This window comes from Canis lupus, chromosome 16 (assembly GCF_003254725.2).
Source record: "Canis lupus dingo isolate Sandy chromosome 16, ASM325472v2, whole genome shotgun sequence".
In the NCBI taxonomy this organism is placed as follows: domain Eukaryota; kingdom Metazoa; phylum Chordata; class Mammalia; order Carnivora; family Canidae; genus Canis; species Canis lupus.
Window position 1 is genome coordinate 27,659,109 of NC_064258.1, and position 288,358 is coordinate 27,947,466.

Below are 288,358 nucleotides of genomic sequence, written 5' to 3' on the forward strand. Positions count from 1 at the left end.
ACTATTTTCTCTGGGCTGTTCTATTTTCTCTGGACTGTTTGCACAGTCCTGGCTTATCCTGTGTCCATCGATGAGTCCGAGAGCTCAAGGGGACTTAGGTTCTCAGGACTTGAAAAGCGCCAGGGCAGACAAGCCGGCTCTAAGCAAAACCAAAAAGCATGCAATTAAAAACTCTGTTTGCACAGATGCGAAGGCATGGAAATTTATATGGCAAGGTCTGAATTCCAAAGTTTGTTTGTTTTAATTATGCACCCAACCAAATGCATAAAATTTCACAAAATGAGTGTAGTGAAAATGTCATCTGTTCTATTTTTAGACTGAAATATGGAGCTCTTAAAAGCAAGGCTGTCATAAATTTTCACACTTAGGGATAAGATGACTTCTAACCAGGGGGAAAAACATTCACACACCCAGATCTAACAGTGGTAAACAGTTTTTATTCAGGCAATGAAACATGGAAAAAATATATTAGTAATCATTATAATAATTTCATTTGTGTGAGTATAACTTTTACAAATATTTACCTGACATATAAAAGGGAAAGTACTGTGCATATAAAATTTATGTAGATGATTATTCCACACAACACAATCCTGACAGCAGTAGTCAACGCAGCTTCGCTCCTACAGAAGAGAGGCTCCTCACACATGTCACGGCACCCGAAGGGACACAGCGGAAGCAGATGTGCAGCTGATGTTTATTTGTTGGCACGTGAGTACAAATGGGTAGCTATTGGCAAATACACACTTGCTAACAGCAACACTGAAAGGTTTACTGCTACCTCTGAGGTTTAAAAGGAATGCTTGGACCCTGTCGCACTGGGTGACAAGGACCATGTAGAGGATGCGCGTGTGGTGGGTAACCTGCAGGCTGCCCTGTACCTGGACTGGGGGTGGCTTCGGAGTTCAAATTGGTATATGTCCACGTGGAAATTATTCACAGAACATCGGATAACAGTGTGACTAGGACATTCTTTGTGTATATTTCAGATACCACTAAAAGGCAGAGGGGGACAAGTGACACCTTCACAGCTCTACAGTGAAGAATGGGTACAGGGGAGGGTTTAAGCCACACCTCGGCTCTGTGCCCGGCCTCCTCCAAATGAGCTGAAGAGCAATAGGGACTTGCCCCAGGCCAGTGTCACACGCACCACTTCCTATTAGAACTATAACCAGAATATAGAGATATATGTAATAGCTGTAACCATATTATAGTTAATAAAGTCATTCCTTAGGAATCTTGTTTGTCCAAATCTAACTGCATGCTAAGAGGCACAGAAATGGGATTGCAATTTGGACGAAGAACTACGGAAAGTGCAATCTTTAGTCTCCAGGATGCTGGCTCTGGGCACGCGGGCATGGGTCTTCACTGGAAATGCTGCCTCTGACATCATCTTCCAGAGGAGACCCTTAGAGAGAAGCATCTACCGTATTGATTCCTTTACCTTCACTATGCGGGAGACTTGAGGTTTGAATGATACATGCTTTCCTAAAGCCACTGGAATCTGGAGGCTAGTCAAACCTTTTTTGGACAGAAGTCTCCTCAAAATGCTACTTTATTAAAATCTTTGAAGAAGATGACTTCTTAGACCTTTGGCTTGGCATTCTGGGATTCCCAGACTATAGTCTATTTTTTAATAAGCAAATAATAATCTGTTATCTTTTAAATTCTTTAGAATATATACATCTTTACTTTAAAATCCTTTGCCTGAATCATTTACTCTTTCAACAACTAGTTTCTCTCTTCCCCACCAGAGGATAAAGTAAGAAACTTGAGTCCCAGAGCAAGCTTGCAAGGTCACGAGACTACAAAAGGACAGTTATGAATGACTCAGGAGATGGCTACTGGTTGTAGTGCAGAACCAGAGGAAACAAACAGGGACCTTAGGAGCTTCTGCCCCACCGAAAAAGAGCGTCCTGAGTCATCCCCAAGCATGGCATACCAGGCTTACCGATGCCTGCTCTTTAAAACTGTATTCTGAGCTGTAGAGCCACCGCCGAGCCTTCTGTTACCTGACTTTATTTCAAAAGACTGCTTCACTTTGGCTGCTCGGTCAGCCCAGGAACGTTCGGGGCACTTGAAGCCCCCATTTATAAATAGCACTAATTCAGGGCTGTCTAATAAAGATCTAAGTCTTGGTGTGAGGGTTGCACAAAGTGTGGGACAGGAAGGAAGGGTAACTGGCTGGAGAAAACTCAGCTTGAGCTAACCTCCAGAATGAAACGCACATCTCCCCTTAGATTCCATATCATTCTGGAAGGCTGCCAGGTCCTCAGAGTTTTTCACCATCATGTGCTTCTGCACTTCCTAATTTGGGCTGGGTCTGAAGAAGCTAGAAACCACGTGAGAAAACTAGGCTTCTCAATATTTCCAGAACAGTTTTAAAGAACAAAAGGTTTGGGCAGGTCACTGGCTTCCAGGAGTTTCTCCAAATAAAAGTAAATCTCAGGAGGTCTGACTTTAACGCCCAGCCAACCAAGTGACAAACTGTTCAGCCTGTCTTATGCTGAATCTTCCCATTAAAATACTTGTAGATAAAGACTATCTATCTACACTTTGGCAAAGTAAAAAAACTTAAGAAATGGCTCTGGGTTCAGAGTCTCAGGCAGACCAATCACCTAATGCACCCAGACCTATCTTCTTTTCACCTCCCCTGCACGCTCTTATTAACAGGGCTTAGTATTGCCGACCTGTCATGGCTCTCCATGAAAAGCAGAATTCCAGGCTACATTCTTACTCTTTAGAATTTTGGAAGTTTTTTTTTTCCTTTTGCTTATTTTTAAAGAAAAACAAACATACATCTTTCTGCCCAGGATATTCTCTTGATTTGCCAGCTGAACAAGCTACATTTTTATTCTTGTTGGAGAATATCTGTCTGTTAAATGAGGAGGAAGCACATTCCCTCATAACGGCCATAGCTGAGAAGCCAGTGGTGAACACAAATTAACCAGGGCCCTTTCATGGTCCTTGTGCAGCAACCTCATTCACTGGGGTCCTCTTAGGGGGTCTCTTCCACCAGCGTGCTAGGAAAGGATTGTCGTCACCTTGGTTTTAACACACAGCTATTTTTTGTATATACCAAAGAAGCCTAAATGGAGGACTATGGATTTAGAATGGAGACCACTCTAAGCCTTTCATGCTTAATACAGATCGATATAAAACAAATAAACATGGATATCTCATTAAAACACAGCAGCAAAAAAGGTATAGCAACATTTCTTTCTGCAAAATGCAAAGTTAATTTCCCTAGTAGTGGAGGACCAAGAGAAATCAGTTCCACCAACTGGAGACACTTGTACTTCATTGATACTGTGACTGTAGCACAGCACTCACATTGAACCACACTGACTGCTTTCAAAGCCCAAATGATTGTCAAGTCACTTCTCCAACTACAGACCATTTCTATTGTTCTTTTTTGTACAAAATATTAAGACAGTAGGCTTTAAAATACAGCCTCAGCACCAATTACAATAAATACATATTGGTAAGACATGACTTCTAGCTTTAAAAGACATTAGGGACCTCCCTGGGGCTAAAGATTGCACCCATGTAAATAGTACACTGCTAAAGAAAAATGCATTTTTAAAGATCTACAGAGGTTCTCCACTAGGCACAATTCATTGCTGAAGTTGGATCATGCAAGTTTTACAAGAAAGGTACAAAAACGTACACGTACTGAATACAGTGCATGTCACCATGAAGACATTCAGGGTGTAAGATTAAGACAAAAGAGTGCGTTCAAACACTGCATGGATTTGGTTTTGCCTACCAAATGGAAGGGACTTCACTAGAATTACATGGAAAGTTTCCCTCTTGGGGTTAATAGCCTCATCACTTGGAGAGGAGCCTAAGGAATTTGGTATTGTGAATGTGGCTCTGCTCCCTGCACTCTTCTCCTCCAGGATTCAAACGCCCTTTGTTTAACACTATGCAGAATGTGCTGATTTTTGGGGTGGTTCACATGATTTTTATAGCTCGTTTTGTCAAAAAGTCTACTAAGTTTGAAAGGATTTTTTGCCTTAAGAAAAAAAAAATCCAAAGAACAATGTATAACACTTGTAAAAAACAAAAAACAAAAAACACTGTTTCTCCACCTTATAATTGCTATCGGGGTTACAGTTACCTTTTAAATAAAGGAGACTGCCTAAACCTTTTACAAGTAGATTTTCTTTGCATATTTCAATTAGAAAGATGATGAAGGGTCAATATTGATTTTCTAGCAACAAATAGAAGCAGAGTAAACTGAACTGCTCTGGGACAGACTTGCCAAACCCTGGCTTTGAGGGAGCCCCATTAGCACTGCTCTTCATGCAGCCTGAGGCCTGACCCCAAAGGGCACACCTGTCAAGGCTTAGGAGTGTCCAAATACCAGGGCAACGAAACACTGTGGCAAAAAGTCTTCCCCTGACTCTACGGTCTTTGCACCTTCAATTCCCCAAATTCTGAGGTTGGCATCCAGAGCCACAACTCTATTTCAAAACAGGGTTTTACATTTATGGAAATATGCTCTTCTGTGGAGAAGCTCTTATTTGACTATGGTTCAGAGAAAAAACCCCCAGCAGCATATATAAACGTGTGTGTGTGTGTGTGTGTGTGTAGAAATGGGCACTCAGAGTCCCTCCTTGTTTAAAAACTAGAAGTAATAAGAGGCCAAGTTATTTTCCCTCTCAAATAAAACCATTAATGTTGAATGCTAGATTTAAAAGATGAAATAAATAGGTCACCAAAAAAGTTCAGACAGGTGGTAGACAGAAGATGATCCCAAATAGTAGCCACAAAATCCCAAATGTAAATTGCTTAGAAAAGAAAAGATGATTTTTACAAATAGACTAAAGATGGAGAACTCACAACCCCAAACTTGGCGGCCTGTCTGACCAAACCTGTCAGTGGACAGCTCTCAGACGTCACTCCTTCCCGGACTGTGCGATGCTCTAGGGCTCCTTCTAGGGCTGTGGTGTTGGCAGCAAAGCGGGACAGGCAGCAGTAGGCATGTGCTTTTTTAAAGTTTTTTTTTTTTTTTTTTCTCTGCAAAGGGACAATTATTCCTGGATAAGGCAAGATAACTGTGGTTACAAGAAAAGCAGCCAGATGCAGACCTGCTGAGCTACCAGGGCGGAAACTCAGTCAGTTTTCCCCAGCTTCGCAATCAGCTCATCGCAGATTTTTGTTAGTTCCTCGATTTCTTGGTTCTGAAAGACAAATGGCATAGTGATGTAGGCCATTCTGCATCCTGAGATCCAGGCAGTGACAATTAAATAGTTCCAAGACTGGCTACACTCTGCCTCAAGATCCTAGCTCAATGGTTCAAAACTCTTCTATGTCAGGGCTCTTTAAAGAAAGGGAAACTTCTCCCCTGAAAAATGTTCATCTGTTCAAGTCATGCTCCAGTTGAGTCAGGGGATGAGGGTAACCACTGGTCCTATGCACCTTGTTCGTAAATTTTCTTATCATAGAAATTACCTGTGATGCTTGTTATCTGAGGCCCCACTCAGCCCCTTGGCCCCTTGATCTGTGATTCTGCAGTCTGAGTATCCTAGGGAATACTGCCTAGGGGTTAGCAAACCCCATGATAGTCACTCTTGCCCTAGCTGAATGGATGCAGTAAGAAAAACCACTAGAGGCACACAAAAAAAATGAAGTCCAAGAATCACTGAGTAGTGCAAAAGAGGGACCTGATTTTTATTTACCTACACCAGAATTTCTCAACCGTGGAACCACTTTGGGCTGCGTTAGTCTTTGTTATAGGGACTATCCTGTGCATTGTTAGATGTTCAGTAGCATTTCTGGCCTGTATCCATGAAATGCCAGTAGTATCTACCAGTTGTGACAACTAAATATACTTCCAGACATTGCCAATGTCCTTTGGAGGGTAAAGTTGCAATCAGGAGGCATGATGGCTTCATATATCACATAAAAAACAGGGGCACCTGAGTGGCTCAGTCAGTTAAACATCTGCCTTCGGCTCAGGTTGGGGTCCTGGGACTGAGCCCTGGCAGGCTTCCTGCTCATGGGGAGTCTGCTTCTCTCTCTTCTTCCCTCTGCCCCTCCTACTGCTTATTCTATCTCTCTAATAAGTAAATAGAATTTAAAAAAAAGAAAAAAGAAAAAAAAAAGTAGCCTCAGAGCCTAAGTATCTGGTCCCCTAAACTTTACTTAATGCAATTTCCTCTGCATCCTGCCTGGGGATGTTTCCTATTCATATGTTTGGGAATTAAGGGGTTGCCTTGTTTGTGTTCACCTGAATCAATTCCCAGAGGAGCTGGATCAAAGTGTCTGGGTAAAAAAACAAGGCTTATCTCATCTGAATCCACTACAAGCTAGCCACTGCCAAGGAAGAAGACCAAGTGTCTCTCTGGTCACACCACACCCCTCTGGGTACCTTCTGCTGAAGGGCTCTCTCCAAGGACTCCACCTTCATCTGCTCCTTCCGGAGTCCAGCGTGCAGAGCTGCGCTCTCAGCCTTTGCTTTTGTTCGAACCTGAGCAATTTCTTCATTGGCTCTGTTCGTGGTGTTTTGTTTGCAGAATCAAGGGACGAGAAGCACATGGTTAGTCACCAGTCAGAGCTAAGGAGTCAAGATACTAACCGCTGACATTTGTGAAACAGACTAAAGGAAATGACATGATCACAGAAAAATCGGTGACCTGAATTGTTCAATTGAAATTTATAAATATTCAATTTGCACACAACTGCTAAGGAAATTTCCAAGGTAAAAACCAGTGGTAGAATTAACCTCATAGGCCATAGTGAGATTGAAATTTCTATGTCACTAGAAAATGGACTTACATGACAGTTTCTACAGCAATCTTAGATTTTTTTTTTTTTTAACCTAGGACAATAGCAGGCAGGGTCATCTGTGGGATTAACAGAGCTAAATAGTCAGGACACTCTCCACTGACATCTATGACACTAGAACTAAAAAGTGACTTTATTAACGAGATACAAAAGAAATTTTTAAAACTATACATGGCAATTGATAAATAGCCAATTAATTGATGAAAGGATGCTAAAAACCCATTAGTAGTCAAAGGTATGCAAATTTAAATAATAAACTTTTAAAATTTATCAGGTTGGCAAATATTAACCAGGATGATCTTATTCTATGATGGCCGAGATGCAAGGAAACAGACAGGATCACCTGCTGATGGGGAAATGAAAACTGGCACTGTCTGTGGAAGGGGATATGGCTGTAACTATTATGATTTAAAATGCATACATCTCTCCGATGTTTATAGCAGCAATGTCCACAATAGCCAAACTGTGGAAGGAGCCTTGGTGTCCATTGAAAGATGAATGGATAAAGAAGATGTGGTTTATGTATACAATGGAATATTACTCAGCCATCAGAAATGACAAATACCCACTATTTGCTTCAACGTGCATGGGACTGGAGGGTATTATGCTGAGTGAAATAACTCAAACGGAGAAGGACAAACCTTATATGGTCTCATTCATTTGGGGAATATAAAAAATAGTGAAAGGGAATAAAGGGGAAAGGAGAAAAAATGAGTGGGAAATATCAGAAAGGGAGACAGAACATGAGAGACTCCTAACTCTGGGAAACGAACAAGGGGTGGTGGAAAGGGAGGTGGGTGGGGGTTGGGGGTGACTGGGTGACGGGGCACTTGATGGGATGAGCACTGGGTGTTATGCTATATGTTGGCAAATTGAACTCCAATTTAAAAAAAATATGTAAAAATAAATAAATAAAAATGCATATATCTTCTGATCCAGCAAGTCCCCTGAAGTAACATATCCTCAGCAATATTCCCACTTTTCACAACTGTGTGCACAAGGATGTCCACTGCAGCATTGTTTACAACAGAAAAAAGTATGAAACTATCTAAATGGAATAATATATAATAAAGGAATGGAATAGTCCTACAACCTAATAAAAATAACTAGACTGAGCAACCATTTGCTTCGACATGGAAAATGGCCATGATGATATACTACTAAATGAAAAAGGAAATTTGTATTTTATGACTCTGAAATTATGCAAAAAAAAAAAAAAAAAAGTCTGAAGCCATTCTGGGTAGTATCTGTAAAGGCACAAAGAAAAATCTGGAAGGATTCACAATAAACCTTTGATAGCAGTACCTCTGGGAGTGAGAATGAGAGAAGGGAACTTGAAATGTTTTACAAATATGGAGATAGCAAAATGTACAAGTAGGTATTACTTTTTAGTTAAAAAAATAAAGTTGGAAGCATTCTTCAGACCATTCCTCAGGATAAATTCCAAATGTGCTGGATTTAAGAGTTAATTAAAAAAAAAAAAAAAAAAAAAAGCCAAAAAAGTACCAGAAGGAAAACATGGGAGAACATTTTAAATTCAGCCCAGAGAAGAGTTTTGTTACCACAACAGCAAATACTGAGTAAAAAAAAAATGACTGTGGGATGCCTGGGTGGCTTAGCGGTTGAGCGTCTGCCTTTGGCTCAGGGCGTGATCCTGGGGTCCTGGGATTGAGTCCCACATTGGGCTTCCTGCGAGGAGCCTGCTTCTCCCTTTGCCTGTGTGTTTCTGTCTCTCTCTGTGACTCTCATGAATAAATAAATAAAATCTTTAAATAAAAAAATTTCACTATATAAAAATTCTTATATATGAAAAAACTCTAGAAACCAAAAGATAAACTAGAAAAATAACTCACAACTCATATCACAAAGGGGCTAGCACATAAATATGATAATATATTTTTATATATAATATATAAACTGACAATAGAAAACCAGGCAAAGAATACAGTGATTCATGGTAAAGCAAGTATGCCTATAGACAGTTGCTAAAATATGTTCAATTTTACTAGTAAGATAAACACAATCAAAACTACTTTGAATAAAAATGTTCTATTAGGTTTATCAAAAAAGAAAACGCTCAGCATTTGAGCGTCTGCCTTAGGCTCAGGCATGATCCTGGAGTCCTGGGATCAAGTCCCACATCGGGCTCCCTGCATGGAGCCTGCTGCTCCCTCTGCCTGTGTCTCTGCCTCTTTCCCTCTCTCTGTCTCTCATGAATAAATAAATAAAATCTTTAAAAAAAAGAAAAGAAAAGAAAAGAAAAGAAAAGAAAAGAAAAAAGAAAACCCTAACTAAAGTGAAATACCACCTTTATCTATTGTTTTTGTAGAAAACTAAAAATTTGATCTGTTGGCCAAGCTGTAGGGAGAAAAGAAGCTCTCATACTTCATGTAGGGATACACTGATAAACGTTGAAGGAGGGCAATTTGACAATATTTATCATAATTACAAATTCATATTATTCTTTGGCTGAGCACAATTCCTTTTCCTGCATACAGATAACTCACATGCACACCAAATGATAACCATCCAGGGCTCCTTACTGCAGCCCTGTTTGTAGTGGGTGATAAATAAACTGAGTGTCCCATAGGAGAGGTGACTAGTTAAATTACACAGCTAAATGAGAAAAGTTAGGTATGCTGTCATCTGCATGACAAAGGGAGAGTCTCACATTAAAAAAAACCAGGAATCACGTGGTATGATAGAGGTGTTGGTTAAGGCCATTGCTGTGTGATATATAAATACAGCAAATCAACAGGTTGTACCTTAAACTTGCACAATGTTATGTGTTAATTATATCTCCATAAAGCTGGGGAAGGGGGAGAAGGGGAAAGAGTAATCTGTAAGGACTGGAGGAACCAATGGCCAATTACGGGGGGGGGGGGGTGAGGAAGGTGGCGGGGGGGGGGGGGGGGGGAATGGAAGGGGGGGAGAGATGTATCTTTTTCTTCTTTTTAATGTTTGAACCATGTGAAGATTCTACCTATTCAAAATTTAAATAATAAACACCCCCCCCCCCTGGAGTTGCCAAACAAGGTTGAAGGTTTTTTGGCCTTTTTCAATCTTCCCACCACATCAAGGACTGTGAAATAGATCCTATGGCGAGCTCTCACTTGTCTAGTTTTTCTTCTGCATGTATCTTCAGAGCCTGGTATCGCTGTTCCTCTTGTTTAACTCTGGCTAAGTAATCCTGAGCACATTTTTTCAAGGCTTCTTCATTCTGTTCCAAAGTGACAATTTAAAAATAAAAGAAACTGGTCATTTTTCTTCTATTAGTGACAAACGGTGTACCAGAGTTTTCATTTTTTTTTTCATTTTTTTAAATGAGAAAACCTAATTAATTCAGATGCCTTTAAGTTATACTCCATGATAATTCAAAACAGGCACAAATAATTCTTACTGAAGAAATTCTAGATAATTTCTTCATGTATAAATTTTCAAAACACAGTAAGGTTCAGTTATACCAATACACCCACAGTTTAGGGAGGCTATGATTCAAAAGTCAATGGCAGGGGTGCCTGGCTGGCTCAGTCGGTAGAGCGTGACTCTTGACCTTAGGGTTGTGAGTTCAAGTCTCACGTTGGGTGTAAAGAATACTTAAAAAAGAAATCTTAAGAAAAAAAATTCAAAAGTAAATGGCAATCTGGGTCTCATTTTAGGTAAATTGGCCATTCTCATTTTTATTTTACTATGAAAAAAAGAGAATGTTCACACTATAAATGTGTCCTACTGATGGTGTGCAACTAAGGTGAACCAATATGCCCACTTATATCTAAATTTGAAACACTAATGTAGCCTGAATTTTTCAGTGCTAAATGTTTCCTTTACTATTATTAAGTTAAATTGGTGAATTATCAAAACAATTTCTAGAATTCTCCTAAGGTCTGAGGGTTTCACACCTCTTATGCTCCATGCCACACGCTGGCTGTGGCCTGACCCAGGAGGGCAATGACCAAGACACACCACCTGGTGGGCCAGATGCCTGAACAACTGCAGAAAGAGAAAAAGGTAAAGAAAACCGAGGCCAGTGGTATCTCAGTTCCAACCCCCTATTTAGGAGGGCACCCACACCTCTGGCATATATGTTTAAAGATCCATTACCAAGAAAATACACTACCAAGGAGAGAAAAGGACATGCTACCTTCTTGAACCCTTCCAGAACGCCTTTCAGGTTCTCATATCTCCTGAAGAGATCAGAAAGGGACCTTTCCACAGAATTAAGGTCAGCCAGGGCCTGCTCCTTCTCCATGGTCAGTTGTTGGAAGCTTTTCTGAGAGGTCATACTTGTCCTCTGTTCATCTTCTGTGAACCACAATAAAAAGTAATGGCGTATTCATAAAACAGATGGTTATCAGCTGCCCTCTGTGAGCTAACCTGTATTCTTGGTGGAGTGGACCCAGCAGTGCACATAACAAAGTTCCTCCTAAGAATTTACGTTAGTGGGGGATCCAGATGGAGACAAGTGATGGGGAAAAACCCAAGCAGACCAAGAAGGGCAGGCTTCCTTTTTTACATAGAGTGGTCTCTCTGAGAGAAAAGATTTGAAGAGGGATGTAAAGGAGCTGAGGGCAGTAGCCATGCAGCTACCCAGGAGGAGAACGCTCCAGCAGAGGAACAGCTTTGGCAAGGGCCCTACACTGGTAAGGCATGAGGTGATGTGGACTGCAGAAAGCATGATTTCAGCACTTTAATAGAGAGACACTTAGGCAGTCAGTCCTGATGATATTGGTTACAGTTATTTCTAAATTCAATGCAGGAGAACCAACTCCTATCGTTTCATAAAAGGTACCAGTGCACCTGATACAGGGAAAAGTACACTCACAGCACAGTAAGGACACTGCACCCAGGGGATACTAATGATATGCTGAGGCCATCAACACTCTGGGTGTCAGGTGGAAGGCTTATCACAGAATTCAAGCCTTTGCTAGCCTCTAAAATGAACCTAACTACAGCTGATCCTTATTATCTGCAGACTGTGTATTTGTGAATTCATCTACTTGCTAACATTTATTTGTAAACCCAAAATCAATACTGTGGTGCATTCCCAACTGTCCGCCAAGTGGCAAAAAATGTGAGTCACTTGATATGCACATTTTCCAGCTAAGGTTGAACAGGGCAACACTCTGCCTTCTTGTAGTATCGTGATTTCTGCATTTTTGTGCTTTCTGTTGATGATTTTGCTGTTTAAAATGGTCTAAGTAGGGATCCCTGGGTGGCGCAGCGGTTTGGCGCCTGCCTTTGGCCCAGGGCGCGATCCTGGAGACCCGGGATTGAATCCCACGTCGGGCTCCCGGTGCATGGAGCCTGCTTCTCCCTCTGCCTGTGTCTCTGCCTCTCTATCTCTCTCTCTGTGTGTGTGTGACTGTCATAAATAAATAAAAAAAAATTTATAAATAAATAAATAAATAAATAAATAAATAAATAAATAAATAAATAAATAAAATGGTCTAAGTATAGTGCTGAGTACTGCTAGTACTTCCAAGTCTGAGAAGGCTGTGATGGGCCTTATGGTGAAAATGCCTTCATCAGATAATCTTCATTTGGGCATCAACTTTGGCACTGGGGGCCATGAGCTCGATGTTAATGAATCAACATTACATAGGATGTCTTTAAACAAAAACATACATAAGACAAGGTTATGTATTGACAAATATGTGACCAGAGGCCTGCAGGCCTGTCACTCTGTATTTCCCCTAAAGCAATGGCTCAGTAGCATTTCCATCTGTGGCTAATTCAGTGTTTGTGGCAACTTTGTAGAACAGAGCCACTGCAAACAGTGAGAATCAACTGGATCTAAGTGATGGACAAATGGAAGCCTGTATTCTGATTTGAAAATCATCTATGGAACCAGGGCACCTGGGTGGCTCAGTTGGTTAAGCGTCTGCCTTGGGCTCAGGTCATGATCCCAAGGTCCTGGATAAGCCCCACGTTGGGTTCCCTGCTCGAGGAGCCTGCTTATCTCTCTCCTTCTTCCCCTCCCCACGTTCATGCGTGCTCCATCTTTCCCTGTATCAAATAAATAAATAAAGCCTTTTTTTTTTTTTAAATCATCTATGGAACCTATGGTTCACACCAGAGGAAAAAAAAAGTCCAGGGGCGCCTGGGTGGCTCCACTGGCTAAGCATCTGCCTCTTGGTTTCAGCTCAGGTCATGATCTCAAGGTTGTGAGATAAAGCCCCAAACTGGACTCCCTGCTCAGCTCAGAGCCTGCTTGAAATTCTTTCTCTTTGCCCCTCCCCTTGCTCGTTTGCTCTCTTTCTCTCAAATAAGCAAATAAAATCTTTTAAAAAATTGTCCTTACCAATCATTTGGGCAATGGTCTTTTCATATTCAGCCACAATTTTCCTTTAAAAAAAAAAAAATATATATATATTATTGGAAGAGAATTTTCCACGGAAGTTGGAGAAATGCTGCCCCAATTAAACACATTAACAAAAGAACATCTGAGTGTGGTATATAATGTCTGATGAATATTTGAACGATGATGTTCAAATGAACAAATTTATGTAATCCAGTTATCTGTTTGGGTCTTTTTTATATTAATGTGAGATTTGTTAATGTTCAAAAAGGTTTTTCTGAAGATTTTATGTTTAACAAGCCTTTCATTATAGAAACTGACTTCACTTTTTCTTTGCACCTCATGTAAATGACCTCATTCTGCCTGGACAAATCAATCTTTCACAAAATAAGTGAATGAAATTCTTGGGGTTCTTCCTAAGAAGCCCGATCTGTTCAGAAGTTCAGGCCTTCCTGGCCCCAATCCACACTTTTGGGCAGTTTCTGCCCTCTGATTCAGTTTTATTTTATTTTTAAGTTTTATTTTTAAGTTTTATTTAACTGTCGTAGTTCCAAAAGCATTTCAGTTATTCAAAGACTTTAAAGATCACCCTGTCATGTTAATTTTTCTTTTGGGGCAAAGTGCAATGGAGTTTCCCTGACCCTGTCCAAATAAGAAGAGTGCTCTTCCCTGGGACCCCCAGCGAGAAGTGAGGGCTTCCCTGCCCCTCAGTGGTGGTGCCCATTACTTGGATCCAGGTTTCTTCTGGCGGCTACTGTAAGCTAGGGGGTTGTTGCTTCCTCTCTGCCACATCCAGCACGGAACCTCACGCCCAGCAGATGCTCAAAAAGCAAGTAATACAAGAGCTACAAATTAGAGTGAACATATTTAAAATGTTTCTTAATCATTCAAGAGCTGACCGAACAAGTATATAAATTATGCTTTTTTCTTCTTAGATGCTATCTTTAGTTATTTCACAGCTTTGAACTCCCCTTTCTAGGGAATGAGCAGCAAAAAGAAAAAGATTTCAATTTTAGGTCAGTTGATTTTGTTTCCTATTAACATGCTTTTTATAATCTATTTGGTGGTCATGAAATTTGAAGCCATCATGCATAATTGATTTTAGAAAAGTACTATGACTACTGACTTTATATGTCAATAAATCTTATTATTCTGTAGTTTAAATGGATTTTTTTTTGCACAAATTGATGTCTCTTCAAAAGATTAAGAATTATGCGAGTTCTGCTTATTTGTAATGTTCTCAACAACCCACAAAAAGCTACGGCATTTGAGTAACTGGTCAACAACACTCATGAAAAGACACTGTCAATCACATATTAAGGTGCAAATACCAATGCCCTCAAGTTCTCAACAGTTGGTTTTGTGGTATGCAAATACTTTCATCACTACATTTATATAAAGTATAATAATGCATAAAAGTCTCCAACCCAAACCTCCCATCTAACCTCATCTCCAAAACTTCTTGTCGGGTTTCTTCGTATTTTTTCTTCCATTCATTTGCTTCAATTTCCTTAGTGATTATCTAAATTATAATAGAGATAAAGTGTGGTTTTACCTACTGAATCTATCACAGTTTGAATTTAAGATTGGAAACTGAAAACACATAACTAGGTCAATCCCAAGACATTTAAGCTACATTAGGAATATAAAGCCTCAAAATCTACATATAATGCTCACAAGCATTTGGAAAAATGTGCTCTCTGCCACATAGGATGGTGGAAATGTAACCACCGAAACAGAGGCAAACAGAACATCTCCCAGGAAAATTCAAAGTGATAATCACAATCCCTGTAAATTTTACCCGGGCCCAGGGTCTGGCTCTCAGCTCTGCAGGCCCAAAACCATGACTGGGATAGGACACCAAAAGAAGAGCCATCAGCCTAGAAGAGACTCACCCTAACCAAAGTAGTAATTTTAGGATATGAAATGAAGCATTAGTGTGACCAGCACATTCTCCTTCTATAGAGATTTCTGATTGCTTGGTAAGAATGGAGTCACAACTAGGGCTCAGAGTTCTAAGCCTCCAGCCAGAAGGCTTGCTCATCAGACCAGAACCCATATCCCTATCTGGGATGGCCTTACTAACTGGAAAGAAATACTATAAACTCATTACCTCAAACTCCATATGCCTTGACAGAGCTTAGAGGGACATCCTTTTATTATACTTCTCTCTAATTGGTACATTCTTTATTTTGATGCCTTTAATCAGAATAGAATCAAGAACCTAGCAGCCAAGGACACCTATATGGCTCAGTGATTGGATGTCTGCCTTTGGCTCAGGGCATGATCCTGGGGTCCTGGGATCAAGTCCTGCATCAGGCTCCTTGCAGGGAGCCTGCTTCTCCCTCTGCCTGTGTCTCTGCCTCTCTCTCTTTCTGTGTCTCTCATGAATAAATAAAATCTTAAAAAAAAAAAGGAAAGGAAAGGAAAAAGAACCTAGCAGCCAGACCGTCTGCTTCAGGTGACGAGGCACATTTTTGCTCTACTCTATTAGGCAGACATCTGATAGTTTTACTCTTGGGAGGAAGAAGATGTCATTTTCCTCACTGACAGGGACAGGCAGGCATCCTCGCCACTGCTCCTCAGTTCTGACAATGGAACCAGGTGACATCCATCATTATCAATCTAATGCTATTTTTTAAGCTTTAAAAGACTATATCTGAGGTTCTTTTTTCTTTTTTTTAAGATTTTATTTATTTATTCATAGAGACACAGCTAGAGAGAGAGAGGCAGAGACACAGGCAGAGGGAGAAGCAGGCACCATGCAGGGAGCCTGATGCGGGACTCGATCCAGGGTCTCCAGGATCACGCCCTTGGCTGCAGGCGGCGCCAAATCGCTGCGCCACCAGGGCTGCCCTTTTTTTTTTTTTTTAAAGATTTTATTTATATATCTGAGGTTCTTATCTACTCTCATGATATTATAATAACATTGCTACAGTAAGGAAATTCCCTTTTTAAGAGAAAAAAAGATGGAACCATCAAGAAACACACAAACCAAACACATAAAATACAGCATAGAAATATAATGGGAATGGATGGTAACTGATTAATAGCACGTGACGGCATCTTCTGTATTTTCTGATCACCCAATAAAGGCCTAGTAGTAAGCGATTTTGAGCAGAGACTGTTTAAGAGACGTAGTAAAGGAATTTAAGAGTTGACGGTTAGAGAATGGATAAAGGTGGGAAACAATTTTATATTATTGCAAGCGTAGAATTTAAGACATTTGTAAGCGTGAACACATATCTCCTGCTAAATGAAGGCACTGATTCAGTCACATACGTGGGAAGAGTTGGCAGAATTTGATATTTAAAAAACTTCAAGGCTGAAAGATAAAAAAGTGTTAACTTTTTCCCTAGGACACCAGAAAGTCGGGACTCTAGCACCAATGTGAGTTTTACAGGGAGCCTTTATACGAGCTACACAAGCTACAGGAAATAAGAACTTCCAGCCAGGAATAACTTAAGCCCAACAGAGATGGAATCTCCCTGTTGGCGCGTGGGCTTTACAAAGAAATGGAGTGCTAAGCAGACAGAACACCAAGGCCTTTACCTCTTCTCTTATGAGTGTGAGCACGGCTGTCTTATCTGATTCACTGAGGCAGATGCCATCCAGGGGGCTCTCCCCTTCACAGGCCACAGACACGGGGGCCTTCTCCATAGAGGACTCCAACAGGCCCTGAGGGGCAAGAAGTCACACTTAGTTCAGTCTTCAGCTTCTTAACCCCAAATATTCTTCAATAACTTCCTCATTGCTCAATTGATTACAGTGATTAAAAACATATTTGAAGACAAAACAGGGGGGGGAAGCTTTCGAAAAAAAAAAAATCAAATCCAGTTACAGCACTATCTAAAGGAAAAAGTATCCTAATGAATATGGGGTGGCGGCAGTGAGTTAATAACCATTTAAAACAGAGAGCCTGCAAAGTTTTCTTCGTATCTAAAAAGGAGAAAGTGTGATTATCACAGTGACCAGTCACCGAAGAATCACATGTATAAAAGAAAAAATGTCTCATTTTTCAGGTGTTTCTGGGGATGATGCATTCCATGTAACTTTTCCCCAAAAGAGTATCAACTTTTAAACATACTGATAACTTTGTATATCTCTTCATTCACATTGGATAGAAATGTTTCTAAAATGGACTAGTAACTTCCAGTCCTAAGGAAGTAGAAATGGCAAACATAACTGAATGCTGACTCCCTTACCCCAGAATGCTTCAGGGCCATCAGGAACTTCAGCTGCTCTGTAGTGACATTGGCCCTGGCGCATGATGCTGTCAAGTGTACAGTGTGATTGGTCCCTTTACAAAGTGGCCACATGTAAAGTCCTCTGGTATATTGTTGAACCAAGACTGAACAAAAAGGCCAAAGTCTACTTAGACCAGTAATTGTTAAACCTTTCATGTTCATTACAATTCACTCTTTCTCTAGAAAATGTTAAAAAATTCACACATAATTTTTGCATTTAGCCCAATACAGAAAACCCTACTGACAGGAGCCCACGGTCCCCCCAGAAACACTTTCTATCTTGGGGCAGATCTATCACTATAGCTAGACGCCACTCACCACAGGCAGCCTCAAACATAGCCCTGAATGACCCCCACCATCCTGGTACTAATTCTCTCGTGTAAGCTCCTCTCCGTGAGTCTAGGGTGGACCTGATGACTCACTCCTAAAGAGGCTACTTACAGTAAAAGCCATAGGTGAAATTAGTTTACAAAAAGACTCCAGCTTCCACATTGTGAGGAACTCTCTATGTAAAGGCCCATGTGCAAGGAACTGATGTCTCTGCCAACAGCCATGTGAGTTAACTTGGAAGTGGGTCCCCCCAAATTGAGTCTGGAGGTGACCACAGCTCTGGTCAGTACCTTGACTGCATGCAGCCTGTGTGCACTCAGTCAGAGGCATCCAGCAGAACTGCCCCAGGATTCCAGGGCCAGAAATGAGGACATAAGAAATGTTTCTTGTGGATAATGAATAAACTCCTGGACTTTGAGTCATCCATTAACTTCTTGTGCCATGCTTCTCCTCAAGAAGCTTTCTCATAATCTTGATTCCCACATAACTTGCCTACAGGGAGGAAAGACCCCAGGGCAAGCTGACACATTTGGTTCACTTTATCGTTAGATTTCTGATTCTAAATTAATACATTTTACAATCAGTCTTTTATATTTTTATTAGTTGAAGACAGAATCCTCAAGTCAAATCAACTCCAGGAAATAGTTCCCCTATGCCTTCTCTGATTCTCAAGTTAGCAAGATTTTAGGAAATAAGCCAAAAGATTTTTCTTAGTAAGCAAAGTATCAACATTTATTCTAGAGGTTAGCATCTCATTCATTTGTTGGGGGAATAAAGGAATTGTCTGCCAATATGCTCAACAATTTAATGTGTCTGGAAGAGGCAGCATTCTGAATTGGAGCCAGGTGATCAGACTTTAGATAGGGACAGATATATATCCAGGTGAGTGGCTTCTGTAGCCTGCAGACCTCCCCAGTTACCCCCTCCACCTGGCCACATCCTCTCACTTCACAGCTCAAAATATGACAGTTTACAAAAAGACTCCAGCTTCCACATTGTGAGGAACTCTCTATGTAAAGGCCTATGTGCAAGGAACTGATGTCAGGGAATTTATGGCTGTGGCCTATTTCAGCTGCCTTTTCAAGAACCCTAGGAATTAGCTTTTCACCTTCTTTAGTTCTTTATATAGCTTATTAAACAGCATAGAAAGCCTACAGAATCTACCATCACAGAGAACTGACCTGACAACCTCATCCTGGGCTGGTTAATCTATTATGTTTAATAAAGATGCTAACCCAATCAATCAGTCTCAACCTTTCTACTAAAGGGTCCTGTTCATGTCCACTAATCCCCTTTCCTTGAACATTTCCTTTGAATGTTCCCAAAGCATTCACAGCTGAGCCAAGAAAGACCTGTCTCTAGACCATGAAACTCAATGCTGTCCTGGTTGCAACTGGCAGTGAGCATGGATGCCACCACGTACAGCTCTTCTGCTCACTGCCTTGCAGTAAGACAATTAGCACCATTACTTTCTCACAGCATGCTGAGTTCATCCCATCTTTGATCTTTTTCTTAAAAGCTTTTATTATTAATCATGAAAGACACACACAGAGAGGCAGAGATACAGGCAGAGGGAGAAGCAGGCTCCATGCAAGGAGCCCTATGTGGGACTCGATCCCTGAGCCAAAGTCAGGTGTTCAACTGCTGACCAACCCAGGCATCCCCCATCTTTCATCCTCGAATCCACTGGAGTGTACCCCACCCCAGCCACTTCACTCTAACAGAGACACGCTTGGAAAAACCACATGAACTTAACTTTTAAGAAGTTTAAGACTTCCTAGAAAAATAAATTGACTTCTAATTGAAAAATGTCATAGACCAATAGCTGATAAGCAAACTGAGACTTAGTGCCCACCATTGACTGATCTCTGGACTTAGTTACTTTGGCCTGGATACGACCAACCGCCAGCAACAAGCTGCAACAGGAATGCACTTCCAAGAAACACAAGGGAGGCTTTCACAAGAGAATGCTACATTAACCAGACTTCTTTATTCAACGTTTTGAATAGTGCAGTTTCTCTATGCAATGTCTAATCCACACTCTAGGTAGTAGAAATTAATTGATTTCAGGAAGTTCCACTGGGGTTACTTTTAAAAGATCACAACATAGCAGCTGGCTCCAAAGACAAGTATTTTCTTTGTCGCTCACTCTGCACTCTTTTACTAGCAGCATCACCCCACCTGACAGTGGCCTAGTACTTTGCTGCTCCCATCTTTCATTTTACCACTTTCTTTTTTTCGTTTTTTATGTGTAAGTTCCCTTTTTAAAAAAAAATTTATTTATTTATTCATAGACACAGAGAGAAAGGCAGAGACACAGGCAGAGGGAGAGGGAGAAGCAGGCTCCATGCAGGGAGCCAGATGTGGGACTCAATCCCAGGTCTCCAGGATCACACTCCAGGCTGCAGGCGGCGCCAAACCGCTGCACCACGGGCTGCCCACCACTGACTTTCATCCTCATGACCACTCTGACGACAGCCATAGGTCCACTTATTTTATGGATGAAGAAGCTGAGAATCTGGAAGTTGAACCAGTCTGTAGTTGAACCAGTCTGTTCCCACAGCTGGGGAAGCCACCTAAATCTGCAATGGCACAGGCCAATGCTTCATCCACTCAACACAGCCTTCTTTGATCACCCCTCTTTGCTATTTTTATAGGATAAAAAAAAAAATACAAGAAAGTGCTCCCTTAGTACTTAGAAAACTTCAAAAGGAACTGATTTCCCCAAGTGCACAAGCAGGCTCTTTGGTAGGACAGTGTATAGTTTCAGCATCTTGTGGGTGGGGATGGCAGGCATCCCTCTCTCTCACAGATGAGGAAAGTCAGGAGAAGCCCAGGAGTGGCTGTGCTGGGTTTAGGTGACCTGGCTCCCAGAAAAGTGATGTTGTCCAGAAACAAATGTCACTGACGTGTGAGGACAATGCTGCCAAGACCCTGTGTGTTTTGTGTATGTCTTTCTTCTGCTCATGCTCCTCCTTCACCCATCTATCTTTACACTTGCTCACCCTATGTCCTCTAGGGAATCACTACGGGTCTCAGCCTAACAGTGAGCCCTGAAAACAATTTACTGGGACATGCAATCTGCACTAAAAATGAAACAGAATAAACTAATCCTACAGCTTCAACTATCCTGTGTACTAAAGGCCATCACATTTTTTAAAAAAGATATATTTATTTATTTTAGAGAGAAAAAGAGGCAAAGGGAGACAGAGAGATAGTCTTAAGCACAACCCTGAGATCCCTTAACTGACTGCACCACCCAGGTGCCTCCTGGGTGGGCTTTAATAAATTTGAGGGCCAAGGTGCCTGGCGACTCTTGGTTTCGGCTCAGGTCATGATCTGGGGACCTGCGGATCTAGCCCTATGTTAGGCTCCATGCTCAACAGGGAATCTGCTTGAGGATCTCCCTCTTCCTCTGCCCCACACCTGCTGCCTCCACTCCCTGGCTCAGGTGCACACATGTGTACTCTCTAAAATAAATAAATAAATTTTGGGGTGCCTGGGTGGCTCAGTCGATCAAGCATCTGACTTTGGCTCAGGTCATGATATCATGGTCCTGGATCAAGCCCTGAGATGGGCTCCCTGCTCAGTGGGGAGTCTGCTTGTCCCCCTGCCCCTCTCCCTGCTTGTGCTCTCTCCTCCTCAAATAAAATCCTTAAGAAAATAAACAAACAAATCTTTAAAAATAATAATAAAGCCAATCCAGGCCTTTCTTGAACTCATTCTATGTATTTACTAGAACTGCCTCCTGGAAATATGGACTTAGAAACTTGTCCCACAGATGTCTCAAAGCCATAGATCTAAAAATTCTTCTACAATTCTGCACCTCTTTCTTAATTTGCTGATTCCTGTGTCCAGTAGAATTTTCTGTGGTAGGTGCTACGGTAGTAGCAGTCAGTCACGGTCTCTACCTTTTCCAAGCTTCTAGTGTTAGAAGGAAGAAAGGGAGAACAGGAAGTGACTCAAAGGGGCAGGTTTATGGAACTGAAAGTAATTCCATATGATAAGGCAAGAGTCAGATGTGTGAGATAGAGAAGAGACAGTGGAGGCTGGAGAGAAAAGCAGAGTCCCAGTGCAGAAAGCCTTGGCCACCAGAAGAGTCTGAACTTATTCTAAAGACAAGGGAAGCCAACCAAGAAGTTTAAGCAAAGAGTAACAAGATCAGTTTTGTATTTAAAACATTACCTTGGCTTATGTCAATGGATAAGAGAACAGCCTGGAAACAGGGAGACTGGTTAGGAAACTACTGCCATATTTAAAAAGACTGTTGACAGCCATGGGCTGGAGAAGTAGTAAGCGGATTTACAGTATATGGTACCTGGATGTAGAAACCACATATTTGCTTGCGGGGAATAAGGGGGAGAGAGGGGCCCAGGGAGACCCCGGGTTTGCACGATGGATTATCAGTAGCACTGACTACTCAGATGTTCAAGGAAGAAAACTTGGGTGGCTTTCACTAACTTTCTCTCACCACCATTTCACCCCAGCCACAATGCAAGTCTCCCAAGTCACCAAATAGTAAAGGTCCTACCTGATAAATATCTCTCAGCCTCCACCCCATCCTTTGAACTATTTGTTACCCAACATGATGCTCCTTACTTAAAGCCCCACGATAGTTCCCTACTGCTTCTACCATGAATTCCCAACCTCCTGGCACCAAGTCAATAGCTCCTGATGATCTGGTCCTCATCTACTGTAGACCACCTACTCATACGGGATTACTAACACTTCCACTTCCTTATAAAGCGCCTGCTTCTCACTCTTTGCCTTTGTTCAGGCCAACTCTGCTGCTTCACTGCTTTATCTCTCAAACTCCATTCTCTCTTTACAACTAAGTTCAAATGGAGGAACCTAAGACCACACCACCTTAACCAAGTGGTCATAGTTAATTCCACCAAAAATGGGACATGCTGAAAGCCACAGTGTCACTTCTGATGGATTTGTGCTCGAGATGCACAAACTGAATTTAATCATGAGGAAACACTAGATGAACCCAAATCGAAAGATTCTACAAAACAACTTCAAAAGTGTCAGGGTCAGGAAAGACAAAGACTGAAGAACTATCATAGATCACAGGAGACTGAGAACCCAAAAACTAAATTTAACATGGGATCCTGAGCTGGATCCTGCAACCAGAAAGAGGACATTAATGGGACAACGGACAAAATTCAAAGACAGCTTCTAGCTTAGATAATAACATGGTCATTGATTTTGGTAACTGGACTGTGATTATATAAAATGTTAACATTCAGGGAACATGGGTGAAAGATTTACAGAAATTCTCTGTACTATTTTTACAAGTCTAAAAAATGTTAACATAGTTTTGCTTTTAATGAGCTCAAATTCAGCCTCCCGGACACCTGCTGTGCAGGTGGTCAGCCTTGGCTCCCACAGCCCCTGGAACACATTAAATTACAACATTCACATAGTATCACTAGTTTCCATTTTGCATCTACTACTAACGAGGTTCAAAAGAAATACAATGCAAGCCATTGGTAATTTAAAATGTTTCAGTGGCCATTTAAAAAGTAAAAGATACAAGTAAAATTAATTTTAATAATGTACTTCAGTTAACCTAAGATATCTAAAACATGAGCATCTCAACATGTAATCAGTACAAAAAGTTTGAGACATTTTATTTTCCTTTTTTGTATAAAGTCTTTAAAGACGAGTAATACTTTACACTTACGAGAGACATCTCAATTCAGACTAACTACAGGTCAGGTGCTCAGTAATCAGAAGGGCTAGTGGCTACTGGATTGGAGATCTCAGGAAAGACTATGAGCTCCTTGAGTGAAGAAACTTTTATTTATATTTCATCCCGTCACCAAAGACTAGAACTTATTTAATGAATTAACTTTGGCCTTAAATACTGAAAAAAATCCAACTGAGCCCCACATTCCCCCCGCTCCTGCCCCCCAACCCAAGTGCAGGAACTTACAGTCATGGCAGATCCATCTTTTTCCATCTTCTGGCACATCTCTTTCTCTATGCCTGCAACACAGAGAGTCATTTTTATAATTATCCCAAGAAGTCAGTTCCTGTCTTTCCTGGTAAAAGACTCTGGAAACCCCAGTGCAGGCCCGGAGTGACGTCTATGAACAAATGAACAGCATTTTCAGATTTTCAAAGGAGCACTGGCATTTTGTTTATGGGTGTGTTGTCTGTATTAAAAGTTCAAGTATTCAGAAGAAAGGGGAGTGTGCGGTTAGCCAGCCATCAACAGAATCACCATCTTCAGGTGGAAAAAATAGCGAGGCTGCCCTCTTGTGTCCGTGAAAAGTTTTGTAAAAAAGCTGTACTATAACCATGGGACTATCTATCTCAGAAAGAGAAAACCAAAGAGCGAATGTTACTTTTATTATTGGTCTGAGTGAATTTAAATTCCAGCCCAGAAGGGTACCCTCATAATTAACATAGCAGATAAAACAATAAGCTCTAAATTTCAATGCCCGAAAACTAAATTCATTCTCCTCCCCACACCCTTTCAAACTCGTCTCCAAAGGCATCAAAAAAAAAAATACATATATATAAAATATATATATGTATAGGTATACATATATATGTATAGGTACATATGTATACATATACATATATACACACACATGTGCGTGCACGTGTGCACACACAATGTGATTTCTAATTGAAGGAATAGGTACTTATTAAAGAAAATCTTAAAACGTGAAAGAGCACACACAATTTTAAAGCTACATCCTCCGTGTAGCAACAACAAATTACTATTTTAGTGTACTGTCAACAGTGAATTATTTAAAACAAATGTGACCATCACTACTCTGTTTACAAACCGTCAATGGCTCCCCTTTACCTACAGAATCAAGTCTTGATTCCTCAGTTGGACCTCGTTTTTCCTACTTGTCCTGAATTCACAAAGAACTGCTTAGCATTTACCAACATAGCAGGCTCCTTCTCATCCCTGCAAGAGATTCTCATTCTCTGGGGCACATCTATGTACATATGTATCTATCCAGACCTGGTGCAAAGGTGGCTCTCCCTAGGAAACAGATTGTGATTCCCCTGATAGAGCCAGAACTTCTTGCCCACCTCCACACACCTACCACCCCTGCATGACCATAGCTTCAGCTTGCTCCCAAGACATGATCAAACACTGTAGCACTAGCTCTTTACTAACTCTGAGGATAGCACCATAGCTAACAGAACCCCAGTTCTAGAAATTTCTGTTGAAGGAATTTCCTCCTAGTGAGGAAGAATATAATCCAAAAAATATTTCCTATATCAGAGGAAAGACAAAGATGAATCATTCATAGTCCTTAACCTCAAGAACTTTATCAAAGATACCTCTTATAATAAATACATGGAACAGGAATGGTAAGGAGAAATGTGTGGGAATATAAAGTGTGGTGGAAGCCAAGTCATAGTTTTGAAAGAAACCTGAAAAAAAACGGACAGAATTTTTATAAAGATGGCAAAGAAAGGAATTTTATTTTACTTTATTTTTAAAGATTTTATTTATTTATCCATGAGAGACACAGAAAGAGAAGCAGAGACACAGGCAGAGGGAGAAGCAGGCTTTCTGCAGGGAGCCCGATGCCTGACTTGATCCCAGGACCCCAGCATCACAACCTGAGCCAAAGGCAGACACTCAACCACTAAGCCACCTAGGTGTCCTAAGAAAGATTTTAAATGTAAGAAATAAATGCAGGTACTAGAGTACTCAGGATCATCCCTATAACTGGGGTAGAGGAGTACAGGTGGGAAAGATCTCAGAGCAGAAAGAGGCCTGGGAAGAAATGTGGAACAGTGCCTGGCACGTTTACTCTATAGATGGGAGGAGATGTGGTCAGTGAGGAGAGGCTGAGGGGAGAACTCTTGCAAAGTATGGTCTCCCACCTGCTTCCCTGGTTTGATGACATATTGTGATTTTTAAGTATAAAAGTCCCCAGATCAAATTACATTGCTGAAAAGTCTGAATTTTTAATAATATTTAAGGTAGTCAAGAACATGGTTCTAAATATTTCACAAGTTGAAGGCCACAGACATATCTTGGAACCTGGGCAAGGGCCTCAGCTCTAGAATGTTCTTACAAGTTCAACAGGAAGAAGCTTCAGCATAGGTTAAGCCTAGTTAGTCCTTAGTAGAACATCAAGGATTTTTCAGGGTATTTGTCGATTTCAGCCTACAAACAGGAAAATGGATAATATTCTAGTCGTGAAAGCAACCTCTTCCCATGTTAGCATTGTGCTTAAAAGACCATAAAACCAGACTGCCAAGGTTTGGATCCTAGTTCTACCATGTGCTAATCAAGTGACCTTGGCTAACTTACTCAACTTCTATGTCTCACCTTCCTTCTCTGAAAAATGGGGGGCGGGGGGGGAATAATACTGACCAAGGAGTCATCAGTTAATAGATGTAAAGCACTTAGCACTGTGCCTGCACATGGTAAGGCACTATACGTGTTATTATTATTTCTCTACGCTGAACAACAATCACAACATGGCTACAGGCCACTATATTTTGAGATGAAGTCACATAAAATAAGTCACAAAATTCAAGCAGCCTCATATGTCAGTGTCTCCATCCTGCCACACTCATCCCTATGGCTCTGGTATTTCGAGAAGATGCCCTCCTGCATCTCTTCTCTAGGCAAAGAAGCAAAGCACAGATCAGCAACCTGCATCTATCCTCCAAGTGACCCAATTCTCTAATCTCTTTAAACTGCCTCCTGCATTAAGCTTTCAGGCATTTCTAGGCTTATGTACATTAGAAAGATGAACATATACTTCCATACCTGCTTCTGAGGATGAAAACGCATGATTTATGGTAGACACGGGAACATTGGAACATTCAAAGTACTCCAGGTCTTCCTCTGGCTCACCTTTCACCTCGGCCCCAGCTGATTTCTGACCAGATGAAGTGGACGCCAGTTTTTCCTCATCGGTAGCGTGGCCATCCCTATTAGATATGTCTGAAATCTGGGAGATCACTGCTCCTTCATCCTAGGAAATGCAACAGATCAGATGCTACCATTTAGGAGGACCAACAGTGGGGAAAGTGACATCTGAGGAATGGGGCAAGACAGCCACCATTCCACATGGGTGTCAGATAAGACTTAATCATAGATTTTGGTACCAATCAAGGAGGAAGCTGAGGTATCTCAATTATGGAATATTATGCTTTCTAGAACCTCGCTTCTCTTATTCACACATGAGGTCTGAAAAATTAACCTTTTCTAGCCGAGATTCATAAGCAACAAGTTTAAGTGATCTAAGGCAGTGGTTTTCAAATATTTTGCTCATATAGCCCATGAATTGTTTTTGAAATATCAATGTACCCACTGTATTTTAGGTGACATCCAAAAACTTTTCAGCATAAATATAAAAAACTTCGTAAGATATAATATCCGGTATACTTTAAAAATTGCCTAGTTCAACCTAATTACTCTAGTGATTTGATGATATTCTATCATCTACTTAAAATCAACATGAACACACATTTTTAATAGTTTTAAGTCAGAAATTTGCATCATTGCTTCTACCAAGAAATTATCCTTAAAAAGAAGCACCTGTATCCTTTTAAAGTCTTTTAAAGTTCTATCATCTTTCTCAGTTAAAAAAGTTAAAAATTAAAAAAAACTTCTATGACTGTAAATCTTTAAACATTAACATTTTTTCTTCTGGACAACTAATCATCATAATTAACTAATGCACAATTTATCCTAAAATTATTACAACTTTTGATAAGTACTATCACATACAAAAGTTTCTACTAAAAAGAAGTATCAATTACATTTTGTTGTACCAATTATTTAAAACTTTTGCAGTGTCATATGTGTTATTTTCCTGAATCAAATCAAAGGTAAATTTCTCACAGAAATTTGTTGCCTGCTTTAGCAGCATTTGAAATTGGATACTTTACATATTTGTAATAGATGAAAAAATAAATCAGAGGGCAAATCTTTCTTTCTTTTTTTTAATCTTCAGCCATGTACCAAGTTTTTGGTCCAAACTGTGTAAAATAAACTTAAAATGAATTTTATTAACTAATTAATGTATTTCTGTATTCACAGTTATGCTGCAATAAAGTTTTTTAAAAGGTCTCATCACAATCAAATGGGTCTGGGTTTTTGTTTTTTTGTGTGTGTGTTTTCCAATTCATAGTCATGGGCAAATATTTACTGCTAGAAGGAAACAAGGATCCACATGAATTTTATTCCTGTTTTTCATTTTTATAATTATCAATCAAGAAGAAGCTTAGATATTTAAGCCTATTTATACAAACAGATGAAAGAGAAAAAAAGTTTTAGAAATCGAAATGTCTCTTAATTCTTTGAATCCCTTTCCAAGTCATGTACCAAAAAATTCTATCATCAAAAGTTACTTTGGGAGGGGAGTGCTCCTGAGTGGCTCAGCCAGTTAAACATCTGACTTAGGCTCAGGTCACAGTCTCATGGTTCTGGAAGGAGCCCTGCATCTGGGCTCCCTGCTCAGAGGTGAGTCTGTTTGTCCCACTCTGTCCCTCCTCTAGCCTGTGCTTTCTCAAATAAATAAAAATCTTTTAAAAACATTATTTTTTAACTGAGATATAACTGACATATAACATTGGGTCAGATAATTTTTAATAGTCTATCAGGTTATAACTCAAGTTCTCCTACTTTGCTGAAAGCAATGAATTGGAAAACCATCTGACTTAAGAAATTTATTATCCAGTTATTAAAGTTAATCACTTTCTTAAAACATGCAGTATTATTTCAAATCTGCCCTTTGTTTGGTGTCCCAGACATTTCATATCCAGTGAAAATGCATCTTATTAAGATTCAGAATGACAGGAAATTTTACCTCAAAGAAGTGGGAAAAGTGTAACATGAGTGGGCACTCCTTTTCTCAGGAGCCTTCTCAGGTCACTTTAGGAAGTTGAGGGTCAAGAAATTGGTATCCTCAAAGCCAGATTACTCAGAAACCAGATTACCTGCTGGAAACTATTCATTATACCCCCCTCCCCAGGAGCACACAAACTCCAGTTTGGGGACCCCTGGTCCAAGAGACATTCTGGTGACAGGCACAGACTCACCTGAGAACATCCATCCAAAGCAAGAGACTGTGTTTCATATTTCTTCACCTTACAGCCACTCCTGGAAAGGAGAACAAAAATAAAACAAAACAAAACAAAACAAAACAGGCCATTTTGGAATCATATTAACAACTTCCAAGCTATGAGATGGAGCAGAGAAAGCAATGTGTGCAGAGAGAAGCCAAAGCATACAGCACCACGCAAGTTCTACATCTACACAGTAGAGAGGGGAACACCTTTCATGTCTCTGAATTTCCCAGGAGACAGGGCAGGCAAGGAACTATAGCTCAGCTCATTCTCTGAGAAGACCTCCTCATGTGTTTCCGTGGGATGTGTAACACCAGTACTCTGACTCTGACAGTTTCTGCTGACACACCACCAAAACTTGCAGAGGTACCTTATCACCTAGAGACATTCAGTTCATCTGATCCCTACTCACTGGCTTTGATATTCATTAGAAAAATTACCACACCGGACCAGATTCTTTAAAAAAGTTCTTTATTGCACTAAAAACCACATAAGTCTGATAAGACAGTTCCAGACCTGTGTGCTAACAGAGAAAAACTATGGTCAATGGAAAGTACAAAAATAAAAATATTTGCGTAAATGGTTATCATTCCTATTAAGCAGTAAGATGGAAAACGAATGTCATGTATTTGTGGAAAGACTGGAACTGGGGAAACCTCAAACCCCCTGTTATTTTTTAACTAGCACATAATTTATGACCCAAAGCCTAGTTCAGATTCTGTTCTGTTTTAATGAACTTAAAAATTTCCAGTAAAAAAGCCACTCTGACAAAATAAATAAATAAGTTTATAACCTTTACTTCTTCTTGGGGGGTAGGAGGGTAAGGGGAGGGGAGGAGCACATAAAGTTACCAGAATGTGCATGACCACTATCTGGTTTCTGGGTTTTTTCCCTAATGGTCTTACTAAATGCCACCCCCTGCCACCAAACCACCAAACTGGAGTTGCCTCTAAAATGTCTCTCCTCTCCAAGTCAGCAACCTTATCCCATCAAAAAAGTCAATTGTTTCTAACAATAGCAGAGCAGTCCCTCAGACCACTGTCAGGATGATCTCGGGGCCAAGCCAGCGCTCACTGTCAGGGTGCCACATGAGGCGTGCCAAGCTGGGGAGTGCAAGCTCTTGCACCTAAGGTGGAAGGCTGATCTCCACTCCTTTAGGTACAAATTGCAAGGCTAAGCTGACTCATGAAGTGGCAAATGAAATGCAAAAATCATCCTCAGGTCAAACTCAGAAACAAGCCAACATGCTATGGAGAGATGGTCTGGGGAGAGGACTGCCAATGGTCCTGGGGATGAACAGAGACAGCAGGAGTACTTACAACAGAAAACAGAGAAATTTCACTTGTTCAGTAGTCCTGATGCACCAACAAAATTAGAGACAGAAAAGAGACAGACAGATGGAGAAAAAAAATCATGTAAAGCCTGGAATATTTTATCTGTAGTCTGGCAGATGTAAAGGCTGCAAAATTCTTTCTATGAGGTGGGATAAAAATAAAAATGTCATACTCATGAATGTCATCATTGGTGGGTGAATGATTATCAGGAACCTCTCTCTAACAAAGAGTAGTAAGTAGAAACACTCAGAAATGCCTCATATTCAAATTTATAGATGAAAAGTGAACTTCTAAATATTTGTAAATATATAAAACCAACATTTCTCTACAGAGAACATTTAGTCTTAAAGGTCTCATCATCCAGATTAAAGGCAATGCATGAATACAACTACAGCTGACAATGGATCTGCTTATAACTTCTGCACATGTGTATCACTAAGAGACTTAAAATGATTTTACATAATTTATCTTATTTGATCCATAAATACCAATCATAGATAGGATGATGTCTCCACTGTAGAGAAGAATTTAAGATGCCAAAGTCCCACAAGTAACCTGCTAACAGAACCTCTAACTTTCCACTCAATTCTACTTCCACATGCATATCTCCAGTCCTTCCTGCCAACAGACGGATTTTTCTAAACAAAATCCCATAGTTACATGAAAGGTGGAGCACTCTTCTCTTACAGAAAGAACAAGAGTTTTAATTTCATAAGAGTTTTTACAAAAGTCTGTAAGGTATTATTAAATCAAGAAGTGCACTCCCCAAGAACAGAACAGGAGGAAACTGCTACCACATGAGGGTGGCATGTCTTGGGAGGGTACTTCTTAGTACTGCAAATTAGGTGTAGGAAAAACTTCCCTCCTTTTGGTCCAGACTTAATCTTTTATCTAACAGGACTGCCCTCACTATACAGGTTCGGCATGCAACTGAAGGGAAGGCCCCCAATGACTCCCTTATCAGCCTTGCTAGCCAAAAGCACCCTGTATTTAGTACATCCCACGTTATGAAACACCAAGGCGATGACGGAGCCAACACATATTCGAAGCACCATCTAGACAGAGGTAACTAACCTCAGTCACAGAAGAGCACTGAGGACCCCCAGTCATACTTTTTAGCAACTATTTAACTGCTCATATACAATCGAAGAACAGATCAAGAACTACTACTGGCATTTCATTCACCTTAGACATTCTGGGGCTGCTGAGGAACTGGTTTCTCATGGCTCAAGTTTCTTGGTCCTGATACTTTCTACTCCTTATACTTTTCTCCCTGGTGTAATTCATTATGCCACCTAGCCTGTTCTGTCAGGACACAGTAATGCTGACTGTTATTTTCCTGACTCATCTATGGTGACGGCTGGAAATAATGGTACTTCTCATCCTCCCTTTTCACATTTCATCCTCTATGTCATTGGTCCTTCTTTATATCTCATTTTTAGTAAAACGTCACAGGGTCACAAGGGGCTATATTGTCATCAACACAAGTTCTATGAAAAGGTAACCCTGTAACAAATTTAAACTGAAACTTTACATGGAATATGGCTTGGTCACTCCGAAAACTCCAAGGACCTTGCAAAAATGGCTATAGAAGTCTCAGAAAGGGGGAGGGGGAGACAACACACATCAAAACACAAATTTAGTTAGATTTATACGACTGTTTAAAATATTGATTCTTATTGGAAATTTACTGCCTTACTGATGGAGCTAGAAGCTAAACACGGAGGGAAAGAATTCTTACCAACTTTCAGCCATAGGTCTGTTTCCCAATAAAAATCACAGCTTTCCGTTTTAAGTGAAAGACTTCTAGAAGACCTTTCCGGACCACTTTGCACATGTTACTAATACTAGATAGGTAATGGGGAGGCTTGGAATTTTTGTTTTATCCAGAGAATATGAAGATGGTGGCTAGCACTGACACTTGAATTCTGTATGTAAAGTAATTCCTGACAGCCCAGATAGGATTTCTGAAAACCATCAAATCTCTACCTAGCCTACATTTTTTTTTTTTTTTTAAAGAGGGGAAAAGTACCCAAGTGGAGGTAGGAGAGGTCAGCTGAATAAACTGAGGATTCAGAAATAAGGCAGACACCTGAAAGGGAAACCTCTGGTATTTCTGACTGTACACCAAAGTTAAGCAAAATAGTGAGGACTACCACATAAAGCTATAAGCTGTATGCCTGCCCCTGATGCACCTCAAGGGTAACTTCAGTTGGCCAAGACAAGAGCAGCCAGCTGCCGAACTCAGAGAGTACACAGAACACAACACCCACCCCCGTCGTCACTCACGTTATTAAACGCGACTTTGCCTTCTTAGGTGATTCTAAGATTTCATTAATATGATTACCGGCAGAACAAAAGTCACTGCTTGCTAATGTTGTAGTTGGTTTAAAGGGATCCATGGATTCATCAAAGTGGTAGGAGCCCTTAGAGGAGAGAAGGGGGGAGTTCTGCAGAGTGGAGTGGCCCCCAAAGGGATTGAAGTTGGGGCTATCCCACTGGCTGGGATCCAGCTTAGCAGATGCCTGGGAGGGAGGAGCACTGTCTGCAGCTGGGTCTGCAGGCTGGTCCACACCTTTGGCACCTACTGGCTTATTGATGCTATCTTTCTGTACCTTGGGAGGCAGTTTGCTACCCAGTTTCCTGCCAACTTTCCTTGGAAGGCCTTTCCTGGACTCTATATTTTCCACATCTTCTGTGAAATCAAACTCTAGTTTCAGAGGTGAATTCCTCGACTCCTCTAGCAGCTCAACTCCTGAATCGTTGGTGTCACTGCTGGGAGTGCTTGATGTTTCCTTAGTATCAGGGGGAGATTTCTGGATCCTGGCACCTTCTAGCAAAGAACTTGTGTTCCCATCCATCTCATCAGGACAGAATTGATAGGATGCCTGGGGGAGAGGCGTGCCCTCTAGGGCAATATCAGTTTCTAAGAATTCGCCGATTGTCTTCTTCCTCAGAGGGACAGGTTTGGGTTTTCTTAGCTTGCTTCTGCTGGGAACAGGCTCTGGAGAGGAACTGCCAGCCTTTAGATCAGATTCTGTGGAAGTTTCCAGTGTAACTCCCATGGTGCCTTCTGTCATTGCCTTGTCCAGGATGGCTTCTGGTATGCTGGAGGGCGAAGCCTCCCCCGAGACCACAGTTACACAGCCATAAGCTGCCCTTGTGCCTAGAGCTGCTGGGATATTCGTGGAATTCTTGGCTTCTATTGAAAATGGCCTCACTACTGAAATTCTGCTACTATCATGTTCAGGTTCTTCTTTGAAATCCTTGACCAAGTAAGAATCAACAGCCTGCTGTGCTACCTCATTTTCTGAGGTTCTAGAACAAGTTTCAGATGAACATTTTTCAACCACTTCTGCTACCAGCTGTTCATCAACTTCTTGTGATTCTAAAACAAAACACAAAGGCCATCTATTAAAGACTTATCTTTTTGGCATGTGTAAATATTCTCTACTAGCTGAATTCACATAGACCAGCAGCAAGTTCCTCCCTCTTTGCTTTTATTAAGGTTCAGCAAGGTCAGCAGAGCAGTCTAAAAGGAAACAGCTAGTACTACACTCTAAATAAATTTTCCTATCCCAAATTGTATACGTGTTTCATCTCAGTTATACAAACAATAATTATACAAAATAGAGCTATTGAAGAAAGAGCTAAATAGATCGAGAGACTATTGCAAAGCATATTAATGTGATTATTAAAATTCCTTAGGTTAAAATAACTGGTTTGGAAAAAACGTGAGATGCTGCCAGTGTAGGCAGAGGGGTCAGAACTGGCACCACAGTTTCCAGGCACTTCTTGACAGCTTCAGGGTCTGAATGTTATGCAGTAAACAGATTTTTTTTTTTTTTTTTTTTTTTAGTAAACAGATTTTCATCTTTGGATGTCAAAAACTAGTATTCCCTCTTCCCTAGAATAATGTTTAAATTATTGAACCAAAATTAAATGAAAAACCCACCATGGCCTACCCGCCATGGCCTGCTCAGAGGAACTTCTCTGTAGACTTAAAAAAACCTGAAAGAACCAAATAAAAAAACTAATTTGAAAAATCAAATACAGAAATAGCTTAAAAAACAAATAGTCCTGAGGTACCTCGCTGGCTCAGTTGGTAGAACATACAACTCAGGGTCAAGCTGGGCATAGAGCTTACTCAAAAAAGAAAAATCAACTGGATTTAATAAGACTTAAAAAAAAATGAGGCTATTTAAAAACAACACATACAACAACAACAAACAAATAATCCTTATTTTACTAAGATAGGAATCATACAATAATAAAGCTATTTCTTCTTTAGCTCTGTCACTGAGCTGGGCCAGGTATTCAAAGCACTTGTGAAAAACGAAGATCCTCTTTAACTTGGGTTTTATTAGAAGAAATGCTGGAATTAGGAAGGTGTACATGAGGGTATTTCTTTAAAGCACAAACTAAGATAGTGTTTTCCTGAGTTATATACCTGAACTATAGAAGAACAGCAGCAAAAACCAAATAAATTGGTATGATCATGGTATCTTGGGATTTTAAAGGGAACTCCGTGATGCCCCTCTAACCCTAATCCTCATCCAGGATCAAAAAACTGAGCACAAGAAAAGTTTTTTAGAGCACTTGGATATATTTTCACATGACCCCTTTATGACTAGAATTAAGGCAGTGCCTTATAAACTGTTCTGCACAGATGCTTCAGACACTCTACCAATGTCCAATGTCCGTTCTGTTTCTGTTTTCAAATGTACATTTAACTGTTATTAATACTGTAGTTTTTTAAAAAAGATTTTATTTATTTATTCATGAGAGACACAGAGAGAGAGAGAAAGACAGAGACCCAGGCAGAGGGAGAAGCAGGCTCCATGCAGGGAGCCCAATGTGGGACTCGATCCCAGGACTCCAGGATCATGCCCTGGGCCGAAGGCAGGTGCTAAACCACTGAGCCACCCAAGGATCCCCAAATACGGTACTCTTTAAAAAGCTCTCAACACATGATATCTTGGATTTGCTTTAACATATTTCAAAAGAATGTCTTCTTAAAAATAGAAAGGGGTGCCTGTATGGCTTAGCGGGGTACGCATTGGACTCCTGACTTTGGCTCAGGTCATGATCTCAGGGTCATGAGATGGTGCCTCTCATCACATCGGGCTCTGTGGTGGGCATGGAGCCTGCTTCGGATTCTCTCTTCCCCTAGGTAGCTTCAGGATGAGAGCTGGTCACTGGAAAGGCCAAGCCAGGATGATGGGATTGGAACTTTCAGCCCCACCTTACCCTCACCTCAGGGGAGGAAAGAAACAGGAAGTGAAGTCTAATCACCAATAGCCAATGATTTATCAACCATGCCCATGTAATAAAACCTACATAAAAACCCCTAAACAACAGGGCCTGGGAAGCTTACAGGTTGCTGACCTCCTCAAAGTGCTGGAGAGGTGGTATACCCAGAGAGGAGAGGGCAGAGATGCTCTGCACCTTCACCCCACTTTGTCCTTTGTGCCCTGAGTTCTGAGAATCATCTAAACAAATTACCAAATCTGAAGAGGAGGGCTGTAGCAACCTGCACATTTACAGCCAGTTGGTCGGAAGTACTGAAATTGTACTGTTGCATTGCATATGCAACTGGCATTTGAATGAAGTTGGTGGGAAGGGAGGCTCAGAGTCTTGTGGGAATAAGCACTTAATTTGTGGGGCCCATGGAAACTGTGGATAGTCAGAACTAACTGAACTATTGATGCCAAGTTGGTGTTGGAGAATCTGAGAACATATAAAACAAGAAATTTGCCTTGAAACAGTGAATAATCAACAGAGATAGCCACAAAGGCACCTGAGAGTTTTTAAAATGATGCTGTTAAATACTGCAATATTATATTTTCCGTGCAAAGTTTCAAACTCATGAAGAACCACTTTACATACTTTCTATAAATTTTAAATCTGCAAAATTAAGAAATTAGACAAATTGTTAGATACTGTTAGTAACTCAACTCTGAAACACAAATTTCCTTCTGCTTCTCTTCCAGGCTTCCAGGACAGTTTAACTCAACTAAGTGTTTCAAATTCTCATTCATCACTACTGACTTGTTTAAGTCAAGGTTTTCTTCTCAATAACCTATAATCCAAACACAAGTGAAATACACTGATTTAGACTCCAACTGAGTTATTTTGTATTTTTCAATTTCATAAATCCCATTGTTTTAAAAATATCTTGGGGATCCCTGGGTGGCACAGCGGTTTGGCGCCTGCCTTTGGCCTAGGGTGAGATCTGGAGACCCGGGATCGAATCCCACGTCGGGCTCCCGGTGCATGGAGCCTGCTTCTCCCTCTGCCTATGTCTCTGCCCCTCTCTCTCTCTCTGTGACTATCATAAATAAATAAAAATTAAAAAAAATAAAAACAAAAAAAATATTTTGAATCTTTACAACTATAATATCAAACCACTTCCCATGACCTATTTAGTCTTCTAATAAATAGCTCTATGTATATTATGCAAGTGATACAAATAATAATTAGATGACCTCATCTCACTGTAACCTACTGTGGCATAACTGAGCATAGAGCAAGTGCAATATGGAGAAGTACTGCAAGGGGGTAAAAATTCTGGGTCCTTCGACTAGGGTAATGAACAGTAAGAGAAATATATAATATTTGAGAAAGAAAATGGGATAAAATTGATAAGTCTCAGTCCTTGGCTGCCTGTAGGACTGAAGTCAAAGGAGGTTATCAATTGAAGACAATTTAACTCATGGAAAGATAGATATATTACCATTCAGTGACACCCAGGAAATACTAGCAAAAGAGCTTGGAGGCTGTCAGAGTGGGGTCAGGAGTTTGGCTTGGACACACTGAGAGCTGTTTGGGCCTTTGAAGTAGAGATGTTTGTTGAGTAGGCAGTAGCTCATAGAGATCTGGGGTGCAAATAATATTTGACATAATCAAAGACACTGAGGTAGATGTGATTCCTTTAAAAGTCACATGGAATACTACAGAATTATAAGTTATCTCTATTTTATACTTTCATCATTGAGCCTCAGCATATTTTAAATCTGATTTATAGTATCTTTTATTTTTAAAAAAGTGTACCTAAAAATGATTAATCCAGTTTAAAATAAAATTCCAAGAAAAAACCAAGCTCATAGAGAGAGCAGATTGGTGGTTGCCAGAGGTGGAGCATCTTCAGTGTGAGGGGACAGGGCAGGCCACCTGAAAGCTGGAGAAGGAGGAATGGCAGAGGAGCAGGATCTCAGTGTTAAGACAGAAGTTCTAACGCCCGCCTGGCCCAGCTCCCCTTCTCCCTCCTGCTCTAGGGATCAAGGAGCTTTATGGGCTGCATCATAAAGCATGTCACCCACTAGTAGAATGGGACAGGAAAACAAATGCCCCTCATCTGAATTCAGCCTGAGCAGACAGCTGGAGGAGCACTGCCAAGAAGACACCACCCAGGTGCCAGGCAAATTAACATGCCCAGCTATGCACCTAGTCACTGAGGACCTCACCTAGGACTAGCATCTTTAGTCCCCACTAGAAGGTACTGCCAGGTGAGACAGAGTGGGTGGGAGAACATTGCTCATGGACTTAAACCAGTGTTGGGAATTGTGAGAATGTAAAAGAAGAAAACAAACCACAAAACTCAAAATGGTATGTCTGAATAAGATTTGAATCTTACTGAATCTGAATCTGCCAAGTACCCCAGTACCAGCTGTGCCTACATACGGAGTGCTGCCCTAAAACAAAACCTAAACTTCAAGTTCCACAGAGCAAACAAAGCACAATGCCCTTCTCAACAAGCTCCGTTCTCAGCTTCCATCACTGAAGAGTCCTAGCCACAGCTGTCAGTGCTTGCTTTTCATCTGAAAACACCGTTATGTAAGTGCCCTACCTCTAGTCATCCTTTTATTTTTACAAAAATCCTGTATTCCTTAAAAATCTTCCTCCAGGGTGCTGAAATGCTCTCTCCCTGAAATGAGTTTGAGGAGTCTGGACGATTCTGACAAGCACAGCATTGCCTGGCGGCTTCCTGAACACAGACGGTTAGAGATTAGATCAGTAGATAAATTCAAAGCAAACACAGAGGAAATCCAAAAATAGACCAACATTTCCACTTCTGTCACATTTGTTGCTGTTAACAAAACTCTTCCTTTCAATTATCAGCCTCTCCTGAATCTAAAAAGCTGTGTGAATTGCCCAGGTGTGCTTTAAAACATAGATGCTTTTTATGCTTATTCAGGTAGGACATAGAGTATTCTAATGTAAAAATATTTTCCCTCTATTTTATAATAGTTTCAAAAAAAGAGGCACAGAATACCAAAACTTTGAAGACTGAGGTAAGAGTCTCCGGACACTGTGATTTGCACTCCAGTATGCTAAAGATATACGGAGTTAGAAGACATGTTTCCAAAAAATCTTGGAAGCCTCAAAAGGGGGGTGGGGGATGGGGGCTATGCTATTAACACAAAGTATTTTTGAAGCTAAGAAGCGTATTCAGCTAATAATATACATGGAGAACCTGGCTAGCTGCTTTCATACATATAATCTCATTTAAGAGAGAGACAAAACAGAACCATTTGGAAAACAATGCATATTAACACTTCGATTTGGCATTATTCTCAAATATGCTTGCCTTTTGGTGAAAAATTGTCTAGAAGCTCCTTTTAGATCTGTCCATCAGTTCCTCTCCTTTAGCTACAGAAGGTCCTCTTTATGCGTTCCCAAATACCTGATGTGTAAAGTAAGAAAGCTGCCAAAATTTGAACAGGCCTCCTGTATCATACAGACATACATATTGGCCTCTTTCTAACCTCAAAATCCAGTCTCTCACATCCAAGCTGAAGATACAAGCTCTGACTCTAAGGCCTTAGAGAACCAATATATGAATCTGAGAACCAATATATGAAAATGAATGACCTTTATAGTAATTCAGGAAGGGTTCACAGATAAATTTTCAGAGGACCCACAAAGCCCCTGAAACTCAAAGAAAAATTATGTCAGAGCATTCTCTAGCCAAGAAAATCCAAAGCCTTCTTTCCTAGCCTGGCATTTAGCAATCACTGCTCTTGAAGACTGTCTTTCTGGACCACTTTTAAGGTCCTCAAAAGGGCTCCTCTCATACTTTATGGTTAATTTCCCTTCAATCACTACACTGAGGTTTAAAAACTCTTCAGCTACCTTGGGGGAAAAAATCTTAACATCTAAGAATAAAGCTTGTCACCTCTGAGAATGTTCAAGAGGGATGTGCTGCTGCAAGTGCTGTTTTAAGCACTTTTAAGTGTGGACTAAATCTTTGAGAGGGAACATCACTAAAACATAAATTTAAATAGGTTTTGTTTAAACACACTTCAGCCACCTGTTGACATTAAGACTGGACTTGAAGGGACACAAAATATCAAGTGGGAGTGGGTGGGGGAAATGTCTCACCAGTACCCAGGTGTGGCAGGAAAGGATACTGGACTACTCCAGGAAGACAATCAAACCCCAGGAACAAAATGGTGTAAATATTTTCCTTCTCTGAATGGTGGCTCAGGTTTTGTTGTGCAGAGCACAGCATATGATCAAAGGATGGCCAGGGTGCCTAGGTGGCTCAGTCGGTTGGGCGTCTGCCTTCAGCTCAAGTCTTGATCCTGGGGTCCTGGGATTGAGCTCCTCACTGGGCTGGGATCCCTACTGGGCAAGGAGTCTGCTTCTGCTTCTCCCTACCTCTCTCCCTCCATTCCACCACTCATGCTCTCTCTCTTAAATAAATAAGTAAAATCTTAAAAAAACAAACAAACAAACAAACAAACAAACAAACAAAAGATGGCCAAACTTTGGCCTAAGTCTGTAGACTTACATGGAACTCTGCTGGATATTTAGAGAACATTAATCTGAAGGAGAATACAAACTGCTGGCCTGCCTGATGAGCCTGGGCGTGGTCTGGCCCCATTGGGAAGTCAGGTGTTGTGAGGCCCTGGTAGACACCAGATAAGAGGCCACCCACAAGGCCTGGTATAATGTAAGGGAACAATGAAAGGGAAGAAAAAGGAGGAAGCAGCACTGACTACAGTGTCAGGCACCGTGACTGAGCATTTTACAAACAAAAACTCATACAATCAAAAGAAGAATTAAAGAACACACAGACACAATCTCCTGTCTTAAGGAATCTACAAACTGGAGGCAGTAACAACTTTAGTGAGCAACCAGACCATAAATCCTCCTCCCCATTCCCAATTAAAAAAACAAAAAACAAAAAACACCCCTGGTGCTTTTCACTGAATAGTGGAAATAAGAGTAAGTTCTATATGATAAAGCCCAAAAGCAAGCAAGCTATTTCTTTTAATGGCCAAAACATTATTGAAAAATAAGCTCACTCTCACACAATTAATAAACAGGATACCATTTTTAACCTATCAGATTTGTAAAACTTAAAATATTGATGATACCCATTAACAGTTGCCAGGTAAGAGGGCCAGGAGGCACTCTCATATATTCTGAAGGAGAGTATATTGTGGGATCTTTCAGAGTACTTAGTACTACCTATCAGAATCCAAAATGAACAGATTCTTAATTCATCAACATGACTGTTAGGAATTTATCTTAATTATGTGCACAAAGAGGACCTTACACACATGTACAAGGATGAGGATGTTGACTGAACTGTTGGTTCCTACACACTATTTTGGGGCAATTATAAAGCATCACAGAGGATTGAAAAATCACTAGGCATGCAAACTTACACCAGATATTGTATGGGCGTTAAACCATAGAGTACATCTGTATGTGCTAACAGGACTGGATCTCTAAGACACATTACATGTAAAAAGAAAGGGGAAGAACAGTGCTTGAAAAAAACAGTTACATGATTATTCAATTTAAACATATAAAGACATAAAACTTATATTCTTTTTTTTTTTTTTTTTTTTTAATTTTTATTTATTTATGATAGTCACACACACAGAGAGAGAGAGAGAGATAGGCAGAGACACAGGCAGAGGGAGAAGCAGGCTCCATGCACCGGGAGCCTGACGTGGGATTCGATCCCGGGTCTCCAGGATCGCGCCCTGGGCCAAAGGCAGGCGCCAAACCACTGCGCCACCCAGGGATCCCTAAAACTTATATTCTGAGGCCTAGAATCCTTAAGAAGCACAAAAATCTCTTCTCACCCAAACTTAATACCCCTTTACCCATTTCTCTTTTGTCTCCATGTCACCACAGGATTCCTATTTCCAAGCCCAACCAGCTCCCTGTTGCCTTCTCCTCCCAAGACAGAGGAGTGGAATTCATTGTAAAAGGTTATTTTTGAAGTGTCTCACTCCAGAAAATTTTTTTCTTAAGTACAATATTATTGCAACTGCTTGATATTCTAGATATATTACACTATTTAATCCTTACAACAACCCTGTGAGATTTTTTTTTAATCCCATTTCACAGATGAAGAAATCATGGCTCAGAATGGTTAACCATATACACGAGGGGAGGTGAAGGGAGAGACAGGAAGCAGACAGACTTAGTTTGGAGCACAGGCAGGCCATGGCTTACCCATGCTAGATAGTCACTTAATTAATTCCAGAACTATCTTCGTTCATCTAATTTCTCTTCATTCATGGGAAACCCCAAGTGGGATCTTAAGCTAAGGAAGAAAGGGTTCAGAGTGGGGATTCAACGCTACGGTGTGATACAAATATATTGATTATGTTGTCATATCGACTGAGGGGTGGGCATCTGAGAGTCAGGAAGCAAAGGGACAATCTCTAGGAACAAAGCACCAGTGTCATGCTTCTGAATGCTCTGAAGTGAGATGAAGAATCCATTTGACCATGTTGGGCTACACATCACAAATAGATGGACTATTCTATCCCCATTGGTGGAGATAATCCCACGTGTATAATCACCCATGTTATATATCTCATAATCGGGAAACCTCAAACTACACAACTATAGAATAGGATGCCTGTTACAAAGAAACTGGCCTGGATTTCCAAACTCAAACCCAAAATGTAGGTCTTTGCTATTCAGGGCCACATAAAAGATACGTAGAGAATAACACAAACTTGGAAGGCACAACAATGACAGTGAAGTGTTATAAATGTGTAATAGCAATTGACTCTAAGCCATAGTACTAAAATATTCTACAGAAAGATCCAAACCAGATGTTCAATGTCACCATTCCCTAAAATCAAATCACAAAAATTTTTTTTAAGATAACCATCTAACTAACCAAGCACAGCCCCTTATGACCTGCAGCATACACTGTGCTCCATATAAAGAGATCACAAAATAAGTGCATGGGGCTTATAATCCAGTTAAGGAAACAAGAGCCACACTCAAAGCCCCTTCAGAGAACAATCAAGTGCTAAACACACTGAAATACAGTGAGAGAAGAAGCTACTACCTTCTCATAAAATTGCCACCTCACATGTTCTTATATAGAAAACACCAGTGTTGCTAGACTTCTGACTTTAAGGAGTCAGTTTCTTATATCATCAACTTCTCTTCTAAGGGAGTCATTCCTTCTTTGACTCTACCTTTATATTCAGCAAAAGAGAACTTTCTAGAGCATTATATGAAATAATTTTTTATTTTTAAAGCTAAGTTGTATTTTAAGAGAACCCTTTTGGGGAAGTGCAGAGGGAGAAGGAAAGACAGAATCCTAAGCAGGCTCCACGCCCAGGACATGAGCGCAACACAGGGCCAATCTCACAACCCTGAGATCATGACCCAAGCCAAAATCAAGAGTTGAACACTTAACCAACGGAGCAACCCAGACACCCCTAAGAGAACCTTTATTACTGACTTAGATGCAAGCTAGGAGGTATGTCTAAGGTATGGATTACAGGAGAGCTTAGGAAATCAGTGACTGGACCAAGCTCAGCAATTCCTCAAGGAGGAAAGGAAACATTTGTTCTCAGTGCTGGGGGAGAGCAGAATGGATCAGAGCCCACAACTGACTTCTTAATGATACAGTGATGTCTTCTAATACTGACAGTGTAGGATCTACTTGTTCTGCTACTCCTCAGGAAACAAGCAGAAATAGGTCTCAAAATCACTTTAGTTCCCCCCTCAAACCCAACCTTAGTTCATATTCCTTTGGTAACAAGGGCAACAATCACTCCCTTGAAACAGAACTGACAAAGGAGGAACACAGTACAAATGCTAAATTGCAGACATTGGTAAAATAAGGTTATGTTCTAACTAAGAATTTAGAACAAATCAAATAGTTCACACTTATTTGATCCTCAAAATGTTATCTACCTTGATCCTCAAAACAACCCTGTGAAAAAAGCACAGCAAAGCTTATTAATTCCATTTAAAAATGAGACACTATTATGTTAACAAGTTAGATAACAAATTCCTTGAAAGACACAAACTACTGAATCTGACTCAGAGGAAAATGGAATATCTGAATAGATCTAAAGCAGGGATAGAGACTGAAATGGTAAATTAAAAACTTCCCCCCACCACACACATACACACAACTGTATCAAATTGGTGAATTCTACCAAATACTTAAAGAAAAATTAGTATCAATTCTTCACAAACTCTTACATGAAATGAGGGTAAAAGGCTTCCCAACTCATTTCATCAGTCCAATATTACCTTGATATCAAACCCAAAGCTTTCATAAGAAAGAAACTACAGACTAGTATCTCACATTGAAAAGAGAAGCAAAAATCCTCAACAAAATACTATCAAACTGAATCCACCAACACATAAGAAGGATTATGCATCATGAGCAGTGGGATTTATCCAAGGAATGCAAAGTTGGTGTAACATCTGAAAATCAATTAGGGTAATATACCACAGCAATAGAACAGAAGACAAAACTCACATGATCATCTCAAAATATGGAGAAAAAATTTGAAAAAAAAAAACAAAATTCTTTCATGACAAAAAACACCCAACAAACTAGGCACAGAAGGGAACTTCCTCAACTTGATAAAGGACACCTATGAATTCTACAGCTAATGATATACTTAATGGTAAAAGGCTGATGCTTTCCTCTTAAGGTCAAGAATAAGACATGAATATCAGCTTTTGCTATTTCTATTCAAAATTGTACTAGAAGTCCTAGCCAGTCCCAATAGGCAAGGAAAAGAAATAAGAGGCATCTAGATTGAAAAGGAAAAAGGAGAGCAGCCCCGGTGGCCTAGCGGTTTAGTGTCACCCTCAGCCCGGGGTGTGATCCTCGAGACCCAGGATCAAGTCCCATGTCTGGCTCCCTGTGTGGAGCCTGCTTCTCCCTCTGCCTGTGTCTCTGCCTCTCTCTCTGTGTGTCTGTCATGAATAAATAAATAAAATCTTAAAAAAAAAAAAAAAGGAAAAAGGAAAAACTATCTCTATTTGCAGATGAAATGATCTCGTACATAGAAAGTTCTAAGGAATACACCAACAAAAACTATTATGACAAATGAATTTAGCAAATTTAGCAAATTTGCAGAATACAAGATCAGTGTGCACAAATCAACTGTATTCCTATACAGCATTCAAAAATCAATTGTATTTCCATACATGCAATGAAAAATCCAAAAAAGAAATTAAGAAAACAATTCCATTTATCATAGTATCAAAAAGAATAAAATACTTAAAGGTAACAAACAAGGCCAAGCTTGTACTCTAAAAACTATAGAACATAATTTGAGGAAATTAAAAATCTTAATGGAAAGACATCCTATATTCATGGAGTGGAAAATTTAACATTGTTACCATGATAGTACTCCCCAAATTTATCTACAGATTGAATACAATCTGTATCAACATACCAGCTGGCTTTTTTGAAAAAAATTAATAAACTGATCCTAAAATTTATAAGGACATGGGAAGAACCCAGAGTAACTAAAACAATCAGAAAGACAAAGTTGGAGGACTCATATTTCCTGATTTCAAAACTTACTACAGAGCTACCATAATCAAGAATATATGATAAACATAAGGAAAGGCATACAGATCAATAAAACAAAAGTTCAGAAGCCAACCCTTAACATCTATGATCAAGTGACTTTTGACAAGGTCGGTAAAAGGGTACAAAATCAATTCAAACACTCTTTTCAATGAATGGTGCTGGACATCTACATGCAAAAGAAAGAAGTTGCACCATTTCCTCACAACACATATAATAATTAGCTCAAAATCAATCACAGATCTAAGTATAAGAGCTCAAACTATAAAACTCTTAGAAGAAAACATAGGGGTAATAAATCTTTGTGACGGTGGGTTAAAAGGCAAAACCTTCTTGGATATGACATAAGGGACAAAAGAAAAAGTAGAAAATTGAACATCATCAAAATTAAAAACTTCTACACATCGAATGATGCCCTCAAAAATGTGAAAAGGGGGGTGTCTGGGTAGCTCAGTTAGTTAGGCATCCAACTCTTGATTTCAGCTCAGGTCATCATCTCAGAGTTGTGAGATCATTCGGCTTTGGGTATGGAGCCTGTTTAAGATTCTCTCTCCCTCCTCCCCTAAAAAAAAGTGAAAAGACAACCCCCAGAATGGGAAGAACTATTTACAATTACATATCTAATAGGGGACTTGTATCCAGAATACATAAAGTACTCTTACAACTCAATATAAAAAGATAAACAACACAGTCAAAAAGTAGGCCAAGGGCAGCCTGGGTGGCTCAGCAGTTTAGCGCCACCTTCAGTCCACGGCCTGATCCTGGAGACCCAGGATCGAGTCCCACGTCGGGCTACCTGCATGGAACCTGCTTTTCCCTCTACCTCTCTCTCTTGCTCTCTTTTATAAATAAATAAAATCTTAAAAAAAAAAAAAGTAGGCCAAGAATCTGTATAAACATTTTGCTAAAGAAGATATACAAACAGCCAATGAATACATGAAAAGATGCTCAACACTGTTAGGCATTAGGGAAATACAAATCAAAACCAGGATATACCACTTCACACCTACTAAGATGGCTAAAATCAAACAGACAGGTAACAAGTGTTGACAAGGATGTGGAGAAATTGAAATCCTCACACACTCTTGGTAGGAATGTAAAATGGTGCAGCCACTTTGGAAAACAGTTTGACAGTTCCTCAAAGTGTTAGAAATACAGTTACCTTATGACCCATCAGTAACACTACTAGGTATATAGGTATATACCCAGGAGAAATGAAAACATACATCCACAGAAAAACCTGAACAGGAAATGTTCGTAGCAGCATGAATCTTAATCGCCCCGAAGTGGAAATAACTCTAACGTCCATCAACTGAACAAAATATGACACATTCATGTAATGGAGTATTTACTGACAATAAAAAGGAATGAAGTACCGATACATGCTACAATATGGATGTGAACAGAGGCAGTCACAATAAACTATAGATTGTATAGTTCTATTTACATAAAATGTCCAGAATAAGCAAATATACTGAGACACAAAGTAGATTATCAGTTGCCTAGGACTAGGGGGTGGAATGGCAAAGGAATGCTAAAGGGTACAGAATTTCTTTGGGAGTGATAAAATGTTCTAAAAATCGGATGAAGGCCACAGTTGTACAATTCTGTTAGTATACTAAAAATCATTGAATCAGGAGTGCCTTGGTGGTTCAGTCAATTAAGTATTTGCCTTTGGCTCAGGTCATGATCTCGGGGTCCTGGGATGGAACCCTGCATCGGGCTCCCTGCTCAATGGGGAGTCAGCTTCTCCCTCTCCCTCTACCCCTTCCCCCTGCTCATGCTTTCTCTCTCTCTCAAATAAAATCTTTTTAAAAATCATTGAATTGGGGCAGCCTGGGTGGCTCAGCAGTTTAGCGTCACCTTTAGCTCAGGGCATGATCCTAGAGACCCGGGATGGAATCCCACATCAGGCTCCCTGCATGGAGACTGCTTCACCCTCTCCTCTGCCTGTGTCTCTGCCTCTCTCTCTCTCTCTGTGTGTCTCTCATGAATAAATAAATAAAATATTTTTAAAAATTATTGAATTATAGACCCTTAAAATGGGTGAACTGCATGATATGTGAGTTAGATCTCAATAAAACTGTTAAAAAAGAAAAAATGGACATGGCTCAAAAGCTCAGAGCAAGCACAGCATCCTGCAGTTCCTAATAAAATATTCTACTCTACCACAGACTTGTATTTCAGAAAATGCTTTAAATAGTCTCTTATGTATATCACGTGTAGGAACTCAAACTTCAGAGAAGTGGTAGGTCTCACCATCACATCAATTTGGAATTTTAAATTTCTCTTGAGGAAGCCTACAATGTGCTAAATTCTATTTACAGAAAAAGGTGAAAAAATGACATCACTCCTCTCTCCTACAACAGATATAGCACAGTACAGGAACCATCCTAGAGGCAGGACAATCATCAAGTTCAAAAGGCTTTTGGCTTTGTTCCTGTCTAGGGAGGGGAAGATTTTTTCAATGCTAGTTTTTAACATTTGACTTCTTCCAAGACCTCCTTCACATACTCCCTTATTAAAACTATCTATTTGCTGTTAAAACTTCTGGAGAAGCCAAGGAGGCCAAGAAGCCTGGGAAACAGAGGCCAGCTAGCCTCCTCCAAACTCAGCTCTGTAAGGGCCTTACGCCCAAGCCCCCAAAGCAGAGCTGACACTCTATCAGTGCCCACTGCTGGGCGCATGTCAGACAAATAAAGGACTCTTTTCAACTGATATCTTTTATGTACAGAAAAGGTACATATAAGTAGTGGTAAAGCTGTGTACCTCTAAACCAACAGCTGTGAGGGATTAACATTTGTTCTTCATTTGACCCCTTCCCTTTGAAGAGCTCTCCTCACTCAAATGTATGGATGGCTTGGTCTTGCCCTTCCACCCCCTACTCTCCTGTGTTTGAATCAGGGCTTCAGGAGGGAAATGAGCGTGATTCTGGCACTTGTGCCACCCCTTCCTGCTAAAGTGATCCGACTTGAGGAGACTGTTAATAAGGTACATATTAGCATTTAGGCAAGTGTCCAAAATTCGAGGTTTTTTGTTTTTTTCCCAATTTCATGTCTGAATTCCCAGTCCCTCTGATTACCCCAAAGCTTAAATATATTTTATATATGTACGTTCTCAGTCATTTGGTCAAGAGCACAGGCCTTAAAGTGGAGAAGTCGACATGATGTATTACCCAGGGGCAGGACAACAGCACCAGCAGGCCTTTTCCAGGAATGCTAGGTAGAAAGAACCTCAGGGTACAGGCTACAAAGCTCACATTCCCCTGACAACCACTGAGGCCTCAGGTCACCCAGAAACACGAGAGTAAGGAGGGGATTCCAAGTGGGTGAGTCAAGGCAGGAAAATGCGGAACATCCTCCTAGGTATGCAGTAACTTTAAGATGTCACTACTTAGAGCAGAAAAACATCAACACCCAACACCCCCACACACACCCTCACATACACTCCTGACCAAACCCAGACAGAAACAAACTGTCCAAACTTCCTCCTCCACGGCCTCCAAAAAAAAAAAAAGAAAAAAAAATCACCAAATAAAACACTACTCAGGAGCTGGGAGGGACAGGGGAGAAGGCAGGGGCGAGTTTATTGCTATTTGTAAGAGTGTAAGAGAGCACCAGATGCCATTTCTCCTGAGATAAGCTTCTAACTCCTGACAGTGGCTCACTGTAAAATGTAACACTCCACAGGTAAAGAATACTATGGAAAGCCACTTGATGAGCTGAAAAAGCTTATATACTAAGGATAAAGAAAATATTTCAAATTTCCAAACCAGTATGTTATGCTATTTTACTTAAAAAAAAAAAAAAAAAAAAAAAAAGACCCAACTCTGTCCTCTGAAGGCCCAGATCCTAATATGAAAGAAGGGAAAAGCCCACCAATCCTGAGTGTCTGCCACCCAGGCAGCCAAACCTTCTCCACAGAAACCCTTCCCATAACTAATACGTCTTCTCTTCTCATTCCTGAGATGCCCCGGAGTTTCAGAAGTCTGGATTTGTTTGAGGTTACATTTCGAATACATGAGAAATCCCCCACCACAGACAGAAAATGTAGAAGGACCTCCCTGTGGACTTCTCCTCCGAACCCAACGCCTGCAGCCTGCAGCAGGATGAGTGGAGAGAAAGAGCACGTGCTAGCAGATGGGACTCCTCTGCAGAGATGGGAAATTGTGTAACTTCACTCCGCTGCTGCCAAACAACCATAATGTGCATCTCTTCAGAAATAATTACTGGAGGATTCAAAATACCAACTGCCTCTCTCACAAAGAAGCAACCACCCACACAGGAGCTGGGGGCTGATGCAGGATAAAGGAAAAGAGAAAGGAGCCTCCAGACAGAGCAACAGCAGCTGATTTGCCAGTCACATCACATGCCTCCACAACAGGACAGAGGCCTTGGCTGAAGACCATGTTATTTCTCCCATCTCTTCTGCTCCAGCACTCTAAGAAAAGGGGCAAAAGGAAGAGGTGGATAAAGCAGCAAAGAGGCCCCAGAGGAAGAGAGTAATAAAAAACTCTGAAGTCTTTGAAATTACACTGTTTAGCAGAAGTTTGGCTTTTTTTAAAGTAGGAAACAGGGGTGCTTGGGTGGCTTAGTTGTTTAGGCGTCTGCCTTCGGCTTGGGTCATGATTCTAGGGTCCTGGGATGGAGCCCCACATAGGGCTCCCTGCTCAGTGGGGAGCCTGCTCCTCCCCCCCACTTAAGCTTTCTCTCTCTCAGATAAATAAATAAAATCTTCGGGCAGCCTGGGTGGCTCAGCGGTTTAGTGCTGCCTTCAGCCCAGGGCGTGATCCTGGAGTCCCGGGATCGAGTCCCACCTTGGCTCCCTGCATGGAGCCTGCTTCTCCCTCTACCTGTGTCTCTGCCTCTCTCTCTCTGTGTCTCTCATGAATAAATAAATAAAATCTTAAAAAAAAAAAAAAAAAAGTAGGAAAGAGTCTTAAGCTAGTCAGCCTCCAAGATGGTCCCCAATGAGGGCGCCATTTATCAAGTGAGATGAATCCCATCTCCTGGCAATCATGCTGTTGGACAGACCTGTGTAAACAAAAAGATATTGTGGAAATAACTGTGACTTCTGAGGCCAAGTCATAAGAGATACTACAATTCCCGTCTTGCTCTTGGATCACTCACTCTGTGGCTAGTCAGCTGCCATGCTGGAAGAACACTCAAGCAACCTCATAGACAGCAAGGTCCACCCACATGGTAAAGAGCTGAGGCCTCCCACCAACAGCCAGCACTTGCCAGGCAGCAGTGAGCTACCTAAGTTCTTCCAAACCCGATCAAGCTCTCAGATGATGACAGTCCCAGCCAATACCGTGACTGTATTCTCACAAATAACCCTAAGCCAAATCACCGAGCTAATAAGCTGCTACTCAAATTCCAGACCTATGAAAACTATGTGAAATAATATTCTAAGCTGTTAATAAATTTTGGAGTAATTTGTTATGCAGCAATAGGTAACTAATAGGCCTTTTAGAAACTCCTCTTTGTGGGGCAGCCCGGGTGGCTCTGCGGTTTAGCACCGCCTCCGGCCCAGGGCTTGATCCTGGAGACCAGGGATCAAGTCCCATGTCGGGCTCCCTGCATGGAGCCTGCTTCTCTCTCTGCCTGTGTCTCTGCCTCTCTCTCCCTCTCTGTGTCTCTCGTGAATAAATAAAAAAATCTTTAAAAAAAAAAAAAAAAAAAGAAAGAAACTCCTCTTTGGGAGCACCTGGGTGGCTCAGTCAATTAAGTATCTGCCTTCAGCTCTAGTCATGATCCCAGGGTCCTGGGATCAAGCCCTGCATTCATAGGCAGCCTGGGTGGCTCAGTGGTTTAGTGTCACCTTCAGCCCCAGGAGTGATCCTGGAGACCTGGGATTGAGTCCCATGTCGGGCTCCCTGCATGGAGCCTGCTTCTCCCTCTGCCTATGTTTCTGCCTCTCTCTGTGTCTCTCATGAATAAATAAAATCTTAAAAAAAAAAAAAATTAAAAGCTTTAAAAAAAAAAAAAAAGCCCTGCATTCAGAATCCCTGCTCACCAGGGAGCCTGCTTCTCCCTCTCCCTCTGCTTGCACTCCTAGTGCTTGCATTCTCTCTCTCTTCCTGCTAAATAAATAAAAGCTTCTTTAAAAAAATAAAAAGAAAGAAAACAAAAAAACCTCCTCTCTCTATCCCAAAATAGATGCAGAGTCCCAGGAGGCTGCATACATCTCCATGCAGATGCCTTTTCTCATCCACATGTGACTCACAGGTGGAGAGAGAAAGCAATAGCTACTACTGAATATGTCCCCACCCTCTTAATTTCTCACTGATGAGCTGAAGCTAAGCATTAAAGATGCAAAATGTTTTCAATAGAGCAGCTTACCCTGTAACGCTTTCTTTCCTGCTTCAAGCTCTATATCTAAATTTTGCTGCAAATTCAAAATTTGATATTCAAAATTCCTGAAGTACATTTTATACTTCACATATATACGTGCCAAGTTAATAAATGTGAATACATGTCCCCTATGGAACTTATAAAAAAAATTACTATCACTTAACAGGATACATTAAAGGATGCTCTCCCTGAGCAAACAACCCTGTCTTGGCAACATTTTAAGAACCTTTATTTCCTCTGATAAGTTTTCTCTTCAATCAGTGAAGACAGAGAATCACGGATTCCCTGGGGAGAGAAGCTGTATAATATGTTCTATGAAGCTATGGATGTGTGACCTTAAAAGCTGAATTTAAGGGGCACCTCGGTGGCTCAGTGGTTGACTGTCTGCCTTTGGCTCAGGTCATGATCCCCGGGGTCCTTGGAAAGAGTCCTGCTTCTCCCTCTGTGTGTCTCTGCCTCTCTCACTGTGTCTCTCATGAATAAATAAATAAATATATTTTTTAAAAAACCCTGAATTTAAGACCCTAGTCTAGTATTAACAGTAAAGACAATGGCCTGGATTTTCCAATCCTTGGAATGGAGATCACATGCATCCTATCTCATAGCATCACTGTTCTAAAAATCAAGCAAGATGCTGAAAAGAAACAAAAAAAGCTTACTTGTTTCCAATACATTCAGTAAACTCAGCTGAAAGAAAAAGCCAGTGTTCTGCTAGGTGGGAGTCGTATAGTGGGAAAGGTGGAGATCAGTAATTTGTTCTATCTCCAGCAATGACATAGGAAAAAGGGTACCTGGACTGGCTAGGAAAATATCTGTATCTGCCAAACAGAACTGCCAGATTACATTTTTTCATTTGAAATATCCATTTGGCCATTAGTGACCTAACCCCTGGAGATGTGACCATGTTTGAGGAAACTTCATAAAATTAGGTTTACATACAAGCAAAGGTGACAGTGAGATCCTGAACTTACAAACAGCAATCCCTTTCTAGGCCCAATGCAACAGTTTTTAGGCAGTTAAGTGACCCTCATTTATCACATCCCCACGGAGACTGCTGTTTTGTTTTGGGGAGATAAACCAGGATCTTCCCATTCCTGACCTGAGGTTAGAGAGTGTGACTAAAAGGTTTATGCTGCCAGCCAGGACTTCCTATGAAGAGTGTTACAACCCACTTGAAAAAGACACTATGAGTACTCTTTAACCTAAATGTTTAAATGTCTTTAGACCACATCCATTTTTTTAAATGGAGTATTATATGGCAGCAACATCATTTTGGAAGGGTTGCCCCCAACCAGACAGACACACACCGGATGCCTCCAACCACCACAGACTGTCAAAGTAAGTTACCTTGCTTTGATGCTCAGGTAAGCCCCAGACTGGGGAGTACAAGTCTGAAATGAGTTTCATCCTTACAACATTTCTCACAAATTTACTATTCATTTGGAAAGAAAAATACTGCTTTATAGTTATAAATAAATCTAGTAAAATGTATACTCAACAGGCAGACTTTTCCCCTGCCCCTAAGTTTTTTATTCAAATATTACAGTTCTGCACTTTCTGAGGTGTCTGCTGGAAAAACTATACTTTCTCCCTAAGACATTTTCTTTGGGTGGAACACCATACAGAAACTCTCTACATGGCTCATTTACACTTGTATAAATAAAGCAACAAAAAAACATGGCTCTGATCCCATTTACTAACTAGTAGGAATCTCCCAAGTTGAGAGCTAAAAACATTACATGGAAAAAAAAAATGTACCATGCTGCTGAGGTTTTCAAGCCTTAAACATCTTACAATATAAAATAATATAAAAATTTAAATTGAACTATGAAGGAGCCAATTACATTTTAAAAAATCAAATAAAAATAAAAGAGATAGGGGATGGCTTAGGATGTTATTGAAGGAGCCATGGGAGTTGAACTATTGGACTAACATTAAGAGTCCTTATTAGTATTATTTCTAGGAAATTCTAATAAAGCAATCCCTATGGTAGGGGCAGGAAGAGAATGTTAAACTAAATCCTTAGGAGAACCATATTCACGGATTCGACTGGAACACTTCAATAAACACGTAATGAAAAATGTCTACATATTATTTTCTTATACATATAACTCAAAGCCTTAGAACCAAAAACCTAAGGCTTACATTTTAACAAGACTTATATTCCATGTCTCATATATGTAGTCTGAAATACCCAATAAATAAACTATTTCAACCACACAACATATACCAACAACATACCACATCAATTGTCAAATAAATTCGGGAACACCCAATTAAAACCATTAAATTAAATTAAAACCATTAAATTAAAATAATTAAATACACTAAACACTTAATGGGCAAAAGTTTAGTGTCTATATATACTTGTACTTATATTAAATGATTCCCAAACTCTCTTCATTCTTCCCTAATTTCCTTTTTTCATAACTCCTTGGATCTTTTAGTCAACTGAAAATCAGGTATACTGACAGATCAATGACATTTGTGTTTTACACGGGAGACAAATAGCCAGCCCAAACAAGTCTTTCCCCAAAGCCTTACATAACCACACAGGCCTGTACTAAGGCACCTGGTCCCATGCTTCATTGTGAATTAATCATGGATAGCCTTGCCACCTTCTTTAAAGTTATCCCAAACTACTTAAGTTTTATATTTTTATCACAATTGTCGTAAGTGTGGATCTAAGTCAGCAAACTTTTCTGTGAAGAGCCAAGCAGTAAATATTTTAGGCTTTTGCTGTCCATTTAGTCTCTGTTCCAAGTACTCAACCTTGAGGGGCGCGTGGCTGGCTTTGTAAAGCATATATATGACTCTGAATCTTAGGGTCGTGAGTTCAAGCCCCACAGTGGGTATGGAGCCTATTTAAAAACAAACAAAAAACCTTGCTACTTTAGTGTGAAAGCAGCCATATTAGAACAACACCTGAGTGAACCTGTGGCTGCATTCCCACAAAACTTTATTTATGGGCCCTAAAGTTTGAATCTCCTATAATTTTCACACTGCACAATTTTTTTCAACCATTTAAAAATGTAAAACTAATTCTTAGCTCCCAGGCAGATTCATAATTGGCCACAGCAGGCAGCAGGCCATATTTGGGTCTATGAGCCAGTCTTGCTGATTCCAGAGCTAGACTACCAAAACTGTGTCAACAAACAACTCTGCATTCCCCCTAGGCCTTCAGCAGTAAATATCTATGGATTGATTTTATTTATCTTCCCTTCTATTCTGGAGGTCTATAGTTTGTCTTTGAAATGCTGAGGCATCTAATTAACACATCAAACAGGGTAGATTTAACTAGTCATTCCAAGGGCATTTGATAGTTTCAGCAGAAATTGATATTTTCTTTCTCAAAGAAAGGTAACAAACTATAAATGAAGCTGTGTGTGGGTGTGTGTGGTGGGGAGGCTTCTAGTAGCAGAGGACTGCAGCTTTTATAGTCCAAAACAATGGACAAAAACCACAGTCCACCACAAAAAAGGGGATGCACTTGAGATTGAACCCTTTTTAAAAGTCCTCTCTTAGGTGAAGAAGTCTCCTCACTGATATATCCTTCAGCAAAGAACAACAACAGTAACACCAGCAGCTTAGACATTCTTTGTTGGGGAAGGCAGACAGATAGCAAACACAGAATTGCCAGCCCTAATATTACAGCTACTACTGTGGTCTTTTCAATGAACCTCTTTGGTTCAAGTTTTATTTTAGCAGTTAGTCTGAAACCAGCTCCCATCTATGGCTTTAAAAAATCCCCACAACCTCATCTACCATTTAATTCCTAGGACAGCATATAACCCTATCTCAAAAAGCATTATTAGAGTTCAGATACTGTAAGTCCCCTCAAAAAACTCCCAATAAAAAGAAAATTAACTTTGTATAGACGTAGATGTTTCCCTGCATTCAAAGAATTAGATGGAGGTTGGGGTGGGGGCTGTGGCTATGGTATGTGGTATACAGCCCACACATTGGAGGGCCATCATATACCAGGAAGCCAGGATCTTTTACATACGTTAACTCCAACCCCCGACTAACAACTCAAATATCATTCCTCCGGAAAATATAGTCTTATATAATCTCTACCTGCTGCTCCATCACGTCCTGAAATCACAGAAACATGAAAGACTAACTGTATCAGGAGTTAAATCATCAACAATTTCAGGAGAAAGAAGTTGATTCAAGCCCAGAAATTAAGACTTTAACATGAAATGAGTCTCTAGGAATTTTTGTTCACTGATATCATTCTTAGTCAGACCTGGGCTTTGGGAGTATTTTTGTATTTCCTTGTATATGTATAATAAGGTCATCAACAAGACTCTGAACTAACTTTACAGGTTAGGCAGAAAGAGTTCTCAAAGGCAGAATACTACCAGGCTGATATGCAATCATCCTATTATTTAAACACCGTAAACGAAAAGATTTCTTAATATGGAGTAGTAATTTTCCAGATTGTACACTCTCCCTCAACCCCTACCAAATACATGGCCTTCAATCATGATCTACTTCGCAGAGCTTCCCTGGTCCATGACTCTAAAGACAAAAAACTTTTAGAAAGAATAAAAAAAAAACAGTGTGAACTAGAAGTTACCAAAACATTTAAAAAAGAATCGGTGGCACAAGGAAGAAACAAACATTTGGGTCTCTATGGTTCTGGGGGACTGTCTCTATGCAATTAGCAAAGAATCTGACAAGATGAATCAGACTACCAGCTGACAGAATGGCGAGGAAGGGGCCCTCCCAAGCTGAGAGCAATTCAAAGTAACTTTCAAATAACTACTTAACATGTCTGGTGAGCATTATTTAAATGGGATGGGAAAGCTTCAAAATAGGTCTTTCCAGCTTTCAAATCTCCTTTCTGAACTGCCAGTCTTAAGAGAGGAAAAAGAAAGCCACAAATAACAAGTGCATCTTCCATGCTGTAAAGCTCTTAAAAAAAAAAAAAAAGAAAAAAGAAAAAGTTGAATTCCTAACTCCCCATACCTATGAGTGTGACCTATTTGGAAATAGTACCTTTGCAGATGTAATCAAATTAAGATGAGGTCATACCAAATTAAGAGGGTCCCTGTATTCACTGACTGGGGTCCTTAAAAGAATGTCATGTGAAGGCACAGAGGCACATGGGAGAAGCCTGCCATGTAATGAAGGAGACAGAGATTAAAGTTACACTGCCACAAGCCAAGGAACACCAAGAATTACACTAGCAACCACCAGAAGCTACAGGAGACAAGAAAGGATTCTTTCCTAGAACGTGTGGAGAGAACATGGCTCTGTGGACACCTTCATTTTGGACCTCTAGCCTCCAAATCTGTGAGAATACATTTCTGTCATTTTAAGCCATTACAAAATGTTCCAGACTTCCCTTTATCTGGTTACCTTCAGCTACTGTTCCCTCCCTAGTCACTCCACTCTAGCCACACTTGGCCTCTTCAGACTGGCCCTCAAAACCCTCCCACCATGGGGCCTCACCCCACCGCAGGCTGGTCCTGCTTCAGACCTTTGCAGATAACATTCCCTCTGCTGAAAGGGTTCTCTCCCCAAGAATCTGCAAGTCTGAGCCCTCAATCTTCCCTCAGGGCTCTGCTCAAGTTCCTTTATTGGCAAGGCTCCGCCTAATTAATTACTCTTCAGCATCTCTTATCCCTACTCCATACACCCTATTCCTCCTTCCACTGCTGTATTTAGGACAAGCTGACATATATATCTTGTTTAACCTTTAAAAGATCCATCTTCCTCTATCTATAATGTTAGCTCAGTGAGAGCAACACTTTTTCACTGCTGAATCACAGCACACTCTACTGAGTGGATAAACAGATTCTATCAGGACAGGTGAAATTTTACTCAAAATTGGCTGTGTGACAAAAAAGGTTTCTGCTAATTAAATGGAACATCAGAAGCTTTTGTAGATGAAGGACAGGCTCAAGGTTGAGCTCTGAGGGGGCTAGGAGACAATCTCTGTGCCAGATTTTCTTAGGTAGACAGAGAGGTTCCCCACCATTCCTATGTAGCTTAGGGGAGAGGTAAACAATTTTAAAACAACTTCTTAAGATACCTTCTTATCTACAAAGATCAACTCTTAACTAGAATTTTTGTCTCCAGCCACACACACACCCCTGGAGAAAGTGACTGAACCTGAGAAATATCTAAAGCCAAATCTAAACATACCTCCATCTCCGCATTACTATACACACTTTTGTTTTTTAGGGGCTGAGGGGAAGGGCCCAGCAGAAATGTTCGATAATGATAATCTCATCCTGCAACTGTACAAACTACTTAGGAAGAAAGCCTCTGACCACCACATTCCTAAAAAACAAACCAACAAAAACATTTCAAAATAAGCCAGGAACTTTAAAACAGCTCTTTCTTCGTAATTACTCAATCCAAAGCTTTTAAGTGGCCCTAAATTAACCTTCTTCCTTCTCTCTTTACATTTTCAAAACTTTAAAACAAGAGAGGCAGAAAATGAAAGCCTTTCTTTACCTTGGGTTTTGGCCTCTGGTCCTGCCAACCCTAGTGATGAATCACGGGATTCCTTGAGAGGCGATCTGATTGGTGTTTCGGCTTCAGGGGTCTCAAAATTACCTTCAGAATCCGAGCTGCCAAGGGGGAAAAATGAGGAATTACCACTTTCAACGGTATTTCCGACACCCTTTACAGTTTATATATCGACAAGGGCTAATGTCCAGCATTTTTGCCTAACTTTACAACCCGCTAGTCCCTGCTGAGGCAGGGACTGGCCTGTGGGAGCTCACCGTGGGGTTTTCTCCAAGGGCCGTTCCCCGCCTTCAGCCTGTCTCCCTGATATTCCTCAGTTCCGGGGCTTTTCTCCATCACCATTTATTTTTGAGGTCATCCTTTCTTCCGACATCCCTCCCAAAGCGCTTTTCAACAGACTCTTATTCTCACCAGAACCCTTCTTCATAGATTTAAAAATTAAGATTGCCTCCTCCCCCTTAAAATTAAGTCAGCTCTCGCCATGATGCCTTTTTCTTGGGCAGGCCTCTACCTGTCCGGAACTCACTCGTTCCGAAGCTGAGAATACTGTCACCTGCCTTCCTCAATCACTGGGTGACAGCTCAGCAAAGACCACCATTTCTCACCAGCTGCTAGGGGCCTGTCATCACGCGACCTTCTTCACCAAGGCTGCATTTTCGGGGCACAGGGGGACACCAGGAGGGCCTGGGCGCGACTTCTTCCCCACAGGGAAGGCCCCAACTTGTACCAGATGGGATCCCTGACACTCGGTGTGTGTAGGGGCGGGGGCTGGGGTCTCGAAGCTTAGAGAAAGTGACAAGCAGACCGGGATGCGGAGAGACTGCGGAGTCTGGGTTAGGTTCCGAAAGCTGGTACCGAACTGGGGGAAAGGGGACACCGGACCGAGCACCCTGAACTTCCGAATGCACAGCGGGGAACCGGTTACGGGTAGGGGCGCAGCACTGCGATGGCAATGGTTACGCGGGCGAGCGACCACACACACGCACACAGAATGAGCCGCAGATGGATGGATGGCAGCACGTCTGCATCTCGGCGGGGATGCGTGTACTTGCCTGAAACTCAAGGATTTGGTCTCGGCTTGCGAGTCCTCGTCCTCGGGGTCGCCCTCCGGCCCTCCGGCCTCTTCCTCTCCGGCGCCCCCGCCGCGCACCGCGGACCAGGTCCATTTCGCCCACTGCACTGGGGACAGGATCTGCCAAGGGCTGAACGCCATGAGCGCGGCTCCTCGGGCTCCAGCTCCTAAGAGTAGGGGAAGGGGGAGAGCCTTTTTTCCCTTTCAAAATGGAGGGAACGGGTGACAGGCGCCCGTAAGCGTTTCCAGCGGAGGCGCGGATGTGGTTCAACGAGCGCCGTCGGGGGCCCGGGTGGAGCGCTTCCTCTCGGCCGCAGGCAGCGCCGCTTCCTCCTCGTCCTCCTTCCCGAGCGGCGCGGCCGCGGCCACCTCCGCGCCAGCGACTCCCGCCGGGGCGATGCCTCTCGTGGGGCCTCCTCAGGTCCCCGGGCCGCGGCGCCGGCGGCTCCGGGTCGGGCTCCGGGTCTCGGGCTCCGGGGTCTCGGGCTCCCGCCTCCCGGCCGGCGGGCGCGCATCAGCTGCGGCGGGCGCCGCGCCCCAGGAGCCGCCCCCTCGGACCGTACTATCGGCGCGCGCGGGCGGGGGCGGCGGCGGCGGCGGGCCTTTGAAGTCGCCGGCGCGCCCGCCCGATCCCCCCGCCGCGGCACCGCTGTGGTCGCGCCCGGGCTGCGGGAAGGGGGCTGCCCCGCTGCGACTCGGAGCCGCCGAGCGCCGCTGCGCCCCCACCGCTCGGGCCGCGGCGGCTGCAGCAGCCGGGAAGATCCATTTTCTGGGTCCGCGCGCACTGGACGCGTCCTCCTTCCCTTCTTAATTCTTCTTCTTGCTACTGTGACCTAATGGCGTTGTGACATTGGGCCGCACAGAAAGGAAGCCCCTTATTAAAAAAAAAAAAAAAAAAAATCAAAAACCAAAACCAAACTTGGAGGCCGCCGTTGCCTGGTGCGTCTCCCCCTCCCTGACTTTGACAGCGTGGAAGATTTCAGCTGTTCGCCTCCGGCCCTGTCACTCCCAGGATCTGGAAATTCCTCAGCAACGCTCTAGAAGCAGCCAAGTACGGGAATTGTAGATGCTTTGTCCCTCCCCAGACCGCGCTGGTGGACGCTCTGGGGCCAGGTCTCGGGTAAAGGGTGCTAAATTACCCTGTGAGGTTACAGCCTGCTCGGTTTCCCATTCTCCTTTTTAGAGGCTTTCTCTTCATAACTTCTATGTCTTTGATTTCTGACTTCGTTTGCTGGTTCAGAAGTATGCCAACAGGCCTGATGAAGGTAGCCTTCGAAATAAAAACCCTCTTTATGCTGGAAGGCAGAGGAAAATAGCAAAGCTCTCCTTGGATTTTCTTCATTTTCCATCTAGGGATTACTCCCCTCAGAGTTTCCAACGCACCAAGGAAGCCCGCTGCCACAAACTACAAACACCAGGCTTCACCATCTCCTAGCCTGGATAAGGCGTTTCTTCTACTATTGTAATTTCCCGAGTTTGCGGTGAATCTATGTAAGGTGGCTGCAGGTTCTCGCAGAGAGAGCAGCTCCAGAATTTAGGAACAAAGTCATGCTGAAACTGCAGGAGACCATCTCCCCTGAAAGGGGTTGGCCCTGCTAAGAAGTCATGACTGTCTTACACATTCGATCACAAAAACAGAAGCAAAAATAACGCAAGATAAGGCATGGCAACTAGTCTTACCGTAGGAGAAGGGTAGAGGTTTGCCTGAAGTCTAGATAAAACGGTTGGGGTGTCAGGATGCCCTTCCCAGAGATAAACACAACTGTCATGACTGTTCTGAAGACTACAACAATGGGAAATAAGCAGGATTTTTTTTTTTTTTTAGATCCACATGAAATACGTCACAATATTCTCCAGTTCTTGGGTTTTTTTTTTTTTTGTTTGTTTGTTTGTTTAGGTGTATGGCTGACTATTTAAACCTTCAAAATGTAAGGTCCCCCAGGTTCCTGGATTTGACACAAGTGTTCTGATGCCTGGAACTGCATATTACCCCATGTAAATCAGTAACCGGCATAACCCAGGTCCTGTTCATTCTTCCTCCTGAGTAGTTCTTACATCTTTTCATTCCTCTGCATCCCTACTGTGACTGACATATAGTTCCCACACTGTCCATTTTTCATAGGTCTACTGTATTTGTCTTCCAACTTGTTCTATCTCTGAGGGTTTTCCCACCGGAGGTTACCCACCTGACTGATAGGTGACTTATGCTCTAGTCTTGCTGTTTCTGTTCCTCTTTACTCCCAGCCCTTTGTATGCCTTGCCATAATCAGTATAGAATTGGTTCTGAACTTCCAGTTTGTCCCAGAGTCATCTGGAACACTTCTTTAAAAATACTCATCCAGATTACCAGCAGGACCAGATCTGTGTTTTTTACCAAATATCTTGGGGAATTATTTTCACAGGATAAATTTGGGAAACAATGACTAGCTTGGACTAATTGTTGCTTCAGGAACAATTTCCCTTTTGCCTGCAGAGTTTTGCACATTTTCCCCTCCCCCTTACTTCTACCTTGAGCTCCCAGACCTGGACTGCTCAAACTGCTTTCATCACCCAGCTCGAGTGTCTACTCTAGGAGAACAGGCTGATTTCTCCCTGCTTTTACCATCTCTATACCTCAAACTTTCATAGAAACCTTTACTGTGGTCCTTAGATGGTTTTGACAGGGGACACTATTAATAGTTATACCAGACAGCAAGCATAAACCAGGATGTTCCCAGGATGTCAGGTCACCCTACACTTAACGCACAATATATAATATGTTTGTTTATATATATATATATATATATATACCACTTCTAGACCATAAGCTCCTAAATGGCAGGGACCACATCATATTTTTTATTTATTTTTGTTTCACCAGACATTAGGACAGGGCCACACACTTAGTAGGTATTGAGTAAATGAACAGAAAAGGAATATTCTAGTTTAGTAATAGACCTTATGAGTTTGGCTAGGATGACATAAGTTCTGAAAGCCTAACTCCTCCTGGGGAAATCAAGTTTCGGAACCAGCACAGAGTAGAACGTGGAGTAAGTAATAGCACCAATAAGATAAAGCCTGACCTATACAGCAATTTCTTGAAACTAGAGAAGCAAATGCCCAGGTTTCTGAACATCGCTCCTCTGCAAGCTTCTGGATTTAATGTGAACAGCAATAAAGGAAGTAATTCAGTAGCTTGAATTTATTTTATTGTCTAGAAGTTCAAGTAATGAAGCTGATATATCAATTTTCCTGTAATTCTGGAAAGAATAGGCAAATTGGAAAACAGATATCCTAATTGAGGTAAACCACTTTGCTGCTACAGCCTCAGCATCACAGAGCAGAATGTCTGTAAATACATGACCATGTAACCACATGAAACTAATTTGTTTTGGAAATGACCAAAAGCACAGAAAGGGCCCTATCTGTTCTTTTCCTTCCTCTGCTTCTTGCCCTTTTCAGAAGCTCTGGATCCATATGAAATGAAAATCTGAAATGTAACTAACTCCCACTCCACAATTGTGGTGTGGTCAGGCTAGGCACACTCCATCCCTGTAATGGATGCTCCAGAGGGATCTGCAAGATGGGTCTCTTCGGTTAAAAAAATAACAAAATAAAATAAAATGTATGGGTAAGCAAACTCAAACAGGCAAACAACTAATCATTTCATAGCATTGCTATTCTGGAAAAGCCCATATGGATGGGGCAAGAGTTGGAGGCAGATGTAGTTGGGGCCTAATTGGTATAAATCCTGTATATCTGATAAAGAGTTGATCTTGGCAGAACGTAAAGACTGCTAACTCTGGGAAACGAACTAGGGGTGGTAGAAGGGGAGGAGGGCGGGGGGTGGGAGTGAATGGGTGACGGGCACTGGGGGTTATTCTGTATGTTAGTAAATTGAACACCAATAAAAAAAAAAAAAAAAAAAGAGTTGATCTTGGGATGCCTGGGTGGCTCAGCGGTTGAGCGTCTGCCTTTGGCTCAGGGCATGATCCTGGAGACCCGAGATCAAGTGCCACATCGGGCTCCCTGCATGGAGTCTGCTTCTCCCTCTGCCTGTGTCTCTCTCTCATGAATAAATAAACAAAATCTTTAAAAAAAAAAAAAAAAAAAGAGTTGATCTTAACTCAGGTTGAACTTGATATTGTAGTGGGGGAAGCAAACACAAGAGCCTCCCTAGGTAACTAACATAAAGGAGTGTTGAGGCCATAGTAGTAGCTGTGCCATCTGGAGAACCCTGCTAGCTTGTGGCTAAGGGGCAGTCCTACCCAGTTCCTGGTGTCCAGTGTTGCCATCTAACATTCTCCTGAGTGAAACTCAAATCATGGATTTTATAAGACATCTTCCAATCCATCTTTAATGTTCTTAACGAATTTAAATTGTCTTAAAACTTGTGGAGGCCAACATGGTACCTGACAAAAATAAAGCCATCTGTGTGCTGGGTGGCCTGCGGAACCTAGATGGGCAGAGGGGAGTCATCAGGCTTTGAGCAAGTAACATTTCCATTTAGAAAGATCATTCTGGTAACAACCTGGGAGCTGGGAGGGAAGGAGTCAAGATTGGGAGATCTGTAGAATCACATTGCCTTGCCCCCAAACTACTTAGAGGAAGCGGATGCCCTCTCCCTGGGAGGGTGAAGAAGCAGAACTGAAAGTTGTGTCCTTAGCTTTCACTCCACTTGTTCAAGAAGTATCAGAGTTGTAAGCAATCCAAGCATGATGGGAACACTTTAACAGGGGAAGGACAGGAAAATCTACTGCTAAAGAAACCAAGTTTCTGACAGCCAGTAAAATGAGAAAGCATCTGCTATGAGATGATGTTGAGGGGGTGGAGGAGGCCAGGGAGGAGGATAGGGCCAGCATGGCATGAGGGGATTGGCGCTGAAGTCGCCACAGGGAAAACTGAAAGGTCAGGCAGGCAGACAAAGCCGTTAATGTATCTGTATTCTCTCACAATTTAGGAATCTGGTGAGCGAGAGATACATCTAACTCAACTATGATTGCATGCCAGATTGATGATGTAACCAAAGGAAAAAGCACTGGCCTGTGCAAAACTGAAACGGAGAACAGCAACTCGGTTGACATGCCTCAGTGGAACCTCCACAGAAAGTCTCCCCCTCCCCAGCCCTGCCTTTTGAGAGCCATTTGTTCACTGGATGAGGTTTCCAAGACATGGTAGGAATTCCCTACATGTGGTTACTCTATCAACCTGATTCCTGAATGTTCTCTCCTCACTCACCAAGCAAAACACTCTCCTGAGGTCCCTAGGACATAATGATTTAACAGAACCTTGTATCAATCAAGTTTCATCTGATCCTTATAGTCATTCTCTCTGGTAGTGGGGCAGGTTTTCTTATTCTGTTTGCAGATGAGGTAGCTGAGGCAGAAAGGGCAACCACTTGCCTGAAGTCAGACAGCTAACTGGTGCCAGAGCTGAATCTAGGATGCTAGTCTCCTGTCAGGATCTTGGGCGCTCTATCAGATTGGAAGAAAGCAAACGTACTCGCAGCCGCTCGGTAGCTTGCCACTGGGTCAGCTAGACACTCCTGCTGTTGCAGTCCTGGCTTCAGGCTTACCTGCTTTTCTGACCGACTATAATCTAACCAGGCAACAATATGCTGATGTCTGCACAAGAAAAGATGGCCAATAAGGGCATCTGACATATGCAAATGTGTTAACATGACAGTCTTAACCTTGCGACATCAGATGTTATTCTTACCTATAGGCCACCTAGAATCACAGCCTTCCCTCTACTACCCAAACACACCCAAATCCGAATTTGTGCTATGCATTTACACTGAAAATTATATCATAAAGAGAACTTCCTTTCTAATTTTTTTTTTAATTTATTCATGAGAGACACACAGAGAGGCAGAGACAGAGGGAGAAGCAGGCTCCCTGCAGGGAGCCTGATGCGGGACTCAATCCCAGGACCCTAGGTTCTGGGGTTCACGACCCAAGCCAAAGGCAGACAGACATTCAACCACTGAGCCACCCAGGTGCCCCATCCTTTTTAATTTTTTTAAGAGAAAAGCCCGATTTATGTCCATAGTTAATACTCTTTCAGAGCTCCAGATTAAAAGGGATCTAGATTGCCTCTATTAAAGATGCTCCCCACCTAAGGCCTGCTCAGAGACCTTTGTCTAAGCTTTGCTCTGGTGAATAACTCTTGTCAGGTCCACCCTCTGATCTATTTCGTTCTGTATCACAAAAGTAAAGTTTGACTTTCCCAGAAATTATGCCATTCAACACAGATAACAATCAGACTTATAGCAGAGTTATACTATGTCAGCTTCACTGGGAAGTAGGGAAAAAAAAAACTAAATCTATTTTATGATGTTTGCACTGAACTAGTGTCATTTAAGAGCCAGTTCTGTGAGGCGCTCTCTCATCCCCATCAGACAACTGTGACTATGTTTATTGACTTTATGAGAAAGTTCACTTTAGCTCTACCCTGGCATTGAAGAGTACTAGAGAAACAGTTGTTTAGTATGAAGGACCGAAACAGAAATAGGTCTGTTAATTCTAAGTCAGGAAAAAAAAACCTCAATATTATCCCTAATTCTTCCCACCAACTACCACAAATCCAAAGTTGAAAATAAGCCAAGAATGAACATAAAAGATCTAGTTAAAGCAGTGAACGATCTTTAAATTTAGAAATATCTTCCATTCCAGGAGATATAAGTGGTTTTTCTGGCTAAACAGCATTATTTCAATTACAAAGCCTGTTAAACAGGTAGACCATCTTGTAAAATTATTGTTATTGACTTAGCGCATTTTGTGTTCTTCTATTGAATTTATATTCCTTTTCAGTAGATTAGACATTAAGGAAAGTGGGCACTCTGAATCAGGCAGCTTTGCGTGTTTGGCCTCAGACAAGAAAACTATCTGAAACCCTTAAGTTTTTTATGACTGTAAGTTTCTAATAATGAACATTACTCCAAATTTGAGAGATCTAGATTACTTCACTTACCTTGGTTAGGCAGAGGATGGAGTCTAAGGCTTGTGTTAAAGAGGATGAAGGAATTTAGGAAATTGAAATAGAATAGTATTCCTTCTCTTGCAGCCATTTTATTCCCTTTCCTTTACCCTACCTGGAAAATAAATCTCCCAAATAACACACCTGGAGCAATACAGCAACACTGATCGCATGACCCAGGTTTTCTGAGATCATTCTGATATCAAATATTATACCCACTCTCCTTGTAAATACATGTCCCACTTTCGATTTATGAAATATCGTCACTAAGAAGTTGGAAGATAACAGATGGAGATGACAATTGGAAAGGACAACAGAGATGGCTGTGGTTAGAGGGGATGGTTGGCAGGGAGGAGGAGTTTGCACCCAGATGGAAAATAAAAAACCACAAAAAGCTTTCCAAAAAAAAAAAAAAAAAAAAAGCTTTCCAAAATAACTGGGACACCCACTCTACTAAATCCTCACTTGGGGATGAGGGGTGGATTTCATGACAGTAATTCTCTGTGACATAACCTTCCCGTGTTTCTAAGAGAAAAAGGTGGGAAAGTAAGTAGCAGACTCCATGACATGATATGAAGCCTTCTGGTACTTCCAGCCTTTATCTTCTTCTTTAAAAAAATAAAAAAAGATTTTATTTATTTATTCATGAGATAGAGAGAGAGAGAGAGGCAGAGACACAGGCAGAGGGAGAAGCAGGCTCCATGCAGGGAGCCCAACATGGGACTTGATCCCGGGTCTCCAGGATCAGGCCCTGAGCTAAAAGCGGCACTAAACCGCTGAGCCAACTCGGGCTGCCCCTGCCTTTATCTTCTTAAAGCAGAAGTTTAACTGCTCTATTTGAGTTCTGAAACCACATGTGTGTGAAAATTGAAGGAAAATAAGTCCTTTAACTTCTCTGCTATAGTACAAAGTGGGAAGAAGGGAAACCTGTCCTTTTTAAGTATGTTACAATATTTTTAAACTCCAAATGTTAACACGTTGCTCATTTTCTTCTCTAATAAATATAAGCTAACCAACTAGCTGAATAAATGGAAAGACATTACAATGTGTCAACTTGGTAAAACTAAATATTTAAAGATGGCAATACTACCCAATTAATAAGTCTAATATTAGCAATTTCAATAAAAATTCCTAGGGCTTTTTTTCTTGGGATTTGTCAATATTTTCCAAAGTTTTATTTAGGAAAATTAACAAGTGAGCATATTTTATATTCTTTAAAAAAAGTCAAGAAGGAAATGAGGTCTATAAAATATTAAGACACATTTATGCCAAAATAGGCATATCCTTGTTCTGTGAAACAGAATGTAAAGCCAAGAAAGAGACTCTTATAAAATATAGGAATTTATTATATGTAAAGAAGATGTTATAATCCAGTGGGGAGGGGAAGGTTATTTAATACGTGGTTGGGGAATAAGGTGGTTGGCAATGGAGAAAGAGACCAAGTAAAACCCCTACCCCAGAGCATAACCAAGATAAATTCCAGATGGATTAGAATGCTAAGTAATAATAATCAAACCATGGGGAGAAAACAATCTAGAAGCAACAGAATCTGTCAAAGCTCTGTCAGAAGGATGACTGTCCAATCTTCCAAGTAATTAGTGAAATCACACATAAAATAAAGATTGCAGATTTGGCTACATAAGAAGAGTAAAGCTTCTAAATGTTTGCCTTCAAATTAAAAGGCAAACAACAGGCAAATGACCAAAGCTATTATTGTTTTTACCTAAGGAACTCCTGAAAATATTAAGATCATCGAAACCCTGGCAGAGAGATGAGCAATTATCACTGCTAGCTATGTATCAGGCACTATACTAAGCACTCTTAACATGAATTATCTCCTCTAAGCCCCATCCTCTAGCCCCTGGTATTGGAGGGTATATTATTATGAGGAAGGTATTAGTATGGCTTAAAAAAAAAAACAGGTCAAGTTGCATACATTTTCAACTTCTAGAGCAGGGGTTAGCAAGAGGAGTTTCAGAAGATTGTGACCTCTCTGCAATCATATGCAAAATGATGTGCATGTGTGTCTGTGTGTGTGCACATGCAGGTGTGTTTATTTGCACCCATCTCTCCCCACCTTGTCCCCATACCATCAAGTTCCACCCCAAAAACAATGCTTTAAGGCTGATTAAAGATTAATTTCTGAACCTGAAAATGGAGCCATTGGATTCCTCCAACAGTCACAGGGAAGTTCTAACCAAAGGAGCCCTTACACGGAGAACCCAGACCTGCGAGAGATTAATACAAGAAGCAGCAAGCTTGGATGACACGCAGAAGGGTGGAGCTGCAGGTATTTGTGGGCAGCCTGTGGGATAATCTAAGTGACACCCTCATTACAGGGAGGCATTTGCCTGGGGAGCCAAGGTGCCATTAAAAAAGAGATTTTCCCAGGGACTTCCTACCGATACGCATGAACATCTGCAAGGACGTACAAAATTGAGCCAGGATAGCAAAAATGTACTTTATGTGGAAGGAGCAAAAGAATGAGGTTTACCATCTATCTCTTTTGGGGTACTTCCCTTTTAGAGTGGTGTCTTCCAAGAAACCATGTTGATGAGGTGCACTGCTCCAGTAGACCCCTCTTCTGCACCATGTTCCTTTTCGTAATTTCAATCAACCAGGGTCTGGAAGCAGATGATTCTCCTTACACATGGTCTAAAGGTCAACAGCAGCCTAACACTAGGTCCCCATGTGTATGTCATTAATCTCACTTCATCCCATCACATGTGCATTTTAACATCTCACATCATCACAAGAAGGGTGAGTGAAGTACAGTAAGACATTGTGAAAGAAAGACCACATTCACATGGTTTGTATTACAGCATGGTGTTATAATAGTTCTAGCTTATTGTTAATTAGTGTTGTTAATTTCTTACTGCACCTAACTGCTAAATTAAACCAAATCATAGGTATTTATAAGAAAAAACATAGTGTATATAGAGTTTGGTACTAGCTGTGGTTTATGCATCCACTGAGGGCTTGGGAATGTATCCCTAGTGGGTAAAGGAGGACAACTATACTAGCCATGCCGCATCTGGAACAAAGAGGGAACTGTGGTGGGGCTCAGTGGGGGACGGAGGCATGGGACAGGTTGCCAAGGCCCAGGCCTGTGCAGCAGGAAGCTTAAGAATCTGAGGAGCTCTCTTTAAGAGAACCCCAAAAGAATCTTGTGAATACAAGGTGAGGGCCCCTCTAGAGATTATAGGGGGGGCCTGCCCAAGTGAGGCGTCCTTCATGGTAAATTCAACCCTGCCCAGAGGGCAAAAGAGATCCTTGTGGCTCAGGAGTGCCCAGCAAGGCTTCAACTTGTAAGTGAAAATATCGATATATTGAGGCACTGACCTCCTCTATCTTCCACAAGGCAATGAAAAATTTTAACTGTGGGCAGCTTGATGAAACTGTTGGAAGTTACCTCCTATACAAAGTGTGAAACATAACTCATGGTTCTAATGCTTCAGTACAGGTGTAAATACACACACACACACACACATACATACACGTATACATTTTAATTAAGATAAAAAATAAAAACCACACACACATACATACACGTATACATTTTAATTAAGATAAATAAAAACCGTAACACTTCTCTAGTCTCGTGTGCCTTAGGGATAATCTAAGTGACACCCTCATTACAATTATCCTTCAGACTTCCACAACCACCAGACCACAGCCTACCTTCCCTGGATGGCCATTATTTCCTTATTTCTTCTGGTGAAAGAGCCCCCATTTCCCCTGGGCACATGGCCAGCAGGTAGAGGCCACATTTCCCTGCCTCTTATGCAGGAAGGTGTGGTCTCCTAAGTTCGTTCTGGCCTGTGGGATGTGATCCAGGTGGCAGACACAACTTTGGGGCAGCATGTCTTTAAAAAGACAGCTGCTTGTCCTTGCCTCCCTGTTGTGGGCTGGTGCTGAGCCAGCTACTACAGTGTGGACGAGGATCACACTTGGGAAATGGAACAACAGACAGATGACGGAGCCAAGCCAGGCTGACCCGGAGCAGAGCAGCCTGCTGCCCTGGACCAGCATACCTGAGGGCTGTTATGTAAGAAAGAAATAAAAAGGGACGCCTGGATGGGTCAGTGGTTGAGGTCTGCGTTTGGCTCAGGGCATGTTCCACGATCCCGGGATCAAGTCCCACATCGGGCTTTCTACATGGAGCCTGCTTCTCCCTCTACCTATGTCTCTGACTCTCTCTGTGTGTCTCTCATGAATAAATGAATAAAATCTTTAAAAAAAAAAAAAAAAAAAGAGGCAGCCTGGGTGGCTCAGCGGTTTAGTGCCGCCTTCAGTCCAGGGCCTGAGATCCTGGAGACCTGGGATAGAGTCCCACATTGGGCTCCCTGCATGGAGCCTGCTTCTCCTTCTGCCTGTGTCTCTGCCTGTCTCTTTCTCTCTCTCTCTACTCTCATGAATAAATAAATAAAATCTTAATAAAAAAAAAAAAAGAAAGAAAAGTCCAACTTTGTGCCACTGTACCATTAAGTCTGTTGGTGAGAAGCAGCCTCACCTCCCCCTTCACAATACAACCTCTTTTGGGGCATTTTAGCATCTTAAACTCCCTTGGATGGCAATATTAAATGAGTGAGACTCAAGCCTGCCACGTGGATGAGGTGCTCTAACTAGCCCAGAAACAGGACTGAGCCCACCCTTCCCCCTACTGTAATAACCTCAGCTGTAATACTGCCCTTCTGAAAATTAGGCAGTATCATCTTTAGAGATGACAAATGCAGATGAAAAAACTGAAGGGAAGAGGGACACTCTGTTTCCTGCAAAGGCCAAGTTTTCCAGGCAAGAATGTTTGTGATATTATATGAAGGATATAATCTTCTTTGGGAGAATATTATCTTTAATTCTTCTTGAATATGTCTTGAAAATCATATGATTTTATACATCCAGAAATGCTATATAATAAAAATGAGTATCTTGCCAATTCAAAGGCTAAAATCATAAGTGACTCACATTCTATAAATAAATTAATCATTGTTGTTCTTTGGCTTTAACACCAACTGGTGTTAATAAGGATTTCTGGTACTCATAAAATATTTTTTTTAGAAACTGTTTTCATATAGACTCATAGTCAATTACTTTGTTGTATTATCTTACAGAAGTACCATAAGCAAGGTTATCCTTACTATTCTGAGTACCTCGCCATGTAAGATATGGTAATACTGTATGGATTTTCTACTTCCTTTTGCCAAAGCATTGATAATGCCTGAGTATAATGTATTCACTTTAAATTGTTTTTTGAACAAATGAGAAGTCAGTGACTCCAAACTAAGCATCCACCCTAGATCTCACTGAGCCACAGGAACTTTTAAATGGAAAGGACCTTAACCAGAGAGCACTGGGCTGAATATCCTTGTTTTCAAATGATCACATGAGTCCTTGAGACATTAGGGATCGCTCAAGGTGCAGTCAGGCACCAAAGTTTGTATAACTAGGACTCACACCTTTCTGGCAGGAAATATAAATTCTAGGCTTTCTCCCCAACCCTAAAGGATATACATACTTGGTATGTGTAATGAAGACAAAACTCCCCCCACACCTCACATTCACCTCATTCATTCATTCATTCATTCAAAGTAGGCTTCATGCCCAGGATGGAGCTCACCTCATTCTAAAAGGCAACCTGAACTGTTTTATACGGCAAATAATTTTTTATACAAATAACATTATGCTTTGTTTTAGAAGTATTTTAAATACGTCTAAGGGAAAAGAATATATATGTTCATTCTTTCATTCAATCATTCCACAGATTTTACAAATGACAAAACAAATCCAGTTCTTATCCACATGGAGTTTGCACATTAATGAGTTTAGAAAGCAAAGAAATAAATATGTAACTTATAAAGCATGAAGAGCTCTATATCAGAAAAGCACAGGGGCAGTGAGGAAGGCCAAGGGAGGGGGTGGTCAGTGGAGATAAACCAGGGAGGGGACAGGCTGAGTCCTGAGGGATGAATGTGGGAAGGTGACAGCGTCCTGGCAGAGGGAACAGGAGCCTCTGCTTTGGAGCAAGTATAGCTAAAGTGAAGCCCGTCAGGGGCAGAACTGTCCAGGTGGTTTTGGTGGCGTAGGAAAGGTACAGGTTGTCCAGAGGCCCTGCTGAATCGTGGTCTCTGAAAAGGTGAATTTTTGATGACACAGAAAAGAACAAAGACAAAAGAAAAACTCACTCATAGTTGTGCTTTTGATAAACAGCCACTGTTAAAATGTTGGTGAGCCGTATACCCTGTTTTTATCTTTTTCAAAGGACTTTTTACAACTGGCATCAAGTTATTTCTATTTCTCTAGTGATTATCTGTCTTTCCTGATTAGAAGTGGCTCCATGAACACAAAGTGCCTTGTCTACCTTGTTCTGTCTGCTGATAATATTTTGATGACTGGATAAATAGACAAAAACTTCCATCCTCTTAAAAATACACCAGCATGTACTCATGAGCATGGATAGATAGGCAGACAGGCAGACACTTTTTACACAAATGGGATTTATTTTTAAAGATTTTATTTATTTATTCATGAGAGAGAGAGAGAGAGAGGCAGAGACACAGGCAGAGAGAGAAGCAGGCTCCCTGCAAGGAGCCCGATGCAGGATTTGATCCCAGGACTCCGGGATCACAACCTGAGCCAAAGGCTCAACCACTGAACCACCCAGGCACCCCCACAAATGGGATTTAAATATCATACTGCCTCTCTGCTAGACGTGAGGACTCTATTCCTACTTCTGTTTTCAGCAGAAGCTCTGCTCCCCAGGGGAGGAAATAGGGAGCAGGATGTGAAACCAATGCCCTTCCCAACCCCCTAGAGCCCAAGTGTTCTGCTCTCTCTCTTAGCTGCAGTAATAAGCCTTTCAGTGTCTCTAACATTTACACAATTTGTTCCCCATGGAGGGATACTTAGGGAGTTCACTATTCCTCATTATAAGAGAAACTGTGACAACCCCACACATGCATCTTTTCACATGTAGACAATGATTTCTTAAGAGCTAAAACTCTAGAAATGGTATTGTAGTGTCAAAACAAACACATTTAATAGTTGGAGACTAATAGCCAAACTGCCCTCCAGAAAGGTTTGTGCTAATTTACCTTTTTATTTATTTTTTTTAATTTACCTTTTTAAATGACAGTGTATGAGATAACCTTTTCCCTAAACCTTAATCAACACTGAGTTCAGTTCATCTCTAACTATGGCAAATAGGAGGAAAAGACTTGCCATTGTTGGTTTTACTTGAACATGTCTGATTGCTAAAGGAAGTCTGAACATACTTTAATGTAGTTACTGAAACACTGGGAGACTTCCTCCCTTCCCGTCCTCCCTTCCTTTCCTTCTTTCTTTGGTAAATGGAGGATTTATGTTCCTTGCCTTAAATCAGCAGTTCCGTGTGGTCCCCAGACCAGCAACATCAGCACTACCTGGAAATTAGCAGTGTAAATTCTTAAGACCCATCCTGAAACTACAGAATTAGAAACTCTGGGGCTGGGCCCAGCCTCTGGGTTTTTGATCAACAGCAAGTTCAGTATTTCCTCCATCAATATGGTATTTGTGAACCGAATTTCACTTACTCTTTCCTTTCATTCAAATTTTCTGAACTATCTCAACAAGCCCCAGGAGTCCAGGGCATCACCAGTGCCCACCTCCCCATGGTACCACATGACACCTGTAAGACAGATTCCCTCTCCTTATCTGCCTAGCCTCATTAACCCATTCTCTGAGCAGAAATCACATTTTCTTTGAGGAGCTGCCTTCTCCTGCTCTCAGGGCATGTGGTTTGGGTATCTGGCTCCCAATGGGAGAGTGAGTAGGAGTCAGGCCTGACTGAACACTGCATTCCACAACCAGCCCCCCACACTCGGTTCTGCAAAGAGCAATGACCCAAGCCCATCCAACTCAGTTCTGTAAGACAACCTCTCTAAACTCTGTCACCACTACCTCTCCTATTTCCTGTATCAAACCTGGGCCCTCTGAGAGGATTTGAAAGAAAATCCAGCATCCTCAGGCAGGGAGACAGGCTAAAAGCTGGCCCCAGGAGCCACCTGCAGGAGAAATGGCCTTTACCATGGTAACTGCAGTGTATTCAGCAGGCATGCCAGGACACAGGCTGATATCAGCAGATAGCATGTGCACAAATGTGACTCTGCCAACATGTGGGATTAGCCAACATGATGGGCATTTTCATTAGTCACTGGCCTCTTGGTTCAATAATCCTTTTATTTAAGAAGCTCTGCAAGCCTCAAGTAATGACAGCTGGTAGACACATTTCCCAGGCTGGTGGGTGCCAGGAATGGATATACAGAGTTTGTGTGGTAACATTCTTCAGCCTCATTCCAGGGCTCTTGATACATCTGTTTGGTAAAAAGTAGCCTCAGATATTCCCAGAATTCATTTTCCCTCACCACCACCACCAAGGGCCAAATTTCAAAAAACTCCCCGACTCTCAGAGATAGTTATTAAAGGGTCCTCATGCTGGAGTCTGTCTTTTCTCCCTTTGGTTGTTGATGGTGTTTCCCCCTCAAATAAGATATTCAGAATGGTTTTATCTTCAGCACCTGCACTTTAATTAAATTCACTCATTCAAAAACATCTATTGAGTACTTCTCGGTATGGGCAAGGCAGGCCAAAGGAACTGCTTATTCTCTCTGAAATCCACATCCCAAACAGGCACATTACAGGCAGCACTGTGCAAGGAACTGATTTGTTTCACACCCTGAGCCTCTGCCTGGTGAAAGTAAAGGAAAGCTCAAGTATGGCCAAAAAAGGAAATAACATGATTCAGCTTCCATAGAGGGTTTCCAAACGCATGAAGGGAAAAAGTAGGGGGAGAGGAAGAAAAGAGGGAGGGAGGGAGGCCCGAGGGTGGTGATGTTACTGACTGCAAAGAAGGAATGTGAGTGAGCCCAAGTCCATGCTCCTCTCAACATTCTGCTCCTAGGAAACTATTTTTATGCTGATAAATAATGCAGCATAAAAAAAAACCTCTCTGCTTTGTACGAGCATAAGAAATCTGGGATTTGATACTGTCAGCTAGAGAATTCTAGCCACACAGACAGCCCTGGGTACAGCTCTTCAGCTCAGCAGGAGAAACCAGTCACCCGACATCTCCATGGCTGAGACTGTCATAGCTTTGTGACGAGAGATGTGTGGGGAAATCCTGGCTGGCAAAACAGGTGCATGTTCGTGTACACATCCCTCCACACACCCCACGCCCATGCGTGTGTGCACACACAGTCACACAGAGACCCCCACACACCCCCTCCACACACACCCCTCCACACAGTCCCATGCACATCACACACAGATATACACAACAGAATCACATGCACACCACACTCCCCCACACACACATACCTCACACACAGATGGTGCACACACAGACACACACACGGACACACATACACACAGCCCCACACATAGTCTCACACACACACAACACACACACACAGAGCCAGTCGCACATAGAAACCCACCCATACACACACCCCTCCACACAGTTCCATGCATACCACACATATATACACAACAGTATCATACACACACACACATACACACCCCACTCCTCCACATATAAGCACATACTTCATTCACACATGGTGCACACACACACATGCACACACACGGGCACACATACACACTGCCCACACAGTCATACACACACACAAGGTCATACAAACCCCTCAAACACTTCTGTCCTAACACAAGCCCCCCCCCCACTGACCATTCATACAGGGGAATAGAATCAATCAAAGAAGACAGACAATCATGAGGGGTATAAAAACAACTCCTACTTAATAGAAAAAGGCTATAAACCGGGAAAGGCCTGACAAATGAGAAACACAAGGAGAAATGTAAAAAGTGTAGGTAGGCCTAGGGAAACAGTGACTGAGAATAAGAGATACTGAAAGCACCGGTCAAGTTTGGCTTTGGTTTCATTTGGGTTTTAGTCTCTGAAGAACATTCCTCAAAAACTGGCTAAGCCACTCTTTTTAGAAGAACTGGCATCCCGCTGAGTTGGGGCAGCACGCAGGTCCCCTTTTCTCTCTGAATAAAACCTTCTACTATACAGATTTGCCGGCCAGGAGCTACAGCAGCCACCAGAGAACACCAGAAAGTTCTGTCACGCATTCAATCAACATATATTTTTTTAAAGAGGATTTCTTCAAGGTATGCATTTCTACAAATACAAAAAGTTACCACAAGTCCCCTTCGTGTCCAACACAGGGTGTTTATTCTGCAATTCAACCACTGCACACCAATGAACAATACACGGTGGGCAGGGGGGGAGACTTATAGCTTCTCAGAAGCCCTCCCCACCCCCCCCAAATATGCTTGGAATCTCGGAACCATGTGTTTTGGAGTGAAGAAAACACACCTGTGAGAGAGGTAGGATCCTAGCCAGCAGAAAGGTAAGTATCAAAAAAATTCAATTTCGTCCTCCCTCATTCCCTGTTTTCCTTTCTCCAACATGCACTCTAAGCTGATGAGATGGCCCTCATTTTATCCCACCCAGCAAAGGAGCCTGCTGAAGAAACATCTCCCCTCAGACCAACCTCCCCCAAGAACTAAGCAGATGGCGGCTGGCGCCCCCTGGTGGGAGGACGGGGAACAGCGCCTCTACCCGCCAAGAAGCGGGTGAGAGCCCAGCCGCACCCCGACCTCCATCTCTCCTCCGCCACGCTGTTGTCAGCTACTTTTGAAATATGGGCACATCTCTTAGTTCTGATCTTGTCCTCAAGGGAACCTTCCAACCACCACCTCAGATATCAACTGTAAAGGTGGCCCATGTTCTTCAGAACTTGACTTGTGTTCCCAAGTGTCATCACTACAGGCCACTGGACTTGTACTAGGAACCATGGCTTCACACATGGGGAACTAGTGGATGCACAGGTGTGCGAAGGCAAAGGGGGGGATGGGGGAAGGGACTGGACTCAGAGAAATGCTTGAAAAGTGATGTCTGGCAAGTAAAATGTCAGTCATCTTTCCCACCGTGACTTCATGTCCAAACCTTCCTAGTTTTGCTTCCTCAAACCCCTATTTAAGAACAATTTTGAGGTAGCCATAGAAACATAACATCTTGCAGTTGTTAGGAAAGCAAGACCCACAGACAAAAATAATTCAGCGAAGAAATCCAGGGGAGGCATTCTATCTGCTGTGTGCAAGTGCAATATGGCATATGGGTATTTACCTACAGAATGGGCTGGACAATGTTCCTCAAACATTTACTTTCCTGAAACCATGTTATCACTAGGGAAAGAGCCATAAAAACTTATTTTCCAGCAAACAGAAGTTTCTGCTGGTTTATGAGTTGTCTACGTGGCAGACCCACTCTGGAAATGACCAGTAATATTGCTGCTTCTGCTCCAACCAGGTGCATTAGACCTGAATCCCAGCTCTCCCATTTACTAGCTCTGTGGCCTTGGTTTCCTAACTTTTTCCAGGCCTCAGTTTACTTACCTGTAAAATGGAGGTAATAATATCTACTTCACGGGGTCTAGGAAAGGATTTTTTTTAAAACATTTATTTAGAGAGAGCGTGCATGAAAGCAGGGGGAAGGGCAGAGGGAGAGGGAGAGAGAGAATCTCAAGCAGACTCCCCAGTGAGCACGGAGCTCAACAGGGAGCTTGATCCCACAACCCTGAGATCATGACCTGAGCCAAAACCAAGGGCTGGGCACTCAACTGAGTCACCTAGGTGCCCTGAGTCTAGGAAAGGATTAAACAAGTTAATGCAGTGGCCTCAGGATCCCTGACACTCCTAACTTTTATATATTATATATACATGTGTGTTCATTTATTAAAAGTCTACCGATGTTTTATATTATCAAGTGATCTGTGATCCAAAGGAGTTTTAAGACCTGTTGCTCTAGAGCACAGCATCTTTATAAGATTCCTAGGGGCTCTCATCCTTACCAGTGACGTACCATGCTGTAAGGCTTTTATGGGAACATGCAGTATGAGACAAATGTGTGGGTTATATTAGAAACAGAGTTAGCCTACTTTCAGAAAATAGATATGACTCCAAAGTTTCTATGTAATACCCCTAAATTAAAGCAAGCCAAATATAATTTCTTTTGCCTACAATTGTTATTAATAGCATTTGCAGCCGGCATACCATAAGATTGGTCAGGCAAAATTGTACTATGTACAGGACAAAAAAAAAGTATATCCGCAGTAGCCTTAACAGTGAGAATTCTGAAAATGAGGAATGTCAGCGTGAGGAATTCTCTTACTCTCCAGAGTTACCAAGTCTCTACAGGTAGAAGAGCTGGAAGATAAAGGACGAGTAGAAAATAGTGGTTAATCATTTGCCATTCCTTATATAAATCCACAAGGACTTTACATCATATTACCATGAAAAATAAAGTCTAGACTGTCCAAGAAAAGTGTAAGCATGACAAAGCATGCAGATGGCCTGAGGGTATTTGAAGGCACCACTGTATCCAAACAGGAAGCTAAACTGTTTAAAATGAAATCTTCAAACGAACTGCAGAGTGACCAATGTCAGCATAAAATCTATGAAAAAAGTTCAATTATGAATACTACTTTTTCCCAAGCTCCTCATATCCCCCTTCATTCCCAAAGTCAGCTCCACTCATCTAACTCTCTGGCAAATGTCTTGCCCCCCCAAATTATAAAATGAATACTTAGATTTCAAATTTTAAAAATGCTTCTCTCTGCTCATGTAAATTCCTACATAAATAATAAATAATATTCACAGAGCTTGAACACAAGAAAGCAGTCAGTTAGTATTTGTTGAATTGATAAGAATGGAAAGAGAAAAACCAACAAGTGTTAAACAGAAGGAGAGGTATAGTAAATGGTATTTTTTTTTAATTTTTTAAATGGTATTACAATCTGCGGGAAGAGACAGATTATTTAATGCAGGTTTTCCTCAATTTACAATGGGGTTACGTCCTGATAAATCCATTTTAAGTTGAAAATATCGAAGTCAAAAATGCATTTAATACACCTAACCTATCAAGCACCATAGTTTAGCCTAGCCAACCTTAAATGTGCTCCGAGCACTTCTATTAGCCTACAGTTGGGCAAAATCACGGAACACGAGGCCTATTTCATAACAAAGTGTTGAATATCTCCTGTGATATATCGAACACTGTACCGAAAGAAACAAAACGGTTTCCAGGGTACGGGTAGTCCACCCTCATGATCGCCTGGCTGACAGAGGGCTGTGGCTCCCCGCTGCCACCCAGCATCGCCAGAGAGGCTTGTCCTGCGTAAGGCTAGCCTGGATAAGGACCAGAACTCAAAACTCCATATTTGGTTTCTACTGAATATGTGTAGTTTTCACACCATCCTCAAGTTGAGAAATCATTAACTCAAACCCTAGTAAATCAGGGACTGTCTGTACTTTACTCCTGGAGTAACTGGCTAGCTTTTTTGGGAAAAAAAAAAAAAAAAAAAACTTAGAGCCTTACCTTACACTACTAATTCTAGAAATTTCAGATAGAGTAAATGACTTATCATAAAGAAAAGGAAGTCATAAAACAACTAGAAGAAAAAAGTTATCTCATCTTGGGATGAGGAAGAACTTCCCAAGCATAACCACAGAGGAAGAAAGCCTAGAGGAAAACATGATAGGTTTATTTACATTAAAAAGTAACAGAACTACTAAATGTAACATGGTATTCTGGATGGGATTCCATAACAGAAAAAGGGCTATCAGTCCAGGTTGCTTTTAATAAGTAAATGCCTATTTTGTTATATGCTGCATTTTTATTTTCAATCATCATGAATTATTTTCACGCAAAAATAATTTATATAAAAAAGAAAAAGGAGATCAGATAAAAACTAAGTAAATCTGAATAAAATATGGACTTGAGTTAATATATCAGTGACAGTTTCATTAATTGTAATAAATGGAGTGACTGGGTGGCTCAGTCAGTTAAACATCTGCTTTCAGCTCAGGTCAAGATCTCAGGGTCCTGGGATCAAGCCTTGCATCAGGCTCCCTGTTCAACAAGAAGTCAGCTTCTCCCTCTCCCTCTGCTCCTCCCCCCTGCTAGTGCTCATTCTCTCTCCTTTCCTCACTATCTCAAATAAATAAATAAAATATTTTAAAAATGTTGTAACAAATGCTATACTAATATGAGACGGTGGTAATAGGGAGACTGTGTGGCATGTATAGGAACTGAGAAGTAGGTCGGAATTTTTCTGTAAATCTAAAGCTGTTCTAAATAAAAAGTTAATTTAGAAAATACCTCCCCCTTGGGGTGCCTGGGTGGCTCCATTGTTTAAGTGTCAGACTCTAGGTTTTTGGCTCAGATGATGATCTCACGGTGGTGAGATCCAGCCCTGCATCAGGCTCTGTGCTCAGCAGGTAGTCTGCTTGAGATTCTCTCCCTGTACCCCACCCCCCTCTCAAATAAACAAATCTTTAAAAAATACCTCCTCTCTCAAAACAACAAAAAAAATGGTAAATAAGGGTTATTAGATTTGTGTGATACAATAGCAAGGCATATAGGTCTCTGGGTTCAGGCTGTCTAGGTTTAAATATCAATTTTGTCACTCATTGGCTGTGAGGTCTTGGGCAAGTTGTTTAATTTCTCTGTGTCCATTTCCTCATGTATAAAATAGGAATTTAAAATTGTACCTACTCTATAGGCCTATTTTGAAAATCATGTAAGTTAATGTGTATGTAAGACATCAACATTTTCCTAGCACATAGTGAGCACTCAATAGATGTTAGCTGGCCTTATCATTTAGAGAACCCTCACAAATAAATATGAAAAAATTAATATTTCAGTACAAATTAGCAAACAAATAAATAAAAAATTACAGTTGGCTAATAACATATGGAGAAAAGTTCACTCTCACTGATAATGGACACAAAAATTAAATCAAGATTATATATTTTTTTCTTACTAAACTGGCAAAGATTCAAAATGATAGTGCTCAGCATTGGAAAGGATGCTATACTGCTGGTACATGAAAATAATGTGCAATCTCAGTATAATGATACAGAGAAATGTTAATAACATTAAGTCAAAAAATCAGAATGTACAACATGGTATAACTCCTCTTTTGAAAAATATATTGGAAAAAAAAAGACAGTAATAAAATGTACCAAGATACTAATAGTCATCTCTGGGTAAAAAGATTATGAATGATTTATTTTCTTTATATTTTTCTGGGTTTTCTAAATTTTCAAATTTTTATATACTTTATGATTATAAAAGGGATTATATGCTTCTCATAGAAAATTTGGAAAATCAGGGGCTCCTGGGTGGCTCAGTGGTTGAGCGTTTCCTTTTGGCTCAGATCGTGATCCCCGGGTCCTGGGTTCGAGTCCCACACTGGCTCCCCACAAGGAACCTGCTTCTCCCTCTACTTGTCTCTGCCTCTCTCTGTGTCTATCATGAATAAATAAATAAAATCTTTAAAAAAAAAAAAGAAAATCAGAAAAATAGAAATGTTTACATATGCTACTGAAGAACTAATAAACAAAAATGAAGACAAGGTAAGAGGTTGAAAGAGTAAACTCTAGTCCCCTGGATGTGCTGCCTAGGGTAGACAGGGAGGTGCTGGGGAGAATCATAGGAAGTTGTGGTTTACTGGAATCCCCACCATTTGGTTGAGGTACTCTGCAAGAATACTTCTCCTCAGTTTCGTTCAGGGCTGCCACAGTGGCTTGGCCAATCCCTCAGCTGAAAACTTCCTTAAATTAAGTCCAAATTCCCACATAGCCACAAAGACCTCACCACCCAGACTTTATCCACTTCTCCATACTCACTGCTTCCCAATCCCATCAGTCCATCCCACATCCACCTCACCCCCAAATCCTTACCACTCCCCCCACCCCATATGGCAAACTCCTGACACCAGGGGGCCATGCTTCACACAGGCTTTCCTTTCACCTGGACATCCCTTTCCTGACCCCCCCTCACCTGGCAACTCATTCCTCCTTCAGGACTCCTTCCAGGATTAGTCTCTTCTCTGAGAACAGGTGGGCTCCCTGATGCTCACCTCTCAGGACCCCTGACCCTCACAGTGATTTCACTCTCGTGCCTGCCTCTCTGGGACTCCTGTCCACATCTAGGTCCTCTTTATTTTTTTTTAAGATTTTATTTATTTATTCATGAGAGACACACATAGAGAGAGGCAGAGACACAGGCAGAGGCAGAAGCAGGCTCCATGCAGGGAGCCTGACATGGGACTCGATCCCAGGTCTCCAGGATCATGCCCTGGGCTGAAGGCAGGTGCTAAACCGCTGAGCCACCCGGGCTGCCCACATCTAGGTCCTCTTTAGATACTTGGTTCCTGAGTCTCTGGGTCAGGGCAGGTTCTCAGCAGATCTCTTGGGGTGAAAAATCTGCCTGGAGGTGAGGAAGCAGAGAGGGCTGAGAAGGAGAATTTCTGGGGTATACTATCACTTGAAGGCAGTCTAGCATCCTCTCATGTAAGACTGGCTGACTTAACACACACACACATATACAAATCCCACCTCAAGAAACCCCAAATAGCCAAAACAGTCTTGAAAAAAAATTTTAAGGACTCCTACTTCCTGATTCAAACTTAGTACAAAGTTGCAGTAACCTAAACAGTGTGGTACTAGCATAAGGATAGACATATAGAACAGAACAGAGAGCCCAGAAACAAAACCATTCAGTGGGGAAAGGATCATCTTTTCAACAAATGGTGCCAGAAAAACTGGACACACATGCAAAAGAAGGAAGGAGCCCTGACCTTACACCAGATGCAAAACTTACTCTCAAAATGGATACAAGACCTAAACTTAAGAGCTAAAACTATAAAACTCCTAGATAAGACATAAGGCAAAATCTTCACAACATGGGTCCCACAATAACTTCTTAAATATGACACCAAAAGCACCAGCAATACAAGGAAGAGTGGATAAACTGGACTTTATCAAAATTAAGTACTTTCATGCATCAAAGGATACTATCAACATAGTGAAAAGGTAACCCACGGAATGGGAGAAAATATTCAAAACCACATATCTGATAAAGGATTAATATCCAGGATAACTAAAGGACACCTGTAACTCAACAGCAAAACAACTAAATTCAAAACTGGGCAAAGGACTTGAATAGGCATTTCTCCAAAGGAGATATACAAATGGTTGATAAGCACATGAAAGGACAATCAACATCATTGATCACTAGGGAAATGCAAATCAAAACAAAATGAGATGCCATTTCACACCTGGTAGGCTAGATAGTAATAAAAAAAGAAGCAAAAAATATGTTGGAAAGATGTGGAGAAACTGGAACCTCATGCATTGCTGGTGGGAATGTAAAATAGTGAAGTCCTGGGGAAAACCATTGAGTGGTTCCTCAAAAAGTTAAACATAGAGTTACCATAAGACCCAGTAATTCTGCTCCTGGGCATATACCCAAAAGAACTGAAAGTAGAGACTCAAACAGGTATGTGCACACTAACCTGCATAGCAGAATTATTCACAATAGCCAAAAGGTGAAGGGAACCCAAGTGCCCATCAACAGACAAACAGACAAATTGAATAGGGTGTGTACATACACTGGAATCATACCCAGCCATAAAAAGGAACGAATTTCTGATACATGCTACAAAAGGGATGAACCTTGAGGGCATGATGCTAAGTTATATAAGCCAGACATCAAAGAGCAAATATTGTATGCTTCTAGTTACAGGAGGGACCTAGAATCAGTGGATAGAGACAGAATAAAGGTCACCAGGGGCTAGCAGTGGGAAGGATGAGGAATTATTGCCTAATGGGTACAGAGTTTCTGTTTGGGATGCCAAAAAAGTCCTGGAAATGGATATTTGTGATGGTCAAACATCATTGTGAATGTACTTAATCCCACTTCATTTTAAGTGTACACTTAAAAATTATTTAAATGGTGAATTTTATGTTATGTGCAGTTACCACAAGAAAAACAAAAAATCCCCCAATAGCATGAGTGAGCTTCATCAGAAGATGGGCTGCCATGTTCTGTGGCTATTTGGATGCACCAGGTTCATTTCCTGACCCTTGGGTTAACAAATTCACACACCCTGCAGCCCACTCTGCCTATAGACCAACTGAGACATTAGATAATCTACTTTGTTAGCTCAGGACACCAGCAGCCATGCTCTGCCTTTTGTCCTTTTCTCTTCTTGATTTTTAAAGATTTGTTTATTTTACTTTAGAGAGAGAGAACACATGGGTGCAGGAGGAGGGGCAGAGGGAGAGAACTTTCAAGCAAACTCCTGGCTTTGCTCAGAGTTCAACCCAGGGCTGGATCCCCAACACCATTACCTGAGTTGAAATCAAGAGTCAGACACTCAACCGACTGAGCCACCCAGGAGCCTCTTCCTTCTTGAATTTTTAAAAAACATTTATTTATTTATTTATTTATTTATTTATTTATTTATTTATTTATTTATTTAAGAAAGAGATTGTATGGGGGGGAGAGCATGAGAAAGGGGAGGATTATGGGGATCCCTGGATGGCTCAGTGGTTTAGTGCCTGCCTTCAACCGGGGGCGTGATCCTGGAGGCCCAGGATCAAGTTCCACATCAGGCTCCCTGCATAGGGCCTGCTTCCCTCTCTGCCTATGTCTCTGCCTTTCTCTCTCTCTGTGCCTCTCATGAATAAATAAATAAAATCTTAAAAAAAAATTTTTTTTTTTAAAGGAGAGGATCAGAGGGAGAAGTAGACTCCCACTGAGCACGGAGCCCAACTTAGGGCTCGATCCCAGGACTCCAGGATCATGACCTGAGCCAAACAAAGGTAGATCTTAACTGCTTAACTGACGGAGCCACCAGGGCACCCCTCTCCTTGATTTTTAATACTGAAACATGTACCAGCTGGGAGAAGCTGTGGGGTGGAAGTAGGGGTAGGGCACAGTTGGTCACTGAATCAAAAAGAGTAAAGAAATCATGGAACAAAACTATACCTGAACCTCCTTAGAGTTTCGACCCTTGATAGAGCAACTATTTTACCTTTTAATGACTCAGAGAAGAATTTTTCTTCCCTTAATTAGCCCTTTCTACCATCTGAACTACCCTCATGGCTGAGAAGTTGTGATAACGAAATTCAACATATACACACAAATAATCCTCTTGTCTTACAATTCAAACCATTTTCTTTTTGTGCCGGCCTCACCAGAGATAGAGCCATTTAAACAGGCATTTAAAAAACTTCTGTAGCAACTGGGAACTTAAAATGTTTTTAATGACAATAAAAATTGCAATGGGTTTCAGAAATATTATTCCCCAAATTAACATGTTTTGAGTAATATTTTCCTGTCTAAAACCTCAAAGCCGGGATCCCTGGGTGGCGCAGCGGTTTAGCGCCTGTCTTTGGCCCAGGGCGCGATCCTGGAGACCCAGATCGAGTCCCACGTCGGGCTCCCGGTGCATGGAGCCTGCTTCTCCCTCTGCCTATGTCTCTGCCTCTCTCTCTCTCTCTCTCTCTCTCTCTCTCTGTGTGGCTATCATAAATAAAAAATAAAAAATAAATTAAAAAAAAATAAAACCTCAAAGCCAGTGCTTCCTTTTCAGGTCAGGGACATCTGTCCTGCAGTGACGTGCCCAACAAGTGGCACTTGAGTTTAATGGTTGCTGATTTTGCAGTTCACTAGAACCTTGTAGAACCTGTATCTAATCTACATGATCAGAAAGGTGCACAGCAAAAACACTTAAGACCTCAAACTCCTCCCAACTTTGCACTGTCCTATTCCATTATGATACATTCCAAATGCAAACAAAGTTTGGTCTAGAAATTTAATAGAAATTGACAGCAGGTGCATATCTTGCATTCCAGGCAGACAAGCTCAACAAGCAGTAGATGAATTAGTTACACACCACTTTCCCTAAAAACTAATAGGCTCTGTTTATGCCATTTTTCAAATTTTTCCACAAATTATTTATTGCTCTTAGAAAACCCACCCTGGCCACATTGCCAAAACTAATCACCTAAGGAATCAGTGATTTCAAACATTTCACCAAACTGCCATGGTCTCAAACACATGTTCGTCCTCTTGAGAGTGCATCTTTCTGGAAAATGTAAATTAACTAAGGAAAAGAAAACTAACTCAACAAAGTTATTGCCTTGCTTCTTCTTTATGAGGCCTTGATGAATTAGGGAACCTTCCCTTCAGAAAAGACTCTACCTTTTTCAAAAATATACATCCCAAAGAACCTGGCATAGCATCTGGTTTATATGCACATGTAAAGGTACTTATAATAACTCAGGTATTGAGCCATCAGTAAGTACCAGGCCCTGCACTTCAAAAAGTAATTATGATTATTGCCATTTATTATTTTTTTAAAGATTCATTTGAGAGAGAGCATATGTGTACATGCAAGTGGGATGGTGGGGGCAGTGCAGGAGGAAAGAATCTCAAGCCGACCCCCCACTGAGCACAGAGCCAGACTGAGGGCTCGATTTCATGACTCTGAGATCCCGACCTGAGCTGAAATCAAGAGTGGATCCTCAACCAACTGAGCCACCCAGGCACCCCCACGATTACTGCCATTTTAAAGATGTAGAAATTTTGCCCAACAGAGGAATTAAGTGATTCTTTTCTAAGGCTTCCTAAAGGAAGTCAGTAAACTCTCTAGCTGGAATTCCAATCCAGGTCTGCCTCACTCTTCAGCTTCTGTTCCTAATCACCATAGTGTGCAGCCTCCCTGAATAAATGAAGTGAAATTTCCCCTAATTTTTTTTTTTTTACCAAAGCCAGCAATTTTGTTTCCTTGGGTTTGAGTAAGGCAGACAGCTACAATTTTCAATACTGATGAGCATTATCTTAAAAATGGGCATTTCTTCAGCCAGACTGTGCACAGGGACTGAGAAAAAAAAAAACAAAACAGACATTTCTTTTCATGTACTTCCATACTTCTTTATATTTCACAATAGAGCTCTGCTACAAGAGATTTATCTGGTTAATTTTAGGGCTTGATTAAATTATTCTGAACTATAAATTGTGAACATCCTGAAACATAATTTCTCCCTCAAAAGACAAATGCCATAGTAATGTGTTCCTTGTGAGCTTTTCATGTATTTATTTTTTTGGAAAGGAACAATAGATTTTGAAAATGCAACTGCAAAGGCTTGAGTAGGAGAACTTCCTTGAGGTCAGTGTTATCCACGATAGCCATATGTCCGGCAGGAAATCTGTGGCCGGGTGACATTAACAACGAATCCCCCACTTTCTCAGACCCTGGAGAGACTTGTGGCTTGTACATCTAAAAAGGCAGGGCTTGGATAAAGGATATACTTTTAGCTTTTCATATTACAGGTGTGGAATCTCTTATTTCTAGTCTTTGACCTAGTGCACACCAAGTGGTTTGTAGGGTTGACTCCTTAAGCAGAGTCTGCACACTCTGAGACCAAATAATCCTATTGTTGCCTACATGAGTTTATGTGCTTCTTAATGTATTCAACTGAGTAGGGAAGGGCACACCTGGGCTGTATTTCCAGGTGAAGATCAAAGATGGGCTTTTATGCTGATCATACTTAGGCCAGCTTTGCTAAATATCTAAGGTACATGTAAGAACCTCATTGAAAGAGAGATCCTCTATCTACTGCCATGCCATTGGAAAATTTAACAATTGGGAATCAAATTCCTCACCCTAACAAGTGAACCATACATGGAAGCACTGCGTTCTGCATGTTACTAGTGAATGATTCTAATATTTACTTTCAAATTACACAGTAAACCCTGCCACGTGTTCACAAAGATTAGTCAACTTTTATCCTTGGCTAAAACAATATATTGCTCAGAGACATATTATATCACTATTAACTTATTTTTTCATATACACCTGATCTTATGTCACCTTCAGAACAGCCTATGAAATGGACATGGTTTTCATTCCCACTTTACAAATAAGGAAATAAATACAGAGAGGTTAAGGAACAGACTAAAGATCTCCAGCTGTTAAGGAGCAGAGCCTAGAAGTAAACCCAAAGCTCTGTGCTTCTAAAACACTTAACTTCATCTCAATGTTACACTGCTTCTCATATTTGTTTCTTTATTTTTTAAAAGATTTTATTTATTTATTCATGAGAGACACAGGGAGAGAGAGAGAGGCAGAGGCACAGGTAGAGGAAGAAGCAGGCTTCCTGCGAGGAGCCCAGTGTGGGACACGATCCCGGATCCCGGGATCACGCCCTGAGCCACCTAGGTGTCCCTCATATTTGTTTTTTTTTTTTTTAAGATTTTATTTATTTATTCGTGAGAGATAGAGACAGAGAGAGAGAGAGAGAGAGAGAGGCAGAGACACCGGCAGAGGGAGGAGCAGGCTCCATGCAGGGAGCCCAATGAGGGACTCGATCCCAGGTCTCCAGAATCATGCCCTGGGCTGAAGGTGGCGCTAAACCGCTGAGCCACCCGGGCTGCCCCCCTATTTGTTTTTTAAAAGGTTAAATCAACTTTGGCAATTTCCTCTTAGTAGATTCTAAGCATTGCTAATTCAGATTTCTCCCTTATGCAGGAAGAATTAAAGAAAAAAAAAAATGTGGGATGAATTCTGCCGGCTGAGACAAAAGTTAGCTTCCCGTAATAGCCCCAGCTCTCCTGTGGGAGGCAGCTGCAGCAAGCGACCTGGAGTCTATACACCTTCTGGCAGTGTGACCTTGGGCAAGTCACTTAATCTCTCTGTCCTTCAGTTTTCTCATCAGGAACATGAGGGCAATAATAGAAACCGGATGTTCTTGGGGATTAGAGTATTTTAAAAAGTGTTTTGCACATTTTATATGCTGTATGAGCTATCCAAGTGATTAATAAGCTTCCTGATCTAAGTTTAGTGATCATACATAAACATCAGGAGGCATAACTAACATGTCTATCATTTGGAAATTCAGAAAGCTACTTTGCCTTGAAAAGATGATCAACCACCACCCCCCGCCCCCCACCATGGCCAGGCTGCTCTATGTGAAGCCTAAGTGTCTATTCTCAAATGAATTAGCTTTGTCATTGGCCGACTTAAAATACAGTATGAATTCCTTAACATTACCTCACCTCCAAGATCTACACACGCTCTAAAACTATTTTAAACTAAAAGCTTAACGACTGGGACGCCTGAGTGGCTCAGCGGTTGAGCTGCCTTCCGCTCAGGACGAGATCCCGGGGTCCTGGGATCAAGTCCCGCATCAGGCTCCCTTCTCCCTCTGCCTGTGTCTCTGCCTCTCTCTCTCTCTCTCTCTCTCATGAGTAAACAAAATCTTTAAAATAAAAGCTTAACAACCATTTGTGTTCTCAAGTAGTTCTTCACGCATTCTCTCTGGAGAGAAGCATGGCCCCCTTTCCAACCCTGCAACTAACTTGCTTTAAACTACGTTCTCTAAAAATGTTTCTTCGCAGTTTGCATTTCAGTTACAGGGTGTCCCCGATTGTTGCTGTCCCAGAACAAAAGCCTAATTGCTGCTGCTACAATACAGCCCTTTCTGTGAGATCATCACGAAGCCCTCGGAGCAAACAAGAGAGGGAGTTCTTAGGAACAGCAAGCGCTGCATCCAAATTCCTGCACTCCGAAGGCCAACACGAGCCCAATTATCTGAGACTCGAGCTCCTCTCTTGTATCTACCTCCCCTGCACACAGCTGTCTCGCGAATACGTCCGAGCCCTTGAGGACACGTGTGTTTTCCCGCGTGGACGAGTTCGGGAAACCTCGGGGTCCCCTTCTCCCACCCGCGCAGCGCGAACAGGCAGGCGCCGGGCAGCGGCCCCGCCTGGGCGCGACCTGGGCGGTGGGGTCGCGGCGGGGCGCCCCGGAGCCCCAGCAGGGCCAGGCTCGCGGCGGGACGTGCCGCCAGGCCCACCCCGGCGCCCCGGCGCCCCGGCCCCGCGGAAGGGAACCCCACCTCCGCAGCGCCCCCGGGCCGGCGCGCCAACCCCCGAACGGCGGCCCCGGGGAGGGCTCGGGACTCACGCGCTGTCTCGGGCTGTCGGGGGCCTGTCCCCCGCCGGCTCCCGGCCCCGCGGGCTCTGAGAGTGCGAGCCTCCCATGGCTCGGAGCTCCGCGCGCGCCGCTGCTCCCGGACCCTGGGCCGGGAGGAGGCGGCGGGCGGGGGAGGAAGGGTGGGGCGGAGGGGCGGGCGGCTGTCGCGGGGAGCCGGCCTCGGGTCCCGGCCGCCGGGAAAGCCGGCGAAAGGGCGTTGCTCCCGACGCCGCCAACCCCGCCGCCAATTGCAGGGCTCGGCGTGCGCCGCGGCCGGCGGGGGGTGGGGGGTGGGGGGTGGCGGGTCTCCAGCCGGGAGATGCAGAGCGCCCCGCTCCCGCCGAGTCCGGGCCCCGGGCCGCCGCCCCCGCCCCCGCCCCGGAAGCCCCTCGGCGGCGGAAGAAAACAGGTGAAGCGGCCGGGAGGCCCGCGCGCACCCCCGGGGCCCCGCGGACCGGGAGCTGCCGCCGTCTGCGCCCGGGGAGCCCCAGCTCGAGGCCAGAAGGGGAGCGGCTCTGCAGGGAAGCACCGGTAGGGGGCGCTGTGTGCGTCGGGATCCCGAGACCCAGGCTGCCCTTCCCAGCGGCCTCCCCAGCACGGCTTCTCCTGGGAGGGAGGCCAGGGCTGAACTGTGGAGAAAAGTGCGTTAATCCCGGTTCTGCCCCCCACTCGCTGGGACAAATTACTTCTCCCTCTGCGAGTCTAATTTTCTTCATCTGGAAAAATGAGGTAGTATGTTCATTTTTACCTCCAGTGTCCCTTCTGGTTCTGACATTGAGTTCCAAACTCTGTCTTAGGGAAAAATGCACCCTATCCCTCCTATTGCACCTGTGATCCACCTAATGATACACCTAATAACTCCCTTTGCAGAATATTTCATGCCCTTGCTCACCTGTTCCCATCTCCTGCATCGCTCCTCTGCAACCTACCTTTCATCCCAGCGTTTTGTTTTGTTTCCAGGCCCCCCTTCTAGAACACTATCCAGCATCCTGATAGTACATCCTTTTTTCTTATTGCCTGTCTCTTTCATTAGAATGTAAACTCTGCAAAGACGGGAATTTGTTTTGTTTTCCCGTTCCCCCAACACTACTTGGTGCATAGTGGACACTAACAATTGTCAATAAACGCATTTATCCTACCCCCATGTTACCGTTTTCCTCCCCAGTCTTCCCACACCATGTGTTAATTCCTCTAACTTAGCAATCTTACTTTGAAATTATTTCTTTACTTGTCTGTCTTTCCACTAGAATATGAGTTCTATAATCATGAGAACACTTTCTTATCTCTATATACAACCTTAGTGCCTGTATCCTGCCTTATATACAGTATTTGCTGAATGAATGAATGAATGAATGAGCCTGTGGCAAAGCACACAGAATGGTGTTCAACATTAACTTCGTTCTTGACTTGAAGCTTTAGGCAATAATGATGTATGTGCCTACATTTCAATGTTCCCAGAAAGGGTCAGGAAATTCATAATAGAGACTTCTGTTTACAAAGGATCTTTTTATGTCAAATTTTGACTTCCTGTTTATACATTATCTTCACTCTACCATAGCTAGAGAGTTCCTAGGGTAGGGAATGCTGCCACATTGTAGGCATATACAAGCAGAACATTTGGACATGGGAAAATAAACATTAATTAGTAAAAGTGTAGTGAGACTGGGAATTGAGGTTGTGTGGGAAGGATTTCAAATAGCTCAAGAAAAGTTGACTCTTGGCCGAAGATTTTTTAAAAGCTCACATTCTTCACACATTCTGTCTGAAATACTTTGGCAATGTGATTGAAGTGCCATTGATAATGCAAACATAAGCCTGCCGGAGCTGTGGTCCCTTTGAGAGGAATACTCGGCCTCTTCTCATGAAAAAATCTTAATTCCCAGTGGATCATTCCAAGGGAAAAATGGGAGGGTAAGCAATAGGAGAGGAGGAAAAGGAGGAGAAAATTTTAGAAAATTTAGACAAGATGGACTATTGGGAAAGTTTTATTATTATTAGTGGAGAAAGGCACAGGGTAACATCACTTAAATTGTTTAAAAGAAAAGGAAGAGAGTAAAGCCCACACCTTATAGTGATGCAGAGAAATCAAGGTAATGAGGAGAAAAAAGAGTTTGCAAAATAATGTGAAAGTTTGTACCTAGGGGGCCAAAGAGCATCTCTGCATAGATGCTTGTGTTTACTTATTTTGCTGCCTTGGCTGCTACAGAGACATGGGTGGCTGGGGAGTGAAGACAGTGAAGGAGAAGTCTTATCTTTGGAAAGTCAACATATGAGGGCTTTTCAGAGAAAATGCCCAAGATAGACCGGAGAGACCCAAACATCCCTCTCCCCCCTCAATGTATAGAGATTGGCTCTTCACATAGAAGCAGAGCCAAGTTCTATTTCCCCATCTCAGAGACTGGCTGCAGATCTCCAACAAAGGAATAGGTTATGGGATATGTGCAGATCCTCTGCTTAATGTCTTTTGGCTTAAAATCCTTCTAACTTTTCATGTTTCAATTAGAAGGCAAAATTTAAAAGCTCAGCATCCCTAATGAAGATATAAAATTGTTACCACGCAATCACGAGTTCTTCTCCGAGGAAAATTATTAAAGAAATGGAACCACCTCCTCTCCCTCCATGTGGTTCTGAAGCTGTGCACTCAAAGGCCATTTATAAGTTGTGGATGACCCTGCTGTCATCTGACCCATTGGTAGAGCAAGTTATGCCAGTTCTAGGGCTCAGAGCTATTCACACAGCTGAGGAGTTGTCCTTTAAGGGGAGGGCAGGAGGATGACAGCTGTACACCAATTGCTATTGCATTTGACACAGAATAAAGGGAGAATAGAAACTTCTGACTGTTTTATGGTGCCCTGTAGTTTCTGCCTAACACAACCAAAGAAGAAAAAGAAAGGGAAGAGGAAAAGAGGGAGGCAGCCTGCGTTTTGCAGTCCTTGGGCAGCAGGCTGCTGGACATGATTGCCAGTTGGGATCAAAGGAGATATATGGCCTGTGATGGAGTCTTGGAGGGATAGTATTTGACATCCAGTATTAAGGTTTCCATTTTGCATTATAATTCTATCAGGAGGCATTTTTTTAAGTATTGAAAAAATTATAGAGAAAGAACATTTAAGAAACTAAAATTTATGACTACCCCCTATACTGCAAAATACACACATCAGTGTCAAACCCTACTCCTAGAATGCTACTTAGGCTCTGTAGAAGGATGAGAGCTAACATTTAGTAGATACTGGGAGCCTTGCTTGGTGTTTGATGAAAGTAACCACATTTTGTCCTCATAACACAGGGACATGATAACAACAGTAGGTAATAGTTTTTTGAGTACATATTATGTGCCAGACTGTTCTAAGTGCTTTAGATTTATTAATTCATTTGATGTCCATTACAATGTTTATAGGCACTTTTAGTATCCTCAATTTAAAAACAAGTAAAGTGAAGCATGGAAAGGTTAAACATGCCCAAGGCCACATAGTTACAAAATGGCAGAGTTAGGAACAGGGCCCAGTTAGGTTAGCTCCACAGTCATAACATAGAGCTAAGTCTCCATGCTGTATTTCTTTAATTTTTACACTGTGCATCCCACTTTCAGATGAAGAAACTGAGGTTTAGAGAGATAAGTGGCGTATACAGTATTTAAACCCAGTTCTATCTTGATTACAAAGCTTATGTTCAACATGCATTCTTTCCCCCAGCAATCATGCCAAATGAGTATTACCCTTCATAGTAGCCATCTTGGGAAATTACATGCTTATATCAGAGCTGTGCCACCTTTCCTTTTTTGGAAATTATTGAAATGTTAATTTATAAGCCAAAAGAATAAAATTCAGTTTACTACAGATTGTTAGTAAGGGCCACATACCGTTACTGCAAGAGCCACATGTTTTTCTTGAAATTAGACAGTGTAAGTGCTCCAACATTGTTCTCCTTTTTCAAAATAGTTTTAAATATCCTAGGTTGTCTTCCCATATAAAGTTTAAAGTAAATTTGTAAATTTCTTAAAAAAAAAAAAAAAAAACCTTCTCTGGATTTCCCCAGGGATTACACCAAATCTATTGACTAATTTAAGGAGGATTGCTCATTTAACAACATTGAAACCTCTAATCCATGAACATGGTATAGCTCTATTTATGGAGACCTTCCTGAATTTCCCATAATGTCTTGTAGCTTTTCAGCCTATAGGTCTTGCACATCTTTTGCTAAACCTATCCCTATATGTTTTTATGCTGTTTTAGATGGTGAAATGAAATTGATTATTGTATGTTATATTCTGCAACCTAGCTAAGTTCATTATTACTTCTAATAGTTTTTTGGGATTCCTTAGGGTTTTTTGTATGTCACTTAAAAATAAAGATGGTTTTACTTCTTCCTTTATACTCTATACTCTGTATACCAGTGCCTAGCACTAGCTAGGCAGGTCCATACAATATTAAATAAAGTGGTTAGAGCTAATATCTTAGCCTTTATCCTGATCTTAGGTAGAAAGCATTGAATCATTCACATTGTAGCATGACATTAGCTGTCAGCTTTTGTAGATAGCCTTAATCAAGTTGAGAAGTTTGCTTTTATTCACAATTTGTTGAGTTATTTTTAATGATAACAGTTTTGAATTTCAAAAAATGCTATTTCTGTACTTCTTAAAATGATATTTTTTCCTCCTATATTCTATTAATTTATTGAATTACATTGATTTTCAGATGTCAAGCCAAACTTGCATTGCCCCTTGATTACGGTGTATAATCTTTTTATATGCTTCTAGGTTTGGTTTGATGATAATATGTTGTTTGAGGATTTTTGCATCTATATTCATGAGGGATATTGATCTGTAGTTTTCTTTCTTAAGATGTTTTCACCTGGCTTTGGAATCAGGATAATATGACATCATAAATTGAGTTAGGAAGTGTTTCTTCCTCCTTTATTTTCTGGAAGATTTTTTGTAAGATTGGTATTATTTTTTCTTTAAATGCTTGATAAAATTCACCAGTGAAGCCATCTGAACCAGAAGTTTTCTTTATCAGAATGTTTTAAAATTCCAAATTTCATTTCTTTGTCATAGGGCTGTTGAGAATTCCTGTTCCTTCTTGAGTCAGCTTTGTAATTTACATCTTTCCCAAAATGTGTCCATTTCACCTAAATGGTCACATTTAATGCATAAAGATGCTCATACTAATAATGAGTGTTTGGGGCACTGGATGGCACCTCAGTTGTTTGGGCATCTGACTCTGAGTTTCTGCTTGGATCATAATCTTATTGGTAGTAAGATCAAGCCCTGAGTCAGACTCTGTGCTCAGTGAGGAGTCTGCATGAAGATTCTTTCCCTTTGTCCCTCCCCCAACAAATAAATAAATAAATCTAAAAAAATTTTAAAATAATAATGGAGTGTTCTTCTTTTCATGTCTGAAAGATCTATAATGGAGTCCTCTCTTTCATTACTGATATGACAATATATTTTTTTTCTTGGTCAGTTGGGATTGAGATTTATGAATTTTATTTGTATTTTCAAATGACCAACTTTTGGTTTTACTGATTTTCCCTTTTTTCCTATTCTCATTTTTAAAAAGATTTATTTATTCATTTATGATAGAGAGAGAGAGAGAGGCAGAGACACAGGAGGAGGGAGACGCAGGCTCCATGCCGGGAGCCTGACTCAATCCCAGGACTCCAGGATCCGGCCCTGGGCCAAAGGCAGGCACTAAACTGCTGAGCCACCCAGGGATCCCCTCTTCTTTTATCTTATAGGAATTCAAAGTTATAATTTATTTCCCTCTAGGTTCTACTTAGCATATCCCATGAATTTTGATATGTTGTATTTTTATTATCATTCAGTACAAAATATTTTCTAATCTCGTGTGATTTCTTCTTCAAGGTAAACATGCCCATTCACTCAGTGTTTAGTTTCCAAATATTTATGATTTTCCTAGTTATCTCACTGTTCTTAGTTTCCAATTTAATTTAATTGTGGTTAGAAAATAAACTTGAATTTACTGAGATTTGTTTATGGTCCAGAATATGGTCTATCCTGATAAACGTATCATGTACACTTGAAAAGAATGTGCATTTTGCTGTTGTTGGGTGAAGTGTTCTATAAATATCACTTAGGTCAAAGTGGTTGATAGTATATTATTAACATTTTCTATCTTTGCTGATTTTTGTTTGTTTACTCTATCAATTTCTTTCTTTTTTAAAAAAAAATCTTATTTATTCATGAGAGACACACAGAGAAAGGCAGAGACCTACGCAGAGGGAGAAACAGTCTCCTCGCAGGGAGCCTGATCCAGGACTCAATCCCAGGACCCCAGGATCATGACCTGAGCCAAAGGCAGACACTCAACCAATGAGCCACCCAGGGGTCCCAACTCTATCAATTTCTGAGAGACATTATAATCTCCAGTTATGATTACATATTTCTTCCTTTGATTCTGTCAATTTTACTTCATGTATTTTTTTTAAAGATTTTATTTATTTATTCATGAGAGACACAGAGAGAGGTGGGGGGTGGCCAGAAACATAGGCAGAGGGAGATGCAGGCTCCATGCAGGGAGCCGGATATGGGACTCGATCCCAGGACTCCAGGATCATGCCCTGGGCCAAAGGCAGGCACCAAACCGCTGAGCCACCCAGGGAGCCCACTTCATGTATTTTGAAGCTATTATTGAGCATGGACAAATTTGTGATTTTTATGTCACCTTGACTAAAACTTTTATTATTCTGAAGTGCCCTTTATCATTGGTAATACACTTTGTTTCAAAATCTATTTTGTATGATACTAATATAGCCACTTAAGCCTTCCTATGCTTACTGTTTACATGATATATCATTTTTCTATCCATCTATTTTTGAGCTGTCTCTGACTTTATATTTCAAGTATTTGTTTTTTAAATAGACTATTTTTTAGAGCAGTCCTAGGTCCACAGTTAAATTGAGCAGAAAGTATAGAGAGTTCCCTCCCCCTAAACACACATACCCTCCCCAATATCAACATCCCACACCAGAGTGGTACATATGTTTCAACCAACACTGACATCATTGTTACCCAAAGTCCATAGTTTACATTTGGATTTACACTTGGTACGAGTTTTAACAAACATACAATAACATGTATCCCCCATTGTAGTATACAGAATAGTTTCACTTTTCTAAAAACCTGCTGTGTTCTGCTCATTCATCCTTTCCCCTACCCCATTCCCTGGCAACCAGATATTTTTACTGTTTTTATAGTTTTGCCTTTTTCAGAATGTTATAATAGAATCAAACAGTATATAGCTTTTCAGAGTGGCTTGTCTCATATGCATTTAAGGTTCCTCTGTGTCTTTTTGGTGGCTTGATAACTCATTTCTTTTCAGCCCTGAATAACATTCCTTGTGTGGATGTACCACAGTTTATTTATCCATTCACCTACTAAAGGACCTCTTGGTTACCTTGGGAGTTTTTGGCAATTATGAATAAAGCAGCTCTAAACATTATGTGAAAATTTTTGTTTATACAAAAGTTTTCAACTAATTTGGGTAAACGTCAAGAAATGTAATTGCTGGATGGTAAGAGTGTTTATTTGTAAGAAACCACCAAACTTTCTTCCAAAGGAACTGTACCATTTTGCATTCCTACAAGCAATGGATGAGAGTTCCTGTTGATCCACATCCTCACCAGTATCTAGTGTCACCAGTGTCCTGAATTTTTGCCATTCTAATAGGCATCCAGTGGTATCTGTTGTTTTAATTTGTAGACTCCTAATTACATATGATGTGGCACATCTTTCATGTTTATTTGCCATCTATATATCTTTTCCAGTGAGGTGTTACATTTGGCTTTTTTGATCCACTTAAGAATAATCACCAATTTTAGTCTTTTGATGAGTGTTTAGGCTATTAACATTTGATGTAATTATTAATATGGTTAATTGGGTTCTATCATTTTATATTTTTGTTGCCAACTTTTCTCTTCGGCTTCTTCATTTCCCATTTCCTGCCTTTTTTTGGTATTACTTTAATATTTTATAAATATTCCATTTTAGTTTTATTGATGGTTCTTTAGCTACGGTGTCTGCATTTTTATATTAATGGTTGACCTATAAATTACAAAATACATCCTTAACTTTTCATAGCCCATTAAAGTTAATAATGTACTTCTTCATGCAAATTCTAGAAATGAAAAGTACAATTCTTAAAAGAATTGAGCAGATGGACTTAACAACCAAATGGATATGTTAAATGAAAGAATAAGTAAACTTTAAGATAGATCAACCAAAATTACTCAAGATGAGTAACAGGAAAAAATATCAAAAATAAAATGAACAGGGGTGCCTGAGTGGCTCAATTGGTTAAGCATCTGTGTTGGGCGCAGGTCATGATCCCAGGGTCCTGAAATCTGCCCACATTGGGCTCCCTGCTCTGCTTCTCCCTCTCCCTCTAACCCTTTCCCCTGCCCCATGCTCTCACTTGCGCATGCTCTCTCTCTCTCTCTCTCTCTCTCTCTCTCTCATGTGTGTTGTGCTCTCTCTCATAGAAATAAATAAAATCTTTTAAAAAATTAAATGAACAAAATCTTAGGGACTTGTTAGATGATATCAAACAGTAAACATACATCTGATTGGAATTGCAGAAGGAGAGAAGAAAATGGAGTGGAAAAAATATTTGAAGAAATGACAACCAAATGCTTCCCAAATGTAATAAAAGTCAGAAATCTGCAGACACAAGATGCTGGAAAAACACCAAGTAAAATAAACACAAAATAAAAGTAAAATAAAAGTCTACTCTAAGGCACACCTTAGTCAAAATGTTATAAACCTGGAATGCAGAAAGAAAGCAACACATTAAAAGGGATTTCCTTTTGGTTCTTTTTTATGGTTTTAATTTCTCCACTGAAACTTTCCATTTCTCTGCTGAGATTCTGATTCTTTGAAAACAAGCGTTTTTTCCTTAATTTTCTTTGCTTCATTTGCTTCATTTACTTTAGCTGTAAAGTCTTTTAAAACTATAAAAACACTTAAGAATCCTGTGTTTTAAGATTCCCACATCTTATTCATCTTCGGGTTAGATCTGATTGACTTTGAAGGATGTGTTTCAGCTTCATGGTTCTTTACCTGTTAGGTAACTTTGGACTGCAGCTTGGACCTTATGAAGGCTAAGTTGCAGAGATTTCAGATTCCATTATTTTTCTCTCTGATGAGAGTTGCTTTTTCCTTTGTTTGAACAAATGATTTTCTTGCTGGGCTTGAACTGCGAACTGTTTCTTGGGTGGCAGCTCCAGCCTGAGTGTAGATCTTTTTGTCTAGCTCAACTGCTTTGAGTGTGTTCTGCATGTATGTGGTTCAGCAATTGATTAGAAATTTGGTCGGCGGGGTGGGGTGTCTCCTTTTTAACAGTTTCCTTGCTGGGTTCTCCCACTTTTTCAGCATTCGTGTTGCTCTGACCTTTTTATTCCCTAGGACAGCAAGACTGTAGAGTGTTTAATGTTGCCCCTCTATTACACAAGCCACTTTGTGAGCTACAATTAGCTTCAAGCTAAAAGTTGTGGTGGTGGAGGCCTTACTTGTATGACTCCTCATCCCCTCCTCTCCAAGCTCACATGCCACACCAGAATCTATTTACTTCTGTTTCCTCTTCAGTACCCTCAGGTAGTCAATTTATATATCGTGTTCAAGTCTTAGAGTTATTTTCTGCAAGGATGGTCATAATAACCAGAATGGTCCATAATATTCAGGGGTAGAAGCCCATATGTTGTTCTTATGAGATGATAATGCTCAGCTTTTTTTTTTTTTAATTTTTTATTTATTTGTGATAGTCACAGAGAGAGAGAGAGAATGAGGTAGAGACACAGGCAGAGGGAGAAGCAGGCTCCATGCACCGGGAGCCCGACGTGGGATTCGATCCCGGGTCTCCAGGATCGCGCCCTGGGCCAAAGGCAGGCGCCAAACCGCTGCGCCACCCAGGGATCCCAATGCTCAGCTTTATCACCCATCTTGCTCATCATAGTTGTCCTGAGTGGGCCCAGTTTCAAAAATCAAATCCACCTCCACAAGATGAAGATTCATTTAGAATACTGAAAATAATTTGCTATGTGTCCTGAAGACAATTTTAAGGGATAAGCACCCAAAGGAGTTGAATAATGGAAGCATAATTGCAGTAAGTCTATAATATCTTAAGGTGACAAAAATTAATATTCCCTAATAACTTTTTCTTTTCTCTCTTAGTCAAACAAATAAAAAACAACCTTGACTTTTAGCTATTATGAATAACAGCTGTGTTTCCTGGTCTCCATTGCACATGGGTATGGCAATGTAACTAAGTGTTGGTCAATGGGATAAAAAGAAAAGTGCCAAGTTCAACTTACATGAAGTGTCATTATTAGGGGTGGGGTGGGAAGGTACTATTGTCTGAATATTTGTGTCTCCCTTAAATTCATATGTTGAATAGCCCCCAAGAGTGATGGTATTAAGAGATGGAAACTTTGGGGAGTGCTTAAATCATGAGGGTGGAGCACTCATGAATGAGATTAGTGCCCTTGTAAAAGAGACTCCAGAGAGATTCCTTGCCCCTTCCACTATTTGAGGACAACAGCTCGAAAGCATCTGCCATGAATTCAGAAGAGGGCCCTCACCAGAGTACAACCTGATCTTGGACTTTCAGCTTCCAAAACTGTGAGAAATACATTTATATGCTACACAGCCTGTTGTATTTTGTTATAGCAGTCCAAATAGACTAAGGCAGGAGGTGAGCCCTTTCTGGCCCTTTCTTTTCCCTGCTGGCTGGAATGTGGATAGGATGGCTCAATTCACGTGGCCATATTTCTTCCTGAGGTGGAAGGAGCCTGAATCTGTGACACCACAGAGCCCCCAAGTCTGTGCCACAGACTTTTTATGTGAGAGAAAAAATAAACCACTATTATTTTAGATTTCTGTAAACCTCAGCCAAAGCAAATCCTAATGAATATTCTGCTCATCAGATTGTAGAGAACGAAAGTCCTATTACGTTGTACTTGAGCCATCTGTACTGGAAGGACTGTATTACTGAGTGGCCCTGTCAGCAATCATTCTATCTATTCCTTAGATAAAGAGTATGTGTAAATTAGGGGCACCTGGGTGGCTCAGTCAGTTAAGCATCTGCCAACTTTGGGTTTTGGTTCAGGTGGCTCAGGTCCTGATCTCAGGGTCGTGAGATCGAGCCAGGCAGTGGGGTCTGTACTCTGCAGAGTCTGCTTGTCCCTCTCCCTCTGCTCCTCCCCCAATCTCTCTCTCTCTCAAATAAATAAAATATAGACTTTTAAGATTTTTATGTATTTATTCATGAGAGACACACAGAGAGAGAGACATAGGCAGAGGGAGAAGCAGGCCCTCTGTGGGGAGCCCGATGTGGGACTCGATCCCAGGACCCCGGTATCACACCCTGAACCAAAGGCAGACACTCAGTCACTGAGCCACCCAGGTGCCCCATAAATAAAATCTTAAAAAAAAAAAAAAAAAAGACTGTGTAAAAATTCACCTCTAACCCTAGTACTTCCCAGGGCTGAAGGGCAGCTCCTGCTGAATGCGTCCATAAAACCTACCCCCAGCCATCACTGCCATAGACACAAATCTATACTCTATCCCAAATAAACTTCCTCTAGCTGGATATTTCCATTCTCTTCTCCCTCTGTCCTGCCCTGAATGATTCATTCATTTATGCACTCATTCATTCACTCATTCATTCAACAAGTACATACAGACACCTACCCTGATGTCTATCTTACTCTGAAATCATCTTTGCAAAAATGTTGCAGAAGGTAGAGAGAGTGGCCTGAGACCTGCTATCAGCCTCACAATGACCCTTCTGACCCTCATTCCACCTCACATCATTGTTGTGGCACTGCCTAACCATAACAACAACAACAACAAAAAAAAAGTCAAAACTAAGAGTCTGATTCCTAGGACTGAGCTGGAAAGGACCTTAAAGATCATCCAATTCAAGCTTCTTTTATTTATTTATTTTTTTATGATTTTATTTATTTGACAAAGAATGAGCACAAGCAGAAGAAGAGGGAGAAGCAGAGTCTCCACTAAGCAGGGAGCCTGGTGTGGGGCTTGATCCCAGGACCCCGGGATCATGACCTGAGACAAGGCAGACGCTTAACCAACTGAGCCACCCAGGTGCCCCCAGCTTCTTTTATTAATGTAACTGAGCCAAGGCCTGAAACGCTTGAGACTTCCCCAAGGTTCCAGAGATATGCCAAGGCTGCAACCGGGACTCAGATTTCTCCACCCCACCCAATTCTTTGTTCTTTCCTCCCTTCTCATTTCCTTCATCCCTACTTAATCCAAATACAAAGATTACGTATCTATTACTTTGATGAGAAAATATGAAAATTTTCCATTAAAAACCACCCCAATTATATACCATGTCAAAGAAAGAAATTACCTTTGGTGATTTGTCTTGGAATTTATTCTCAGTTTACTCTGAAGAGTGAACATGCCAGCAACCCAGACCAAGACCTTTGCTCTGGCTGGAGCCCTTGGGACTGTAGAAAATTAAGTCAGGTGAAAGTCGCATGCTTACTTATAAGGTAGGTTTTCAGTGCAAGTTTCCAGCCAAAAGCCTTTTGCCTAAGGCTAATTCTCAGAAATTCCTCCACGATTCCACCACTCCGTGTAGGACTGTTCTCTTACACTTTGTGCTAGCAAAGCTGAATTATGGCACACAAACACACGCACGCACACACACAGACACACACACACAGTCTTTGTTCCCTCTATTCAAGGTGATACAACCGTCATCCATAATAAGTGGGCAGTTTCCAGAAGAAAGCTTGTGTTTCAGACCTGTGATGCTGCCCTCTTCCTGTGGGAACAGCTGCCAAGTTGACAATTTCAATCTGTATTCTCCAGGAGAGCAATGAAAGCACTTAAAAAAAAAAAAAACTTCTTTTGCTTTTTTATTTCATTTACTTATCATTTCTATTCTTACATAATGGCTCAGGGACTATATCCTTTGTGTACTTTCTATTGATTTTGTTTTTAAAGCAGGATTTTTTTGTGTGTGCCCTGGCATTGTCTTCAGAGACAGAACCTACCTATAATTCAAACATCCTTGGGCAGCCCGGTGGCTCGCCTTTGGCCTGGGGCCTGATCCTGGAGACCCGGGATCGGGTCCCACGTCGGGCTCCCTGCATGGAGCCTGCTTCTCCCTCTCTCTGCCTCTCTCTCTGTGTCTCTCATGAATAAATAAATAAAATCTTAAAAAAAAAAAAAAAACATCCTGGAATCAGTAACCTCAAGTGTCTTCTTGGAACATTAACTCTTGGCACTTTTTTGTGTCTCATCTAACTCGGGAGTAGTGACCTGGAGCAACCTTTGGGTATTTATTTTTAAGTAATCCTATACCTAACATGGAGCTCCAAATCAAAACCCCGAGATCAAGAATCACTTGCTCTACCGACCGAGCCTGCCAGGCGCCCCGACCTCTAGGTATTTAAACATGGATTTCAACCCCACTGTCTGGTGCTGAGGGTTGGAGAGTAGGGAAAATATACTGTATTTCTACTCTCTGAACCAGCAGGTTCCAACTTTAGTCATTGCACCAAGAAATGAAAAAGTGGATAGAAAAAAACAGATGGTTGGCAACTTGTGAGCATTAAATTTGGAATTAAAAATCAGTATGATGGTCCATTGTATCAAAATAGCAGCTTAAAAAAACAAAAAAACAAAACAAAAAAAAACAAAATAGCAGCTTAAATATTTTAAAAGCAACAACAACAATGCTATTGTGTTCTGGCTAGGCAAACCAACAGGACGTATGGAGTTTAAAAATGCTGCAAAGCAGAAGTAAACATTCCAGGGAAATCTCTAAAGAGCAAAAAGTAAATATAAAACGTTTTTTGGCTTAGAAGTTGACTGTCCTTAGAGGGCATGTCGGGACCTTAATTATTTATCTTAGGACATTTGTGAGCCAGCCAGAGCTGCCAAGTTACAAGAATAAAACAGGCTTTGAACCATAAGCAGGTTAAACACAAAGATTGAGTGCAGGTAGAACAAAACATCAGAGCCACTCTTTCCTCAAGAAGTTTGAAAGCGTTACACCTTCCTACAAAAAAAGGCTAGAATTGCACTGGAACTATGGGTACCTGCCAGTGAAACTCCAGGGCTACCCACGGGAGTTGGGATGGAAGAAAATAAAAATATGACACCTTGCCAGATGTAGTATAGGCATTGATCAGCAGGGAGTGCTGTTGTTTACCTTTTCCCCGTGCTCCATGGAGGGGTGGTATCAGGTCAGGATTTGCTTTGGGTAGTCTTAACTTTGAATTTTTTCGACCTTCTTGCCTGTGCTCTCAAGTGTTTGATCTGCGTTCAACTCAGTCATCCACATTGCTATTGATTAGTATCAATGTATTAGTATAACAATGGTTATAGTTAACCATTTTCTTGAGCATCTGAGATCCAAAAGGTGTGGACAGCACAGGTGGAAGCTATAGACTCCATCATCTGGCTCTTCAGTCCCTCCATGAATAGACCCTGGGAGGAAGGGACTGATCCTACCTCTAGGACACAGCAGGGCATAAGACGGTCAGTGCAAGAAGGGAAACAGAGGATTGAGCAGGTTGAAATGAATGCGGGAAACATACCTGGATTGCCTGGATCAAAGCATGCTGAGAGACAGTCATAAGGCCCAAGAGCTGAAAGGGGGCAATGGGATTATCTGATTCCAAATCTCACCAGATTCAGGAATCCTCTGCTTGAGAATCATGACCAACAGTCAGCCAACCTCTATTGCAATTTTCGAAGATACTTTTGGCAGACAAAGAACTGCAGCCCTCAGATCTCTTTCCAAGAAAGGACTTAGCAACCCAGCTTCAAGGAATGTGGTTAGCTGATAACCTCCAGCTGTTGGTGCCTTCAGCTCCACCTCAGCTCAAAAGCTGAGAGTTCCCAGCCAATGTCTGAGCAAAGTTGCGGAACCAAGGCCTGACCACTCCTGCCCAGCATGGCACTCCTCTTAGAGAACAATGTTTGCTTTGGAGCTCCTCACTGGCCTGGCAGAGACTTAGAACTGCAGTCTGAGGGTTCTCTTGCCCCACCTTGCTTTCTCTTCTGTCCAAATGTTACTCCTCAATAAGCCTTAATACATGAAGCACGGGGGATTTTTTTTTTTTAGGGCATGAACTTTTGTTTTTAATTTTTTTTTTAATTCAGTAAACTCAACCCACAACATTGGGCTTGAACTCATGACCCCAAGACTAAGAGTCATATGCTCTTCTGACTGAGCCAGCCAGGTGCCCAGGGCATAAACTATTCTTTATGATACTATAATGGTGGAAACATGACACTACACATTTGTCAAAACCCATATAATTTTACAGCACAAAAAGTGAACCTTAATGTAAACATTAAGGAAAAATCACTTAGGAGGTCAAGAGATCCCAGGTTGGGATGCAGATGGACAAAATAATCTAACTGTATTACAAATCTTCAAAACACCTTTACTTGCAGTATTGAGGGGAAAAGGGTGCTGACCTACGTAACTTTGGAAACAAGTGGAGTCTGTAAGACTAAAGGTCAAAGAAACTACACATTAAGCACTGTATTCCAGCTGATAAAGTTGTTTCCCTTGGGAGCACATATTCATAAAGTCTAATACCACTATCCATGTATATTGCAATTGAACAATGATAAATGGATGGAAGGTGGTGGGAGCCAGGTTTCTCGACTGAAGTAGGAAGTTACTAGTAAGCAAAGGGAGGTCTAGAAGGAGCCATGTGGTTATAGATTAGAGCCAGAGACATAAGTATGAATCCACATTTTGTTCCATATAGATTCAGATGGTTACATATAGAAATATTTATAAGTATGTGTATATACATAGCTGAGTATACACACATGTATCTTGCTCTATTAGCTGAGGGGGCGTGAAAGCAACAGCACCTCAGTAGCAACAAATTTATATATATATATATATATATATATATATATATATATATATATATCACCCAGAGCTTGGTTTTCAATTCCTTTCTCCAATAAAAGGAACCAGGGCTACTTGGAGAAATGGGTAATTCTAGGACTGGGGCAAGAAATGTATAGATGATGGAGCATCTTATACTGCCAGAAATTAAGAGGTGTTCAAGAAAGAAACAAACACAACACCAAAACCCATGTTGATAGAAGTATAACATGGAGACATAGACACCAACTGAAAGTTTCTGATCGTCAAAGCTGAAATAAATTGGGAAATGAAATTATTAAATTAGAGTTGGGTTATAACCTGAAGTATGAAATCATTATGCATAAGTTTCTACAATATAAGTAAACAATTTAACAAATAAATAAATGAAAAGACAAATGTTTCATGAAGAAAAATTCCAACTAACTTATATAGACAGTCCAATCCCAATGAGGCAATTCTTAACTCTCTATTCTTTAAGCATGGGCAGCACATAGTGACTTCCTTCCAAAGAGTACCATATGGACAGAGGAAAACAAGAATTGCAGTGAAGAAATCTGACAAACACTGCCTCAGCCATGTGATCAAGGTAGACACCAATAGTGATAAGTCATGTTGACAGTATGCATCCTTGATATGATGCAAGGAAACAGTACTTTACTTCTGTGATCGTCCTTCTAAAAACCCATAACCACAGTGTAATCATGAGAACAACATAACACAAATTCCAATAGAGACATTTTACAAAATATGGGATCAACAGTCCTCAAAACTTCCTGGGTTGTCAAAAACAAGAGAAGTCTGAGAAACTGTCAAACTGAAAGTAACCAGAGGAGTTATAACTACTAAATGCAATATGGCACTCTCAATGGGATCTTGGAACAGAAAGTGGACATTAGGTAAAAACTAAAGAAATTAAATAAAGTATGGACTTCAGTTAATAATAATGAATCAATACTGGTTCATTAATTGTGACATAGGTAGCACACAAATGTTAATGTTAATTACGGAGAATTCTGGATGTGGGTTATATTGGAACACTCTATACTATCTTCATAATTTTTCTGTAAATCTACAACTATTGTAAAATAAAAGGCTTGTTTTTAAAAACACTCCCTTATATTGTTAAAATTAACTTCCTTATGTTTAGCTAACATCTGCCTGCCAAGAATCTTTACCACCTTTAGTGATGTTTGAAGATCTTCTGCCTAGATCCCTCCTACCCTAGATCTTCATGTGGCTGCCTTTATTGTCATTCAGGACTCACCTCAAGCATCATCACCTCTGTGACGGTGCTTCTAACTACTCAGTCTGAAGAAGCATCTCCACGCCCATCATCTTACCTTGTCTTGGTTTATGTTGAAATTATTTTTATTTTACGTATTGCCTCATAACCAGCCCCTCCCATGAGAGCCAGAACCTCATTCTTGCCCACAGCAATCTTCGTAAGAACCTAGAAGAGTCTAGGAATACAGTGAGCACTCAAAAAGATTTATTAGTTGAATGAACAAATTAAAAAATTGATCTACTTTCTTCTACATGATAGTTCTTCGAACATATGGATTTGCATTCCTCTAAGTTTTCTTTAGTTCAAGCTGGAAACCTCTAGATTCTTCACATGTGTCTCACTTGACATAGGCAACTGGTACTGGATGATAATACAATAGCAATAAAATTGTTTATTAACTTATTTAGTGCTTTTTCATATACTGTGAACTGTGGTAAGTAAGCACTTTTAAAACAGCTTCTCTTTTATCTGCACAAAATTTATGCTCCATAAGTCAGTCATTGTTGGATAATTTCTGGAATGTCATTATCCCCCTTAGAAATGGCCCCAAATCTGGACTCCACTGACTAAATGCATTCTGGACCGAGGAACCATTACCTTCTCTGATGTCTTTATCTATCAACATGACCTATTTGGGGGATCGGTTTGCTTAAGCAACATTGAAGCCATGCTTTTACTGTTGTCCTCTAGCCAGTGATGATCATCACACTGGTCTGTGATGAGATAAGGAGCTTGTAGCAGAATGTAAATCAACCACATCATGAAGGACACTGTTTAGCTCTGCTGGTTTGTCTTTCAGAGCAAGACCTTCTCAATGAAGGAAGCTGTGTGTTGGTTTATATTGATACCAGCTCTTCATCCTGTTGTGGACTCTGAGTGGCAGTTATCTAAGCCTCAATTCTCATCATTGTTTTCTTATTTTGTGTCATAACAGACAATATCTAGTGCATTCCTGCTGCCTACCAACTTCTAGCAAATGGAATACTCAGGGTAGAAATCCCACAAAGAAAACCCGAAGATTGCCCAGAAGGAAGGCAGTTAGTGAGAAGGTGTGAGAAGAAGGTGAGAAGATGGCATAATGGAAAAGTCCTTAGACTAAGTCCTATAACCTCTATTTTAGTCCTGAATCTGTCATTCACCAGCTGTGGGTAGGGAAATTTCCCTCTCTGGGTCTCATTTTCCTCATCTGGAAAGAAGGTGATGGAGCTAAGTAATTTCTTTCAGTTTTGTGCTTGGATTTGAACTCCTTGAGTCAAATGACTTCCACATACTAAATGTCCCCAGGCTAAGCCTTTCCACAACTTGCGTGTCCCCATCACATCTGCCACCATTTTGTTTCCCACAACATTTTGCTTGGTGACTACACAACCAACTTTAGAATGGGAAGGTCACAGTGAGATCCAGCAGCCAGGCCCAAAAATAAGGGAATTAGAATCTAGGGACTGAAAGGCATCTTCAGCAATATGTGTCTCCCAATGATGGAAGAATGCTTTAGTCAAACATAGAGGTATCAATAAATGCATGCCACTAAAATTGTTCTGGAATTTTCTGGTCCTGCATGTAAAGGGCTTGGAAGTTACTACTCTGTCCTAACAGCAAATAAAAATCTGAACAGACTGAAAAGTCAACAACTCTTCTTGGATCTGTAAGAGAGGGAAGGATACAGGACAAACCACTGCACCCAAGATTAGACGGACAAGTGAGTGCAGAAAGCCATTGCTTACCAGAGCAGAGATTCATAAGCAGAATCACCATGGCAATCATTTGGATATCCACAAATTGATTTTAAAGTTTATATGGAGGGCGCCTGGGTGGCTCAGTGGTTGAGCTTCTGCATTTGGCTCAGGTTGTGATCCTGGAGACCCGGGATCAAGTCCCACATCGGGCTCCCTACATGGAGCCTACTTCTCCCTCCACCTGTGTCTCTGCTCCTCTCTCTCTCTCTCTCTCTCTGTGTGTGTCTCTCATGAATAAATAAAGAAAATTAAAAAAAAATAAAGTTTATATGGAGAGGCACAAGGCCCACAATGGCCAACATGATTTTGAAGGAGAGGAACAAAGTGGTAGGACAGATACTACCTGATTTCAAGGCTTATTATAAAGCTACAGTACTCAAGACAGTGTGGTATTGGTGAAAGAATAGACAAATAAATCAATAGAACATAACAGAGAACACAGAAATAGAGCCACATACAAATAGACCCATACATACAGTCAAAGGAGCAAAGGCAAGACAATAGAGCAAATACAGTCTTTTCAACAAATGTGCTGGAACAAATGGACCTTATACCCTACACAAAACTGCCTCAAAATGGATCACAGACCTAAATGTAAATTGCAAAATGGGGCACTTGGGTGGTTGAGTTGGTTAAGCATCTGCCTTCAGCTAAGGTCATGATCTCAGGGTCCTGGGATCAGCCCCAAGTCAGGCTCCCTGCTCAGCGGGGAGTCTGCTTGTCCCTCTGCCCCTCTCACTGCTTGTTCTCTCTCTCTCTCTCTCTCTCTCTCTCTCTCTTTCTGCCTCAAATAAATAAAGAAATCTTTCAAAATAAAATAAAATGCAAAATTATAAAACATCTAAAAATAATATAGGAGAAAATCTAGATGACATTGGGTGTGGAGACGACTTTTTGATACAACACTGAAGATACAATGCATGAAAGAAATTATTAATAATTTGGATTCATTAAAATTAAATTTTTTCTGTTCTGGGAAAGACATTGTCTAGAGAATGAGAAGATAGGCCATAGACTGGGATAAAATATATGCAAAGGACATACCTTTTTTTTAAAGTTTACTTATTTTTTAGTGATGTCTACACCCAACATGAGGCTTTAACTCACAACCCCGAAGGATTTGAAAGTCACATGCTCTTCTGAGTGAGCCAGCCAGGTGCCCTACAAATGACACATCTGATAAAGGATTGTTATCTAAAATTTATGAAGAAGGGCCCCTGGGTGGCGCAGTTGAGCATCTGCTTTTGGCTCAGGTAGGGATCCCAGGGGTTCTGGGATTGAGTCTCGGCATCAGGCTCTCTGCAGGGAGCCTGTTTCTCCCTCTGCCTATGTCTCTGCCTCTCTCTGTATCTCTCATGAATAAATAAATAAAATAAAAAATAAATAAATAAATAAATAAGATAAAATTCATGAAGAACTTTTAAAACTCAACAATAAAGAAACCAGGAACCATTAAAAAATGAGCCAAAGACCATAACAGACATTTCAATCAAGAAGCTATGCAGATGGCAAATAAGCATTTGAAAAGATGCTCCATGTCATACATTATCAGAAAAATGCAAATTAAAACAACGAGATACTACTACACACTTATGAGAGTGGTCAAAATCTGGAACACTGACAACACCAAATACTGGTGAGGATATGGAGCAACAGAAACTTTCATACACTGCTAGTGAGAAAGTAAAATGGAACAGCCGCCTTGGAAGACAACTGGCAATTGTCTTGGCAATTTCACATAAAACTAAATGTACTCTTACCACACAATCTAGCAATCATATCCCTTGGTATTAATCGAATGGAGCTGAAAACTTATATCCATACAAAAATGCACACATACATTTATAGCATCTTTATTCATAATTGCCAAAACCTGAAAACAACCAGGATGTCCTTTAGTAGGTGAATTAATAAATAAATTGTGGTAATCCAGATAATGGAATATTTTTCAGGGCTAAAAAAGAAATGAGCTATGAAAAGACATTGAGAAACCTTAACTACATATTACTAAGTGAAAGAAGCCATTGAAAAGACTAAATGCTAACATGATTCCAACTATGGGGACATTCTGGAAAGGGCAAAAACTGTGGAGATAGTAAAAAGATCAATGGTTGCCAGGGTAGGGGGGTGTGAGGAGAGATAGATAGGCAGCGCATAGAGGATTTTTAGGGCAGTGAAAATACTCCGTATGAGTATAATGATGGATGTAAGTTATTATATATTTGTCCAAATGCATAGAATGTACACCACCATAGAATGAGCCCTAAGGTAAGCAGTGGACTTTATGTGATAATGATGTGTCAGTGTGGGTTCATCGTTGACAAAAACGGACCATTCTGGTGAGTGTTCTTGATAATGGTGGAGGCTATGCATGTGTGGGGGCAGGAGACATGTGGGAAATCTCTGTTCCTTCTCCTCGAGTTTTTCATTAACCTAAATCTATTCTAAAATAATAAATTTTTTTTAAAAAATTGTTCTGAAGGGATTCATTGGTGCCTCTCTCACTCTCTGTAGTAAGCTGAATAATGAATGACCCCAAAGATATCAGGTCCCACTACCTGCAACCTATGAATGTGACCTTATTTAGAAAAATGTTATTTTATTTGCAAATGTAATTAAGGATTTTGAAATGGACATATTCTCTTCTATTATCTGGGTGGGCCCTACATGCAGTCACAAGAGTCCTTATAAGAGGGAAGCAGAGAAAGATTTCACACACAGAAGAGGAATAGGCAATGTGACCACAGAGGCAGATAACTGAAGTGATGCGGCCACAAGCTAAGGAATAGTGGCCACCACTAGAAGCTGAAAAGGCAAGGCACAGATTCTCTCTCTCTTTGGAGCATAGTGGCCCTATTGAGACCTTGATTTCTGCCTAGTAATGCTGATTCTGGACTTCTGGCCTCCAGAATGCTAAAAGAATAAATTTCTGCTGTTTTGGGGTTGTTTTATTTTTTTAAATATTCATTTATTTATTTTAGAGAGAGAAAGAGCAAGCAAGGGGGGAGTAAAGGGGGAGGGAGAGAAACAATCCCAAGCAGACTCCTTGCTAAGCAGGGAGCTCGATGTAGGGCTTGATCCCAGGACCCTGAGATCATGACCTGAGCTGAAACCAAGAGTTGGATCCTTAGCAAGGGCAGCCCTGGTGGCTCAGCGGTTTAGTGCTGCCTGCAGCCTGGGGTGTGATCCTGGAGACCTGGGATGGAGTCCCACGTTGGGCTCCCTGCATGGAACCTGCTTCTCCCTCTGCCTGTGTCTCTGCCCCTCTCTCTGTGTCTGTCATGAATAAGTAAATAAAATCTTAAAAAAAAAAAAAAAGATGGATCCTTAGCCAACTGCACTACCCAGGCAACCCCAATTTAAACTCCCAAGTGTGCAATCATTTGTTGTAGCAGCCACAGGAAACTTATACATTATCTTCCTAAATTTCACCTTCCCTTCATATAGATTTTTCTTCCTGTGATAAAGCCACTCACAGGTATCTCTGTCAGGACCCTGGCAGCTAACACTCCCCAGTTTGAGAGTTTAGTAAAGGGACTGTACAGGAAGGCCGGGTAGAGTTTGAGACCTCAAAAGAGTGTAGTTTCACAGAGCTGAACAGTCGGGGAGCTTTGGGCACCACCCTAGGCCTGAAGGCTTGGGGGACAGAGCCTTGTGGAGCAAGAGGGCTGTCTGACAGAGCCGTGCCTGCAGGCAGGGGACACAGTTGGCCCACAGCAACGCAGAGATAGCAGGTGGGATACACACCTCATATCACTCTCTCCCCTTGCTCTGATTTCCTGCCAGGGCCTCTGTTGCCTGCCTCTAACCAGAAGTCAAATGCGAGGGAGCCATTCAGGTAGCATCCTGGACACACAGAACAGTGGAGAAGAGTAGAGAGTGGATTTATAAGGGCAAATGGAAGTAGCTGGCACCCATAAAACCTCAATCCCTTCTCACGACCATCCATTAACAGATTGGCTTTGTGAGATAGAAAGCCCCGTGAAACGCCGGGACACCTGCACCCCGATGTTTATAGCAGCAATGGCCACGATAGCCAAACTGTGGAAGGAGCCTCGGTGTCCATCGAAAGATGAATGGATAAAGAAGATGTGGTTTATGTATACAATGGAATATTCCTCAGCCATTAGAAACCACAAATACCCACCATTTGCTTCGACGTGGATGGAACTGGAGGGTATTATGCTGAGTGAAGTAAGTCAGTCGGAGAAGGACAAACACTATATGTTCTCATTCATTTGGGGAATATAATTAATAGTGAAAGGGAATATAAGGGAAGGGGGAAGAAATGTGTGGGAAATATCAGAAAGGGAGACAGAACGTAAAGACTGCTAACTCTGGGAAACAAACTAGGGGTGGTGGAGGGGGAGAAGGGCGGGGGGTGGGAGTGAATGGGTGACGGGCACTGGGGGTTATTCTGTATGTTAGTAAATTGAACACCAATAAAAAAAAAAAAAAAAAAAAAAAGGAAAGCCCCGTCGATCCTAGCTCTGTGGCCTTGGGCAAGTCCCTACTTCCCTAGACAGTCTTCTTATCTGTAAAACGAGGGATTTGGACTACAAAGTCTTTAAGATCCCTCTCAACTCTGATGCTCGGGATTCTAGAAGCAGACTGAATGCCTTACCAGGCAGAGGCTGATGTGTGCCCAGAGTCCTGACAGCTGTTTACTTACTAAAATATAAGCAGCCTCTCTTTTCCATGACGCATCTCCGTATCTGTGTGGGGATGTGCTGTGCCTGTTGGTTCCCGAGCCACTCCAAGGAAAGGAGCAGGCTGTGTTCACTCACAGTGTGGACATATCACAGGTGTGCGGGGAAGGAAAACGTGTGGCCAGAAAACCAGATCCGCCCCTGGACAGCCGACTGCATGATTCGGGGAGGCAGGCAGAAAGGCAAGCCACTTACCCAATGGCCAGGATGCAGTCTGGGGGACATCTGTTTGTGCCTCAAGAAAAACTCAAGGGGTCCTCAGCAGCTGTCAGTGGCTGGTGCAGCCCTCGGACTGGCCCGGCAACTCCACTGGCAGGCCCAGCACAGGGGTGGCTGCCAGCAACCACACAGATGGTAATAATTAGCCAGAAAGCCAAACCATGGAAAGTTCCAAGGGTCCAGGAGAGCCCCACATTGAACAATGAACATATACCAAGCCTTCCTCTGCTGCCTTGAGACATTTTGTTCTGTATTATGTCTGCCTTTTCTACCACTCCTGTCTGCTTCTGTTTGGAACCTCTTTTTCAAAATGGAGGATGAGGCAAAGGAAGAGAATATCTTCACTAGCCCTCCAGGCCTGAAAGTATAGGAGGTGTAAGCCCCCCGCCCCTCCTCCCCCATCCACATATACCTTGGGTGGCCTGGGATAAACAGTAGGTTTCCTCTCCTCCCCCAGACCTACCATCATCATTAATTAGGACCCTCCCTAACTCCTGACGGGCCCCCCATGAGCACTGCTTTCTAAGTGTGTGATTTGGGGGTCAGGGGTCTAACAAGAACCTATATCCCTAAATCCTTAAAAGCCCTCCCCAAACTGCTGATTCCTATATTCCATGGTCAACTTGTTCTCAGCAAAACCATTTGAATCTCATCATACACACAACCCACTCTTGGGAAGCATGTGGTTTAAGGTTGTTCAGTGAGTTAAGGGCCCGAAGGTCCTGTTGGAGATAAGGAAGGAAAAGGAGTCTGCATGTGAGGGTCTGAGAAGGTGGGTGGGCGCGGGCCACCAGAAAGGACAACAGACAGAAAGAGAGGGCCCTGGGCACTGAGGGACAGCCTCACCCACTGCACATACCGCCTAGAGCTATCCCGGTTGAGTTGGTGCTATAAATGTTTTCTGAGAATTCAGATAAGCAGCTTCTCTTTCAAGAACACAAGAGATAAGAAACATCGCAGAGGATCATAGGGAAAGAGAGAGGAACCAGAATGGGAAGTCATCAGAAAGGGAGACAAACCATGAAGGACTCAACCCTAGGAAACAAACTGAGGGTTGCTGGAGGGGAGGGGGTGGGAGGCTGGGGTGCCTAGGTGATGGGCATTCAGGAGGGCACATGATGTGGTGAGCACTGGGTGTTATGTGCAACTGATGAATTAGTGAACACTGCATCTGAAACTAATGATGCACTATATGTTGTCTAATTGAATTTAAAAAAAAGAAGACAAGAGAAGCTTGCACTGAGGACCTCAGAGCCTCAGAAAAGAGCTTGCTTTCCAGTGATGGGTAGATTTTAACCATGGAATGCAGTTAGGGGATGCCTGGGAGGGGCAGTGGGGAAGGTCTCCCTCCTCCAAAATGCTTCTCCTATTCCTTGCCACCATGAAATCTAAGTCTCCCACTAGAGCCGAACTTGCATATTAATTCATTTAGTAATCACTTCGGAGGGGTTTGCTAAAACTCAAGCACTGGCCAAAGGGAGTTCTGGTGGACAAGAACAAGGATTAATTTTAGTTACAGGGTACTGAGGGGATTAGAGGCAGAGTAGGGCTCCTGGGAGGCTACAGCTGGGACCTTCTCTTCTTATCAGAAAGTGACAGAGATCCTTGCAGAAAAGGAGGGAGGAATCCCTGGACATAGGGCCTCTGGGAGAGCGTGGGGGCAGGTTAAGGTGGCAACCGCCTCCACAGGTTTACCCACGCTCGGCCCTGCCTGATAACACGCTTGCTTACATGCAGGTGCACTGTGCCCACCCCCACCCCCATCAGGTGCCCTTTGTATCTTCTGCCACCTATTATCCAAAATGCCTGAGTGCTGTACTCAAACCTCATGCTGTGGGTGTTACTGCCCCTCCATCCTCTTCCAAACACAGCACATTTCAAACAGACTGAAATGGACTAAGTCAGGAAGGATTAGATCTACTAGAACCAAACTACAAGATTGAAGCACCTGCAGGCAAACCAGACAGTCCTGAGTCGGTGCCGACCCTAGCACCTGCCAGCTCTGTGTGTTTGTGCACATCCTTTCCTCCTCTAGACCATGCCTTCCTCATTTGTAAACCGGGGATAATAGGAGTAGTCACTTGATGTGCAGTTTTGAAGATTAAACAAATGAGAAAATGCATATGAAGCCCTTAGCACAAGGCCTGGCTCCTAGTAAGTACTCAATAAATGTCAGTTACTCATTTATTTCTTGCCTACTTTTACTTCCAGTAAAGGTTGCCAAACTGATGTGTATGACTTTCAGAATCATTGCAAATCTAATCTAGATTTAAGTTCTGCTCACAGATCTGTCCTTTGAAAAAGCCACAAAATTCTTTTGTAATTCATGATCTCCTTACTGTTTTTTTTTGTCTGCTATATTTAGCTCTTAAATTTCATATCTCAGCTTGAAATCTTAAAGTCATCCTTCCAAAAATACAAGGGGTTCAACCAATGGTATTTAATCACTGAAAAAAACAGCAAATTTGTTTTTTGAATAACAATAGGTCAGAGATGGAACTAATTTCAATAACTTCAAAGATAAATAATTGTACTTCATGTAATCAAAAGGTCCAATTTGACAAGATGATCCTAAAGACTAGTTGTTTCGGTTCTACCTCTTTAATCTCTGGGAAAACATCTCAGTTCTTTCTGGTAGGTCTTAAGACCTAAGGTACGTCTCTTGGGGACTCTGGTCCTTTCTGATTGGAGTCCAGGAACAACCGTCTCCCCCAAGCTCACAGTTGAAATTATTAGTGTCCATCTTATATTCTTGAACACCAGTTACTTATTTCCAGATGGCTGCCCCACTGTCTAAGGTTAATCCAAAAACCTCTTTTACACATAATAATATATTCACTTAGTGTTTACTATGTGCCAGACACAGTTCTAAATGCTTTTTGTGGACTAGGTCATCTTATCATGATGATAGCTCTGTGAGATAGATACTGTCATTATCATCCCTCTACATGGGATATCTCTACTTTAATAATTTGCCTACGAATGACCTAGCCAACATGTGGGAGAACTAGGATTTGAACCCGAGGAGTCTGGCTACATAGCTGCTCTTTCCCGCTAAACCATACCACCCCTGAGAGAAGAGGTGAAGTTTATAACCAGGATACAGCTTGAACAGAAATCCCGACTCCACTCTTTCACAGAAGCACCCTTGCTTCCATGGAACATTCTGTCCTAACCCTGTCACTTTGTTCTTCCCAGCCTTTTCTCTGGGGTATCCTTTGCCAAAAATATGAACAAAACACACTCACAATGATATCCCTCTTACCTCTGTCAAACAGAGCTGCAAAAATATTTGAGGCAGTGTGGCTGAGACTTGGAGGATGAGGCTCCAAACCCACGGTCAGCACTAACTGGCTGGGTGCCCTTGAGCATGTGCATTCATGTCTCTATCTTTCGATGCCATATCAGCATTTTCGATGCGGAACATGCCGAACCGCCTTATAGGGCTTTTGTGGGGATTACATGAGCTAATCCATGTCTTGTGTCCATCAGAGTGCCTGGCTCCATCAGCAAGCTGTTATCATTAAAGAAGATCAATAATAGCTATTATGACAATAGCCAAACTGTGGAAGGAGCCTCGGTGTCCATTGAAAGATGAATGGATAAAGGAGATGTGGTTTATGTATACAATGGAATATTACTCAGCCATTAGAAACGACAAATACCCACCATTTGCTTCGACGTGGATGGAACTGGAGGGTATTATGTTGAGTGAAATAAGTCAATCGGAGAAGGACAAACAGTATATGTCCTCATTCATTTGGGGAATATAAATAATAGTGAAAGGGAATATAAGGGAAGAGAGAAGAAATGTGTGGGAAATATCAGAAAGGGAGACAGAACATAAAGACTCCTAACTCTGGGAAACGAGCTAGGGGTGATGGAAGGGGAGGAGGGCAGGGGGTGGGGGTGACTGGGTGGCGGGCACTGAGGGGGGCACTTGACGGGATGAGCACTGGGTGTTATTCTGTATGTTGGCAAATTGAACACCAATAAAAAATAAATTTATTATTTAAAAAAATAATAGCTATTATGATTATTGACCATGCAGTCCCCAACTGTGAGCAGAGTTGAGAAGGGCACATTCAGAAAAGACGCAGAGAGAGGCCAGGTTGTAACCTAAGCTCTCTGCTGCTCTGCCCCTTGCCAGTCCCTGTGCGGGAGGAGGGCGGGCTGCCTGAGATGGCCCACAGCCCCCCTGGGCACCCCGTAGCAGGAGATGATCACTAAGTAGGAGGTGGTGGGAGGGCCGCGTGAGAGCGTAGACAGGGAAGCTAAGAATCCTTCTGTGAATCAACTCCACTCCATAAGCGGTCACTTTCAGCCCAGATGCATTTCTTGTTCCAGGTTAGCAGGTGTTGAAAATTATTTTCAAAACTTTCTTCCAACTGGGCACCCCAACATACGAGTCAGTAAAGGTAGAGCTGCTTTGTTGGAAGTGGGAGGAGGAGGCTCCTGGAACACTCATAGGCTCCTGGTTGAACTCCTTCCCAAAAAGACCCTGTGTCCCTTCTGAAAAGCAACAGTGTCTTCAGGCCACAGTTTGAGAACCATTTTTTTTTTTTAAGAGAAACAAAGATACATACTACATGAGCCCTGCCCTTAGGGAGTTTGGAGTCCAGGGAGCTGGCAACTGCAGTCCTGCACTGGCTGCCAAGGAAACTCCAATGTCCCTCGTGGAGGGTACAGCACTCTTGCTAGCTCCTGCAGAACCTTGAGGCTTTCAGTTGCATGAGATCCTTCTACATTTATACCACACACTACAGGGACTGGGGAGAGCTTGCTTGTATTGTTCATTTCCTTCAATAAAATAGTCTCTTACAACTAATTTACCTCTCACAATACCTCTGTGAGGTGGGGTTATTGCTATCCCATTTTACAGATGAGAAAACTGAGGATGAGGACATATAACTTATCTAGAGCCACCCAGCCAGGCAATGCTGGAACCAAGATTCAAATCCCGCTCTTCCTGGTTTCAGAGCATGGCAGCTGGGACTCAAAACGGAGGCTACCTCAGTGCAGGTCCCATTTCTGCCATGGACTAGTTGTCCCTCTGGCTTCAGCTTCCTCATCTGTCAATAAGGATGATGCCAATGACACCTACTGCCCTTAGAACAGTGCCTGGCACCCAGCCAGCGCTCGGTAAGAGTTGGCTGCTGTCTTGGGATCACCAACTAATAGGTTCTGATAAGTTTGCTCAGTTCACCCTCTCATTTATCTGGCCCGTTAAAGAAGAGCACAATGTACTATGTGTGTGGCTAAGGAGCGCTGTGTGTGGTACAGGGATGTAAAAGCCATAGGAGTTCAAATGAAGGGCATAGAAGTGCTTCATTTATGACTGCTTCATAAATTTTTGAGTATTCCTTGTGCAGAAGCCATGTGGAGTTCTCGATGTCCGTCCATGTCAGCATGTATGGCACCAAGCCTAGCCTTCCAGCCCCGGACTGACGAGCGCGTCCCCAGCAGAGCTAAGGGCCTCCTGGGTGGATGGGAACCTCTGCCACCGTCACCTGTGTCTCAAACTCCATGAATGCACAGCCCTGGTGCTCCAGGGCCCTGGGGGTCTGTGCCACATCCCCATACCTGGAGGGACAGCTGCAGAGTGTGACCACCTTGGGGGTGAAGGGAGCAGCAGAGCATAGGGTCCTGGTTGCAGCACTTCACTCATTTCTCTGTCAATCTGTCCAGAGTTCAAGGTACAATGAACGCTCCTTGACTTCCAGGGACTCAGACAACACCACAAAATACACACACACACACACACACACACACACACACACACACAAAACAGAAATCAAGGAACTCTCAGAGTCCTCCCACGACATTTTCCATACCAGAACCCAAACAAAACATGTGCTTCCAGGAGCCGGAGAGTTCAAGCTCAATTGGGAAGGAGAGGGAGAGAGAAGACATCTGACCTTCTTGCCTGAGAGTCCGCCTACCCGGCCAGCACACGCACCCACCGGGCCAGCACACGCGCCCCCCCCCAACCAGCACACGCGCCCACCCGCCCAGCACACGCACCCACCGGGCCAGCACACGCGCCCCCCCCCCAACCAGCACACGCGCCCACCCGCCCAGCACACGCACCCACCCGGCCAGCACACGCGCCCCCCCCCCCCCGCCAGCACACGCCCCCCCCCCCCCCCCGCCCAGCACACGCGCCCACCCGGCCAGCACACGCACTCAACGGGCAGCACACGTGCGCACCCAGCCAGCACACGCACGCACAAAGCAGCACACGCACGCACCGGGCAGCACATGCGCGCCCCCAGCCAGCACACGCACGCACCGGGCAGCACACGCGCGCACCCAGCCAGCACACGCACGCACCGGGCAGCACACACACGCACCGGGCAGCACACGCACCCACCCAGCCAGCACACGCACGCACCGGGCAGCACACACACGCACCGGGCAGCACACGCGCGCACCCAGCCAGCACACGCACGCACCGGGCAGCACACGCACGCACCCAGCCAGCACACGCGCGCATCCAGCACAGCACCCACGGGCAGAGCCCTCACAGCCCAAGGCTTAAAGGGCAAGCGCCTCCTGGTGCTCAGTGACTGTCCAACGACCGCAAGAACGTCCAGCTCCCTCTGCCCGGTTCCTACCTCTGGGGCCAGGGTCCCCGTGGTCTCTCTCCACCTCTGGCCCCACCTGCTACGGCAGCTCCATCATCCCTCCCGGGGAAGCGGCTCCGTCCTCGCTCCCCGGAGCCCACGCCGCTGCTCAGGGAGGGGTTCCGCGGAAGGAAGGCGAGGGCGGGCCCTGAGGTCACTGGCCTGGGAAGGGGATGGTCTCCCAACCAAGCACTCGGTCAGAGGGAAAAGGATGTTTTGTCATTTTTGGCTTGAACTTCCAGAGGCAGAACAGGAAATGTCCACGGGGGCTGGGAGCTCGGGGAGACGGGCCCGCGTCTCCCTCCAGCGCCGGCCTTCCGTGGGCTCTCCCCGCCGCGCCCCGTCGGCAGCTTCAAGCTCCGTCTGGACTCTGGTTTCCGCTGATGCTTTCCTTTAGCACATTTTTTAAAAAAATATTTTTTTGTTCTTAATGGAACGTCAGCTTCGTTCCTGACATGCTGGAAAATTTTTCCTCTGCCTCAACTTGGCTCAGGAACAACTTCTCCTTGTGAGAAAATTTCTCCTGTTACAACGTTCAGCTTTTTTTTTCCTTCTTCTTTTTTTTTTTTTTTAAGAAAAAAGGACGCCTGGATGGCTCAGTGGTTGAGCCTCTGCCTTTGGCTCAGGGTGGATCCCAGGGTCCTGGGATCAAGTCCCACATCTGGCTCCCTGCAAGGATCCTGCTTCTCCCTCTGCCTGTGTCTCTACCTCTCTCTGTGTCCCTCATGAATAAATTAATAAAATCTTTTTTTTAAAAGCTATTTATTTTGCCAAGCTTTGTTCTAGGGACATTTTTGATAGATTTTTTTTTTTTTCCATCTGAACCTCTGGATTTCAAGAACTATACACACCCATATTTCTCTTGACTGTTTTCCCCCTCTCTTCTAATGGAAAAACAACAACAGTAATAACTGGTAAAAGATTACAGTGAAACTGTCCTTAAACTCTGGTCTAGGTCAGCCTTGTCCCTGCTCACATCTCCACTCACAGTGCAGGGTGCAAGGAGTGTGGTAAAGAGCGGGAAGGCTGGTCTTCAAAGCCCTCACTTAGTTCTAGGTCTTTCTATGATGGTGACACAGGCACGGCTACCTTTCCCAAGAGAGTCTGGTTGCACATAACAAACCGTGTCCTCAGCCCCTCAGGGATGGGGCTGCAAGTGTGCTGGTTGTGATTCTTGGAGGCCGTGGGTGGGGGTGCATTGGGGTGAGAAGCCATTGTAAGATTCAGCTGTTGGTAATCACCCAGAGGGTGGCACATCTGTGAATTGTCAAATGCCACCACAAATTGGGAACCTTTAGAGTCTTGTTGACTCTTGCAATAAAACTCAGTAGTTCTCACAGTGCTAATTGGGGATTTGCTCACAAACAGGAAATGAGGACATCCCCTCTGCTCTGTTTATTAAAAGAAGGGGAGTAATAAACAAATTAATAGTGTAAGCAAGATAAGAATAATTTGGGGGGAGCCAGTTCATGAGGTTAGAAAATTTCAAATGTTCTAGAACTCTCCTTCATTTATAAAAATAATACATAGGCTGAGGGTAGCAATTTTTAGATTTTTGAGTTGATGTATTAATCACATATTGTTATCCAGTCAGCAAAGCGAGACTAACGTAGGTGATTTTTTGTCTATTCCTAGCTTGAGTTTTGTACCTAAACTCGAAAGTAATTAAAATGTGTTCATATTCTGAAATTTGGAGAGTCTGTCATTTCAATTTTGGTTTTGTGTGGAAATAATCATAATCAGCAAAATTTAACCCATCATTAGAGTATTTAACTAGTTGCCCATTTTGTTTCTTAACATAACAGTATATGTAATATACTATACTCCCTCACTTGGTTTTTATCCCCAAACGACCTCAAGAATCACACTCTGAAAGGACATAGACAGACTGAGTCTATTTGACATCTAAACAATAGACAAACTATGTTCTAAAAAGACTGACCATGCCCCTCAATGAGGGCAAGAGTCTAATTCCCCAGATATGGAGTGTGCAGTGTGGTGGACACAACTCACCACAGAGATGGGGGAATGTTGCCAAGCAGAACTGGTGGAGTGGCATTTAAAAAATACTTATTTATTTGAGAGAGAAAAAGAGAACGATAGAGTGGGGCATAGGGGCAAAGGGAGGGAGAAACTCAAGCAGATTCTGCACTGAGCTTGGACTCCCATGCGGGGGCTCCATCTCATGACCCTGAGATCAGACCCAACCGAAACCAAGAGTCAGATGCTTAACCCAACTGTGCCACCCAAGGTACCCCAGTAGGGTGGCATTTCTAATTCTTTTTTTTTTTCCCCTTGCAAAAACCCTTGGCTCACCCAAGGGCCAGTGGAAATTTATTTTTTGTCCTTTGTCTTTCCCCAAGTGGCTTTTCCTTGCAAAATGCCTGACATGACACCAGAGGGGAACCTGGGAGTGAGGGGCACCGCAGGGACTTAAATACAAGCTGGAGGGCAGGGCACAAGTGGGACAGACAAGAGATAGCATAAGGGACATGGCTTCTCAGGTAGAGACCAAAAGTTTGTTTTTCTGCAGGAAGAAGCTATGCCAGAGGGCATGGGGCTAGGATCCTGGGTGGGAGGGGGTGAAGGGAGAGGCCCCCAACCCTGGATTTGCACCCACATTCCCCAGAGGAGAAATAGTGACAGGGTATGAGGACCTGCCCTCATAGGCTCCAAACAGAAGGAAGAGAATAAGCCAGATGTGCTGCCTCAGGGAAAGGGAAGAGATGCTGGCAGAGTGAGGGTTAAGGCTGATGCCCGGCCTCTGGCACAGTGGGCCTTCCGCCTCTGCCTGCCTTGGGGAGGGGCACGGTGGACAGGCAACACATGGGCCTGGCTCTGGCATGGCAGGGGGTGGCAGGAGTAGGCTCCCTCTGGGCTCAAGGCACAGGCCCAGCATGGCTGCCCGCCCACCTGCTCTAGATGTGCTCAGACTCCACTGCAGCTGGACAGCTGGAGCTGTGAGTATGGAAGGGGCAGGGAGGAGTCAGGGAGGAGAGGAAAAGGTGGGCTGCTGGGCCCCTGTGGCCCCCATGCCCTTCCTGAGGTCCAGCCCAGGGCCCTGGATCCTGGGTCCTGGATCCCCTGGTCCCATTCCTGGCCCCTGACGCTGACTGCAGCCAGGGACTATAGAGGCCAGGGAGGCTCCCAGCTCTTGGGGAAGAGGTGGGGTGGAGATGGAAAAGGATGAGAGAAACCCACTGAGCATACATAGGGGGGCAAAGGAGGGAAAGAGGAGCCCTCATCTCAAAGAAAGGTGTGTGGTGGGGTATCTTTTAAAGTTACTTAGAGGCAGCAGCAGAGCAAGCCCACATCCCCACCCCAGTCAAAGGTCCTGGGTGTCCTCCCTTGGGGACCTTGACAAAACCAGGGCTCAGGGCAGCAGGCAGATGGGCCAGAGGGAGATGGGGAGCCCAGGACACCCCAAAGCCGCAGACTCAAATGCCCCAGGAGAGGGGGGCACCTCTTGTCCCCTCCAGGAGCATCACCTGGAGAAGGTGCCCCCTCCTGTCCCACCCTAGGTGCCCCTCCTAGAATAGCCGCCACTAGCCGGCATCACAGGGGTGCTGTTGATCTTGAGATTGGGCCGCTCACCCCCTGAGGCTGCCCCAGGCCCCATCCGCTTCTTGATCTCAGCAGCCATGGTCATGAATGCCTGCTCAACATTGGCAGCATCCTTGGCACTTGTTTCCAGGAAGGGGATGCCCAGAGAATCTGCGAACTCCTTGGCTATGGTGTTGTCCACCACCTTCTTGGTGGTGAGGTCGCTCTTATTGCCTACCAGGAGTTTATTGATGTTCTCACTGGCATAGCAGTCAGTCTCGGGTAGCCACTGCTTCACGTTGGCCTAGGATTCCTGGTCGGTGACATCGTACACCACAATGATGGCATGAGCCCCCCGGTAGTAGTTAGAAGTGATGGTCTGGAACCGCTCCTGACCAGCTGTGTCCCAGATCTGAATTTGATGGTTTTGCCATCCAGCTGGATGGTTCGGATCTTGAAGTCCACCCTGATGGTGCTGATGTAGCTCTCCGTGTATGTGTCATCAGCAAACTGCAGAAGCAGGCATGACTTGCCCATACCCGAATCACCAATCAAAAGCAGCTTAAATAGGTAGTCATATTTGGGGTTCATGGCAGCGGCGGTGGCCCGCTCGGTCGCTCCCAGGCAGCTCTGCTCCACCTCCCGTTTCAAGATCGGCATTTCTGATTCTTACCTGAGAGCAAGAGTCACTAGCTTAGTCAGTCACCTCTTTCCGCTTGCTAAACTAACAGCTTTGATATCATGAATGTAGACAGACGCCTAATAATTTTATGGGCAGCAAAAGACAGAGCTGAAGGTGAAATGAAAACCCCATCTTTTCAAGGTTAAAGCTAGACAAGATTTCACAAAAGGCCGAAGCTGGGATTGGTTTGTAGGTGAGAGATCATACTGAATTTAACCAGCTATATAGTGTTAGGTTGGGTGCCAGCCATTTGAGGTCTCCTCAGATGGAAAACAATTTTAAGACAACAACTCCATAAGATTCAGTTTCTCTCATTTTATAGAAGGGATGCTGGGGTTCTGAGAAGTATATTTTGCAATTCTACTTGTCATTGTCAAGATTGCCTGTAATTAAAAAAAAGAAGAATTTTCATGATTTGAGTTTTTTGAAAAGATTCATTTTATTCATGCTGTCTGTCCAGTCGTCCAAATCCCCATGCTCCATGTTAGAACTGCAAATATCATCCACTTATTCATTCCAGGCAATGAACATTTAATGAATGTCTATGTACATAGTCTGGGCCAGGAGACAAATGCCTCAAACTCTGCCCTGGGGTTGTTTGTAATCTAGTAGGGGGAGGAAAGAAACATATCTGTAACATTGGATGCAACAATTCTACTCCTAGGTATATACCGGAGAGAAATGAAAACGTGTCCACACAGAAATCTGTACACGAGTACTTACATCAGCAGTATGCATTATAGCTGCTGATGGAAATGACCCAAATGTTTAACTAATGAGTGGATAAACAAAGTTGATATAGCTATAACAATAGAATAATATTCATAAAAAGAAATAAGTCCTGACACGTGCTACGGCCTCGGTGAACTCTGAATATACTAGGCTAAGCAAAAGCAACCAGACATAAAACACCACATAGGATATGATTTCAGTTAGGTGACCTATACAGAATGGGTAAATCTTAAGAGACAGAGAGTAAATAAGTGGTTGCCAAAGGCTGGGGAGGTGGTGTTGCTGGGGTTGATAGTTAAAACCACAGGGTTTTGGGGTGCCTAGGTGACTCAGTTGGTTAAACATCTGCCTTTGCCTCAGGTCATGATCTGAGAGTCCTGGGATTGAGTCTCGCGTTGGGCTCCCTGCTCAGCGGAGAGTCTGCTTCTTCCTCTCCCTCTGCCTCTGCCCCTCACGTGTGCACTTTCTCCCTCTCACTCACTATCTCTCAAATAGATAAAATCTTTTTAAAAACTACAGGGTTTCTTTAGGGGCTGAGGAGAATGTTCTAAAATTAATGGTGGCAGCGGTTGCACAACTTTGTGAATATATTAAAAACCATTGAATTGTATATTCTAAATAGGTGAATTTACGGTCCATGAATGATATCTAAATAAAGCTATTGCAAAACAATACACGTACCTGGAAAAAAAGTAACTGTATCTGTTTTATTTTGTAACCTACCCGACCCTGCAAAGTGCTGTATTCCACTGTATTCCAAGTCCAGTTTCTTATTTCCTTGGCTAATTCATTTTGAGGTTTTATTTTGAGAAACTCAAGACACTCAGAAAAGAAAAATATGATACTGGAGACTCAAGGAAAGAATCATTTCTTACAGGAGCAAATTATTCTGCATATTTTGATTCTTCGACAATCTGCTTTCCTTAAGAAAACCAATGTTCCCAAGCTTTTCCCATTCTGTCCTCTGCCAAAATTCATATTTGGGAAAAGGATTTTAAAAGTGTGATTATCCTGAAACTTAGGAAAAAATTACTGTCTGATTACTGTGTGCGCATTTAATTAATAAATGTTTGATTACCTTAAGCTATTGTAATAACTTCACTCGGATTTTTCATCTCTCAAAAATGATCAAACTTCTACTTATTCTGGGTACCCTTAAAGGTGCAGAAACCAAAAGTCTGGCAGAGGAAGCAAGCAAACAAATAAATGTTGGCAGTTCCAGGTGTTATAATGGGAAATACAGATAGTATAAGGACCCCATTGAGACAATGAATGAACGGTGTGGGGAATGGCTAGAATGGCAGGTGTGGTAACAAGAAGACCTGTGGAATCACTTCCATAATCGATGGAAGCCACCGAAAAGTTTGAAGCAAGAGAATGTCATGTTTTAGAAGCGATGTTCTGGAAGTATTGAGAATGGACACTGGTACTTTCACTCTAGAATTCCTGACGAGTGGTGGAAGAGGTTTCATTATTATTGCTGTTGTTTTATTTTGTTTTAGAATTTTAGAATTTTTTTCTTAAGCAGATGCCACACCCAGTTCCAAAGCCAAACTTGAACTTATGATCTTGAGATCAAGACCTGGGCTGAAATCAAAAGTCTGACACTTAACCGACTGAGCCTCTTAAGCGCCCCTGTTGTTTTATTTTAAAGGATGGAATATGTAGGGGTAATGTAGAAGCAGCTTTCTTTCCCTAAAATATGATATGCATGGATAGAGAAGAGAAAGACAATTCAGCTGCTCTTCTTTAGAATCCAAGACCAGTCCAAGAAACTTCATTTTTCCCAGTGGGTCAGATGTCATTCTTGCATCTGTCCAGTAGATGGAGGTATTGCTGTTCCAGAAAGAAAACTCTTCCCAAACTTGGTCTTCAGTATTGGAGCTAAACCCCAAGAGTGGCTGCCATTTACTCCGTTCCAGTGAGCGGCAGACAGGACAGCCCGGAATTATGCCATAGAAAGAGCAGCCGTATCCTAATCCGGACTCTTTGCCTTACTTAGTACAGTGTGATCTTGGGCACGCTATTTCGTCTCTCTGGACCTCAGCTACCTCATCCAAAAAGTGAGGGTTTCCCAGGTCCAGAATCTCTTGTCCACGTTTCCAAACTCCCACACTCAGAAAACCAGAAGCATTTCATAACTCACTTGGCAGCAAGACCTGACCTAAAGTGACCTGAAGTTATTATATATTTTCCTACTTAGTGTAAATATTCTTACATTTCGCTGCAAAAGGGTTTCTCTGTTTAATTACAAAGTGCCCCCCTCCCTGCCCACCGGGGGTGTGATATAATAAAAGGTATAATATGCAGAGTTAGCTTCCTAAAATCCGAAAACAATCGGAATCCTGCAGCATACCTGGCTTTTGGGTAAGAGCTCATAGATCTGCAATACTGATTGCAAGGGTGCTGTGGGGATGAAAGGAGGTGTCTAAAGCACTAAAGCACAACGTTGTGAAGGGTCCTCCAGGACTCTCCTCCTTGGCACCCAAGCCAATCAGATTTGGGGTCTGGCAAATAAGAGAAAGCTCGGGAGGAAACACAGCACATAATCCCTACTGATGCATTCATATCACTCATTCATATGACAAAGATACATTTGAGCACCTCCTATGTGCTCATTCTGAAAACAAGACACAGATGTAAATGTGCCCCAAGTATGTGTGGAGACAAGGATCGGGGGTCAGGATGCTAGCTAGCAAGGTGGGTGGTGGACAACTGGAGCAGTGCCATGCCAACGTTTCTATCATTACAGATGGATTCCTCTTCTATCTTTAAAAAGTCTTTTAAAATTCAAAGATTTCTGGGTCTCCCTTTTGTTACCTTAAAATCAGAGAATTTTGAGGCCGATAGAAATTTAGTGGTGACACCTCAGCTATCCTGTCAAAACCTTGCGGCGGTGGTTGATGGGCAACTAGAATGGGACAGCTCTGACGGCAGCTGGCTAATAACCCCCAGTGTGAGACTTGTGGACAGAGTGTAAGAAGGTACGCTAGTAAAATTTCTCCAACTTGGTTAGTTATCAGTAATGCAAGCACTTCTACAAAAGCAGAACTTCTGTCCCAAATACAAGGTATTCTCCACCTTCCCATGCCCCTCACTGGGCTTCCCGCCATCACACACCAGCTGCTCAAACCAAAGCCCTGGAAATCATTCTCTCCCTCCCTCATCTTTAACACGCAATCCATTTGTAAACATAGCCCTGGTCTGACCACTTCTCACTGTGAGAACTCAGGCCAAAATCACTGTCATCTTGCTGGGACTAAAGCTTCAGCTTCCCAGTTGGGTGCCTGCCTCTATTCTTGTGCTCCCTGGACATCATTCTCTTTTATGGCTGCCAGAACCATCTTCATCTCCAATGGTTTCTCACTGCCACTAGAGGAGGATCTGAAGTCCCTGCCCACCTCTCCAACCTTACCTTCCAGGCTGCAGCCATGCTGACCTTTATATCCCTCCAATATGTCAAACATTCACTGTTTCAGGGCCTTTGAACCTGTTACTGCCTCTTCCCCCAGATCTTCATACATAGGCCCAGCCCTGGCATGATTGGGGCCCAGGGTAAGGGCACAAATGGGGGCCCCCATACCACTAAGAACTGTTAGGTAGGATATGTTCTCTCCTCTTAACCATGACAAATGCCTTCATAATGATGAAATTGAAAAATATGTGTAAGTTTATGGTTTTTATGACTATAAATTAGCAAACTATACATGACAATTGAATGTAATTATTATTCTCATATTTGAGTGTTCTGTTGGCTGGTTGGTGATATTGTAACAAAGTAGAGACATACGTTATTCATAACTTGTTACATATTTATTCCATAGAAATTCACTCTTTGCTTTCATTTAAGTGAAATCACTAATGTAATCATTTTCAAATAATTTCTGTTCAATTGAGATGAATGATATAAAAGATTTTTTAAATGTTATTGTTCTCAAAGTGTACAAAACTTGAATATATTATCATTAAAGACACAGCTGAGGGATCCCTGGGTGGCGCAGCGGTTTGGCGCCTGCCTTTGACCCAGGGCGTGATCCTGGAGACCCGGGATCGAATCCCACATCGGGCTCCCGGTGCATGGAGCCTGCTTCTCCCTCTGCCTGTGTCTCTGCCCCTCTCTCTCTCTCTGTGTGACTATCATGAATAAATAAAAATTAAAAAAAAATAAAAAAAAAAATAAAGACACAGCTGAGGGGTGCCTGGGTGGCTCAGTCTTCCTTGAACTCAGGTCATGATCTCAGGGTCCTGGGATCAAGTCCCAAGTTGTCAGGCTCCCTATTCAGCGGGGTCTTCTTCTCCCTCTCCCTTTGCCCCTCCCCCTGCTTGTATTCTCTCTCTCACATGTTCACTTTCTCTCAGATAAATAAAATCTTAAAAAAAAAGAATGAAAAAGAACTATAGCTGAAGGTACAATATAAACAATTAAAAATTAAAATGATTTTCCCATATGCTTTCCAAAAGTTCCTTTTTTCCAACATGCAAAATTATTTTAAAGTAAACAAATGCATGTTATAATTAGTGAGTGTGAAATTTTAAAATTAGAATTATTTAAATAGAGCTGAAGTTTTTTGGAAAATTTAATAAATTATATTAAATATTCTTATTAAAATATGATTCTCATTATTAGTGTTCAATGTCCATGGGGTTGTTAGGGTAAAGAATTGGTACACTTCAAGCATCTTGCATCTAGACAAACATATATGAATTTAAGAGAAATATAAATTATTTAACTTTGTAAAATGTTCCTCCCAAACCAAGTGCAAATGTTGCAAATACTGCTGTAATCTATGAGCGTCTCCCAAACACAAAAAGCAAAATAAAATAAAATAAAACAAAAACACTCAGAAACTCTCTGGAAAACAATTCCTTTTTTAAAAAAGATTTTAAAAACTTATTTTATAGTGAGAAGGAGACAGCATGAATGGGATGGGCATAGGGAGAGAGAGAAAGATAATCTAAAACCAACTCTACAGTGAACGCAGAGCACCACATAGGACTTGATCCCAGGACCCTGAGATCAGCACCTGAGCCAAGAGTAAGTCGCTCAAGGAAATGTGCCACCTAGCCACCCCGGGGAAATGACTCTTTGCGCAACAATCTATTGCATTGATGCTATCAGAGAAGCAGGGTTTAACACATTAATTAATTTGTCCTTTCTCTTACCTAAGCATTTCTGCATGCCCATCCTCTCTGTACTAGTTTGTATGTAGGAGCAGAGGTGGAAAAGCATGTCGCTGGGATCCAGTGTTAAGTAAGGAGAACGATCAGTGTGGTCCAATTCAGGGGGCCCTGGGCAGGGACCCCTGCAGCCTTGGTCTAAGGGTAGGGCTGTTCATAAGGTCACTTCCTACTAGGTCTCAGCCACAGAAAGGCCTTCCCTGACTGTCCTGGCTGACTGCAGGGGTGGCCTCCTCCCACCTCAGCCATCCTCTAGCAATGAACACTCTGGGAAATCACATCTTATCTTATTTGCTGATTGTTTATTATCTCCCCCCCCCCCCAAAATGGACTTTGTAGTGTCTACTTTATATACTCAGCAATTATAAGAGAGCGTGGCATATGACAGGCCTTCCATAACTATTTGGTTGGTAGTTGAACACCTCTGACTTTATAATTCTGTAGGGACAGCAGCCGGGTTCATTTATTTTTGTAATGCTTTAATGCTTCCTGGGACGTCCCAAGATGGTGAATGGGGCTAAGAGAGGTTAGAGGCTTGGCCTCTAACCCAGTGTAAGAATTGGGGCTTGAAACCATCACTCCTAACCAGAAAATGAGGGTTTTTTCCTGTATACTGCTAGAAGGAAGAAGGGGACTGAGAGCTGGTGGCCGCCTTGGAAACAGAAACCCACGCCAAGGGCGCGTGTCTTCCCCTAGGGGGCAGTGGCTGCACACGCGTGGATGCCTCCCCGACTTGGTCAGACCCTAGAAGGTGGTGATGAGAGCCCACACCTTCATCTTCACCTTCACGCAGATTCCAGAAGGCCCACAAGACATTCTGATCACATGAAGCCTGTAACACCAGCTCTGTAGATGTCAGCTCTGTGTTTCCAGAAAGGATGGATTCCCTGCCTGTACCCCATCTTTGTCCAGGTAGAAAGTTAGAATGTAGAGCAAATACATCTCTGTTCCTTTCTGCTTTTCAGATACCTTATTGCTGGTGTTTCTCAATGTACACAAATGTTTTGTTGTGGAGGGCCTGTCCTGGGCATCATAGAATGCTTAACTGCATCCTGGACCTCTGCACACTAGTCACCAATAGTACTCACAGCCCTCTCCCCGACACACACACACACACATACACACACACTGTTGTGACAACCCAAAATGTCTATGGACTTCACCAAATGTCCTGGGGGGAAGGGAGGGGTGAAATCACCCTGGTTGGAGAATCCCGGCCTTGTTGTAAAACACCAAACCCAAGCTGCCTGTGGAGTAGATGTTCCGGAGTTCAGTTGTGAGCTGAGGTTCAGGAGACGGCTGAGGAGGAATTCACAAATGTTCTCAATGGAGGATCTTGCGATTTCCGTGGAAACTTTTCTTCCAGCAACAGTTAAATTTTTATCATCTCCAAATGGCAATCAGAGGCAAATTAAGTGGTGTTTATCCTCCTGGCTATGAACTCTAAACCAAGCGCAGGGGATTTGGGTGGTGGTGGTGGTGGTTGTTTTGTCTGCACGGTTCTTTAGTCCCCGGGAGTCACTGATCTCCCTTTGACTGTTGTTGTTTCTCACTCGGCCTCCCCCTCTACCAGACAGGCATAATGACTGGCAATCATCACATCGCAGGGCAAAGTGGTCGGCTGCCACCCCCGCAACGCAGGACTCAGCCGGTCCCCAGAGCCTGCTCTCTGGAGCCATTGCCTCTTTTGTTTTGTCAGGGGGACTGCAGTTTTGTCTCTTGGCTCTCGCTGAATGAAGGGAACCTTAAAACATCATGTGGCTGCAAATGGCTTCGTCTAAGCTGGAAGGAGCAGTAAACAGGAAGTCAACAGCACAGGCGAAATAAAAGTGATCAGTCAATTAGACTGTTAGAACGACTCAAATCCCCCCCCAGGCGTCTTTGGGCCAAGCCGGGCTGCGCTAATCAGGCTTGGGGACACAGGCCCGGAGCCGACCCGCAGGGAGGCCCACAGGGAGCCACCAGCGCTGCCCGCGCCAAACGGCCCTGAGAGCCAAGGATCCGCCGGGAGAGGCAGACCAATGCGGCCCCCATGCATGCGTGGAAATCGTCGCAGCCAAGTTGCAGGACTTACATGACAATTTTTTATCCTTTCCTGGACTCAGATGAAAGGCTGCTCTGTGAGTGGGGAGTACAATTGCCCTGGCACTCCGGCCCACATCTGGCTGCGTCTGTGGGATTCCAGATTTTCACATTCAGGAAGAAACGACCCCCAGTGTTCTAGAGACAGCGAGGGCACTGGCTCTCCGACTGCACCTCGGAGTCTGCTCCTCAGGACCCTGGCCGCCCTTCCCGGCCACCACCCAGCCCCTCTGTCTTCCCTGCCCAGCATCCTGACGGGCGGCGCCCGTCCCGACCAGAATCACTGCCACACCGGTTTAGATCCTGATCCACCCTCCCCAGGACTCTTTGCTGAAAGCAGCATCGGAGGGAATTTGGGGAATGATATAAGACTCCTTTGACGTCAGTCTTAAGGGATGGGATGCCTCGAAAAACTGAGGGAGAAAAAGAGAGAGCTACTACAGGGTTGGTGTCTTATTTCACAAGGAAGGTCAGATTGTGCAGACGGGGAGCTTAAGGGCGGGGAGGGTGGGAGGGTGAGGAAGGATGTAGGAGGTAGCAAACTAGTTTGAAGTCAAAGGTTAAGAAACATTTTAAAGCCAGTTTCTAAAGGCTTCCTGGGAGAAGCAGGGCATGCAACATGTTGACCACTATGATGAAAAAGTAACCCTCTCTTCAATCCCTAACCCCCATGTCCGTTGATTCTGTCACAGGCTATTCTGCAAACACCAGCATGCAAGTGGCCAGGGTTGTCTCCCTACCAGCAGTTCCACTGTGGAGAGTGGAGACATTTTCAGGAAGGCCCCCAAGAAGACTCATGTTCTACATGATGTAAAAAAACAGCATGATGGCAGAGCCCTGCCCTGAATGTTCCGAACTAGAGTCGTAAGCAAGTTGTTTTCCAACAGTTGACACCCTCATGACTAGACTAGAGAATAAGGATCCCACCCACATGTGGGAAGGTGATTGGCTTCCAGCTTCTGCTTCAGCAAAGGCCCCCCTTCCTGGAGACACTCTTGTTGTCTGGACTCTGGGCTGCTGTATCCATGAAACTTCCATTTCCCAGATAAGCTAAGTGCCACAACTTGACCCAGCCAGTCATCATGGACAACAGATGAGCCCGTGAACAAGAGCCTCTGCCATGTGTCTGGGCTGTGTTCAGTCCTGTGGGTCATGTTAAAGAAGCCAAAACAGTCCTGGCTTCTGTGAGGCCGAGTTCTAGTTCAACACACAAGGCTAGCAAACATGCAAGGCCGAGAGCATAATAGAAGGCCATGTGATCATCCTGCCCTCAGTGAGCTCGAGCCTAAACATTTAGGTTGAGCTTGGGACTTCATTAAAGAATATCTCACATTGTGGTTTAATTTGTCCTGTCTTACCCTGTGACTTATAAACCCCTCCAGAGTAGGAAGCACAATTTACCTTTCTTAGAGTCTCATCACACACACACGCACACACGCACACACGTGTGTGTGTGCGGCTTCTAGAACTGCTGTACACTGTTAGTTTCTCATTATATTGTTACTGAATGCTTTAGTAAGTATGATTGTGTAGAACAGAATATGATTGCAGCAGGGGTTTGTGTAAGGGAGCAACCTGGGTGGGCAAGAGGAGCTGGAGTAGGGAGACTTCACTGGAGATGCAAGAGGCAATTGACAGTAAATATGCTGTGGTTCTTTTTTTTCTTTTGAAAGTAGTGATTAAAGATAACATTTAAAAAATTATAAAAGTGTACATATTCATTATGGAAAATTTGTAAAATAAAGAAAAATATAAAGAAGAAAATTTAAATCACAGATAATTTGACTCCCAGTCATATGTAAACGTACAGAATATATAATTATACACTTGTAACAAGCACTAGGAAGGCATGGATACAGAAGAGAATAATGGAAGACCCGAACTTGAATAGGGAGGCTTTTCTGGGGCTATGACCTTTACACTAGGACTGAAGAGTGGGTAGGGGTTGGACAGGTGAAGAGACGAGAGAGAGTATAAGAGGCAGGTATGTGTTAGGGAATAGAGTTTTTAAAAAGGTAAATGAGGCACACCCAGGTGGCTCAGTTACTTAGGTGTCTGCCTTCCGCTCAGGTCATGATCTCTGTGTCCTGGGATGGGTCCTGGGATGGAGCCCTGTATCAGGCTCCCTGCTGATACTTCTCCCTCTCTCTCTCCCCTGTTCCCCCTACTAATGTGTGTGCTCTCTCTCTCAAATAAAAAAAAATAAAATCTCTTAAAAATAAAATAAATAAATAAATAAATAAAAAGGTAAATCATACAAATATAAAATGAACGTATGCCAAAAGTTGTTTCTTTTAACTCAATTAATGAGATAACCATTAAGATGTTACAGATGTTTCATAGGAGAATGCCAAGGATATATATACATAGATGCCAAGTTGGGTGAAGGAAATCAGTTGCCCCTCCCCTGGACAGAATTTACTAGCACATGGAAATAATCATTCACACTACTCTCAGTTATCTACAGCTTTCAGACTTATAAACTAGCCTCACAGAAAATGAAAGAGGGAGATAACCAGGATAGGTAAGCTAGTCAGGACACCCACGAATTCTTTTTCTCTCCTTTCAAAGGCTTTTGTGTTTTTTCCTGACATGTGCAAAGGCACTGGGGAAGGAAAGAGCTTACTAGAACTGAAGAAAAGGAATGTTTTTAAGATGTAATGAGCAAGGAGGAGAGTGGGTTGAGATGGGTGTCATGGTGTATATCCCGGTTTGTAGCCTGCATTTTTCATTTAACAATATAGGGTGAACGTTTCTCCATAACATCCAATATCCATTCTAAGTAAGATTCTTTTTTTTTTTTTAGGTTTATTTATTTAAGTAATCTTTACAACCCAGTATGAGGCTCTAACTCATGACCCTGAGATCAAGAGTAGCATGGTCCTTTTTAAAAAAAAAAAAAAAAGATTTAGGGCAGCCCGGGTGGCTCAGCGGTTTAGTGCCACCTTCAGCCCCGGGCATGATCCTGGAGACCCAGGATCGAGTTCCATGTTGGGCTCCCTACGTGGAGCCTGCTTCTCCCTCTGCCTGTGTCTCTGCCTCTCTCTCTCTCTCTCTGTGTCTCTCATGAATAAATAAATAAAATCTTAAAAAAATTTATTTATTTTAGGGGTGCCTGGGTGGCTTAGTGGTTGAGCATCTGCCTTTGGCTCAGGTCGTGATCCCAGGGTCCTAGGATCAAGTTCCACATGGAGCTCCCACAGGGAGCCTACTTCTCCCTCTGCCTATGTCTCTGCCTCTCTCTCTGTGTCTCTCATGAATAAATAAATAAAATCTTAAAAAAAAAAAAAAAAAAAGAGCACCCAGCAGCATCGAGACAGGGTCTGGGCTGGAAAGGTAAATTTGGGAGTCACACAGATATCTGCTAGTTGAATCCAGGAGCCAGGGGATGTCTAAGTGAAAGGAGCCCTTGCAGAATCTGCATCATCAGATTTGTTCCAGCAAAGGAGCAAGCAGGAAAGAAGAAGGTAAGGAAGCCTGTGCAGGAGGTGGGTAACTAACAATATTAAATTTTACCATGGGGTCAGAAAGGATGAGGGCTAAGGAAAAAAACCATTGTATTTGGCCAGAAGAAAGTCATAGTGACCTTGACAAGAGAAGTTTCAATAGAATTGTGGGGGCGGAAGTCAGCGGTTAAGGGAATAGGAGATGGAGGCATTGAGTGTCGGCCACAATGTGGAGGATTTTGGCAACAAAGGAGATAGAAAAGTCTGGAAATTAGCTAGAAAGGAGGAGAGTCCAGCATCATTGTGTGTGAGTATGTGTCTTGCTCATATTCCAACCCAGCAACTTCCGTCTGCCTTCCCACACCCCCCACCACAGTTTCCTCTGCTTATTTTTCAATCCTAAGTATTTTTTCAACCTCAGATGATATTATGTGGCTTCATGTGACAAGCACTTAACACAGAGCCCGCGCATAGTAAGTGCTCAGTAAGTGTTCGCTATCGTTACTATTTTTATTAAGAGTCCTTAGGAACAAAATGTGCAAAAAGAAAGGAAGGACAGTATGCCAGGGAGGGATAGAGTACTGGAGATGTGGTTAAGGAGGGGCCACTGTCCTTAGCAGCGAATCTTTAGAAACATAATAGGCTTTTCTTCTTTTCATGGCCTTAATTCTAGGTCTAGTGTTGGCTTATTTTTTTTTTTAAGATTTTTATTTATATATTTATTTATTTATTTATTTATCCATGAGAGACACACAGAGAGAGGCAGAGACACAGGCAGAAGGAAAAGCAGGCTCCCTGCAGGGAGCCCAATGTGGGACTCCATCCCAGGACCCTGGGATCATAACCTGAGCCAAAGGCAGATGCTCAACTACTGAGCCACCCAGGTGCCCCTCTTGTTGGCTTAATTTTAAATACCCTTTCTAACTGAGATGTCCTAAAAGAGCCTGCCATTTGTCCGTCTGCCTGTAGCTTTGTGACACTTCTCGAGGATTTCTCTCTGCATTCACGTTCATGACTGTGGGGTCAGTCTGAGTTGTAGGTCTGGCCCTGCCCCCTTGGAACAGTGGAAGAGACCAAAGAACTCCCCAAGGGACAAGATTTGGGAAGAGAATGTGCAGAGGGGAAATAAGCAAACACCAAATGTGTGAGCAAATCGCAGCAAGTGCAAGTGAGGGACAGAAGAGCCCAAGAGCCCAAATCTCTGGCAGTGGACTGAGTGATATCACGGCCAGTCATCAACAGGGAAGATCTGGGAGAGAGCAAAAGCCCAGAGGGTTCTGTTTCCCGGTGAGGGTGTAGGAACAGGAGCCAAGGAACAGAGGGGTCAGACCTGCTTTTCCTGTTGCAGGATGACAGAATCAATCCACACTGCAGCAGGGCTGTGGAGAGAAGGTACAATGACTTTATTTTGTCTGTAACTTTGCTAGCCTTCCTCCTCAGTCCTCCTCACCCCCACTGGTTAGAAGGAGGAGAAAGTAACTAACTGTCCAACTTAGTTTAAAGCTTCAATAATTTAAACAGTCCCCTTTGAGTAGAGTTCAGTCTTTCATGGATAAAAATTCTCCTCCTCCATCTCACCCTAAGATAACGTCTGAGTCACAGGGGAAGAGCCCCTTGTGACTTACTAGAAGGAGGCCCTCAGATGCATCCTTGGTGTCCTGGGAGATTTAGCGAACTTTCCTGTGTCTTCCTGGTTGCTCTGATGGCCTTCTCGGGTAAAGTGGAGGCTGTTTGATACATGCTCTGGCCTCTTTTGGCTTGACTAGAGCTCAGCGCACTCCCAAATAAATTGACTTGGCTCTCCTGTTGCTGCATGCCCCCCAGAGGTCTGTCTGTGACTGCCATTGGGCCGCAGTGCCAAGATTCTACCCTGCTGCCCTGGCTACAGAGACACCCATCCCAGTGATAATTCTTGTCTTTCTCTCAGCAACATTGCTGGTTGCATTCCTTTTCAGTAGCAGAAGTCCTACTGTTACAAAAGCTGCCCGTCTCATTGCTTGATTTTATAACTGGGCTAAATGTCAGCCTGCGGGGAGGGTGTGTTGGAGGGGGACATCTGCTATTAAGGCGACCTATGTGATGAGACATGAGCCCCCTGAATTCCCCTGCATCGAATGATGCTTTGGACCGACCAGTTACATTGGCGTCTGGTGGACATGGCTGTTTCCAGCCAGCCCCACAAACCTGAGAGTCTTTTATTTCAAACCTTCTAATCTCTGCGCTCAATGAGTATGGAAAGTGTTGCATGTGGAAATTGCCTGGGCGACTGGGGGAAACGTTGCCAAAAGAGAAACTTTCCAGTTCTTAGCTTTCAAAGTGTGCACTGTGCCATATGTCATGAGGTAATACGGATTCTCTGAATGGGGGCGCCACCGCCAATGAAAGCAGTGACTTGACAGTCAGCAAATACAGTTCTAGTCACTAATCAGAGGCAAAAGAATTGCTAAGAAAGAGCAAAACAACAGGCCACGAAGAATCTAAACAGCACAAAATGGAGGGAAGCTGCCCTTATTTAGGAGGACAAAATAAGCTCCAAAGTGTTCCTGAGGCAGCCGTGGTAACGTTAACAGATGCCATCTGGAAATCAACAAAACTCAGATTTTATTTTTACTGATTTGCACCGAAAACCAGTTCCAGCCAGGGACTCTCAAACTCAGAAGTCTCCAACGGGGCACTAAGATATAAACAATCATTTAGCAAAATCCGTGGTCAAAATGACAGATGAAGGCTGCTGTCTTGTCCTCTTTGTTCAAATCAAGACATGAGGTCAGACGTGACCAAGTGCGTGGAGAAGTGAGAGTTTGCAGTGATGCATTTTAAATAATTTTTAATACATAATGCCCAGCCTCAGAGACGGGCCAAAATTATCTTCAAGACTTCATTTCCCTCAAATATCCGGTGCTCTCATTCTGGCCCCCACCGATTACTGTTCTTGAAAGATAATAATTTAATGGATTTGCTAGTCCTTTCCTCAACTATCCTACTGTCTCCCCATATTTACATGTAACAGGCCTTTTCAGAGATATTGGTATCCCCTGCTTTTAGAAAGTTCGCTTTATGCCACTTCACTTTTACAAAAGACCCGTTTTCACTAACTGAAGGAAATTCAGATTATGTTTGCTTTTATGAATGAAGGTAGAAAGCAAAATAAAAAATAGCATTCAGCATCTGTTTGGCAGCAGCCACTAGTGAGGCAGTACACTCCCTGGGCCAAACTCCTTTCCCCCAGGAGTCACCTGAGCATCAAGCCACCAGAGCTTGAACTATGTGCTTATGAACAATTGTGCTTATCTTGACTTATTTTGTGCATTCATTAGCTAGATGTGTCCTAAGGTATCAGAAAAGCCCAAGATAGGATATTTTCAGGATCCGAGAATGTTCAAAATTATCAATGGTAATTGAATTTCTGGGGAGTTTTCTTGGTTTGTTTCGCTTTACACCATTTCCTCTTACAAAAGGTTTCATAGGAACATCCTACTTTCAGATATTGGGGGGAATACCTGTAATACCTTTGAATGAATGGGCTTGAAGGGGTAAGGTGGTGGTGGGCTTGAAGGGGTAAGGGGTGCATTTTGTGAGTTGGTAGGTACATCTCTCAAATCACCACTCTGCAGACAGTTGTACACGTGAACATTCCCTGGTTTAAGGCTCGTTGTAACTTCCTTTGGCTGGGCACCCCATCTCCTTCCATCTTCTGGTGAGGTGTGAGCAGGGGTATCTGTGAAAGTCTTGCCTTCTGTTCAATGCAAAGCACAAACTAGTCTATGTTGTTGGTGGAGAACAATTAGTGCAGGTTTCCTGAGTGAAAGACAGGCCCCATGCATAATTCCCTGCCTGCGTATGGCTATTTCCAAACAAATTTTTCAAGCAGAAGACCTCAGCTTCTCAGAGAGCCTCCATACCTGGCTTCTTTCTCTGGCCCTGCCCTGAACTGGGATTCAGCAGGATCGCAATTCCATGGCTGCCTGGATCCACTTCAGTGCTTCCTGCTGCTTCATATTGGACTGTGGGTCATTCCTGTGCTGGGGAAGGTCACAGACTTGTTAATTAGATGGAAGGCAAAGACAGACAGGATACAAATTTTCCTAGAAGGACACCAGCATGTGTGATGTCAGTACCATTTTCAACTTTTAGCAGTGATTATGGCCACCACCCTTTCCTGCTTCCTGAGGACAACAGTTCAATATGACTTCCAGCACAATTAAAATAGACAGCTTAGGCTGAGCCAAATTTAAGCAGGGTGGAAGCCTCAGATCCACAGCACTGATTTTTCCATTTGACTACTGCAGGGGGTGCTCAGACAAAACCACAATGGGGAACACATATGATTTCCTAGTTTTATTTTTATTTGATATGAGGTATATTTGCATGACATTTTATTTTCAGCAAGCACTTTTACATTCATAATCTCTTACCAGAATCATCCGAGGTAGGTAAGGTGATGATTAATCTTTCCCTTTGATAAATAAGGTGTCTGAAGCTCAGAGAGCTCCCACAGGTAGTAGCAAAAACGTATAGCTAATTCCAGGTTTCCTGGCTCCTTGACCCTATTTCTATCACATCAAATCACCATTCATTACAACCCAGAAAGAGCTGCGGGTGGGCCAAATCCCATCAAATCTGTTCATATGGACATGTGTTTTTTTTTTTTTTCTGCCTGGCATCCCTTCCTTTGGGAACCACCCAGCCCCCAAATCTGCAGTATCCATCTACTTTGGCTGTGGTAGAACTTACCACATCCCTAACTGTAGATAGGGAACTATAAACCTGGCCAATCAGAGAATTCTGTTATCCTGGCCACATGATTGGCTCAGGCATGAGCACATGATCTAAGCTGGCCAATCACAGTCTTCTCTGGGTCTTTTGTTAAAGTTCTTAGGAACAATGTATTCTTTTTTTCTGGATTCTTCCTGATATGAAGCAAGAGTCTGATTGGGAATATAGGCAAGCAAAAGCTACCAGAGCTGAGAAATGGAGAGGGTCCTGATGTTTTTATTTGACACACTGAGTCCAGCTGTACCTGAAACTCTTCAGTGAGCCAATAGATTCCTTTTTCACTTAAGCCAATTAGAGTTGTATTTATGACACATACAAATGCAAAGAAGTTGTTGATCAATAAAATATTGATCAAGAAATATTGCCATTTCTGTCTCTCCTGGAACTAGGAAATGGCCTCTTCAAAACTGTTTATTTGTAGGGGCACCTGGATGGCTCAGTAGGTTGAGCAATCAACTCTTGATTTCATCTCAGTTCATGATCTTGGGGTCATGAGATTGAGCCCCCACATTCCCCATCAAGCCCTCCTTCAGGCTCTGCACTCTGCTCTAGATTCTCTCTCTCCCTCTGCCCCTACCCCCACTCACATGCACACACACACCCTCTCTTTTTCTAAAATAAATAAATCTTAAAAAAAAAAAAACTGTTTCTTTGTAGTACACTTTGTTCCTTTCCACAAAAAATTCTGAGGCATCTTATAAAAATAAGTAGACAAAATAGGCAAAAAGTCAAAGTCAAAGGGTAAGTTTCAATTAAAAAAATATTTTAGAGATAGAGAGCACTTGTGTGAGTGCAGCATGAGGAGGGGCAGAGGGAGAGAGAATCTTAAGCAGGCTCCACCCCCAGCACAGAGCCTGAACTGGGCTTGATCTCACAACTTTGAGATCATGACCTGAGCTGAAATCAAGAGTCAGATACTTAACTGACTGAGTCACCCAGCCACCCCTCAAAGGTAAGTTTAATACATAAAATACATATTTTATTTATATATATAATATATATATGGCACAATTTTATATTAAATTGACAAACCATTTTTAAGATTATAATACCAAGTATTGTTGAAGGTGCTAGGAAATAGACACTGTTGAGGAATTTATAAATTGGTGCAAATTTTGTGGAGAGAAATTTGACAGTGCTTATTCATAACCAGTGCTTGTCCTTAACCAACAATTCTACTTTCAGGAATACATATGAAGGAAATAATTAAATAAAAAAGGATTTTGCAAAGATTTGGGTGTAGGAATGGCTGTTATAGTCACCAATAATTGGAAAACAACCTGGATATCTAATGACATCAAAAATAATATGTCCACCTATTAAATACCATATATTTATTAAAATAATGATATAGACTTTTATTTACTGATCTGGAATAATATTCACATATTGTGGAATGGCTTTGGAGGAGCACACCTAAATTTTCCCTAGGCCACAGCAAGATTCATATTCTATTCATATTCATATTCAAGATCCATATTCTTAACCCCATGCTTTTTTTTTTTAACCCCATGCTTTTTAACAAAACAAAACAAAAACCCTATTCATTGGTTGTGGTAATTAAAATAGGAAAAATATAGAAATGGCAAAAATTGCCCTTCTATTTTTTACAGTTTGGGTATTCTTATTTGGGTCATATTTGGTTCTCCATAAATACGTGGTTAATTATCCCCTCTTGGACCATGTGCTGTCAATACACTCCATTTTCAAATACTTCACTAGTATTTGAAGATTATTTATTGCCAGTGAGTTGAGTTTCAAGCATTGTCTCTTCTAGACCACTGGTCACCAAAATGTGTATATGCTTAAAACAAACCACTAGGTTTTAAGAAGAAAATTTTAGCATTTCTATTTATGAATAACTTTTTTATTTTCTATTTCTGTTATTTTTTTAATAATGGATGTAATACAACTGGATAATATATAACAAATAAGTGTACAAAGATTGCTAAATAGTTTTGATTATAAAGTTGTGTTCTGGTTATCTATTGTTGTGTAACAAACAAACTGGAAGCTGAGTGGCTTAAAACACCGTTTTATTTTGTTCACAATCTTGTGGATCAGAAATTTGTGAAGGACTCTCCTGGGCAGTCTATATCTTTGCAGCATTGGTTGCAACTCAATCTAGAAGATCCACTTCCAAGATGGCTCCCAAGTTGGCTGGCAACTTGGTGCTGGCTATCAGTTGGGGGCTCAGCCAGGGTGATTGGCTATGGGACGGGGGGATCTCAGTTCTTTTCCATATAGCATCTGAACTGGGCTGCTTGGGCTTCCTCACAAAGTGGTAGCTGGGTTCTGAGAGAGAATATTTTATTTTACTGTTATTATTTTTAATTTATTTTTTGGAGATTTTATTTACTTATTTGAGAGAGAGTGAGAGCACAAGAGAGAGAAAGAGAGAGAGCACGAGGGGAGGGAAGGGCAGAGGGTGAAGAAGACACCCTGTTGATCAGGGAGCCCAACTTAGGGCTCAATCCCAGGACCCTGGGACCATGACCTGAGCCACAGACATTTAGCTGACTGGGCCACTCAGGCACCCCCTGAGAGGGAATATTTTAAAAGACAAGAGGTCTTTTAAGGCCTGGAGCCAAAAAATACCAAAGTATCATTTCCATTATATTCTACTGGTAAAAACTATTCAGGAGTCCATTCAAGATTCAGGGGAGAAGCATAGAACCTATCTCTCAGTGACTGGTCTGTCAAAGAATTTGTGACCATCTTAATTTAAATTTTTTTCTTTTTTTGTAACTGGCTTTATAAGTAAGTATCTTGTTACCCAATAATGGAAAACTTAACATGTTCAGTTTCACAGCAAGAAAATAAGGTTTTTAAAATCAGATGTCATTTTATGGGGCACGTGGGTGGCTCAGTCAGTTAAACGCCTGCCTTCATCTCAGGTCGTGATCCCAGGGTCCTGGGGTCAAGTCCCGTATCAGTCCTGTCCCCCTGAAAGTCCTGTTCAGCAAGGAGTACGCTTCTCCTTCTCCCTCTCCCTCTGCCCCTATACTCCCCTCACACTTGCTCTCTCTGTCTCTCAAATAAATAAAATCTTTTAAAAAAAAAGTTAGTTGCCATTTTATTTTTTATTTACTTTTTAAAAGATTTTTAAAATTTATTTATTCATAGATACACAGAGAGAGAATGAGAGGCAGAGACATAGGCAGAGGGAGAAGCAGGCTCCATGCGGGGAGCCCGACGTGGGTCTCCAGGATCACACCCCAGGCTGCAGGCGGCACTAAACCGCTGCGCCACCGGGGCTGCCCTAGTTGCCATTTTAAAATGAAGTATTAGTTTAGCCTACGTTTTAAAACTTTTAAAAACTTTTTTTAAAAGATTTTATTTATTTATTTATTTATTTATTTATTCATGATAGACACACAGAGAGAGAGGCAGAGACACAGGCAGAGGGAGAAGCAGGCCCCATGTAGGGAGCCTGATGTGGGACTCGATCCTAGGATTCCAGGATCATGCCCTGGGATGAAGGCAGGTGCTTAAACTGCTGAGCCACACAGGCTGCCCTTTTAAAAACTTTTTATTGAAGTATAGTTGACCAACAATACTACACTAGTTTCAGGCATACAACGTAGTGACACCTGGGTGGCTCAGTAGGTGAGAGTCTGCCTTTGGCTCAGGGCATGATCCCAGGGTCCTGGGATCAAGTCCTGCATCAGGCTCCCTCTGAGGAGCCTGCTTCTTCTTCTGCATATGTCTCTACCCCTCTCTATGTATCTCTTATGAATATATAAATTAAATCTTTAAAAAAAATAAAAATACTACTATATTTTCATAGGGATTACATTGAATCTGTAGATTGCTTTGGGTAGAATGAACATTCTGACAGTGTTAATTCTTCTAATCCAAAGTACAGTGTATCTTTCTATTTATTTGTGTCATCTTCAATTTCTTTCATTAACAGCTTCTAGTTTTCAGAGTACAAGTCTTTCATCTCCTTGGTTAAATTTATCCTTAGGTATTTGTGTGGTTATCTTTAATTCACCACATGTGATCAAAAATGTTTGAAGACCACTAATTTAGATAAAGAGAATGTGTCCTAGCAGCTCCACCCCCAGACTAGGGCTCTGCTCTCTTATATAAGGAATTCCTGGCCGTCAGAAGCTGGTCTGCTTCCACTGCACCTCCTCAAAGCTGTTTCATCAGAAATGAGGCTTAGGCTTTTCTCTTAATGGCCTTTTTAATCCAAAAGCATAGACAGAAGAATATATGCATGACAATGTGGGGGAAAATAGAGTTTAACTCTTATTGGCACCACTGCTTTGTCTTATTTAATAAAATGGTTTGACTAATAGCAGAAATAAAACATTTATCTGGTTTAGTTTTGGTGACCTTTTAAAAAAGATCTCCTTTACAAAGGTATACTCTAAATCAAAATATATTGAAAATTAACAAAAAAAAAAGAAAGAAAAAGAAAATTAACCTAAATATAGCCAGAATGACTTTTATGATGCAAAGGAAATGACTGTAACAGCATTCTACCAGAAATTTCCCAGTGCACAGGCTGACACCTGCCTTTCCTTTCACATCAATCAAGTAAAATAATCACAAACAGAACTTTAAGATTTCTCCCATAACACATACTCCTAAGGAAAACAAAGTGGGTTACTAAACAGTATAAACCCTTTTTTGTAAGAAAATATGTGTGAGGGAGACAAGAGTAAAATTTTTCACTAGTGATGGTCTTAGCTTGTATCGTTAAAAAGTAAGGCTCCTGAGAAGATCGTGTTGTTTTCCCCAGCAGGGCGATGGATAAGGGAGCATATTAGAAAAAGTGAGATAATGAAAATTTGTTTCTCAGGAGAAAAGGAAGAGCTGTCTGGGGGCAGCAGAAGCAGAGAGGATGAGTAGTTTAAATGTGTGAGTCAGGGATAATTTTGCTACATGAGCCGAGGGGATTCTCCTGCAGATTGTCACAAACCCTTCAGTAAAATCTACACTGATTGACAATTCTTTTTTGGTGTTGGATTGTGTTCTTTAGGAGGGATGATTCCAGGTAATTTTGGTGTAAATGTGTCAAAGGTAGATGCAGGCCAAGAGCAAAGGGAGCCTAAGCAAGTTTGAGGTTTGAGTCACCTGTAAGTAACATCTGAATAAGAAAAATCCAAGATATACATACATACCCCAAATTGTGCAGTTAATACCCCTGGATAGTGGATTACAAAGGAAATGTCTTTCATTCCTTGTTCATTTTCTGATATTTAGATTTTGCTATCAGTTGTTGTTAAAAGGGAATTATTTGGAAACATACATGGACTTTGCGATCAGACTGATCTATGTTAGAACCCAGCTCCACTTCCTAAATTTGTGATTTTTGACAAATTCCTTGATTTTTTAAAACCTCAGCCTCCTCATTTGAATGAAAAAGATAATAATAAATTGCATCTTATGCGTGGCTAGTTGAGATAATGTACGAAATTATGTATGTAAAGTTCTTCAGACAGTGCCTTAGAACTGAGCAGCCATACAATGAATTATATAAATTATTATTGTTTTGTTGATGATAACTAAAGCCTGATGGTGGTTCTCAGATCCTGAGAATGAGTGTCTTTTCCTACGTAAGGCCAAGAAGTTAAGGCAGCACCTGACTATGTGTCTATATCCTTGAGGGAACCAGCAGAACCAGCAGAGTAAATACAACCAAGTTTTATCCCTACCACCATAAGTCACACAACGTATTATCATCATGAAGAAGGCTTTCTGAGCACCTATTGTCTGCAGGTCATTTAAGTTCTCTAGAAGACACTTGAAGTGTAGCCTTCATCTCAGAGCCAGTTCAATTTTGGCCACTAAAGTCCAAGTTCCTAATTAAAAACACTTTAAGGATAGGCTATACTTAGGACTGGGCCCACATGTTCTTAATTCCCAGTGAAGAACACACATTGCATCTCAGGACTTCTACACTAGCCAATGCGTTCTGATGTGGGGTTTGAGTTCCTTGGCGCTGTCATGTGACTGGCTTTTTGATGTGGTTTCTGTTCCAGTAAGTTAAACTCCAGCATCTCAGAACTGGCACAGCCTGCCACGCTAAAGATGAATTCTGAGCGCAGATGAGGGCTGAATCTGCATGCCTGCGGGTTGATGAAACCACAGACTGCCACAGGATTAATTAGCCAGAGGCTCTTGAGTGCGGCCATGGCCCCACTATTCAGGGTTTTCTTGTTGCTGCTGTAGAGCATGGCTATCTAAAACAGCGCTCCTCAATATATTTTTGGTCTTTGACCTCTTCAATGGAAACAAAAAACCAAACAAAAACCCCCCTCTGAACTTGGCATATTCCTGCTTGGCGCTCCCGAAGCAAACCGATTGGGACTTATGAAACTCTCACTGTTCTGGGAGAGATTCATCACATTCAATAAACATACAAACAAACAAACAAATAAACAATTCATGGCTGAGCGAAGTAAAAACGTCGTGATAAATATAACTAGTGTGCTCACCAATATCTGGTTCTCCTCTCTAGGCACATAGAAGACTGGACTGACCAGCCCTCTGTGGTTGGACAGTTATGTGACTTGTTTAGGTTAATAGAACTTTAGCAGCAGTGACATCTGTCACTTCCCTACCGAAGCGGGAAAGCACTGGGAGCAGGTGAGAGGTCCAGCCTCTATCTCCCAGCTGAGGAGACCAAAGGAGTCACGTATGCTAGATGTTGCAGCTACAGATAGTAGAGCTTCCATCAGCCTGGATCCTTTTTTGTTTTTTAAATCTTTTTTTTTTTTTAAAGATTTTATTAATTTATTTAACAGAGAGAAGAGACAGAGCACAAGCAGGGGGAAGCAGCAGGCAGAGGACGAGGGAGAAGCAGGTTTCCAGCTGAGCAGAGAGTCCAACTCAAGGCTCGATCCCAGGACCTGGTGATCATGACCTGAGCCGAAGGCAGATGTTCAGCTGACTGAGCCATCCATGTGCTCCAGCTTGGATCCTTGAGTGACTGCTGGAGCTGAATTTTCCCAGCACACATACCACCAGCCTTGACTTGCAATGGACATCGGCAAGAAATGGATCTTGTTTGTCTTCGATGTTGGGAACTGGAGGTTAATTTGTTATCACAGCACAACCTAGCCTATTCTAACCAATGCAATTATCTAGTGAACACTAATGATACTGACAGGGGCGTGCCATTCACCCATCAGACCTGTCACTGAGAGGAGGCAAAGGCTGCTTATGGTGCAAGATAGAGGACAAAAGGAATGTGGCAGTTCAAATGACCAAGTTGAAGAAGACTGGACTCCTGTAGTCTCCTGTGGGATGCCTGGAGGCAGAGCAGAACTTCCAGGTGACAGTCTCAGAGGTGCTTATCCCAGGCACACCAAACTCCAGACCCAGGCCAGCGGAGCACAGTGCTCAACCCAAGTATGTAAACATTCCCAGTTGATCCTGTACCTTGGCCTCATTGGTTCAGAGCCTGTGTCAGTTGGTGGCATGCCCGTAGTTTCCTAGAAAGTGACAGATGCTCCTTAGGTCAGATGAACAGAATGCTAGACTATGATGAGAACTAATCAACTGGTCTGTATTGTTTTTGTTTTGTTTTGTTTTTGTTTGGTTTTGGTTTTTGGTGGGGTTTTTGTTTTTTGGGGTTTTGTTGCATAGAACCTGAGTGTTAAAAAAAAAAAAAAAAAAAAGAACCTGAGTGTTTCTGGGTTCTATGCAAAATTATCCAGATGGGAGTTAAGACGTACATAGCCACCACGGAAGGCTCACCAAAATGCACCATAAATGATGAATTAACAACCTTGGTGTGAGGGGAGTCAGTGCTGCACTTTCCATTTCTTTTCTTTTTTTTTTTTAGATTTTATTTATTTGTTTATGAGAGACAAGAGGCAGAGGCAGAAACAGAGGCAGAGGGAGAAGCAGGGTCCCTGCAGGGAGCCCGATGCAGGACTCAATCCCAGGACCCTGGGATCACCACCTGAGCTAAAGGCAGATGCTCAACTACTGAGCCACGGAGGTGTACCACAGTTTCCATTTCTAACCCTGACATCGTAGCTGCCCCATCCAAAGTCATTTACGGTTAAATAAATCGGACAGAGAAGAACCTGGAAAGGGAATGAGGAGAAGCTTCCTTTTTTGTCATCACTGATGACATGGCTTATGGTGATCAAAAGTCAAACTTATCATCTCTCCTCTGCCAGGTTAGCCTGATGTAAGGTGGTTTTCAGGTGACAGCCATAGAATGATGTACATAACCTAATTCCTCATGGCCCCCTACTGCCTTCTAATTAGAACTGGAAGAAAGAAGGAACAGTGTTAGATTAATCTTCTCATGACTCCCTGGGCTGGAATTGCTAAGTGTTTATACTTCTGTGTAAAGTTGTCTTTGCAGAAACCCACCTCTCTGAATTCGTTGTGAATTTAGAGCCAGGATTCTGGCAACAATGAGATGAAAGTGTTTCCTGGAACCCAATTTTTTTTCTACTTTGCTACTTAGCAGAACTCTTATGCTAAAGTCTCTCAGGGTTTCTAATTTTTACAAGGTAATTATTTTCAAAATCAAAAAGGTGCAGTTTCCCTTATTGAAAACTTCTTGATGCAAGAGAAATGGGATCTCGTTACAAATTACTTAAGTCACTCGGCTTCCTCTGTCTAAATCCACTCTGCTGGGAAGGCTAGCTGGAAGACCAAAAAACCACAGCTTCATTCCCAGGTACACTGCTGTAAAATAATTACATCAGATGTTATAGTGGTGAATCCATTTAAATGGAGATAAATTCCAAGTGCAAATATATTTTTCCTTTGAATGCACTTAAAAAAAGAAAATGACTGTACAGCTACATGTGAAAGAACGAAACTGGATCATTTTCTCACACCATGCACAAAAATAAACTCAAAATGGATTAAGGACCTAAATGTGAGACCTAAAACATAAAATTCTAGAAGAGAGCACAGGCAGTAATTTCTCTGACATTGGCCATAGCAACATTTTTCTAGATATGTCTCCTGGAGCAAGGGAAACAAAAGCAGATATAAAATATTGGGATTAGATCAAAATGAAAAGCTTTTGACAGCAAAGGAAACAACAAAATAAAAGACAACCTATGGAATGGGAGAAAATATTTGTAATTAGCATATCTGATAAAGGATTAGTATCCAAAATACACAAAGAACTTATACAGCTCAACGCCAAAAAACCCCAACTAATCCAATTTAAAAATGAGAAGAAGACATGAACAGATACTTCAAAGAAGACACTCAGATGGCCAACAGACGGATGAAAAAGATGCTCAACATCCCTGATCATTAGGGCAATGCAATCAAAACCACAATGAAATATTACCTCGTGCCTGTCAGGATGGCTAAAATCAGAAACAGAAGAAACAATGAATGTTGGCAAGGATCTGGAGAAAAAGGAACCCTCATGCACTGTTGGTGGGAATACAAACTGCTACAACCACTGTGGAAAACAGTATGGAGGTTCCTCAGAAACTTAAAAATAAAATTACCATACGATCCAGTAATTCCACTACTGGGTATTTCTCAAAGAATCTGAAAATACTAACTTGAGAAGATACAATCACACCTATGTTTATTACACCATTATTTGCAATAACTGAGCTATGGAAGTGGCCAGGGTCTGTGGATAGATGAATGGATAGAGAAGAGGTGGTCTATATACATATAGACAATGAAACATTATTTAGCCAGAAGAAAGGATGAAATCTTGTCATTTGCAATGACATGGATGGAGCTAGAGAGTATAATGCTAAGTGAAATATGTCAGAGAAAGATGAACACCATGTGATTTCAGCCATAGGTGGAATTTAAAAAATAAGACAAATGAACAAAGAAAAAGAGATTAAAAAACAACTATAGACCCTGAACTATAGAGAACACACTGATGGTTACCAGAGCAGAGGTGGGTGGGGGTATGGGTGAAATTGGTGATGGGGATTAAGAGTACATTTATCTTGATGAGCACTGAGTAATGCATAGAATTGCTGAATCACTATATTGTACACCTGAAACTAATATAGCACTGTATGTTAACTATAATGGAATTTTTTAAAAACCTGGATAAGAAACTTACATATGATTACATGTGAACCACAAGAATGAACAGATTGTTTGCTTGTAATTATATGCAGATAGTATACATAAAATTCCCTTTGAAAAATAAAAAGAAAGAGAGAAAGTACGTGTCTGTGCTTTTAGAATAGGAGCCAGTTTTCTGACCTCCTGCCCTGACTAAATAAAGGATTTGGAGAGGGTGAATAGTGTCAGTTGAAAAATATTGGCAAGAACATATGTAGTAGTGGTTCTTTACCTTTTAAAATCCATATCAACAATACTAAAAGTGTACTTTAAGTATGATTTCCAAATCTCACTGCAATACTCTGTGAAGTGAAAGAAGAGGTCCCACATCCTGGGATGTCCCACAATTACTTATTTTTTAGGCACTCTGAGAGTGCTTTACTCCCAAAGGCTGCTGATAGAAAGATTCCTGAGAGCTGGGTGCAGGCAAAGCCCGTTGCTCGGAACCCAAGGCCTGAGCCAGAAATGGAGCCAGTTTTGCTACATACCAGGAGGAATGAGGCCCTGGATGGGCATCTGTTCATGCAGCTATAAATGGTACCTCTTGTGTGGAAAACCCACATTTATTTCAGGTTAGTCTGTGACAGAGGTAGAGCACCATAGCTTCACTGAATGAATATTCACGGCAGAAGTTAGGAGGCTTGTGCCATTTTTGCAAGCCACAATTAGAGTTCTCAGCGCTAAATAGAACTTAATAAGTAAATGCATGTGATCTCCAAACAATTAAAACTGCACAAACAAAACAATGAAAGGGAAGGAGAGAGGAGGTTGTCTTTCTCATATGCCAGAGGAAGGTGATGTTGACTTCAAATCTCTGCTTCATTCTAGTCCAAGGCCATTAAAGCTAAGTTCTGTGAAGGAAAACAAAGAGACTAAAGAAACAGACTCTTAAGGAGCTCACATAATGAATGGCTGTCCTTGCTGCCGAAAGCATCACACCTGATTGAAAGGCCCACGAACTCTGCTCCTGCCCTGCCAGCCCGGGAGCTGAGATTGATGTGCCAAGTGGGAACACGAACCCTGGGCTTCATGAGCAGTCTGAGGTCGAGTCAGAGTTTGTTTCTGTCCTACCTTTCAAAGCTTTGTTTTCATATGAACTATCCATATTAATGACTCAGCATTGCTGGGCTGGGGAAGTGGGGGAGGTGGGAGCCTTTGCAGGGATGCAATTCAGAATGGACATTCACTAGAAATGAGAGAGGCTGGGGCTTTTCATAAAAGTATTGATTAGAACTGGAATTCTGTTTAACCGGCTACCAGGCGACTCTATCTCCACCCCATCGAATTCCACCTCCATGCTGTTGGTTGCCTCTACCAGAATAAATAGTAAATGTGTAAAGCTCAACAGGGATTCTATTCAGAGTTACTGCCACCCATTTCCAAAGCCCAAGCCAATGTAAAGTAACCCAAGACTTCACTTCTCTTCAGGAGGCTACTGAATATCCTCTGAGGCAATTAAATCATGGAACCTGTGCAAATAAGATTTTAATGGAATGCTATTTCCAGACAGGGTGAAAGCATTTGCAATGAATTGAGTATTCTGACTATCACACATAAATGAAGCATAGTTCTTGGATATACTAATGATGATAACAGCTAATTAATGGTTTTCCTTCGCAAAACATTTATAGTTTATGAAATAGCTTCACATGAAGTATCTCTTTTGTTTTCAGAATGCTATGGTAGGGAGGATGGGCATCATTATTTACATCAAGAGAATAAGAAAGCTAAGAGTTGGAGGTTAAGAGGCTTGTCTGGAGTAACAGAGCTAGATGGTGTTGGATATAGGATTGGAACAAAGATTCCAGGTCCAATGCTTTTTCTAATCCATCCCAGTGTCTCTACAAAAAACAAAACAAAAACAAAACAGAACAAAAAACAACTTCCTCTTTCTTGAAAGCTTAGAAACTTACAAATTTTTTAGTACTTACTATTTTGTTTGATGAAAAATAGCTAATGTTTGTTGACTCATTACTAAGTTGAGTCATTATATTGACTATCAAATGCTCAACATAATTTTTCTCATTTATGAGGCAGGTATTAGTGTTCCCATTGCTATAGATGAGGAAACTGAGCATAGAGATGTATTTGTGGTTTTAAAAAATTTTTTATTTGTTTATTCATGAGAGACACAGACAGAGAGAGAGGCAGAGACATAGGCAGAGAGAGAAGCAGGTTCCCTGATGCAGGACTCAGTCCCAGGACCCCAGGATCACCACCTGAGCCAAAGGCAGATGCTCAACCACTGAGCCACCCAGGTATCCCCACAGAGAGGCTTTTGTAATTCATCCAAATCGCACAGCTAGTAAGTAGTGGTGCAAGGATTTGGAAACAATCAACATGACTCCAGTGCCTTAACTACAGTGCTCTGCAGGCTCTTGTCCTCACAACCATCCGGTGAGGTAGGCAAGTTTGTGACTTCTTTGACTGATGATGGAAGAACCATTGGTCCAGTTGATAGTACACAGAACTACCCACATTGCCAAGATATTTGGCACCATTTGAGTCCTTGTTGATTGTTACAGTTGAAAGGCCAAGCTGAAACTAATAGACATAACTAAAAACCAGTAGAAATAAAACAAATAACCAATTGGAACCAATTGCTTTACTCTTCGATGGGGTTCTTCACCTGCCTCTCTCCCGCCCCATGAGAACCTTCCTTTCCCATCAGCTGACTTTTTCTTCACGATGGCACCACTTTTTCTCTTATTTCTGCTCCTAAAAACCATAAAGTCCCTTCTCCCTCAGTTTCCATATCCAGTCAATTATCAGTAAGTCCTATTTCCTGGTTGTGTATGTATCCAGAACTTGCCTTTCCCTTTTCTGTCCTACTGCTACAATTATAGTCTGGTTGAATGTCCAGACAATGACCTCTCTAGTTTTAGACACTTTCCACAGTGAAGTGCAACTGTCCCCAACCATCCTAAAAGCATAGCTGTCCTTATCACACTGCACACTATGAAACCACAATGGCATCCTATTGTCTATGCAGTCTGGTCTACTTTTCCTACCAATCCATTCTCTCTCTCCTTTCTTCTATTGTTAAGAAGGTCTCCTCAAATTCCCCAACACATGTCCATCTCTTCATCTCTGTGCCTTTGTTGTTATTTTCCTATTATGTTATTTCTCTTCTCTCATGCTTATTCCAGTCCAGGTGTCCCTCCAGTTTTCTAGGAAATGTTTTCAGAGTACTCTTCTTCTTGGACTCCTTTTGCTCCTATAGAAGGTACCCCAGAGTTTAGTGTTTGATAATGTTTTTTAAGTGGAGGTCACTGGCATCAGACCAGAAGGCAAACCAATACTAGTTGATTCAGTAGTTCTGATGAACAATCCAGTGGCCTCACTCCAGGATAGCTACTTCTCCAATACTTGATGCCAACATCAAATTCATTTTAAGTTCAGGAAATTACAAGAAGGCCAATTCACTTTCTGTAGTAGAGTTGTCCGTTTGCCCACCTTCTCCAACAGCTGAGGAACCTACCTTCTCTGATTCTTTCCTGGGGTCACAATAACTGGTCTCTAAAGGGGTATGATAATGGCGGGTAAGACTGAGGGGAAAATGAGTTATTGAGTGAAAGACAACAGCAAGTGCAAACTGATTTATAATCTCCAAAGTAATACATTAGAGAGTGGAAAGTAGTTCAAGGCAGATGTTTTAAAATAATTCATGAAACAGTTTTTACCAGAAGAGAAGTTGCTGGATACTGCTAAGCATTGTTCAGAATCAGCATGTTAAATGGCTATTCATCAAAGTTAAAGTTGCCCCAGGCAGCTTTCTGAGAGACTAGTACTTTGGAAATATAATAATGATAATAATAAAGTTAGTATATATGTACACATTTGAAAAGTGTGTCATACTTTCCGAACTATGTTCTCTGGCACCATTAGGAATTAAATCCTTTTGAGTTGGAAGGAGTTCTGAAGGTTATCTGGTTGAAATAGGGCTAACATTCTTTTGAATACTATTTATATACTTTTATTTTGTTAGAGACATAAATCTATCTTTGGATTTCTACAGCATGAATGCAAAAAAAAAAAGGGGGGGGGGTAATATTCAGGTTCACACAAACCAAAATGGGATTTTTGTAGGAATAATAGTCATAGAAAACAGGCTTTGTTGAAAATGAAATGCGGGGAATCCCTGGGTGGCTCAGCGGTTTAGCACCTGCCTTTGGTCCAGGAGTGATCCTGGAGTCCCGGGATTGAGTCCCACATCAGGCTCCCTGCATGGAGCCCGCTTCTCCCTCTGCCTGTGTCTCTGCCTCTCTCTCTCTCTCTGTCTCTGTCTCTCATGCATAAATAAATAAAATCTTTAAAAAAAAAAAGAAAGAAAGTAAAATGGGATTCTCTAAGTTTTTTTAGCTCCCATTTAGCATACCAAGAACCAAGTCTAAAAAAAAAAAGAACCAAGTCTAGAGATGGGACTCAGATCACAGAACTGTTTCCATGTGTACAGAACTGATTCTGTCTACAATGGGTAGGCTGGGAGGCTAGGTGGTTTAGGGTAAGAGAAGCATGACAAATTATAGAGTTAGGAAACTTGCCCATGTCTGGTCTCAAAGGACCATGAGTAGGAAAAGGGAGACAGACGCTGGAGAGACACATTGGTCTTGACTTTCTGTCTCTGGGCTGCCAGAAGGAAGATGTGTTCATTAAAATTAACACAAGGACTTTCCCCCATCGAAGACTGCATGGAAACACAGGCTCCCCACACCAATCGGGGAGTGGCCACATCAGAGTAAACTCAGCAGTACAGCGTGGTTAGACAGTGGAAGGGGTAGAAGTTAGCTTTCCCAAGCTACCCTCAGTTCCTGTGTGGTATAGAAGAAACTCAGTATCTCCTGTGCACCCCCTGGGGGGCGGGGGAGATGAAGCACAGGTGCTGGTTTGAATCTGGCTAGAAAACATACCAGAGAAGGATGACTGGGGTGGGAGCAAGATAGCACCCTGGCCAAGGGATGTGAAATAAACTGCCTAGGCCCTGACCTCACAATCAGACCCAGGGACCCAAGGCACAAGGGAGTGCCAAAGGGAGCCACATTCAGGAAAAAAGGAACCTGGGTTCTGATTCAGCTAAGAAAGAGGAACCACAAACTACCTGGCCCAGAGCCTTTGCCAGCAAATGCTAGCCAAATGCCAAGAATTAGGACAAGCTGCACGTCAGTGGTCACCAGTCCAGGGAACAGCCCAGACAAGCTACCCTACAACAGACTTGGGGAGGACCCAGAGAACATCATGTGGCTTCAGGCCTGCACCCCCTCCGCCCATAAGCCCCCTCATGCTCCCAGGCACCTTCCCAGTGAAAGAAGGGAAGGAGAGAGACATGTGAAACTCTGGGCATTTTGCCAAAAACAAAACAAAACAAAAGCTGTATTATCGAAAGAAGGCTGCTCCAGAGCATGAGTTTGGACTGAGATTGGAGGATTGGAGTAACTTAGTTTCTCACATCACAGTAGGATGGGGGCTCATTGACCAAATGAGAGCATTTCCAAATGAGAGCAAATGAGTACAACTTCTCCTTTCTGAGCAGGAAAGGCTCATAAAGACCATGGAACCAGGGGAGGCAGATGTTATTATATTCATTTTGCTTGTGTAGAGGCCAGATCCAGCGATGAACTGTCTTATCCATGGTCAGAAGGCAACCGGGTAGCAAATCCACAGTAGGAGTTATACCTCCTGATTGCAGCCACACGCTTCTCTTGTTAGAGCTCATGACTCTGTAGGAGATGTCAGGTAAATGGGCCAGGAGAACAATGTAGAAAGGTGTTTTTTTTTACATAATAAATTTATTTTTTATTGGTGTTCAATTTACCAACATACAGAATAACACCCAGTGCTCATCCCGTCAAGTGCCCCCCTCAGTGCCCGACACCCATTCACCCCCACCCCCCGCCCTCCTCCCCTTCCACCACCCCTAGTTCGTTTCCCAGAGTCAGGAGTCTATGTTCTGTCTCCCTAGAAAGGTGTTTATGCTCAGAAGCACAGCTTCAGTTCCTGTGTTCGGGCCCCAGTCACACCTTCTGGTCTTCATTCAGGAGAATCCTATGGCTGCTGCTGTTTCTGTGGCATATCCACATCTGGGGGCGGCTTGGGGATGGCATTGTTCTAGGTCCCTTGCATCATGCCCGATCCTCGAAATGGAAGAGAGCTGACAGGACAGTGATGGAATGGAGTGTTTCTTTTTCCTTCTCTCTTGTTTTTCTTCCTAACTATCACCTAAAACTGAGACCTTTATTGGCCACAGTTTTTATCCATCTGCAAAAACATATTAGAAAGAGAAAGAGGTTGGCAACTGTCTTCAGGCTTTTCCCTCCAGAGTGTTACTTACCTGACTTTAACCAGATGCTCTGTATCAGCCTGTCTCTCTCCTCCACGCTCAGTGGGTAAAAGACAAAAATACAAGGAATGCTTGTTATGCTATGGACTCTCTCCCCCTCTCTTTTTCCTTCTCCCCCCACCCTTTTTCTTTATCCCAGGACCGGATATACAAGTTCCAGAAGAGGAATATACATCCCTAGAGTCTGAAATCAAATCTGGAATTCATATCCTCTGTAAATGTACTTTATTAAAAGCAGGAATCAAGAAAGGTTTTGGAATTATTATATTGGAGAGGTTGATTGTGTAGAGAGGACTTGGAATTAGGGATAATTTTAGACATGTTTTGCAGGCAGCCAACTCCATGGACGAATGGAAAAACTGGGCACTTTGGCATCAGTCCTATCCCAAAGACTTTAAAACCAGCCCTCAGACCACATTACCAAGTCAGAAAAGAAAGCAGGAGACTGCAATAGAGCCCAGTCATCTGTCCTGATTGCAATCAGGTGAATTGAAATTTCTGCAGGAGCCTATAGGTAAAAATGCCAGACATCTCGCTGTCAGCTTGGGGTTAAGCTCCATAAAAGTCTGTGTGCAGTGAACATGCCTGTTGCCTGTCCTCCTGGCCATTCTGCGGGTGGGGGAACCAGGAACTTGTCCACTGTTCCCACAAGGGCCCAGACGGTTTTGTATCCGTGAACTGTCTCTGAACAGTTTTATCACCCTGGTTTGGCAGCACATCCTTCTGAATACCAATGCAGCTCACGGTGTTTCTCTGATGAAAACCACCATTTCAAGGGGTCAGCCAACTCAACAGCGGGAGCAAAGTGATTATGGGATTCACATTCCGGTAATAAAGCAGGAGCTAAGCCCTTTAGCCGGTAGGAGAAAGGCGGGAGCCCCTCGTGAACCAGAAGAAGCCCCCAGCCTCCGAGGGGTCCTGGAAGAACAGAGGGGCATCAGTGCTTCTTTGCTAGTTTAAAGGAGAGCAATTGATGGCTCAGAGGGAAAGGAGTGGAATGCTGCCTGGGGTGCTCCAGACAGGGCCCCTGCGGCCTCCACCCCGTCACCCCGCCCGCTGCCCTGCCCCCACATGCAGTACCTCTCCCGGTGCTCTACTTGAAAAGTTCCCTTTTTCAGAACACATGGGGAGGTACTGTGAACATTTGGATGGCTCGGGTCCTTGACTTCTCATGTTGGCTGCATTTCTAAAACTTTTGAGTTATTGTCTTAATTACAGCAGCCATAAAGGAGAATTTGAAATTACCCCTACAGTGGCTCCCAGGAGAAAGAGCAGTGGGATCGTTTTCCTGTACTCCTGTCTTCTGGAGAGAGAGCTGGATTCCTCCCCTCACCGTGCCCCCCCCCCCCCCCCCGCCCCCCTCGTTCTTTCTCTCTCCGCAGGGTTCTGGCCTCCGGAGATAAGCGTGGGCCTGGAGTCTCTGTCTCCAGGGTTCTCTGCAGGAAGGGTGGCTGCTCAGATTCCAAGCTTCCTGCCTGGACCAGTGACGATTCTAACACCCCCTCAGGGAGGCGGTTTGTAATGTTTGTCCTGTAAACTCTTAGGTAACTGTTCTGTTCCACCAGAGGAGGTCATGTGGCTTAGAGAGAAAAGATGTGTTTTCCTGTGGGTAGCTAAGGACACTGAGCCATGGCTAGGCAGCCTCGCTGACAGAAACCCCCTCCCTGAGCAGAGAGCACTGTTCCGGGAGCCAAGGGGAAATGACAGTGGTTGTCAGGGTGCTATAAACAGCCCTGGGGCACCAGGCTTGTGGCACTTACACATCTGTCTTCAGAAACTTCACTATAGAAACGTCTCCTTTCGGAAGGCACAAATCAGTGAACCAATACACGTTTCATGAGCGACTTTCCAGAATTCTAGGCCCCTCTGCCAGAATGTTCCAGGGCATTTGTTCTTCTACTAGTTAACTTGTGGCTGTGTTTTTCATTATTACTTCAGCTGTAGAGCTGAGTCTCCCCCTCCTTTCAGTTCAGGTCATCCTGTTTGTCTCTAAAAGCCAAAAACTTTCCCAAAATGCATTGAAAGCAGCAGGTTCTAAGCAACTAGAAATTACTGAAGGATGTGAGAATGAGGATCTGGCCCTGACCTGTGCTGGGCCACAGGCTTTTCCCTATGGCCTTGCCTGCTGCCATGCCTCAGATGAAAACAGAGCCAACCACTCTCTGCTCAGATGTTTTTTATCTTTTGGGTGTTTTTTAAATTGCAGTATAATTTGCATACAATGGAATATGCAAATCCTAAGCATATATTTATATTTATCAAACTACTCCTCATTTAACTACCACCCAAATCAAGAATATAGACCTTTTCCAAGACCATAAGGAATCTCTTCATGCCTGTCCTGTTACTGTACGTTTAAAGCCCCCCTATGAATAGCTAATGTCATTAGACTCTCTCCTCACTTTGGAGTGTCTTGCCTCATTGCCTCTCTTGCTCTCCACCAGCTCAGGCTACAATCTTTCCCTCCCCCAGACACCCTCTGGACAACCAGACAATTAACAGCCAGGACAGCTGGGTGAGGGAGCTGGGACAGATTCCACTGTCTTCTTTTGAAAAGTCATCAGCTGGAAGCTCAGAGAAGGCAAGCAATTTGCTTCTAGCCACACAGCCAGTAAGGAATGGTACGATGGCTGTAAGCCCGCTCCTGCAGCTTTGCTCTTGGCTCTCTCTCCTCTGCCTGGGCTTTACTCACCACACAAACGTGGCCATTTTCAGAAGAGCACAGAGCTCAGCCCCACTGGAGTGAGAACTCCTCACACGCAGACTATACGCAGGCCACAGGAGCAGGTGTGCAGAGCCCAGCTTCATCCAGGGTAAACCTGCAGGCTGCCTCTCTCCTGAATGCCAGCCCTGCCTGGCGAGCTGGAGGCGTGAGTTCTCCCTTCAAAGCCCTCTCCGGCCTCTTCCGAGTTCTAATACCCGCGAGTCACACAGCAATCCTTAAGCCTCAGTGTGCCTAAGAATCATCTGCAGAGTGGGTTGCACATGCCAATTCTCTGGCCCAGGGCAGGGCTCAGGAGTGCATTTTTCCCAGGCTTGCTCTCCTGATCCCCCACTCACCCCAGGGAATCCGTGAGACCAAATAAACACCATGTGAAAGCTGCTCGCTCTCTATCTCCTCTGCCTCTGTAGCATCCAGCAGTTTCTACCAGTCCCTCCCTTCCGGGAAGATTCCCCCATCCTTAACCTCTTCCTTCCGGATCTGTGCCATACTGCCTAGTCCCTAGATTATCGGGCTCCTTTTGATCATGATTTTATTATGCGGCCTCTTCACTTAATCTCTAGTTCTTCCCTGAATTGTCCCGCTGTCTCCAGAGAGCCTTACTGTTTACGGTGATTTAACCCAGTCCACACACACCAAATACACATGCAAACACACCATCTGCTGAAAGCCCTCTTGCAGCCCCACTGAGTCAAGTCCAGCCAGACTCCTTCCAGTGCATTGGACTCTCCAGGATCTACTTACTGCTTACCCTCTAGGTTCATCTGTCCTGCTTCCCTGAAAAATACCCTCTCCCCCTGCCACGCTTCCCTTCAAGCCTAGGTAAGCTCTGCCTTTGCCTGGAAAAGGCTTCCCTTGACCCCATCTGGCCAATGAACTCCTATTCCCATTGGGCTTGAGATTGAAGGAGGGTTTCTTCCTTCAGAAAACATCTCAGGTTTTCCTAATAACCCCCTCCCCCTCGCCCAAGAATGGATTGTTCCTTCTTTGTAGGCAATGTCTTCTCTCTCTAGCCAAATCAGGAGTCATGCATCCTCAGAACCTGCATGGGGTCTGGGCCCACATAGTGGGGGTTTAGGGCAGAGCCATAATCCAACATTTTCCTGGACAAAGGGCTGTAGCCAATTTTATACCAGGGTCTTGTGCTAAAATGATATGCCAGTGGGACGCCTGGGTGGTTCAGCAGGTGAGCATCTGCCTTTGGCTCAGGGTGTGATCCCAGGGTCCTGAGATCCCCAGGGCAGAGAGTCCCTGCAGATCCCTACAGGGAGCCTCTGCTATGTCTCTGCCTCTCTGTCTCTCATGAATAAATAAATAAAATCTTAAAAAAATAAAATAGTATGCCAGTAATAGGTTTATTGAGTGTTTCCTATGTGCTAGGCACTGTTTTAAGTGCTTTTTTCCCTATTAGGCTTATTTGTATAAGCTGTTTTTCTCAGATGTTGATTATTTGAAATGCTCTTATGTCTGTATAGTATAAGAGCTCAGGTTTCAGAGGATGCAATGTAACTTTTAATTGTAGTGTCTAGGAGTCAATAAATGCAACTGTCTCCTGTCCATCTGAGGATTCCACCCCTATCATATCTATGATTCATTCATCTGAGTGAGATTTTTTTCTTTTTTTTCTTGTAGGTTTTAAAAATGCTAATCGAATAATTTGAAAGGCGATTTTATTATGTCAGCTCCATCCTCGATATATCTGAAAATTTGAATAGAAGTCAGAGGAAAATGATACCAAATACACAAATGATTCAATACAAAGAAATTTATTTTAAAAGCCACCTCTCTGGTCTATGTCTGTTCCTATCTAGACATTTAAAATGCCACAAGGAAGAGTGCCGTTTCTCTAGACAGAGGCTTCGCACTCCCCTAGATTTATGATGCAGGATATGGTTGAGGTGTCTCAGTGCAGAAGGGGAAGAGCAGCGACTGAAGCCTCCAGACTCCTAGTGATCACTAGAATGTGCTGGCATTCCTCAGGAGATCGGCAGTTTAAAGTCACCAAGAGGTACTTCTTGATGCATTAATCTCTTCATTAGGATGGGAGTGGAGACAAGGAAATCTGTTCGAGATAAGCATGAAGTGCAATATGACTTTGCCTTCTTATAAAGAGCCATCATTCACATAAATTGCATCCTTCAACCTTTCAAGGGATTAAATGCTACAAGACAGACAGCATCTGGTTCAAACAGCAGCAAATCAAAGAGGGTAACCATACACCGTATGGTGAATAACAGGCAGGCTCCTGTATCCATAGGAGGCCAAGAGCAGAGAAGAGAAACCTGCAAGGGGCACCCGAAGAAAGGGTACACCTGTAGATGTGTCGGGGAAGATAGTGATGACTGCGGGAATAATAAGGCCATTCTTCCAAGGTGACCCACAGCGGCAGGCGGCCGCCCTCCTCCAGAGGATGGAACACAGCTCACCTTGACCCAGAGACCAGAAAAGAGAACAGAGAATAACGATGCTGTCTCCCGAAAGCCACCAGCTAGGGCCATTAATTCGTGGGCAGACTCAAATTGGCTTCTTCAAGGGTTTCTTAAGAGAGCAGGAGAGGCTGTCTGAAATTGGAGAAAAAGTGGTGGAAGTTCCACAGCGTTGCCTCTTTCTTCCCCTCCCCCACCTGAAGTCTCCTCCCCTTCTTCTCCATCTCGGGCTCTCATTACTCTTGTGACCTCTGCTCCGTGACCCTTCTGGGGAAGGATCAGATGCATGCCATTCACACCTCCATGTAAAGTTAATCCTCTGGCAGCTCCCAGGTATTCTGCTTCATCCATACCCCTGCCCCCCCCCCCCCCCCCCCATGAAAGGCTCTCCTCCGCTAAAGAATTTCTGATTGACAATGCCATGTGCTTTTCTGACTGGTAAGAAATTCAAATGCCAGAGGTTTTGAGTGAAGCCAAGCCTTGAGCTTTTCAGGCCACCCTTAGTCGGATTGGAAGTATTAACATTTAAGGATAGAGTGCCCAGAACTATCCTAGGTTTATTTATATATAGTTAGTTTTAATTTGTATCAAAGTTATACATGTAACTTCTCAAACAGGCCTGAAGTTTAGACTCATCTGGAAAAAATGTTTTAAAACCTTGAAGCCTAGACTTCACCCCGGGCCAGCTAAGTAAAAATTTGTTGGAGGTACAGCCCAAGGATGGGGCTTCTGAAGAAGCCCAGGTGATACGGCAGGGATGTGAGCCACTCACAGAGGTCTGAGGGGGATCATTCTACAAGGCATGTTTAAAACCACCCTAAACTGAACAGCAACCCCCTCCCCACCAAGTCTTACCTCCCTTATTCCCACTTCCCAGAAATAATAAATTCAACTATCTGAGCTGATTCATCTAATATTTACCCTCATATTTCCAAATTACATGATTATGTTGCTGCTTCTTCATTTTCCAGCTTTAATCATTTCTTGACTTCCTACCATGGAAAATAGGATTTAGCTCTTCCATGCCACCACCACCCACACCTCAAAAGCTCACACTCCCCAGCCCCCGACATCATCCCAACACTGTTAAAATGCAGTTAAGTCAACATTCACATTCTGAGTATCTTCTCTGTTTGCTTAGTTTGTTTATGTACTTATCTAAATAATTCAACCTCACACTTTCCCCAGATTGTTCTCCCAATTGGAGAAATGTTTTGAGGAAATCCTTCCCACTGCCCTGGGACCTTCACATGGACTGTCACTCTATCAAGGCTGCCCTAGGGTGATTCCCTCACATCAGCCTGGGGATTCCCACCTTCCCTTGTGTTGGATCCATGGTCTTCTTAGTAACTTTCTTGGTTTCCTTCCTTATTTTTGTGGAGTCTATCCCACCAGGATCTTCTGGGTAAAGAGTACATGGGAGCAAAGCTTTTGAGACCTTGATTATCTGAAAATGCATTCTTCTCTCCTGGAGTTTGGCTGGATATAGAATTTTAGGCTGGAAATAATTTTCCCTCAGAATTTGGAAGAAATTGCTCCATTGTCATCTAACTTTCTGGTTGCTATTGAGAAATCTAATGCCATTTTGATACTTATAATTTGCATGAGATTTTTTTTCTCTCTCTTTCTTGGAAAGCTCTTTGGATCTTTTCCTTGATCCCAACATTCTGAAATCTCATGATAATATACTTGGTGTAGTTTTATTTTCAGCCACTGTGCCAGGTACTCAGTGAACCCTTTTAATCAAGAAATGCAAGCCCTAGAGTCTAAGAAATGGAATTATTTCATTAACAATTTCCTCCTTCCACTATTCTGTTCACTCTCTTTTAAAAATTTTTGTTAAAAAATAATAAAATAAAATAATTCAAAATTTTTAATTTTAAAATTAAATGCTCAGTGGTTGAGCATCTGCCTTTGACTCAAAGTATGATCCCAGGGCCCCTGGATTGCAGTCCCACATTGGGCTCCCTGCGAGGAGCCTGCTTCTCCTTCTGCCCGTATATCTGCCTCTCTCTGTCTCTCATGAATAAATACATATGTAATGTATATTTTCTATTGGAGTTCGATTTGCCAACATATAGCATAACACTCAGTGCTCATCCCATCAAGTGCCCCTTCAGTGTCCATCACCCAGTCACCCCATCCTCCCACCCACCTCCTGTTGCACTACCCCTTGTTCGTTTCCCAGAGTTATACTCATAAATGGAATTGTTGGATCATATGGTATTTCTATGTTTAATTTTTGAGGAATCTCCATATTGTTTTTCATAGTGGCTGTACCAATTTATATTCCCACTGACAGCACACAGTGATTCACTTTCCTCCACATCCTCACCAACACTTGTCTTTTCTTGTCTTTTTTTTTTTTTTTTTTTTTTTTAAGTAGGCTCCATGCCCAGCTTGGAGCCCAGTGCAGGGCCTGAACTCACGACCATGAGATTGAAACCTGAGCTGAGATCAAGAGTTGGACACTTAGGGGCACCCTGGGTGCCTTAGTGGTTTAGCACCGCCTTCAGCCCAGAGAGAGAGCTCTCTCATGAATTTATTTATTTATTAAAAAAAAAAAAGAGTTGGACACTTAACTGACTGAGACAACCAGGCGCCCCCATTTCTTGTCTTTTTGATACTAGTCACTCTGACAGGTGTGAGGTGACATCTCACTGTGGTTTTTTTTTTTTTTTTTTTTTTTAAGATTTTATTTATTTATTAGAGACAAAGAGAGAGAGAGGCAGAGACACAGGCAGAGGGAGAAGCAGGCTCCATGCAGGGACCCCGATGCGGGACTCGTTCCTGGGTCTCCAGGATCATGCCCTGGGCTGAAGGCGTCACTAAACAGCTAAGCCACCGGGGCTCCCCTCACTGTGGTTTTGATTTGCATTTCCTATTCTCTCTTTTTGAACCTTTTGTTCAGACATTGCATCTGAAGGATTTGTCCTATAATTTTCTTTTTTTTTTTTTTCTTCTATTTTCCAATTCTTTGTCTTTTGGTTTTACTTTCTGGGTGATTTTATCTCTAACTTCCAACTCTTTTATTAAATCTTTCATCTCTGTTATCTTACTTGTAATTTCTAAGGTCTTGTCCTGTTTTCAGAAGGTCTTTTGTATAGTTGTCTCAAGAGTACATTATTGTATGTTATGGAGGACTTTGGAAATCCACAGTCAGGAGGAAAATGTGTGGCTCTGCTTTCTACGCATAAAACCATCTTTGGGATTCACAGTTACACACCTGGGTAAAGTGAATAGTGAACCATCTTCAAGTGATGGAGGAGAGGTGTTGCCAGCATAATATATGTACTAAAATAGTGCAGAAACCCAGAATGGCACTGTCTCCTAGCTATGCAGGAAGCTTCTCATCCATGACTTATTGTCCTTGAGGATCAGAGAATAAAGGATAAGCTCTCTTTTGATTACTTTAGAATAACATGGAAACATTTGTTCTAACTTATAGTCCATTTGTTAAAGATGAAAGCTATAGTGAACTAAATGTTTATAATGATCCTTTTTTTCTATATGCAACTTCTCATTTTACCAAGAGGGTTCACAAACATTGCCCCAGTTGGTCCTCATAAAGAATGGGCAGAAAGGCAGGCAATTCTTCGATTTAACAAATGAGGCGAGTACTCTTTCCTCTCACATGTGCTGCCTTGCTAAGACACCATGCAGCTGTGTGATCACACTTTTCCACAGACAATGATATAGCAAAATGGGAAAAAGAGTGGAGTAGAAATCTAGAGACCTGAATTTTAATATAGACTCTAATGTTAATCAATTAAGTGAACTCAGGCAATTTATTCCTGTTTCACTAACATTTTGGGAGCCTTTCCTATGTATTAGGTATTATGCTAGGTGCTGGAGGTATTAAGTTGGATAGGACACAATTCTTGTCTTCAGATTGTTACAGTTTGTCTGAGAAGGTATATATAAACAATAACAATAAAAAATAGTTTTCTAAAATCATTTATGAAAGTAATATATGTATATATGCCTTGAAAGACAGCATAATTAATTCTATCTGGAGGGGAAAGACAGTGAAGTTTTCAAAGAGAAGGTGAAAAAAATAATCTTTTAAAAAATTATTACAGCAATACATTGTTTCAAGAAAATTCAAACAAAATATGTGACATAGAAAGTGAAAAATCACCATAACTCCCTTCCCACCAAAAGATGAGTGATGCTAGTTTGATGTTAATTAGGAGACGACATTTGATCCATGTCTTAAATGATGAGTGGAAATTTACCTGACAAAAGGTGGCTGAGGTTAGAAAGAGAGTTCAAGGCAAAGGAAATATACAAAAGGGGACTGTAAAAGCACTTGGCAGTTTTGGGGCACAAGCTGTAGTAAGTTGCGTGTGCTCAGGAGGAAATGGCAAGAAATACAGCAGGAGGACAAAGCAACTACCAGAACATGATGGATCTTCTTTCTCTACTATGTCAAGGATTTTGGATGTGTTCTGCAGCAATTGAGGAGCCATTAGAGTATTTTAAATTAGGAAGTAGACTGAGTCAAGTCTGCATTTTACATACCATTCAATGGCATTGTGGAAGGTGCATTGGGATGGGATGAGGAAAGATTGAACTCAAGAGACCAGTAAGGAAATCTAGGTTAAAATGATGAGTCTGAGCTAAGGCAGGAGAGTGAAGAGAGAAAGGCAGGGATAAATTTGAGATACTTTTGAGAGGTAGTATTAATAAGAAACTGGAAGTGAGGCTAAGTGAAAAGAGGGGTTTAGTGTGGCTCTTTGATTTCTGGCTTGAATAACTGAGTCATTAATGACATAATTAACAAACAGAAAGAATACAGGATGGAGAGCAGGTTTTCAGGGGAGAGAATAATGCCTAGAAGATATCCTGAGGAAGCTATCCAGAAGGCACTGGTTATAAGAGGTTGGCATTGTCCGGATCCCATGTGTCAATAATAGATATCTCCTGGCAGGGGTACTGGCCACGGTAGTGTTACCTGGACCAGGAAAAAATGATTACCTGGTACAGAAGAAGACACTGAGTATTAGTGGTATTAGTATTAGAGGACTAGTATTAAACATCTGATCCAAGCAGTGAATATGAAATCATAAAAAGAAATAAGTCCAGGAGTCAAGAAGTTAGGGGATGAGAAATAGCATGGGAGACAGAGTATAAATGTATAAAGGCAGAATACAGGGTATGAGCTGCAAGAGAGACAAATATGACAGTCCTTTTTTTCATTATTGGTTCTGACTGAGGATCTGGGAGCCTACCTTCTGGCTTAAAGTGCCCTCGCTGGGTCCAGGCGGGGCAGGCCAGAGCATTCTCAGGCTTGCCCAGTGGAAACTCCAAGCCCATCTGAGAGAGGAAGGTCATCCTCTCTATGATTCTTTCCCTTCCTCTGCACCAAGTGCTAGAGCTGGCTTCAGCTGCAGCTTGCAAGATGAAAGGAATGGGGAAGCTGGAAGGAGAAGATATGATTTCTGAGCCAATAAAAAGACCTGAGAATTGAACTGAGGTTTGTATCAGGGTTGTATGTCATTATCACAGGATGCTGGGCCCTCCTCAAAATGGTGTCTCTAGGCTTCAAAAGCAATCATTCTTAATTTGAACCCAAACGAATGATCTCGGTAAGTACATGCCTTACTAGTCTTCTTTTGGCCAGAGAAATGGTTGCACTTACTGTATGTATACTTGGTGGGGGTGGGCGAGGAACAGAGGCAGATATAAAAAGGAATTTGAGCCTTTAAAATAATCTTCTTGCCCCAAAAGTTCAGAAAAATATTATCCTTCTCAACTGGACTATCCTGACACTACAGGTGCCTCAAGAGAGTCCAGGCAACAGGTTTGTAAGAGATCAGGTTCAGGAAGAATCAAATGTGGACACTCCAGTCTCTACTGCCAAGCGTGTATGGAGGTTCTATGCACTAGGCCAGAGGCCTTCCAGGTATAACCTAGAGTATTATTAAGGATTTGACTATTTAAATGCCTGGAGTGGATCAGAAATGCAAGATTCCTTCTCATCCACTCTCTGAGATATTTAGTCATGTCAGATGACAACCAGAAAAATGCAAGTACCTATTAGAAAACAGACTTGTCTACAGCATCATCTGCTTTTTTGGTTTTAGTGAGTGATAGCACTCCACCCTCACTCCCAGCAACCAGAGCTTGACCAACATTTTCTCTTGGGTTGGCTCTGACTAAGGCCAGTTTGATAGTTGTGTTGGCTAAACCAACATACTTCCAGATATCTTAGAGCCTACTATCAATCAGGTCTGCAATTGGGACAACCTCCTTCCCCATTCCTCTTTCACTCACCCACTCCCTAAACAGTCCACAACCCAACGTGGAGAGAGATAAAGAGAAGGAGGGAGGAAGGTAAGGAAGGGAGAGGGAGGAAATACATTCATTACTTTAGAGGAAAAAGAAAGGAGTTAAGAGAGCTCCCACTTCATGGCTTCTGCTGCTTTGGGTGGATGAGAAGGACTAGGATGGCAGAAAGCCAAAGCAGTGGGGTCACTGGAGGTTCTGAGGAAAATGTGGTAGAAATGACCAACAATGGGGCACAGTTGTGAAGGAGAAGGTGTGAGGAGAAGGGGAGTGAATCTAGAATGAAAAGTTATAGGTACAGGAAGTAATGAATGACTAGATAATATAATGTGGTTGAAAACCAGGTTCAATAGGACTGGGAAAGAGGGTGGTAGAGCAGGTGTGGCAGGCTAAACAGAAACCCCTCTCCCCAAAAAAGATAACCACAATCTAACCCCTAGCACCTGTGATTGTTACCTTACATGACTAAAAATGAACTTTGCAGATGTGATTAGGTGAAGGATTCTGAGACAAGGAAATTATCTTGGGTTACCTAGGTGGGTTAAATGCAATCATGTCCTTATAGAGGGAGATGTAGCCCACAGGAGAAGAGAAGGTACTATAACCACAGAGGCAGAGATTGGAGTGACGTGACCACAAGCCAAGAATGCTGGCAGCCCCTGGAAGCTGGAAAAGGCAAGATTTTTCCCCTACAGCCTCCTGATAGAGGGAAATGTGTCCTTGCCAACAGACAGTGACACTGATTTTGAACTTCTGGCCTCTAGAACTTTGAGAAAATAAATTTCTGTTGTTTTAAGTCACAAAGTTGGTGCTAATTTGTTATAGCAGGAAACTTATACAAATGGTTATGAAGATAGGGTCACAGAGCAAGAGGAGAATTGTTTGAGTGAGAATAAAAATCAACTGCTAGCCAGAGGTTGATAAAGGTAGAGTGAAAATGAAGTGAACTTGAAATAAACTTCATAAGTGCTCACATGTGCTAGGAACTGGCTAGGCATCTGAAGTGCACTATTTCATTTAATTCTCCTAAGCCAGGCTCTTAAGGTAGGCTTCTTATCCCATCTGTTTTTGTTGGTGACAAGATTAAAGTGCAGAGTGATTAGGAACCATGGTGATCAGGGAAATGGAATTTTTTTGCTTCTTTTTTTTTTTTAAGATTTTATTTATTTATTCATGAGAGACACACACACAGATAGGCAGACACATAAGCAGAAGGAGAAGAAAGCTCCCTGCAGGGAGCCCGATGCGGGACTCGATCCCAGCACTCTGGGATCATGACCTGAGCCAAAGGCAGATACTCAACCACCGAGCCTTGCAGACATCCCTGTTTTTGTTTTTGTTTTTTAAAGACTTTATTTATCTATTTGAGAGAGAATGAGCACTTACGAGCAGGGGGGAGGAACAGAGGGAGAGGGAGAAGCAGGCAGGGAGCCCAATGTGGGCCCAATCTCAGGACCCTGAGATCATGACTTGGGCTGCAGGCAGATGCTTAACTAAATGAGCTACCCAGTGCCCCTAGGGAAATGGAATTTTGAAGTCCTATAGCTGTATCTCCAAAGTTGGGTTTCAATCCACACCCCAGTGAGGTTGAGGCTCCCATGGTTACTGGGTGCCTAGTGGACACTGAAGGGGATACAGAAGTTGGAGTGAGGAGAAAAATGTAATTTCTCTCTTCTCTTTCTTTTTCTTTCTTTCTTTCTTTCTTTCTTTCTTTCTTTCTTTCTTCTTTCTTTCTCTTTCTTTCTTTCTTTCTTTCTTTCTTTCTTTCTTTCTTTCTTTCTTTCTTTCTTTCTTTCTTTCTTCTTTCTTCCAAAGATTTTATTTATTTGAGAGAGAGAAGAACATGAGCAGGGAGAGGGGCAGAGCAACAAGCAGACTCCCCACTGAGCACAGAGCCCAAGGTAGGGCTCAATCCCAGGCCGCTGAGATCATGACTTGAGTGGAAGTCAGACACTTAACCAACTGAGCCACCCAATAGCCCCAAGACTAAATGTCTTTAATAAATGCTCAACTCTACCTCTGAATCCAAGATGCCTTTGTGCTTTGAAAGGGTAGGAGGGGAGTGTTCATCTGAGGAGTTTCAAGGACAGTGGTATCATTAGGGCAAAGTCAGGCCAATTAGGATAAGGAAGCAGAGAAGGCACATTCTAGAAAAGGGAGAGTTCCTGGCTGTGGAACTGAAAATTACAGAGGGTACAGTTTTGAAAGGCATCAGAAGGGGAATCTTGGAGGCTCCCTGATCCAGCAAAATAGCCATAGGACAGAATAGAAATCCTCCCATATAAAAATTAGAAATGCCTTATGAAATAAAACTCTTTAAATGTATGATGATGACAACAACCTGATTTAAAAAAAATGGACAGATGCTTTAATAGACATTTCTACAAAGATATGCAAATGGTCAATTAGCCCATGAAAATATACTCAACTAGCCATTAGGGAAATGCAAAGCAAAACCACAATGAGATACCACACCCATTAAGATGTCTATATAGGAAGGCCACATAGGATGGCTGCTATAAAAACAAAAACAAAACAACAGGAAATAACAAGTGTTAGCAGGAATGTGGAAAAATTGATACAGCTACTGTGGGAAACATGTGACAGCTCCTAAAAAAATTAAAAATAGAATTACCATATGATCAGCAATTCTACTTCTGGATATATACTCAAAAGAATTAAAAGCAGGGCCTTGAAAAGATATTTGCACACCCATGTTCCTAGCAGCATTATTCACAATAATCAATGGACAGTAGAGCAATCCAACTGTCCATTGATGGATGAATGGATAAAAAAATGTGCCATATGCATATAATGGATTTTTTTAAAAAAGATTTTATTTATTTATTCATGAGAGACACACAGAGCCATAGGCAGAGGGAGAAGCAGGGAGTCCAATGTGGGACTTGATCCCAGGACCCTGGGGTCATGCCCTAAGCTGAAGGCAGACACTCAACCACTGAGCCACCCAGGTGTCCCTATAATGGAATATTAATCAGTGTTAAAAATGAAGGATATTCTTGGGGTACCTGGGTGGCTCAGTTGGGTAAGCTTCTGACTCTTGATTTTGGCTCAGATCACGATCTCAGGATCATGAGACTGAGCCCTGCATTGGGATCCATGCTGAGTGTGGAACTTGCTTAAGATTCACTCTCTCCTGGGGCACCTGGGTGGCTCAATGGTTGAGCCTCTGCCTTTGGCTCATGTCATGATCCCGGGATCCTGGAATTGAGTCCTGCATCAAGCTCCCTGTAGGGAGTCTGCTTCCTCCTTTACGTCTCTGCCTCTCTCTGTGTGTTTCTCATTAATAAATAAATAATTTTTTTTTTTAAAAAGAAGATTCTCTCTCCCTCTCCCTCTCCCCCTCCCCCACCCGACTCACACACACACGCACACACACACACACTCTCTCTCTCTCTATGTCTCTCAAAAAAAAAATTAAGGAAATTCTAACACAAGCTACAAGATGGATAAGCCTTGAAGAAATGCTAAACAACATAACACAGTCACAACATGACAAATATTGTATGATTTCAAATTCATAGACACGGATGATAGGATTGTTGTTGCCAGAGATTGGCAGGGGGAGGAATAAAGACCTATATTGTCTAATGGGTACAGAGTCTCAGTTTTGCAAGACGAAAAGAGTTGTGTGGATGGATGGTGGTGATGGTTGCATGATGTGAATGTACTTAATGCCAACTGAACTGTTGTACACTTAAAAATGGTTAAGATGGTAAATCTTATGTGTATTTTACCACAAGTTTTAAAAAATAATATTAAAATAAATAGAAAAGCACAGATGAGCTTGATAGGTAGGAAAGGTGCTGGAGTGAAAAGGCATAACTTGAACAGCAGACTCTGAAACTTACACTGCCATGGTCCTGGGCAGATGATCTAATCCAGCAAAGGCTAACGGTTTGGCTTTTCACACCCATACAGGACAGGATGATGCCTCAAGCCTTGGTGAAGTGAGGGTTAGACAGTCACCAACGTATAGTTCAGATGCTCTCAGAAAAGCCATCAACTCAGAAAGACACCAAGGAAGCTCTTTTCTGCCCTGACTCTAAATGGGAAAAAACAGTCCCCTAAGAAAAAAAAAATCAAAACCCCAGTCTTGTGCCTGGCACAAGTTTAGAGCCCAAATATCTACTACCTGCATCAGAAGGAAATCCCAAGCCAAGAAATTAACGTAACATTGGTCTTTAGCCAGTGATATCCCTAGGATACCTGGCAGGAGCAAATATAAAACCACTGGAATTAAACTTCAACACTCCAGGCCACAGAGAATTCCCACAGGGAAAATAAAGCTCTGCCTACAATAAAAAATTTTAAAAACAGAGAGAGAAATAATCTACCATGTACAAGAGTCAGCAGTCAAAATAAACAGGAGGGGTTAGACTCCTCAAAACTTTAGATAATAGATAAACTATTGGATAGAGACCACAAAACTAGTATTTTTTAAATGGTTTTAAAATCAAATGATATTCCTACAAGCAGTACAAGACACTATTTTAAGAAGAGTAGAAAGATCTCAAGTGAGCCAGTGGAAACTTCTAGAAATGAAAAATATGATTACTGAAACCAAAAGGGCAAGGGATACATTAAATAGTAGATTAGACATACAGAAGAGGGAATTAATAAAATGGAGAAGGGATGTGAGGAAATAGCCCAGAATGCTCCAGAGAGAGACAGAGATTAGATATATAAAAAACAGGCTAGGGGGCGCTTGGGTGGCTGAGTGATTGAGTGTCTGCCTTTGGCTCAGGTCTTGATCCCAGGTCCTGGGATGGAGTGCCACATTGGAATCCTCATGGGGAGCCTGCTTCTCCCTCTGCCTGTGTCTCTACATCTCTCTGTGTGTCTCTCGTGAATAAATAAATAGAAACTAAAAAACAAACAAACAAACAAAAAGAAAAAAAACAAGTTAAAAGAAAGGATGAAAGAAAAGAGCCAACCTATGTCTCATAGGAGTACCAGAAGAAGACAACCGGAAGAAGAAACAATACTCAAACTCTACTATCAGGATTCCAAACATGGCCTTGCCAATTACTGCCTTAGCATGGACAAAAGATTTAACTCCTTGTGACTCAGTTTCCCTGATTGTACAATGGCTAGTTATAGGACTATTGTGAAAATTAAATGAGATGACACATGTAGAGCACGGCATACAAGAAACATAGATATATGATTATTATTAAGACAAGATATATGATTATTATCAAAACAAGATATATGATTATTATTGCTAATAATGGGAATTATCCCATGTTGGTAGATTCAAACAACTGTTGAAAGAATCACATGGGAGATAAATAAAAATAAATCCATACTTAGGCATACTACACTAAACTGTAGAACATTGGGGAATAAAATCTTAAAGTAACCAGAAAGGAAAGATGTTTGGTCTACAAGGGGCCAATAATAAGACTTATAGCAAGATCCTTCTCAAGGCGCTGAGGGAAAATCACTGTCAACCTAAAATTCAATACCCAGATAAATTGCCATTTACTATTGAAAGTGAAATAAAGGTATTTTGGTGAGGGGACATAGGGGCCTACCTAGGGATTTTGAAGGGACTCAGTTTCCTCTTCTGAAGCACAGAGTTGGGGCTAATGGTTTCCGATGCCCCTTCTCCTTGGCCATTCTATGGTGTTGGATAAAGTGGGGGAGATGTGAGGCTGGGGTTCTTGAGAATGGCAGGGCTAAGTGTATGGAGACTTCTGGAACTCTGAGGGCAGTCTCAGTTTGGCTCTGAAAACAGTGCAGCTGCAGATATTGGACATGGGAAGTCCCTCCCAGAAAGAGGGGAGAGAAAAGGCCTGAGTGTGCCACAGACATAAATGGAAGAGGTAGATGACAGGCAAAGTCTGAAAAAAACCACATCCTGCCTTCCATGCTGCCTCCCAAAGGCTCTGAGTTTGACATAAATCCAAACATGTCTTGTCTTGGGCCCTTTCCTCTTTCAGTTTTAAGCTGTGTATATTTTAAGGGAAATCCATGTGGCTCTGAATTAGGTACAACAAACTCCTCTAAGAGACACAAAGTAGGGAGCTTCTGGTGAATTTGGAACAACTCGATACGAGATGCTCTTTTTAAACTGATTCTGTTTCCATCTCTCTCTCTACTCAAAGTCCAAGATTTTGGTCAAATGCTAAGAACCTGCTGGATAAGGTGTTTGCACTTTTCTTCCTCCGCTTCCTTGGCGGTCAAAGGGAACTCATCCAGGCCAGGGGGCATCAGGCCTAGCTCTGTCAACAAAACTGCTGTCCTTGATGCCAGTGCAGACAGGGCCTTCCTTTGGTTCTCGGGCACAATGGCTGCATTTGAGGCAGGCTTGGCAAACAGGACTGCAGTTTCCAAACTGTGTTTCCTGAGGTTGCAGTAAGCACCCCACCCCACCTCCTTATACAGTGGTAAACCTCACAGAGCCGTGTCAGTGGTTCATACTCTCCTGCTAAGCAGAGCCCAGTCCACAGGCTCCAGGAAAGGAAGGTATTCAGCCAGGGTGGGCAGCACAGTATTTTCCTTCAAACGTTTTCAAGTTCTGCTGGCTAAGAGCACCTGGTCCCGGCTGACTCCATGGCTTCAGCAGCTCTGTGGTGTACCTCACTTCCAGGAAAGCTTAGCCAGCCTGGGGTGGAGAGCCTCGTCATATATTTACCCACAGACTGGTCTCAAGATGCAGAATCATGCCACTGGAAAGAATTTTTTTTTTTTTTTTAACAGAAACACACACAAAAAAAGCAGAACAAAACCCAGAATATTCCAGTTTCAAAAGAATCCAACAACCAGTTTGGTGGGCTGGGGTGAGGGGTATTAATTGATATCTCTTCATTAACCTCATTTTCTCCTTGAATTTCATTAATAAAGCTCAGGCCTACTTAGAACAACAATCTGTACTGCTAAAACTCAGCATCATGAAGTGTTCCAAGACCCTAACTCCACGCACATGGAATACAACCCCCTCTTCTAGAGACACTGCAGGAGAGACCCGGCGAGCCCACTCACAGTACTCGTGGAATGTGATCACAAAATCTGAACCCAAAGACAAGCTGTTTCTTCTTGGGATGATGGTTGTCAACAGTTCCCTGAAATGTACAGTGAAGGGGTGCCAAAAACCCCACAGCCCTCCCAGGTAAGGGGTTGAGTTTTAGAAAAGATGCAACTCACCTTCAGGCCATGGAATAGAAAATCCCTTCAAGGTGTGACGAAGAGCAAAAACTGCCTCTCCCAGCCCTCCAATTACTGAAGTAGAGAACAAGACTGCTTGCTCCACAAATTCAAGGACATCTGGGTCCCTCACGCTCCCTTTTTTTCTTTTTTGGTGAGTATCCAACCATCCAGAAATTCATGGCCTCACCGTTTCTACCTTTCCTTGACAACTGGTCATGATATAGGGGTTTAAAGCACATCTTCTCTCACACTTTCACATTCTTACTCGTTTCATTTAGCTAACTTTGAGGAGAGGCAGAACAGACCAATCAAACAAAAGAGTCAAATTTTGCCACTTAAAAAGCATCATGAGAGCTGAAAACTACCTGAGGGCTGCTTTTCTACATTATTCCCCTCCCCCCTTTTTAAGGTAGAAATTACTCAAAGGAACTGCTTCTGTGGCATCATTTTAGGGGCCACCTTCCCTCAATAATATCCCTCAGTGACATCTGCTATTCCGTTCCTGTTATTAGCCATCACATTAGGATTGCTGGAGGAAGAAAAGAGAGGAATTTGGAACACACTTGTAAAATGCATATAGTCTTTGAAATCAAAGCACACCAAGTCCAAAACACTTGATGTAAATGAGTTAATTAGAGCAGGAAGCCCAGAGAAACAATGTGGTTTAGCAGAGAGAATGCTGCGCTTGGAGTCCAAAGCATAGAGATGAACTCTCCCTCTCCTCCCTTTCCCTGCCTTAATTCCCTCATCTGTAAATTGGTAGTAACCATTCCCATCTTATTCTAAGGCAACGATTAATATTTAAGTGTGTGTGTATGTGCGTGTCCATGAACATATTCTGTAATGACTCTATGGATGTCAGTACATTTTAAGGGCAGGAGCCATGAGGAAGGAGGAAGGAAAGAAGACAGGGCCCCAGGATTTGCCACAGGCTGATGCAGTACTGAGGCCTAAGGAACTCCCCCCCAACAGCTGGCCTCTGAGTCCACCAGGCTGCTCCCAGCTTACTGTGGGACCAGCCTTTCCCATGATAATATTTAACTGAAAAGGGTCTGAGTGCTTGTTGTTTGATCAGGGTTCCCCTCCAGTATACCCAGGGCCCATCTGACCAGCCCGTCAGCTCTGGGTCCCCTCCACCAGTGTCTGCTGGTCTGTCCCCGACCTTGGCTCTTCAGCGGAGGGAGGGGAGAGCCAGCCAGACAGTTGGAAGTTCCTTGGTGGCATTTTCATGAAGACTGTTATACCTCAGGTGTAACTTTTACTGACTCCTAGGGAAGCCTGCTCACCTTCGCTTGGGGCACCTTTACTCTGGCTTCATAAAATATTGTTTATAAGGCCAGGCTCAAATAAAGTTACACCAGTGCAGCAGGGTGCTGGGGATGGGTTATAAGACTCCAGCCCCACGAGCAGATGCCCTGGAACCCCTGTATCTGCAGGCTGGTGGCTGGCCCCCAAGAGTTATTTTTCTATTCGTTTGGGCAGATTTCCACTCCCACTCCCCCCCCCCCCCCCCAGAGAAGGCTCTGGAGCTGCCAGGCCATGGTAACAGGGAGAAACGTGGGGCTGACATGTGAGCCCCAAGCGGCAGCAGGGAACAGGGAGGGGGAGTTGTTTCACCTCCGGGCTTGGAAAAGCAGCCTGACTTTTGGGAGGGAGCCTAATTGATTCTACCGGTGGCGGCAGTGTGGTAGAGACCCCTGGAAAGAATGATGTTTGGGGCCAGGGTACCAGCGCCGAAGGCACACACACTTCCTTTAATTAACAGGAGCACGATGCCAACAAACACACCGGCATAAGGGAAGTGAGGGCCGCTAACAGGCCAGCCTCCTGACTTCCTCCGGGAGCGCCCTGCCAGCCAGGATTATTCGCTGTTCTTGTTTCCTCACAAACCCCCACCCCCACCCCAGTGCCTGGGGGGGGGGGCGCCCCAGGTGCTGGCAGACCCCCAGGCTGGCGGCACTGCCTGAGCTTGTCTTCCTGCCTCTCTGGCAGGGATGTTTTTTCTCCTTTGAGTAAGGAGAAGCTCCTTTGAGGCATTCAGAAAAGCCAGGGGACCCTTCTACCTCCTGACCTTAAATGGTCATCTGCCTCCCCTTTTCTCTCACTTGGTATTTCAGGGTGGTGGTTATTTCTACTGATAAACTTCTTCTTTCTTCTCTCTCCAGATCTCCCACAATCACCACCCACCCCCACCCTGCAGGATCTGAAATTATCTCTAGCTCCCATGAAGCCCACACCCCCCGGGGAGTGGGGCTGCCCTGCCTGTGGATTTTCCCATAGGCTAGGTCAGTGCCTCTCATCTCTAGAGCAGTCCTTCCTAGGATATTACACTCTGTGAGTCTCTTTTGATTATTAGCAACTGCAATCAGGACTTGAAAGACAGTGATTCATTCAGGAAGTGTAATACACCCAGTCACATGCCAGGTACCCTGCTGGGTGCTGAGGACTCTAGGTACCTGAGGTCAGACTCCTCTCCAGGAAAGGAGCCAGAGGTGAGGGCTCTAGTCCTATGTCCAAGGAGCTATGGGTACAGTGTGGAAGGACCACCCTGACTACGTGCCGACCACCTGAATCAAATTCAGACTTGTAATAAATGCAGATTCCCAGGTCTCATCCCAGGACCTTCCAAATCAGAATCTCAGAGAGAAGGGCCGAGGAAGATGTAATTTTTTTGAAGATTTATTTATTTATTTATTTATTTATTTATTTATTTATTTATTTATTTATTTATTTTAAAGAGAGTGTATGTGTGTGAGAGAGGGAGGGGTAGGGAAGGGCAGAGGGAGAGAGAGTTTTAAGCAGACTGCATGCTCAGCATGGAGCCGACCTCAGGGCTCAATCTCAGCACCTTGTGATCACAGCCTGAGCCAAAACTAAGAGTCGGATGCTCAACTGACTATGCCACCCAGGCACTCCAGGAAGATGTATTTTTGAGGAGTTTCTTAAGTGATTCTTATTCACACTAAATTTTGAGAACCACTGTCCAATTTGAGAGCCACTGTTCTAGAAGTAGTTAGGAAGTGATAGCATTTGAGTTTTAAAAAATAATAGTCTTTATTAAAATTTTTATTTTCCTTGAAAGAAACTATCGAAGGGTATATTATATATATATATATCCTAGTTTTGTGAGGCAGTAGTTTATAAAACTTGAGTTTTAAAAAATTTTAACAACTAAAAATTAATTTTTTTAATTTTTAAAAATTAAAACAATTTAAAAAAATTTAAGTATAGTTATCATGCTGCGCATTACATCCACAGGACTTATTTACCTGAAACTGGAAGTCTATGCCTTTTAACAATCTTCACCTATTTTTCCTGTCCTTCTCCCCTTCCTTCAGCAACCTTCTCTGTATCTTTGAGTTCAGTTTTGTTTTTTCAGATTCTACATATAAATGAGATCATATAGTATTTTTTTTTCTATCTAACTTATTTCATTTAGCATAATGTCATCAAGGTCCATCCATGTTGTTGCCAACAGCAAGATTTCCTTCTTTTTATGGCCGAACAATATTCCATTGTGTATATACACCACATCTTTATTCATCATCTGTTGATGGATCACTTAGGTTTTTTCCATGTCTTGCCACTTGTAATGGCAAGTAATGCTGCAATGAACATGAGGATATAGGTATCTTTTTGAGATGGTAAGTTTGTCTTCTTTGGATAAATACTCAGAAGTGGAATTGCTGGATCATATGATAGCTCTATTTTTAACTTTTTAAGGAAACACCATCCTATTTTCCATCCATTGGCTGCACCAATTTACATTCCCACCTACAGGGCATGAGGGATCCCTTTTCTCCACATCCTCACTAACATTTGTTATTTCTTGTCTTTTTATCATCTTGGGATGACATTTGTGGTTTTGTTTTGTTTTGTTCTTTGACATTTGTGGTTTGAAGGATGAGTAGGACCTCTAAAGTGAGGGATGAGGAAGGAGATGCCAAGCAGAGGGAATAAAATAACAAACGCTCCATGGGGTACAAAGGAGTCAGTGAGAGAGATCAGAGCACAAGTGGGCAGGAGGGCAAATAGAGGCTCTTCCCAGGCTGGGAAGACTCTTACCTGTCATTGTAGTACATGTATGTTGACTTTCTGACCACCCAGCATCCATTCACTCCTAATAATACCCACAGGTTAGGCACTTGTCACAAGCTAGGCCATGTTAGAAATACCAAAATTCTTTCTCCTGGAACTTTGAAGATGGAATGGAGAAAATCAAAAGAAAAAAAATTAGAGAGCATTTATTCCGCACAATGTCTGGGCAGAATCTTTCCAATTCATTCCATTTTCCTTGAGTTAGCTACAGTTGGTCTTATTGTTTGCAACCTGTAAACATTGTCTGACATAAATATGAAAGGAATAGAATGGGAGATGGAGTCCTTAATACTTATTCTGTGCCAGGAACTTACATACATTAATTTATTTTCTTATGCTTTCTACTATTTTGCAGACATAAAATTTATCTTAGGTGGGGCGTCTTCACAGATAATTTTCTCTGCTCCTGATCTTGGGGTCTCTGGAGTCAGAGGAGAGGTTCTATTCACCCAAGGCTTTGCAAATGACTTTTGCTTGACTCATGACCAACAAAAGATGTTGACAACCTCCTTGCTGAGGAAGGAATATCTAAAAAATGACTTGTAGGGATGAATCCAGGATATTTCTATCAAATCAGGAGGGCACAAAGAGTGTGCTTACTAATGTAAGAAGAGAAGAGTAGAGAGGCCTGACCAATACTCAGGATGATAGGTTTCCTTTTCACTAGGATTTCAGTCAACATCTAGAGAAAAAACCAAACAGACCTAAAAAAGTTCACAAGGAGCAGGAAGATAATACAACCACATGAGGAGAAAGCAAATCAATCAGGGACAAATTGGAAGAATGAGTACTGTACTTGAATACGGATAAAAAGATAGAGGTCAGAGTCTATAAGAAGTTGCTCAGTGACTGGTAGTGACATACACATACACATACACACAATGTAGTATGTATAATTATGTACAATATTATGTAACAATGTTTACAATTAAGAAAGAGGGCAATCTAATACACACAATCACTCTCTCCAACACCACTACTACATATAACAGGTAATTACATGTTTATAGAAAATATACACTCTCATTCAGCAATTATTTGTGGCATGCCTACTGTGGGCCAGACCCTATAGAAGGCAAGCCTTATTATCTCATTCTATGAAAGATGTAACTGAGCCCTAGAAACCTTGATAAGTGGTGGAAATAGAATTCAAGTCAAGCTCTTCATACTATGTGTGGAAAGCCTATTTTGAGCTATTTTAATTTTTCAGTAATGGAGCTAGAACTCTGCCCCGTTCACATGCTCTGGAATTTAGATTATATCCTGTAGGCAAAGGACCCTGAATGTTTTTTAGCAGAGATATTACACTAGCAGATCTTTGGATAGATAACTCTTGGAAAGTTATCTTGGAGAGAGAACTCTGATCACCAGATATAAGGTGACTGTGATAATCCAGGCAAGAAATGACAAAGACCCAAACTAAGACAAGGATAGTGGGAATGGAGAATGGGAGAAGAGCTGGTTAAATAGGAGGTCCTCTGTAAGACGTGATGACTGTACAAGGGGATGGAGATGTGTACGTGCTCCAAAGTGATTCTCTTCCATGGCTTTAGGAAACTAAAGCCACTGGCCACTTTAGGTACTTTAGGTACTCCCGCCACTGGCCAAGGCAGAGAATGCTAGTAGACAGTAACTGCCATAAAATGAAGTGTCTATGATACTGAACCATGGCTGCTTTCCCTCCCCCTAGGGTCTACAGGGCTTTCCCAGCAAAAACTTGGTTTTTGCTATCCTCCCAATAGTATGACAAGCCCTGACACAGTCCAGCCACACTGAAGGCATCATCAGCTCTCAGCTTTGGCCAAGAGAAAACAGAGGGTTCTTAAGTGCTTTGCCTACAATAGGATTTCGCCATAATGTCTGTGGGCAGCTCCATGATTCCTGATTCATACTATTCTCTGAACTGCAAAAGCCACTGAAATGTCTCTGAATGAACATCTCATGCTCTCATCTCCACTAGCGTGGAAACTGGGGGGAGGGTGGGCGGGGGATTCTGTTCCTTTGCAGACTTTTTTCCAGCTGTGGCTTTCACAAGCCACATAGAAGACTGCAAGTCACGTCTGATCAGCAGGCTGAAGACTCAAGCTTGTACGATACTTGTACTCAATGGCACGATTTGGTGTATTCTAACACTCCCAGCCAAGACCCTCTGGCTACTCCTCAAAACCCTGAGCAGTAGCAGAGGCTGATTCAATTATTGGAAGGAGGTTGGACAGCCTTGAATTTGAAAGAGCCAGTACAAATTTGATCTCAGGAAGAAGAGCGCTGCAATCAAATGTCCTGGTCCTACTGAGCCTGCAAAAGCACAGCTTGAGCTGAAGACAAGTACAGCATAGGGGGTGGCCCAGAAGATGAAAGTGCTCAATGATAGTGGCTTAAAACAAAAAATATATGTTTTTTGTTTTTTTTTCACATATTTCTGGGTCAGGAATGTTGGAACGGCTTCGCAGGGTGGTTCTGGTTCACTGTCTCTCATGAGGTTGCAGTCAAACCATTGGCAGGGGCCGCAGTTGTCTGAAGACTTGAATGAGGCTGGAGGAGCTGCTTCCAAGTTCATTCGTATGGCTCTTTCTAGAAAGTGTCAGTTCCTTGCCATGTGAACTTCTCCATAGGGCTGCTCATGACATGGATGCTGGCCTTGCTCAATGCACATGACAGATACAGAGAGAAGGCACAAAAGGAAGCCATGTGTCTTAAGTTTAAGGCATCTCTTAAACCCTGATCTCAGCAGTGGCATGTCATTATGTCTGCCATATTCTACTGGTCACATAGACCAACCCTGGTACAGTGGAAAGAACCACCCAAGAGTGAATGTCAGAAGGTAGGGTCACTAAGGTGGGCTTGGAAGATGGATAGCACACTGAAAGTTCTGGTGACCACTCCATCCCATAGTGCACCTGTTAAACACCCAGAAAGGAAAGACAGCTCAACCCTTGATACTTTCTCTTCATACAGTTTTTGCCAATTTATTACGGTGTAGGAAAGTGTGTGAACATTATTGCCTGTATTTTGACCTCTAGCAATTCCATCCCATTCCCACTTATGAACCCTTAATGGACAATGGCAGTCCTCTAGCCTTCTAGACTTAGACTTGCATCTAGACTTAACACTGTACGCTCAGCACAGTTCATTATTGCCCTGATTGTTTTCACATGTACTTAGATGGTTTCCTCAACTCGATCATAACTTCCTTATGAGAAGGGAACATAGGTCTTTTTATTTGTAAACAGCCATAGCAGCAAGCCTGATGCTGGATACACAGGAGCTGTTTAATCAGGAGTTATTCACTGAACTGATTGATTCAGATGCCCTCCTCAAATCCTCCTTTTTATAGTCTGGGAAGTTGAGGAGTCAGCAAGGAAAAAACTTGGTCAGATGAGTCATCAGTCAAGCCTAGAGCAAAACGCCATAGGCAGCTGCTCATCCCAGCTGGAGGAGGAAGCCTGGCTCTTAGTCCAAGGCTCAGAGGCTGCCGGCTACATCTAGCTCGGGCTAATGATCCTGCCTCTCCTGCACTGATCTCTCCAATAACTCATGAGGCTGTTGGAAGCCTCGTTTCTGCACAGCCTGGGCTGGTTGTGTGCAGTTTGCCAGGCAAGCACTAATGCTTCCAGAGGAAATGGTCATAACAAGCAGGACTTCCTTTTAATCTCTCTGTGATTTGTGACATGGCTCTGAAATGGGAAGCAGAGCAGAAGGGCCACTTGCCTCACACAATGTCATGGCATACACCAATGAGTCATATGGATCGGGTTCTAGTCTGCTCCTTAGTGGTAGATCATACAACAGTTGGTGATTTGGAAAGAAAGCTGTATTCAGCTCCATGCTAGTGAGACATATGCAGTGGTGCCAACTGAATGCGCTCTGCAGTTGACATAGCTAAGTGGCAATACCAGTATCTCAGATTGGATTCACAGTGAAGAGAACTCCCCACCGCCTGCTTTTCACTTGCCTTGGGTTTACCTGGGCTTAGTGGGTCCCTGCTAAATGTTTCATTATTCAAAACGGCCTTTAGAAACCTATGACTTTTGTTTTTTCAGTGAATTCACCTTAGTCCTGTGTTGTCTGCATGTCAGCTTTTCCTATCAGTCGTTTTGCATTCGTGGTAACTATGGGAGAAAGCTTGTGAAAAATGCTTTGTTATATTACATTGCCCCTTGGCTCCGATGAATTGCTCCGTAAATCACGATATTGTTAAAGTGTCCTAGCAAAACTAAACCACTTTCAGGGGCTCAGAGAGCACAAGGATATTAATCAGAGGCAAACACTGCAGAAGGGACACTTAAAAAAAAGAAAAAGAAAGAAAGAAAAAAACAGTTTTTCATGTGTGGAGTCTGGAGAAGAGCGTCCTTTGGGACTGGAGCCAAACCAGAATATCTTTACTCTTTCATAAATACTCTGATATGGGAATGCATTATCTCTGAACACTTTAAGCCCATTTAGCTTTATAGCAAAACAATATTGAACACCTGCTGCATCTTAATGAGGTAGTTCAAGCAGCACAGGGCAAGGATGGGACTGGTGGGGGTCAGGGCTCCATGCATCAGGAAGAACCGTTAATCAGCTTCAGCTGGGACACACAGCATTCCTGGAGAGGATGACAGGCGCAAGCATCTCACAAATAACCCGAGTGCACCTGTCCTTGACTATAGCACAACAAAGGCAGTAAACCTAGCTCCTTGAGTCCTAGGCTGTAGGTGTGAACCTCGGGGAGGGGAAGTGGTAACAGCAGGGTGGGTTTCTCGGATTACTGCCTAGGACAACTAGTCAGCAGATCAACAGCCTTTAACCACTGAGAGCCTATAAACCACTCCAAACGAGGTCTGATGGAAAAATACCAGCAAAAAGAAAGGGCCAGATTCTACTATTCTGGAACTTAAGTCAACAGCATGTTCCTCTAAATAAGTGGCACTTGCTCATCTTTTTGCTACTTGGATTTCTTGTTACAGATGTTACAGCATTTGGTTTCTTCTTTCTCTTTTTCCAGTTTTATTGAGATATAATTGATATATCATATTGTGTAAGTTGAAGGTATACAGTGTGTGGATTGGAAACAGAATACATTGTGAAATGTTTACCAGAATAAGGTTCATTACCACAGCCTTTGCATCACATCATTACCATTTTGGTAGTGTTATGGGGAGAACACTAAAAGTTCTGCTGTGAGAGCAACTTTCAAGTAGACAGCATAAGACTGTGGACTACAGTCACCATGCAATATCTTAGAGCCCCAGCACTTATTCATCTTATAACTGAAAATTTGTGCTCTTTGACCAACATCTCACTTCCCTGACCTTTCAGCCCCTGACAACCTCCATTTTACTCTCTGCTTCTATGAGTTTGGCTTTCTTAGACTCTACTTATAAGCGTGTGCCTTTCTCTGCCTGATTTATTTCATTTAGCATCATGCCCTCAAGGTCCATCCATGATGTCACAAATGGCAGGATCTCCTATTTTTTTATGGCTGAATGATATTCTGTTATCACATATTCACAATATCACACATTCCTTATCCATTCATCATGGATTCTTAGATTGCTTCCAACATAGGTCAGCTATGGTTATAATGCTACGATGAACTTGGGGGTACAGAAATTTCTTCAAGTTAATGATTTCATTTACATTGGATTTATACTCAGAAGTGGGATTACTAGATCATAGGGTAGTCCTATTTTTTATTGTTTAAGGAACCTCCATACTGTTTTACACAGCGGCTGCACCAATTTACATTCCTACCACCAGTACACAAGGGTTCCTTTTTCTCTATATCCTTACCATCACTTATCTCTTGTCTTCTCAGTGATGGCCTTTCTAACAGGTGTGAGATAATATTTCTTTGTGGTTTTGATTCGTACTTCAGGGTCTGGTTTCTAATGGCATCTGACTTAAAGTAGGTGGCTTGTGCCCTGAAGCGATTTATCATCTAATGATAAGTGAGAAACACCAACAAAGTACTGTCCTGAAACATATATTAGAAACAAACTTTTTAAAATCCCAGACTTCCAAAACAGAATCTAACAAATGGGGAAAGGGAGCAGTTTTCCACTGATGAATTGCAAAGAAAACATTGCAACAAAGGTCAGCCTTTCCAAATCTCTTCTTAACTCTTTACCCTCTTCTTCATTTCCCAAGTACACAAAGAAAATAAAGGTCATTTGAAAGGCCACCAACTTCTTAATATTTTGGCATGTAATGATTATGATTAAGCACATAGACTCTGTAGTCAGTAGGCCTGGCCTGAATGTGAATCATGGCTCTCTATGCCCCTGGTCAATTACATTAACTATCAAGGCCTCAGTTTCCTCACTTGTAAAATGAAAATAATGATAGCATTAACCTTATATATCTGTTGTGAGAACGAACTAAGGCAATCTACACAGGGGATCAGAATATTACCACGGAGTAAGTGCCCATACATATATCATTATCATATTATTTATATATCCATACAATCACACACGCTCCACTCTGTGCACATGTGTATGTGTGTGGAGTTTCAAACATTTATTTCTCAGACCCTTCATTTTTCAATGTGTTTAGATACAGTCATAAAATGTAATACACAATCAAATTATTTATAAATTTCAGTAGCTTTCAAATCTATCTGCTTACTGAAGTCCTTTGACTCTATAAATCATTTTTCACAACCTAGGAAAAACAAGACTCACCAGCTACAACATACTCTTTTTTTTTAAAGGGCATACTTTACATACTATTTTGGTAACCTTTTTAAAACTTACAGTGCATTATAAACATTTTAACACATCATTAGCCTCCCAAAACATCATTTTTAATGGCTGCTGCTGCCATGCATGCCAGTACATGAATGTACCCTAAAATACTTAACCAATCTCCTATTGCTAGACAATTGCATTGTTTCCAATATTTGATATTGTTAATACCCAGTGAGGAACCACCCTATAGAGCCTTTTTTGTACACATTTTTGGTTGTTGCCTTAGGATGAATTCCCAGAACTCAAACCACTGAATCAAAAGAAATGCAATTAAAACATTCTAAAAAGAATATAAACACATTACAGAAAATAGGGCAAGGAAACAAATACAATTCTACCACATTAATACAATTACTAATATAATTTGGGTGATTAAGATATTCTGATGTTTTCATTTTTACTTAGAAGAATAGAAGCTTCAAGTAAAAGATGGACAGATGTTTATTATTTCTGCTTTCTTCTGAAACCCACTAAAGTGACAATAAAGAACTAAAACAAAAGCATAAACCCACAATGAAAAAGAGAATGAAAGAGGAGATGACAACAGCCAAAAGATGTGGTAAAAATTTTGAGAACTGAAAAGCAGACTAGATGAGTGATAACTGACTTAGTAGATCACAGGAAGCAAAAATTCACACCATGACTTAAATCTATGACTGGCTTTAAAAGAAGCAGCTAGACCCTCCAGATCCTGCCTTGACCCTGAAAGGAGACACAAGATTTACCCTAAATCTGAACTAAATAGGTTCTGGATCAGGTATATCAGACACTGGAGAGAGAGGGAAGGCTTTTCAGTGAAAGTTGACATGCCAACTGACTGGTAAGACTTTCAGCCCCCTTCCCCATTTTCATTCCCAGAATGCTGGCAGCCAGCTCACACCATTTCTGTCCCTCTCCCCAACCTCAGACAGGGGACTGCAGAATTCTTCTACAAGCAATTTATAGATGCAAGAGTAAAGACTAGGAAAGGACCCCAAGGAGGTCAGTTCTCTGAATAAGCTATGGTGAAGTTCAACAACTAACAAGGACCCCCCACCCCATGCAGAAAATGATCACTAGATATTTGAGAAAAGCCACTAACATGAAACACACCAAAACAAAACAAACTATCCAAAATGAGGAACTCAGAAAAAACAGGTCAGGAAACAGAAGAAAACCTTTAAGGAGATAATATTACATCCATAAAGTAAGAACAAGAGGCTGAAAAAAAATTTGGAAAGCAGGAAAATGCTCTGAGTCATTAAATATGAGAAAAAAAGAAAACCTCTTTTTTTGAAAGACAAAGTTGAAATCTCCCAGAAAGTGGAACAACAACAAAAAGCCACAGATATAAAGGATAGAAAATTGTGAGACAGAGATCCTGGAAAGAGAGAACCAAGAAAATGGATGGGAGGAAATCACTCAAGAATTAATACTGGGTCCAACCAGTATTAAGAAAAGGCGTACCCAACATATGTTATTCTCAAATTTTATATCATCAGAAATAAAAAGAACATAAAAGTTTTCTAAAAAAGAAATCTAAAAAAAAAAATCACTTCAAAAGGCAGAGAATCAGAAGAATTGGAAACAATGGAGAAATTCTGAGGGAATGATTTGAAAACATAATTCTATACCCAGCCAAACTATAAAGTGTACTTTTAAAAACACAGTTTCAGACATTTAAATTCTCAAGAAATGTTATCTTCTTTGCTCAGGAACCTATTGGTAGATGTGCTTTGCTAAAACTAAGAGAATAAAGAAAAGGAGAAGAAATGGCAATGACGGGTGCCCGGCTCTGCCCACTAAGTGCCTGCCTTAGGTTCAGTTCATGATCCTGGGGTCCTAAGATTGTGCCCTGCATCAGGCTCCTTGCTCAGTGGGAGTCTGCCTCTCCCTCTCCATCAGCCTCTCCTCCAGCTCATGCTCTCTCTCACACTCTCTCTCAAATAAATAAATAAAATCTTTTTTTAAAGGCAGCCATTAAAAATGATGTTTTGGGAGGCTAATGATGTGTGAAAATGTTTATAATGCACTGTAAGTTTAAAAAGTTTTAAAAATCTTTTTTTTAAGATTTTATTTATTTATTCATGAGAGACACAGAGAGAGGCAGAGACACAGGCAGAGGGAGAAGCAGGCTTCTTGCAGAGAGCCTGATGTGGGACTCGAACCCTGGATCTCCAGGATCATGCCCTGGGCTGAAGGCTGCACTAAACCACTGAGCCAACCAGGCATCCCATAAATAAATAAAATCTTAAAAAAAAAAAAAAAAAAGTCTCCCTCCCTCTCTCTCCCTCACCACTCACTCTCTTAAAAAAAAAAAAAAAAAAAAAAAAAAAAAAAAAAAAAAAAAGCTGACTGCTGTAATCTGGAGATCTGAGAATAATTTAGCAGCTAATGAAGAGATAAGTTTATTTCCCCCCCTCATACAACAGTCTAAGATAAATATTCCAGGTCTGCAGAGGAACTCTGCTCCACTGAGTAATTCAGAGAACCAGATTCCTTCTACCTTCTCTGCCACCCCCTCAGAGCAATGGTTCTCAAAGAGTAACCTCCTGATTAGCATCACTTGAGAACTCACTAGAAATGTCAATTCTTAGGTCCCAACACCAGGTCCAATGAATCAGAAACTCTAGGAGTAGAGCCCAGAAATCTGTTTAAACAAGCCTTCTAGGTAATGCTGATATAGTTTGAGAACTATTTTAGGGCATTATCCTTTTCTGTATCATCCAGATTTGGCTGCAGGTAATTTCATGTTCCTGATCACCATAGGGAAAATGTGTAGAGGTTTTTATGGGAAGGCCAGGAAGTGGCACACATTGCTTCTACTTGCATTCACCTGGCAAAACCTGGTCACATGGTAACCTTAGCTTCAACAGCGAGCTGGGAAATGTAGTCCTTAGCTGGACAGCCACATATTAACTACAATTCTATTACTATGGAAGAAGGAAAGAATGCATTTGAGAAGATAACCAGCAATTTCTACCATATATGTAATTCAGGCAACACAAACTCCAATACCAGAGAGCAGCAAAATAGATTACAGAATAATGTTGAAAGGACATCCCAGAACGTCCCACTCATAGACCAGAACTGTGAGTCAGGCCACAGAGCAACCAGTCCAGATGGGAACAGGAACACTACAGAAGTTCCAGGAGGGTTACCAAGGAAAATAACAAAACCAAGAGAATACCTGTATTTTAATGTACTGACAGAGAATTTTGCAGATAAATTAATAACAGGTACATAGAAAACAGAATACAAAAAAAGAGAAAAAAAAGAAAGAAAAGTATTAATTCCAGAGAAAACAAAAAGCTGAAAGAGGAAGGAAACATAATTATAGGATTCTATGTGGCTTAGCTGGGAATAATATTTACATAGTCATAATGTAAATACTTAATATTGGTTTAGCCAAAATGTAACTATATTGGGAGAATGAGCAGAGAGAAAGCAGATCATTTTTTTTAGCAGATCAGTTTAATTATGATAAACATGTATATAGCTGTGTATATTGTACTGTGTGTCAGAAATTCTTCTAAGCTCATCATATACTCAGCTTTTAGTCTTTATTCACTCTATGAAGTACATTCTATTATCATCCATCTTACACATGAGGAAACTGAGGCACGCAGCAGTTAAGCAATTTGCGTAGGATCACACATTAGTACAAATTGAACTTGGGATTTACCTTGGGTAATTTCTGTCCAGAGTCCATGTTTTTGGTTACTATTATGCATAGTCTCACTTTCTCACTTTTCTGGCAGGAAGTCAAAAGACAATACCTAAAAATTAATAAACAGAGAAATACAGGATAAGCATGTTATTAGTAAGTAAGGACATAAATACCAAGACAAAACAGATACGTATTTAAAGTGGTTTCTTCTGGCCAGGGAGTAACTGGGAGTGGTCAAGGAATCACTGTTTTTCTTGTAATTGTTGTTACAGACCTGATAATAATCTTTGACTTTAAATCTTTAAACATCACTTCGATGGGGGCACCTGGGTGGCTTGGTCGGTTAAGCATCCAACTCTTGGTTTTGGTTCAGGTCATGATCTCAGCGTGGTGAGATTGAGCCCCACATTGGACTCCTCACTCAGCCCTCTGCCCCTCCTCCCACTTTCTCCCTGTTTCTCTAAAATAAATAAATCTTTAAATAAAATAAACATCACATTGACCAAAAATAAATTTTTTAAAAAGACAGATGAGAGAAAGAATGTGCCTGGCTAAGTAAACTTAGAGAATGGAGTGAGATCCAGAAGAAAAGGTCAAGAGAACCCGAATGGGTAATTTTGCAAGGGAAGCAACTGGGGAAATTATAGAAAAAGAGAGAGGGAGAAATTCCACAAGAAGTGGAAAGAAAAAGATGGTATTCTTGGAGAGACGACAAGCCAAAAGTAAGAGAGCCAGAGACAATGAGAGGGGAAGAGATTGAATAAGACTGAGCAGAGACATCACTTCTGAACATTTGTCTATGGAAGTTCTGTTGGTCGAAACCAGGGAAGCTACTGAGTTAGCACTCCAGTGGCTTTATGCAGAGCTGTTTTGACCTGGATTCTAACTCAAGACTCCTTTGTCAGCTGCAATAAACAGGTCTGCCCTTAAAACTGAAGGTAGAAGGAAGGATGAACTGCAAAGCCATACTGAGATGACTGATTAAAACCTAATTATGGGGATCCCTGGGTGGTGCAGCGGTTTGGCGCCTGCCTCTGGCCCTGGGCGCTATCCTGGAGACCTGGGATCAAGTCCCACGTCTGGCTCCCTGCATGGAGCCTGCTTCTCCCTCTGCCTGTGTCTCTGCCTCTCTCTCTCTCTCTCTCTCTCTCTCTCTGTGTGCGACTATAATGAATAAATAAATAAAATCTTTTAAAAAAATAAAATAAAATAAAATAAAATAAAACCTAATTATGTGTCATCCTAATCCAAACAAAAGTAAGTAATAAAACTTCACTTGTTTATCTACTATGTGGTCTTGGGGCAAGTCACTTCATTTCTCTGAGCCTGTTTTTTCTTTTGCAAAAGATTAATATATAACAAATCCTACAGATATATAGCACACCATACCTTTCAGAGCTCCTTTTCATTTTCCACTTCCCCAAGCCAGTTTTTTTAGGAGATAAAATTGAGGTTCAGGGAAATGAAGCGAGTAGCATATAATTACACAACCAGTTAATAGTGCAACACATACTTCACTTTTGTTTGTAAACATTTCTCAAGAGTCACAGACACTCTATGGGGATAAAAAAAAAAAAAAAAAAAAAAAAAAACTTATAGAGAAGAAAACCAAAATTTATCTCACATCACCTGGCTGGTTGCATGGGAACAGGACAGAAACCCAAAAACATGGGTAGAGAGAAGCAACTCACAAGCCCACCAGGGCTAGCCCCTCCAGCTGCCTGGGGACAGAGCTACCACCCTTCCCAAGAAGCCCATATTGCAAAGTAGCTCCTGTTTTCGGAGACGTGCCCGGTTTTGTAGGAACTGTAACAGCTGAGATTCACTCATGCACCGTTACTGTGGTGAGCCCAGGAGGAGAGGGGGGCAGAGGCCGAGAGGTGAAGGTCAGTCAAGCTGTGGCAGGAGGGCCCGAGACACGGCGGGGACCTCTGGTCACAGCCTCCGTCCCGTCCCGGAGCGGCCTTGGGCTCCATTCTCCTCCCTGGGGCCGCGCGCACGGTCCCGGGGCTCGCGGCCTGCGGCGAGGACTCCGGGAGGAGCCCGGCCGCCGCGGCCTCAGGCCCAGTAGGGCTCGCCTCGGCTGTCTTCAACTGGCGCCAGGTCTTTCCCGGCCTCTCCCTCCAGGTGTGCGCTCTGGCGTCCCACTCCGGCCCGCAGCAAAGCTGCACCCAGGAAGGAGTCCCGCTCCGGCCCGCCCGGGAGGCCCGGTGGCGGCCACCGAGCGAGCCACCCTGCACCGGGCAGCTCCCGCAGGGGTGCGGCCTGCGGAGGTCCGCGCTCCCGGAGACCTCGCACCCGGAGATCCTCCACCAGGGAAGGCAAAGCTACGCCTTCCCGGGGCGGCCGAGGCTCCTCATCCAAGGCCCGCAGAGCAAATATTTACCCTGGCTGCTCGGCCTGCACCCCCTCCCCGGCCTCGCCCCCACCGCCGTTTACCGGGGAATGCTGACATGCCCAATACAGCGGGAATAACAGCCATTTGTTCTGGTTATCGCTGCCGGTATTGAAGCCAGATGTGTGTGTTGCTGACATTGACATGGTACATCTGGCCGGGTTTTTGGTTTCCATCGTGGAGTTTACCACATCCACCCTCGTCTGCTAGAAGAGAGGAGGCGAACATCTGGAAGTCATTGCAGCTGTCACGCTTCAAGGGGATCCTGTACCACAGAGAGGAGAATTCAATACGTAACTGAGCAAAATTATCCAGCTCGTCTTGTCAGTCCAGATTTCAAACACATGCAGGAAAATGGTAACCTCCTCCCCTCCCCCTGCGGTGATGCCCGTGGGCACTGGGAGCCCGGGGTCCTCCACCCACCGCCCCGGGCGCTGAGAGACTCGAGGTCGCGGTGGGCACTGCCCGCCTGAATCTTTCCTTCAAGCTGGATGGCTCCTTCTTTTTCATATTGATCTCCGTTTGCTGGAAATTTTAAATTAAGTATTGCTTAGTCCTTCCACTTCTGCTCACAACCCCCTTTCTCGTGGCATTCAATGCGCTAGCCCTACCCTACCTATTTTCCTTTTCATCTCCATTCCTTTCCCAAGGCAAATACTACTTCTCGTTGGGGCTGAAATAAGTTATGTCTATTCTAACCCCGACCCTGCCTTTTGCCTGGAACCCTCTTTCTTTCCCTGTTCTCTTCATACCACCCCAAACTTCTTAACCCTTCAAGGTCTACCTCAAGTTTCTTTTCATCAGCGAAATCTTTCCTGACCACTCAAGGCTCCATTGATCTTTGCTTCTGTGTGTTTCAGTTAAGTATGAGCCTATGGAGAGGAAATACTGGTTTGCATTTTTCTTATATCTCCTTCTGCAGCCAGCCCTCAGTGCTAAAGAATAGTAAACCCCCCATAAACACCTGTCAAATAAAAGCATGAATTAATGTTTTCTTATCACCTTCTTTCCACTTAATTTCCTTGCCTTCTATTTCCCTTTCATGACAAGAGTCAATGTCTCTATATGATGTGTCTTGAACTTTTTGGGAAGATGGCTGCAAAAATCTAGTAAGTGAGAGATAATAATACCTGAAGAAATCTATCAAGTGGAGACTATTAATATGGGATTTTTAAAAGTGAAGTGTACTGGAAAGAGACAAAAAGAGTACAAGCCTGGAGATGTGAATCCTGTTCCCAAGAGTGCCCCTGACTTGCTTAGTGAGCTTGGGCAGTCACTTACTTTCTTTATGTCTCCAATTTCTCTCTGTAAAAAAAGGTAGGTTATGGCCAATGTCCTCTTCCTGGTAATGGATAGAGCTAGGGCCACTTTCCTGAATTCTATCACAACAGCTTTTTTTCTGCCACTTTTGGATCTGTTCTGGAGTTAGAAGACAGTGAACTCTATCATTCAGTGTTTCACCTGCCCAGCACCAAAACAACATGGATGCATAAATGACTTGGAGCGAAGAGCAGAGTAAGGAAGGGAGGCAAGCAAGAGTAGGAGAAAGATTTAGCCCTGTGAGTGTCCAGCATTTTCTAAATCAAGATCAGCCATTGCAGCAAGTATTGGGAAAGACTAGGCATCCCAGTCATAGATGGAATCTCTTGGATTTTGTCCTTCTTTGTGCATTGCTAGGATGCACAAGGATGCAAAATACCCTGCTCAAGCATTGCTCTCTGGTATGAATACTTGTGTAGGAGAATAAGTAGGATCTAGAAATAAAGAGGACGGATGGAAGGAAGGGACTACCAAAGAAGAAAGAAAGAGTGCCTCCCCGGTAGGGCCATCCAGCCAAGGAGTCTGTTTACCTTCCATGTTAAGGAAGGCTATGTTCCGAGATAAGAAAGGAATGGGAATTAGCAGACCCAGGGTTTCAGTGAGTCTTGGCAGCTCTGCTCCATGGGTGGGCAGGTGCATTTTCCTCTCTGACTCTCATCTGTAGAATGAGGCACTTAGGTTAATTGATCTTTAAGGTCTGTTAGCTCTTATATAATTCATTTAGAAACCACCAGCCCAAAGCAGCATATCACTTCTGACTAAACTCTTAGTCTTAGCCCTACTCTAACCTGAACTCATGGGGCTCTGAAACACTCTCTTAGAAGGGAATTCTTGGCATTAAATTCCTGAAACCATTTTGCTCCATGGAAGAAGAAGGAAGGAAGAAAAGGAAGAAAAAGGAAGAAGACATTTTCTCCGCTTCTTCCAGGGAGGAATCTGTTGCAATAGGAAGATTACAGATTAATGACCAGAAAATCTTCCTCAAATGGAATGACACTTAATTAAGTTTCATTAAAGCATAACTCCTGGCTTCTGCATTTGGCCTCTTGCTACTGAGTCCAGAATTGAATAATTTTTCCATCCCTGGGGCTGTTGAATTAAAAGTGCATAAGCTCTAGGGGATAATCTTCTCACCTCCACTATATCTTCAGCCACCCTCCTTCCTGTCTGAACAATCAAAAAAAAAAAAATCATCACTAGGCGTGTCTGACTCCTTCAGGAGACAGGACGGTCACTCTAATTTGTCTTGGTTTATGGGCAACTTGACAATTTGACTAACTACTAACGATTCTGGACTATATCATCCTCTCATAAAAAGCTAATAAAAAAGGCTATTAATGCAGCCCATTAGTTGGCTGAAAATGAAAGGTTATGCAATCATTGTCTTAGCTGAGAGGAACTAAGCTTTCCAGAAAGAGTTCACTCTACACCCAGAGAGGCATCAAGAGGAAAGTTCATGTCCCTCTGCTCCCATTTGCTGGCCTTGGATATTTAAGCATCCTGCCCCTTTCTTCCCTCCCTGAACTATTCTTCTGTCTCAAGTGGACCTTTCTTTATAAAATGTCTCTCTCCAAAGTTACTCCCTCTCCACCAACACTTCCTCTCACATTGCTCTGCTGTGCTCTTCTATGGGTGAAGCCACAGAAACCTCCATTCTCATGGGAAACAAAGCACTGCTTAGCACTGCAAGCTAACAACTCAGGTGGCCTTACATCATCAAGCAATTTGAGGGGTTCCAGGACGACCTTCCCTTCTTAAAAAAATACTCTTCCTCAATTTTGCTGTTAGATCCCTTTGGGAGTCTTGAAAGACCCTCAATTGGGATTGTGAGTACCAAATCCTCTTCTCCTGTGCAGAGGGCTCTTCTCCCTTCTCTAAAGTCCTAGCAGTCATGTGATTTTCTTGGTCCTGTCCACTTGCCAAGCATTGTCCAGAGCATGAAAATTAATATGCAATTGATTTAATCTTGTACTCAACCTACTTTTGATATGATTCAAGGTACCTCTAAAGAAGGATATAGGTTACAGGCACCTGGGTGGTTCAGTCAGTTTAGCATCTGCCTCAGCTAAGGTCATGAACTCAGAGTCCTCCGTGTCGGGCTCCCAGCTCAGTGGAGAACCTGCTTCTCCCTCTCCCTCTGCCGCTCCCCCTGCTTGTGCTCTCTCTCTGTGCCAAATAAATAAGTAAAATCTTAAAAAAAAAAAAAAAGGATATAGTTTATGTTCACTTTAAATAGAGTTAATCTGAAGGAATCAGAAGGAATTGATGGTGTCCAGCACAGAATGTTCTGCTTTTGATATTTTAGCAACAAATTTGGCCTTTGTTTTTCTGGCAGCCAAGGCATAAGGGGTCATATGAATGGATTGTTCATGTTTGCTGGACAAACAGTGGGTTCAATAAGTGTCTTTTTCATTGACACAACCACCATTAGTTAGGAAGGCAAAATACTGATAGAGAAGCCCTAGAAGAAAGGAAACAGGGTAGGTGTCCAGAAAGGTTTTCTGCAAAGGGCGAACCCTAAAAACAAGCTTTCGACTTTGTTGCCAAGAGTGGGCCCTTCTGAGAAATCCCCATGCTGCACTCAGGCTACCATTATGGCTCAGGGATGTGAGGCATGCCCATAACTCTACAGGCCACTGGGTGCATGTCCAGGTGCTTCCTTGTAGTGGTCTCATTCCAGGAGGGAAGCTCCACGTGGATCTGTGGAGCAGACGTCTGTCTGAGGAAAATATAGTATTTTCTCTTTCATGCAATCACACACCTTTGCAAGAGAAGAAGGCAACCCTCTACCTGTAGATCTTAAAGCCTCAGTGCTCACCAGCCACCGAGCTATCCCAGAGAACCCCTCATTACATCAAGCCTCTACACCTGGTTCTGGGATGCTGCACATGGCACTGCCAGCCTGCCGACCCTCAGAGTCCTGAAGGGTGCCCTTGGGCTTCATGTTCAAGCCCAAATTCAGCCCCAATTGCACTGGCATGAAAGATCCCTCAGTTTGATCTCCGAAATTCTCTGGGTTTCCCAACAAATGGGGGACATTCTCTTTATCCTTTCTCCCCCTCAGCTGCTCCATGCCTGCCCATCTATTCCTTCTCTGCTGTTGCTTTCGTTTCTCAGATTCAGGCTTTTTTTCTACTACAGGATCCTCGGAGTTATTTCTGCTTGTTCCAGGAGGAGAGCTCAGCAGGTAAGTACCCCCAGCTCTGCACCCTGGCCTCCTTCCTCCACTCCACCAATCCCGTTTGGAAAACTGATTGCCTTGCTCTTAAGACCAACGAAATTTTTGAGGTCTTTGGTTCCCACCTCTTGCTCCTGGACAGGTGATGAACCAAATCTTACAAAGTCATTCTACCCTATCTCCTGACAGTCTTACTGCTGTTGAACCCCTCTTGTGGATGAGGAGTCCTTCCTTACAACCTGAGTGTCGCCTGCCCGCACCGAGGCTCCAATTCTCATCTCATCCATCGTATCGGGGACAAATGACTGATGAGAACGTTCTTTCTGTCCTGAGCCTTCTCTTTGGCAGAGAAAGTTTCCCCAGAAATAAAACTCTGTTCTACTCCTTCCTTCCCGCCGGCCTCCTCTAAGCACCCTCTAAATCAGACCCGAGGTTCCAGAGGGAGTAATATCCTTTCTCTCACAGCTGGTCTGAGTTTTGCCGTCTGGGAGACTGGGCTTAGAACAGCTTGAAGTTAGCACAGAGCCGAATGAAGCTTTAAATCTCCAGCACTTAACAGCTTCTCTGCAGCCTCAGAGGTAACCGCATTTGCTTGCTTCCTCTCGTCTCTCTATATATCTAGGTAATCTCTGTTCACTGGAGCCTGACTCCAGCCCTCTGTCTGCACAGCTCTGGTCTTGCTGAAAGAGGAAAGGTTGGGGAAGAAAAATTAATAGACACAGACCCATAAAAATAACAGGCTCTCTAGAGCACACATGAAGAAAAAATTAAACAGATTAAACTTGAGGAATGGGAAGAGAGGGGCAGAGGGCTTAGCAAGCCAATATTGATGCCATGCCTCCAAAGAGGCTATGGCTCAGTGGAGAGGGATCTGGGTGCCTTTTTCTTCATTCTGGTGGGTTGGGTTCATAGCTGAATGTTGTTACATCACTAAGCTCTTTAAAGGCTGGGTCAGTGCCTTGTATTTCTTTGTATTCCCTCAATGGAGCCTCAAACAGTGCCACACCCTAGTAAGAAAAGGAAACCTGATATTTATTGAGGGTTCTTTGTACGCCAGGTACCATGTCATAGTTACATCCTGGCTGATGATCAATTGAATGTATTTCAAAATTCAGAAATGAGTGCAATCTCTTTCGTATGGCCAGGAATCAATCCCAAATAACTACTACCTCAAAAGCTAATGATTCTGAGGCCAAAAAATTGCTTCCTACCCCTCACCCTGACTGCATACTTCCTTTCTGCCCTCCAAACAGTAGAAGCTTTTGCTATGATGACAAAAGAAGGAAGGAGGCTGGTATATAGGGATTAATTACACATCTGACAATGTGTAAGTCAGTGAGCAGTAATGGCCTAGGATAGCAGGAGGTCAGTGGGAGGACTGGTGGGGGGGATTGAGGGGAATCCCTCCCTGTCTTGGGGTATGTCCATTCATTCTGCCTCATTCATTTGGGCTCAAATGAACATCCTCTGAAGAGGCACGATCTTCAACTGCTATTTCTTTGCATCAATATTCTCATTGCTTTCTAATTTTTCAACATTTTTGGCATAAATATGTGTGATGTTGTGACTTACAGTAAGAATTATAAATTTGGTTTTCTTCTTTGTCCCTGGCACAGAGTTCTTAAACCCTGGGAACTGCCTATATGATGAAACTGAAAGGTGCCTTTTGTTATATTAAGGAAGTAATTTTTGTAAAGCCCCTTGTTACCTAAGAAAGGCACTGGTCGCCAAAAGAGCCAACCATCCTATTCCCGCCTACATACACCTGGAGGTTGAGTTCAACCACCAACAGCCAATGATTTAATCAATCATGCCTAGTGATGATGTCTCTATAAAAACTCAAAAGAACAGGGTTCACAGAGTTTCTGAGTTGGTGAATAGCTGGATGTGGGGGCAGAGCGGCCAGCCCAGTGAAGGCATGGAAGCTGCATGATTCTTCCCCCATACTTTTCCTGAGTTATGTCCTTTTATAATAAACTGGTAACTTAGTAAAATGTTTCTCTGGGTTCTGGACTTGCCATTGGCATCTGAAGGGGGATGTTGGAGGAGAGGGGCAGTCTTGTAGGACCATGGGATGTGATGCTATCTCTGGGAGATAGTGTCAGAATTAAGTTAAATTGTAGGACACCCAGCTGGTATCTGAGAATTTTCTTAGTTTGGGGAAAAGAACTCCATACACTGGAATTAGGTGCAGAAGCATAACATTCAAAGAGAAGGTTCAGAATACGGGTACCTTCCCTAGGGAAGGCAGACCTGAGTGAGCACCCAGGATAACAACTGGCAACAAGAACGCAGAGCATGGTAATGGGACATATGGGATTCACATCCAAATTCCACCATGTCCTATGAATGTTACTTTATTTCTCTGGTCTCCTCACTTTTTTTTTTTTTTAATAGACTATCTTTTTTACCAGTTCAGGATTTACAGAAAAGTTGAGCAGACAACATACAGTTCTCTGATACACTTTCCACAATCAATTTTCCCTGTATTAATACCTTCATTCTTGGTATTATAGATCCTTGGGCTTTAACAAATGTATAATGACATACATCCACCATTGCTCTGTCACACAGAATTGTTTCACTGCCCTCAGAATCCTCTATGCTCCACCACTTCATCCCTCCTCCCACCCCAACCCCTAGCAACCACTGGTCTATTTACTGTCTCCAGTTTTGCCTTTTCCAGAATGTCATACAGTTGGAATCATACAGCCCATAGTATTTTCAGGTTGGCTTCTTTCATTTAGCAATATGCATTTAAGTTTCTTTGGTGTAAAAAAAAAAAAAAGTTTCTTTGGTGTTTTCCTGTGACTTGGTAGCTCATTTCTCTTTATCACTCAATCAATCTCTCGAATTTTTCTTATCAAATCATAACACATATACATTAAAACCCAATGAATTTTGAGAGTACCCAAATCAATTATGAAAATTACCAGCAGCCCAGCACCCTAGTGCCCCCTCCCAGTTATTACCACATCCCATAAAAATTACCACTATTCTGACCTCTAACATCATAAATTAATTTAGCCAGTCTTTGAAGTTCAAATAAATGGAGTCATCCAGCACATGCTCTTTTATGTCTGTATTTTTTCCCTTTGACATTTAGGTTCATCTGATATCACACTATTTGTTCTTTTTTTAATTGCATTGCATAAATATACCACAATTGATTTGTCCCTTTTTTTGTTGGTGAGCAATTTGTGTTATTTCCAGTTTGGGGCTATTACAAATATTGCTGCTATGAATATTCTTATACAGGTCTTTTTGGTGAACATATGCTTGCATTTCATTTGGGTATATACCCGAGTGGAATTTGTGGGCCACAGTGTATCTGTATTTTTAACTCTAGTAACAATGCCAGTTTGCCAAAGTACTTGTTATCAATTTACGCTCCCAAAGCTTCTCATCCTCACCAATACTAATGTTGTCAATATTTTAATTTTAGCCAGTTTAGTCACCTGATGGTTTGAATTTGCATTTCCCTGATGACTAATGAGGTAGAGTACTCTCAGGTCAAGTTCCTTGAGAAAGACAGAGCTGGAGATTTATATGCAGGAAGTTTATTAGAGAACAGCCTGATGGAGAGTGAGGGTGGCAGTGTTGATATCCCATTGCAGTGGGCATCAGCTGATCCTTTGGGCAGCTCTGGGGCTGACCTGATCCTTCCAAGTTGTCCTGCCTTGAGGCAAGGGGCCAAGTGTTCATACCCTCTACTGACCAATCACTGGATGTGGGCTGTCCCTGGGAAGGAGTATGACTTTAGGTAAAAAGTTCTCTTTTGCCAAAGGCAATTCCCTTAGAGCAATACTCCCAGAAGCTGGGGAATGAGTGCTTTAATCCAAAAAGGGGATCTGGGCTAGGGCACCTGGGTGGTGCAGTTGGTTCAACTCAGGTCCTGATCTCAGGGTCATAGATTAGAGCCCCACATCCAGCTGAGCTGAGCTTGAGTTCCTCTCTCCCTCTCTGCCTGTTCCTCCCCCCGACCCCTCTAAAAAATCAATCAATCAATCAACCAATCAATCAATCGTTTTTAAGGGGTGGGGGGATCTGGGCTGCACACCTTAGTCTCACCTGTAAGCACCTTTTCATATACTTATTGGCTACTTAGAGATCCTCTTTTGTGAAGTAGCTATACAGGTCGTTTGCTAAATTCTTTTTTTCTTGAGTCATCTTTTTCTTTTTTTCATTTTATCTTTTCTTATTTTCTTTTTCTTTTCCTTCTTTTTCTTACTGAATCCTCAGAAGTCTTGGTATATTTTGAAGATACATCTCATCAGATGTATGTCATACAAAAACATATTAACTTGTCACTCTTCTAATAGTGTTTTTTAATGAATGGAAATTCTTAATGTTAACAAAGTTTCCTCCTTTTTGACAAGTGTTTCTTGTGTTCTGTTTATAAAATCTTTCCAATCCCTAAGGTTATGAAAATGTTCATATATGTTATCTTCTAGAAGCTTTATTGTTCTACTCTTTACATTGGTCTGTGCTCTTTCCAGAATTGATTTTTGTGTATAATGTGTGGTAAGAATCGAATTTATTTTTTCCAGTTGGACATGTAATGAATCTAGTACCATTTATTATCATCATCATTATTACTCTCTCACCACATTTCAGGGATACCTTCACTATAAGCCAGGAGACTGTATATATTTGGGTCCATTTTGGAATTCTCTTCTGTCCTATTTGTCTATGTGTCAATCTTATAATAATTTAATTATTGTGGATCTATATTGAGCCTTCATACCTGATAATACAACTCTTTCAGCCTTGTTCCTTTTCTTCAAATTGTTTTTGCTATGCATAAGCCCTTCCATTTTCATGTAGATTTTAGAATAAGCTTGTCAATTTTCACCAAGAACACAACTCTGCCTGGATTTCTATAGGAATTATATCGAGTCTATCGATAAATTTTGGGAGAACTGACTCTGTACAGGACAGAGTTTTCAATCCTTGGACATGGTATATTCTATGGTATGTTTAATTAGCTTTTCTTTAATATCTCTCAGTAATGTTTTGTAATTTTCAGTGAATAGTTCTTACATATCTTTTGTTAGATTTTATTCCTAAATATTTTAGTTTTTATGTTATTATAAATGGTATCATTTAAAAATTTCATTTACTAAGTGATTTACAATTGATTTTTGCGTGTTGCTCTTATATCTAGTGACCTTGCTGAACTTGCTTATTAATTCTAAATTTATCTGAGTATTCTTTCAGATTTCCCAAGTATATGGAATCTATGAGCAATGACAGTTTCATTTCTTCCTCTCCAATCTTTTTACTTTTTGTTTCTCTTTATTATCTTCAAAAGTGAGAATTAAAAGAAGCATCTATAGAACACTTAACATGGATATGTAATTCCAGGTTTATTGTGTGAATAAATGAATGAATGTATGAATGGTCTATGCTTAGGCAAAAATTCATTATTTGTCAGTATAAAATTTGTTTATCCTTATGGATTCATAAGCTGGAATAAGGATGGGTCAGAATAAAATAAAAAGAACAGGGGATTCCTGGGGCTCAGGGGTTTAGCGCCTGCCTTTGGCCCAGGGCACAGTCCTGGAGTGCCGGGATTGAGTCCCGCATCCGTCTCCCGGCATGGAGCCTGCTTCTCCCTCCTCCTGTGTCTCTGCCTCTCTCTCTCTCTCTCTCTCTCTCTCTATGTCTATCATAAATAAATAAATAAATCTTTAAAATAAAATAAAATAATCGTTTAAAAAAAAAAGAACAGGACATGGGGGAAGAGATTAGAAAGTAAGATGAGAGGCATGTGGCTGGCTCAGTTGAGGGGCACCTGGCTGGCTCAGTTGGTGGAGCATATAACTCTTTTTTTTTTTTTTTTTTACGATTTATTTATTCATGAGAGACAGAGAGTGAGAGAGAGAGAGGCAGAGACACAGGCAGAGGGAGAAGCAGGCTCCATGCAGGGAGCCCAACGTGGACTCGATCCCAGATCTCCAGGATCACAACCCAGGCCAAAGGCAGCATTAAACCCCCGAGCCACCTGGGCTGCTCAGGAGCATATGACTCTTGATCTCAAGGTCATGAGTTCAAGCCCCACAACAGGTATAGAGATTACATTTTTAAAATTTTTAAAATAATAAAAATAAGCAAGATGGAAGGCCATACCATTAATACATTTAAACAGATATTTATTAAGTAACTACCTAGTGCCAAACTTCCTTCTTAGTCAGAATTTGCCTCTCATGGAATTTACATGTGATCAATTTAAAAATGAAAAACAAGATAATTTAATTTTGTGATTTATCTTTGAAGGAAAGAAGAGGAAGCTCTGGATCTTGAGCACTTCTATGCACTTTAACAAGATTATTACCTCAAGAGTCAATGGGGCAATTGGCCCCAAAGCTTTCAGGAGTATCTGGCCTTGAGACTGATGATCTTATATATGTCTTTGAGCTCTACCTTTTTGGAATTTGCTGGACTGTCATTGAGGGTTGCTCCAATTCCCAGATGTGAGCTCTTTCTTTTCTGCCTCCAATGGCTCTGGAGGCTGGAGCTCAGAGTTGACCCATCCAGAGCAGACCTCAGATGCTCTGATCAATGTTATACAGGAAAAGTGGAGGTCCTTGGAATGGAAAGAGTAAACAAACAAACCCTGGACAGTCTCCTCTTCCTGTGTTGAGACATCTTCCAACTCTGGGTGAGGTCTCTGAGGTCTTACGTCCTACTCTCCAGGGGAGACCTAACCACTAGTCCCGGAGATGTCTCCTCTATTTCTGACTCGTAAAATATTCCTGGTAGCCAGATCTGATTAATCAGATTTTATGAGGCCCCCATTATGACATTCAGTAACTTTACCCGTGTTTATGAGTTCCTTACTTATTGATTCCTTACTTATAAAGCACTATCATTCACATGATCTTGTAAAAATCACAATTCCAACATACAGGTGAGGAAAAAAGGTTCAGAAATGCTCACAGGCCTTCCTAAGGTCCCACCTCTGGTGAACAGGAAGAACGGGACTTCTGACTCTAAACACAGAGTTCTTCACAGTTGGAAGGTGGTATGACAAAAACATAAATCTGGCAGGCATGTTTGCAAATGGCAAGACTTCCTGGACCCCATGGAGATCCCCTCCAGTTGTGAATAAAGCCATTTTCTAAGGCTCTTGTTCTTCTCTTAGGGGATAGGATTCCAGCCACCAACCAGGGCTCTTAGCTTTTCTATTTCTTCTGCTTTTCCACCAGATAGTTGGAAGCTAAGAGTGTGAAATCTGGAGGCGTTTCAGTGCTGAGGTGCCCATCATGCTGATGAATGGCCATCTACTTCATCTCCCTGGCTGGATAAGAAGCCAGTTGCCAAGGCAAGCCCATGGGTAGGCACCCCTTCCCAGCTGGCAAGCAGAAATCAGGGCACCCTTTGCCCAGGGTGCAAAGCAGTCTGTCTGCACTGAAGCATCCTGCCTGAACTAATGAGCTGTTGGCGTGGCTGGCCAATTATTTTAGCTCTTTAAAAACCTGCCAAACTCTCTTTTTTTGCCATGGCATTCCCTTAATGGCCCAGGCCTGAAATCAAATCTCCTGTGTAGAAGGCAGGGCCCTGCCCTAGGACGTTCCCCATCCCTTTCACTGCCTTAGGCCATGGGCCCAGGGGTAGAGCAGAGCCAGTATGTTTTCCCCTGGAGCCTAACTCAGATGAATCTTGGCCAGCTCAGCTCTCCACACCTCAGAGGCCAGAGCCCTAGGAGAAGCTTAGATAGCTTCCTCCGTTCTAGGAGGCCCCCAAGTATTCCTGGTCCAGGATGAAGGCCAAGGCCTGCCACCCGAGTCCTAGAGTACTTGAGAGCTCCCGCCTCTAGCAGCCCGACTGTGCAGGGGCCCCGGAGGCCTTCAGGATGGGTGTGTTCCTGACACTATGCCAGCTGTACTGTTGTCCCATTCCTCATTGTCAGGTGCCAGCATGGCTCCTTCCCTAGTCATAAGTTGCTCTCAAGAGAGAACCTGAGAAGCCCGGGTCAGAGACATGACCTATCAAAGGGACATGACTGAGTGGGATGCCAGGGAGAAACAATTGTTCTGTAACAGCACATTCTCCACAATGGCATCATTTTACAGCTTTTAAAGTCAACTACTAGACACAATGGTCGTGAGGACTACGCCGGGCACACGCTGGATGGAGGCTGGGGAGGCAGGACTGTGTGAGGCAGAGGCAAGTCTGTCCCAGGCCAGCCCCTTAGGACGGAGTGTGCTCTCCACAGCCAGAGACCACGGTGCTGCCTCCTGCCCAGCTCCTCTCCTCTCACCGGCCTGTGCACATCCACCAAGCTCATGGGGTGGCCAGGGCGCCCGCTCTGCCACTGTCCTGCAGAATGAGGCCCTGGGAAACCAGTGGGGTGGACAGGGGGCCCGCTTTCCCCCCGTGCTACAAAATGAGGCCCTGGAGGAGTGAAAGCATCCCACCTGGAGTGCGGTCGCAGGGCCCAAGGAATGGCTGTTGGTCACTCTGCCTTCTCCCCTGCTCCTTCCCAGCTCATACCCCAGCCATCCTTGTTCTCCTCAGCTGCTTTCTCCCCACTTCCTCTTCTCTGCTTTCTCTCCTTTCTCTCCTCTTTCTGTTCCTGTCCCTCACCTCCCTTCCTTCCGCCCCTCCTCCTCTTCCAGGAGGAAGGCCCCAAGGCCCTCGGCTTCCACAGCAGGCCGGGCGGTGCCGTTTTGCTCTCTCCCTGCTCTCTCCTCCCAGCCCAGAGGAGACACGGGCTACAGGTGCGGAGCCGCTCTTCCTGGGGCGGCCTTTCTTTCTTGGGATCCGGCTGTACAGGAGGGCAGGAGGTTGCCTGCGTGTCGGGCGGGCCGCGGAAATAAGAGACGGGTGCAGGGGCAGTACTGAGCCCCAGTTCGGAGCCCTAGCCGCCAGCTTGCAGATGCCCCTGTGCATCACCCTCTGTCTCTGTGACTCAGATAAGCTATTCCAAGCCTCTACTGGCTCCTCTGTAAAATCACATGTCAGCCTCGTTGAGATGGTGCACTTGGTCCAGTGCTGCTCGCAGGGAGCTCTCACCACGTGTCAGCATCCATGATGGTGATGATGAAACACCAGGTGTGAATCCTCCTCTCAGGTAGTTTTCCATCCAGAAAGGGAGGTAACACAGCAATTCATGGTAGACACAGAAATCAGGAAGGCATGATAAAGAACTCTGGGGGGGAGGCGCCGGGATGAGGTAGAAACTCCCTCTCCTTGGGATGATGAGGGCAGGGGTGAGACGTGTGCTCCCTGTCCCCAGTTCTGGAATGAACCTATTCATTCCAGCTCCCATCCCTACCATCCCAATGAGACTATTCTTGCCAAGGTCACTAATGGCTCCCCACAATGTTCAGTCCAATGTTTATCTTTCTTGACTCCCTTTACCTCGAAGCATTTTCTTTACTTGGCTTCTAGATACCACCCTCTCCTGGTTGTCGTCCTATCTCATGAAGTGCCCCCTTGTCATCAGCCTTTTCTACTTCCTCCCCAGCTCCCTGATTGCCCTCTGCTGAAGTACCCCAGGGCCCTGACTTGAACCTCCTCACTTTTTTTTTGAAGCTAGTATTTGTTTATTGTAACATTAAAAGGATTTTAACTGTAGTAAATCATATATAGCATAAAATTTGCCATCTTAATCATTTTTAAGTATACAGTTAAGTACAGTCACACTCATGGTGTCATATAAGCAATCTCTAGAACTCTTTTCATCTTGCAAATCTGAAACTCTATACCCCTTAAACAATGACTTTCCATTCCTCTACCCAGACCCAGGCAACCCACCATTCCACCTTCTGTCTCTATGGATTGGACTACTTTAGGTACTTCATATATATAAGTGGAATTGTACTGTATTTGTCTTTTTGTGTCTGGCTTATATTACTTCACATAATGTCCTATAGGTTCACCCATGTAATAGCATGTAACAAGATCTTCTTCCCTTTTTAGGCTGAATAATATTCCACTTTACGTATATTCCATACTTTATTTACCCATTCATTCATCGATGGACACTGGGGTTGTTTCCCCCTCATGATTATTGGAAATGTTACTATGAACATGGGTATGCGAATATCTCTTCCAGACCTGGCTTTCCTTTGGGTATATACCCAGAAGTGGGGTTGGTGATCATATGGTACACCTCTTCACTTTTCTCTCTACACCTCTGTGATCTCATCCAGTCTCATGATTTGAAATATGTTTGCCAATAACTTCCAACTTTACATCTCCAGCTTAGACTTCTCCCCTAAGTTCTTGACCTAAATAGCCAACAGTGTATTTATATCACCATCTGGATATCCAGTAGGCATTGAGAACTTATTTCCCCAAACTCGATCTTCCACAAGTCTTCTCCACCTCATTTAATCCATCTGTTCCATCAAAACACTTAGAGTCTTCTTGACTAATGCCCCCTCTCACATATCACATCCTTCTGGCTCTCCTTCAAGATAAATTCAGATTCTGACCACTTCCCATTACCACGACTGCTACTGTCATGATCCAAGCCATCATCTCCTCTGACCTGGATTATTAGCAGGCCATAGCCTGCTAACAGGTCTCTCCGCTTCCATATTTGCCCCTCTTCAAAGTGTATTCTCCAGGCAACAGCCAAAATGATCTTCTTTAAAGATTTTTAAGTCAGATTACATCCGTCCTATCCTTAAAACTTTTCAATGGCTTCTCACCTCCCTCAAGGAAATGCCAAAGGGCTTTTCTGACCAATGAACTCAAAATGATCTGGCTCCCATTAGCTCTGTGAGCTCATCTCTTACTAACCTCCCCTTGGGTATTAGTTATCTATGACTGCATAATAAATTACCTCCAAACTTAGTGGCTTAGCAGAGGAAACATGTATTATCTCACAGTTTCCAGTCAGGGGCAGGATACGGTGGAGGTACATCCGAGGGCTCTGGGCCTCTCACAGGGCTGCAATCAAAGTATTGACTGGAAATGTAGTTGTCTCGAGGTTCACCTGGGTGTGAACCCACTTCCAAGCTCACTCACCTTGAAGTCGGCAGGACTCTGTTCCTTGTGGACTATGGGCCTGAGGGCCTCAGCTGCTCGCTGGCTATTGGCTGCAGGCCCCTTGGTCTTCTGTGTTGTGCAGGCCTCTCCATAAGGCAGCTCACAACATGCCAGGTGCACACAAATGAGACAATAGGAGGAGGCGCGCAAGGCAGAAGGCAGAGTCTTTTGGCAAACTATGCCCAGAAATGACAGCCCATCAATTTTGCTGTATTATATCTGTTGGAAGCAAATCACTAGGTCCAGCCCACACTCAAGGGCAGTGAATTATACTAAAGCATGAATCCCAGGAGGCAGAGGTCACTGGGAGCCATCATGAAAGCTGCCCACCACACCCTGCTCCTTCATCCGCACCAGCCTCCTTGTTCTTCAACACACCAGACGGGCCAACACACCAGCTGGTCCTCAGCCTGGAATGCACTTCCCACATGGCTCACTCACCTCCCTCAAGTCTTTGCTCGCTCACTTGTTCAGATGTCATCTCTTCAGTGAGGCTTTGTCTGACTGCCTAATTCAAAATTGCAGTTCTCCACAGTTCCTATTGCCTCTCCCTGCTTTGATTTTCTCCACAGCACTTAGCACTTTTTTAAAAATTGTATTTATTTATTCATAAGAGACATACAGAGAGACAGAGACAGGCAGAGGGAGAAGAAGGCTCCCTGCGGGGACCCTGATATGCAACTCGATCCCAGGACCCCAAGATCACACCCTGACCTAGAGGCAGATGCTTAACCACTGAGCCACCCAGGCATCCCAACCTTGACACCTTCTAACACCCTCTACTATCCTGTTTGTCTGCCTCCATTGGAATACAAGCTCCTGAGGGCAGGGATTTTTGTTCATGTGTTTCACTGCTGTAGCCCCAGTACCCAGAACAATGTCTGGTATATCATAGGTGCTCAATAAATGCATGAATCCTATAGGCCTATGATTTTCCACTTTTCAGTGTGTAATCCTTTCTTCAAAAAATATTGTAGGGGACTCCACTATATCAAACACAGAAAAGCAAAGCAGCTCTCCTGTACTAGGCAGTAGGGACACACAGCCCTGCTCCATCTATTATGCTGATACTCCCCTTTGGTGGTGGGGAGAGGGCTCACAGGCCACCAGGCTTCCCTAGGAGCACTGTGGGGAGTTATGGTCAAAGCTAAGAAGGAAAGAGCTCACTGCTCCAGCCCTTCATGTGGTTCCTGGATCCTGCTAGAACCCAGGCCAGTGTTTTAAGCCACAAGAAAGGAGCCCTACAGTCTCACTCCTGTTCCTACCATAGCCACCAGCGAGCTCCACGTGTGCACCTAGCTCTCTCAGATTCCACACTTTATCCTATTTCTGGCCTCTGAAAAGTGAGAAAACATCCAGAGACTCCCAGAGAGTCACTGTTGTAAAAGACCTTAGATACTACTTAGCACGACTTTCTGCCCTATGGTTTGCAATCATTAATCCATTTGACAAACACTGAGTACCTGCTATGTACACACCAGGCACTGTCGCACTGTCTATAGACCTAAGAAAAACAGTACCTTTCTTCCAGTAGCACATGGAGAGACACCCATCTCCGAATTCCCTCTATTTGACCACCTCCAGGTCTGGGGGCCTCCCTGGCTCTCAGGGCCACATGTCCCCCTGCCCAACAACACCAGCAGCAATGCTGTGCTGCTTTCTACTGAGCCCTGACTGTTTTCTTACAACTCCCTCTTTTGGCCTTAATTTTTTCCTCTGGCCCCACACCGAATAAATCTCTCTCTCTTCCAAATGATAGCTTTTAAGTACTTGAAAACAGTCATCAAGTCCCACAGAGAGCTCGCCAAGACTTGTGGCCACTTTGGGGGGGACTGTGTTTTGTGGCTGCCCCTAACGAGCTGGGATTCTGGAGCTAAGCAGCGCTGGGTGGCTCTGGATCACGTAGCCAGGCAGGCAGTTCATGCCAGGAACTCCCTCTTGGAGGCCGGAGGCTGCTGCCCGGCGCCCCACCCCAGCAGGAGGGAATTCCAGAGCACTGTTGCTGGAGGGGTGAAGGGTACACACCAGAGTCATGCCCCGGCTTGGGTTTTCTGCTCCTGCCAAGCTCCCCTTCCTGAAGGGGCATCTCATCCTCCAGAGGCAGCCCTATGGCCTGCTCATGGGGTTTCCAAGCCGCTGAACCCTGTTCCCTGCTGGCAAGCGAGACACAGTGAAGAAGGGGCCAGTGGCTTTGGGAAAGCAAAGCTGCCATCGGGAGGCAGCACCAAGGAATTAAATAATTTCTTTGGGTGTCCTTTATTGCAACAAAATGTAGTTTTCCGAGTAATTATTTGCCTGATGCAACAAGGCCTTGGCTTGTAAATCTTCCCGACAAGGGGTCAGTTTTCTGCTTTTCCCTGCAAGGCCGAGGCCTGGCAAAGTCTGTGGGCCAGCCCAGCAGGTCTTGAATTCATTAGTTTGGGCCACTTGGCTAGGGCGCCTGCCGCTCTTCGCCACAGCCGTGGGCTGCTGGGCATCACCCTGTCTGCCCTCTAAGGGGGGAGGCCAGGCTTGCCCAGGGAGAAGAAGAAGGGCAGGGGGGTGGAGGAGGAAAGGGCACGAGAAGGGCGGTGGGGAGGGGAAGGCAGGAAAAGTGAGAGGGCCTTCATTACTTGCTGGCTAGCTGCAAAGCCTCAGAAGAAAGAGAAGAAGCTTCAGAAAATGGGCTTGGGGGGGATGGGGGGGAGGGGAGGAGCCTGGGTGGCTCAGCAGTTTAGGGCCGCCTTCAGCCCAGGGCCTGATCCTGGAGACCTGGGATCTGAGTCCCACGCTGGGGTCCCTGAATGGAGCCTGCTTCTCCCTCTGCCTGTGTCTCTGCCTCTCTCTCTCTCTCTCTCTCTCTCTCTGTCTCTCATGAATAAATAAAATTTACACAAAAAATGGGCTCAGTTTCAGAAAGGCGCCCGGATGTGGGGAGTGACATGTGGGATCTACCTGCATGGCTATACAAGGAAGCACGTTCCTCTCTCCTGGCCGCAGAGAGACGATGGAGAATCAAAAGGCCATTTTCCAGTGTCTGAAGTCTCTCTTACATTGCCCCCGCCTCCCTCCCCTTGCTCTCTCTTTTTTCCTTATGTACTTATTCCTATTTAAAATATAAAGTCATAGGGGCGCCTGGGTGGCTCACTCCGTTAGGCATCTGCCTTCAGCTCAATTCATGATCTCAGGGTCCTGGGGTGGAGCCCCGCATTGGGCTCCCTACAGAGCAGGGGACCTTAGGCTACTCCTTCAGTAAGACATTATGAAGAAGAGGGGGATATTGATAGACTAGACAAAAAGTGTCCAATGGAGTGGAAGAAAATCCAGAACAATATGGAATCCTGGAAGGCAAGTGAATGCAGTATTTGAAGGAAGAGATAGTACTTAACTGTATCAAATGCTTGTGATGTTACAAGATAAAGATTAAGAATTGTCTGTTGCTGGGCACCTAAATGGCTCAGTTAGTCGAGTGTCTGCCTTTGGCTCAGGTCATGATCCCAAGGTGTTGGGATCAAGTTCTGACCAGGTTCCCTGCTCAGTGGGGAGCCTGCTTCTCCCTCTCACTCTGCCCCTCTGCTGACTTCTGCTTTCTGTCAAATAAATAAATAAAATCTTAAAAAAAAAACAACCAAAGACATAAATAAAGACATTCTCATGCTTCCTTGTCCCTCTTTCTACTTCCTTCATCCTTCACCCCCACTCCCCTGCCCAGCTCTAATTCCAGCCTGACCCCACTTCTTTGACACTCACAAGTACCTAAGTAAATGTTACTCTTCATGTCCCCCAGACACTGTCCCTTTCTCTGTGCCACCTTAATCTCCTTCCCCATCAATCTCCTGAGGACATGAGGGAGAGTGTTGGCATCCTCAGAGACATCTTAAATAAACAGAGAAGACCAAAGGTCTATCTTTCCGAATTCACCGGAATGTCAGCCCACAGTGAACAGACATACACGGGGGATCTATACTAAGTACCCACCACATGGCAACCCCAGACTTTGCCAATCAATCCACATCTACCCCCTATCAACTTCCAATGAGGAAGGGCCATTCTGGTCCACACAGGCCCTTAATCTACCACCCTAGTAAAAGGTCTGGGCAGAACTATCCAGTGGGTACTGGGTCCCTCACGTCCCATCCTGCCAGGTTTGTAAAACCTAGTACCTTAACCATCTCTTACCTGCCCATTAAAACCTACCCTGAGGAAAATATCTTTAAACTCCACCATTTGTACTTACCTGTGAATTTAAAACCCTGTGTTAGGTCAGCCTAGAGATACTTGCCTTTCAATCTTCCCTAATTGCAGGATTAAAGGCTTTAAAATTCCACCCAGGGAAAGGTGTTTTAAGGGTGCAAAGTGCTCTTGCCCCATTCTGATGTCAACTGTGTACTTTTTTCCCTCTTAGGCCAGCCTAGAGCCCAATCCCCTCAAGCCAAATTAAGAGGGTTCTGGCCCACACTTCTGGGGGCAGAGAAATGGCTACAGAATGTCACAGTGGTGAGCAAGGGACTTGTGAAATCTCTCCTCTTCCCACCCGCACCCCAAGGGTCTGGAGAAGACAGTTCAGTGTGCTCATTGCAGTTCAGTTAATCTAACCACATTTCTGCCTGGACACAGCATCCTGGGCTGGAGCTTCCGTGATTGTGTATTCTCTGTGGGCCCAGCCCGTGGTTTCTACTGGTGCTAGAAATACGAAGCCCCACCCCTCCACTCAAGAGCTCAGATCAGGACAGCAACAAGGCCTCGTGTGTGGTTAGCACAGCAGGGGGATATTTGTCTTGATCTCTGATGTGTATCTTGTCTGAGAGTTCTTTGGGGAATGATGTTATGGCACCAACATCATCAATTTTTTTTCCAAAGTGTCCAGATGTTCATGACACTGTGATAGGCCAATGAAGTTGGATCATTCAGCAGTGTCTGAAGCTGCCTCTTTGTCATGGAGAGCCGTCGCCCAGAATGCGCTCATACCCTTGCATTCTACAGCCAGCCTCTCCTGGCTGTGCCAGTCTAAGGGAAGCAAACTTACCTTCTCTAAAAAGTTGCAGAGGTCTTTGGGGGGATCTTGGGCAGGCTAAACCAGAACCCTTATTTGCTTTGGTTGGTGGTCTCTGCCACAGAGCTAATGAGCTGCAAATACTCCCCTTCAAAAGGAAGGGCTGTGCCTTTGAAGCCTGCAGGGACCCGCCCAGAATACCACAGCTGCCAGCTGCAGGCAGAACTTCCCAACAAGGGCCTGGAGAGCAACTCGTTGGGAATCAGAGAATGTGTCCCACCAGCTTCCACTCTGGGGCACACTCCTGCTCAAAGCCTCTCCTGTGGAAAAGGGGAACAGTTGTGCTTTGCATCTTGCATTTTGGGCATGACACAAAAAAGCATAACGAGTACCATTTGTTGAGTTATTAAATACACACCAGCCCCTACACGAAGCACCGTACATGTGTCATGTTCTCTGTTTTTCTCACAGACCTTAAAGATACAGAAGCCGGGGCACAGAGAGGTTCTGTCCTTAGACCAAAGTCACACAGCTATTAGAGGGCAGGTCCAGGACTTGACCCTAAGGCTAGCTGACTTCTAAAACCATACATCTCAACATATGGTAAATTAGTTTTATTTCTATAAAATCCTGGAAATGAGCCTTGATCTACATGTGTCTGGGGCCCATGTGCTTGAGACCAAATAGAAATTGGTCTACGTCCAAAAGAAACCATGCTATCAGATCAGTGATCATCTCTGAGAGAACACGGAAAAAAAGTCCTCTCATTTAGATCTCTCCTTCCCCCACTTTCAGCCAGGCATCTGTTTGGTGGGAAGACTTCCGAGTATACATACTGTCAACTTCCAGTGAAATTGGGAACAATAAGGACTGTGGGTGGCATCTGGGCAGCCAGAGAGGATTTCTGCTTCCTAATGATTTCTGAGAACTAGCTGCAGGTTGCCGGCTCCCTTCCACAAGAACAGGGGGTTAGCCCAGAAGGCAGACAGTTCAGCAGAAATGAAGAAAAAAGCAAGTTCTAGAAGCAGATGGAGAGCCACAGTAACCTAACAAGACCGTATTGAGTATGTACCTAATGCTCAAAGCTTACAGCAACTTGTGAGCATTAAGTGCGTCCATGTGTGTGAGTGCGTGTGTGTGTGTGTGTGTGTGTGTTGGGCAGGGGTGTTAGGGAAGAGGAAAACCTGAGAAATATAAGACCCTCAAGGCTTTTTGCAAACGGGTTGAGGAGAAAGGACCTATATTATATATAAAATAACGGCCTGAAGTGTGTCACAGTGCAAATAAGTGTTAAATTATTCAGAAGAGACATAACTGCAATAGGAGGCCAGATCAGCAGGACTTAGACTAGTAAGAAGGGGCTTCATGGGGTTCGAAGAAAACTTAAGCTGGCTCTTGACCGCCGCGGGGAAGATGCAATCAGGTGCTGAGGAGGTGAGGGCATTCCCGCTGAGGAGCATCCATATGAAGACTATAAATAAAAACTGAAATCAAGTCTGCATTGTACTTTAAATCACAAGCTGTTAGGGCTCATGGGGTCTTTAGAGGCCACATAGTTAAGCCCTTCCCTTCACGGACAAAAAAAAAACAGAGGCCGAGAGAAATCAAGTTGCAGGGGATGAACCCTGTAACCTCCTTGGGCTTTAGTGGATATTGGTCTCCATGGAAGTGGGATTGCTTTGTAGACAAGATCTCAGTTAACCCAATAACATCCTTGGGAACCAGCCAGAGACGGAGATAGTGGCCAGAGCAGCGGTGGTGATTTGATCCTTTGTATCATAGTGAGCTGGAAAATAACCAGGTCCCCTAAGCCTGCTCTGTCAAACTCTCCAGCCACAAAGCAATTGAAAAGGGATGCTGTTTGAAGGGTGGGAAATAAGGAGACACCTTCGCCTCCCAACTGGCCTCCAGGCGCTCACTCTTGCTCCTGTTTAGCGAGATCTGTTCAGCACACTGCAACCAGGTATAATTTTATACCATGAAATTCACCCATGTTAAGTGTAAAGTTTGATGAAAATTGAGTAACTGGACATAGTCCTATAAATATGACCACACTCAAGATATAGATGTTTCCAGCACCACGAAAATTTCTCTCATGCAACCAACTGTTGAATACCTTCCTGCCTGACACTTGCCCCAGGAAACTGCTGATGGGTTTTCTGTCACTAGTTTCCCCTTTTCTAAAATTCCATATAAATGTAATGAGGCAGCATGTGGTCTTTGATTTTGACTTCTTTCACTTACTGTGATGCTTTTGAGATTTGTCCACATTGCATGGATTCACGTTTCATCCTTTTTAGTGCTGAGTAGCACGTGGATATTCCCCAAGCTGCTTACCCACTCACCAGTAGATAGACCTTTGATTTCTTTCCCATTTTTAATTATTTTGAATACAGTTTCTATGAACATTCAGGTACAAGTCCTTGTGTGGACATACGTGTTTATTTCTCTTGGGTAAATATCTGGGAGTGGGATTGCCAGGTCATAGGGTGAGTGTCTGTTTAATTTGATAAGACACTGCCAAACTGTTTTCTGAAGTGGCGGTAAGATTTTGTGTTCCCTGGGGCCCCTGGGTGGCTCAGTGGCTGGGTGTGCCTTCTGCTCAGGTCATGATCCCAGCGTCCTGGGATTAAGCCCCATATCAGGCTCCCCGCAGAGAACCTGTTCTCCCTCTGCCTATGTCTCTCCCCTTTTCTGTGTGTGTCATGAGTAAATAAATAAAATCTTTTAAAAAAAAGATTTTGTGTTCCCTCTGACAATGTGAAAGAGCTCTGGTTATTCCACATCCTCACCAACACTAGACCTTATTGGTCTTTTTAACCTGACCTATTTTAGTGGGTGTGCAAGAGTATCTTGTTGGCGCTTACTATGAAGTTATGTCCTAACTAGCAATTCATCTTTTCATATATTTGCTGACTTTTCTTTTTTTTTTTAAGATTTTATTTATTCATTAGAGAAAGAGAGGCAGAGATACAGGCTGAGGGAGAAGTAGGCACCATGCAGTGAGCCCAATGTGGGACTCGATCCCGGGACCCGAGGATCATGACCTGAGCTGAAGGCAGACGTTCAGCAGCTGAGCCACCCAGGCATCCTAGCTGACCTTTCTTACATCTTCTTTTGAAAAGGATGTATTCAAATTGCCCATTTTTTACTGGTTGCTTACTGAGTTATAAGAGTTCTCTTATGTATTTTGAGTACAAATCCTATTCATAAGTATGCTTTGCAAATATTGTTTTCTCAGTGACGTGTCTTTTGTTTTCTTACTTGTGTCTTTTGAAAGGTAAGAGGTTTTAATTTCATTTTTTAGAAGATTTTATTTTTAAAGTAATCTCTACACCCAATGTGGGGCTCAAACTCATTACCCCAAATCAAGAGTTGTACACTCTACCAACTGAGACAACCAGGTACCCCAAAAGGTTTCAATTTTAGTGAAGATAATTTTATTAACTGATGTGTACTTTCTGGATCTTTATGAAATTTTTTGCTTAACCTAAGGCAATGAAGACTTTTTTTTTTATATTTTCTTCTAGTTGTCATTTCATGTTTAGCTCTACTCATTTTGAGTCAATATTTCTGCACATTTTAAGGTAAGGAACAAGGGTTAGTTTTTTAAATGCAGATATTCAGTGGTCCCAGCAGCCTAGACTATTTTTTTCAAAGTGTCTTGCCTTGCCACCTTTGTCAAAAATCAATTGATCATCCTTAAGACAGCGGAACTATTCTTCTTTTTTTTTTTTAAGATTTTATTTATTTATTCATGAGAGAGAGGCAGAGACACAGGCAGAGGGAGAAGCAGGCTCCATGCGAGGAGCCTGACGTGGGACTCAATCCTGGGACTCCAGGATCACATCCTAGGCCGAAGGCAGGCGCTAAACCGCTGAGCCACCCAGGGATCCTGGAACTATTCTTTATGATATTGTTGGATACCTGCCTCACATTTGTCAGAATCTATAGAATGTACAACACCAAGGGTAAGACCTAATGTAAACTATGATCTTTGGGTGACAATGATGAGATCAATGTAGTTCTAACAAATGAACTGATCAAGTCAGTTCTAACAAATGTACCTCTCTGGTACAAGATGTTCATAGTAGGTTAGGCTGTGTACCTGTCAGAGTAGGATATATATGGGAACTTTTTTTACTATCCACTCACTTTTGCTATGAACCTAAAACCACTCTAAAAAATAAAATCTATTTATAAAAAAGAGAAAAAAAGTCTTTTTTTTTTTAAGATTTATTTATTTATCTGAGAGAGAGCGAGAACAGGAGCAGGAGGGACAGAAGGAGAGAGAATCCCAAGCATACCCTGAGCTGAGTGAGGGGAGTGCACTGTGGGGCTAGACCCCAGGACTCTGAGAGCATGACCTGAGCCAAAACCAAGAGTCAGACTTTTAACCAACTGCACCACCCAGGTGCCCTTAGTCTTTCTCTCTCTCTCTCTTTTTAACAGATCAATTGACTATATATGATATGGGAGTCTATTTCTTTTTTTTTTTCTAAAGATTTTATTTATTTATTCATGAGAGACACAGAGAGAGAGAGAAGCAGAGACACAGGCAGAGGGAGAAGCAGGCTCCATGCAAGGAGCCCGATGTGGGACTCGATCCCGGGTCTCCAGGATCACACCCTGGGCTGCAGGCGGCGCTAAACCCTGCGCCACCAGGGCTGCCCTGGGAGTCTATTTCTGACTCCCTAATCCATTCCACTGATCTGTCTATATTTATTTCAATACCATATATCTTGATCACTATGAGTTATGACAAGTTTTAAAATCAGATAATGTAGGTCATCCAACTTTGTCCTTTTTCATAACTACTTTGGCTACTCTACGCATTTCGTCTTTTTCATATAATTTTAGCATCAGTATATTAGTTTTTTCAAAAATACCTTCTAGGATTTTCATTAAGATTGCATTGAATCTACAGGTCAGTTTGGGGAGAATTACCATCTTAATCATATTGAATATTCCAATTCATTAACACATAATCCATTAACATAGAAGCCATTTAATTAAGTCTTCCTTTGTAATGGCTTTTAGTTTTCAGCATACAGATCTTACACATCTTTTGTTAAATCTATTTCTAAGTATTTTTCATGCTATTGCAAATGAAGATTTAAAAAAATTTTTTTCTAAATTCTCATTGCTAGTATATAAAAATAAGATTAGGGGTACCTGGGGGGCTCAGTCGGTTAATCATCCAACTCTTGATTTCAGCTCAAGTCTTGATCTTAGGGTTGTGAATTTGGGCCTCCACATCTGGTTCCACACTGGGTGTGGAGACTTCTTTAAGGAAAAAAAAATCCACATTGGGCTCCACACTCAGTATGGAGCCTTTTATTAAAAAAAAAAGATTAATTTCCTTATATTGACCTTATATCCTGAGATCTTGCTAAATTTATGTGTTAGTTCTAGTAGCTCTTCTGTAGAATCTTTGGGATTTTCCTCATATACAATTATGTTACCTTCAAAGAAAGACAGTTTCACTTCTTCTTGTCCAATATACATGCATTTTATTTCTTTTCATTGACATATTTTACACTGGCTACAACCTCTGGGACAATGCTGAATACTAGTGGTGAGAGAAGTTATCTTTGCCTTTAAGGGAGAAATCACCAAGCTTTCCACCTTGGAGTAAAATGTAGGTTTTAAAAGATCTCTTCAATTAGGTTGAAAAAGTTCCCTCCTATTCCTAATTTGCTGAATGTTTTGTGTGTGTGTGTGTGTGTGTGTGTGTGTGTGTGTGTGTGTGTGTTATTTATGGAAGGGTATCCAACTCGACAAAAGCTTTTCTGCATCTATTGAAATGATCATATTGTTTTCCTTCTTTATTCTGTTAATTTGTTGAGTTACACTGATTGATTTTGAAATGTTAAGCCCATCTTGCATTCCTGGAATAAATTCCACTTGGTCATGATGTATTACCTTTTTTTATATGTCACTGGTTTTATTTGCTAATATTTTATGAAGGATTTTTATGCTTCTATTCATGAGGGATGTTGGTCTATAGTTCTTTTTTTGTAATGTCTTTATCTGGTTTTGGAATCAGGGTTATACCAGCCTCATAAAATAAGTTGGGAAGTGTTCCCTCCTCCTCTATTTTCTTAAAGAATTTTTGTGGGCCTACTATGATTTTTTTTCTTTAAATGTTTCATAGAATTCACCAGTGAAGCCATCTGGACTTGAAGTTATCTTTGTAGATGAAGTTTTAACTATGAATTCAATTTCTGTATTTTATATAGGCCTATTAAAGTTTTCTGCTTCTTTCTAAATCACTTTTGGCAATTTTGGTCTTTCAAGGAATGTGTCCATTTCATCTAGGTAGTTACATCTACCGACTTAAAGTTGTCCTCAATATATCCTTATTATTCTTTTCATGACTACACAGTCTATAGTAATATTTTTTCTTTCATTCCTCATATTGTTAATTTGTATCTTATCTCTTCTTGTCTTGATCAGTCTGATGATAGTCCCACAGATTTTATTGATAATTTCAAAGAACCAGCTTTTTTATTTTTACTTTCTCATTGTTCATTTTCTATTTCACTGAGTTCTGGTCTTTATTATTTCCTTCCTTCTATTTACTTTGGGTTTAATTTCTCATTTGCTAACATCTAAAGTGATGAAGTTAGATAAGTAATTTTAGGGTATTTTTTTCCTGATATGAGCATTAGGCCTATAAATCTCCCTTTCCACATTGCTCTAGGTCCATCCCATAATTTTTTGAATAAATTACTAATTTTAGAATATTTTTAGACTTAAAGAAAAGTTGCAAACATAGTACAGAGTTTCCATATACCCCTCACCCTGTTGCCTCTACTATTTACATTTCACATTGCTATGGTAGATGTCACAACTAAGGTATCAACATGAGTGTATCACTATTAAGTGAATCAACACTTTCTTTGGATTTCACAAATTTTTCCCTAAGATCCTTTCATTTTCCAGAATCCCATCCAGGATATTCCATTATATTTAGTCATCCTCCTGACTTAGCTTCTCAGATTCTTTGCTTTTGATGACCTTGACTGTTTTGAGGAATACCAGTAAGATATATTGTAGACTGTCTCTCAGCTTGTCTTTTTCAGGCAAGAGTGGTTGTTATGGATTTTGAGGAGAAAGATCACAAAGGTAAAGTGCCATTCTCATCACGTCATATCAAGGGTTTTTATCAGCATGGCTTATCAAGGACAATGTTAATCTTGATCAGTTATCTGGGGTTGTGATTGTCAGGTTTTTCCACTAAAGTTACACCCCATCTCCCTCTCTTCCAATCCCTTTCCATACTTTATTCGACAGCTCATACTCAAGGGGCTGGGAGTAGCATTCATATAATTTATCCGGAATTCTTCTGTACAGAAGACTTGTCTCTTCTCCCACATTTATTTATTCAGTCATTGATTTATATCAACACAGATTCATGGATATTTATTTTATATTTTGGGCCATAATCCAATACTGCATTACTGGTTTTGTAGCTCAGATTGTCCCAGCTTTGGACATGGGAGCTTTTTTAGTTTGTTCCTGTATCCCTTCCACCTGCCCCTATCCTGATTTTTGAGCATTTCCTTACTCTCTAGTGAAAGATGTTCTAGGTTCATCTTGTATATCCCCTGTTCCAGTCCTACAATCAGCACTGCTTTAGTAGCATCCCACAAATTTCAATGTGTTACATTTCCATTATCATTTAATTCAAAATGTCTTCTAATTTCTACTATGACTTCTCTAATTATTGGATTATTTAGAACTGTGGTACTTAATTGCCAAATATATGGAGTTTTCCTAATTATCTTGATGATTTTTTTAAAGATTTTATTTATTTGACAGAAAGAGAGAGAGAGAGAGAACAAGCAGGGGGAGCAGGAGAGGGAGAAAGAGAAGCAAGACCCTGGGATTGTGACCTGAGCCAAAGGCAGACACTGACTGAGCCACCTAGGCTCTATTGATTTCTAATTAATTTCACCGTAATCAGAGAACATATTCTCTATGATGTCAATCTTTTTGTTGTTGTTGTTGTTGTTGTTGTTGTTGTTGTCAAATGATCCTTTATTGAAATATTTTCCTTTGTAGTTCTTAACTAACTGGGCATTCCACTGCACCACTACTGATGTCATCTGTGATGTCATGAGGACAGCAACCAACAACACTACAGCCCACAGCCTGGGCAGTCCTCAGAATGTTTTTAATGGTTCCAGAGAGTTCTCTGGCTAAAGATCAGTGCCACATCTGTCAGACAATGTTGACGATCTCATCAAAAGTGAGATTTCCACCGTGCTTAATGTTTTTCTGCTTCCTTCTGTCTTTTGGTGATTCCTTGAGGGCTTTATTAATCAGGGTGGAGACAGAAGGTACCACTTCAATCTGGGCCTATCTGTTCTTAATGGTCAGTTTCACTGTAATCCTCAGACCCTTCCAATGTCATCACCAAACTTTTGGATATAGACCCAAGGGACTTATCTTGGAGACCAGAGTAGACATGGCACTGACTTCCTCACCAGTGCACCTCAGGTATATGATTTTAATATGGTTGGTATTGAATTTAGGTGACATGGTGGAGGTGGCTGGTGTTAGATGAACCCAGATTTGGGAGCACTAAAGACAGTTGCACCTTCACCCCCTCCCAGCTGAAAGCCAAAAGGCTATGATGTCAACCTTTTTAAATTTAAAATTTGCTTTATGACCCAACTTATGATCTGTCCTGGCAAACACACCACGTACCCTTGAAAGGAATATATATTCTGTCATCATTCAGTGTAATATTCTATAAATATCAATGCAACCACAGTGATTGACATTGTTGTCCAAATCAGTTTTTTATTGATTTCTTGATCTCATTTTATCAATTGCTGGGGAGAGATGATAAAATTACCAATGACTGTGGAATTTTCTATTTCTCTCTTTAATTCCATCTATTTTGTTGCATCTATATTGAAGCTTTGTTATAGGCATATATATATTTGCAAGTAAAGTCATAGTGAAATGACCCTTCTTATCATTGTGAAATGTTTCCCTTTGGCTCTAGTAATACCCTTTGTCTCGAATTCTCCTTTTTCTGATATTAATGTAGCCACTTAAGCTTTCCATCTTAGTGTTCACATTGTATTTTTTTCATCCATTTACTTTCAACATATCTGTCTTTAGAGTGTGTGTCTCTTATAGACAACATATAATTGGATCCTATTTTCTTCAATATGATAATCTATATCTTTTAAATGGAGTATTTTAGTACATTAATATTTAATATAATTATTGGTAGGGTTGGATTTGGAGCTACCATTTAGATTGTTTTTTTATTTTTATATTTTTCCTCTGGTTTTTGTTTTGTTTTCTTTTGTTCTACTGTTCCTCCAATCCTATTTTTTTATTTTTTCAACTTTTTTTAAGATTTAATTTTAATTTTCCTGTCACATTAGCTTTTATTCTTTGCATTACTTTTAGTGGTTGCCATAGGAATTATAATACACATCCCTAATTTTTTTACAAAATGGGTTAGCTTACAGTTAATATGGTTCTATTTCACACAAATTATTTAAACCTTGCAAGGGGCACCCGGGTGGCTCAGCCAATTAGGCAACCAACTCTTGGTTTCAGCTTAGGTCATGGTCCTGGGTTCTAGGGTCAGGCTTCAGACTTGGCATAGAGTCTGCTTGGGTTTATCTCCCTCTCCCTCTACACCCTCCATGCTCATTACCTTGATAACCTGGCCAGCTTGATGGGCCACACACAGCTTGTGTCCATTATGGCTGCTTGGCAGCATTTGTTTGGAGAGCTAACTTTAATTCTTGTAGGATATTTTCACTGAAGTGAATTCTGTGTCAACAGTTTTCTTTCCTTCTCTACTTGAAAGATATTCTACTCTTCCAACTTCCATGTTTTTTAGTGGGAAATGAAACCTAAATGGAATTGTTCCCTTTATGCAATGTATCATTTTTCTTTTGCTGTCTTCAAGATTTACTTTTTATTTTTGACTTTCCACAATTTTGCTATAATGCATTTTTAAATTTGTTTATTTTTTTATTTATTTATGCCCTGTTCTTCACTTTGGATAATTTCAATTGCTCCATTTTCAAGTTCACTTACTATTTCCTTTGTTATCTCCACTGATGTTAAGTCCATTCATCCTTGATATTGTATTTTTCAGTACTAAAGTTTCCACTTAGATTTTTTTCTTTTGCTAACTACTTAGGTTTTTTATTTATTTATTTATTTATTTAAAGATTTATTTATTTATTTGTTCATGATAGACATATTGAGAGAGAGAGAGAGAGAGATGCAGAGACACAGGCAGAGGAAGAAGCTGGGAGCCCGACGCAGGACTCGATTCTGGGACTCCAGGATCGCGCCCTGGGCCAAAGGCAGGCGCCAAACCGCTGAGCCACCAAGGGATCCCCTACTTAGGTTTTTTAAAAAATCATTTTTCTTTCTCTGTTGAGACATCCTATCTTTTCATTCATCATGAGCATATTTTCTTTTACTTCATTGAGGATAGTTATAGTGCCATTTTAAAATCCTGTGTGCTAGTTCCAATATCTGGGTCATCTCAGGGTTGTTTTCAGATTTTCTTTTTTCTCAAGAATATGTTCCAAATTCCTGGCTTTTTGTATGTCAGATAAATTTGAGTTGTATACTGGTCGTTGTAAATATTTATGGAAAGTTATGGAAATTTGTGATTCTGTTTTTTCTTCCCTCTGATAAGAACCACTAACTCTCTTTCTTGGGTAACAGTCCCTGTGTCCTGTGTCTGTTCAAGTATTTTTTTCTTTAACTGAATCACTGTCAGTCTATTTTGTAAATGTATGGTATGAGGGATCATTGAGAAATATGGGTAATCAGAATTTGGGATCCTCTTTGGCTCTTTCCCTACCATGATTCCTCCACTCTCTTTAGCAGCCACAATTTCTCTGGCTTCAATTTCCTAGTTTCCTAGCCCAGAGAGACTCCCGTTTTTACACAAGCACTCTGCCATCTCCAGCATCATATCACTACACTTGTTTTCATGGGAAAAGCCACAAAAACGAGAACTTACTTTAGAAAAAAAAAAAAATCCCCTCCTCTGAGAGCATACTTCCATAAAAAGTCTATCTGTTCCTGTTGATTTTCTACTGCTTCGTGTATGCTTCGTGTAGCTGCACTTTTTTAACTACTTGTCCAGATTTTTAGTTGATTTTTACAGGCGAGACAGTCTGGTAAGACCTTTCTCTGTCATTACTAGGAGCAGAAACCACTGGATATTTTAAAGAACAAATATCATGTCACTCCTATGCTGAAATCTCAGAAACATCTTATCATTGACCCTAGAACTAAGTCCAAAGTCCTTAGTGTGACCTTTAGTTAAGCTCCTGAGCAGAAAATAGGAGGCACCTTCAACTGGAATTTAAAGACAATTTAATAAAGAGACTATTTATAGAAGTTAAAGGAGCAAAAAGGGAGATTAAGGCACTTGGGACTAGGAAAAAGTAGGAAGTCATTGTGACTGCTAGGCTTTAATGAGCAGAATGAACAAAGGGTGTTACCAAAACCAATAAAACTAGGTCCATTGAAGTGGGGCCACTCAACAGGAAATGTTGTTATAAGATACAGTTATTGCCAGAACCTCAGCACCCAAGCAGGGTGAGTGTAGGAGAAGAAATGCCATGCCTTCTTTGCCCCATATTCTCTGATCTCCTACTCATGCTTCTGTTGCCCAGACCCAACTGGAAGTCAGAGGTCTATGTAGCCCAGGTGATGTAATTTTTAGTTTTGAGCCTCTGGGGGCTGCAGAGCATGGCAGAAAAGGACCTACTCTAGCTCATTCTTACCCCTATTGTTTCCTTCAACACAGCCATATGAGACATCTTGCAGTTCCTCAAATAACTCTTCTCCATCCTCTGTCACATGATGTTCCCTCTATGAATGTTCTTCCCCACCTCTCTCTCCCTCTCTCTCTCTGCCAACTTCACTGCTATTCAGCTCCTGTTGTCAGCTTACACCTAAATTCCTCAGGGAGATCTTTTATGACTCCCTAGACTACATAATAACTCCTTTTTGTATATTCCTAAAGCTCCCTGTACTTCTCTGTTACAACACCATGCTCATTAGTGACTAATTAGTCTTGTGTTATAATTTAATTATTTCTCTAACATCTGCCTTCTTTAAGAAACTGTGGGCTCAAGGAGTGACTTCAGAAGGACAGGAGTGATTTCTGTTTTGCTCACCAATCTACCTGCAGTGCTAGCGCAAGATCTGGCACACATAGTGTTCAATCAGCATACGTGGATTGAGGAATCAACATGTCTGTCTCTTGCTGGAATATGGGTGAGATGACTGTGTACTATTAATTTCTGAATCCCCATCTCTTAGCATGGTGCCTACCATAATATGTCCTCAAAAAATGTGATTGTGTATATTCATAAACAAATAAATAAATAAAACCATTTATATTTTAAACCTATACCACACTTGAAAGTAATGAGTCCTATTAACTGAATACTCACTGTGAAAAGAAGCCCTGTCCTTCATTTGTCCTAAAATTGCCTCTTTCAAGCTTTAGAGGCTGTCCTTCTGCTCCCCAGTTTTCAGATTTTCAGATTAGTTTGTGTCTACCCCCAACCATGGTTTTGCAGGCTTTACTTCCCTTATCTTACATACGTTTGACTTTCCAGATTAAAAAAAAAAGCCTCATCTCTATAGTCTCTTTACATTTGGTCAGACTTTAGCCCCGAGAATACTTTATTCCTTTCTTCTAGAATTTCTCAAACTCTGTCACATATTATTAATCAGGGAAGATCAGAAATGCCCATAGCACTGTGTTCAAATGCCAGGTTCTTGCATCAAAAAGGATAAGACTTTCTCTTTCTTTCCAGTCTTTGTCATGATAAGCAAGTCAATCAAATCCTTGGAGAGTTGGTTTCTTCATCTATGACATAGGAGCAATATTGTCTGTGTCAATTATACATTGTTGAGTAACAAACCACACAAAAGTTTAGTGGATTTAAACAACCATTTTATTTGCTCATGATTCTGTGAGTCCAGTATTGGGTTGGGTTCAGGTGACTGTTCCTCTACTGTTCTTCCTGGGGTCACTCACTTAGCTACAATCAGCTGGCAGATCAGCTGGAGGCTGGTTGGGGTAGGGCCTCAACTGAGACAACCTGTCACAGTGATAGGAAGTCCCTGTCCATAGACAGGTCCTGGCTTCTTCACCTGATAGCAAAAGAGTTCCCAACAACAAGAGTAGGCAAAAGCCCAATATATAAACACTTTAGTAGCCTATGTTTGCATCATATTTACTAATTTTCCATGGGCCAAAGCAAGTCATAAGGCTAAAGCCAGAACCATTGTCAAAAAAGCTACACAAATAGATATAGGAAGAATGGTTAATTGAGGACCATTACTATAACAATCTACCATACTTGTTTACCTCAGAGAACTAAGTAAGGATCAGATGAGATGGTACTGGCACACCACAATGTACAATGCAAATTATTATTTTATCAGTGAATGTAATTCAATCATTTTAATTTTATTTGTTTATCTAGGGGTCTTTCAATGACCCCAATGAAATTCAAGTCCTTTTGGAATGGCGTTAAGGGTTAAATTGTATTCCCCAAAAAAGATATGTTGAAATTCTAACCCCCCAGTACCTCAGAATGGGACCTTATTTGGAATTGGGTCACTGCAGATGTAATTAGTTAAGATAAGATCACATTGGAGTAAAGTAGGCTCTTATACAGTGTCTTATGACAAGATGGACATGTAAAGACACAGAAATAAATACACAAGGAGAGCACCAGGTAAAAACAAAGGTAGGGATTAGAGTTATGATGCCACAAGCCAAAGAACATCTTGGGCTACCAGAAACTGGAAGAGGCAGGGATGAACCCTCCCCCTAGAGGGTTCAGAGAGAGCATGGCCCCCTCAGCACCTTGATTTTGGACTTCTAGCCTCCAGAACCCCGAGACAAAAAAATTTCTATTGTTTAAGCCACCCAGTTTGTGGTACTTTGTTACTGCTCCCCTGGGAAACTAATACAGATGGTAAATATCTTTAACCCCCATCAGCTTCATCTAAAGAAGAGTGAGATAGAATGAACCAAGAGTATCTGATTGAGAGTCAGAAGTGCAGGCCACTCATCATCTACCAAACTTGAACAAGTGACTAAACCTCTCTGGGCCTTAGTTTCCATATGAATGTTCACAATGAATGTGCAGGAAGAGGGTTGCAGTCAATCCATGTTTGTAAAAGTATGGTGTGCGTATACTATGGTAAGGTACTTGGGATAGTTTTACATGGGTACAAGGGGAAACATTTTTTTAAAGAAATCTGGGTTTTTATTAAGATTTATTTATTTATTTTAGAGACAGAGAGTGGGAGGGGAAATGGGCAACGGGAGGAGAGAGAGAATCCCAAGCAGACTGAGTGTGGAACCTGACACAGGGCTCAATCTCACGACCCTGAGATCATGATCTGAGCTGAAATCAAGAGTGAGTATTTAATTGACTGAGCCACCCAGGTGCCCTAAGGGGAAACATTTTTAAATTTTAATGATTAATGTTAATTATCGTTATCTTGAATACGTGCAAGCAAGGCTGGTTTTCCATTTATTCTGGTAATATAAAAACATGCAGCTTTTTAAAGTCTCAACTGAAATAAAGTTATGAGTAAATAATAGAACAGTTGGCATATGTATTTGTCAAAAACTGTGAAAGTGGTGTGTGAAAGACTGACATTTGGGGAAACACTGAATTATACATTCTCAAGGATCCTTCCAGATGGAATTATACATTCTCAAGGATCCTTCCAGATGGATTTTGTGCTTCCATAAAGATGTCCACTAGAGAAGAACACAGGTAAGACTCTAGAGGAAGACAGGTAGGCAGTTAATGGAGGGATGAGGGAGGCATAGACATTTCTGAAAGAACCCAAGAGGGGCAGCAGACCACTTGGTACTCTTGGGAAGCATCTTCTGATTCAGGAACTGTTTACTCCATATCCATCATATATCCTTCCCCAAAGCCACCATCTCACTAGGTGTCTTTGCCAGGCTATCTAACCCTTTTTAAGTTTCCATGACTGGAAGCCCCAGGCCCTGAGACACAAGCCACCTCCTCACTCAAGAGGTAAATAGTAACAACTATCAAGTCGGGAATCTGGAGAACCTTATAAGTTGGACTTGGCTCTGTGCTGTGTTCTGGTTTTCTACTCAGATATAATATGGGGTCACATTTGATTATACGTGGCTGTTGACAGTTGAAGAAAGGGCAAGGAGCATAAAGAGGCCTGAGTCAGAGCCTTGTAGGAGACTCTCAGTGCTGGAAGAAACCTTGGAAGTCATCTAGCCTCCTCTAGTGTATCCCCATCAGATGTCACCCAGCTCCTGCTGAACACAATCATTGTCACGATACCCCTTCCGTTGTCAAATGGCACTTAGCATTAGAAATATCTTTTTCTGTGACAGGGTGCAGTCTCCCTCCTCATAATTTAGATTTTTGAGTCTGAGGGACCCTCAAGCAATCATCTGTTTAGTCCCTGCCTTTTATCAGGGCAGGTGTTATTATCTACACTTTTTTGCAGGAGACAATGGAGACCCAGAGAGGTTAATGGCAGAGAGGAGGCTCCCCATTTCCTGTGCAGTGATGTCCCATTATGCCACAGTGTTTCATTTACCTTCTGACTGAGCTCTTACAGCTGACTAGACCAAAAAGCCATCGATTCTTCTTTTCTGTCAATGCAGACATCTCTTACTCAGCATATTTGATATCTGACAATTTTTATTATCTTCCCACCACCCACTGTGCTAGCTTTACCCTCCACCAATCCTAGGAGAAACTCTAAAGCCTACTTTTAAATATACCTGTCTCATTTCTATTCCATTTTTGGCACTGATTTGGTTTGGGGATTCTCACCTATTGGTCTTTGGTCTGCATTTCGTATCTCCACACAATAAGCCCTTCTTCCAGCCAGCAACTCTCCACATACTTGACATGATCCTACTCACAGTCATATAAATCTTTTCTTCTGTAGATTAAGTATGCTCAGTTCCCCAAGCTGTTCCCTGAGGACATAGCTCCCAAATCTCTGAATACCTTTGCTGGGTCTTCTAGAGTGCTCCAATATGTGGTGCTCAGAACTGAACACAATATTATAGCATAGCTGTAATGTCACCGCTATTATCTGGCCACTGCACTTCTGTTAATGCAGCAGTAACTTCTTGAGCAGCCACAGGATACTCAGGACTCTTGATGAACTTGCAGTCAACTAGATCCCTAAATTATGAATCACTGTTAAACTAGACTTTCCATACCTTTACTTGTAAAATGGATACTTTTTTTAAAAATTTTTTTTTTAATTTTTATTTATTTATGATAGTTACAGAGAGAGAGAGAGGCAGAGACACAGGCAGAGGGAGAAGCAGGCTCCACGCACCGGGAGCCCGACGTGGGATTCGATCCCGGGTCTCCAGAATCGCGCCCTGGGCCAAAGGCAGGCGCCAAACCGCTGCGCCACCCAGGGATCCCAAAATGGATACTTTTTAACCTAATTTTAGAAGTCTCAGGTATTCATGTGGATTACATGTTCAGGTCTTTAATTAAATATTATCTTCTTGGTGAGGTCTTCTGGACAAGCCCAAGGAGGTCAGGTGTCTGCCTAAACACACTTCTCTAGAATTCCCTCATCCACTTCTCTGCTTAGTTTTTCTCTATAGCATTTACCAACATTGACACACTATTTAATGCAGTTATTTATTCTTTTGTTAAATCTGTCTTCCTTCATTAGAATGTAAACTCCATGAAAAGAGGGCTTTTCATCGTTTTGTCCATTACTAACACCCTCATAGAGATAATATTTTGTGGCACACAGTAAGCATTCAATAAATCCTGATTGTATCAATAAGTGAATAAAATATAGGTGGATGAGTCCTAACAAATACCATAGGCCAGGTAACTTAAACAACAGACATTTATTTTTTCACAGTTCTGGAAGCTAAAAATCAAAGATCAAGGGCCAACAGCAGTCAACTTCTGGTAAGGGCTCTCCTCCTGCAGACAGCTGCCTTCTCACTATTTCCTCACACCGTGGCCTTTATTTGGGGTGTGTGTGTGTGTGTGTGTGTGTGTGTGTGTGTGTATAGATTTTTTTTTCTCTCTCTTTATAAGGCTACCAATCCTATCAGAGTAGGACCTCATCGTTATGACCTCACTGAAACTTAATTACCTCCCAAAAACCCATCTCCAAAGACAGTCACATTGGGGGTTGGGGCTTCATCATGACTTTTGGGCGGACACAATTTAGTTCATGGCAGTAAGACATTGGAGATAACCTAATCAAACCATTTATACAGATAAGGAAACTGTGGCCTTAAAATGCTGGGCAAAAACATCTTGCCCACTCACCTCCTGATAAGCTCTCACATAAGGGCAGCCAGTACCACCCTGGAATCAAGCTGAGCTCCAACCAATAAGCATATATACATCTAGCAGCTCAATTCTTTCTGCTGGAGACTCATCTCTAAATTTCAAGACCAAGGACCCTTCTTCCATTTACTGTGTGGTCTGGTAGGCCCTGGAAAATGGCCACAGGGGCCATATATATTGAAAGAACTTGCCATCTTTCCAAGAACCCATCCATCAATTCTGTACTTACTGAGCCCATCTCAGGATACAACCGAGCTGTGCTCTCTAAGTGATGACAACAAGCTGGTAAGAGCTAATTTTCATGAAACTATTAGAGAAAAATTAAGTGCTAACAGTGCGTGTGGGACTAACTCCAGATGTCAAGAGTTCCCAGAAGTGAGGAATCAGGGAGTGGGAGAAGGCTTCATAGAAGTCATGGGACTCCGGTCAGGTCTAGAAGGATTCGTGGAATCTAGACAAGCAGAGGAGAGGAAGGACACACTGCCAGTGGCAGTAAGGGTAGGCAGTGACAGTGAGTTATGAACAAAGGACTGAATCCAGGTCAACCCCAGGGATGGGATTGGGAGGGTGATGAAGGGTTTAGCTTTGGTGCTGAGGATGGGTGAGAAAAGCACTAGGAGAGACCATCTCTTTTGCCAGGTTAAATTCTTTTGTTCTTTCCTCCCTCTCCCAAGTCCCCCATCAGCCTGGGCAAAAAGACACAGAGCTTCCCTAACAGGAGGCTTCCCAAGAATGTCTATCAACAGCAGACCTTTTATTTTTCCATTAGACCAGGCAGCTCCTCAGATTCCCTTACTATCCTTACCCAGGTTTTTCCTCTACCAGTAGCCAATTTGGGGGTGGGAGGAAGGAGCTCCAGCTTACTAACTTGAGCAGAGCCCAAGTTCTTGGGGTCTGAGGTGCAGTGGGGTAAAGGGTTTGGCCAGTAGGTCTTTCCTTCTTGGACTTGACAAGAAATGGGCAGGTCATAGGCAGCTGTGCTGAGTATTTATGTTACGCAAAAGGCCGAGTCAGCCCTCCTTCCTGCCAAGGTCAGCAAGTCACATTCCCCGTGGTTTGGGTGTGTGGGTGTCTTCTGGACCAGCAGGAAAGTCAGCCAGGAGCCCAGGCCCCAGCTTCATCGTCCCACAGAGGCTGAGAAGCTTCTGTTTCCCAAAGGCAGCACCAGGTACCCCTCAGATCTTTTCTTTCACCCCTGACCTTCCACCCTCCTTGCACCAAGCATTTGGTTCACCAGTGAACAAGACTCAGTGGAGGGCATGGAAATGGGGTCCCAGTCCTGAGCTCGGTTATAGGATGAGGGGCATCGTAAAGAGGACAGGAGGCCCTGGGAGGCAGACTGACGATAGTGATACATTTGCTGCCAGAACTGCATCAAAGCTCCGGGGGGATGTTGCCTCCCCACCCTCCTTCCATGGACTTCATCAGCCACGTGCACATTCTCATGTTATACCTCTGAAGTCAGACGAAAATGGACATCACTGAAACATGTAGTGACAGGACGATCCGATTGCTGAACATGGAAAAGGAAAAGAGTTGCTCTAGCTGTTCCCTTTAGGAATTAGCAGAATGGGGTAAGTTTGGGAATCAAGGGTTTCTAATTTGCAGATAAACCTCTCATTTTATTTAAAATGTGCAAGGCAGCTATTTCCTTGTGCCTTTGGGCTTCCTTTCTTTTTTTTTCAGGGGGGAGCTTCCTTTCTGCCTCCACAAATCCTACCAATCCCTCAGGATTCAGTTCCGAGTCCAGCTTCTCTGGCATCCATGCCTCATGAGCCAGGGGCCTTGGTGCTATGGTCTGCCTGGTACTCACTTGGGTTTCTTTAAATGAACCCTCCCCCCATTGGTTCCTTTGGAGAAGTCCAGATGGAGGGGATTCTACTACCCTGAATTTCCCTGGATCCCTGAATACCTCAAACCACCCAATTCATCATGAAGAAAAAAGATGGATGTAACAAATACAAAAGAGTGGCATGGATAGCAAGAAGAGTAGTAAGAGAAGGACCAGAATGATCCAAGAGGCCATCAAATGTTTTTCTCTAAAGATCTGTTAGAATCAAAGCTCAAGGCCTGCCCCAAAGATCAACTTGGCTCAGGTCCTCTGTGGCCCACTGCGAAGGCAAGCCAAGAATCCCTGAGCTGGGTGTCCCTGCAGGTGGTATTCAAAAGTGTGACCAGCCGGTAGGGCCTGAAAGGCAGAGTCTGGTGCTGAGCTTTTTGTAAGTGAGACTCAGAAGTCCCAGTTTAATTAGAATTCCTGCCTAGGATAAAGGCTGATGGCTGCCAGCCCAGGCCTTGAGCCATTGGTCATGGCCCATAAAGGCCACACACGAGTCATGGAGCCAGGGCAGAGCCTGCTTCCCTGGTGGGGGAGCTTTAGAAGTTTCCATGATCCCCACCTGCAACTCTGGACTCCCCAGGACTCCATCAAAAGGCTCTTCTCTGCAGACCACATGTGTAATGACACCTGATGAGGACCTGGACCTCTATCCTCCACTCAGTGGGGTCTCTGTTCTCTCCCCACATCTTTCAAGAGGCCATTCCTGTTGCCAGCATGCCCTCACCCCTGCCTTTGATCCCAGCTGCAAGGACTGCCATTCAAAGTCCCATGTGTTCCAGGACGGCTGCAGGGTGGGCATGAGGACCAAGCCAACCTGCTCCATGACGGTGAGTAGTTTGAGAAGACTGACATCAGACACACACTTTTAAAACTGTGAAATATGCTATAAACTTCATACCAGGTTTTCTAACAATGGAGTTGGTGGTGGCTGACAGCTGCTCTACTCTGCAGTGCTCCCCAGTGGCTCCCGCGGAGACCATGAACACAAGCCTTCAGCCAGGGCAGGGGCAAGACTGAGGCTCTGTGCAGCTCTAGCCTCTTGGTGGCTCTGCCCCCAAATGACAAAGCACTTACCTGCCCTCCAGTCTGCAAAGCATGACCCTGAAGCCATCAAATACCCACCCATAGCAAACATTCCAAACGTTGCTTCAGATTCCATCTTGAAAGCTTCATCCTTTCATTTTGACATTCTAGATCTTACTAAAATGTTTCCCAGACAGGGGTAGTCCTTTAACAGATTCTCAGTCATTTACACTTTAGTGTGAATGAGGGATCTGGGACCAGATTAATTTAGGAAATTTGAAGGCAAGAGCCTAGGGTATCAGGGTTCTGAGGAGGAGGATAGTAGTGAACTGAGCCCAAAACACACTAAATCATTTTAAGTCAGGGCAGTTTCTACTTCCTCATCAATGGCACCATGGTTGGGGGGCAAGTCATTGAGGCCAGTCTGCTGAGGTTTGATGCCTAGAATTGCCACTTACTAGCCACTAATAAGCTTTGGCAAGTCCCTTAACTACTGTGTGGCTCAGTTGCCTCAACTTTAAAAGAAGAAAACTCTTAGCACCATCCTCCCATGTTGTTACAAGGAATAAGTAAGTCAATGTATTTGTAAAGCATTTTGAGAACAGAGTCAGGCACAGAAACTGTAAGCAAGCAACATATAAGTGTTGTGATTATTATCTACAAAACAAGGGAGGAAGAAGGAAGGTCTTGGCATTCTGTTGGTAAAGTGCTTTGAGAATGGTCTCCTGCTTGGAAAGTGAGTACCTCTTTGCTCCCTCAACAAAGGCTTCTGGAGTGGGTGAGCAGGTTAAAGTTCAAAGAAATCCTCAGACAGGCAATCCCAGTGGCCCTGAACTCTCCATCCTTCTGCCTACAAAACCCCACTCTGGATTATTACGAACTTTCTGTCTTGCATGCAAATATGCTGCTGTGCTAATAAATCAATTTCCAACCATTAAGAGCCTATAATAATCCTTTTCACTCAACCTGTTCCAGCCTGTTTTACTCAGCACCTAATTAACTAATAGCCGAGATTTGGAGCTCTTTTTCTCCTGGGAACCTCCTCATTGAATCCCTTTCCCCAGAGTGCTTCCTTGTTGCTCTTGGTTGTCCTGTTGATAGAACCTGTGTCACAAGGTGGATTGGCCCAGCCAGGAGATGGTCAAGCGACTGGAATGTGGGACTATGGGACCACTATGTGAGGAGATGAGGGATAAATAAATACATTTAATTTAATTAATTAAACAATCAATCATGGCTCAAAACATAAGGTCCTCCCAGAAGGTCTGATTTTAATGTTCCTATTAAGAAAGGTCAATAAATTATAATGTTAATCTATAAGGGAGGCTCTCAGCTCACTTCCTCTCCTCACTTACATATTTTCAAGACTCATATTCCTCAAGACCCAGCCCTAACTCATTTGTTAATCATCTTTTCCATAAAATTGTTTACTGAACACCTACTGCATGCTGGGCCCTGATCTAGGCATGGGGGGCACAAATATGAACATAGAGCAGTGGTCTCCAAAAACAGTACACACTCCCTGGAGGGGACACCAGGTGAGTTAGGGGTCAGTACAAAAATATTACAAGTTCTATTTGTACTTAAATTTTAAGTTTCTTTCTGTTGATAAAAGTCTTTATGATGACTACATAATAACAGAAGTATAGGTGTACGATTTTGTTTGTTTGTTTTTTAAGATTTATTTATTTATTTATGATAGACATAGAGAAAGAGAGGCAGAGACACAGGAGGAGGGAGAAGCAGGCTCCACGCTGGGAGCCCGACGTGGACTCGATCCCAGGACTCCAGGATCGCACCCTGGGCCAAAGGCAGGCGCTAAACCGCTGAGCCACCCAGGGATTCCCTTCTTTTTTTTTTTTTTTTTAAGATTTATTTATTTATTTATTTATTTATTTATTTATTTATTTATGATAGACATAGAGAGAGAAAGAGAGGCAGAGACACAGGAGGAGGGAGAAGCAGGCTCCACGCTGGGAGCCCGATGACGATTTTGGAATAAATAGCCAAATGTCCAGGATACTACTTAAAATTTTTCATCCATGGCATGCCTGATCAAAAAAGTTTAGAGACGACAGTTTAGCTGAGTCGTCCTCAGGAAGATCCGAAGGGAGTGGGAAAAAGAAGCAGAATGCCCTGGAGAGAAGCTTTTCAAAAGACATTTCTCTATCTTCCTGTCTGGGACCATCACAATTTCAGGAGAAGATGAGCTGGAAACCTGTTATAATTTTTAAACCTCCGGGTATTTCTGATACTGATCCTACCCCCTCCCCGAGTCCCAGATGAGAAGGGCCCATTCTTTGGCTTCCTCCAGGAAGCTTTCTTTACCCCCCTTCCCCAGCCTACACTGCAATGTCCAGGGTGTCCAGGTCTCAGCATAGGCTTGGTGTCACACTCACCACTGCTGGTTCTTTCCTCCTGCTGCCTCTTTTCAGAAGGGTGGGACAAGGGGTTGGGGCACTGGAGCCAGGACAAAGAGAAGATGGGAGTGCTGGCTTCCACACGGCACTCCTGGTAGACTGCCGTGAGTTATTCACCTCCCGGGCATGAGTGGAAGGGGCATTCCAGGGACTTTGTTACCTTGAAAGTGCCTGTGGTCCCGCCTTTCCAGGCAGGACAAAAAGAGCGAGGTTGGTCACCACAGGGGCCTCACCACCCTTTCTGTAGAGCTTTCTCATCCTGTCCAGGACTCTCCTCCCACCACCACCCACTGTTCTCTCGTTGCCTCTCTTGTCCCCCAAGGAACTTAACACTGAGAAATTACAGCCTTAGCCTAACCAAAGGGCTGATTTAGGATGAGAAAGAGAAGTTAGGGAGATGATAGATAGATAGATGATAGATAGGTAGATGATAGATAGATGATAGATAGATAGATAGATAGATAGATAAATAGATGATAGCTATGAAATAAGTGCTTAAGTTAAATGTGTCATCTACAAGCTGCCCAGCCCGCCCTGGCCTATTAGCTGTGTCTGCGTGCCTCTCTCAGGGAGTGAAGCTCAGCTGCTCTTTGTCCAGGACTAGCCTATGATGGGACCAGAATTGGGCACCTGACCCCAGGGCATCCCACCCACAGGCTGGCTGGCAATTCCGGAGGCAGCCTGAAGTAAAGAATTTGGAATCAGGACAACTTCCTTCATATATGATGTAGACAAAAGGGGAAGGTTGGGAAGCTAGTCAGAGATGAGGCCCACCATGAAAAAGGAGCACACCAACAAAGGGAGACCATGCAGACCAGGCCGAGGAAACTCTGAGGGGAGGCACTTCCTAGAGCCACTGGGGCATCCCCAGCTCTCTGGTTCTAAGGAAGCAGGAGCCAGGTGCCAGGTGGCTCTCTAGGTGGTCCCTTGCAAACTATAAAGCCAACCAAAGCCAAACCTGAGCTTAACTGACTTCTTTCCAGATGGGCCTCCAGGTATGGAATGGGGGACAGATATGTGGACAAGGCCACCCCACATCCCATCACCTCAGAGTAGACAACTTGTCCTGCTCTGGCCCCCACAGGACATCAGTACCTCCATGGTCTTCAGGGAGACCCAGACAAGAGAAAAGCCCAAGGCTCAGCAAGCAATTAGTTCCACTCTGTGGAAAGCAGGCAGCCCCTCAAAGATGAATCTGGGGAAGGCATGGATAGAAAACTGATTCCACTGGTAACATTTCCTTTCCTCATCTGCTAGAACTAAGGCAAGGCTTGAGGCCTGGCTCTCCTCATCTCCACACCTGTCTCAGGCTTTACCCTGGATTGTGACCCCTTCTACTTTCAGTTCTGCCCTGAATAGTCATAGTAGTGGCATTTTCTCACTAAAAAAAAAGTATTGATCCAGGAGATTCTCATTTCCCCTCAGAGATGGTCTGAGACCCAGCTCTCCCGAAGGTCGCCTAGGGAAGCATCATTCTGTGGGAACCTAGATTCTAGGAACTTGTCTCCACCTTCACACACTTCCTTCTTAGAAAGACATCTGCTCTCTCACCCTAGAGAACTAGAAGCAGTCAGTCTCACATCCTAGCCTGCTTAGACTCCTTTGACAAAGCGTAAGGTCTGCTCTAAATAAATGAAAGAACAAGATACTGAATGGGGCTCTTCCAATTTTCCAGGATTACAGCCAGGACCCAACATGAGAGCAAGAAAGGCAAACTACAGTTAGGACCTCATATTCAATGTACAAGGAGACCAATCAGGTCACATAGGACAGGCTGAGAGGAGCCAAAACCAGCCTGCCTACCACCAAACTAGTCCATATAAGAAAGGTCCAAGGACAAGAAGCAGGGTCACTGGACTTCAGAGTCCTGCAGTCATAATGCATTCATTATGAATGTCCTGGCTGTGCCAAACAAGGAGTGAGGGAGACTCCAAGAAAACCACTCATAAAGGTTAGAGATGTCTGAAAGAAGGAAAGACTATCATCTAATCCCTCCTACTAGATAATGGCTGAGTGGCAGAGCCCATAGGATTGCAGAGTGATGAGAAACTCTTCAGAGAACACTCTGGAAGCCTAGCAGCATGATGCAATGGCATTTTGGTTCCCTTCCACCTACAGAGACCAAAAGAGGGTGCTTGGTATTCCTTTACATTTGGAAACACTTGTGAGCAAATACTCTATTTCGTAGGTCTGCCATGACAAAGAACAAAGAGAGTGGCTTACAACAGCAGATATTTGTTGTCTTGCAGTTCTGGAGATCAGAAGCTCAGAATCAGGGTGTTGGCAGGGCCGTGCTGTCTCTGAAACCTGTAGGGGAGAATCATTCCTTGACTCTCCCTGTCTTCTGGTGGTTTGTCAGCACTCCTTGGTCTTCCTTGGCTTGTTGCTACTTGTAGCTCCTACAGTTTCTTCCTCTGTCACCTATGGCTCTCTCACTGTATCATGTGCCTTCAATCGGTTATCTTTAAGGACATAGGTCTCATTAGAGTAGGGGTCCACACTACTCGTTATGACTTCATTTTAACTAATTACAGCTGCAATGGCCCTATTTCCAAATAAGGTGGCATTCTGAGGTACTGGAGGTTAGGATTCAACATGGCCTTTTGGGGGATTGGATGAGGACACAATTCAACCCATAACAGATACTGTCATGTACTGTTTTTGGACCAGAGATTTCTGAAAGTAGGAAAGTAGGAGGCTCACTGGGCTGGGCAGTGTCAGCCTGACTTGAAGGGACTGTAACCTAGAGTGTCTAAAAGGAAGGTGGGTAACTCCCATCTATTCTAGTGCTATATGGCTTCCAGAGGATATGAAGGAAACCCAAGGATTCCTGTGGTTGTGCATGAAGGAACATGTGGTTAGTGGGGAGACAGGAACCAGGGGCTCCAAGGCAGCCACAGAGCTGAATAATAGGACATCGAAACCAGAAGTGGGGCATGCTTCACTGGAGTGCCCAGAGGGAAACCCTGCTGCTTTCCTGAAAAATATTCTTCACCTTGAAGGGGGCCACAGGCCTGAGACATGCCCCTCCCCATGTTGAAATGGGGCTGCTAAGGTAAGGAAACCTCCGCTTCCTCTACCCCTCCTTCCTGCTCCCTAATCTCTTCAAGCAGAAAGAAAAGAAGGAAAAGTCTCAAAAACAGACTACACACCCTCCCCTGCTCTCTAAGCAGCTGGGAGCCAACAGTCTGGCCAGCCCAGCAGCAGGGAGGAGATAAGCATTGCATTGTGCTTAAGATTGAAGTTTTGAAAAGTAAACAGGATTGAATCTTAAATACTGGAATCAGACTGCAAATGACTCAAAGTGACAGGAAAGACAGCACCTACCCAAGGAGTCGTTAAGGGATGTGCTAACCAGCAGGACATAAGGGCTACGCTGTATAAATAAGAGCAGTGATGGGGTAAAAACCGTGCTATTTCAAGACAACACTTCAGCAAACTGAGATTCCTCCATCTACCAGCTACAGTGAGTTTCTCTGAACCTGATTTGTAAAAGTGTCGCATACAGTCTGCTGCCCCCACCAGATAGACTGTGCCCTTCATTATGCACTTAGGACCTGAGTTCAAGCAGCCGCCTTCTCGCAACAGAGATGTGCCAAAATGAGAGCAGGCCCCAGCCCTCATCACTCCAAAGCCAGACACTGGAGTGTCTGTGACACTGGAGCAGCACAAGAGGTCTTTGTCAGCGTCCATCCTCAGAGGATCTCAATACTCCTTTCCTCAGATTGCAAGTGTCAGAAATCAAGAAACTTTATCCAAGGACGCATAGCTATGTAAGGCCTGCCGGGCTACCAAGGAGTCAGCTCCACCATGTATTCTGTAAAACCAAGCCTTTCTTTTTTTTTTCTTGTATTTTAGAGTAGGCTCCATGCCTAATGTGGGGCTCAAACTCAGGACCCTGAGATCAAGAGTTAATGCTCCACTGATTGAGCCAGCCAGGCACCCCCAGAACCAAGCTTTTTAGAATGACATAGACCAGGGAGGAAAAAATGCTCTGGGCAAATGACTTCTTCTTGAGCTTGTTACTCCAGGGCAGGTATGAAGAAGGCAGCATGATAGATGCTGCACTAAGGAAATATGTTGGGAGAAGGAGTAGGAGGAACTTGCTTACTGCCAACAGTCAGCAACAGCAAAATAAAAATTGAAGGAGTATGTGGTCAAATGATTCAATTAGAATCAGCTCATCAAATATTTCTCAAGAACCCAATGGTGTAAGGCATAATGTTTGGCACAGGTGAGAATACAAAGATGAGTAGAGCAGGGTCTTTGTTCTCAAGCTTGAAATCCAGAAGAAGAATCTAGAAAAAGTCTGTAAGTGACTAAAAAACAAGGCAGAGTATAATATGTGTCTAAAAGATAAAATAATGGAATGGAATTTTCAAGGGAAGGAGAAATCTGTTGGGAGAATCAGGAAATGCTTAAGGGAGGAGGTAGTATTTGAATGGGTAACAAGGTTTTTTTTTCATTCAAGATACATTTACTGAGTGCCTACTGTTAACAGATGCTGAGCTAAGCACTGGGCATTCAGAAATAAAACATGATTCTTGTTCTTGTAAAGAGCATTCTATTTTGAGATGTTTAAAACAATGATTCTTCAATTCCCATAAATCATTCTCATTTAATGGCTTTTCATTTTTGAAAGAAGTCAGAGATTTATTTTTTAATTGATGATGCAGGCATTTTTTTTAATTCCAAAAGAATAATCTTTAATGGTGAGAAATTCTAAATTTTCCCTCTAAGATCAGGTAAAAGGCATGGATGTCCCCGTCACCACTCCTTTTCAACAGTGTAATGGAAGTTCTAGCTAATGCAATGAGGTAAGAAAAGGAAACAAAAGGTATATACATTGGGAAGGAAGAAATAAAATGGTCTTTGTTCACAGATAACATGATCGTCTATTAGAAAATCTGAAAGAGGGACGCCTGGGTGGCTCAGTGGTTGAGCGTCTGTCTTTGGTTCAGGGCATGATCCCAGGAGTTCCAGGATCGAACCTATATTGGGCTCCCTGTGAGGAGCCTGCTTCTCCCTCTGCCTATGTCTCTGCCTCTCTCTCTGTCTCTCATGAATAAATAAATAAAATCTTTTTTAAAAAAATACAGTATCAAGACAGTGTAGTGTCCAAAGGAGAATAGATAAATAAATCAAGGGAAAAGAATGGAGAGCTAAAAATAGACCCACATAAATATAGTCAACTGATCTTTGACAAAAGAGCAAAGGCAATACAATAGAGCAAGGATAGTCTTCCCAATAAATGGTGCTGGAACAACTGGACATTCACCTGTGGGAAAAAAAAAATCTAGACACACAGCCTCTACCCCTCACAAAATTAACTCAAAATAGATTGCAGACCTAAACATAAAACACAAAACTATAAAACATATAGAAAACAATATCAGAGGAAATCTAGATGACCTTGGGTGTGGAGGTGACTTTTTGAAACAACACTAAAGACACAATCCATAAAAGAAAAGTTAATAAGCTGGACTCATTAAAATTAAATTTTTCTGCTATGCAAAAGACACTGTCAAGAGCATGAGAAGACAAGACACAGACTGGGAGAAAATATTTGCAAAAGACACATCTAATAAAGGACTGTTATCTAAAATATCTGAAGAAACTAAAAAAAATAAAAATTAAAAAAATAAAAATAAATAAAAATTGAAAAATAAAAAAATTTCTGAAGAAACTTAATAAAAAAAACCCGCAAGGAACCCAATTTAAAAAATTGAGCCAAAGACCTTAAGAGACACCTCCCCAAAGAAGACATACATATGGCAAACAAGCATTTGGTAAGATGCTCCACATTGTATATCATCAAGGAAATGCAAACTGAAAAGCAATGAGATCAACAACAGCAACAAGATACCACTACACGTCTAGTAGAAGGGCCAAAATCTGGAACGCTGACAAAGATGTGAAGCAATAGGAACTCTCAAACATTGTTGGTGGGAACGCAAAATGGTACAGCCACTTTGGAAGACAATTTGGCAGATTTTTACAAAACTAAACATACCCTTACCATACAATCCAGAAATCATACTCCTTGGTATTTCCCCAAAGGAGTTGAAAATTTATGTCCACACAAAAACTCACATATGGATGGGTGCTTATAGCATCTTTATTCATAATTTCCAGATCTTGGAAGCAACCAAGATGCCCCATATTAGGTAAGTGGATAAACTATGGTACATCCAGACAATGGAATAATATTCAACATAAAAAAAGAAATAAGGTGGAACCTTATTACTAACTGAAAGAGGCCAATCTGGAAAGTCTACATACTGTATCAGTCCAGCTATATAGAACATTCTGACATTCAGGAAAAGTTAAAACTATGGAAACAATTAAAAAATCAGTGGTTGCTAGTGATTGGGGGCAGGGGGATGAATGGGCAGAGCACAGAGGATTTGGGGGGCAGTGAAAATACTCGGGATGATACTATAAAGATGGACACATGTTATTATCCATCTGTTCAAACTCATAGAACATACAACACCAAGAGTGAACCATAAGGTAAACCATGGACACATGCATCCATGTAGTTTCATCAGTAGCAACAAAATGTTCTACTCTGGTGGGGGATGTTGATAATGGGGAGGCTATGAATGTATGGAGGCAGGAGGTATATAGAAACCTCTATACCTTCCCTTCAATTTTGCTGTGAATTTAAAACTGCTTGAAAAAAACTAAGTCTTTTTAAAATTCTGAAGAACAAAGGTCAAAGTGGAAAAGACAAAACTGTAGTGACTGAGAACAAAGCAGTGGTTACCAGAGGTTAGGGTTGGGAGTAGGATAGAAATGTAAAAGAATAGCACAAGGGAGTTTTGGGGGGATGCTGAAAATGTTCTATATTTTAATTACAGTGGTGGTTATACAAATTTTATATGTGTTAAAATGGGAATTATGAATACTATACACCAAAAAGAAAAAAGTAAATTTTATAGTATAATAATTTTGAAAATTAAAGAAAAAAATTTAATATGAAGGAGTACAGGTTGAACCGTAACTTCCTTCCACCCATGACCCCAAATTACCCTTGCTTGAGGGCACCGCTTCTATATCCTTCCACAGATTTATGCATATTACAAACAAAACTGTGTATGTCCATTTTGAAATACTTACAAAAAATACTATACTATAAAGGCAGTTCTGCTTTTCTCATGTAACACTAAATCTTGAAGAACTTTTTATCTCAATATACACGGAGTTGCCTTATTCTTTTAAAAGACTGTATAGATTCCACTGTATGGCTGTTTCCTCGTTTTGTTTTGTTTTAACTAGACTCTATTTGATGGATATTTGTGTTTGTTTTAGATGCAAAATGGCTATAATTCTATTCCTCCCTACATCCATGCCCCTTGGCAATGTGATTTGAGTTCCTCAAATTAAGAGGTATCATCTTTACCCCACGTCTTAATTATGGGCTGACCATGTGGCTTGTTTTGGCCAGTGGACTACAGAAGAAATGACACTGTATAGTTTTAAGACTAGAACTCAAGAGGCCATACACATTTGTGCTTATTCTTTTGGAACCCTGCTATCATCATGTGAACAAAACTGGGCCAGCCTGTGAGGTGGTGAGAAATACATGCCTAGTCATCCTTGGCACCCCAGCAAGCAGCTCACCAATCCCCAAAAGCAGAGGTTCCTGATCTGTAGCTGACCATAGTTGTTCAAGAGAACTCAGGTGACACAAAAGAACTACCCACCTGATCCCTTGGCCTAAAAGCAATAATTAATGATTTTTAAAAGTCATTGAACTTGGAATGGTTTGTTACAAAGTGGTAGGTAATTAATACATTTCTTGTTTCATGTTTTGTCATTACAAACAATGCTGCAATTGATGTTCTTGCACGTATACCTTACCATGCATGAGCTAGTATCTTTATAGGATATGTTCGCAAGAAGAAATATTGCTGGATTGAAAAGTATGTACTATTTTGATAGATATTGTCAATTGTGTTCCATAGAGCTCATACCAATTTATACTCTCACCAACATTATATTAGAGTATCTACTCCTTTACACCTTTTCTAAAACCAAAAGTCAAACTTATGGATCTTTGCTAGTCTCACATGTGAGAAATAATATCTCAATGGACTTTGCATTTCTTTTACAAGTACCATTGAGTATTTTCTCATATGATTTAAAAAGCTACGTAAATGTCCTTTTCTGTGAATTTTCAGTGCATTTCCTTTACCTGTGTCCTGGTCTCTTGATTTGTAGAAGCTTCACATATATTGAGGAAACTAGCCCTTTGTCTGTTGTTTATGATGTAAATATCTTTGCCTGTTTGCCGGTTGCATTTTGACTTGATGGATGATAGTTTGGGCTGCTAGAAAGTGTTAGCCTGTATGTCATTGCATTTTTCAATCTTTTCTGTCTTCCAGACTTTGTATCATGCTTAGAATGGTCTTTCCCATTAGATGACTATTATAATTGACAGGTGAAGAAGGGGTAGGGAGAGTGGTCCGGGAAAAAGCACACAAAAAAACAAAGATGTGGAAGTAGGAAAGAATGAGGCACCATCGAGAATGGGAAGTAAACATAATGCATGTGAGGAAGTACAGCAGTTGGAAGGTGAGACTGGAAAGGTAAATTGAATTACACTATCAGAAGAAATAGGCTGATTAAAGACCTGACGTGCCCACATGTCTGTGGATGAAATTCATTCCATAAAAACGGAATCTGCAATTTAAGTCAAAAGGACCATAGGGGTAGGACCCTGATTTGTAGCATCACAAAAGAGGAACACACACCTGTTCAAAAGAAATAGATCTTTTTGGTGTGTCTGGGTGGCTCCATCAGTTAACCGTTTGCCTTCCACTCAGGTCATGATCCTGGAGTTCTGGGATCCACCCCCGTGTTGGGCTCCCTGTTTGGTGGGGAGGCTGCTTCTCCCTCTGCCCCTATTCTTGCTGGTGCTCTCTCTCACTCACTCACTCTCTGTCTCTCCAATAAATAAATAAAATCTTTTTTAAAAAATAGATCTTTTTATAATACAAGAGCAGTTAACCATTTTTGCATCAAGAAAGGCTGTATCTATTTTGGAAATCCATGATTCTAGGATAAAAGCAAAGTGATAGAAGTGATAGTAACTAAAGAAACAACTGATAAGAGTATTAACAGCCCAGTGAGAAAATATATTCCAGGACTCTTTGTCAGGCAGTTAGGTGCCAGTGGAATACATAGTATGGAATTTGGAAGAATATATCTCAGAAATTGGATTTTCTCCTTGATAAGTTCCAACATCCATTCTGTCACTTGATTTCCACCGATGAGACTGGCTTCTCAGCCCTCCTGGAAGATATTCTTGACTTCCCTTACAACATCCTGATTTAGCTGGTCTCTTTCAGCTGGAAGGAACAGAAACTTAACTCTGACTACATCAAGTAATGAAGGGTTATAGAAAGTTTAGAGGAGTCATGTAAGGGAGATAAATTCTAAAAAAAAATCCAGCAAGAGTTCATGGATCTCCCCCTCAAGATCTGTGTCAATAATAAAATTCGATTACTCTTCACATGCTTATTTCTCCCTCAGTATACGTGATCTACCTCCTGATACTAGCTGATTTCCTCACCTCCTATACAAGTATTTACCAGTTTTTGGAAAGATTTTATGGGTGTTCAAAAAGAAAGTATTTTGTTGGGTGCAGGTCTCCATATATATGTCCAATAGATCGAGCTTTAAAATTGTATTACCTGGGGCAGCCTGGGTGGCTCAGCGGTTTAGCGCCACCTTCAGCCAAGGGTGTGGTCCTGGAGACCTGGGATCGAGTCCCACATGGGGCTCCCTGCATGGAGCCTGCTTCTCCCTCTGCATGTGTCTCTGCCTCTCTCTCTCTCTCTCTTTCTGTCTCTCTCTCTCTCTCTCTCTCTGTCTCTCTCATGAATAGATAAATAAATTTTTTTTAAAAATTATATTACCTAAATCTTCTATGCTGTTATTTTTTTGTCTAATTAATCTCTTATCAAGAGAGAAATGTAAAAAGCTACCACTGCCATTATAAAATTACCATTTTCTTACGCCAGTCCATTTTCATTTATATATTTTGAGGCTAGATTATTGATGCATATATGTTCAGAATTGATGTTTTTCTAAGAATTTGTACCTTATTGTTATGTATCTTTACCTGATCTTTTTTTTTTTTGCCTTGAATCCTATTTTGTCAATTTTCAATAAGCTCCATCAGTTCTCCTTAGCTGATGTCCTTTACATTCAACTTTTCCTGTCGATTAATATTTTAGGTGTGTTTATTATGAGCATATCATTGGATTTGGGTTTTTTTTTCCCTTAAAACCATCTGTATTTTAATTGCAAGTGAATTCAATTATAGTTAATATGATTATTGATGTATTTAGATTTATTTCTACCATGTAAAATATGCTTCTAGTTCACTGATTTTTTTTCTCCATACCAATTGAATGTTCTTCCTCTCTACTATTTTAGAAGTTATATTGTTTATTCCTACTTTTTGAGTGGTTCTCTAAAATTTTTAATGTGTCACAAGTTTGGGCTCTCCAGGAAATGCTGAGATGGAACTAGATGTACAACAGGATGTGGGAAATGTACCAGTGTGAAAGAGAAGAGGAAGAAGCAGAACTAAGCAAGGAGGAGACTTAGGATTGTAAAGCAGCTTCGACAAAGTCTTCACCAGTCCACCATGATGCTGGGGAGCCCCAGAACAGACAGAAATAGCCAGGCTCTTGTTCTAGTACCTTACCTACTTTCCCTTTGCTCAGTCATTGGCCAGAGGCTGCTCTGAGAATAGGATAACTCTGGTTTGACAGCTGAGGTGGATCCTAAGAGGGCTAGAACAAAAGCTATCAGATATTCTAGCAGCTGGGCAGCAAGTCTTTTTCTAGAAGGAAGTGTTAGGCTGTATATTTCCATGTCTGCCATGGCATATATATTTGCCTTCCTCAATATTTCTATCCCCTTCCTAAATAATATTAGGATTTTAGCATTCTAACACCAGTAATTTTTGCCCACCTTTTATGTAAGTGTCTAGTAATTATCCTTTTTTTCACTCTCCAAGTGAATCATTATTATTGTTTTATACCATCAATGCCTCTTTAGACTTTTTATATACATTTAATATCATCTTTGTCCATCATTTTTTCTTCTTGCACCTTAATTCTTCTCTTTTTTATTTTACTTTCTGAAGTACATCTAAGTCTTTCAGTGAAAGTGTGTTATTGTCTCTCAGTCTTTGTCTAAAAAATGTTTTTATTTTGCCCTCATTCCTGAATGATAGGTTAGTCAGGTATAAACATTTTTACCAGCTTTCTGAAATTTCACTGCACAATTTGCAGGCTTCTGTTATAACTGTTGTGAAATCTGGTAATAGTCTAATTGTTCTTCTTTTGTGGATTGCTCTGGTGGCTTTTAATACTTCCTTTTAACCTCCATTTTTACTAGAATGTGTCTAGTTGTGGAGTTAGTTTAATTTATTCTGCCTGGAGCTCATGTGGTTTAAGAATCTATGATTCATATCTATCATCAACTCTGGAAAATTATCAGTCATTGCTCCATTACATATTGACTCTCCTTCATTCTTTTGGGTTTTTTTCCTGGAACTTTTGTTCAGTATACATTGAAATTTTTTAGTCTATCCTCCATGTCCCTCAACATCTTTTTGATATTTTATATCTCTTTCACACTTTGCAATGAATTCTGGACAAATTTTTTATCTGTAGCTTTCAATGTATTTATTCTTTTGTATAAATCTGCTGTTTCATATAATTACAAAGTTTTCATTTCAGTGCCTATATTTTTCTTTTCTTGAATTTTTTATTACTTTATTTATGTCTTTAGTCATTTTAAGCACACATTTTTAAGAATTTCTAATAGTTACTTTTTCCAACATTCTTAGTCATGTCCACTGACACACATTCATGATGGATTGTTTCCTTGTGAGTTTTTAATTTTGAGCCCACATTCAGAAGAACTCCATCTGTGGAAATCCTGTAAAGCTTGGGATCGAGGTGTGTCCTTCCAGTGGGATTTTATGTTTGCTTTTGCCAGTGTCCCCAGAGGTATCATCAGCCTTGGGCCACTTGAGTGTTAATGTCTTAACTTGAGGATTCCTGGACCACCCAGATAGGATAAATTAGAACCAAATTCAGTCAAGGTACAGGCTGTGACTACAAATTCACAAGGGCTACTTTTTCCCATCCAGACCCAAGCCAAGGCAGACAAGTGTCTTTACTGGCTCCTTCTGATAATGAGTGGACATCTTTTGGTTCATTATTTTGCTAAACATGTAGCCTGCAAATGATCCCAGCTTTGAGCACCAGCCCCACTTGCAAGCCCTGTGTGTGATACAGCCTCCAGGCTTCATCTCCTAAGAGATTCAGATCCAACCTGGCACCATTTCCAGGTTTGACAATAGGCCATCCTTCTCCCTGTGCTGCCATGGTACTTGATCATATACTTACCAGTCTGGTTTTCAGTTTGCTCTTCGGTCTTGGCTCTGTGGGTTTCTTCCACTTTTTTATAAGCTCAGTTATGTGCTTAAAAGGATGTTTTGTAGTAAAAGCATTCCCAAATCATTCTAGTCCACGATATTGACAAATTAAAGTCTAATCCTCCCTGTTGTTTGTTTATCCAGATACTTTATAACCTCTTTCAATACTTTTATTGTCTCTCTGGGCAATATGTCAGCTTCAGCTCCTCCTGCTAAATATCTGACCTCTCTACCGTTCTTTATTTAAACCCCAGAAATTGGTCCCTGACTGACCAGCTCACCCTGTGGAAGCAGAACTCTTCACTCCAAGACTCACACAGACCACGAGCAGCCATGAATTGGTTGCTTCTGAGCCAGGTCCAATGGGACTCCACTGGAGGGGGAGTGGGGTTTCATGATATAAAATACTGTTGCCTTCTGCCTCAAGGAGGATAATTTCCTTGGAGGGGCCAGTAGAAACAGTGGGCACTGCCACGGATGTTTCTTTTTTTTTTTTTTTTTTCCTTTAAGGATTTTATTTATTATTTATTTGAGAGAAAGAGAAAGAGAGTGAGAGAGAGAGATCACATGCATGGGGGAAAGGCAGAGGGAGAAGCACATTCCCTACTGTGCAGGAAGCCCAATGTGGGACTCGATCCCAGGACCCTGAAGGAAACACCTAACTGACTGAGCCACCCAGGAACCCATGCCGCAGATGTTTCTAACACACCTCCTTCCGGCACATCCAGAACAAGATACCATCATCACTGAATAGCTTTTTATCCATAAACAAATGAATAAATGGACAAATAGCTAGTTTCAGAGCTCATAATCAATTGTGATGGTTAATAGAGTTTCAGTTTGCAAGGCTGTGTCTAATGAGCTGCTGGTCAACATTTTTGTCAGCATTTTAGAAATACAGATCAAAGTCAGTTTATAAATTCAATGCATGACACAAAGTTGAAAGAGACAGATAACACATTCCAGAAACGATGTTCAAATGGTTTCAGCTGATTAGAATAAACAAGATTAGATTTAATAAGGATTAGGTAAAGCCCTGAAGTTAGGTCCAAAATACCAATTGTGAAGCACAGGATTGCTGTGCCCTGGCTTGGCAGCAATCCATGGACAAAGAACCTGGGGCTTTTAGTAACCGTAATTTCAACCTGACCCCAGCTGGTCCTGCTCAACTTCTACCCACACCCTCCTGGCTTTGAGAAGACACACAGAGGCCACAGAAAAAGAACTCCCCAGTGGTCTCCTAGCACCCATGGGCTCCATCCTAAATTACTTTGCCTCATTAGTCCCACATTTACTCTGATCTCTGTCCATTCTTTCCTATACTCCAAACTAATCCCTCTCGTTTTATGCACAGTTTGGTTGCCTGGTCCATCCCTTCACAGCTCTGCTCCTTAATCATTTTGCTTGTAGTCTTTTGGGTCTCCAAAAACTGCTTCATGCTAGGAACTTCAGAAGGAACAAAGGAAACATTTCAGGAAACGTTTCCTCCAGAAGAGACTATGGAAGCATAATAGGCTTGTCTAAAGGAAAGAGGGAGCCCCCATGTCCTCTGTAGCTCCAGGCAGCCATATTAGAACTAGAGCAGGAGCTTCTCGAGGATCAGATGTTGGTTCGATATAAAGCATCAGTGTTTCAATTCATATGTATTAACACTTATATGCAAGGGAATAGTTGCTTTGAGACATCCCAAAGAAAGACTTTCCAACAGATACAAATAATTCCATCCCATTGTAGTTTTGGAGGGGGATCCCCGACCTCTTATCCGGAATACAGCAGGGTTGATTCCTACACTGGGGAAAGGCACTGGACTCTGACCTATAAGGCCCTATCCGATGGCAAAGTTCTGGTTCTGTAATACTATGTTCAAAGCAGGCCAATTCTTCAGAAAAGCAAGACCTAATTCTCTGGAATGCAGAAAAGGGGACAGACCACAACTTATCCCTCCAAAGCCATCTGAATGACCCACAAGAACACCTGCAAAGCCTTCTCTACCTCCCTACTCCTCTTCTGGCCCTTTAATTTGGCCCACTCCATCCCCAGGCTGCACCTGCAGGAGATAAAGACCAGTTGGAAATAGCCATGGGTGTTCCCAGTCAGTTCCCAGAACCTCCATTCTCTGATTTGGCTCAGATTCCATCCTACCCTCCTCCAGTCTCTTGGCTCTGACTTCACCTCAGTTATTTGAACCTTGGCTTTACTGTTCCCAAAGACCAGAGAGGTTTTCAAATCTTTGCAAGCAGCAGAATTGCCAAAAGGACTTGTTAAAATGGATTGCTGGTCTCTATCCCCAGAATTTTGAATTAAATATTTCTGGGTGGTCTCCAAGGATTCGCATTTCTATCCAGTTCCACTGCTGCTGGCCCAGGGACCACACGCTGAGAACCACTGTTCTAAGCTGTGTCACAGCTCTCCCCTTTGCAAGAACTCCAGTCTAACTCAACCACATGAAATCCTAATTCTGTCTAAGCTACTTCAGGCCCAGCCAGCCCTCCAGACCATTGGCAGTATCCTCCTGATACTACAAGGGAGGGATGCCTAAAATTCCCTAGCATGGCATTACTGAACCCAGGCTTTCTTGATCTATTACAATGCAAATACCTCAGAAGGTATTTTGCCACAATTTTGTAGAGATAATTAATAAATAAATCCTGTGGGAATGGTGTTCTTTACTTGAGAGTGAGCATGATAAAAACAACAAGAGGCGCAGCCCAGGTGGCTCAGCGGTTTAGCGCCGCCTTCAGCCCAGGGCCTGATCCTGGAGATGAGGGATCAAGTCCCACATCGGGCTCCCTGCGTGGAGCCTGCTTCTCCCTCTGCCGGTGTCTCTGCCTCTCTCTCTCTCTCTCTCTCTCTCTCATGAATAAATAAAGAAAATCTTAAAAAAAAAAAAAAACTCCCACTTGATGGGATGAACACTGGGTGTTATACTTTAAGTTGGCAAATTGAATTTAAATAAAATATTTCAAAGACACACACACACACAAACTGAACTCCCCCAAATCTTCCTAAGTTGGGTGAAATCCAGCTGGTGGCCTAATACTGGAGTACCTGAGCAAATAGCTAAAAGTAAACAGTAGGGGCCAAATATTAATAACTAACATGATGCTTATCTTCTGCCAGGCTATGTCATAAGCATTTTGCATATATTTCTTATTTCTTTCCCTATAACAAACCTATAAGGAAGATATTATTATCCTCATTTCACTGATGAGAAAACTGAAGCATAGAAAGTTTAGGTAACCTACTTTAGGTCACAGAACTAGAATGTGACAGAGCCTGGCTCGACCCCTAGGGTGACTGAGTCTGACCCCTGGCTCCAGAGTCTGCACTCCCTACCACACTGTGTGGCGTGGGCTGACTTGCACAGACTCTGAATCAGTGTTCTTGGTTCAACCTCCTTTTATTACTGAAATTTTACTCCCAGTTGGGTGCCAATTTTCAGCTCTTCCACTTCCTCCTCACCACCTGCATTCACCTTGAGACTTGTTCCCTGGCCTAAGAACATAATCTCAGCCTTCAGAAGCACAGAGATTTCAGAGAACCAAGGGGGAGGACCCACGACCATTCCAGGCACACCCAGCTGACCATGACCTTGAATGTATACCTGACTTTGACTGGGACCTTGACTTCTTGACTATTTCTCAAGGACTTAGTTGAGGTGGGAAAGCTAGGAGCACAGGGTTCTCAAGGGCTGTCTCCTAGATGGTAGGCCTTTCTGGAAGGCAGGGTAGGTCTGGGCCGCTTTGAGGTTTTGAAGATATCTCAAAAGAGGAGCTTATCATAAATGTTGACATTAAGCAAACAAACACATTTTTTTAAAGAACTATATTTTTTAAGATTTTTATTTATTTATTCATGAGAAACACAGAGGGAGAGAGAGAGAGAGAGAGAGAGAGAGAGAAAGGCAGAGACACAGGCAGAGGGAGAAGCAGGCTCCACGCAGGGAGCCCGATGTGAGACTCGATCCCAGGTCTCCAGGATCACACCCTAGGCCGAAGGCAGATGCTCAACCGCTGAGCCACCCAGGCATCCCCAAATACATTTAATGCCCAAATAAAGATATACTTCAATATCATTGTGAAATTCACAAGATGATAGATTACAGGATTTATTTTTTTCTTTTTTTTTTTTTTTAAGGTTTATTTATTTATTTATTCAGAGAGAGCGAGAGAGAGGCAGAGACACAGGCAGAGGGAGAAGCAGGCTCCGTGCAGGGAGCCTGATGTGGGACTCAATCCCGGATCTCCAGGATCACACCCCAGGCTTCAGGCGGCACTAAACTGCTGCGCCACAGGGGCTGCCCAGATTACAGGATTTAATAAAACTCTGGTGAATTTAGTGTGCTCCAACTGAGTGGTGGGGTAATGGTCTGCCATCTAAGGGTTGAGGACCATGCCTGTCTGGTGGCTTGGTGCCTATATATGAAACCTCATCTGTGGAGAACATCCATCAGTCCAATGCTGGGACTCTACCTCTGGCTCAAATGACCATCCCTCCTATCTGTGACAGTCCTTGGTGGAGGTCCCAGCTCCTTGGAGATGCTGACCAAGGCTCCAGATGCAGAGGGCTTCATCTCCAGTTTTTCCCATAGCCTGGGCCTCCTGCCCCAACACCTTCTGTCTGGCACCCATCTTCTCTAGACCTTCTCCCTTCTAATCCCCACTGTACTTCTCCCAGCCCCATTCACTGCTGCCCTAAAACCGAAAAGTCATAATGTTCTGGCCCAATGACCAATATTTTAACTGCCATCTAAAGGTTCTTTTATTTCTAAAGATCCCTCACCAGAGAAATCCAGGAATACATCTCTTAATCTCTACGGTATTTCTACCTCTAGTTGTGAAATTTGACCAAATAGACAGAGTCCTTGACCTGCCTCTTCTTTAGTAATAAAAGGGGCACTATTTTGTTTGAATTTTCTAACCGTTCAAAGGTGTTACACTTCCATGCAGACCCTGCTCTTACCTAGTCTCTGCATATAAGAAAACAATAATAGCAACATTTGGTTGCTTGGACTCCATTTGAATGCAGCCCAACAGCTCAACTTTTGCAGGAGAGGGTGCATCTCAACATACTGAGAGGGTTGGCAGATTGAAATACAGGATGCCCAGTTGAACTTGAACTTCACATAAACAATGAATACATTTTTAGTAATAAGTTTATCCCATGCAATATTGAAAACTTACTTATATTTTTAAAGTACTGATTGTTTATCTGAAACCCACATTTTTTTTTTTTTTAGGATTTTATTTACTTACTTGAGAGAGAGTGAGTGAGTAAGAGCGAGCACCGAGAGCACATGTGGGGGGAGGGGCAGAGGGAGAAACAGACTCCCCCACTGAGCCTGGCTCCCCCTGGGAGCCAGACAATGTGGGGCTCCATCCCAGGACCCTGGGATCATGACCTGAGCCCAAGGCAGACACTTAACCTATTGAACTACCCAGGCACCCCTGAAATTCACATGTTTTTGAATGTGTTATATTTTTATTTACTAACCTTGGCAAAGCTAAGAAGATATCAAATAGTCCGGTTAAATAAGAGTTCTATGAAAATACTAAAATGTTACCCAGAAGTACAAGCATCTAGCTGACTTAGCAAAGCTCATGCACTTGCCCCTGGCTTAGGGTCAGGCAGGCATCTGATTAACCATTACAAGGGATCCAGCAGAGGAGAGCTTATTTTCCAAAAAGACATTGCAGTGCTACTCAAATTTTCAGAAAGAAAAAGATAAAATGGAAACTACTCCTAAGTGGACAGTTAACAAGTTCTACCAATTACCAAACATCTTAAGGATGGGATGGGGTGGGTGAGAACAATAATTTTGGAACAAGGAAGATGAGGTTGATAAAGATAAATCTCTCTTGCATCACAATTTTCCCAAAGGTACTTTCTTAAGAAAAGCCAGGGAGATTCTCTGCTCTGGGACTGACCCTGCACAACGTAGGCAAAGCCCACTACAGCGAACTCTACCCATCCTGAGCCTCGATTTCATCCCAGACACAAAACTCAAGTTTCTCCCAGATACAGAAATCATCTCAAGAAGGTCCTCTGCAGGAAAGGCGTGGGATATAGTCAACGTAGCATTCTGCCATTTAAATAAGCAGTGACGGTGAGGTAACTCTGCCCCCCCACCCCCCGGCAAAAGAAGAGGGTAGAAAATTGCCTCATTAGAAAACATCTTTTCAATTAAAAAAATGTTATCATGTTATCAGAAACATTCACAGAAGGATTTTAGTCAAATGACGCAATAATTTTAAGGCAATACTAACCATACTTTTGGGACCCAGTGCTGATTACCAGGTGTATTAAAAGTGGCCTTGGGGGAAATCTCTGTGCAAATATTTCTTTTTTAGTTTAATTCCAAAGACTACTTAAAAGGAAAAATGGAGGATGTCTGAAGTAGTAAAGTAGCAATCATTTGCACCTGGACAGCCTATGTTTCATCCCAGAATCTGGAGCATTCTGTGCCCAGATGAGAGAGCCTGTGTGTGCACAGGGAGCTCTGGGGGCTGGGAAGGGCATGGTAGGGAGAAAAGGTGCCTCTGCCAAGGTCACATGAAACACAGGTGGATTTGAGAATGCCGCTCCCACCTGATTATAATCATGCAGCCTCTCTGCTCTGAAGAGAGTCATGCCATGGGACGTCCCTTATAGCTTCCAGATCACATCCTCTGTGGCTAAAGATAAGCCAGTGAGGCTACGACTGAGTTTCCTGAGCCCCTGCTATGTGCACAGCACCATTAAGCATGGTCGAGGAGGAAGAGGGTAGATAGGACCCAGGTCCACCAACAAGCATGAGGCTAAGTCACAAGATTCTGCAAAGAGATGGCATCTGTCCGCAAGGGTATGAGGGAGTTTATCCTTCCCCTGGGTCTCCAAGGGTAAAAGGGATTTAGATCAAAAACACGGAGCATTTCATAATGTGTCTGGACACTTCATATTCTATCCAACTTCTTTCTTGATCTGAGAACTAGAGAATTCCTGCCTTTCCCCCACAAAACGCTAAGTAAGCTTACAACTTGCCTCTAAGCTGTTTGCTAAAAACCAGACACTCGCGGTCTCCTCCAAGAAGTTCAGAGAGATTTTGGTTAGTGTTTTCCCATTCTGTTTGTGTTTTGCTGGCTTCTCACCCCACCCAGCTCTTTTTCCAACCCCTCTTTTCTTTTTTTCCTTCCCACAGAAGAAAAACTTATGATTAGACACCAAGACAAGAGCAGAGAAGCTCCTGGATTCTCACGCATTTCACTGAACTCTTAGGGCAACAATGGCTCACATTAGGGCTGAGCTAGAGCCTGTTCAAGGAGGAGGATCTGACTGACCAGGGTAGGACTCCAGGCAGGCACCTCCCCAATCCTCTAGAGGCTTACTAAACAAAGGATCAGACAAAGGTCGGCTGGTGGCCATCACCAGGGGGACCTGTCATCACTCACTACCACCGTGACAGCCACCAGGCAGCCTGGATTTTCTAGGACAGTTCCAGGTGAAAATGTCATGGTGACCCCATAAAAAAATCCACAGCCTGGAAATTATAACATTTTCATGTCCAAACCTCAGTTTCTAAACTGCCTCCTCAAACTTGGAATTGGTACAAAGTGTTTATCAACCCAAATGTCCTGGCAGGGTTTCAGAAACTATGATCATTGGAGTTTAGAGGCTGATTGGAAAGAAGGGGTGGTTGGTCTTCATAATGTCCCCCTGCCCCTTTCCAGAAACTTGCTGCTGCTTGCTATCCACCCCACTCCGTCCTCTCTCTGCCCCAGTTAGGACCCAGCAAGCACTCCCAGAAGCTAAATGGCTGAAGAGGATGTCAGGCTATTTGCATTTTCACAAGAGGTAAAATCCTAATAAGGAATTGATGGGTTTAGCAAATTCTAAGAGAATATGGGGGAAAGGAGATAAGGGCTCTGTGGAGCCTCTTGGAGCCTAATGGCCACTACCTGCTGTATCTATTTGCCACACTAAGCCTCCTGCCTCTTAAAGGGGGCCGGGGCATGGCTGCAGTTGCCACAGTCAAAGGAAAGAATAGGGATCAAGTAGGTATGAGCATCTTTCAATAAGTGGCCAAAGTAAGACACTCTGCCTGGTGGCTGCATGCTACCTCGATGACCTGGCCCAAAGACTACCAGGCGCTGGCTACAAATCCAAAGGTGGGTCCTTCATGTTTTTTTGCACTTCTATGCGAGGGATAATATGAAGCCTGCCCTCCAGAAAACTGCACAATGGCTGATATCAGAGGAAGTACTCAGCCTACTGGGGCACCAAGCTACCTACTTTTTTTTAAGGTTTTTAAAATTTTGTTTATTCATGAGAGACACGAGAGAGAGAGAGAGAGAGAGAGAGAGAGAGAGAGATTCAGAGACATAGGCAGAGGGAGAAGCAGGCCCCCCATAGGGAGCCTGATGCAGAACTCAATCCCAGGACCCCAAGATCACACCCTGAGCCAAAGGCAGACACTCAACCACAAAGCCAACCAGGTGTCCCACCAAGCTACCTACTGGTAATGATCTCCAGGTCATAAGAGTCACAGCTTCTGGAGCCTTGGGTCACATCTCAGCCTGAAACTGTGGAAGCAGACATCTACTATGGCTCATCTGTAGAATGTGACTCCTGAACCCTGCCCAGACCATAGTCTCACCCCGCAGGTGAGTCTTGCTAGGACCCACTGACCCACAGGCATACTCTTCACTGCCCAGTGTTGGCAGTTGAATCATGAGCAGCCCACCTCCCCTTTGCTCACTTCTAACTCTGCTTGCTCACTGATGATAGTTGTCTCGCTTCTATACCTCCAACACCCAGCTAGGGCCCGGCTGGTGCCTTCCTAGTCTCATGTTTTGATTCCATTCTCTTGGCTTCCTTGATCCTTGCCTATTACCATGCTACTTCCATGGAGAGATCTAATGGTCAAGACCTGCACCTTTTGCAAGCCCTAGGATACCTTGTCCTTATGTAGAGTCCCCACAGGGAGGTGTGTGGGGTGAGCCAGAGGAGAAACAAACAAACAAACAAATATATATATATATACTTCTTTCCACCACAAAGCGGAATTCAACCTTTTCCAACTCATACACTGTACAAGAGAATGCATGACAATCTTTGAAGAAAATCACCACAGAAATCTGTCTTACCCTCAATTTTTTCTCTGGCTTCTCCTCCAATGCCTAAGATATGTCCACCATTAGAAATTAATTTGTTTGCCTTTTTCCTATTAAAATACTAAGAAGCAGGGAGAAGGTAACAGCAGTAATTTGTGTTTCAGAACAAGTGTACTTATTCTGAGAACACACTTTGATAGAGAAAGAATTGAAGAGAAATAATCCGAGAATAAGGAAGGTAGGAATAGTTAAGAGAAGCCTCAAAGAAGGAGAAACAATTGCAGAATAGAAAAATGGATGGGGGACCAAGCCACACTTCCCCTGTCCCAGAGTTTTGCACAAGCCAAGTGAATCTGAGCCAAGTCTCAAATCAGCAAAAGGGGAAAGGGGAGGGATATACTAGAGCAAGTCCAGGCCTTGAACTCAAAGGCCTCCTTGAGTCTACGGCCATACCACCCTGAACGCGCCCGATCTCATCAAAGGCCTCCTTGAGTCCACAGACTACGTAGGCACCAAGGATGCAAAGACCTGCCCGCCCCCCGCCCCAAACCCCCACCCTCAAGGAGCTCACAGTCTAGTTGGGAGAAATGCAAGGATATCAGTGTTCATGATACAGGGCTTCACACAGAAGGGCATGGCGGGGTGGGGGAACCTGATGCAGCCTGGGGAAGGGGGAGGATTGGTCACATAGACTGATCATTTAAGAAACAAGTAAGGAGTCTAGCAGGACATGGAAAGGGAATAGCCTATGCTAAGGCTCATGAGAAAGCAAAGTTCTCCGTAGCTGGAGTATAGGGTCCTTAAGGTGATGTGTTGGGGGATGATTCTGGAAGGCACCTAGCAGTCAGAGCACCGAATATCATGCCAGGATGTTTAAGCTTTATTAAGAGAGCAACAAGGAGCTACTGGAGAATCTTAAGCCAGGAACTACATGTGTATCTGGATCCTTTGCTCTGAAGGCAGGCAGATGATGGAGCAGAGGTAATGAGGCCAGGGATGGGGAGGCCAGTGAGGAGGTGACAGTAATAGGTGAGAGATGAAGGGCTGACCCAAAGGAGGGGCAGAGGACACAGAGAAAGACTGGGAGGCATCCGTGAGACCTGAGGACCAATGTAGGGGCTGAGTGATTGTAAGAGGACGAAGACAATGCCTGGATTTCCTGCAGGGTCACTGGTGAATGATTAACTATCTACTAATAAAGAGAATGCAGGGAAGCCTTGCAGGGCTTAGGCTTCAAAATCTGGAGGTAAGTAGAATCTCATTGGGTCAACATTCTGTTTGAAAATCCCTTAGATGGCCCATAAAGTCCAGTTGCTTTGGTTGAACTAGAGGACGTTCCAGGGCTTTGTTATACATGATCTTTAAACCCCAGAACCGCCTGATGAGAATTGTCTTTTAAATGCAATACTTGGCCTGCCGGCTTCCTGCTAGTCCATGCAATAACCGGCTGCCCCTGACCACACTTGTGTCCTGCGGTGACCTCAGTGACCTCCCAGGAGACAGCTCTCCCAGCTCCCTCCAGCATCAAGCACCCAGGGGCGGGGCAGTCCTGGCTGGAGCCTGGGCTGGGGGGAGGAAGGGGGTGCGGCAGTGACGGAGGTACTGAGGAGCCACCCCACCCTGCTCCCCAAGCCCTCTAGCCCTCGCACGCCCTTTCCACGCAATAAACAACAGCCTTGGCAGCCAGCCAGAACACACACACACATACACACAGAATCACACTCAGCATGGAGATCTGCTCATTGCATGAGAAACACAAGGAACCAAGCCCCCTGCAGGAATAGAAGAGTCCTGCCCTCCATCTCCTTGTCACTCCAGGGTGAAATTTCAGTTGGAGGTAGAAAAACGCCCGGGCCATTTAGGTTAGAGGTCCTCAGCCTAGCGTGGACGATGGAACCACCTGCGGGAGAGATAACAGATGCCTGGGTCCCACCCCCAGAGTTTTGGATTTAACCCTCTGCTGTGCAGCCTGTGCAACTGGATTACTCAAAGCTCCTCTGAGATGCCAAAGTGCAGACAAGGTCTTGAAACTCTGCTTTAAGTCTCTTTCCTTCCCAATGCATCACTTGAATTCCTATGAGTCAAAGAGTTCAGTTTGGGGCTCTGGGTGACTGTCGGAGGTTCAAGCGGAGACACCCTCTGCCCCCTGCTAATGATCCCTCCAGATCTTATAAATGTTTACCCCGGCAGCCCTAGGTCCTACAGTGCTCCTGATTGCTGGGTACACTGGCTGGGATGGGGAAGAGGCTCTTCCAGACAGTAGTTCCAGACAGCTTGGCTCTGAAACACAAACAAACAGAAAATAGTCACTCTGCCTCCCAACCTGTTCAGCACTGGGGAGGTGGCGGGGTGGGGGTCAGGGGAAGATTTCAAACAAGAGCAACATTTACTAGGCTTTTCCAACCTGTGCAAGAATAGTTATTACCGTAAATAGCCGTTTTGGCTGCTACGAGTCTGTAATTTCAACCTCTGAAGTAACATGTTCTCAGAGGTTCTGGTATCTTATTTTGTTGATGCAATGAGGAAAATCCAGGGACAGGACTTAGGCAAGTTCTCAGCCCACAGCTGCTGGTGCCCTAGTAATGACCAAGCTCTTAAGAATCAAGCTCCAAGATTTTATAAGGAGGATGCTTCAGAGCCCAAGTTAGGGCTTCATTATTCTTTTTCTTGGCATACTTGTGATCTGCACATCCTCCCTTTTCAGTGCTCATTGTTTCTCCGGGCACCTTCCTCAGAGCATCTTTGAAACTCAAACCTATTGAATCCTGACCCCTAAGAGGCAATGAAAACTGAATCAGTTTATCTATGAGTCCATAGGATGGCCTTCTAGCTTAGCAACCAGAACAGAAGGGCCACACTTGTCCAGAGTGGGGACCTCCAAGCACAGCAGTGACCCCATCCGCAGATCCATTCTGTCCTGACCCCTTGGATATCAGTAGGGCCTCCTCCCCTGGGGGAAGTTAAGGTGCACACCAGTCTCAGCCTTTTGGGGGAAAAAGAGTATATACCAACCCCAGCCATATGTCCATTCAAATCCAATCAGTGTTCATCAAGCCGGGGTGGGGGTGGGGAACCAGACACACCAAAAACCCAAACTCCACCCCAAGGGGAGCCCCAGGGGTTGGCCCTGACTTCTTAGAGGCACAGCTTTTCCCATTATGATGGCAGCTCTTTTGTGGAAGCCTGGCCCAGCCAGCCTACCAGTGACCCAGGGCAGGAGCTCTCTCCTATCATGAGCAGGTCAGCCCCAGGCACACAGCCAGCTGGTTTCTGTGTTCCTTTGCTGCGTTGCTTGAGTAACCTCCACCCTACTGACAGCAGGTAACACTGAGACAAATATCTTCTAATTCAAGAATGAGGAGCAAGGATTCTCATCTTTATATTTTGGGTTCCCCAGATCTCCAATGACTTCTGTGGGTGGCTGTGAAACTCCCAAGACAAAAACAATTTGAATTAATTTTCATTTAAAAATATTAATGCAAATTATAGAATATTTGGGGGAAGTAAAATAAAGGGAAAATGTCACAGAATTGACAGTCATATAATTCATTCATTCAACAAACACCCAGGACACATGGGTGGCTCAGTGGTTGAGCATCTGTCTTTGGCTCAGATCCTGATCCCAGGGTCCTGGGACTGAGCCCTACATTGGAAGGAAGTCTGCTTCTCCCTCTCCCTCTCTCCCTCACTGCCCCCATGCTCTCTCTCTCATTCTCTGAAATAAATAAATAAGATCTTTTAAAAATAATGAGTTAAAAACTAAAAATTAAAAAAAAAGAAAAAGAATGAACTCCCCACAGGCTGGGACTTCAACCTGCATGTCCAGCCAGGCAAACCACAGAATGCTTGTGCTGTGCCTGGTCCAGAACAAGGCCCCTTCCTGGCACTATCCTACTGAAGTCTCTTCTTCACGGCACAGTATGTCTGTGTGCATATGTCTGATAAATGTGGATCCAGTTTATGTGGCCTTCAAAGTCACATACGTCATCCTATGCAGACTGCTAAAAATAACTTACCCATCTGCCGCCTGCCATCTCACCTGCCCGGTCGGAAGTCAGCCAGGTGTGCCCTGTCAGAGCGCAGGAGCTGGCAGAGGAGGAGGCTGGCAGCTTTGTGGTTTGAGTAACCATCCACTGGTTTCCAAGCATAGCAGCAGGTGAGAGTTCTGCTACATAAAGACTCCGGCCTCAGAGCATCGTCAAAATGGGAGAAGAGTGAGTGCGTACACAGTGTCCACTCTCAGGCAGGCCATCGGTCACTTGCTTCACAAATGTTACTGTTAACTCCATTTGTTTGTTTTTAAGATTTTATTTATTTATTCATGAGAGACACACAGAGAGACAGAGACAGAGGCAGAGGGAGAAGCAGGCTCCATGCAGGGAGCCCAATGCGGGACTTGATCCCAGGACTCCAGGATCACACCCTGGGCCAAAGGGAGATGCTCAACCGCTGAGCCACCCAGGCGTCCCATGTTAACTCCATTTAAAAAGGAAACTGAGGGACACCTGGGTAGCTCAGCGGTTGAGCGTTTGCCTTCAGCTCAGGGCATGATCCCCAGGCCCAGAATTGAGTCCCACATCGGGCTCCCTGTGTGGAGCCTGCTTCTCCCTCCGCCTCTATCTCTCTGTGTCTCTTATGAATGAATAAATAAAATCTTAAAATAAAAAAATAAAATCTTAAAAAAAAGGATAAATAAAATATTTTAAAAAAATAAAGAGGAAACTGAGGCTCACAGTCCCGCAGGCACTAAGCCGACATCAGCCCCGAGCCCACACAGGGCCTGCACCACCCGCCCTTCCTGCACCTCCCTGCAGACAGGCAGCCCCCCTCCAGCCGAACCAAGGGCTCAGCTGCTTCTCCCCAGTGGGTGTGGGGGGCCCTCCTTCCCGCACTGTGATCTTTCCCTTCCGCACAACAGCTCTGGCAGGGAGTTGTCAGCACCAGTACAGGCAGGCCAGTTTCGGAGCAGGTGTTTGCAAACTTCCTGAACACTCTTCCTTTAATGAAAATAATCTACGGATCCTTGAACAGGCAGCACATTTGTGTGTTGTCTTCCTAAAGAGGCTCCTTGCTCGCACGACATCAGAGAAAACGAATATGGGACAGAAGACACAGAAGAAAAAGGAAAAAGCCAGGTTTGGGAATGAAATCCTTACAAGTTTAAAAAGTGAAAATAATAAATGCCCACACGGTCTCTCCCTAGCCAAGGCAATAGGAAGCTCTTCAGACTGGTTCTCCAGGTTCGTGCCCCAATTCTCCTGAACCTTCCATCCCAGAGACGTCATTGTTCTCTGCTTTTGAGTCGCTGCTGCTCCTGAGTCACCTCTCCCTTCCCACTCCTCCTTCCCCAACTTCTCCTGACTCTTCTCTCTAGGCTTGGAATGATGCCCCATCAAGGACATTAGAGTTCAGTCTTGTCTCTCACGCATGTGAAGGAGGGGGAATGAGCCATGTGTGTGTGGTTCCATGCAGAGGGCAGAGGGGTAGGTGGGACAGCCAGGAGGGCTAGACGAGTCTGGGTGGGTGTAAGGAGGAGGCCGATATGGAGGGAAGAGCCTAAGCTTTTGGAGCTAGACCTCACTTTTCCCCCTAAGCTTCAACTTCCCCTTCTATAAATTGGGTATGATCATACACAATCGGAAAAGCTAGTAAAAAATCTAGCTTTATGCATAGTACTTGACTTATATGACCTCACATTATTATTCCTTTTTATCCCCTCACTAAGTGAAGAAATTTGAGTTTAAAGATTCAGTAACTTGGGCAGCCTGGGTGGCTCAGCGGTTTAGCGCTGCCTTCAGCCCAGTGCGTGATCCTGGAGACCTGGGATCGAGTCCACGTCGGGCTCCCTGCATGGAGCCTGCTTCTCCCTCTGCCTGTGTCTCTGCCTCTCTCTCTTTCTCTCTGTGCTCTCAGGAATAAATAAATAAAATCTTAAAAAAAATAAAAATAAAGATTAAGTAACTTGCTCAAAGCCACACAGTAACAGAAGAGCCAGCTTCCAAGAAACCCAAGTTGGTCCTGCTTTTGGTTAACCACCATACGGTGCTGCTCCCATCACTTTACCTCAGACATTCTCACTCTTAGGGGAACACATCTCACCTGAGAAATCACAGCTGCTGCCTCTCAGGCAGCCAGTATCCACATCCCAATCTTCAACATCTCCAGGATAGACATCCTCGCTCACAAGGCTCACCTTGATCCCTTAATGTACAGGTTGGTCAACAACCTGCTAGGTGAGATGCTCCTCTAATATTGCCAACTCTTGCTGATGCCCTCAAAGGGGGCAATTACAGGCTCTTTGAGGCAAGAACCCTTTTTTCTCTTCAGATCCAACTCCTCAGCTCATTGGGGCAGGTACTAAGGTCCCAATTAAATACTTACCTGTTGAATGATAAATGGTCAAGGCAAGAACTGGCAAAGGATGGAAGTAACCACATGTCTCATGAACCTCCTCAGTTCCCTGTGGAATCCTGCCCTCTTGAAATGTGTCACCAGCAGACAGGGCCACTGACCACCACCCAAGTCCCAGATCCCATTCAACCCCTACTTCACAAGGGCCCCTGGGAGCCTGAGGCTGACAGAGGGAGGAGTAACATATACCATCCTTGTAACATGCGTGTGAATTTTAAGTATTTCGCTTTAATCATAACTTGTCAATTTGATAGAAATCATCTCTAAAAATAACTTACAGGGATGCCTGGGTGTGCTCAGGGGTTGAGCAACTGCCTTCGGCTCAGGGCGTGATCCAGGGGTCCTGGGATCGAGTCCTGCATCGGGCTCCCTTCGAGGAACATGCCTCTCCCTCTGCCTATGTCTTTGCCTCTCTCTGTGTGTCTCTCATGAATAAATAAATAAAATCTTAAAAAAAAAAAAAAAGTAACTTACAAGGCGCCTGGATGGCTCAGTCAGTTAAGCATCTGCCTTCAGCTCAGGTCATGATTCCGGGGTCCTGAGATTGAGCTCCACATCAGGCTTCCTGTTCAGCAGGGAGTCGGTTTCTGCTTCTCCCTGTCCTTCTGCCTGCTGCTTCCCCTGCTTGTGCTCTCTGTCTCTCTCTGTGTGTCAAATAAATAAATAAAATCTTTTTTAAAATAAATAAAAGTAACTTGCAGTGAACATATTTTTTTTATAATCGATTTGAATTCTGCCAACCCTTGAGACATCTCTTCTACTGCAGCTTGGTGACATTGTTTACTCTCAAATCAACTACTTCAAGACATTTACTAATTTTCTCCCCTTTCAAGCCCCTATAAAAGGCACAAATATTTTTTTTCTTCAAACCTGAATGTTTTTCTTATGACAAAAACGAATAATGGCTACAAATTCATATAATGTAGAAATATTACAGCAAACACCAAACATCTACTCATAATCCCTTTCCCAAAGATTATCACTATAATAGGTTGGTTTATAGCTTTCCTAAGTTTTAATGCATATATAAATACAAATATAATTTGTATAAACTTGATCATCCAAATATACTCTTCTGAAACCTGCTTTTTTCTTTAAGTTCTATCATAGATAGCTTTCAATAACCAAACACACTGATGAACAACATAATTTTTAATAACTGCTTAATATTCTACTGAAGAGATAACTCCCCAGTTTTATTAGCCAACAGCATGTTAATGGATATTTAAGCTGTTTTCATGTTTTTGCTATTCGAAACAAGACTATGACAGACATTCCTTGAGATAAATTCCCAGGAAGAGAAGAAATGTCATACCAAAGGACTTGTGCATTTTATATTTTGATGTATATTCCCAAGTCACTTCCAGGAAGGAAGCTAATTATGAAGATCCTTTGTGAAGAAGCATTTTCCCTGTTTATGTATCAAGAGCCAGAGAAATGGCAAAGGGTTCCACTGGGCTGTCCAGTCACTTCCCACCAGGAGACAAAATGGACCATCACATCGTTGCACATTTTCTTGTGTCTTAGTACAGGTGGAAACCAGGCAAATTCCTGAATAACTATTTTTTTAAATTCCAAGATTCCAAGGGCTTCTCCTTTCAATTTTTTTTAAGATTTTATTTATTTATTTATTTATTCATTCATTCATTCATTCATGAGAGACACAGAGAGAGAGAGGCAGAGACATAGGCAGAGGGATAAGCAGGCTCCATGCAGGAAGCCCAATGTGGGACTCGATCATGGATCCTGGGATCACGTCCTGAGCCGAAGCCACCCAGGAGTCCCCTTCCCCTTTCAATTTCTAGCAACCTCTTTGCTGATACAGTCCAAAGACTTTGTGGTTCTTTTCACATTTAGACAAAATTCAAAAGCCTGAAAACAATTGGAAGACAGGGTATAATACTCACAGAGAGAGCATGGCGTGCGAGTATCAATGTGAGATTGACCTGGTAGAGCCAACAAGAGCAAAAGGAATAACTCTCCAAGATTCTAAAAGGCCACTTACTTTTTTTGTTTTCTTCTACTCCAAGAAATGCTCGTTTTCTGAACCTGGCATTGAACACTCTACAGAATCTAGCTCCATCGTAAGATGTAAAGCCTTCTATCCCCTAAACAAACCCTTTTTGTCTCTCCTGAAACAGAAGTAGTTGCCTCTCTCACTCAAACATGTTGTGTTTTCCTGCTTTGTGTCTTCATAGTTAATATTATAAAGTTGTCAGGGCTCCTGAGTGGCTCAGTGGGCTGCCTTTGGCTCAGATCATAATCCCAGAGTCCTGCTCAGCCAGTCTTCTTGATGTCTACTTACCCTTCCCCACCTCCCCACCACTCATGCTCCCCCACCTGGCAGCTCATGTTCTCTCTCGCTCTCTCTCATTCTAATAACTAAATAAAATATAGTTTTTTTTTTTAAGTTGCCACCATTTCTTAAGCTTCTATTATATGCCAAGCATCCTAAGTGTTTTTGGTGAGATATTTTGGACAATCCTTAAGCAGCAAATTGGTGAGGTAGGTACTATTTCTGACCATCGTACATATGAAAGAACAAAGCTCAGAAAGGTGGGCTGAGCTTTAGGGAGGACTTGGTGGCCCTGGGGCAGAGGCGGAGCAAGAGCATCAGGGACAAATCTAAAGAGAACTGCATTTCAGTCAGTGTCTGTTAAGACTACAATTGCCACTTGGTGATGGTCCAAAATGTCTTCTGGTGACTCAGCAAATTTTTTAAAAAGAAAGGTTAAGTGATTTACCCAAAGCCATATAGCTGTTCAAAGATGAGCCAGGATTGGAAATCATGTCATCCTGGGATCCCTGGGTGGCGCAGCGGTTTAGCGCCTGCCTTTGGCCCAGGGCGCGATCCTGGAGACCCGGGATCGAATCCCACGTCGGGCTCCCGGTGCATGGAGCCTGCTTCTCCCTCTGCCTGTGTCTCTGCCTCTCTCTCTCTCTCTCTCTCTCTCTGTGACTATCATAAATAAATAAAAAATTTTAATAAAAAAAAAAAAAAAAGGAAATCATGTCATCCTAATTCCAGTGCTCCTGCTCTCAACCTCTGCCCTGTGTCTGACACCCCCACTCTCTCCAGCCCCCAACATTCTGAATCCATCCAGATACAGCTCCAGTCCCATATCTTCTGGCAGCTTCCCATCTTCAGGCAAGCAGAAGTCATCTTACATCATTCTGAATCCTTATTGTCTGAACTTTGGAGAGCTTATTGTCCTTGCTATAGTTGGCAGCCACTTTTCAATTTCATTCATTCATTCATTCATTCATTCATTCATTCAGCCTGCCTTTCTCCAGCACCTTCCACAGGCCAGGATCTGCCAGATGCCCAATCCCCAGCCCCAGTCCTCAAAGAGGGTACTCCAGTGTTGTGTCTCCAACTAGGCTGTGAACTTATTGGAGGCAGGAACATAATGAACACCTTTCTGGGGTTCCCCCAACCCCCAACCCCTCACTGTCAACCCAGGAGGCCTATAGCAAATATTTCTGGATTAACTGCTAAGTTGCATGGTTGACAGGGAGGGATGCTTTTCTCCCCCAGAATCAGTGCCACTGATTCTTTGCCTGTACCCTGTGACCCGCCTGTTCTGTAAATTCATCTTCCTGCTCTGAGGCATTTCTCTTCCCACCAGGAAGGCAGCCCTGCCAGGAAATTTATCTCTATGTCCTGTCTTCTTAGGAGAGGGACGTGCAGCACAGCAGGTGCCTGGTAACAAGCCCATTAAACCTCCATCTCTGCTCTCAGCACGAGCTCCCAGGCACTCTTCAGTGTTTGTCTTCCCTACCTAGCAGCTGCATGCATGACAAGGGTCCACACCCCAGCACAGGGAAAACAGGATGCTGTACCTGGAGCCCCAGGTCACCCTAACAACAGGGACTATACCTAGTGCCGTGACCCCCTCCCAAGGAACAGAGTTGGGCAAAGGTTCATAGAAAACCAAACCCCAATTCTATGCAGCCATTCCTTTGTCAGATTGCTCCCCTTTCTCCAACACACCCCCCAACACACCCACACCCCCTTACATATAGGTAACCCCCTCCTTCCCGGGTCCCCTGGCATGAAAACTCAGAACACAAGTGTAAGGAAAAACCAAAGAAATGGGTGGTGCCTGGTCCCTGTGGTGCAATTTGGGACTATGAGCAGGACCAGCTCCTCTGCCATCTGTCACCAGGGCCTGAGACTTCTCATTTAGAGTTGTTTTCTGAGATGACCCAAAAATCTCCCTTTGAGAAGCAAATATTGGACAGCCAGGACTGGAGTTTTGGCACTCACGAGGGCACCGCACCTGGTTTAATGCTCTGCTATTGCCATCTTGAGATTCTTCATAATTTTTTAATGAGAGGCCCTGTGTTTTCATCATGTGTTGGGCCCTGCAATGAGGTGGTCCTGGGGATCGTGACGAGCAAGCTTCTTCAGGGACAAGATGCAGGACAGGACAGGCCCTTGATGGGGTAGGGTCGCATGTGGCTCTAAGGGCTGACAGGGTTGTCCCTGAGAAAGGACTAGCTTCACAGGCCTCACTCAGGCTGTGGACCACAAGACACAGCAGCTCAGGGAAAGTTCTGGAGGCCACTAGCCTTTTCCAAGTCACCAAGGCTGGAGCACCGAGCTGAGTTTCTGAGTCTCATTATGTCCCTGGGAGGACGTCAGAGAGTGTCCCTCCCCAGCAGTGCTGGGTGGGCACAGGGAGTGCCCTAGAAGATCAGGCCTGAGTTAACATGATTCTGTCCATCCAGCAGGCCTGGGCTAGGCCCCCAGCTGCAGATCCTGTACACTCACCTGAGCCCTAATAAAACCAACACTAAGGAAACCGCTGCTGTTGGCTGGGTGCCTACAGCCACAGCAAACTCGGACTGGGACCCCAGTTTCCCAGCCCACCCCAGAGGGAACCCACATAAGGCTCCGTGTGATCCAGGGAAATGACTGCCAACCTCATTCCCAGCAGAAGCCTTGTTCTCCTCTGGGAACACCAGCCCTTTATTAAAGCAGGGAGTCTGGCGTGGAGTGAGAGCCAGGGCTTCTTAAAGGTAAGAGCCAGGTCTTAGACTGCTTTGCATCCCAATGTTAAGCTCGGGGCCCCTCCCAAAGTAAACCCTAAAAGGCAGGAGGGAGTGGGGGAGGAAGGAGAGAGACCCTCTTCTCTTTTCATCTCCTCCAAACAATCGGTCAGATTCCACCAATATTATTTCATTTCTAAAGAGCTCTAATAAAATCCAAAGATCCCTGGAAATGGTAATTCTGTGAGCTTTCTTCTGGGGAGATCAAGGGTGGTGCTTGGGGCCTGGTGAAGGCAGAAGGAAGGAGGAGGAGGGAGGCAGCAAAGTAGCCACAGTGGGGAGAGCCCCGTGGGGTCGCTGAAGCCGCGTCCTGTGGCTGCGGAGCAGATGGAGCTGCTGCAGGTGCGGCTTGCCCCGCTCTGCTTGTCTGCAACACCTTCCCGGGCCCTGAATCACCCCTCCCTGCCCGTGCAAAGAGCAGGGCCCCCGCTGAAGGAGCGGAGAAACCCAAATTCACAGTGGGTGGGCGGGGATAAAGGACAGTACTGGTGCAGAATGCCAGAGCCCAGCCCTGCAGCCTCTCCTCCCAGCACCCAGCCAGGCGGCTGTGCTGTCCTCCTACTGCAGAAGGGGGTGGGGGAGGGGGCACCTGCAGGGAGGGAGGGGCTCTCCAACTCTCACTGGAAATCCCAACCCACTGCACAGAATGAGACCTCATTAAGAGGACCTGCTGGAAAGAGGATTAAGCATCTCAGTGAGTTCCCATCATGTGGTTGTTATTCTCAGTGGTGTTCATCATAATTCAGAACTTGTAGTTCGGAACCAGTGCCCTCTTGCAGGCTGCAGCTGCCCTGGGATCAGCTGATCAGTGTCAGGCTGCCCCCCTACCCAACCCCCCACCCCGACCTATCTTCCCGCTTGGAGAATCTTGGAGCTTATAGATTCCAGTGCTCAGGACTCAGGACCTGCCTAAAGGAGCGATGGAGGGATGTCTGGGTGGCTCAGAGGCTGAGCATCTGCCTTTGGCTCAGGTCATGATCCTGGAGCCCCAGGATTGAGTCCCACATCAGGCTCCCTGCATGGAAACTGCTTCTCCCTCTGCCTGTGTCTCTGCCCCCTCTCTCTCTCTCTGTGTCTCTCATGAATAAATGAATAAAATATTAAAAAAAAATAAAGGAGGGATGGAGACTCCCCTCCCCCAGAAGGTGGGATCAGGTACTGGTGGTTCTGGAAGACCTCAAGAGGGAGGTGGCCAGAGCCAGGCCTGGTAAAATGAGGGCAGGGGCACTTGAATGAGGTGGGGGGGCAAAGCAGCAAAAGCAACCAGAGACTCTCTTACCCACCTCAAATATGTAACTCTCTGCTCCCCTGCCTGGTATTCCCCAGTAGCCTACAAGTTTCTCTGTATCTGCCTCAAAAGCAGCAAAAAGGACTTTCCTGGGACTTCTGGAGATCAAAGTGGTCTTAATTGCCCCTAGAATTCCCCCCTAGACCTGGGGGTGAGGCTAACGCATCTCCATTCCTCTTCACACCTGCTGCCACCTGTCAGATGGCTGACCTCCAGGGTCCTCCACCCTCTTCCTCCTATTCCAGCCTGGAATAGTCTCCAGTGATGACCTAAGCATGGGGGACAAATCAACCTCAGGGTGCCCCTCAGGAGGAGAGGCCACTGGAGAAGCTTATCTCAGAGCTGAATGGGACTGTTGTCCTCACAAATGAGGACAGCGCTGCTGTCGCTGCAGGCAAGGGGCTCCTTGGGCAAAGTTCCAAGGCCCAAGTCCCTAGCCCACTCACTCATTCACTGGTTCCTTTATTGACTTTCTGGACATCTACTGAGCCCTTACTAAAGGCCAAGTGCTTGCTGGCCTTTAGACACATCCATCTTCACTTTGCTCATGGCCAGAGGTGGGAGATAAAGAGCAGGCATTGGGACATAAGTAATCTGTTGTGTGTGAGGCACTGTAGAAAGGGCTGGGAGTCCATGTCCTAGACCTCAAGGAGCTTACAGCCCCAAAGCTGGCCAGCGTGACCAGGCTGGAAGAGGGGTCCCATGGAAGTTTCCTGGACACGGAAGCGAACAGGCAGAGGGACCTAAGCCTGAAGATCAGGAAAGGAGAGTGGGGAGGGTGAGAGCTAGACAGAGGAAGAGCCAGGGACAAAGGGCCAGGAGACCCAGAACCTTCCAGAAGATAGAAACATCTAGAACAGTGATGGTTCTGGAAGCTGGACCTTAGGTGGGAAAGGAGAAGACAGAGCACAGGCATGGTTGGGCTTACATTTTAGACAGTGGCCAGAGTTGGAGGACCCTGCCTGGGTCTAGAGAGAGGTGATGGACAGCTGGGGTACAGCCATGGAGGTGAGGATAGGATGGATGGGCCAGGCTGGTTGGACCTCAGGAGGGAGAATGGACAGGACGCTGTGACTGAGCAGATGTGAGGGTATGCGAGAAGGGAGATGATCCCTAGCTTCTGGCTTGGGCAGCAGGGAGATAGTTGAGCTGTTAACAAAGGTAAGAAAGGCAGATGAGGAACAGGATTGTGGGGAATGATGAAAAGCTCTGTGGTGAACCTGTTGAGTTTGAAATATTTGTGGGACAAGTAAGAAATTCTGGAACCTGTTAGATAGTCCTGCCAGGACTTCAGGTGTGAGAGGTTCGGAAGACAAGGGCAAAGGCAGTCATACCTGTAACTGAGGTCATCCAGTTTATAAAGGATAACAAGGATAAAATCCCCAGGAACAACATCATATAATAGGAAAAGGAAGAGAAGCCTAATTAAAATCAGGGGGAAAAGATGAATGTGTTATGACTTTTCTGAAGGCAACCAAAAAAGCCAATTCAAACTGGCCTAATAATAAAAGCAATTTAAAGGTACACATCGTGGCACCTGGGTGACCCAGTTGGTTGAGCATCAGACTCTTCGTTTCCACTCACGTTGTAATCTCAGGGCCATGAGATCAAGCCCTGTGTCAGGCTCCACACTCAGCATGGAGTCTGCTTGGGATTCTCTCTCCCTCTCCTTCTGTCCCTCCTGCTTGTGCTCACTCTCTCTCATCTAAAATAAATAAGTAAATCTTAAAAAAGAAAATGTACATGTATAGTGGCTTCAAGTTCCATTGTATTCAGCTGCTCAACAGACTTCAAGGATCCAGCGTCTTTCAGCCTGTGGGCTCTCTGCAAAATTAGCTCTCTTCCAATGCATGCTACCCAGACTCCTAGGTTTCATACTGTCCCTTCCAAGTCCAGGGCAAAGAGACCAACACACTCGAAGATCTCCCAAAAGAGCAAGGAAACTTCTTACCCAGAAACAACCAACAAAATTTTCCCAAGTTCATTGATTATTGACTTGAATTTGGTCACATCCCCACTCCTGAACCAATTTCTGTGGCTCTGACCAGCTTATGCCAAAATCATTTTCCCCAGACTCAGAGCACAGGACAGACCTGATTTTCCACAAAACACCTAGACAGAAGAGTAGATTCCTTAAATAAAAAACTGAGTTGGGGCTCCTGGCTGGCTCAGTCAGTAGCAGCATGTGATTCTTGATATCAGGGTTGTAAGTTCAAGCCCCACAATGGGTATAGAGATTACTTAAAAAAAAATTTTTTTAGGGACACCTGGGTGGCTCAGGGTTAAGTGCCTGCCTTCTGCTCAAGGCATGATCCTGGAGTCCCCAGATGGGGTCCCACATCGGGCTCCCTGCATGGAGCCTGTTTCTCCCTCTGCCTGTGTCTCTGCCTCTCTCTCTCTCTCTCTCTCTGTGTGTGTGTGTGTGTGTGTGTGTCTCATAGATAAATAAATAAAATCTTTTTAAAAAATAAATTAAATTAAAAAAATATTTAAAAAAACAGGGTAATTACCGTATTACCAAAACGAGAAAGAATAGATGTTAGGGGGGCAATCACAATGGCAAGCATTACAGATGAGAGTTTCCAAGAAGGAAGAAGTGGCCAACAGCAGCAAAAAAATAAAATAGAATAAAATAAAATAAAATAACCCAGAGAGATCAAGGGACACCTAAACCAAATGGGTGTGTTTTGTATAAGGTGGGATGGTGGTGGCTAAGGGGCTGAGGGTCCATCTGGAGATCCTGAAAATTGTAGTCCCGTAAGGGAGGCAAACCATGCACAGGTGTTGGAGAGTATGTGTATGCACAAACGTGCGTGCATGTACATAGGCCATCACACGTTCACACAGCACACACGCTGGGAAGCAGGGGTCTGCCTGGTAGAGGGAGGGTCTCAGAAAGAGATCCAGAGGCAAGGCTCCAACGGGAAAAAGCAGGAAGCCAGTGAGTGGAGTGGAGGGGGCAAGAGATGGAGAGGTGTAGCTGAGGCCAAATCCTGGCAGAAAGGCGGCACTGAGCCACTTGGACATCATCATGAGGACCGTGGGAAGAACCCTTGCAGGCCTCCAAGCCCGGGTTTGCTGGGCCACACTGAAGTGTAGAAAACACACTCTGGCCTTGGCCTGGGATGGAGTGAAGGAGCAAGAGAGCAGTCTGCCAGAGCTGGGGCAAGGCTTTGCAGACATCAGGGGTGGGGGGGCCTCCCAGGCCAAGGGTGTGGTGGCAGGGGTGCAGAGATAAAAGGTGAGCAACACTCAAGAGGACAAGAGAGCAGCAGGACTGGGATGGATGGAGGTGGAGGGTGAGGAGGGGGGCATCCTGGATGCAAGGGCAGAGCTGGACAGCCCCGGCCACCACCTAGCACGAGGGCCCTGCCAGAACTCCCCTCCCCTGCCCTGCCCTGCCCATCCATCCTTTGCTGAGATGCCCATGATGTCAGCACGCACCGCCACCATCAGCATGACTGACTCTTTTTGGCCGAGAGGACATTGAACGTGCACATGTGGGAAATGCTTCAGGCTCCAGCTGGCCCTGCAGGTGTGGTGGGGAGGGCGGGAGGGTGAGAGCCAAGAGGAAGAGACGAAAGAAAAGAGATGTTCCCAATGCGATGGAGATTTTATATATATAAATGCAAGTGCAAGAGAATTTTGCCCCAAGGAGTAGCTGGTGCAGAACAGGATCCTGAGTCTTCATTCAGATGCAACTCCCTGCGTGGCTGGTCATTTTTCTTCTTGAAGGTGCGCTAGCAGTCCTGCTCCAAGAGCTTGAACCCTACATTCTATTTCTTGTCGACCTTGGCTGTCGTCAAATGAGAGATGCTAAAATCACCTGCACCAGAGACCAGACCACGCTGCACTCTTGGCCTCACTTCCTTGGCCCTGGCCTCAGTTGAAGGCAGGGGGAGGACAGGGCTGTGGGACGGAGAACACACAGGAGGAATGGACAGCCCTTCCCAACAGCCCCTGGAAGGAGAGACAGGAAGGGGAGCCCTGGCAAAACACCCAATCCTCTGCCTCTGCTTTCCTGCTCAGCATCCTCAGGCCTGAGGTTCCCAGCCTCTCCGGACCGGAGGGGAAGAGGGAGAGTTAAGGAAGGAGCTCCAGATGGACCATGCTTCTGAGAGCATGGCCAAAACACAGGCCACCAAACTGGAAAACACAAGCCCCTGGCTGACCACAGCCACACCTGCCTCTGCCTACAGAGGATTGGTGACAACATTTGTCTCTCCGAGGTACTGTCCACGTTCAAGAGACAAAGAGTGGGGAGTTGGAGTTAGCCAGAGAATTGCAATGTCCAATGTTCTGGACTTCCTTCCGCCTCAAAGTAGCACTAGAGTCTGGAAAGAGTCAAACTAAAGATCTTGGTCACTATTTTCAGAAAATGCTCTAAGAAATCTCTTCTTCAATCTAAAAACCTCTCCACCCAATCACCAGGAAGGCCATGAGGTCAAAAGGGACCTTTTTGCTCATACCCCGCCCCTTCTTCCCCCTCACTGAGTACCAAGAATAATTTCCTGCTGGGGGGTGAGGATGAGTAAAAAAAGATTTAATTACAGTTTCCGTTTCTGACCTCGCTCCGCCACCCCCGAGGGCCACCAAGTTGCCCTGCCTGGCTGTGGTGTCAGTGAAAGGGCCCTGCGTGGCTGACACTACCACAGGCCAAGGTCCCACCTCAAGAGGCTTGGGGCTGCAGGGGGGGGCATCTGTACTGCGAGGCTTCCTCTTCCCCATAGCAACTCCCAGGCAATCTCTGGCAATACCAGAAAATTCAGTTTGAGGGTACCTTCTTAAGAATTCTAAGGCCAGGGATGCCTGGGTGACTCAGTGGTTGAGCATCTGCCTTTGGCTCAGGTCGCAATTCCGGGGTCCTGGGATGGAGTCCCACATCGAGGTCCCCGCAGGGAGCCTGCTTCTCCCTCTGCCTGTGTCTCTGCCTTTCTCTGTGTGTTTCTCATGAATAAATAAATAAAATATTAAAAAAAAAAAAAAGAATTCTAAGGCCCAATAGAAGAGGATTGTAAGTCTTTGGAAGAAAGGGTAATTTCAACCCCTGAAATCTCCAGACCAGCCTTATCCCTTCCTCCAAATTCCAAATCTCACCCTCTATCCCCACCCGCACCTGGTTCTTAATGCTCTGTGGCTGGCTATCCCCAGGATCGCTTCATGCTGAGGCTGTCACTATACAGTTTTCATCAGCGTCAGATGGGCCTGCCCTTCACAGTTGATAAGCCTGGGGCACACAGCCTCTCTGGGCTCACCACCATTCTGACCCACCCACCCTCACTGCCATCTTCCAGAGGAAGATTTTTAAAAATCTAGTATTCAGGCACCTGGGTGGCTCAGTGGGTTAAGCATCTGCCTTTGGTTCAGGTCATGATCCTGGGGTCTGGGATTGAGCCCCCCATCTGGCTCCCTGCTCAGGGGGGAGCCTGCTTCTCCCTCTCCCTCCCCATCCCCCTGCTTGTGCTCTCTCTGGCTCACTCTCTCTCTCAAGTAAATAATAAAAATAAAATAAGTCCTGTATTCACCAAACAAACCTTCTGCAAGCCCATCTCTGCCCTCAGCCAGCCCTCACTTAATCTCTGATAAGTAGATGAGGAGGGCCCTTCTCCCCCACAAAGCCCCCTAAACTCCTCAGAGACGTCTTTTAATCTGGCCATCAGATGTTTCTAAAACCAGTGCTGAGCCAGGAGGGTCATCTATGGAGCTACATGGAAACTATTTTTCTGATTTGGGACCTCACCTACCGAGATTCCGTTAGCTGTCTTTGTTGTCCAAGAATTTGAGTTAGGAATCCCCCCAGGATGTAGGAGGGGTGATTAAAATGAAGAAGAGAATAAAAAGCTTTCAGACATGGTCCATCCATGCCAAGAACAGCTTGGGAGGCTTACAAGTGCTCACAGGACCATCAAAGGGAAGCCGGCGCCGATAACTCTGTTTGTTGACTCTGCGAAATACTTCATCTTGGGGTTATTGCCATTGAAAACATCTCCTCTATCTGGAATCTTTTCTGCACCAAGTGTACAATTGCTTCATTCATGTCTTCGAAGGGATCTGTCACCAAATCCATAAGCTGCCTCCTCCGCCAGCAGGCGGGGCAGGATACCAACTTGCCCAGCCTCCGCCCGCTTCGATGAGCCAAGGATGCGGTTCCTGTGCTAATAAAGCCCCAGATGGTCTCCTCCCCTGTGGGCAGCACCGTCCTCCCTCCCCCCAGCCTTATCCCAGCCCACCCTCACCCTCATGAAGAACCAAAGGAAGGAGACAGAGATGGACGCGGAAACTTCCATCTCAATCAATGTTCAGGGAGATTCACATAAACATAAAATGCGCTCCTGTGCCCGAGACAGGAAAACCAGCCTTATGATGTGTGCCTTCTATGCACCAGACAAATATTATGTCACACGTTCGATCTTTACAAAAACCCAGCAAGGCTGGTCTTTTATGGAAGAGAAAACAACCCAAGATCACAGTAGAAAGAGCAAGACATGAAAGCAAGTCCCTCAGCTGGTGACCAGATGTGGGCAAAGCACCAGGAACTTTGTATCACCTTTGTATCACCTGTCTCTGTCTTAGGAGTAGGAAGGGCACCTTCCCAAGCCACCTCCCAGGCCTGTGAAGGAAGCCAAATGCATCTGAGAGTCTAAATGCTTTGTAATCTGGAAATCAACACCCAAACATTAATGGGCTGTGACTTCCTCAAGGGCTCAAGGGCAGGGAGACCTTCTACTTTACCTCTGAGGTCCCAGCACCTAGATCAGGCCAAATGTAACCTGTGCTCTCTCAACGTTGGAGTAGAATAAAGCTGTACCCATACCATGTTCCCTGGAGAGCCGGGGGGGCGGGGGGTTCCCTCTTGTCTGTGGGGTTGGGAGGAGTGGCAGGGAAGCCAGCACCATGTGGAAGACCACCCTGGCCAGAGAACCAGTACCCAGTTCTGGGAATGGGAAGGAGACAAGGAGATGCCCTCTTCCTCAACCAAAGCTAATCAGTTAGATCAGCCAAATCCATCGAAGTCTTGTAGGAAGACCCTCTCGCAAGATATGAGTTGAGTGAATGCCCACAGCACTCCTCACCTTACAGGCAGCACTGAGCCCACGTGTGTTGGGAGTAGGGCAGGCAGGGGGTGATGCCTGTCTGGTGTCGGCCTTGAAGAAACCCCGAGGCTCCTGACAGAAGCCCAGACCCTGACACCTGGGTTTGACTAATCTAAGAATAAAAAGGAGCAGGTGTTCTGAGGTTTTGGTTGGGGGTGGGGTTTAGAGAGAAAACAGGGAAGAAAGTTCTAGATCTGGAGTCCCTCAGGAAATCCCCACAGACCCACATCAGCCTTATAGGGAGGGAATCTCCTGGCCCAGGCGCAAACACAGCTGTCACCTCCCAGGGAAGCCTCCTCTGGCCCTAGCTGGGGACAGAGAGCTTTGAATCCCCAGAGCTCTTATCCAGAGCAGGTTTTGTGGCCCTAACTACATTCTGCTTTTTGTTGCAAGCACTTCTGTTCCTGTCTCATCTTCCTTAAGGCATTAAGAGTGGGGCATTATTGTTGTTGTTGTTATTATTATTATTATTCTGTGTCCTCAGTAGCTACCACAGTGCTCAGTGCCTGGCAGAGAAATGAAGTCAGGTCCAAGCAAGGAAGAGGTAGAGGGGACAGAGGAAGGGCCTGCTGAGCCAACTGCCTCCTGCCTGGCCCACCCATGACAACCCCGAGACCCATCACGGTCCACTGGGGTACCGGACGCACTTGGGAGCTGGAGGTAGGACAGTGTTTGGGGCAAGGCGGAGGCTCCCTCCCATCGAGGTCGGAGGTCCGAGGTCCGGCCTCCCCTGGCCCTCCCCGCCCAGGCAGGAAGCACTCCTGCCGGCACCGCATCTGCACAGCCATAATTGAGCCTCCCTCTCCAGAGTGATTTGTGTGTCAAAAATACGCCAGGGCTGTAAATCAGGTGGTAGGAAGCTCTGTCTCCCGTTTTCCTGCTCAACCAGGGGAGACGGAATATACCACCACAGGCTCCCAAATCTGGAAAACCGCCTCTGATTTAAGAGGAGATTTTTAACAGGCATTACCGTGGGCCAGTGCCCGGGGAGCAGAGCTCCCGACTCTCCCTCCTGCCCAGCTGGGGGCTCTGCTGGTGGGGGACCTGAAAGCCAGGGGCCTACCAGGTCCTGGTCCTAGCCGCTACTTAGGGCTCTTCCTGGGAGGCTCCAGAGGGGGGGCTTTCTACTGCCGGGTTTGATTGAGCCCTGGCCTGCCGTGTGGCTGCCTTGACCACTCCGGTGGAGAGCAGGAGGGCGGGAGCCCACACAGAGGCCTCCATCCCATGGGGCTTCTCTGGCCTGGAGGTGTGTGTGTGGAGGGGGGGCAGCTTTTGTTTACTTTCATGGTGCCCCCTCACTATTCCCTGAGCCGGGGTCTGCCTCCAGGTGCCCCGGGTGGGGAGCAGACCTCTGTTTAGGTAGGAGGAAGGGGATCAGGGCCCCAGTCGCAGAGAGCAGGACAGAAGCCAGCGAGCGAGCGAGTCGCCTCCCTGGGCTCTGTCCCTCTCTTTCTCAGGATGTCTGAGAGATGCCCAGTGTGGGTGAGTGCTCCCTCCCTCCTTCCCTGCCTCTGCTTCTCCTCCGCCTCCCTGAAACCAAACCACCATGCCCCCTACCAGCCCCACCAGCCCTGAGTAGCTGATGCCCTGGGTTCTGTTTTCATTCCAGGCTGTGGATCCGGTCGTGGGAAGCAGGTAGGAAACCATGATTCTGGGGGTTAAATGAAGAATTATATTTAGTGCTCACAGAAAGCCAAATATTGGGTTAGCAGCCAGGAATGGAGAGGGAAAAAACCCAAAGCAAACAGCAGAGGAAAGAAATTCCTACCAAACAAGGTCCCTATTCATTCTTGCAATCCCAGGTGCAGGGGCCTACAGGGGTAAGACCCACTGAATATAAGCAGCCCGTCCTGTGTTCGTGGCTGCAGCGAATTGCGAGGACCCCAGACTTTGAAGAGATCTCAAACTCAGATCCTACACTGCCCCGTCCCCATGGGACCAAGGAGCTCTCAGCCCTCCCCACAAAGGCTGTCAACATCTCTCCCGGCAAGAGCAAAGCCACCACAGAGCTCACTCTGTTGGCCCTAAAGCACTCTGGGAGCCAATAGTAGAGTGGGGAGGAGGGCAAAGTGAAATGTTCCTGGTTTGACCTTGAACAAATGATTTAACCTTCCTGAGCCTCGTGTATGCAGTGCAGGGGTTGGATTATGACTTCACAGTTCCTAACATCCTATGATTCTGTTTCTGTCAAAAATAAATGATGAGAATAAGAATGCGAGCAAGACTATGACAGCCCGATCCATCTGTTTCTATAAGAGCTCAGCGTGGGGCCTGGAGAGATAAAGGATGTGTTCCAGCTTATTCCCCACTCAGCCTTCTGGGCCGTAGCCCTCCACAGGGGAAACTTCCAGAGTCTCAGCTGACTCTGGGAGCTCCAGACTCCAGTGACGTGCTTCTGGAACAGGCTCAGACTGCTAGAAAGTCAGATAACAGTCTGGGCAGGGGGAGGACAGCCACACCCAGCCTGGCTAACGAAAAGGGAAAGCTGGAGAGGACTGGGAGTTCAGGGAGAGGCTGAGGGTAGGGAGAGACAGAGAAGGGGTAGGAGGGGGCGGCATTGTAGACCTCCCAAATGTCCTCTGCAGGGTCACGGAGGAGGCAAAAGTTGCCCTCCCAACTCCAAGACTCTTTTGTATCCAGCCACTGAATTATCCAATTATCCACCCCTCCTGAGGATCTCTCTGTGGGGGAGATCTACAGTGGGAGGCTGGATTCCAGGTAATAAAGAGGCTTTAAGAGCAAACGTTTCTAGTCAGAGGGTAAAGGACTAAATTCTGACTAACCAGAAGAAAGGAAAGACCGAAATTCCTTGCCCCTGGGTCTGTCTTTCTCTGTGTCTGTATTTATTTTTCATACACTTGACTGTCTTTGCTTCCCACCTCCTAGTTTTCTCAAAGGGGCCCAAGCTTTGGTAGGATCTAGGCATCCACACACCCTCCGAGCAGGAAACACTAACCTGTGAACTGGCATTCCCCAATCCCCAAAGAATGCCTGCTCTAAAGAGCAAAACCCCCCCCTCCCCCGGCCCCCCGCCCCCCTCCCCCAGGGCAGCACCATCTACTACTCATCCTTCTCTCCCCAGGCTCCAGCCTTTACCAGCAGGGACTCCAATACATTTATCTGTCAAGTGAACCATGGGCCAAAACCTTGGGATGGGACAAGCAGAGCCAGCCATCAACAAAATTGTGAAATGTTTCATTTTTTAAAATTTTATTTATTTAACAGATCAAGAGAGAGCATAAGCAGGGGGAGCGGCAGGCAGAGGGAGAGGGAGAAACAGACTTGCTGCTGAGCACAGAGCAGGCTACAGGGCTCCATCCCAGGACCCTGGGGTCATGACCTGAGCTGAAAGCAGATGCTTCACTAACTGAGCCACCCAGGCACCCCCAAAATTGTGAAATAAGGTGAATTTCTACAAACTTCTCCTTCCCTTGCATTCCATGAGCTCAACAAACTGCAAGACCTTCTGCCAATTCTCCAGAAACCGAAAGTCGTCTTTGACATCCATCCAATTGACCGTCTCCTATTTATCTACCAAATGTGTCTCTACAATCTCACCACCTTTGCCACCACTGCCTTCATGGGCTCTTGGGCATGTCTCACCCACATTACTGGAATTCCCTCTCACCTGGTAACCCTGGCTTTGTGTGGCTCTTCTTCATCCCATCTTCTCTAGTGTAGCCAGAGACGTATTTCTACACTGCATATGTATAAAATCACTTCACTTGCCTACATGTTGTTTTCCATCATCCATCCACTATTTAGATCACAAAGTCTGAGTTTTTGAGTGAACAGGCAAAGCTCTCCATCTGCTCAACCCAGTCTGTCTACTACCATTTCCCTGGTCCCCAGCCAGTACTGAGTCCCCTCAACAGGTCCTGTTGAACTTCAAATCAAAATGGAATGGTGAAATTGGCACAGCCACAGTGGAAAATGGTACAGGGTTCCCTTAAAAAATTCGAAATAGAGCTACCATACAATCAATCCCACAGCTCTACATCTGGGTACTTATCTGAAGGAAATGAAAGCGCTAACTGGAAAAGACATGCACCCCCATGATCATTATTCACAGTAGCCAAGACATGGAAGCAACTAAGTTTCATCAAAGAAGTCGTGCTACGTATTCAATGGAATATATTCAGCTATAACAAAGAAGGAATTCCTGCCATTTGTGACAACACGGACGGACCATGAGGGCAGTATGCTAAGTGAAGTAAATCACACAGAGAAATGCAAGTGCTATATGATCTCACTTACACGCAGATTCTGAAAAAAACCAAACTCATAGACGACAGACTGGCGGCTGCCAGAGGCAGGGGTGAAAGAAATGAGTGAAGGAAGTCCAAAGGTGCAGAATGCTGGTTATAAGACAAATAAGTCCTGGAGGTGTAATGTATGGCATGATGACTATAGTTCACAATACCGTGTTGTGTATGTGAAAGTTGCTAAGAGAATAAATCCTAAAAGTTCTCATCACAAGAAAAAAATATTTGTAACTACACATGCTGATGAATGTTAAGTAAACTTATCATGATCATTTCACAATATGTACTAATATTGAATCATTATGTTGCATGCCTGAAACTAATGTAATGTTAGTCAATTATATCTCGATTTTTTAAAAAATGGAGTGGTGAGTTCTCTGTTCCAGCCACAAAGCCATGATGAATAAAACATTTTTTAAAATAACCCAACACACACACACACACAAATAACCCAACACACACAAAACTTGACTCAAACACAAGACAACTATTGCTGTGAAGCAGCACAAGGACAGAAGTCACTGGTGCTATGACAAGGGGCATTGCTGGGCTCTGGGTCCCAGTGGTAGCCACAAGCTAGTCTCCTCTGAGGTCCTGGAGACTAAAAGTTCTCTTTCATTCTTGTGAAACTCAGATGTGCGGTCACCTTTCTTCGAAAGGGTAGTGACTGGCAAGAGCACCAGAGGACTTCTGGAGGCTGGTAACATTCTCTTTCTTGATCTGGGTCCTTGTGATACAGGGACCTTCACTTGTGAAAATATATCCAGCTGCTCACTTGCGATTAGAGTGCCTTTCTGTACGTACATTACACTTCAATTAAAAAGTTTAAAAAAATGTTTTCCTGGGAGGCACCTGGGGAGCTCAGTCGTTTGAGCATCTGACTCTTGCTTTCTGCTCAGATCTTGATCTCAGGGTTGTGAGTTCAAGCCCCCCTGCACTGTGCTCCACATTGGGCAGGGGAGGAAAAAGATTTTTTAAATGTTTTCCTGGCACACAGGGAACCAGAGCAAGATTCATGGCTTGAAATCAAGGGCCTGATTGTGGCTTTTCTGTGTATGAAAAAAAGGCTGAATAAAGTGTGGAGCTGACGGTCAGCTACTGGGGCTTCTGCTTCCAGATGCTCTGGACCAAGGTAGGGTGAAGTATGAGGGTTGGAACAGAGAACAATCTTGCCATGAGGAACCAAACCAAACTGCCCACTAGCTCTGCATCTTCATTGGCATTGTTCTAGCACAGGGGCAGGAGCCATGAAAACAACATGTAAGATTTTGCCCTGAAAGTGGGGCTTAGGAGATTTGGTGGAGGCAACTACAAAACTATAAACTGCACACTCAGGATGAAGAGGGGAAAAAAAGACAAAAAACAAATCAAGAAGGGGGAAAGCTGGCATTCAAAATGGATCTGCAAATCAAAATTCCAAAACATATTTTTAAAAATGGAGATGGTAAATCAGTAAGTAACATGAATCAATTTCACTTGATATTCATTTATAGAGTAATATGGAAAGAGCTGTCAAGTGTTTTTACATTGCTCAAAGAAATCATGAAGGCATAATGTCTATTAAAAATAAGAAGTATTAGATGAAAACAGGTAGAAATGAAACAAGAACAAGTGGGTGTAGAAAAGAACCAATCTGGGGTGCCTGGGGTGGCTCATTCAGTTGAATGACCAACTCTTGATTTTGGTCAGGTCAGATCTCAGGGTCATGAGATCGAGCCCCACAAGGGCTAAGTCTGCTTGAGATGCCCTCCCTCTGCCTCTCTATCCGGCCCCTCTCTAAATTAAATAAATCTAAAAAGGAAGGAAGGAAAGAAAGAAGAAAGAAAAGAAAGAAAGAAAGAAAGAAAGAAAGAAAGAAAGAAAGAAAGAAAGAAAGAAAGAAAGGAAGGAAGGAAGGAAGGAAGAAAGAAAGAAAGAAAGAAAGAAAGAAAGAAAGAAAGAAAGAAAGAAAGAAAGGGAGAGAGAGAGAAAGAAAGAAAGAAAGAGAAAGAAAGAAAGGAAGAGAAAGAGAAAGTAAAAGAACCAATTGGGGGAATGGGGAAACAACCAATTAGAAATCTTAGATAGAAAAACAATAGTCATTGTATTTTTTCAAAGCCTCAATATTCAGGTTAACTCAAGACTGAGTAGTATGGTCAGAGGGAAAAAATGTTGAATTGGAGGATCAAAAAGAAAATCATCCAAAAATGCAGTATAAAGAGGCAAAGAGGGAAAAGTAATGAAAGACAAGTCAAGACATGAAGTATACTATAAGACTCTATCGAAGGGAGATCTACAAGAAATAGAATGGAAAAAAATGGTCATAAGGTTGTTTTTTTCAAGTAGGCTCCACTCCCAGCATTGAGCCAGCATGGGGCTTGAACTGACCATCCTAAGATCAAGACCTGAGCTGAGATCAACAGTCAGATGCTTAACTGACTGAGCCAGCCCCAGGGCTATTTTTGTTTGTTTGTTTTCTTTTCCTTTCTTTTTTTGTAAAAGATATGTATGTATGTATGTATGTATGTATGTATGTATGTATTTGAGAGGGAGAGCACACACGAGTGGGGTGCGGGGCAGAGGGAGAGGGACAAGCATAGCCCACCCCCCCAACCCCACCCCCTACCCCACGCCCGCTGAGCAGGGAGCCTGACAGTGTCTCTGTCCCAGGATCCCAGGATCATGACCTGAGTGGAAGGCAGATGCTTAACCGACTGAGCCACCCAGGTATCCCAGGGCTATTATTGTTCATTTCTATCAGTATTCTTACTACCCTCTTCTAAACTCTTCTTGTACCAAACAAAGATTCAGAAGGCAGATTCAAGCCTGAAGTCATTTTCTTCCTCCAGCTAAGGCAGCAGGTGCCTGGGCTTGGTCAGACATAGTTTATGCAGAGTCTGGCTGGATGGACTCCATTCCCTGCAATCATCACACTTGTCCCAGGGCTGCAGGACGAGAGTGATGTCAGCAGAGAGTTCTGTAGTTCCCTGACATCTGGATGGCAACAGCAATTTCTTTACTGTCGGGGCCACAGCTATGGTGGTGACTCCAAAAGCTAGGCACACTCTCTGATTTTCCCGCCAGAGCTTTCATCTGCACCCAATTCCCTACAGGAACACTTTTTACCTGTAGCACCCAGAGTGGTTTCCGTGTTTCTGACTGATAAAGGTCTATTGGCTATGTTTGGACATACACTACTTTTTCCCATAAAGTAGACCAAAAAGAATTAAAAAGTTATAAAATAGTAGAGAAAAATTGGAGAACTAGACAACAAGTCCAGAAAGTCCAACATTCAAATAATAGGAGTTCTAGAAACAGAACTCTGGGGAAACTGAAGGAAAGAAATCATTCTAGCAATGATTCTTGGAGCTGAAGAGTACAAGTTTGCAAACTGAAATAGACCACCTACTGCACCACACAGGGGATAAAAACAGACCCATAGCAAGGCACATCATAATAAAAATTTAAAACATTAGGTATAAAGAAAAACTCAGACAGGGGCACCTGGGTGGTTCAGTTGGTAAAGTGTCCAACTCTTGGTTTCTACTCAGGTCATGTTCTTGAGGTCCTGGGCTTGAGCCCTGCAGCAGGCTCCACGCTCAGCATGAAGTCTCCTCCCCATCCCTGCCTCTCCTCCTGTTCATGTGCTCTCTCTCTCTCTCTCTCTAAAATAAATAAATAGGGGATCCCTGGGTGGCACAGCGGTTTAGCGCCTGCCTTTGGCCCAGGGCGTGATCCTGGAGACCCGGGATCGAATCCCACGTCAGGCTCCCTGCATGGAGGCTGCTTCTCCCTCTGCCTATGTCTCTGCCTCTCTCTCTCTCTCTCTCTGTGACTATCATAAATAAAAAAATTAAAAAATTAAAAAAAATTAAAATAAATAAATAAAATCTTCAACCAACCAACCAACAAACAAACCTTCCACAAGCTTCCAGAGAGAGAGAGAATAAAACTAGTCACACACACAGCATCAAGAATCAGAATGAAGGGGATCCCTGGGTAGCTCAGCGGTTAAGCGTCTGCCTTCAGCCCAGGGCCTGATCCTGGAGACCCGGGATCGAGTCCCATGTCAGGCTCCCTGCATGGAGCCTGCTTCTCCCTCTGCCTGTGTCTCTGCCTCTCTCTCTCTCTCTCTCTCTCTCTGTCTCTCATGAATAAATAAATAAAATATATTTTAAAAAAAAAAGAATCAGAATGAATAAACTTCTCAAAAGCAAAAATGAAGGCGTGCCTCGGTGGGTCATTTAGTTTAATGGCCGCCTTGGGTTCAGGTCATAGTCTTGGGGTCCTGAGATCAAGCCCCGAATTGGGAGACTTGAGCAGGGAGTCTGCTTCTCCCTCCCCTTGCCCTTCCCACCTCCACCTCTGCTGGTGCTCTTTCTTTCAAATAAATAAATAAACAAACAAACAACTTACTTTTTTATTTTTTTTTATTTTTTATTTTTTTAGATTTTACTTATTCATGAGAGACAGAGATTGAGAGAGAGGGGCAGACATAGGCAGAAGGAGAAGCAGGCTCCATGCAGGGAGGCCGACGTGGGACTCGATCTGGGAACCCCAAGATCATGCCCTGAGCGGAAGGCAGACGCTCAACCGCTGAGCCACCCAGGTGTCCCACAACTTACTTTTTTAAAAAGCAAAAATGGAATCTAGAAGATAATGCAGCAATGCTCTCAAAATCCTAAAGAAAAGATGATTTCTACCATAAAACTCTACACTCAGCCAAAGTAACAATCAGGGGCACCTGGGTGGCTCAGTGGTTGAGTGTCTGCCTTTGGCTCAGGGTGTGATCTCAGGGTCCTCGGATCCAGTCCCACATCGGGCTTCCTGCATGGAGCCTCCTTCTCCCTCTGCCTCTGTCTCTGCCTCTCCCTCTCTTGTCTCTCATCAATAAATAAATTAAAATAGAACCTTTAAAAAAAAAAAGATAAAACTAAAAAAAGAAGAGTAGAAATGAATGGAACAAAAAACAAACAACTAGTAAGGATCAATATATAATTCTCGTCCTTGGGGAGAAAATTATTAACCAGACAAATCTCCAGCCAGTCTGACCATTAAAAGAGGAAAGATCCACCAACAAATAAGAAGAAGAATAAAAAGAATGCAGTCTCTACTTACACAGAAAATTTTAAAATACTTCAAACAGCTTTATAATATTTGAAAACTCAGATAAAATGGATACTTTTCTAGATATAAATAAATTACCAAAATTGGTGCAAAAAATAACTAGAGAGTCTAAATAAACTGTTAAAAATTTTTGAATTGATAATCCAAGGCCTCTCACCCTAAAAGATATCTGGTCCAGATGATATTAGAAACTCATTTTCTGAGACTATGTAAGGGCGGGAGCCGGGCCGCCGGGCGCCAGCCTGTCCCCGCGGCGGAGCCTGCTCGGGGGCAGCCCAGACAATGAGCTCCTCTTCGGAAAACGACGCTGCTTTTGCGGGCGGCACCGCCAGGCCGTTTCTCTCCGTGCACGCGGTGGGCCCTCCGCGTACCCGAGTCCCTGGTACCAGAACCTCCCCGGTAATCCGTTCTGTGTTCGGGGGCAGGTTTCAGAAACGGAAGTCTGTATTTTCCGTATTCGGTGGTACTCAGTAGCTGTGAGAGGTGGAAAACCAAGGTACCTTACAAAGTTTCAAACAGATTCGAGGCAGATGCTGTAAAGTTTAGGAAATAGCAGGAAACAGATTGCTGCGTTCCGGGTATATAGAAGAGCTAAATAAGTGGTGCATCATCATGATGGTTTAGGTTCGAATTAAGAAGCGATCATACCAACAAAAAGAAAACGTGACATTATAAAGCCTTTGGAATTAAGTAAAACAGCAAATAAACTTAAAAAAAAAAAAAGAAAGAAACTCATTTTCTTGAACATTAAAGGCACAAATAAACTCTTTTTTTATTAAAGTAGTTTCTATAGAAACACCTGAGTGGTGCAGCTGGTTAAGCATCTGATCCTTGGTTTTGGCTCAGGTTGTGATCTCAGGGTTGTGAGATCGAGCCCCATGTCAAGACCCCAACGGGCTCCGCCTAGAGTCTGCTTAGGATTGTCTCTCCTTCTCCCTCTGCACCGCCCCCCTTTCAGCTCTCATTCTCTCTCTCTCTCAAATAAATAAATAAATAAATCTTAAAAAAAAAAAAGAAAGAAGAAAGAAAGAAAGAAAGAAAGAAAGAAAGAAAGAAAGAAAGAAAGAAAGAAAGAAAGAAAGAAAGAAAGAAGAAAGAAAGAAAGAAATCTTTATATCAAAAGTGGCACTCAAACTCACAACCCTGAGATCAAGAGTCACATGCTCTTCCAATTGAGCCAGCCAGGCACCCCACAAATAAAGTCTCTTAAACAAGTGTTTTCAGTTCCTGTGGCAGTTATCTCCTAAATCCTTTTTCTGATAAGACTTTTTGCAAGGCATAGGATTGCCCATCTATAGGCTACATTTCTCTATCTTTTTTTTAAAAAAAGATTTTATTTATTTACTCATGAGAGACACAGAAGAGGGGCAGAGACACAGGCAGAGGGAGAAGCTGACTCCATGCAAGGAGTCCCACGTGAGACTCAATCCCAGGTCTCTAGGATTAAGCCCACTAAACTGCTGAGCCACCGGGGCTGCCCTCTATCTATCTATTCTCACTTAGTTGTGAGTACAAGTGGTGTGCTATTTCTCCATCACTCACTGTATTAGTTCCCTAGGGCTGCTGTAACAAACTACTGCAAACTGTGTGGCTTGAAAAACAGAAATGTATTCTTTCACACTGGAAGGAGAATAGAAGTCCAAGATCAAGGTGTCATCAGGGTTGGTTCTTTCTGAAAGCTACATGAGAAAAATACCTGTTTTATCCCTCTCTCCTAGGTCCTATACTTAGCTGGAAATCTGCGGTATTCCACCACCAATCTTTGTCTTCACGTTCACCTGGCATTTTCCCTTTGGTGTGTCTGTGTCTAAATTTCCCCTTTTTATAAGGACCCTTGTTGTATTACATTAGAGGCCCCCTCTACTCTTGTATTACTTCATCTTAACTAATCTATTTCCAAATAAAGTCACATTCTGAAATATAGGGGTTAGGACTTCAACATATGAATTTGAGGGG

General features: G+C 43.0%; 1 protein-coding gene, 2 long non-coding RNA genes and 2 pseudogenes across 22 annotated transcripts; all 5 read right to left on the reverse strand.

Moving 5' to 3' along the window:
* Positions 1 to 417: 417 nt before the first annotated feature.
* On the reverse strand, positions 418 to 120,514 carry TACC1 (transforming acidic coiled-coil containing protein 1). 19 transcript variants are annotated; one of them, XM_025433250.3, is made up of 15 exons: positions 120,153 to 120,514; positions 58,811 to 58,997; positions 57,744 to 57,859; positions 32,367 to 33,465; positions 30,063 to 30,098; positions 28,717 to 28,777; positions 26,438 to 26,645; positions 23,612 to 23,664; positions 16,646 to 16,771; positions 14,539 to 14,615; positions 13,097 to 13,140; positions 10,937 to 11,097; positions 9,909 to 10,015; positions 6,380 to 6,500; positions 418 to 5,189 (listed from the first exon to the last, which is right to left on the reverse strand). In XM_025433250.3, exons 2-15 carry the CDS (start codon positions 58,969 to 58,971, stop codon positions 5,121 to 5,123), a joined length of 2,439 nt encoding a protein of 812 aa, XP_025289035.1. In that variant the 5' UTR covers positions 58,972 to 58,997; positions 120,153 to 120,514; the 3' UTR covers positions 418 to 5,120. The 19 variants fall into 19 exon arrangements, with proteins under 19 accessions (XP_025289035.1, XP_035556134.1, XP_025289473.1 ...); XM_035700241.2 differs by lacking the exon at positions 120,153 to 120,514 and adding an exon at positions 89,670 to 89,810; XM_025433688.3 differs by lacking the exon at positions 58,811 to 58,997 and having other exon boundaries at positions 120,153 to 120,323.
* A 2,611-nt stretch (positions 120,515 to 123,125) lies between these two features.
* LOC112664557 (ras-related protein Rab-1B-like) lies at positions 123,126 to 124,352 on the reverse strand (annotated as a pseudogene).
* Positions 124,353 to 136,718: 12,366 nt separating this feature from the next.
* LOC112664555 (uncharacterized) lies at positions 136,719 to 140,564 on the reverse strand. Of its 2 annotated transcripts, XR_003139816.3 has the most exons (3): positions 140,240 to 140,564; positions 139,727 to 139,846; positions 136,719 to 137,203 (listed from the first exon to the last, which is right to left on the reverse strand). It is a non-coding gene; the product is annotated as an uncharacterized LOC112664555 (long non-coding RNA). The 2 variants fall into 2 exon arrangements; XR_007402629.1 differs by lacking the exon at positions 136,719 to 137,203 and having other exon boundaries at positions 138,254 to 139,846.
* Positions 140,565 to 161,453: 20,889 nt separating this feature from the next.
* LOC118351053 (uncharacterized) lies at positions 161,454 to 175,891 on the reverse strand. Its single transcript, XR_004805856.1, has 4 exons — positions 175,594 to 175,891; positions 163,051 to 163,121; positions 162,130 to 162,264; positions 161,454 to 161,765 (listed from the first exon to the last, which is right to left on the reverse strand). It is a non-coding gene; the product is annotated as an uncharacterized LOC118351053 (long non-coding RNA).
* A 45,131-nt stretch (positions 175,892 to 221,022) lies between these two features.
* LOC112664551 (60S ribosomal protein L12-like) lies at positions 221,023 to 221,574 on the reverse strand (annotated as a pseudogene).
* Between the last annotated feature and the right edge of the window lie 66,784 nt (positions 221,575 to 288,358).

Coding starts and splice junctions, on each gene's coding strand:
- TACC1 (XM_025433250.3), bottom strand. CDS start 58,971: ATGGCGTTCAGCCCTTGGCAGATCCTGTCCCCAGTGCAGTGGGCGAAA. Junction 26,646..28,716: donor CTTTGGATGGATGTTCTCAG/GTGAGTCTGTGC, acceptor TGCATTTCCTAG/GATGAAGGAGCAGTGATCTC. Junction 11,098..13,096: donor GACCATTGCCCAAATGATTG/GTAAGGACAATT, acceptor TGTGGTTCACAG/AAGATGAACAGAGGACAAGT.